Raw genomic sequence first — 257181 nt, forward strand, 5'->3', positions numbered from 1 at the left:
TAGTTTAAGTTTGAACTTGCTCTCTTTGCCCATGGAGCATTTCATCTAGTTCAGTTTTGCAAATCACCTTTCCATTTTTGAGGTAGATAGCAACTAAAATGCATTCCCATCATTGAAAGCTATGAACTGAAATCATTCAGAATTATATCTTCCTGTGAGGGACAGAAATTTTGTAGGAATACAAGCAAGCCATAGCAAAACTACATTGGTGAGGCTGTAATTCACCCGAGGCAACCACTTCGAAATGTTAATGTACTGACTAAGGTAGCTGCTAGTGCTGCTGATTTACAGCTCCACTGATCCACATTCAATGAACATAAACATGAGATTCTGCAAATGCTGGAAATCCAGAGCAATACTCTCAAAATGCTGGAGGAACTCAGCAGATCAGAAAGATAGATGTTGCCTAACCTGCTGAGTTCCTCCAGCATTTTGTGTGTGTTACACTGGATTAACAATTGGCCTTGACTCCCTGTAAACACATTGGTTTCTTCCATGTGTTCCAGTTTCCTCCCACATCCCACCAACAGCTGGTAGGCTAATAATCACCTGGATTCTACTGTTCACCCTATTCGCAGATTCCAGTTGATGGCAATGTAGCCAGAATAAAATGGGTTACGATAGGGTTAGAGTGGTTAATGATCAACACCCATAAGATGGGTCTAAGGGAATTTTCAATGCTGTCTCCATGACCTTGTCTCTGGTGTACTGTAATTTGCCAATATACTGTTAATTGCAGAGGATTCTGGAGGTGACGTAGGCATCAGAATCTTAAGTGTTTTACACTGCAGTTTACTGTCACAGTACAAGTATGTTTAAGACCAATACATTAATCCTATAATGTGTACATTCAGATTTGCATTAAATACATTACAGACAAGATGCAATATGCCTCCAAGCACAATGTTGGAATAAAATACAAACCAATTTGGTCTAAAAGAATAAACAGTTAATTCAATTCCCCAAGATTATTTTATGACAGAGCCTTACAGGATTTGCTTGCAGGTGAATTTACGGTTCTTCTCTCAGTTCCAAAGCTGCAGAAATTGATATGAAATGAAATGTAATATTGATTTTTCTGTGATGCTCTGATCTATTAGCAGGCAATTCAATAACTTTCCATTAATGTTACTTCCTCAACATCCTCACCATGATTCTTGTCTTCTGATTCCTCTAACTGATCATCTTATACTGGTTTAATTTTGCTCTTTCTGGCCAATTTCTCAGCCTAAAGGTTTCAATCTGATCCTCTATGTGTTTCACTTCAGTGCTCTTCGTAATTACTGAGAGGCTTCTGTTCATTTACTTTTCTCTTTACATTGAGATTTATTTACTTTAGTGTTCATCTTCTCCTTTTGATTTGAAATATAATTCTTCCTTCCCTGCAGCTTGTGTGTCTGCCATATTTCTAATCATGTTAGAGGCCACTCAGCCCATCAATGTTTATATTGGCTGGTATGCCAATTATCATATAAGAAGTTGGAGTAGCCCATCCTGCCCGCGGCTCCACTATTCATCAAAATCATAACCGATCTGGCCATCGACTCCGCTGCATCTACCTGTATTTTCCCCATAACTCTTAATTCCCCTACAATGCAAAAAAAGTCTAACCTTGCCTTAAATATATTTAATGAGGTAGCCTCTACTTCTTCCATAAGCAGAGAATTCCACAGATTCACCACTCACTGGGAAGAAAAACTGTTTTTCCTCATATCCATGCTAAATCTACTCACCCGCAACACTTGGAGGCCACAGTTTCACCCACCAGTGGAAGCAACTTTTCTGCCTCTATCTAATCTATCCCTTTTGTAATGTTATATGCTTCCATAGATCCCCTCTCATTCTAACAAACTCCTGCAAATTTAGTCCAAGGCAATTCAATCTCCATCAATCTCAGGCTAACTCTCACCTCTGAAATTAACCTGGTGAATCTCCTCTGCCAGTATATCGTTTCTCAAGTAAAGAGACCAGAACTGCTGGCAACGGTGGTGGAGGCGGATATGATAGGGTCTTTTAAGAGACTTTTGGACAGGTACACGGAGCTTAGAAAAATTGAGGCCTATGGGTAACCCTAGTAATTTCTGAGGTAGGGACATGTTCGGCACAACTTTGTGGGTCGAAGGGCCTGTATTGTGCTGTCGGTTTTCTATGTTCTGTGTTCTAACTGCTTGCAGTATGGCCTCACTAGTGCCCTGTATTGTTGCAGCATAACCCCTCTGCTCTTAAAATCAGTTTGTTTGCCTGCTTGATAGCCAATGTTGGGGTTGGCACAACACTGTAGACCAAAGGGCCCATTCCTGTGCTATGTTCTATGTTCCTGTACTACCCAAAAAAACAACCTATTGCAAATCCTGCACAAGTATCCAAAGTCCTTAGACACAAAGGCATCCTGCGAGTGCTTATTTTCCGGGCTCCTATTATTTTTCACATACCCGTCAACTTCCCCCTCCTCCACCTCAGGGCTATTTGCGTATCTAATTAACGTCATAGCCAGTATGTCTTTAAGACGTGTAAACTCACCAGGCAGCACCAACGTTGAGATCAAACCAAGCTGTGAGACAGCAACACTACCTGCTGTGCATCACTATTCTTCGACAAATGAATAATCTGTTTGCAAATCTTCATTATAAAGCCATCAAGTGGAGTAGGTACTTATTATCTCTGAAGCTATTTCTTATTGTAATAGTGGGCTGTTCACTGTTTGTAGGCATTTGGTGCAGTGTATATCTATAATGTATAATGTATTTTGCCCAGCCTTTTCAATTAATCTTGCTTAATTAATTATTTTCCAAGAATATCTCCCCTTTAGTAAATCAAGTAAAGTTTTATTAAAGGAAAAATTAACAGTTTCTCCAAGAAATGAGTTGGCAATTAATAAATATAACCTTGTCTGTAGAGGCACAATGATGTTGGTGGAGCTGTTGTCTCAGTTTGATCCTGACCTCCAGTGACATGAGGTTTGCATGTTTTCCCTGTGACCATATGAATTTCCTCTGGGGCTCTGGTTTCTTCACACATCCCAAAGATGTACAGATGGGTAAGTTAATTGGTCACTAAATTTCACCTTATGTGCAGGTGTGTTACACAATCTGGTAGGAAGCTGATGGAAATTTGGGGAGAATTACAAAATAGGAAATAGTTCAGTATTAGTGTAAGTGGGTCAGCACAGACTAACTGGGCTGAAGTGCCTGCTTTTGCTGCTTTGTCATAGAAACAGGCCATTTGACCCCTCTGTCTGGCATTTGCACCATTGCCCTTCCATCCACATACCTATCTAAATTTCTCTTAAATTTTGAAATTGAACCAGCTTCCGCCTTCTCATTACACTTTCACCATCCTCTGAGTTCCCTTACACATTTGTCTGAGTTTGGTTGTCCAATCTTTTCCACTTATGTATATGAATGTTTGCACCTCACCTGTACAGAGGCTGGTCAACATTTAGTAAGGAGCCCACTTAAATGAACTTCATAAAAATTATAGCTGAAATACAAATATGATCTGACAGACTTTTGAAGAATTAATATATAATTGTGCTAATTTTTCATATGTTAGGCACATTTGCTTCTGGGAGAAAATCTTTTAGCTGCTTCACTAAAATCATATAAGTCGTACCTGTAGACAATTTTAATATAAAGATTAGTCACCTATATATCAAAGCATACAGTGAAATGTGTCATTTGTGTCAACAAGTAACAGAACCGAGAATTGTGCTGAATGCAGCCTGCAGGTGTCACCGTCAATGTTTTCTCTAATTTGTAATTACCAGTGTGAGCAAAAATCTTGTGCTGTGCAATTTTTTTGCCCAGTGACAACAACCTGTTTCAAAGGTTTCGAAGGTACATTTAATGTCAGAGAGATGTATACAATATACATCCTGAAATGCTTTTTCTTCACAACCATCTACAAAAACAGAGGAGTGCTCCCAAAGAATGAGTGACAGTTAAATGTTAGAACCCCAAAGTACCCCCCAGCTCCCCTCCCTCCCGCACGTAAACAGCAGCAAGCAACAGTCCCCCGTCCCCCCACCAGCAAAACAAGCATCAGCACCCGCCTCCGAGCACAAAAGCGTGAGCAAAGCAACAGCAAAGACACAGACTTGCAGTACTCCAAAGACTACTTGTTCACCTGGTATTCAACATACCACAGGCTCTCTCTCTCCCTAATAAGGGAGAAAGAAGTGTCTCCGTTTCACAGCGAGAGGGGAGCCATAACAAACAACTCACTGGTTTACAATGTTAAAAGTCCGTTGCGTCGCTTTTTCCGAGCTCTGTGCCCAAAGATCTGAGGCCCCTGGGCACACAGCCAGAAATCTGCCGTCTCCAACAACACACCAATCCCCTGCAGAGGCACTGACCTCCAAAACCCCCCATCTCCAGAGTCATGAAAACTTGGTCCTCTGAAGGCAAGTAAAGCTCTTAGGCTGAGCCCTTGGGCTGCCAAACAATGGCCATTCATGAAGTCCCGAGAGCAGGTCCCATTCCCACAAGTCAAGTCAAGTCAAGTCTCTTTTTATTGTAATTTCGACCATAACTGCTGGTACAGTATACAGTGAAAACGAGACAACATTTTTCAGGACTATGGTGCTACATGAAGCAATGCAAAAACTACACTGAACTACATAAAACAATACAAAAACTACACTAGACTACAGACCTATCCAGGACTGCATAAAGTGCACAAAACAGTGCAGGCATTGCCATAAATAATAAACAAGACAACAGGCACAGTAGAGGGCAGTAGGTTGGTGTCAGTCCGGACTCTGGGTATTGAGGAGTCTGATGGCTTGGGAGAAGAAACTGTTACATAGTCTGGTCGTGAGAGCCCGAATGCTTTGGTGCCTTTTGGAGGGAGAAGAGTATGTATGAGGGTGCGTGGGGTCCTTCATAATGCTGTTTGCTTTGCAGATGCAGTGTGTGATGTAAATGTCGGTGACGGCGGGAAGAGAGACCCCAATGATCTCCTCAGCTGGCCTCACTATCCGCTGCAGGGTCTTGCGATCCGAGACGGTGCAATTTCCAAACCAGGCAGTGATGCAGCTGCTCAGGATGCTCTCAATACAACCTCTGTAGAATGTGGTGAGGATAGGGGGTGGGAGATGGACTTTTCTCAGCCTTCACAGAAAGTAGAAACGCTGCTGGGCTTTCTTTGCTATGGAGCTGGTGTTGAGGGACCAGGTGAGATTCTCCGCCAGGTGAACGCCAAGAACACAAAGAACCGTAGTCAGCATGTAACTCCAGGTCAGGGTCTTCAAAAGAACAGTTTCTACTGTTTCATTAAGCCATTCTGCTTTAAATGAACTAGCAGTTCTTTCACACTTCACACCCTTTGCTTCTTCGAAATTCGACTTGGTGAATCGATAACTTCTTCAACAATAACAGTGTAAGTTAGCCAGTTCGAAAATCTCCATACAAATCATCACAAACTCCACATTATCAACACCATCCACATCAGAAACTGGAAAAAGAAATGTGATTGTGTACGATTGTGAAATATACTTAACATGCCAACGAGGTAGAGGGTGACAACCTTTTGTGTGCAGTTTAAATTCCTTTGTGCAAAGGATGTGTACACACGCACATCTTAGAGGGAACGTTGGTTACCATCCTTCTGGTGGCAACAAAGCATGCCCACAATTTACTAATCCTAACCTGTACATCTCTGGAACATGGGTGGACACCCATAAAATTGTGGGGAGAGCATACAAACTCCTTACAGAGTTAGGAATTGCACTCTGATCCCTGATCACTGGCATTGTAATAGTATTATGCTAGCCTCAGTAACTATTGTTTCGAGTACATATCTCTTGGTACATTGCAGGATATTGTGCTAATCCATAGGTGAATCAGATGAGCCAAAGACCCCAGGACTGGGTGCACACAAGTCAAATTCTGGGAGTGGTTGAAAAGGTATTGAAAGATCCCTGGGCTATCCAACAAGGAGACCAGAGACCAAGAAAGGGGAGCTGGTCAGATAATTCAGCCCATTGCAGTTGAGGCATGATATTGCAAGATCCTAAATATTTGTAATATTGCAGCCTACTTAGGTCCTTTGACAAAGTTCCATTTTTCTGAGTATTTCAGGATATACGTAACTCTTCTATTATAGAATTATAATAACTTACATGGGTACTACATGCACTGAGAGAATGGAGGAATTTGGAATGGAGGGTGCTGTTACAAAATAAGGAGTTAAGGTGAAAATGAGGAGGAATTTCTCTCAGGTCTCTCAAAGATCGATGATTCTTTGGGCTTTTCTGAACCTTAATGTTGTGGATACTGAAAACTGAGATTTTCTAGGATGAAGTGGGCAGGTTTTACATCTGAAAAATGGGGTGATGATTCAAGGGTTTTGGTGGGACAAGAAGGGACGTGGAGATGAGGCCAAGATTGGATTAGCCATGTTCCAATGAAGGGAGGAGCAGGCATTGAGAGGCTAAATGGCCTACACCCCGAATTTGTTTGTTCAAGTTATACATAAATGCATCTAAATCTAGGATTTTCTGATTTCTGAGCTGGATCTTAATGCCTCCATTATTTAAAATGCACTTATTTACTGTCAATACGTGCTTGCATGTTTGCTCATGTGGCCAAGTTTGCAAATGATACTAACATAGGTGGAGGGGGAGGTAGTGTTGAGGAAGCAGGGAGCCTGCAGAAGGATTTAGATTGGGAAAATGGGCAAAGCAGTGACAGAGGGAATGCATTTTGACAGAAGGAATAAAAGTATTAGTCATTTTCTAAATGGAGAAAATTCAAAAATCTGAGGTGCAAAGCAACTTGGAAGTTCTCATGCAGGATTCCCTAAAGGTTAATTTGCAGGTTGAGCCAGTGGTGAGGAAGGCATTGATTTCAAGAGGACTAGAATATAAAAGCAAGAATGTAATGCTGAGACTTTATAAAGCACTGTTGAGGCCTCACTTGAAGTATTGTGAGCAGTTTTGGACCCCTTTTTTAAGGGAGCTCAGAACATGTACATGGAGCTTAGAAAAATAGAGGGCTATGGGTAACCCTAGGTAACTTCTAAGGTAAGGACATGTTCGGCACAGCTTTGTGGGCCGAAGGGCCTGTATTGTGCTGTAGGTTTTCTATGCTTCTAAAGAATGTGCTGATGTTGGAGAGATTCAGAGAAGGTTCATGAGAGTGATTCATGAGGCTTATCAAATGAGGAGTGATTGATAGCTCTGGACCTTTATTCACTGGTATTTAGAAGAATGGTGGGGGCGGGAATCTTATTGAAACCGAACAAACGTTGAAGGGCCTGGATAGAGTGGATGTGGAAAGGATGTTTCCTCTGGTGGGGGAATCTAGAACCATAGGGCACAGCCTCAGAGTAGAGGGATGTCCATTTAGAAAGGAGATGAGGAGGAATTTCTTTAGCCAGAGGGTGGCAAACCTATGGAATTCATTGCCACCGGTGGCTATGGTGGCTAGCTCATTGGGTGTATTTAAGACGGAGGTTGATAGGTTCTTGATTTATCATGGCTTGAAAGGTTATGGGGAGAAGGCAGAAGAATGGGGTTGAGAGGGTAACAGATCAGCCATGATGAAATGGCGGGGCAGATTTGATGAGCCAAATGGCCTCGTTCTGCTCCTGTGTCATATGATCTTATTCACGATGTAAGTCCAGTTGTGACACACAGGAACATTAATTACAACTGGTTCATTACACTTGCAACAAGCTTTAATTAAAGGTTCTCATGGATAAGTAAAGCATGTTGGATAATACAGAATTTAGCAAAACTCAGTTTGATTTATGACTTAAGTTTAATTGCATTCTCTGTACAAATTTCACTCTGAACTAGTTGCATTCATAGTGAATGTAATTTAACTGAAAGCAAATTAATAATTGTAGGCACCCTGCTGGCAAAAAAAAGAACTAAGTTCCTTTTCCTTAATATGGTTCAAAGATGTTTTATAAGCTGGAATAAAATTGTCCCCAAAAATGGAAGAAAATCCATTTTTATTTGAAAATGCTGACAAATCTGCAGTGTACAATTCTGGAGAATGGATTGCTTTGTTTGTGAAACTTGTCCGTTTCAAAAGTAAAGGCATTCTCTCCTTAAATATGTGAAACTGTGAGATGTGGCATATACAGTATATTGCATAACACAGAAAGGCACCATTTGGTCCAATATATCCATGCTGGTTATTTAAATGAATTAACCAATTAGACCACTCTCCACAACCCTCATCTTTTCCAAAGTTTCATACAAATCTACACTTACTGACCATTAGGCAAAATACTCCAGTGTTTTGACTATCCTCTTGCATAACTTGTTGTGTTGAATTCCTCATCTACTTTCATTAGGATGGTATTTCATCAGAAAATGTATTAAAAAGCCAATCTTGTGAGTACGCTCAAAAAGCTTGAAAGGTTTGTTCTCATTCAGGAGAGATTTACTCATCACTTACCTCCAGCTCCAAGCAATGATCAATGTCAGGTTGGTATTGACGATTACAGAGGCACCCTGTGTTTGTTCTGCATACTAGGCATTTCTGGAGTAAAAAAAATCATCAATACTTGAATCATTGTAATGCATTTGGGATCCCAGAGGAAAAGCTGAGTGCTGTCTGATGGTTATTTGCAGTATAGAACAGAAACCTTTTCAATATAACAGACTTCATCTAAATGAGGTAGCAGTGAGATTAATAATGTAATTCGAAGTGTTTTATTTGAGGTGGTCGAGAGGCTTGGCAGCATCTGAGTAAATGGAAATGAAAAGGTTCTTCCATCATCACAATAAGAAGTAGCCAGGGGTAATTCTTCAGCTGTTTGAGTACAATGAAATGTGGTCAAAACTGGCAATACACAGATTAGAGACCCAGTGTTATTCTTGAACTTCAGATAAACATCGCAGGAACTGTCATTAATATCCATTTTCTGTGGGTTTAAATAATCTTGAGTAGCTAGAGGGTGCTGAATGAAATTTTTCTGACTGAGGATTACTTAAGGCTAATGGAGAAGGTGAAAGGGTTGATGGGAATAAATTACTGAGGTCTCCAGCGTAGGTTACCCTACAGCCTTCAGGCGCTGCAGAGATTTCAAAAAATTACACGAGAGTTGCCTTGACCTTTTGTATGACATGGCCAACATGAGTAATAATATCTTTGTTTTATATGGATGTTTTCTGTAAAATGAAGCTGATTTATCATTAGATTAAAGGAACATATATGGATTATTCATGGAAGAATGTACCTATAAACTGTATTAATGGTTAAGTGCATACACTGCTACTCAGTGACATGGAGACAGCTTAGTACCTCCTGTTCCAAACTATAAGTAGTTTCCTTAAAGAAAAATACATTGTCTTCTGACACTGCATGCCAGAAAATAAAATGGTAACACTGTAATACTAATCTACACTCAGTGGCCACTTTATTAGGTACACCTGTACACCCGCTCATTAATGCAAATGTCTAATCAGACAATCAAATGGCAGCATCTCAATGCGTAAAGGCATGCAGACATGGTCAAAAGATTCAGTTGTTGTTCAAACCAAGTATCAAAATAAGAAAGGAATGTGATCTAAGTGACTTTGACCGTGGAATGATTGTTGGGCCCAGGCCGGGTGGTTTGAGTATCTCAGAAACTGCTGATCTCCTGGGATTTTCACACACAATAGTTTCTAGAGGTTACAGAGAATAGTGCAAAAACCAAAAAAACACTCAGTGAGCGGCAGTTCCATGGGTGAAAATGCCTTGTTAAAGAGGTCAGAGGAGAATGACGAAACTGGTTCAAGCTGACAGGAAGGCAACAGAAACGCAAGTAGCCATGTGTTACATCAGTGTTGAGCAGGTGAATATCTCTGAACACACAATATGTCAAGACGGATGGGCTACAGCAGAAGAAGACCATGAACATAAACTCAGTTGTCACTTTACTAGATAACAGGAGATACCTAATGAAGTGGCCACTGAGTGTAACTTTCAAATCCCGGCATAAGTCATATTTCACTTTTAAATTTATTTGTGGGATGTGCAGCAACACTAGGAAGACTTGTACCCATTGCTCATCTCTAAGAGGTTATCTGAGGGCGGCCTGCTACACTGCTTGCTTTGGAGTAACACATCGACCACAGCAAGGACAAAATTAATTAAAGATAAAAGCTAGTAACTGATCAAATTGGTTTTGACCCAAAGTCATCACTTTGTTGTCAATGGACTGTTTCCATGCTGTGCGACTATCAACCAATGCATTTGATTGGGTACCTGCCCACTTGAACAAAATCACATTGGCATGTAGAAATTATTCTATTACACAACCTCCAATCAGCAGTCATTGGAGTAACCATCAAACTTGCCTTTATTCCCAAATGACAGAAAGCTGGACTGACAGAGTTGGTTAGCAATTGCCAGATAGGTGACTTCCGACTTCACTCAGCATCAGAAAGACCAAGGAACTTTTTGTAGACTTCAGGAGAGGGAAACCAGGGGCCCAAGAGCCAGTCCTCATTGGACGATCAGAGGTGGAGAGGATCACCAACTTTAAATTCCTGGAAGTCACTATTTCAGAGGACCTGTCCTGGACCCAGCACGTTAGTGCAATTACGAAGGAAGCACAGCAGCTCCTTTACTGCCTCAGGAGTCTGTGGAGAATCAGCATGACATCTAAAACTTTGAGAAAACTTCTATCCATGTGTAGTGGAGAGAATATTGACTGGGTGCATCATAGCCTGGTATGGAAATACCAATGCCTTTGATGGAAAATCCTACAAAACGTAATGGATTCAGCCTAGTACATCATGGGTAAAACCCTCCCAACCATTGAGCACATCTGCAAGAACCGCTGACGTAGAAAAGTAACAGCCATCGTCAGAGAGATCCTCATCACCCGGCCCGTGAGCTTTTCTCGCTGCTGCCATCAGGTAGGAGGCACTAGAGCCTCAAGGACTCGCACCACCAGGTTCAGGAAAAGGTATTACCCTCACCAATCAGACTCCTGACGAAAAGAGGATAACTATACTCACTTGCCCCATTACTGAAGTTCCCACAACCAATGATCTCATTTCAAGGACTCTTTGTCTCATTATCTTGCGTTCTTGTTATTTATTGCTATCTATTTGTATTTGCATTGGCACGGTTTGTTGTCTCTAGTCGATCTTTCATTGATCCCTGTTAAAGTTACTATTCCATAGATTTGCTGAGAATGCCCTCAAGATATGAATCTTGGGATTGTATGGGGTGACATATATGTACACTGATGATAAAAATTTGCTTTGAACTTTAAACTTTGACCAGCCCTCTCCCGCTGAGGTCAGTCCCTTGCTATGGGATCTCCCACCCACATCAGCTGCTGGACCCCAACAGCAAATTGACCTCCATCGAGGGTTATTAACACGGCTGCACTTTTCGATGTCCCTGTGTCTCTGCCTCATGAGATAATATCGGAAGAAGGGAGTGGGGGATTGTTGCTTGGTTGAGGAGTAAGTGAACATGCTGAGCCCATATAATTGTTTGCCCAAAGTACTGAATAAAAATGAATCTAGGGAATTTAATTAAGTGAAATCAAGAGGAAAAATATCAAACTGCAGATGTGGAAAACCTGAAATAAAAGCAGGAACTGCATTGTGCATTGTAGGTCAGGCAGCATCTGTGGAAAGAGGAACAGATTTAAGGTTTCTGTTTAAATCTCTTTCATCAGAAGTTTGAACTTTTTGTTAAAATTTTAAAAACATATATATTTGTGAACTCTTAGTCAAAGAGTCATAAGACCACAAGACCATAAGATATAGAAGCAGAATTAAGCCATTTGGCCCATCAAGTCTGATCCACCATTTCATCATGGCTGATCCAATTTTCCTCTCAGCCCCAATCTCCTGCCTTCTCCCCACATCCCTTCATGCCCTGACCAATCAAGAATCCTATCAACCTCTGCCTTAGATAAACATGAAGATTTGGCATCTACAGCTGCCTGTGGCAAAGAATTGCACAGATTCACCACTCTCTGGCTAAAGAAATTTGTCCTCATTTCCTTTCTAAAAGGACCCCCCCTATATTCTGAGGCTTTGTCCTCTCATCTTAGACTCTACCACCATAGGTAACATCCTTTCCATCTCCAATCTGTCAAGGTCTTTCACCATTTGATGGATTTCAATGAGGCCATCCCTCATTCTTCTGAATTCTAGTGAATGTAGGTCAAGAGCCATTAAATGCTGTTCATATGACAAGGCATTCAATCCTGGGATCATTTTCGTGAACCTCCTTCGAACCCTCTCCCGTTTCAGCACATCCCTTTTAAGATAATGGCTGTTTATTCCTCTCCATAGGTGCTGTCTGATCTGCTGAGCTTCTCCAGCATGTGTTAGTCTGGATTTTCAGCTTCTCCAGAATCTCTTGTGTTGAGTATAAAGTATATACTATTTGTAAACTAGTTATTGATTCCTTCATTGAGTTATTAAAGTTCCTGAATGGCTCAATAACGGAATCAATACGTGGTTCCACCCCAATGCATCCACACTGATCAAGTTACCTACCTGACATGGTCTCAGTTACCTGTAAACACGAGAAACTCTGCAGATGCTGGAGATTCAAAGTCACACACGCAAAATGCTGGAGGTACTCAGGACAGGCAGTGTCTATGGAAATGAATAAACTACATTTTGGGCCGAGACTCTTTTTGAGTGTCAATTACCTGTGTTCTTGTTGATATAAAACCTTTCCTATCCATAAATCTGTCTAAATGCCCCTGAAACTTTGCAATTGCATCCATCTCTACCACTTTCTCTGGCAGCCTATTCCACTGACCCACCGCTCTGTGTGAAAAAGTTGCCCACAGGTCACTTCTGATTCTTTCCCCTTGCACTTTAAACCTTTGCCCTCTTTAGATACCCCTACCCTGGGAGAAAAGACAGTGATGCTTACTTTATCTGTGTCCCTCATGGTTTTGTGTGTTTTTATAAGGTCACCTCTCAGCCTCCTACACTCCCAACTCTCTGAACTCAAACCCTCCAAAGCCGGCATTATCCTTTCTCTTCTTTTCTGTGCTCTCTAGCTTACAGCGGACTACAATGCTCGAGCATATAGACGTTAAGAAAGAGGATGTGCTGGAGCTTTTGAAAAGCCTGAAGTTAGATAAGTCACCGTGACCGAATGAGATGTACCCCAGGCTACTGAGGGAAGCGAGGGAGGAAATTGCTGAGCCTCTGGCAATGATCTTTGCGTCATCAGTAGGGTCGGGAGAAGTACTGGAGGATTGGAGGGTTGCGGATGTAGTTCCCTTGTTCAAGAAAGGGAATAGAGATAACCCAGGAAATTATAGACGAGTCCACACACATCCGTACCTTCCCATTCTTCTTCCTGGCCACTACTATTGGGGTCGGATAGGGGCTTCTGCACTCAGTGATGATCCCAGTTTCCTTCAGCTTACACAAATACTGCTGAACGCCTTACACTTCTGCAGGGGCCATTCGCCGCGACCTTTCTCTGAACAGGGTGTCCTCGGTCACCCGGATAGTGTGACGAGTGCTCTTGGAACAACCCACATCAAACTCGTCGGTAGAAAAGACAACTTCCAGCTTCAACATCTTCTCTATCAACCTCCTCTTCCAACCCACAGTTACCGGGGAGTCCCCAGAGTTGAATGACTCGGCAGTCAACTTTTCCCCTTTTGCAGATAGTTTCTCCCCAGCTTGTCTCACAGGGAAACTAGACATTACCATCACTGGGAACAGATGCGCCAGGGGCATCCCCTGCTTGAAGGTGACCTTCCTCTTCGTAGTGTTCCTGACAATCACTGCCATCCTGTTCACCTGTACAACCGAAGGCTTCTGCAATTCAGGCCTCACCAATACCCCAGCAGGAAATACCAACTCCCCCTCATGATCTTCCGGAACATCTACCAAGAGGGCCTTTCCCTCGGAAATTCCGGGAAATTTGGGGTTTCCCATTACTCTCGCTACTTCCCCCGGTCGTAACTCGATTGGCTTGGACTGGGTGAATCACACAGTCCCTCCTTTAAGTTCATTATCCGGCCCAATGCAGCAATGCACTTCCTCAAAAGCGGCTCAAAACACCGGGTGAATGGACAATGTTCTCAGGAAGCTCTCTCCTTGCAGGCTCCCGTGAGCCTCCTCACAATAGGAGTGTTGGTCCCCACCAGAAATGAAACGTCGCCCTTCTCAACGGGGTCTGGACAAACCAATGCTAATGTATCAAGGACCTCAGCCACTCCCACATCGGCCTCCGAAAACTCCAGCTTCACTGACAAATAACCATCATACAGATAATCACCGGCACGAAGACCCCAGATCTCAGTGCACTGAATGGTGCCAATGGTAAATGTGTCAGATACCAGTTGTAAAACGAACGGTACGGCAAAGTGACCTGTAACTCTGTGTTAAGTCTGGCTCTGGCATAAATACCCTCTGTCTGTAGCAATACACTGGAGCTTGGCCCCGCTAAGTCTTTGGGAGTAGGGTTTTTTCGCTTTAGGGTGTTCCTTGATATATTGCTGGGAATGTGCTCTCCCCTCCCCCGATACGCCAGGCCATCCCCTCTCTGCGTCTCTTTTAAGTTTTCCCAACATCCCTCTCTGCTTAGATACCTGGGGGGTCACTCTCTGAGGGGTCTCCCGTCGTTCACACTCCTACCTGAAGTGTCCCTCTTCACCACAGTTAGAACAGACAATACCAGCCACTCCTCTTCTCGGGGGGGGGGGAGCGTGTCTTACGAGACAGTCAGAGACCCAAAGCAACCAGGTTCTGAGACTGGGCGCCTTTTGCTATTTGGTCCCTTCGTAACTGATTCTCCTCAGCCGTCTGAATGGCCCCTCTACCCCATAAGCAACTTAGCTGCTTCTCTCGTGGAAAGATGTGGGCAGAAAGCTCCTCCCTCTCCTCCTGACACACGTTCTGAAACCCCGTCATGAGCTCCACTGGGCTCCCCATCACATCAAATACCTTCTCTAGAGCTTGCATGTAGGCTGCAGAAATGGCAAGGGGGGATCTCAGTACGTCAGCAGCCCGCCCGCTCAAACTTTCAACCAATCGCTGTCATTTTACGTCATCAGAGCACTGCCACTCATCTAACAACTGAGAGGTTTTCTCCGTCCAAGTCTCATTGTCTTCTCCTTTAGGGGTGGGCTTCCTTCCTGAGAACAGGTGGAGCCTATGATAGCTGGGACTTTGAACATGGGCATTTTTCCATTTATTCGCCAGGGAGGTAAGGGCCGCTACCAACTCACTCCTTGCTAAGGGGGGCTAATTAGACATTCCGAATCAGAGCATTCCTTCCCCTCACTCTGCAGAAACGAGAGCACCCAGTCTTTGAAGTCTCTGCCCCCAGCTACGGGCAACTCAACTTGTGATTCAGCCCACTCGCCTACACTACCCCCCTCCCAGAAAGTCTGGACAGTCCACAGCCCCTCCTCTCCTGGGGCCCCAATAGTACCAGGCAGTTCCACTGCCGTTATGTCAGCGCTAGTCTGGACTAAAACAAAGTCTTTGACAGCCATTTCATCAAACCTTTGCCCCACAATCGTAACTTTGCCTACAGCTTTAACAGTACTTATAAGTTGAATTAACATTTCATCATGAGTATGACTATCTACCCCACTCAGCAAGCATGCAGTCATTACCAGTAACCCTGTGGATTCACACCACTGCTCGACCCCAGCAGCTTCCATAACCATGTATTGTAATCACTCTATGGGACAATAGTTTAGCACAGACTTTAACACTCAACCCACTGGGTCAATGCTCAGGGCAACCACACAGCAGCCAACAAAATCAATCCCAGACAAGCCCCCACAATTGTAACCCTCAGGTTCTGTCTAGGGAGGACAATCCCTAGCCCTGCCAAACAGGTGAGATTGAGATGCGAGTCCACCCAAAAAAACCCCTCGTTTGTGTGGATGCTGTGTGATTTGTTACCCTGTTACAAATCAGTACCACGAAATTACAGACAATACACTGCATACAATTAAAGATTTAGCTTAATGACTGGAAAGGGCCACTGGCGGGAAGGACGGCAGAGCAGCAGTGGCTGGAGTTTATGCGAGAAGTGAGGAATGTGCAAGGCAGGTATATTCCAAAAAAGAAGAAATTTTCAAATGGAAAAAGGATGCAACTGTGGCTGACAAGAGAAGTCAAAGCCAAAGTTAAAGCAAAGGAGAGGACATACAAGGAAGCAAAAATTAGTGGGAAGATTGAGGATTGGGAAGTTTTTAAAAGCTTACAAAAGGAAACTAAGAGGGAAAAGATGAACTATGAAAGGAAACTGGCAAATAATATCAAGGAGGATAGTAAAAGCTCTTTCAAGTATAAAGAGTAAAAGACAGGTGAGAGTAGATATAGTTCCGATAGAAAATGATGCTGGAGAAATTGTAATGGGAGATAAGGAGATGGTGAAGGAACTGAACGAGTATTTTGCATCAGTCTTCACTGAGGAAGACATCAGCAGTATACCGGACACTCAAGGGTGGCAGGGAAGTGAAGTGTGCGCAGTCACAATTACGACAGAAAGTACTCAGGAAGCTGAATAGTCTAAAGGTAGATAAATCTCCCGGACCAGATGGAATGCACCCTCGTGCTCTGAAGGAAGTAGCTGCGGAGATTGCGGAGGCATTAGCGATGATCTTTCAAAAGTCGATAGATTCTGGCACGGTTCCGGAGGACTGGAAGATTGTAAATGTCACTCTGCTTTTTAAGAAGGGGGCAAGGAAGCAAAAAGGAAATCATAGACCTGTTAGCTTGACATTGCTGGTTGGGAAGTTGTTGGAGTCGATTGTCAAGGATGAGGTTACGGAGTACCTGGAGGCATATGACAAGATAGGCAGAACTCAGCATGGTTTCCTTAAAGGAAAATCCTGCCTGACAAATCTATTACAATTTTTTGAGGAAATTACAAGTAGGCTAGACAAGGGAGATGCAGTGGACGTTGTATATTTGGATTTTCAGAAGGCCTTTGAGAAGGTGCCACACGTGAGGCTACTTAACAAGATAAGAGTCCATGGAATTACGGGAAAGTTACATATGTGGACAGAGCGTTGGCTGATTGGCAGGAAACAGAGAGTGGGAATAAAGGGATCCTATTCTGGTTGGCTGCCGGTTACCAGTGGTGTTCCACAGGGGTCCGTGTTGGGGCCGCTTCTTTTTAAGTTGTACATCAACGATTTGGATTATGGAATAGATGGCTTTGTGGCTAAGTTTGCGGATGATACAAAGACAGGTGGAGGGGCCGGTAGTGCTGAAGAAACAGAGAGTCTGCAGAGAGACTTGGATAGATTGGAAGAATGGGCAAAGAAGTGGCAAATGAAATACAGTGTTGGAAAGTGTGTGGTAATACACTTTGGCAGAAGAAATAAATGGGCAGACTATTATTTAAATGGGGAGAGAATTCAAATTTCTGAGATGCAACGGGATTTGGGAGCCCTCGTGCAGGATATCCTTAAGGTTAACCTCCAGATTGAGTCAGTGGTGAAGAAGGCGAATGCAATGTTGGCATTCATTTCTAGAGGAATAGAGTATAGGAGCAGGGATGTGATATTGAAGTTCTATAAGGCACTGGTGAGACCTCACTTGGAGTACTGTGGGCAGTTTTGATCTCCTTATTTAAGAAAGGATGTGCTGACGTTGGAGAGGGTACAGAGAAGATTCACTAGAATGATTCCGGGAATGAGAGGGTTAACATATGAGGAACGTTTGTCCGCTATTGGACTGTATTCCTTGGAGTTTAGAAGAATGAGGGGAGATCTCATAGAAACATTTCGAATGTTGAAAGGCATGGACAGAGTGGATGTGGCAAAGTTGTTTCCCATGATGGGGGAGTCTAGTACGAGAGGGCATGACTTAAGGATTGAAGGGCACCCATTCAGAACAGAGATGCGAAGAAATTTTTTTAGCCAGAGGGTGGTGAATCTATGGAATTTGTTGCCACGGGCGGCAGTGGAGGCCAAGTCATTGGGTGTATTTAAGGCAGAGATTGATCAGTATCTGAGTAGCCAGGGCATCAAAGGTTATGGTGAGAAGGGCGGGGAGTGGGACTAAATGGGAGAATGGATCAGCTCATGATAAAATGTCGGAGCAGACTCGATGGGCCGAATGACCGACTTCTACTCCTTTGTCTTATGGTCTTATGGTCTTTATAATTCTTAATTTGACTGCAGGGTTTAGTGAAGAAAAAGCAAAAGAAGAAGAGGGCCCATTTTAATGAAACTGTCTAATGTGCACAAGTTGGAGCTCATGGTTTCCCCTTCGCCAGTTCTCCTTCGTCAGGTCGTGGCCCCGCCCTAGTGTCTTCTCTCTTCATTTCCCACTGAACCGAATACCCAGGTCACCCCGGTGTCAGGCCCACGGCGTGAAAACACACTCCCTTCATTGGACGGCTGACATTCCACAGCACCCGTTATCTCCAACCGTAACCCAAACACTGCTTCTACAGAAAGTCTATTACGTTAACAGTGAAACCTTTCCCGGGGTGATACATCAGTTTGCAGAAATGAATTGGACTGAGGCACCTATTCCTATGGTGCCTCGATCATCCGCAATATTCGTATAAATTATAAAAGGTTAATGCAACAGCGCTGATCCCTGTGGTACCTCACGTCTTGGCAACCAGAAAAATTAATCCCAGAATGAGGCCACACTCATGTTTGAGAAGAAACACCTTAACTGGGTAGCCTCTAACTTGATGGCATGAACATCGATTTCTCTGACTTCAGGTAATTACTCCCAGCCCCCTCCTTTTCTCTTTTTCCTTTCCCCATTCTGCTTCCCTCTTACCCGTTCTCTTCTCACCTGCCCATTGCCTCTTTCAAGTGCCTCTGCTCTCTCATGATCTACAGTCCTCCCATATCAGATGCCTTCTTCTTCAACCCTTTGCCTCTTCCACTAATCACCTCCCAGTTTCTTCATCATCCCTCCTGCATCCACCTACCTTCCCCCTCACCGGGCCTCATTACTTGTTCACTTGTCATCCTCCCCCTCCCTTCACCTTTTTATTCCAGTCCTGATGAAGGGTCTCAGCTCGAAACATCAACTATTTATTTCCCTCCATCGATTCTGACTGATTTGCTGAGCTCCTCCTCCAGCATTTTCTGTGTGTTGCTTAAAATTTACAGCATCTGCAGAATTTCTTCTTTTATAGTTGCGTAGTCTCATCATCAGTCTCCTGTATTTTATCACTCTCTACACAGTAGAGTCAATTTACATCGCCCAATTAACCTATCAGCCAACATGCTTTTTGCAATGTGGAGCTCATGATTTTGTATAGCTCTATCAAATCACCTCTCAATCTTTTACATTCCATGAAATAAAGTGCTAATTTTTTCAATCTTTCCAAGCTGTGAATAACTCAGATGACCAATCTTTCAGCAATCAATACCTAGTTATGAGTAATACTGTCTCTTTTTATACAGCTGGACTGTTCTGTTCTTGTTTGTCATGGTTTTAGCACTCTATATTAATTTATATTACTCTCCTTCCCACTTTGTCTTTCCATAGGGAAACAAAGACGTGAGCCCATCTCAGAACAAATTCCCCCCCCCCCCCCAAAAATTGGCTTTACGCTTCTTCTCCTTATTGTTGTCCGGTTCTTTGGGAGTGCAGATGACTTACACCCACTGCATTTCCATGGCTTCATTGACATGTCTGATGCAGTTAATGTGAAAGGACTCCTGACTTTGTCAGGGTAAGCTAAGTAGTGCTTAATGCCCCTGTGGGTTGTTTGGGAGGTGATGCATCCCTTAGATCACATACGCTGGGCCTCTAGGAGCTTCCAAGGCACGGACTCAATGCATCTTCACCATTGCTTATGCGCCCAGGTTCCACAAGTTGATGAGAATGCTACCCTTTTATGAGGGAAGATATCCCTCCATCTGATAACATCACAGCTCAGAACCTAACACCTGTTTCAGGACACTGGTGGACAATATTGTCTGCCCACTGGAGTGGGTCATTCCATTGTTTTAAAGTGGAAATTAAATCCTGTTACTCCAAACCCATTTTCTGGCTGACTCAGTGGTGTGTGATGAACAAATGCATTGCTCCTCAACTCTGCGACGCAAACTTGTTTCAGTATGGGGTGACAGGATCTAAAGGTCCCACTCTTTTACAATCATTATTCCTCGTAGCCTGTAACATTTGTCACTTGGGAAACACTGGCAAATCTGCCAAGTTCCCAATCAATGCAGTCCAAGGCACTCACATTCACCAACATGAGAAGGTCCACCCACTATGATGACGTTGTAAATGACTGACATGGAAACTGTAGGAACACATAGACCTGTACTCCTGTTTTTTGGATGTGGAGAATCTCATACCACCACTACTCCAAGCAGGGAATCTTTGAAAGAATGGACCAAAGGTTCCATGTGAATCTGGTGAAGACTGCATCTGAAATTCTGACATTAATCATCTGAAATAATCTAGTGGTCAAACATTAAAGGTGAAAGGTGACGTATTTAAGGAGAATCTGAGAGGAGCTTCTTCACTCAGCGTGTGAATTAAACCACCAGTGGAAGTGGTAGAAACAAATTCAATTGCAACATTTAAGGGAGGTACGTGGTTGAGAGAGATATAGAGAGCTGTGTATCATCCCGGTGCAGGTACAATGACTAGACAGCAGACCAGTCTGAAATGGACTGGATGGACTATAGGGCCTGTTTCTGTGTTGTAGTGCTCAAGATTCCCGGATGGTATGTTGCTTCCCTGGTGCCAGGGTCCGGGATATCTTGGATTGAATCCTCAGGATTCTTAAGTGGGAGAGTGAACAGCCAGAAGTCGTGGTCCATGTGGGTACCAATGACTTGGGTAGAATGAGTGATGAGGTTCTGCATAGGGAGTTCGTGGAGCTAGGTGCCAAGTTAAAGGGAAAGACCTCCAGGTGTCATGGTCCGGTCCATGAAATCTACATTCCGGTTCACAGTCCGGTCCGTGGACTCAGGACTCCGGGTCTTCCAGCTGTCCCTTGTTTAAGTTAATCATAGTTAATAATCAAGTTAATCATTCCCATCTTTGGGCTTACAATATAAGTAGCCTTGGGATTAAGTGTGGGTGGCTGGTTTGTCTTATCAGTCCCCCTTGGAGCAACCTGCTAATAGAAGGTGAGTGAAACTATTTGTGATTTCTAGGCCGGGTTGGAGGATGACTGCTTCATGGAGCCTTGTTGCTGCTTGTTGGAGTAGTCTTTGTAGTATGGATTTGGCTGTTTCCTGGGCCAACTGAGTGGCTGCCAGCTGCTCCAAGCTAGGTAGGATCTGGCTGTTTCTGTAGCTAGCTGAGGTTGCTGGCTGAACTGAGACTTGGAGCTTCCCTGGAGCAGAGATGGAACTGTCTGTTCTTTGGCATTTGTCTCCTTGTCCTTGCCTCTGTGGGGTAAGCCAGGTCATTTTTCTGTTGCCCTGCAGGGAAATCTGTCTTGTCTTGTCCTTGCCTCCATGGGGTAAGCCAGGCTGTTTTGCGGTTGCCCTGCAGGGGGACCTTGTCTTGGCCTTGCCTCTGTTGGGTAAGTCTGGCTGTTCTACCGTTACCTGATTGATAGACCTGTCCTACCTTGGTGTGGAGATGAAGTTGAGTCCTGGCTTGTCATAGGATAAATCCTGGCTCTATGTTGATGTTCAGTTCCCAGTCTGTCTCTGAGTTATCAGCCTCCACAAAATAACAGGGAAGTATATACATTTGAGGGAGCTGATGAGAAGGTTTATAATGTTGCCGAGAGACAATAAAACTGCACTTGGAAAATTCAGAATTTGGCAAAGGGGAACCAAAACACTAATCAGGAAAGAGGAAGGTGAATGCAAGATGAGGCAAACAACAAACATAAAAACAGACCATAAACACAAGAATGTCTGCAAATGCCAGAAATTCAAAGCGACACGCACAAAATGCTGGAGGAACTCGGCAAGTCGGTCTGCAAGTATGGAAAAGTGTAAGCAGTCAGCATTTCAAGCTGAGATCCTCCTTCAGGACTGAGAAGGAAGGGGGAAGACACCAGAATAGAAAGGTGGGGGACGGGAAAAGGCTAGCTAGAAGGTGATAGGTGAAGCCATGGGGGTCAGAAAGGTCAAGGGCTAGAGAAGAAAGAATCTGATAGGACAGGGGAGAGGACCATAGAAGGAAGGGGACCCAGAGGGAAATAATAGGCAGGTTAGAAAAGGCCAAAGGACCTAGTGGGGAATAGAGGAAGGGGGTGGGGATTTCTTTTTGGGAGGAAAAATCAATATTAATGCTGTCAGGTTGGAGGCTACCCAGACAGAATATAAGATGTTATTCCTCCACTTTGAGGGTGGCCTCATCCTGGAACAGGTGGAAGCCACTGGGAAGTCCCACTTGTGGCGGATGATGCCCAGGTGGTCAATGAAGCGATCCCCATTTTATGGCGGGTCTCATCAATATAGAGGAGGCCGAACGGGAAGTGCCAGATTCAATAGACAGCATCAGCAGATTCGCATGTGAAGCGTTGCCTCACCTGGGAGGACTGTATGGGGCCCTGAATGGAGGTGAGGGAGGAGGTGTAGGGGCAGCTGTAGCACGTAAGCCACTTGCAGGGACAAGTGCTGGGAGGGAGGCTGCCAGGAACAGACCACATTTCTCATTGCGTTGAGGAAATTGGAGACTCCACTGAGGTTGAAAGGCCATCAGTCTCCCAGGAATTGATGTAGTGTTGCGAGGGAGGTGGCACTGGAGATGGCGGCTGAATTGTCGTCCAAATTCATTTGATTGCCACCTTAAAATTCGGTAGGTTTCAGAGAGATCCACCATCATTCTGTACAGGCCCAGAGCATTCAAGTGTTCCTTGTACATATGTTACTATCTTAAAATTTGATACCACCATTACATTTACAACTTTAAAATTGATGGGTTTTCCATGGACACCCCAGCAATTTTAAGGTAGGAGATTTTACCCCATTATTTCAAATGGAAACTGGGAATTATAGACCAAGACCAGTAACAAAGAAAATGCTGAGAGGATAAAAGATCAAAGGGAGAGTGTGGAAGTCAAGATTAAGTCTAGGTCACTGGAACTGTGAGGAGCAGCACCAACCATTTGTTATCTCACTAGGGAGGTATTGCAATGTCTAAAAGCATGAGTAGATTAGGCCAATCAGCCCCTGGGGCTTTAACCTTTTGTCCCATCCTTCAGAAATTCCCAAGAATTAATTTTTGTTCAAGATCCTAATTTGCTTTCAAAACTTGAAAATTGAAGCAGTTTTTCCTATCTAGTCTACTTTTAATATCTTTTCAAAAATAGGAATGAGGTGTAACCAATGGGATTCCCCAGGGACTAATGTTGATCTTCATCTCCAAGTGAGAGTGTAGAATGAGCTGCCAGTGTGTGTGGAGCACGTGAGTTCAATTTCAACATTTCCATGAAGTTTGGATAGTAGTGGTACGGAAGGCAATGGTGTGGAGCAGGCAGGTTAAATGGACCAGATGGGCTGAAGAGCCTGTTTGTCCTCTACTTCTGATTCTGACACTACTGAAGGTGGTTTTCAAAGCAAGAAATACAACTAAATATTCTATTAATAACACTTTTTCTGTGGAAAATTGTGGTAAGCGATCACCGTAAACAATGAAGAGGTGAGCGAAGGCAAGGCTGGTCTGAGGGTCGAGGGGTGCAGGTGTGAGATGGAGTTGGAGCATGGTCGAGGCATGTTTGAGATGGTGCTGGAGTTGGAGCTAGAATTGGCATGAATGGATTGGAGTTGCTTCAGACAGTCCACGGAAACCAGGAACAAGGTCAGATCCATCTAAGCCCACCAGGGTGATTTGGAGATGTCGAGTAAAGGCCATCCCAGAACACACCCCAGTGCAGAAGACCACCTGGCACCTGGGCAATTTAAACACTGGGCCAGATGGACTGGGAAAGCAGGGTTTTGGGACTGGGAAGTAAGGGCCGAGCCCAGTTCTGCTCTGCGATGTTTTACTCTACTCTCCTTAGCACTGAGGCTGTGGCCTGCTCAGCGTGCTACGGGTTTAGTGTCTGTGAGCTTCGTCGTGATTTGGCACGCTGAGTGATGAACTGAGCCTGAGGCTATGGCTATGGGACTACTGTGGCTGCTCTGGGCTTCAGTTTTATGGACTCAATTTTATTCTGAATGCTAATGTCTGCTTTAATGTTTGCATGATTTTTTTCTCTCTGTACATTGTGTGTTGGTCTTGTTTTAACGTTGGGTTCTTTTGGGTTTCTTGTTTTGTGGCTGCCTGTAAGTGAATCTCAAGGTTGTATAATTTATACATTAATGATAAATGTACTTTGACCTTTATAAATGAATATCTTTTAGTATTCATCAAAAGCTACAAGACTACTGTACAATACACCATGTACACTACAGGATTTTAAAGTCCGCATTGCAGAAATTTTATTTCATAACCAGTTTAGGGCAAAATAAATGCCTTGGAATAAAAATGTCCATTTTAAAGCAATTCTGGGAGGATCAACCCAAAGGCTAAGTTTCTTGTTCAGATGTATTCACACAGAAAGTAGGCATCTGTAGTGAGATGGTGCTTGGACATCTAGAACTGCTATTGTCCTTGTGCTGATGGTGTTCCCAAAGGGCTGCTGGGCAGGGAAAGAGAACTGTATAAATAAAAGTGACTAAATTTTTAATTCATGTTCTCTGAGCCTTCCCATCATCATATGACTTGATCCATAGTTGTATCCAGACTTAAAACACACATACATCAATCAAGTGACATGGATAACGAGTATTATACCATCAAGTACTCAATCTATGCAAACTGATAGTCCTGTTATTATGTTAATGGGTCTTGATTAGGTACTAGCACTGTGAGCTAACATTAGTTCTTCCGTGAAGTGGCCCAACAACTGTGAACGATTCTTTAACAAGCAGATTTTATGGGTAAAAAAGATCAAACATATCACAAATCTGAACTACAAACTGCAAATACTGGAAACACTCAGTAGGCTGGGCAGTCTGTGGAGAGGGGAAACAGGTCTCTTTCCACAGATCCTGCTTCAACTGTTGAATGTTTCCTGGCACTAGTCAAGGTTAATATCTGCCCAGCAAGACCAACGTCCTAGAAGAGTTGACTTTTCAGGTCTTGATGAAGGTTCATTTCCCTTGGGTGCTACCTGACACTTTGATCTCTTCCAGCTGGCTTGTCTGCGCTTTCCAGACTCCAGTATCTGCAGGCCTGTATGTCTCTGAAGTCCAACGTTCTCAGTTTCTTTGCTACCTTGTTGAAAGGCCTGAATGGAGTTGGATTCACTGCATGGTTTTCTCTTCCCCCACACAAGACGATATAAGTTTATTTATCATCTATGAACCTGGATGACCATTGTAAACATACCACAGGATGATAAAAGGAAACCAAGGATGTGTCCACATATCTTTGGCTCTGGAAATGGCTCATCTCAATACCTCATTTTTATGTGATTGTGAGTGGCAGAATCTGGGGGAGTTGAGGATACAAGAGGGGAGAAATTTAAAAGTTCTTTACAAAGGGAGCTGGAACAGCAGAGGGAGTGGTTGAGACTGGTGCAATTGCAACGTTTAATATACATTTGGATAGGTCGATGGAGGAGAAGGGCTTGGAGGGTTGAGATGAACATGAGTGACCGGGACCAGCAGGGAGGATCATGTGATCAGCTGGTCCAACTCGGCCAAAACCCCTGCTTCCGTGCTGTATTGCTCAGTGACTCAGTCTGGGGAGAATAGGTTACAGGGGAACTTGGTGGTGAATACATTATTTGTAAATCAGCATAAAATTAATTGATCAAGCAATCTCCTATGTCATAAGGAAATATTGTAAGGACAAGATCAGGCATGATAATGACAACCCCTGCATTTAAATATTTCTGCATTTCTTCATAACATTTTGTCTCCTTTATGCTCTTGACCTGTAGGTGCTCCAGACCTTTTTTTGAAGGTGATGATTCATCTTTTGGTTTAAGATCGCACTGGTGAATCTCAGCGACTTCTGGCTGGTGACCAGAAAACAGCTTTGTTAATCACTCTTTTTCCGGTAAACTATCATCGCAAACAATAGCCTGTAACTTCCCTTTGGACTTGGAGGGAACTTTATACGGCAGAACTGTGGTGAGGTGAAGCAGACGGCCTGTTGTCGAGAGCGAGGAAGACCCGAGTTTCAATCAAATCAAGTACTGGACTGAATCAGGCTGAATTGAGGCAGTGGGGTCCAAGCCCCAGAGCATATCGAAGCAACAGGACCCAGGGTTTGGACAATGATTTAAGCACCGGGCCAGATTGAAAAGGCCAGGGTGTCGGGGCCTGAGGTGAGGGATGGGCTGGTTCACTTCACTGCTTGGCTCTGCGTTGAACTAAGGGTCTGCGGACGGACTCTTTGTTCAGAACCCTATCTGCTTGCATGTTTGTTTTTTTTTCTCTGCATACTGGGTGTTTGGTGGTCTTTTTTTTAATGGGTTCTTTTGTCTTGTGGCTGCCTGTCAGGAGATGAATCTCAAGGTTGTGTAATGTATATTTACTTTGATAATAAATGAACTTTGAACTTGGAACTGTTTCTGTTTTTGCAATTCTATGCACACTACGGGGGCTTCATTCAAAGTGGTACTAACTTGCAGCTGTGCTGCCTGTGGCCATATATCTTTACCGCGCAGTGCAGACCTCTTAACCACATTGACAGCAGTCAGGAAGCCATGGGAGTGACCCACAATAGTTGTTTTAAATATGTAAGACCTATCATAACAGTGACTACATTTCAGAAACTGTAATCCTCTTTGGGAAAGATGATGGCAAAGAAGGTGTTAAATAAAACTCAGTTATCAGATGATGCTGCAATGTTAACCACTGAGATGGAGCCTGCAGTCGAGAATTGGCTTCATTGTCGATCAACAGAAGTTGCAAGTCTCCGGATTGCCACCAGAGTGGCTGTCTTACAATCGGAGATAGGGTCAGAGGTTGGATTGGGCTCTATATTAAGTTATTGTCATTTCTCAGCTCAAGTTGGGATAACAATCAAATTCTTTTTACCAACCCCCTGGGATATTCATATACACCAGATGTTCAATGTTGGGCCTTGGTCTACATCATGGAACAGCAAGAAGGTATCATCTTGAGTCAGCAAGAATTCTCTGCATTAAGTTGCACCCAATACTAATGTACACCCAGTGGCCACTTTATTAGGTACACCTGTACACCTACTCGTTACTGCAAATAACTAATCAGTCAATCACATGGCAGCAACTCAATGCATAAAAACATGCAGACATGGCTAAGAGGTTCAATTTTTCTTCAGACTAAATGTCCGAATGGGGAAGAAATGTGATCTAAGTGACTTTGACCGTGGAATGATTGTTGGTGCCAGATGGGGTGGTTTGAGTATCTCAAACTACTGATCATCTGGGATTTCCAAGCACAACAATTTCTGGGATTTACAGAGAATGGTGTGAAAGAAAAAGATAAACATCCAGTGATTGGCAGTTCTGAGGGCAAAATTTTCTTGTTAATGAGAGAGGTCAGAGGAGAATGGCCACACTGGTTCAAACTGACAGGAAGGTGACACTAACTCAAATTACCATGCATTATAACAGTGATGTGCAGGAGAACATCTCTGAAGGCACAACATGTTGAAGTGTGAAGCAGATGGGCTACAGCAGCTACAGAGTACATTGGGTTCCACTCGTGCACTTAAAGTGGCCACTCAGCAGACATTGTTTGTTCTTTAATGACTTGATTTTTTTTTTAACCAGGAGCTTTTTGTGTTTAAAGTGGCTGCCCTGAAAATCACGGCATTGTCCTGGACTAATACTTTGGTTCCAACCCCACCAGTGTGAAGACTGTAGTACTCCATCTATGCAGACTGCTGACCCCTCTACTAAATTCATGGGACTCAATTATTATCAAGCCCCAAGGCCAAATATCTAAAGTCCCATTACATATGCAAAGCCTATCATAAGAGTGACTACATGAAATTTGTAATCGTCTTTGGTATAGTTGAGCTGTTAAATAAAATCCAATTCATTATTTTCCCTAAGACAGTCTGTTCTTTCACCAGCCTTCCCATGGGGAAAAAAAGCAAAGACTCCTTTTAAGGATATTTTATACTGTATTAATAAATACAGAAAAATCAAAATATTCTTCAATCTGAAAGAGTGGATTTCTGTTTAGTCCAAGACTACAGAGATGTGGTTCTGGGACTTTACAGAACCCAATTTTCTTAGGTTTTTTTGTTATCTCTAGCTTCACAATGGGACTGGAGGTTAATACATAGATGGTTAGGACATTGTAATATTCTGGATGAGGACAACCACATAGAAGAATCTTTGTCCTGATGTAGCATTATCTTTGCGTCCAGGGAAAATGTTTCCATAAACAACGATGAAGACAAAAGTCCTTCAGTAGCAGTAGTCTGAATAATCTTCCTCTACGTAATTGGCAGGGAATAGGCCGACCTGAAAACAAAGACAGGGTAGGGTTACAGAAGGGCCACTTGTAATCACCAGCTGATGATGTGTGCAGAAGTTCAGAATAAACAAGGTGCTGAAGGAAGCAGGCAGCCTCTGTGGAGGGAAACATTTCTCTCCATAGATGCAGCCCGGCCTGCTGAGTTCCTATAACAGCTTGTTTCTTTTCGCTCCAGAGGTCGAACTCGTGTCTGCAGGCTCGATTCAGTGACTGTCCTTGTGTCCTGGGCATTTGCCCGGGTGGGAGTGAGGGAGAATGAGGCCTGTTGTTTTGTTGCTTGTTGTTTCCTGTGTTCTGCTGAGCATTATGGGCACTATGTTGGTGCTGGAGTGTGGCGACATGCGGGCTCAATTTCAACATTGAAGAGAAGTTTGGATAGGTACATGGATGGTAGGGGTATAGAGGACTATCAGATCGATGGGAGCGGGCAGTTTAAATGGTTCAGCAGAACTAGATGGGATGAAAGGCCTGTTTTCTGTGCTGTACTTTTCCATGACTCTGACTTACAGGCTGCCCCCAGTACACCCTCAAGTATGTTGGTAAATAATGCAATCAATATATTTAATCGTATGTTTTGATGCACATGAGGCAAATAAACTTGAATTCTGAACATTCAGTTCACACTGTAAGCAGAAAGCAAGGGGAGAATGAGGCAGGCAGCTTGTTTGTGGGTGCTTTTCATACTGACCTTGCCATAGACTTCCCCCTTCCACCATCCAGGTGACGCCTTCTTGTTAATAATTTTCACCACATCTCCTTCCTTCAGACTTAGCTCTGAGCGGTCCCTTGCCGAGAAGTCGTACCGAACCTTTGCCGTCCCGTAGCACTTCAAGCTGGCCCCTGGCACAAGCAGAATTACAATAATCATTTTGCTGTACAGGCTGGGTGGATCCAGAATTCAGGCTGGCACATCATGGGCTCAGCACTCTTCTGTAATGCCCTTGAGTTCCACAACCTACAGACACATTTTCAATTCAAATTCTCAGTATAATTTTATTTATTAGCTTGTTTATCTAATTATTTATTCAATTATTTATAGAAAATAGAATCATACAGGAGAACAGGCCATTCGACCCGCAATAGTGTGCCGAACCAACTAGAAAGCAAATCAAAAACACCAAAACACTAATCTCTCCTACCTACACCATGTCCATATCCCTCCATCTTCCTCACATCCATGTGCCTCTCCAAATGTCTCTAAAAGCCTCTGATGTATTTCCCTCTACCACCATACCAGGCCACACATTCCAGGCATCCACTACTCTGAGTAAAAAAAAAAAAAAACTAAACCTGCACATCCCCCTTGAACCTTCTCCCTCTCACCTTCTGCCTTCTGGTATTAGACATTTCTACACTAGGAAAAAGATACTCCCTGTCTACTCTATCTATGCCTCTCTTCATCCCTCAGCCTCCAGTGCCCCAGGGAGAAAAGAAAACAACAAGTTTATCCATCCTTTCATGATAGCAGCATCCTGGTAAACCTCTTCTGCACCCTCTCTAAAACCTCAACATTCTTCCTATAGTGGGGCAACCAGAAAACTGTATGCAATACTCCAGATGTGGCCCAATTAGTTTTATAAATTTGTAGCATAACCGCTTGACTTTCAAACTCAATGCCCCGACTAATAAAAACAAGCATTCCATAAGCCGCCTTAACCACTAAATTGACCTCTGTAGCTGCTTTCATGAAACTATGAACTTGGATCCCAAAATCTCTCTGCTCAGCAATGCTGTTAAGGATCTTGCCCTTAACAGTGTACTGTCTCCTGGCATTTGCCCTACCAAGGTGCAGCATTTCACATCTATCTTTGTTAAACTCCATCTGCCATTTCTCTCCCCATATCTGCAACTGATCTATATAGTGCTGTATTCTTTGCCAGTCTTCTACAGTATCAACAACTTCACTGATCTTGGTATCATCTGTAAATGTACTAACTCACCCATCTATCTATCTTTTGTCTATATATATTTATTTGTCTAGTATCTATTTATATGTATATGTATTCATTTATTGCAATTTGTCTTTTGCATGTTGCTTTGTTAGTCTTTATGTATAGTTTTCATAAATTCTATTGTATTTGTTTATTTTCCTATAAAAGCCTACAGGTAAACGAATCTTGAGGTAGTATATAGTGACATATACGTACTTTGATGGCAGATTTACTTTGACTTTTGAGCATTACAGGTTAGTTCAGGGGGAAATGAAGGATCAACCACAGTTGTACAGCTGCTGCCTCAGAACTCCGGAGACTTCCATCCTGAATTCAAGCTCTGTCTCTGTGGAGTCTGTACACTCTTCCTGCAACACTGTGGTTTCCCCCAGGTGCTCAGTTTTCTCCCGCATCCCAGGTGCACGCAGATTAACTGCCTGCCGTAAACAACTCCCATTGCAGGTGTGAGGTGGAATCTGGGAGGAGTTGTTGAGAATGTGGGGAGGATCATTGAAATTGCATGTGTGAGGGCCAGCATGGACCCCTTTGACTTTATGATAATACTATCAGTTTGGAGACACATATATAACAGTGAAGTTCTTTGCTTTATAAAACCTGATTTTTTTAAAAAACAATATACCAGCTTAATAGTTACTATCTTTTCATTCTCCATTTATATAACAATGAGATTTAAACCAGACACTCCAGGCCTCTTGGACAAAACCAGAAAATTAGGTGGCTTCAGCTTTCTCATAAAATAAAGTCCCATCAAGTATTCTGAGGAAGACCTGAAAGTTCTTCAGTCAATGAGAGCAAATATTACCTGATCCAAATACGTTTTTGTGAGTGTTTATTGTGTCCAAATTGATTGGTAGTGGATAGAAACGCATGAACAACCATTCTCTGGAGAACAGGAGATGATTGCTTCATTCTCAGCATTATCAGCTCACCTGGCAATTTCGGAACCATTCTTTTCTCAGGTTCTTGAAAAGGATTTTGTAAAGTCGTATCCATTGACTTAAAGCATTCTTTTAGAGAGTTACGTTGGTAAAATTCCACCAGATCCTACAATGGACACAAATACGTAATTGATTAAGTTTGGTGAAGGTGACAGGACAACAAAATGATTCAACAGATAGACACGCACTGCCAACATGATGTAAGGTGAAAGTAACGGGCAGTAGGGTAGCATAGCGCTTCGTGTAAACTTGTTCAATTCCCTCCACTGTGTGAAAGGAGTGGGTCTGTTCTCCCCATCGCTGCACGTGTTTCCTCCCACATTACAAAGATTAGGGCTAGTATGTTTGAGCAGGCTATATTAGTACCAGAAGCATGGCAACACTTGCAGGCTGTTCCCAGCACATCCTCGGACTGTGTTGGTTGTTGACACATACGACACAAGTCACTATGCTTGAAGAATGAAGAGAAATAAAGCTCATCTTATCTTAACCTGGGCTGATCACAGGACATGATCCACGTTAGCAGTAGATATATAATAAAATAAAAGACCAAGAAAACTCAGAAAAAATCTATTGATGTCAACAAATAGTCTGTTGGACTAGTCCTTTGACTTAATGAAGTCCTGATGAAGGGTCTTGGTCTGAAACATAGACTATCTATTCATTTCCAAAGATGCTGCCTGACCTGCTGAGTTCCTTCAGCATTTTGTGTGTGTTGCTTTGGATTTCCAGCATCTGCAGTCTTTCTTGTGTTTATCCTTTGAATTACTAATATTTTTTATCATGCTGTTGAACCTAGTTGGGTCTGAGAGGAGCTATATTGAATTTATAATGATAATGAATTTATAACAGCTATTGTGTGCGTTTTGGGTCACCCCATTGTAGGATGGATATGGAGGTTTTGGAAAGAGTGCAGACGATGCTGCCAGGATTAGAGGTGATCAATAATCAGGAGAAGTTAGACAAACTTTGATTATTTCTTCTGGAGCATCAGAGGCAGAGAGACCTGTTCACCTCCAATGTTTATCCAAAGTTTATAAATTTGTAAGAGGCATCAATAGCGTAGGAAGTTCGAATCTCCTTCCCAGGATAGGAATGCCTAATACTAGAGACGTGCATTATAGATGTGATGTGGTGGGGGGGGGGGGGGGGAGGTAAATTTGTTTTAAGCAGAAAGTGGTAGGTGGCTAGAATGGGCTGCTGGAAGTAGATTTGATAGCGGTGTTTAAGAGGCTATTAGATAGACGCGTGACTATGCGGGGATCATGTGCAGGCAGAAATCAATTGGTTTAATTCAGCATCATGTTCAGCACAGATACTGTGGGCCAAAGAGCCAGTTCCTGGGCTGCATGGTGGTGTAGCTGCTAACGTAATGCTCGACAGCACCAATTATCTGGGCTCAATTTCTCCCACTGCCTCTCAGGAGTTTGTTTCTTCTCCACGTGACCATGTGAATTTACTCTGGGTGCCTGGTCTCTTCTCACATTCCAAAAACACATGGTTCAGTAAGCAGCAGGCACGCTCTGCTGGTGAACACTTGTGTGCTGCCGGCAGTACATTCTCAGACTGTTGGTCATTAATACAAACATAGTGTTTCATTGTATGCTTTGATGTACATGTGAGAGATAAAGCTCATCTTTAAAGGACTGATCTATATTCCATAAAGCTTTTGTATTGTTGTGACAAAGGTGCAAAGTTCCATACTGAGGACTAAGGTGAACCTTGCTCAGCTGTTTAAATATCGCTCAATTAGATGTTCCCTTTTGGTAAATCATTGAATTACTGTCATCTCAAGAAGAGGCCATTCAGCCTGTCAAGCTTGTGATGCCTTGTTTGAAAGAATTATCCAATTGTTGCTATTCTCCGGCTATAACTGAATGGCAGCTGAAAACTTTTCCTCCAGTATGGCCAACGCTCTTTCAAAAGTTACTCCTAAACCTTCTCCTTTTGCAAAGTAAAGTGTAAAACTCATCTACTAATCTCGCAAACACGAGAAAATCTGCAGATGCTGGAAATTCAAGCAACACACACAAAATGCTGGTGGAACGCAGCAGGCCAGGCAGCATATATAGGAAGAGGTACACTCGACGTTTCGGGCCGAGACCCTTCGTCAGGACTGCTGTGTTCCACTAGCATTTTGTGTGTGTCATCTGCTAATCTGTTGTGTTTGAATTCAGATGTACAACAGTGCTGTCTGTATTATCCTGTAGTTGATTGGTGAAGATGGTGCTAAGTTGCAGTCTCTGTCAAGATCATGGCTCAGACTTGTTGTTTTTTGAAGTTTTTAGGAATGGTTTTGGGGACAGAGGGAAGTTGGGGGTCATGTTGAGGGACAGTGACAGTGATTTTGAGGTCAGGTTAGAGTTTAGGTTTTGGGGATGCAGTGCAGGCACAGATCAGACCAATGCTCCGTACTCAGTGGGTTGTGCCATGGGTGAGTTGTCCTGGGATCATTGTCCATGTGAGCAGGAGACACAAGGAGGCATGACTGATGGGGATTTGGAGCTCCTGAGGTCCGAGCCAGGTGTTCAGCCCTCCACATTGGTTGGTCTAGGGGTCTACACCATAGAGCAGAGCATGAAGGTCGATTAGAAGTCAAAGTTCAATGACTGAAGCCTGGAGGCCCGGAGGCCCAGAGGCCTGTTCTAGATTTGGAGGACTGTTATGTGTGGCTGGGTGGGAGGGAGAGAAGGATTTGTTTTGCTGTTTTGTTGTTTGTTGTGTTTTGTTTAAATGTAATCTGAGTTGTTCTGTTGATCATTATGGGCATGCAATGCTGTCACTGGAATGTGTGAAGACCAGCGGGCTGCCTCCAGCATATCCCAAATGTGTTGTTTGTTCATGCAAACAACGTACTTCACTGTATGTTCTGATGTACATGTGATTTAAAAACAGCTAAATCTGAAATCCAAACAACAGATGGTGTCATCACTCTTGTTTGCAGATTGGATGATGTATTTCTAAGGGTGACCCACCCTAATACCCCAGGTTTCATATTTCATATGACATAAGGGTACAAGAAGCTACTCCTTTTGAAGACTGAATTCAGAAGAGGGGGTCGGATCTCATTCAAACCTATCAGATAGTGAAAGGTCTCAATAGAGTGGATGTGGAGAGGATGTTTCCTATGGGGGGGGAGTCTTGGACCAGAGGGTACAACCTCAGAACGGAGGGATATCCATTTAGAATGGAGATGAGGAGGAATTTCTTTAGCCAGAGGGTGGTGAATCATTGTCACAGGCGGCTGTGAAGCCCAGGTCATTGGCTGTATTTAAAGCGGAGCTTGATGGATTCTTGATAAGTCAGGGAGTGAAAGGTTATGTGGAGAAAGCAGGGGACCGTGGTTGAGAGGCAAATAGTTCAGCCATGATCAAATGGCAGAGTAGACTCGATGGGCTGAATTCTGGTCCAAGGTCTTTTGGTCTTATGTCTCCTCATGTTACCGTTCATAAGAGAGGTCCCACCCACTGTCACTGACTAGTCTAACCATCACAGTACACAATGTATGTGGACAAATGACTCCACTGTCAGGAGAAGCTGCACCATATCTGCTGTGGTGGGTGTCTCTCCACATGCACGATAGAAACTGTCAACACCAAAAGCTTCCAGGCGTCATGTACCCCTGTACACCTAAACCCCAACCATACAGAAGCCAATCACATCTAGAAAGACATCATCAAATCTGCAAAATTATGGTGACATGACCTGGAAGGGGCTGTTGTTTTTCATTCTCGAAGGGAAAGGAAATGAATTCTAGTTGCACAAAAATGAAGAGTAGTATTACGCATTTGAAATTTTAAGCCACAGATTTAAAATTAAGTATTTTTTTTACAATTGGAGTTACACTACTAGACTTGCAAAGGGAGAAGATTTGAGATTTCAAGAGTGCAGGATGTGAAAATAATTTTTCATAAACACAAGAAAGTTTGCAGAAGCTGGAAATCCAAAGCAACACACAAAAAATGCTGGAAGAATTCAGCAGGTCAGGCAGCATCTATGGAAATGAATAAACAGTCAACATTTTGGGCTGAGACCCTTCTTCAGCCCTGGAAAGGAAAGGGGAAGATGCCAGGATAAAAGGGTGGAGGAAGGAGAAGGAAGCTAGCTATAAGGTGATAGGTGAAACTTGGTGGGCAGGAAAGGTAAAAGGCCAGAGAGAAAGGAACCTGATAGGAGAGGAGAGTGGACCATTGGAGAAAGGGAAGGAGGGGACCCAGGAAGAGGTGCTAGGCTGATGAGAAGTGGTAAGGGGCCAGAGTGGGGAATAGAAGAAGAGGGAAGTGGGACAGAATTTTTTTTATCGGAATGAGAAATTGATCTCCATGCCATCAGATTGGAGGCTACCCAGGCGGAATATAAAGTGTTGCTCCTCCACCCTGAGATTGGCTTTATCGTGGCACAAGAGGAGGACATGGACTGACACACCAGAATGCAAATGGGAATCCTGCAGATGACCAGAACCATACACCTTCTCCAAGTCCCCAGACGAACACTAGCATAGAATCACAGTTGCAATGTTAGCATGGAGGAGTAGTTAGTGTTATAGCCTGTGGATTATGTAGGCACAGTGCAGATGGGACACCTCTCTGCACATGTATGAACCCTGTGGTAACAGTTCATACTCACCAATAATGACTTGAATGCTCTCTTGTCTGTCAAGCGGAATAAACTGTCTGCCGTTGTCACCTTGATGTGCTTTATTTCTACATTGTACCTGTCAACAAAGTGAGAGAGAATGTCAGCGATAATTTGTCTCAACACATTACACTGAATGTATCATGTGTGATACATTTAAAGCTGCAGATTCAGTTACATTGAGTTGCTAAAGTAGACTAACAAGTTTCCTAGTTTGTTTTTCCTCATGACGCAATAGATCGTTCGGCCCATCAAGTCTATACCAGCTCTCAGAGCAAACCCATTAATCCCATTCCTCTCTGATCCCGTAATTCCTGTGAAATCCTTTCCCTGTAATGGATTGCCATCAACTCCACACAGGAAGCACCCGAGAGCAAACCTAACTGGGATCACTGGGGTTGCGAGGCAGCGACACTACCTGAATTTGTCTCCGAATAATTCGTAGTGAAACTTTTCCCAAAGCAGTCTTTAACAGAATATTCCCTGTGACCTTTTGTCTAATTTGTCACCTTCTGACAAACCCGTCAGAGTTCTGATAAATGCCATCAACCTGAAACACCAAGCAGCACCCGCAATACTCAGCAGGTCAGGCAACACCTGTGGCAGAAAATAAGCAATCGACATTTTGGGCCAAGATAGTAACATAACATTTACAAAACCTAAGACAGGAACTGTTTTTGCCTCTGAGGCTGAGTGTTTCCAATACCTGCTCAAATCTGGATAAATCCTAGGGGATCATTGAGTCACTTGGATCCCAAAATCTCCTGCGCAGCCACACTGTTAAGGATCTTGCCCTTTACAGTGTATTGGCTCCTTGCGTTTGCCCTACCACGGTGCAACTCTTCATGTTTATCTGGGTTAAACTCCATCTGCCATTTCTTAGCCCATATCTGCAACTAGTCTATATCATGCTGTATTTTTTTGCCAGTCTTCTACATATCCACAACTCCAACAATCTTGATATCATCTGCAAACTTATGAACTCACCCATCTACATTTTCATCCAAGTTATTTAAATACATCGTGAACAGCTGAGGCCCTAGCACAGACCCATGTGGAACACCACTAACAACAAACCTCCAGCTTGAATAGTCCCTTTAACCACCACCCCCTGTCTTCATCAGGAAGTCCAACACTTCCTCCCCCTGGACTCTAAATGCCCTAACATATTTATATACTCAGCACTGATCTCCTCCATGTCCTTTTCCTTGGTAAATACTAACGAAAAGTACTCATTAAGTACCTTACTCACGTTCTTTGCATAATGTTCCCCTCTTTATCCTTGAGTGATCCCACACTCTCCCTAGTTTTCCTCTTGCTCTTGATGAATGTATAGAATGTCTTGGGATTCATCTTAATGCTACTTGCCAAGGTCTTTTCATGGCCCCTCCTGGTTTTCCTCATTCCCTTCTTTAGTAGTTAATTAGTTAACTCAAGTAAGAAATGAAAAAGTAGTGAGGTAGTGTTCATGGGTTCAATGTCCATTCAGAAATCTGATGGCAGAGGGGAAGAAGCTGTTCCTGAATCATTGAACATGTGTCTTCAGGCTCCTGTACCTCCATCTTGATGGTAGCAGTGAGAACAAGGCATGACCTGGGAGATGAGGGCCCTTACTGATGGATGCCCCCTTTATAAACCTGGATGATTAGCTGGGCTAATGGATGTTTAGTTGAATATTATCCACAACAATACTCTGTTATAAATAAGATGCACTTCATCAGATTAGCTCTCTCTCTCTTTATATATATATATATATATATATATATACACACACACACAAAATATGTGAAGCTTGTTAATAATGACTCAGCAGCCATTATCTTAGATACCTCCTGTACCTAACAAAGGGGCCACTGAGTACATATACATCTGTGGTCTTCTGCTGCTGCAGCCCAGCGATTTCAAGTTTGACTTGTGTGTTCACTGTTGCTTTTCTGCTCACCACAGCTGTAACACGTCGTTATTTGAGCTACTGTTATCTTTCTGTTAACTTCAACCAGTCTGGATATTCTCAGCTGACGTCCCTCACCCACAGAACTGCTGCTCACTGGATTTTACTTTTTTGTTTCTCACACCATTTTATGTAAACTGTGGAGACTGTTGTGCATGAAAATCCCAGGGGATCTGCAGTTCCTGAGATACTCAAACCACCCCATCTGGCACCAACAATCATTCCACAGACAAAGTCATAATATCACATTTCTTCCCCATTCTGATGTTTGGTCTGAACAACCACTGAACCTCTAGATCATGTCTGCATGCTTTTATGATTGGCTAATTAGATATTTGCTTTAATGAGGAGGTGTATAGGTATTTGCATTCTGTTAATGTGTTTCCTTTGTTACTACTCTTTTTGCCCTCTTCTCATTACTACCATCATTGAGGAGGCACAGGAGCCTAGAGGCCCACAGTGAATAGTTCAGCAACACCTTCTTCCCCTCCTCCATCATATTTCCGAATGGTCGATGAACACTACCTCACTGTTCTTTTTTTCTGGTCTATTTCTTCTGTAATTTATAGTAATTTTATGCCTTTCCACTGCACTGCTTCAGCAAAACAAGAGATTTCACATCGTACGTCTGTGACTATAAATCTGATTCTAATTCTGATGGATTTATGTATGGAATGATCTGTTTGGATGGCATGAGTACAACGAATTTCACTTTATCTCAGTACCTGTGACAAAAACAAACCAATTACCAGACTTTCCTGAATGTTAGAGAATTCAGTTGCACACCCTCTGTAACCAGGGAATTGACTCAGACTCTACAGCCAGCAGGAAATAAACTGCAAATTCTGAGATTATATTTCTACAACCACACTCCGTGCTAATTATCACTCATTACTTGATGCTGATTGCGAATTCCCCGGCGTCCTTTACTCTTTGCCTCACTAGGTACGTGCCGTCCGAGCGACTGCCCAACATGGCTTCTGCCTGACCGCGTTCCATTGGACCAGCGTACCTGCAGGAGATCAAGGACAAGGTTAATCTAGAGGTGCCTTTGGCCTTCTCTGTTAAGAGGTGTGCTGTTCATCAACTGGAAAGAGCGAGTGAGGTGGAACAGTTGCATACTGGATACTACCAGCCTGGGCAGTGTAGAACATGGTTTAATTATGAAATGTTCATGAGAGTCATGGAATCAGAGTTATACAAGGGAGCAGGTCCTTTGGTCCAGCTTGTCCTTTACAACCATGGTGCCAACACGAACTAGTCCTATTCACCCGAGTTTGGCCCATATTGCTCTAAACCAGGGGTTCCCAAACTTTTCTACACCATGAAGCGTCCATGGAAAAGAGCGAACAGTCATTACTTCGGGCTAGGGCCCTTCATTACGAGGGGAGAAGGCGTCAGAGCGGGGAGGTGGGGGGAGGGGAGGAAGATGTACAAGGTGGTGGGTGATGGGTGGAACAGGGAGAGGGGGAGGGGGTGAAGTAAAGAGCTGGGAAGTTGAAAGAGATGAAAAGGACTGGATAGGGGGGAATCCGGTAGGAGAGGACAGGGGGCTGTTGGGGGGGGGGAAGGGGGAGGAGCACCAGAGGAAGGTGATGGGCCAATAGGGATATAAGGTGAGAGAGGGAAACGGGAATGGGGAATGGTGAAGGAGCGGGGGGCAATTACTGTAAGTTCAGGAATATTCATGCCATCAAGTTGGAGGAGAGCTAGAGTGGGATCTGGGTGAAGGGAGGAGCTCCCAGTGAAACCTCCATCTTAAATGTCAGGGGTAAGTTTTTTACGCAGAGAGTGGTGAGTGCGTGGAATGGGCTGCCAGTGGAGGCAGAAACGATGGGGTCTTTTAAGAGACTCCTGGATGGATACGTGGAGCTTGGAAAAATAGAGGGTAATGGGTAACCCTAGGTAGTTCTAAGGTAAGGACATGTTCGGCACAGCTTTCTGGGCTGAAGGGCCTGTTTTGTGCTGTAGGTTTTCTATGTTTTCTATGTTGCTATGAAACAATACCATTAAGCAAAGGGTCCGTGAATCCCTGCTCTAACCTCTAGCTGACCACATACTGTCTGATGTCTTTTAAATGTTGTAATTGTACCTGTAGGTTCTGCATTGAAACCTATCAGATATAGAAAAGCTGAGTGGGTATGGACAGGATGTTTCTTATAGTGGGAGAGCCTAGGACCAGAGGGCACAATCTCAGAATACAAACACATCCCTTTGGAACAGGGATGAGGAGCAATTTCTCTAGCCGGAGGGTGGTAAATCTGTAGAATTCATTGTCACAGGTTGCAGTGGAGGCCAAGTCATTGAGAAGGTTTAAAGCTGAGGTTGATAGTTTCTTCATTAGTAAGGGTGTCAGAGGTTTTGGGGAGAAGGCTGAAGAGTGGGGTTGAGATGGATAATAAATCAGACTCAAACCCTGCTCCTATGTCACATTGTCTTGTACCTACAACACTCTCTGCAGCTCATCCATGTGTGCACCACCCTCGGTGTGAAAAGCGTTGCCTCTCAAGTCTCCTTTCAAACTTTCTCCTCTCACCTTAAACCTACATCATCTAGGTTAGACTCTGCCAGTTTATTCTCAATAAAAAGATGCGTGCTTTTTGGTCGCAGCAATTTCTATGGGGTCAACAAATGTGCTGCTGCTCTATTTCTAATGATTGTAAGGTCCTGCTATGCACTAAGAACTGCACGCACTGCAGGTCTAACCCAGCAGCGAGTTGCCCTTTGGCGGAGAAGATGAAGGAGCAGCACAACGTGTTGATGGAGACAGTCAAATAGCAAGTGGCCATCATGGTCGCTTTTCTTGTGATTGCAAGACCCCTTTGGACGTTGTTATTCTGGCAAGTCGCACGCTCGATTCACTGGTTTACTAGATGAGAGCAGGGGCACACATACGGTGGGGAATCCGTGTGGCCTCGGTCATGGCGAAGACTGGGCCTCGAGCCACCGTGTCGCCCCTTTGCAGCTGCCGGGAGCGAGGAGGTGAAGCCTGCGCACTCTACTGAGGGGGCAGCATGGTGCCGCCCTCCCAGGATTTCGCTCGGCAGAAGACCAGCTCTGCAGTCGTGGTTGACTGCAGGTTTTTAGATGGAAATCAATGGACCTAGGGCCTCGGGCCACAGGGCCGCCTGCTTTACAGCCGCAGGGGAAAGGCGTCTGAGCTGGTGCCCTCCACGGGTGTGGCGTGGTGTAGCTGTGGTCAATTGAACATTTCAATGGACTGAAGGGCCTGGACTCAACACATAAATATTTTGTGTGGTTGTATTTTAATAACATTCTATATGTTCTTGTACTGGCTCTCAAACCTCGGTGTCACCTGGTGGGCATTGGGGTCAGTGCACTCTATTGTGGTTGACTGATGACTTTGATGGGCTGGGAGGTCAGGTAAAATATATGTATATTCACTGATACTCTATATGTGCTTGTTGACTTGTATGTGTGTGGACTGAGCCTCAAATCGCAGGTCGCCTGGGTAGTCATCGTGACCGGAGCACTCCACCAGGGGGTGGTGTGGCATGGCGCCCAGGCTCTGTGTGACTGCCGAGACTGTGTTTTGAATTTGGACCCCAGAGTAACACTGTCTCAATTGGCTGTATTCATGGGTATTCATGTATGGTTGAGTGACATTTAAACTTGAACTGAATTGAGATATTGTACTTACCATGAATAGCCAGAATAGTCTTTTGCAAGAGCCTGCAAGATACAAAGCACATTGAAAACTATGTGGGCCATTTTTATTTTCTAAATACTTTAACCCTAGTAGCTTATTATGTTTTTAATCTGAATTTTTAAAAATTATTTTTGAGCGTATAGTGAAGGTAGATTGCCTGGGGATTGGGGAATGCATCCGGTGTTGAGTACTGAAAAGGTACTGTATGCGTTAACGGTGGGATACATTGATGGTCAGTGTATTGGCATTGAGAACCAACAGTGATTACAGTTGAGTTTTTTCTTTGTTAACTTTCACCTCGCTAATTTCCCTTGAGGGGGTGTAGGAGGGGATGGGTGACAGTGAGTACTGAGAGTGTATTTGGCAGTGACGTGTGTCTGACACCTGTTCAGTTTTAACTTTGTGCATAGATAATCAGCTGATCCAAACTCAAAAATGTTAGACTGTGCTCTCAGCAATAATTCCAAAATTGCTTACTGCATGGGATTTGGGCAGAGGGATGTGGTTAGCTGAGTTTCGTCAGTGAAGCTGGCTGTTAGTGCATTCTGCAGTTTTATTTAACATTTTAAACTTCTCACTTATGTGAAAATATAAATATGTATATCACCAATTAACCTAACCAGTACATCTTCAGGCTGTGGGAGGAAATCAGAGCACCGAGGGAAACCCCACACATTCCACAGGGAGGATGTACAAACTCCTTACGGAGGACGCTGGGATTGAACTCTGACTCCAATACCCTGAGCCAACTGCTACGCTACCATGTTGTGTATGGTTTTTCATTGACTTTATGCTGTATCTACTGTGAATGCCTGCTAGAAAATGAATCTCAGGATGATATATAGTAACATATATGTACTTTGATAATAAAATTTACTTTGAACTTTGAGTTAGTTGGTTTCCATTATGATCATGAACAAAACCAACAGTATCTTGTCTATAGATTCCTTAATCCACTAGGTTAAGGAGATCTCCGCTGACCAACATACAACCTTCCTCTTTTCTGTCCACATCAGTAACCATTCAGTTTTCTGACACCAGACCAAAGGAACTTTGGAAAACAAAGAGAAAGACTGCCCTATTTCCTCCCTTGTTTCTTTGGGTACATTTTATCCAAGCCTGGTGATTTATTCACCCTTAAATACGCTCAATGCCTTTACATGTTCATCATTTCCAATGCTTTACCTTCTTCATCCTTAATATCAATACCTACATTAACCCCTCTTTGGTGAAGATAGGTGCAAGTACATCCATTCAGAACTTTAAAGTTTTCCTCCTTCACACTCTGCCAGTTATTTTTGGCATCTATCCTTTCCCTTCTAATCTCTCCTTACCCACTTACTGCCCATGATGCCACTGGCATTTAGGGCAGCAATGAAGGGTCTCCATCTCTGTCTGGTACTGGCAGTCATGCAAGTTCCATAAGAAGATTTACAGAAACATCATCGCACAGAGATGCAGAAGGATTCTTCATTGCTGTTTCCATAACAGTTTAGTTTTACCAGTCAGGGTTGTTAGCCCTGAGCTGAACCCTCGAACCTGGAGGACTGCTAGACCACTCTTAATCTAGCCTCTCCCCTTTGGCCTGTTTGGCATGCTGATTGTACCAAGCTCTGACTCCAGCCAACATTAGCTCTCTGGGTCATAGAACCATAGAACATTACAGCACAGAAACAGGCCTTTTGGCTCTTCTTGGCTGTGCCGAACCATTTTTCTGCCTAGTCCCACTGACCTGCACCTGGACCATATCCCTCCATACACTGGGATCCCCTTGGAGGAATCATCTTGATTTACCAGTAAGGTTATTTGTCAATTCCTCCTGGTATCTTTTCTGCCCATAATCATTTGGTGGAAGATGGCAATTGACCCAGATTAATTGTGGTAGAAACAGTAATATCTTGTGTCCAAGAAGAGTGAGAGGAAGGGGTGCCTCTAATAATCCACCCCGAAGACACGAGATTCTGCAGATGCTGGGCAACTGGAATCTTAAATGCTGGAGAAATTCACCAGGTCATCAGCACTGGAAAGGAAGGGGATAGGGTCAGAATAAGGTGGGGTCTCGGCCCAAAACATTGACATCTCTTTTCCATAGATGCTGCCTGGCCGGCTGAGTTCCTCCAGCATTTTGTGTGTGTTGCTTGGGTTTCCAGTATCTGCAGATATTCTCTTGTTTGTGATATGAAGGTGGGGAGAGGGTTGTGGTACAAGTTGGCAGCTGATAGGTAAGACCAGTTGAGGATTCCTCCTTCAGTCCTTTACCTCTTACAGTTATCACCTTCTTACATCATCTCCCCTCCCCCACCTACATCACCTGGTCTCATCTATAATCTGTCAGCCCTCCCTCCTCCTTTTCATTCTAGGTACTGCCCCCTTCCTTTCAGCCCTTATGAAGGACATCAGGGCCAAAACATCACTGGTTCATTTTCTTCCCTAGCCTGAGCTGCTGAGTCCCTCTGGAACTTTGTGAGTGTTGCTCAGGTCCTCAGAGTTCTGGAATCAAATGGTTAATCATTTCACTACAATTAGTCCCACCCTTACCACAAACAGATCATGCTGTCCATCAGTTCTCAGAAGCAAAAATAATACAGTACAGGAAGAGGCTATCACAGCGTCTCAATGTCCACATGGTTGACAACAAGGCTTAGTTTTCCTGCAGCAAGTGTCATGTCACAAGAATCTGGCTATTTCAAACATGGCCATTTCCTTTACAGTAATATATAGAAGTCTAGATTTTCTACTTACAGAAAGAAAGGGTTTTACTTTATTACACGGAAACCAACCAATGTCATTCGTGGACGTGTTTCTTCCCTGAAAGGGAGTGAATGATATAATGTTAGTGCCAATGTTTATGTATTACCGTGAAAGGCAAGTGAAAGCAAGAATCCTAATGCTCTCAGATGCATTCAATATCACAAAAACTGAGAGCTCACAGAAACAGCCCAGAGAAACCGAGTCAGCTTCGAATCATCTTCTCATGCTTGATGAGCCCTGTGCAATGTTGTAGATGTTTGTCTGCTACCCCTTCCTCCAGAAAGCCCCACCCCCCAGTGATACAGGATTGGGCCCATCTCATGAGAGGGGGCACTTCCCCCTCTTCCTGCAGCTTCTAGTTAAACTCCATCAGGCTGGTAGTCCACAGGTTTCCTGGGACAGTGTGGTCCAAATTTGCAGCCGGTATCACCAGCTTTTATCATCACACCACAGAACATGTTTACTTGTATTTAGAGATACAGACCCTTCTGGTACAACGAGCCCACTTCACCCTATTACACCCATGTGACCAATTAGCGTACCAACCCGTAGGTCTTTGGACTACGCAAGGAAACCAGAGCACCTGGAGGAAATGCACACGTTCATGGGGAGAATGTGCAAACTCCTGACAGACAGCAACAGGAATTGAACCCGAAATGCTGACGCTGTACCGTGTTTCGCTGACCGCTATGCTACCGTACTGTCCTACGCGTCAGACCGTCCCTGCACACTGCATACACGGGAGTGCTGTGCTGTGGAAAAATGTTGAAGTTTAGGTGCCTACGCATCCGTCTGTCTCCTCAATCACTGGACTTAAGTCAGAGACGGAGCGGAAGATTGCTGAAGAGAAGGTGCAGTGTACTTCATCCCAGGGCAGGCTGTCACAGGAACAGCAAGCCCATCTTTTGAATGGTAACACCAGATACAGTAGAGAAGGGAAAATGCCTTCTCTAAATCATATTAAATGATTTGTGTTGCCCAACAATCTTAGATATTGGAACCTATTCAATTTATTTTGAAAATATCTCTGATAACTGGAGAAATTTTTAAAGAACGTTAAAAGGCCTTTGCCAGCTGAAAAAACGTTGCCAAATTCTGGAGGATGGAGCTTCAAGGTACAGTGCCTTGTCTCTCCCTGCCTCTTGGGTGTAGAGGGTCAGATCTGATGGGAGGTGGTACAGTGCCTTGTCTCTCCCTGCCCCTTGGGTGTAGAGGGTCAGATCTGATGGGAGGTGGTGCAGTGCCTTGTCTCTCCCTGCCTCTTGGGTGCAGACGGTCAGCCCTTTTGGGAAGTGGAGGTGGCTTTCAGGGCTATTGGTAACCAGGGGATTAGTTCCTAACTAGAGTAGCTCATCTTAGAACCATCGAGTCATAGGGTACTAGAAACAGATGCTTTCTCCCATCTAGTCCAGGCCAACTGGATCTTCTGTCTGATCCTATCTACCTGCTCCTGGACCATAGCCCTCCAAGCCCTTCCCATCCATGTACCTATCCAAACTTCTCTTCGATGCTCTCATTGAACCCACATCTGCTACTTCCACCAGCAGCTAGTTCCACACTCACACCACCATCTGAGTGATGAAGTTTCTCCTCCGATTTCCCTCGCGTATTTCACTTTTCACACTAAATCTATGATCTGTAGTTCTAGTCTCACCCAACTTGAGGGGGAAAACCCCACATGTATCCACCCCACCTATACAACCTCATAATTTTGTACAGCTCTATAGGATCTTATTCTCCTGTGCTCCAGTGAATAAAGTCCTAACCTATTCAACCTTTTCTTATAACTCAGGCCCTTGAGTCCTGGCAACATCCTTATACTTTTTCTCTGTGCCCTTTCAGGCTTATTGGTATCTTTCCTGTAGGTAGGTACCAGAATTGTACACGATACTCCAAATTCAGCTGCACCAACGCCTTGTACAACTTCAACATAAAATCCCAGCTCCTGTACAGATTTATGTACCCTGATTTACGAAGGCAGTGTGCCAAAAGCTCTCACTACTAGCCTCTCTACCTGTGATGCCACTATCAAGTGGTTATTGATCTGTATTCTGGCGTCCCTTTGTTCTACTGCACACCACTGACCTCTATCATACCCCAGAATGAGGGGTCACAGTTTGAGGATAGAGGGGAAGCCTTTTAGGACTGAGATTAGGAAAAACTTCTTCACACAGAGAGTGGTGAATCTGTGGAATTCTCTGCCACAGGAAACTGTTGAGGCCAGTTCATTGGCTATGTTTAAGAGGGAGTTAGATATGGCCCTTGTGGCTACAGGGGTCAGGGGGTATGGAGGGAAGGCTGGTGCAGGGTTCTGAGTTGGATGATCAGCCATGATCATAATAAATGGCGGTGCAGGCTCGAAGGGCCAAATGGCCTACTCCTGCACCTATTTTCTATGTTTCTATGTTTCTATTCAATGCATAAGTTTTACTCTGGTTTGTCCTTCCAAAGTGCAATGCCTCACATTTGGGGTCATAGAATCATAGAAAAGTACAGCACAGAAACAGGCCCTTTGCCCATCTAGTCTGTGCCAAACCATTTGAGCTGCCTACTCCCATCGACCAGTACCGAACCATGGCCCTCCATATCCCCACCATCCATGTACCTATGCAAACTTCTCTCAAACATTGAAATTGAGCTCTCATGTACCACTTGCACTGGCAGCTCATTTTACATTCTCACGACCCTCTGAGTGAAGAAGTTAACCCTCATATTCCCCTTAAACATTTCATCTTTCACCCTTAACCCATGACCTCTAGTTGTAGTCCCATCCAACCTCAGTGGAAAAGTCTGCTTGCATTTACCCAATCTCTCTCCCCCTCATAATTTTGTGTAACTCTATCAAATCTCCTCTCAATCTTCTACGCTGTAAGGAATAAAGTCTTAACCTATTCAATCTTTCCTTACAACTCAGGTCCTCCAGACCCGGTAACATCTTTGTAAATTTTCTCGGCACTCTCTCAACCTTATTACATCTTTCCTGTGGGTAGGTGTCTGCATTAACACAAAATACAGAGAATTTGGCTTCACCATAAAACACCTATTTAAAGTTGTAAACACAAAATAATCTGCAGATGCTGGGGTCAAAGCAACACTCACAACACACTGGAGGAACTCAGCAGGTCGGGCAGCATCCGTGGAAAAGATCGGCTGAAACGTCGACCGATCTTTTCCACGGATGCTGCCCGACCTGCTGAGTTCCTCCAGCGTGTTGTGAGTGTTACCTATTTAAAGTCTATAACTCCCAACATTCCCACCAGCTTTCCCCCACCCAGGTTCTCCCACATACTTCACCTCAGGGGCAATTTATAGTGACCACTTATCTCAGAGTCTCATCATTGCCCCCAATTCCCAATTGAACCAGTACGGTAACACAGAGGTGAGCATGTTGCTTTACTGCACCAGCCACGGATCAGAGATGAAGGCTCAGTTCCTGCCTCTGCCTGTAAGGCGGTTGTACGTTCTCCCTGTGACCACATGGGTTTCTGACGCGTGCTCCAGTTTCCTTCTACATTCTAGAGATGTACGTTAGGGTCAGTGAGTTGTGGGTATGCTATGTTGGCACCAGAAGGGTGGCAACACTTACTGGCTCCCTTGCTGATTTGATTTGACGCAAATGGCGCATTCCATCATTTGTTTCAATGTGCTTGTGACAAATAAAGCCAGTCTTTAATCTTTAATTCCAGGGCTGGGAACATTGGCCCAGCTCACAGCTTCTGTTTGCAATGACTATTCACACAAAAAGATTACAGCCCAGAAAGCGGCTGTTCAGCGAGCTGGGTCCATGAGATTATCAACGGGCCACTGGGTAAAGCTGATGAATGGCATAGCTAAATATGGCAGAAGGTCACTCCACACTTTGTCTCTGGATGGGCTCTTAGCAAATTAACTGGAAGATCCCAAAAGAAGAAAGCTAACTCAGTTCGCTGCAAAGTCAAGGAGACATTGACCAGACTAACCTCCCACCACTGCTGTTCTACTTCTGCTTTCGTCAGCTCAATTATATCCCCTAAATGCAGCTTCAAAGCAGGTCCAAAGGCCACAGGCGGTGGAGGCATCCCATAATACTCTTGGCAAACTTCTGTCTTGGGCAGACCTGGGAGACGCCGAATTCGAAGGAAACAGAGAACAAAAAGATTGTAAGTCAGTTGATCATCAGCAATGGGATTCGTTTAACTTTTGCCAAAGTCATCACCTCTTCTCCCCCCACCCCCCACCAACTGCCCCTGGACTCTTCACTCAATTGTTCGTTATTGTCATGGCAACATCAATCCCAATCTAACTGATTGCGGACTTCAGGAAGGGAAAACAAGGGAACACACACCAGTCCTCATAGAGGGATCAGAAGAGTTGAGGGTGAACAATTTCAGGTTCTTGGGTGTCAACAGCTCTGAGGATCTAGGCTGGGCCCAACATATTGATGCAGCTATAAAGTAGGTATAACTGTAGCTGTATTTCATTCGGAGTATGAGGAGATTTCGTATGTCAGCAAGGACATTCACAAAGGTCGACTGATGTACAGACCTAACCCGCCGATTCACTGTCTGCTATGGGGAGCGGTGGCCACTGCACGGGATGGAAGTAAGCTGCAGAGAGTTTTAAACTCAGCCAGCTCCATCATGGGCACTAGCCTCCTCAGCATCCATACCATCTCCAAGAAAGGCAGCACCCATCATTAAGGACCCCTATCACCCAGGACGTTGTTAACACCAGGGAAGGGGTACACGAGCCTGAAGGCACACGTTCAGTGATTCAGGAACAGCTTCTTTCCCTCTGCCATCTGATTTCTGAATGGACATTGAACCCATGAACACTACCTCACTATTCTTTTCCCTTTCATTATGCATACTTAATTTAATATTTTTATACACATTTGCTATAATTCACAGGATTTTATTACTATGTTTTGCAATGTACTTCTGCCATGAAACAGCAAATCACACAACGTACGCCAGTAATATCAAACCTGATTCTGACGGAGCCTCCTAGCCCATCGATGTCCTAGACTCTGAGGATACTCACGGACTGAAGCATCACACCTTGGTTCTCATCCTAACCTCAATCCAGACATCACATGGAATGCATAAAATCCTATGCAAAGTACTTTCTTCACAACCTCCTTTTATCCTTTGCCAAGTTCTGAAACTCTGTCAGTTGATCCTCGCATCACCTGGTAACTGGAGCACTTCTCTCTGTGTAACCTCTTTACCCCTCTACAGTACGGATCTGCGAAATCTTTGCTCCAATGAGAACAATCATGACTTCTCCAGTCTAACCTTGAAGCTGGTGTTGTCAATCCTGGAACTCCCAATTGTAGAGCTGTACAGTACAGAAATAGGCCCTTTGGCCCAACACATCCATGCTATCCATGCCTAGATACACCAATTCCATTTTGCCCACATTAGGACCTTATCCTTCTGTACAAGTAACTCATTTAACTTCGACCTGACTCCACCACCTGCTTAGGCAGCTGGATCCAGATTCTCTATCTAAAAAATAAGTTACCCCTCAGATCCCTTGAAAACATCTTGCTCTGACCTTAACATATTTGACATCCCTACCATAGGAAATAGATTTTGACTGTCTGCATTATCCATGTCATACTTTTATTAGGTCACCCCTCAGCCAACTCAATCTCCCAATGTTCCCCAATCTAGGTAACATCTTGCAGAATCTCCTCTGCACTCTTTCCAAAGCAACCACATCCTTCCTGTAGTGAGGCAGGCAGAACTGCACACAATAACCAGTCACTGTTTTGTGAAGTTGCTACGTAACATCTCATGCTTATATTCCATGGCCTACGAAGACAAGCATGTCATAAGCCCTCTTCATTATCCTCAAATAAGTGCCCTTCACCACCCTCTCATGCAGGATAGGGTACAGAAGACGGCATTTTCAAATAACTATGTACTTGGACCCAAGTGGAGAGTGGAACGGCTAATGAAGGGTTTTGGACTAACAGCTTCTCCCTCCACATATTGTTGCCTGCCCTCGCAGTGCTCTCTGCATTTTCTTTTTTTTATTAGAGATTTCCAGCATCTGCAGTTTTGTTGTGATTTTCGTAAACGCAGTTACAATCCAAATGCACACGAGGTTGTCAAGATGGCACAGTCTGAAATGGTGAGAGGCCTTGCTGTAGTTTCTGAGAGGAAACGTTGTAAGAGTTGGATTTAGTTGTCAGGATAAAAGGGGTTTGAGGTCTCGGCGAGCCTTTGCCACTTACTGCTGGCACTGAACAACACGAAGCCAACACTCATTACCCACGATGCTCTCTGACCAGTTGAGGACTCTCACCTACTCTGTTGTTGTTCCTGATCCTGTTCTATGAACTCTGTCTACTCCATATACTACTGCCACAAATTAAATGTAAGTGATTCAAACAACAGCCTTTTCCTGACACAAACTTAGTTTGCTCAATGGTCCTCAGCTGATTCCTTACAATTTTGTTCTAATTCCAGGGCATATTTCCCAAATACTGATATGCTAATCACATCGTACCAGAGGTCAGGACCAAAGCACTCTCAGGCCCCTTTGATCAAAAGCCATCTCATTATATTGCGAGGCAGCAGATCTACTAAATGCTCCACTATATCTTTGCAACCTTGCACTTTAAATATTTTACCTGCACTGTCCTATTTGTGTCCCTTTTATACTTTATTCTGCATTGTTGTTTTCCCTTGTTCTGCCTCAATTCCGGCTTGTTATATGAAGAGTGTTTGATGGCTCTGGGCCTCTATTCACTGGAATTCAGAAGAATGAGGGGTGAGCTCATTGAAACCTATCAAATGTTGAAAGGCCATGATAGAGTGGATGTGGAGGGGATGTTTCCTATGGTGGGAGAGTCTAGGACCAGACAACACAGCCTCAGAAAAGAAGGGCGTCCTTTTAGAACAGAGATGAGGAGGGATTTCTTTAGCCAGAGAGTGGTGAATCTATGGAATTTGTTGCCACAGGCTGTGGAGGCCAAGACTTTACATATATTTAAGGCAGAGATTGATAGATTCTTAATTGGTAATGGCATGATGGGATACAGGGAGAATGCAAAAGATTGGAGCTGAGAGGGAAGATGGATCAGCCATGATGAAATGGCTTAATTCTGCCCCTACATCTTATAGTCAGCACAGTGTGTAATGATCTGATCTGTATAAGTAGAATGCAAGACAAGCCTTCACTGTATCTTGTTACTAGTGACACTAACAAACCAATACAATATCAATACCAGTGTTTTTGATAAACAAAGCCCTATGCATGTGGTAAAGGTACCCCCACAGTACTACTAAGTAACAGAATTTAAACCCAGCATCAAAGAAGAAATGGAGAGCTGTTTCTAACACAGGATGGTGTGGGGCTTTGGGAGGAAATGTTGGTGTTATCACTGAGATCTTTAAAATTTAGATGAGTTTTTAGGGAAAAGTTATGCCCTTGGAGAGCAAAAGGCCTCAATCATTAACAACACAGGACCAGAAGAATATGGAAAACTAGCCAGTGGTGGCCAGAAACTCATCCGGGTTTGCAAGCGTTCACACTTTAGGCCGGGTTTAAAACTCGGATCATTTGATATCTATGGGGGAATGCTGATACAGTCGATTATATTTAATTGGGCCATTGGTTAATCGGGGCAGCTGCTTATTTGGGACGAATTTTAAAGAACAAAAACTAATCCAAAAAAGTAGATGTAATTCCCTTCATATATTTGGGACACTATGCCACTTATTTGGGACGGGAGACGGTACCAAACAGTTTCTAAGTGTAGCTGTTAGACACTACACCATGCTTAGAGTAAGCAGCTTTTAAATAACATCAGCTGTGTATTTGTGTTCAAAAAGCAAAGATGTTTATCACTGATAGATGGCGATAACTAAGAAGTAAGCCAATTCAAAACTGTTTTGCTGACTGCAGTTTCAAGTATTCAGGATCAGCCGGAAACGGCCAGGAGTGAAAATGCAACAATTTCACTATTTCAGCAAGTTGGGAACTACGAAGATTTTGAAGGTATCAACAATCATTTAGGATGTTACAATGAAAATGAAGATTTGGAGAATGCAATTATCGAAAGCAATGTATGAAGGCAGTCCATTATCTGCACCGGGTGTCTGCAATGATTTTGTTCATTTACAATTTAAAGAATGCGTACAATGCGTAAATTTTTTCAATTAGGAACAAATACAGTTTTATAGTACTGTACTAGTATTGATACTGTTCTAATTTATTCTGCATTTTATTTAAATACATAATTTGTTACTCAGTTAAAAGGTAGTTTGTCTTTTTTGTATCTTTTCAACTATTTCCATAAAATTTTGGCTAATTAGGGCAGCCACCTAATTGGGCCAAAAAGTAGCAGTCCAAATATGTCTGAATTAACTGGAATCCACTATTTCTGCAATGATTCACTAGGTTTCCTTGAAACTCCCAGGGTCCATTTTGTGCACTCCTCCTCAACTCTTCACGTTCACTGGAAGATTTATTGCAATACTGCGTAATATTTTAAATACACAGAATTAAAAGCTTTCAAATTATTAAAATAAATTGCTCCCAATATAGTCTTGCAATCTGGTACCGTAAAAGTCAGAGTATGCAGAATTATCAGAACTTCTGGATCATGACTAATCAGAGTGGTGATTTTGTTCTTCCCACTGATGTTATCAAGCCATGCAATAAAAACTAGAGTCTCATTACCACCGACATAATGCCTTAAACTCGCTCAGTCTTAACCAGCTTGCTTACCTGTTGTATATTGTCGGGCTGGGGGAGCTCGATTGCTTTTACTCTGCATGGGAAAATATTTTACAATGCTTAGGATTGTTTGTAACAGAAAGGGTTCAGGTAAATAATGAAATCATTTCCAGTGCTCTTTTTTGCTGGAGCCTGCCCCATTTTCCAGTGCCCCCTCATAATACTCCCATTTACAGGAGTCCTCCCCTAATTCCCCCTCTTTCTACTGCCTTCCCTAACTTTACCATTTACTGCTCCCCACCCCCCTCAATTCCACCATTTCCTGACTCCTTTTACCAGAGCCACACATTTCAGCCGTTTGCTATCTCCCTTCCCTACTTCCTCATTTTCAAAATGCCGATCCTCAGCTCCCCCAATTACCAATGTCTATATCTCCCTGTTAAAGTTACCCTCCCCAACACAAATGTGGTGCCTCTCTAGTCACAAGGACTGTTCCTCCAAAATTAACTAGCTAATCCATTTCCTTTCCCCGGCTCTGTTCTGATTTTAAAACATGAGTTTTTTTTTCGGAAATAGTAAAGATTTATTTCACATCTACCTTAGTCAGCGTTGAAGTTCCTGTATCTGTGAACAAATGATAATCAGATTTAGGATGAGGATTTTTTCACAGAGAAACATGCTTTCATTCAGCCTGAACTCAGGAAACTGAGACTGATAACATTGGTGAGTGATTGGAGCCGAGAGGGAAAATGGATCAGCCATGATGAAATGAGTGGTAAATATTGACCAGGACACTTGGGGAACATGTCTACTCTTTCAACCTCTCTATCCATTCTGGATATAGGCAGTGGCATCTCATCAGGAAAGAGTCTTCTCTGATCTCTGATCTCAGAGCTGTGGGAAGCTGGCACAATGAGGATTTACAGGTCTGGGGGAGATCAGATATTCAGGGACAAAACACAAGAAAGTCTGCAGATGCTGGAAATTCAGAGCAACAGACAAAATGCTGGAGGAACTCAGCAGGTCAGACAGTGTCTATGGAAAAGCATAAATAGTTGATGTTTCAGACTGAGATCCTTCTTCAGGACTGAGAAGGATGAGGAAGGATGCCAGAATAAAAAGGTGAGGGGTAAGGGAAGGGGCAAGAGGCTAACTCGGAGGTGATAGGGAAAGGCAGGTGGGTAGGAAAGGTCAAGGGCTGGAGAAGAAAGAATGTGACAGGAGAGGAGAGTGGACAATAGGAGAAAGGGAAGAAGGAGAGGACCCAGGGGAAAGTAATAGACAGGTGAGAAGTAAAAGGTCAGAGTGAGTAATCGAAGAAAGGGTGGGGGGTGGGGGAAATTTGTTCACCAGAAGGAGAAATCGATAAACATGCCATCAGATTGGAGGGTAACCAGACGGAATATAAAGTGTTGCTCCACTACCCTGAGGTGGGCCTCATCGTGGTACAAGGGGAGGCCATGGATCGACATATCAGAACCGGAATGGGAATCAGAAATAAAATGTTTGGCTACTGGGAAGTCCTGCTTGTGGCAGATTGTGTGAAGGTGCTCGACGAAGCAGTCAGGATCAAGGGAGCACCTACTCCTGCTCCCAAATGGTTGTGTACAAGGAATGTGACACTCCTTAAGTACCAGGTGGGAGCTGAACTCATGAACTCTCGTCTCAGAGACAGGAGCATTGTCTGATTGTGCTACCGAAGCTGAATGGCATCATTATGAGGGGAAAATCTGATATAAGTAAGGCTCCAGCAAACTCTGCAACAGCTGACATTTTGAGCCGAGACTCTTCATTGGGACTAAACAGAGATGTTCTTGTTCTTGAACCAACCTGACTTTTGATTCCTGCAATGTAGGAAGCTGATTGACACAGGGACAAGGCTTACCTTGCTTCCCACACGGAGGGACCCTTCCTAAGCATTCCTTATGTGCTGCAGACTTGCACCTGGTACAACGATAGCCTTGGAAGAAGGTGCCCCTGTTGAGTGGTAAAGAAGAACATAAGGAATTAGGCAGATATTCCATTCTACCAAATCTCTATTAGATCAGAACTGTAAGTTCAGAGCAACAAACACACAAAATGCTGAAGGAACTCAGCACATCAAACAGAGTCAAATGAAGAGTAATAAAGGATTGAGCCGCTGTGAAAAAGCAAGATTATTTGTCAATTGATCTTGGCAGGTTTTAAGGTCAGCACAACATCATGGGCCAAAGGGCCTGTCCTATATTCTATTTTTTCTTATATATCTTTATATTGTTTTATATATATTTTTATATATTGTGGAGTTAGAAAGAAACTGGTGTGTTGTTTTTTTAAAGGAAAGAGGAAACTATTCATTTACAGGAAGTGGGCAATGGTGGAGATTGAGGAGGTTCCTCAGAGTCAAAGGTCATGGAAACAGGTCAGGTCATCAAGTCAATACACCAATCCAACGCCTACCCTAAATAATTCCCTCACATCCCCACCTCGATCCAGCTGCCTACTAGCAGCAATGTACATACTCATGTGCATGCCTTTGGGTATGGGAAACTGGAACATCCAGGGAGGCACAGGTTTCACACAGAGTACCAGAGGTCAGGATTGAAATCGGGCCATTGGAGCTGGGAGGCAGTGGCTCTGCCGGCTGCGTTCTTCCCAATGTTTTGAGAAACAGGCGATGATGGTGAACTTCATTTCTGAGGTCTGTGCGGTGAAGATGCCCCCACATTGTAGTGGGCACTAGGGGTTTGACCCAGCAACAGTAAGAGTGCTTCCAAGTAAGGACAATGCATAACAGAGGGATCGTGGGTGTAGCAGTGTTCTCGAGATTAAAGTTAAAAAGGGTTTGAGACCTTTCCTCCCTTTGAGATGATCCCTCCCCTTACATAGAAACGGGTGCAAAAGGCCAAGATTTAGGAGCTGCCAAAAAGAAACTGATTTACATGGAAAAAATTCAATAAGTTACGACTTTTATTCCTTGGAACATAGAAGATTAAAAGGAGATTTGATAGAGGTATACAAAATTATGAGGGGTACAGATGGGGTAAATGCAAGCAGGCTTTTTCCACTGAGGTTGGGTGGGACTAGAAGTAGAAGTCATTGATTAAAGGTGAAAGGTAAAAGATTTACAGGGAACATGAGGGGAAGCTTTTCATTTAGAGGGTCGTAAGAGTGGGGCACGAGTTGCCAGCGTGAATAGTGCATGCGAGCTCAATTTCAACATTTAAGAGGAGTTTGCATAGGTACATGGATGGTAGGGGTATGGAAGGCAATGGTCCCGGTGCAGGTCAGTGGGAGTAGGCAGTTTATATGGTTTGGCAGGGACTAGATGGGCCAAAGAGCCTGTTTCTGTGCTGTACTTTTCTATGACTCTATGTCTCTGTCTGTAAACTTGATTTCCACAAAAAAAATTATGTATGGCATTGTTAATGTCACCAGAATATTAGCATTCAATCAGAAGAGAGATTAAGAGGCTTTATACTGGATTGGTCAGACTGCATTTCAAAGTACAAAGTAAATTCATTATCAAAGTGCATATATGTCACCATATACAACCGAGATTCATGTTCTTGTGGGCATACTCAGTAAATCCATAACACAATAATAACCACAAATGAATCGATGAAAGAACACACCCACTTGGACATTCAACTGGTGTGCAACAGACAACAAACTGCGCAAACACAAAAAGGAAAAAAATTAGAATAAATGAATAAATAATGTCAAGAACGTGAGATGAAGAGTTCTTGAAAGGGAGTCCATAGGTCGTGGGAACATTTCAATGATTGGGCAAGTTAAGTTGAGTGGAGTCATTCCCTTTGGTTCAAGAACCCAAAGAATGAGGGGTATTAACTTGAACTTGAAGCTGGTGGGGTGAGTCCTGAGGCTCCTGTACCTTCCTGATGGCAGCAGCTGGAAGAGAGCGTATTCTGGGTGGAGGGTGACCCTAATGATGGATACTGCTTTCCCGAGACATCACTGTGTTCAGTGGTGGGGACCAATAGACCTCTGGTTTCCTCCTCCTGAGGTCAATAATCAGCTCCTTGGACTCGCTGACGTTGGGTAAGAGGTTATTGTTGTGGCACCATTCAGCCAGGTTTTACTTCTCCCGTGACATGCTGACTTGTCACCTTTGATTTGGCCTATGATAGTGGTGACATCAGCAGACTTGAACATGGGCGTTGGAGCTGTGTTTAGCCGCACAGTCGTAAGTGTGAAGGGATTAGAGCAGGGGGCTAAGCACACAGCCTTGTGGAGCACCTGCGCTGATGGAGAGTGTGGATGAGACGCCATTGCCAATCCGAACTGACTGGGGTCAGCAAGTGAGGAACTTGAGGATCCAATTGCATAAGGAGGTATTGAAGCAATGGTCTTGAAGCCTATTGATTAGTTCTGAGGGGGAAATGGTACTGAATGCTGAGCTGTAATCGATAAGGAGTGCATCTTTGCTGTCCAGATATTCTAGGGTTGAGTGAAGTAGAGCCAGTGAGATGGCATCTGCTATTGACCTGTTGTGCTGGTAGGCAAATCAGAGCAGATCCAAGTCACTTCTTAAACAGGTGTTGATACGTTTCATTGCCAACCTCTCAAATCACTTCATCACCGTGGATCCAAGTGCTACTGGATGATAGTCATTGTGACAGGTTACCACATTCTTCCTAAGTACTGATTTAATTGAAGCCTGCTCGAAGCAGGAGGGCACCTCAGACTGCTGAAGCGAGAGGTTAAAGATCTCCAGCCTGTCAATCAGCAGACGTCTTTACTGTCTGGCCAGGTACCCCACTCGCCGTAGGTTCCTGAAGGCTGCTCGCAGGTCGGCCTCAAAGTCTGAAATCACAGGACCGTCAGGGGCTGTGGAAGTTTGTGAAGTTCCCCCTGTTCTAATGGTCAAAGTGAGCATAGATGGCATTGAGCTCATCTGGATACAAAGCCCTGCTGTTGCCTATGTCGCTTGATTTAACTTTATAAGAGGTGACAATATTCAAGCCCTGCCACAACTGTCGAGCTTCCTTCACTGATTCAAGTTTAGTCCAGAATTTCCACCTTGCCCGTGAGATGGCTTTCTGGAGATCGACCTGGACCTCTTGTAACTTTCTTGGTCACCAGACTTGAAAGTCTCTGATCTGGCTTCAGCCTATTGTGGATCTCATGTGGAAGCTCTGAATGATTTTGCAGGGTCACACTTGTTTTAGTGAAGTCCGTGACAGCCATGGTGTATTCACTCAGATCCACAGATGAAACATTGAACAGGGCTGAAACCACCAACCTGAAGCAATCCTGTAGCCGCTCCTTTGCCTCCCGCTACCACCTCCTTGTTGTCCTCATCTCTGGAGCTTTACTCTTTAGCCTCTGGCTGTACGCAGTGGGACAGTCAAGTGATCAGATTTACTATAATGTGCTCTGGGCATGGCACAATAGGCATTCCTTAACTTAGTATAACAGTGGTCCATTTGGGCAGAGTAATCTGCAAACAACCCTGTGTGAAGTCCCCAAGGATGATTTGACAGGCGCCGGGGTGGACTGTTTCTTGTTTGGAGATGGCATCCTGCATTACCTCAAATGCTTGATATGTAAACTGCTGTCAGGATTATGCCGGAAGAGTTGCTTGGTAAATATTATGGATGGCACGACCATTAATTAGATATTTAAGGTCAGGGGAACATGTGTTCGACAAAACTGCCACATCAGAGCACACAGTTTATCATGAATTCATAGTTTTTTTAATGTATTATACTGTATTGCACTTCATATGTCAATGGTATTGAAACTCATTCTGATTCTGAGATAAATCTCGTCAGGGCCGAGCACAATGGCTGGCAGGTGGGTAGGAAACTGAATCGGCCCTGTGTACAGGTAAGGCTGCCAGGTGGCCGCACGTCAGCACACAGACCGACGGAAAGTTGGCCTCCATGCACCTAATGGGACGGCAGCAGATAGGTTCTATGCTGCACAACTCCCTGACTGCACAACAGGGAGACCACATGGGTTGAAATCAGGGCAGCAAACTATCATTTGTAGTTACACTCATCCCCTGCAGGTGGCGAGCATGCACCATCTACAGGAAAAGGCCTGCGATTCAAAGTAAAAGTTAACTTATTATCAAAGTATATATATGTCACCATATATTACCCTCAGATTTATTTTCTTGTGGGCATACTCAATAAATACATAATAGAATAAAAACCATAATAGAACCAAAGAAAGGCCACACCAATTTGGACATTCAACCAGTGTGCCAAAGACTACAAACTGCAAATACAAAAAGAAATAAATATTAATAATAAATATCAAGAACCTGAGATGAAGAGTCCTTAAAAGTGAGTCCATTGCTTGTGGGAACATTTCAACAATGAAGCAAAAGAAGTTGAGTTAAGTTATCCCCTTTGGTTCAAAAGCCTGATGGTTGGGAGATGATAATCGTTCTGGTGGTGTGAGTCCTGAGGTTCCTGTACCTTCTTGCTGATGGCAGCAGTGAGAGGAGAGTAGGACCTGGAAAGTGGGAGTCCCTGTTGATGGATGCTACTTTTCTGAGACAGCACTCTGTGTAGATGTGCTCAACGGTGGAGAGGGCTTTACCCATGATGGACCGGGCCCCATCCACTACTTTGTGTAGGATTTTCCATTCAAGAGCATTCGTGTTTCCATACCAGTTTGTGATGCAGCCAGTCAATATATTCTCCATCACACATCTACAGAAGTTTGGTGGAAAGTACATTGACTGGCTGCATCACAGCTTGGTATGGAAACACCAGTGCCCTTGAATGGAACACAAGCAACAGACATATAGAAAACTGCCCCTGAAAGGTTTGTCCCTACAGGCCCTATCCCTAAAGTGTTAAAGTCCAAAATTCCTACCATTGGTTGTTGAGAGACAGCAGGAGGAAAAGGGTGGTCATTTTGGGCAGGCATCCAGAGGTCTAGGTAATTTGAAAAATTGAGATCAAATGTGTGGAGATGGGACAGAGGGTTCATCAAAATAGGACTGACTAGAAATGTGTGGGGCGGTCTTAATCTTGGAGATTTCAAATCCTAAAACATGTGAGGTTGTTGTGGAACCATTGAAATTCTAAGAAACCCCTGCTTGGATCTTTAACTCATATTCCTTGATGTGTAGACAGATTGGACTGGGTTTTGAACATGACGACAGCTCTCGACACCCTCTAGATGCTGACACTCTCGACACCCTCTACACCCTCATGGGTATCTGATAAAATTAATTTAAGTGTCATATTGTAGCCATTCACTGAAAGTTAGCCGTAAAGATTTACAAGTTTGTTGCCTGGGTTGGGGAGCATGCCTTATGAGAATAGGTTGAGTGAACTTGGCCTTTTCTCCTTGGAGCGACGAAGGATGAGAGGTGACCTGATAGAGGTGTATAAGATGATGAGAGGCATTGCTCATGTGGATAGTCAGAGGCTTTTTCCCAGGGCTGGAATAGCTAGCATGAGAGGGCACAGTTTTAAGGTGTTTGGAAGTAGGTACAGAGGAGATGTGAGGGGTAAGTTTTTTTATGCAGAGAGTGGTGAGTGAGTGGAATGGGCTGCCGGCAATGGTATTGGAGGCAGATACAATAGGGTCTTTTAAGAGACTCTTGGACAGGTACATGGAGCCTAGAAAAATGGAGCATTATGGGTAACGCTAGGTAATTTTTAAGGTAAGGACATGTTTGGCACAGCTTTGTGGGTCAAAAGGCCTGTATTGTGACGTAGGTTTTCTATATTTCTAAAAAGAAAGCCCATCAGTTCGAAGTGTTTGGGCCTTTTTTCAGTGGAAGATACTGGACTGGGCACCCACTGTGATTTACCCAATACAGGGTTCATTTGTCCCTGTGTTCTTCACATGTAGTGACACCTCTGACCACCAGCCACAATCCCTGGCTGATAATGTCCTCAGCGAATTGGTCAGATAAGGGCTGCACCCGACTGATATGTCGATGAGATGTGATGGATCTCTTTTCCAGTCTGACAACATGCTCAGAGAGGGGGGAGAGATAGGGAGAGGGGACAGAGGAGGAGAGAGGGAGAGCCGGGGAGGAATAGGGAGAGGAGGAGAGAGGGTTAAAAAGTTAGAAAGAGAAGGGAAGTGGGAGAGGAGGAGGAGGAGAGGCGGGAGGCAATGCAGGAGAAGAGGGGGTGGAGAGGTGGGGGGAGAAGGGGAGGGAAGTGGGGAGAAAGTGGAGGAAAGGAGAGGGTGAGGGGAAACAAACGTATCATTTGAGAGGGCTGATGTCAGAGCACTTCAGCTCAGGGTTCTGATGCTTCTTAAAGGGAGTAAGCTGCAGGACACAGCAAGGACATTCCGATGTTTAACTGCAACTTAATCTTGAACATAAATTTTACAATCACTTTTGACATCCTACTTCCTAGTGCCTGCTGTGCACAAGAGAAATAACAAAGGGGTAATTTTAAGCCAGTTGTTCTGTGTTGACTATAGTTTGTCACTAGTTTTTCTATAATTATGCTTTGAATCTTGGTGTCAGCAACTGCAGTCTATGGGTATTTAATGATTTACTATTAGTTATAAAAATATCTTTGTTTCTATAAAGGTTTTATATATTTTTTTGCAAAATGAACATAGCAATCTCACTTCTGTTATCTTACAAGGATGTTACCCAAGTGTCACTTTCCCCTTGAATTCTGCTGCAAGCTGAGCCCAGAAGTCAGAAGTTAATACTGAAGACAGCATGGGATTCCCTCAGCCTTCCAGCCCCGTGCTAGCAGTAGGGTCAAATACAGACACTCCCCATCCATTACCCCACTCTGGAGAGGGACTGGAGACCCACAGTCAGCATTTTAGAAACAGCTTCTTAACTCCGTCATCAGATTTCTGAATGGATAATGAAACCATTAACACCAGCTCAGTACTTGCACCTGCCGAAATTGCCACCCCTTTTTCTCCCAACAACCAACGGTGGGGAATTTGAACTCTCACATTTCAGCTATAGGGATTTCTATCTGTCTCCCTCTCCCTCCCGCTCTCAAATCTCTTACTATCTCTTTCTCCCGTTAGTCCTGCCGCAGAGTCTCGACCCGAAACGTCGAATGTACTTCTTCCTTGAGATGCTGCCTGGCCTGCTGCGTTCCACCAGCATTTTGTGTGTGTTGCTATCTGTCTGGAACTTGTGAAGTGCTGATGGTGTCTGTAGATAGTACCATAGCTCTCGTTTTACGCTACTTATTTAATTTTTTAATATTTCTTATTATAATTTATAGTATATGCTGCCTACTGCACTGTATTGCTGCCACAAAACAACACATTTCAAGATACATGTCCAAGATAATAAACTTGCAGCTGAGGAAGAAAATACAGCAGCCAAATATTGACAAGCCCATGTGCTCTCTCGTGTTCTCTCTTCCTTCCGAATACAGGGATGTTAGAAGTGAAAGAAAGAGAATGAGGAGTTAATTCTCTCACCCCTTTGAGGGCTTCCCAACCTGAGCACAAGAGCAACTGTGGTCCTTCCTAAGCTCCCATGAACTACAAGATGACAGTGAGCAGATCATCTGCTTCTAGTGATATCAGTGTAGAGATAAATATGGGACAGGAATTTAGGAAGAACCCATTTGCCCTTCCTCGAAATTCACTCTTATATCCTTCTCATCGGGTAGAGAGGACCTTAGGTTGAGTGTCTGCCAGTGCAGCACTTCCTCATCACCGAACTGGAGTGTGATGGATGGCCAAACCCAACTCTTCAGATATGGATACAGATTTAGTTATCACATGTACATGGACGCACACAGTGAAATGCATCATTTGGGTTAACAACCAGCACACCCAGTGCTCGGCAGACCAACACACACAACAAGAAAAAAAGCAACAAAGCAAAACAAGCAACGTTCCTTCCTCCCTACCACCCACCCACGCACGCAAAATACAGTCTCCTAACCCCAGGACCTGCTGCCTTCTGCTCCAGCCTCCAGAGACTTGTGGATTCACAGACATTTGGGCTTCGATACCCCCAGTGCTCTCAGAGAGATTCACTGACCCAGAGATTCGGTGATTAGGACAGAGTGCTCCGCCCTGACCCATAGCCAAGCAAAGAGGAGGACCCTGGCATTGTGGACGCTTTCAACAACTGCAGCGGAAGTGTGTGTGGCCAAGAGTCAGAAACGGTACCTGAGCAACATCCGGCAGGCTTTACACGTCGTCGACTCATCAAACGAGTGCATCAGAAAGTCGTGGTTATTCGCCAAGCCATTATCGGGGAAGATGTTCGACCTGGAACGCATTTCAATTCTAAATCAATGTCAGGTCTGCATTAGGATCACAGAGTGACTCTCCTCCCCACCCCACCCCCCATCACCCCAACTCCCACCATATGGCGACTGCTCTGTTATTTTAAAAAAACCATATCATGGAGAAAGCCATGTGAAACTTTAAGTATTTTCATCATGCCCTCTTACATCCATTTTACTCAAGAAACTTTCCAAAAGCCACGTATTTATCAGCTCCCTCCATCTAGTTTGCATTGAATCTCCTTCCTCTGCCCTTCTGCACTGTGTGATCTGGACTAGAACACTTTAACTCTTATTGTCCCACCTTATTCCACTACCGCTCTTGCTTTGAAATACTTGAAAGACCATTCTACCTGCCTTCAGCTTGCATTCTGTCCAGTCCCCCCTGGCCTTGTTCCTCATCTTTACCATTTTACCACGTTTCCTCTACACCAGTTACCCCATGGCTGTCACAGAGTACGGAAACGACATCAACCATTTTATTCTCTGATCCTTGTCCTTCCCATTGCAGGAAAGAAGTGGAGGTTCTGGAGAGGGTACAGAAGAGGTTTACTGGCTTGCTGCCCGGTTTAGTGGCTATGAGTTGTAAAGAAGGGTTGGGCAAACTTGGGTTATATTTTCTGAAGCATCAGAGGCTGAAGGTTAATGGAAGTTTATAACATTGAGAGGCGTTGATAGGGCCTGTAATCAGAATGTTTTCCCCAGGCTGGAAATCTTAACTACTGGAGGACATGCATGTACAGTGAGGGGAAAAAGAGGTGTGTGGCACAAGATTTTGTTTCACACAGGAAGCAGTGGGTGCTTGGAGTAAAAGACGCCAGGATAGTGGTGGAAACAGACAAGATGGTGGCATTTCAATAAACCCATGAACAGGCAGAAAATGGAGGGATAGGTCTAGGCACAGACAGAAGGGATTTGTTTACTTTGGCATTAAATTCGGATAGGTATTATGGGCCGATGGGCCTGTTCCTTAAGACCAAAAGACATAGGAGCAGAATTAGGCCATTCAGCCCATTGAGTCTGCTCCACCATTCTATCATTGCTGATTTATTTTCCCTCTGAACCTCATTCTACTGCCTCCCCTCTTTGACACTCTTACTGACCAAGAACCTACCAACCTCCGTTTTAAATATACCCAATGACTTGGCCTCCACAACCACCCTTGACAATGAACGCCGCAGATTTACCACATTCTGGCTAATGAAATTCCTCCTTATCTCTGTTCTAAAGACAAGTCCTTGTACATTGAGCCTGTGCCCTCTAGTCCTCGACTTGACCACTTATAGAAAACATCCTTGCCATGTCCGCTCTATCTAGGCCTTTCAATATTTGATAGTTTTTAGTGATATTCCCCACTAATCTTCTAAACTCCAGTGTGTTCCTGTGCTGCACTTTTCTATGCTCTTGTTCTACACTCTATTCACATCAACTGCCTGTCATGACCAGTCTGACAACATCACCCAAACCTATGCTCCCCAGATGGGCTTACAACTCTGGGATCACCATCACTTGAAAATTCCCCTCCGATCTGCACACCATTCCAGCATCAGAATATGTTGGTGCTCCTTCACTGTCACTCACTTGCACTCCCTGTGGGATCACCTTCATCACAAGCACTGCATTGGTTCAAGAAGGCAGCTCACAATCATTCTCTCAGGCTGTTAAGGATAGACAAGGCCTTGCCAGCAGCACCACACATATTTATAGAAAATATATGTTTTATATAGTATATTAAAGATATATAAAACATATTAATTTGAGCATATGCCCATAAACACTTCTACATTTCCTTAAACACTTAACTCTATGGCCATAAATTGACTCACTCTGTCCATGTTCTGTGTTACAGTCTTTGTAGGAGAGGTTCACTGGCTTTCTTAATCCTGTTTCACCTTCCAGTTATATTGCAGATCTGTATCTTCAGTTATCTTGTGATTCCCTCTCTTAACTCTATTTATTCTCTGACCCATATCCTCATCTAATAAATTTCCACTAATCCCTGTGTTAAAAGCACTAATTACATTTGTGTCCATGTCTCCTTAGAGCACAACTTGACGTATTGCTCCTTTCTCAGTCTGACAGCGAGTCCCAGACCGAATACATTGACCGTTTCCTTCCCCACATACTCTGCCTAACCGGAGGAGTGTTTCCTCCTGAGCAATTTGTCTTTTCATTTCGCATTTCCAGCAACTGCAGTCTTACTTTTATTGATATTCATTGACTGGTGAAATTTTGACAATCATTTGTGTATTAAACAGTTTGCTGTGATTAAGATCCTATCTCTAATTTAAGGACCACGATGTCCTTGATTCTCACACAGGTTGCCCTGTCTCTGACTTAGATTTTTGATTAGGTTCCCTGGCCGACTCAAGCTTCTGTTCACAGGGTCTCCCGGCCAAGTCAGTGAAGCGCGTCTCTGCAGCGCTTGGAACCACCCTGGTGAACAACTGCTCATCTGATGCTAATACAGCTCTGGGCATTCAGAGTTCGGAGTATGGAGTCTCTGATCCTCCTCTTCATGGAATGCGTGCATTTCCCCTGGGTGCTACAATCTCCTCCCAGATTAGGTTAAGGTTAATTGGAGTTGTAGTGTTACGGGGCAGCATAGCTCGAAGGACCCTAAGGGCCTATTCCGTACTGTATCAACTATGTAAAACAAACAAACAAATAGATACACAAATAAAATCTCTATGGGGATGAGGATGCTAGCTCTCCTTCCAACACCACAGACATGACTCTGTGCTCCTACTGAGAACTATTGCTGGACCTTTGTTACTGTACCCACTGTAATGTTGAACTTACAAAGCCATTTCGAACTGTTCCAGCCACTTCTTCTTCAGCTCACGGGTCTTGAAGAAGAACTCGTAGCCATGTTGCCGGTGTGAGTCAATGAGGAGGAACATATGGCTCCACTAGTCAAGGGCACAGAAAACATACAGAGTGTCAGTTATGCCGGAAGAAAGACATATCTGGATATTTCACAGCTTGGTATGGTTACTGCTCTGCCCACGACTGCCAGAAACTGCAGAGAGCTAGGGACACAGCCTAGTGCATCATGAAAACTAGTCTCCCCTTCATGAGTTCTGTCTACACTTCTGACTGCTTTGGGAAAGTAGGCAACCCCATCAAAGACCCCTCCCACCTCACTCATTGTCTGTTCTCCTTGCTTTCCTCAAGGAAGGTTCTACCCCAAAGGTTCAAAGGTTCATGTTATTGTCAAAGTATGCATGTACAATACATCTCAGATATTTGTCTTCTCCAGATAGCCATAAAATACAGAAAAACCTTGGGAGTGGATAAGAAGAAAAGCCATCACTCCCCTCCCAACACTAAAAAGAATAAGAAAGAAAATTCCAAACCACCAAACCCCCAAACCCCTCCCTCAGAAAAAAATGACGATAACATCCAATCCCCAGCCCCCTCCCTCACAAAAAAGGAAGACAACATCAAATCACTAGCCACTTCCCTTGCAGAAAAAAAGACATCTTGAGCTTATGTATAAGATAGATGAACGGATCTCTAATGCAGTAAAGATGATCTCTTGATCTGACTATTTATCTTTGCACCTTATTGTCTCTCTGCACTGCACTTCCCCTGTAACTGTAATGTTATACAGTGGACCCCATTAATTGGGTAATCAGGACAGCACTTATTTGGGACAACTCTTAAAGAACAAAAACAAATCCAGAAAATAGCTGGAATCTCCTTGTTTATTTGGGACATGATGCCACCTAATTCTGACTAACTAATTGAGATAGAAGATGAACAGTTTCTAAATAGTGCTGGTTGTGTGCATGTCATGTGGCCATTACTATACCATGTTTAGAGCAAACAGTTTTTAATAGCATCAATTGCATATATGTGTGTTCAAAACACAGTGATTTTTGTCACTGATGGTTGGCAAGTAATAAGCAGTAACACAATTCAGAACTGTTTTGCTCGCTACAGTTTCAAGCATTCAGGCTTGGAGATGCCAGAAACAGCTGGGATTGAAAATGAAATGAGTTCACTGCTTTGTAGAAGCTATAATGAATTTGAAGGTATTAGCAATCATCTTGAATGTTACAATGAAAATGAAGATTTGGAGGATGCAGTCGTTGATAGCATTATATGAAAGCAGACCATTATCAGGATGAAATATCTGTGCAGGTTTTGTTCATTTACAGTTAATCAAAAGAGCATGGCACGATACACTGGGGGAATTCCTCCATCCAGAACTATTAGCAACTAATACAGGGTACACAGTTTTATAGTACTGTAGTAGAGTTGATGGTGTTCAACATTATTCTGTATTTTATTTAAATACATAATTTGTTACTCAGTTAATATTAGTTTGTCTTTTTTATACTTTTTTAACTATTTCCAAGAAACTTTGGCTAATTGAGGCAGCTGCTTAATTGGGTGAACATGTACTGGTCTTGCTGGGTCTGAATTAACTTGAATCCACTGCATTTTCATCCTGTTATCACTTTTCTTTTGTACTACCACGATTTACTGATGTGGTGAAGTGATCTATACGGATGGCGTGCAAAACAATGTTTTATCAATGTATCTCAGTACATGAGACAATAATAAACCAATTACCTGTTCAAAATACCTCAGGTCACAACCCAGGAGCAAGTCTGAACCAAGGTACCTCATCTATCACCATTGTACTTATTAACCAACACCAACCCTCAGGTTAAAAAAATCCCTTGATTTTTTTTTAAAATTTCCAAGCTTATTTTCAATACATTCAATCTCTTCCCTTTCAAATCTCTAATCATGTTTCCAATCCTCTGGGGTGAAAACAGGAAACAGAATGATTATAATGCTGATGACATTCTGCCCATCGAATCTGTGATGGCTTCCTCACCCCGTAGGCCCAATGTTTCAGGGGAGCCCCTGCATTTTATTTCCCTTCAAGTATCTATCCAATTCCTTTCTAAGTCTTCTGACGAACTTCATTTCCACAACCATTCAATCTCCAATTTCTAAGACGTTTCAGTTTATAAATTTCTCTATAGCTTCCCGTGAACTCAATGCTACCCCATTTCTGGTTTGCTGCTCATCGCCAGACTTAATCGTTCAGCAGTCAAAGCTCTAAGGTCAGCAATTCTACCCAGGTCCTCTTCAATTCGTCATCCACCTCCTTTAAGATGCCACCTAAAGGCTCCGTCAAAGACAAATCACTTATCCTCCTGCTAAATATCTCCTTATTTGCATCTATTTTTTTCCAGCACTGTCATGGAGTGTTTGCGTTGAAGGAAATGCCATGGCAACCTCTCCAAGCAGAGATAAATGTCTCATTGCTCTGTCAAGTGGCCTTTCATCAGGGACAGACGTTGGTCAAGCTGATGGTAGGAACTCAGAGGATGGTAAAATATCTGTTTCCTTATGATATACAACAGAGGCCATTCCACCCGCAGGTTCCATGCCAGTACACATTGCAATTCCATTCTCCCACTAACTCTCCCTATAACATATCCTCCTTGCATTCCAGCAGGTGAAGGAGAATCCATTCAGCATTATGGCAAGGAGTGTCAGTCCCAAAGCCATTCGCATCCATCACTATGACAGTAAATTTACCTGCACCAAGCCACTGCCTTACCCCTTGACCATTTTCATCATTCCTTCTCGGAAAGGTGCAGATTACTGGGCAATGGGATCGATGATAGCCGTAGAATCATAGAGAACTACAGTGCCGAAAAGGCCTTTCGACCCATCTAACCCATGCTGAACTACTATTTTGGCCAGTCCCATTGAACTGAATCTGGACCATAGCCCTCTTGTCCTTGTACTTACTCAAATTTCTATTTAATGCTGAAATCAAACTCCCATCCACCACTCCTGCTGGCAGCTCGATCCACACTCTCACCACTCTCTGAGTGAAGAAGTTTCCCCTTGTGTTCCCCTTAAACATTTCACCTTTCACCCTTAACCCAGTTCTAGTTTCACCCAACCTCAGGGGAAAAAGTCTGCATTTCCCCTATCTATATTCCTCATAATTTTGTATACCCTAATAAGATCTCCCTTCATTCTCTTATGCTCTAGGAAATAAAGACCTAATCTATTCAACCCTTCCTTATAACTCACAGCTTAAGTCCCAGCAACAACCTTGTAAATTTTCTCTCTACTCTTGCAATCTTATTGATATCTTTCCTATACGAACATGATCAGAACTGCAAGCAATGCTCCAAATGATATACAAAATAGTCCAAAAAGCACTCCAAACTCATCAACATATACAAGTTCACCATAACATCCCAACTCTGGTACTCAATTCATTGAACTATGAAAGCCAATGTGCCAAAAACTCTCTTTACAACCCTACCTACCTGTGACACCACTTTCAAGGAATTATGGACCTGTTTTCTCTGATCTCTCTCTTCTACCACACTCCTCAATGCCCTATCTTTCACAGTGTAAGACTTACCTGGCTGGTCCTACCAAACTGCAACACCTTGCACTGTCTGCATTCAATTCCAACTTGTGTTAGATGTCAGCTGCCATCAGCTCGATTTATCGTCCGGCTTCCAGTGGACACCAGAGATGTTAAAGGGATCTCCCACACTCTCAAGGACACTAACCACCAATTCTCAATAATCCTGGTTAGCGAGACTTTCCACCCCAGAAGATCATTTCCTCCTGCCAATGAGCTATTGAATTTATCATGGGAGGACTGAAGGGTCATCAGGAAGGGTCCACACTCAACAGTCATACCTTTTTGCTATCTTTGCTGGACATTGGGTCATCTTTTATCTGGTAAAAGCCCAGATCAATTATTTCTTTCATTTCGTAGTTCTCTCCTTTACGTTTGCAGATAATGACGGCTTTGTCAAACAGGAACGCGTACCTGTGAAAAAGGAGAGCAGAGGGCTGCTTACTTAATGATAGCAATACACCAACTGTCAAACACGGATGCCACACTTTCCTTGAAAATTTGCATATAATGTTTGTTATGTTCTGCGTGTGAAAGCTGCTTATTAGATGCCATGTGCCTGCGATGCTGCTGCAGGTAAGATTTTTAGGGTGACATGACGGAACAGTGGTTAACATAAAACTACTGCAGCACCAGCGACCAGGGATCTCTGTCTGTAAGGAGTTTGTACGTTCTCCCTGTTGGTTTCCTCCAGGTGCTCCGGTTTCCTCCCACATTCCAAAGACATACGGGAAGGGTTTGGATCAGTGCAGAGGTTCCCAACGTTTTTTATGTCATGGACTCCGGCCATTAATCGAGAGGTCTGTGGAGCCCAGAATGGGAACTCCTGGGTCAGTGAGTTGTGAGCACGTTACTTTGGCGCTGGAATTGTGGGATCCCTCGCAGGCTCTCTGATTTGACACAAAAGACATGTTTCACTGTGTGGTTTGATATACATGTTATAAATAAAGCTATTCTTTTAATTACCCCTATTCATGCATGGACTTGTGCATATGACAATAGACCTGACTTTGACTTTTATCATGCAGAACTAGCTTGTTACGTCCATGACAATTCAAAAAATTGTTGTTGAGCTTAGACCCACCTTCTAGCATGGAAACCGAAGCCCTGTAAATCACAACTCCTTAAATATAGAACCAAATACTTTTTAAGTGTGAGGAGGTTGTCGGGATTTGTCACCCTTCAATGCAGCAAGTTGCTGGTGGTTGCCAGTCCCCGGCAGAACCATTGGCTACCTCACTTGGCCTTCCAGCGCCTTGTCTGTCCTTTACCCAGTTCTGGAACCACAGCACAATCAGTGTATTCGAAATTTACTTATATTCATGTTAGGGATTCTGCCCTGCTAGACACTCCTAAAACAAATCCTTAGCCATTTTGAATCACTCCAGGACCTCTGGTGAATGAGCTCCCACAGTGCTGTTAGGGAGGGAGAACCAATAATGATGGAAATATGGCGATTCATTTACTGAGAAGCTGAACAAATCCAGTTCCTCAAGCAGCATGCAGCAAACCCCTAGCTTAACCATGGGACAATTTACTATGACCAGTTGGTTTGTCCTTGGACTGTGGGAGGAAGCAAAGCACCCAGAAGAAAGCCATGCAATCGGGGGAGAACATACAAACTCCTGACAGACAGCAGTGGGAATTGTACCTGGGGCGCTGGTACTGCGAAGCGTTGTGCTAACCACTACGCTACAGTGTTGCCCCAAGTCAAAATGGGATCCCGAAAGAGCACAACCCTCACTTTGAACAACAAAACCGTAGCTGCCTTCACAAGTTAATGGCTGAATCTTACTTGTCCTGAACTACGTTTTCCTGCCAAGTCCCAATAGCCATTAATTTCTTTGTAGCTCAAAATAATTTCAGCATTTAGTATAACTAGTGACCCTTCATCCACAGCTCTCAGAATAAAGAATTCCAAAGGTTTGCAAGGCATTGGGAGAACATGGAGCAGTCCAGCACTGGGACAGGCCCCTTGGCACACAATGTCTGTGCCTACCATGATGCCAAATGAAATGATTCCCATCTGGCTGTACAGGGTCCATATCCCTCCATTTCCTTCACATTAATGTGCTGGTCTAAATGCCTCTTAGGTGCCTCTGTTATGACCTCCTCCTCTACAATGCCCACCATTCTCTGTCTTATGAAACTTACCCTGCGCATCTCCCTTAAACTTCCCCTCTCTCACCTTAACTCCATGGCCTTTAATATTTTTACCATGGGAAAAGACTGACTATCTATTCCACCTATGCACCTCATAATTTTATGAATTTCTATCAAGTCTCCACTCCGCCTCCAGAGAAAATAATCCAAGTTTGTCCAACCAGTCATTTTAATCCAGGCTGGATTAGAGAACCATCTTTGTTTCCGTTCCAACACCTCCACATCCTCCTTGTACCAGGGTGAGCAGAACTGTTCACGGTACTCCAAATGAGTCCTAGCCAAAGCTAAAAAAAAGTCGACATGACCTCTCTATTTTTCTACACAGTTCTTCCTCATTTCAACATTAAGGTGCCACCTGTAAAACTGAAGGCTGTCTGATCTAAAATTCCTCTTTATTATCTCTTGTATGTCTGTGAAGATGAAACTCTTTATTAGCACTGTTGGTGTTAAAGAAACAACTTCAAAGGAATGCCACCTGCTTGTCTTATTTGAAGCGTGAAACTGTGAAAAGTTTGTAGCAGAGAGGATGTGCAATGTCTCGGAGGAATTTGAAAGCAGGGATGGAGATATTGAATGAAATGGAAAGTGTTCAAGACCATCAGCGGATCAGGCGACACCGATGGTACCACGGCAGCGTAGCAGTTAACACAATGCTATTACAGCTCGGGGCATCAAAGCTCAGAGTCCAATTCCAACATCATCTGTGAGGTGTCCTCTCCATGGAATGTGTGGGTTTCCCCAGGTGCTCCAGTTTCTGCCCACCATCCAAAGATCTACCAACTGGTCGTTGTAAATTGTCCTGTGACTAGGCTAGGGGTTAAATCAGGGGCTGCTGGGTGGTGCGGTTCAAAAGGCCAGAGGTCCTGTTCTACACTGTACGCCAGTAAATAAATAAATAATAGAAACAAGTACCGTTCCAGAAATCTTCGTCAGGTTTCTACATTTCATTAAGGACAGCATGGGAAGGAATATGTCATTCAGCAAGCATCAGGTCACGATCCACTGGCAAACCTGAACCAGATTCCCATCACCTATCAGCACAGGATGAGTATGCCACAGTTCTTACCAACTTCATTAAAACCTGTGTGCATGAGTGTCTGCCTACGAAAACTTGCTGTACATTCCCAAACCAAAAGCTGTGGATGAACCAGGAGGTTGGTCATCTGCTGAAGGCTAGATCTATGGCATTCAAGTCTGGTGACCCAGGTCTGTACAAGACCTTGCGGAGGGCTATTTAAAGAGTGAAGGAACAATTCTGAGCGAGGTTGGAGGCGACATTGGATGCACGTCAACTCTGGCAGGGTTTGCAGGACATTACTTCCAACAAAGCAAAGCCCAATAGCAATGCTTCACTACCAGATGAACTGAACACCTTCTATGCCCACTTTGAAAGGGAGAATATAACTACAGCTGTGAAGATTCCTGCAACACCCGGTGACCCTGTGATCTCTGTCTCAGATGCTGATGTTTGGCAGTCTTTAAGGAAGGTGAACTCTCGCAAGGCGGCAAGCCCTTGATGGAGTACCTGGGAAGGCTCTGAAAATTTGTGCCAACCAACTGGCGGGAGTATTCAAGGACATTTTCAACCTCGGACTGTACATTTGGGAGTTCCCACCTGCGTCAAAAAGGCAACAATTATACCAGTGCCTAAGAAGAGTAGTGTGAGCTGCCTTAATGATTATTATCCAGTGGCACTCACATTCACAGTGAGGAAATCCTTTGAGAGGTTGGTCATGGCTAGAATGAACTCCTGCCTCAGCAAGGGCCTGAGCCCACTACAGTTTGCCTATCACCATTTTAGGTCTACAACAGATAGAATCTCAATAGCTCTTCACACGGCCTTAGATCACGTGAACAATACAAACACCTGTGTCAGGATGCTGTTCGTTGGTGAACTACAGAACTTGGGCCTCTGTACCTCCTTCTGCAATTGGAGCCTCAACTTCCTGACTGGAAGACCACAAACTATAACCATATAATCATATTACAATTACAGCACAGAAACAGGCCATCTCGACCCTTCTAGTCCTTGCCGAACTCTTACTCTCACCTAGTCCCACTGACCTGCACTCAGCCCATAACCCTCCATTCCTTTCCTGTCCATATAGCTGTCCAATTTAACTTTAAACGACAACATCGAACCTGCCTCAACCACTTCTGCTGGAAGCTCGTTCCACACAGCTACCACTCTCTGAGTAAAGAAGTTTCCCCTCATGTTACCCCTAAACTTTTGCCCTTTAACTCTCAACTCACGTCCTCTTGTTTGAATCTTCCCCTACTCTCAATGGAAAAAGCCTATCCACGCCAACCCTATCTATCCCCCTCATAACTTTAAATACCTCTATCAAGTCCCCCGTCAACCTTCTACGCTCCAAAGAATAAAGACCTAACTTGTTCAACCTTTCTCTGTAACTTAGGTGATGAAACCCAGGTAACATTCTCATAAATCTTCCCTGGACCCTCCCTATTTTGTTGACATCTTTCCTATAATTCGGTAACCAAAACTGTACATAATACTCCAAATCCGGCCTTACCAATGCCTTCTACAATTTTAGCATTACATCCCAACTCCTATACTCAATGCTCTGATTTATAAAGGCCAATATACCAAAAACTTTCTTCACCATCCTATCCACTTGAGATTCCACCTTCAGGGAACTATGCACCATTATTCCTAGATCCCCCTGTTCTACTGCATTCTTCAATGCCCTACCATTTACCATGTATGTCCTATTTTGATTAGTCCTACCAAAATGTAGCACCTCACATTTATCAGCATTAAACTCCATCTGCCATCTTTCAGCCCACTCTTCTAACTGGCCTAAATCTCTCTGCAAGCTTTGAAAACCTACTTCATTATCCACAACTCCACCTATCTTAGTATCATCTGCATACTTACTCATCCAATTTACCACCCCATCATCCAGATCATTAATGTATATGACAAACAACATTGGACCCAGTACAGATCCCTGAGGCACATCACTAGTCCATGGCCTCCAATCTGACAAACAGTTATCCATCACTACTCTCTGGCGTATCCCATCCAGCCACTGCTGAATCCATTTTACTACTTCAATATTAATACCTAACTGTGCAGATTAATGATAATATCTCCTGCTCACTGACGATCAACACTGGGGTGTGTGTTTAGCCCACTGCTCTACTCTCAATAAACCCACGACTGTGTGGCTAGGTACAGCTCAAGTACCGTCTATACATTTACTGATGATACAACCATTGTTGGTAGAATCTCAGACAGAGATGAGAGGGCATACAGGAGTGAGATATATCAGCTGGTGGAGTGGTGTCGCAGCAACAATCTTGCACTCAATGTCAGTAAGACGAAAGAGCTGATGGTGGATTTCAGGATGGGTAAGATGAAGGAACACAAACCTATCCTCATAGAGGGACCAGAAGTGGAGAGAGTGGGTAATTTCAAGTTCTTGGGTGTCAAGATCTCTAAGGATCTAACCTGGTCCCAACATATTGACGCAGCTATAAAGAAGGCAAGACAGAAGCTACATTTCGTTAGGAGTTTGAAGAGATTCAGCTAAAACGCTTGAAAACTATAAATGTACTGTGGAGAGCATTCTGACAGGCTGCATCACTATCTGCTGTGTATGTGGTGGAGGGGTGGGGGCTACTGTGCAGGACTGAAAGAAGCTACAGAAAGTTGTAAAATTAGTCAGCTCCATCTTGGGTACTAATCTCTGTAGTATCCAAGACATTTTCAAGGTGCCTCAGAAAGCTGATGTCCGTTATTAAGGACCCCCAGCACCCAGGACCATTGTTACCGTCAAGTAGGAGATACAGAAACCTGAAGCCACACACTCAGCGATTCAGGAACAGCTTCTTCCCCTCTGTCATTACGATTCCAAAATGGACATTGAAGCCATGAATACCACCACACTTTTTTAATATATATTATTCCTGTTTTTGCACTTAAACTATTCAATATACATATATACTCGTTGTTATTTATTTATTTATTTATTTAGTTAGTTAGTTAGTTAGTGTATATCTGTATTTCATTGCACTGTTGCTACTAAGTTAACAAATTTCATGACACATGCTGGTGATATTAAACCCGATTCCATACTTATTCACAACAAATGCCTCCATTTTAAAATTCTCACTCCGATTTCCAATCCATGGGGACTCTTCCCGCCAGCTCTCTGGACTACTTGTGCTCCTATATTTTATGCTCTTATGCACTTCAGGACTGGGAAGGAAGGGGGCAGAAGCTAGAGCAAGAAAGTGGGTGGAGGGTTAGGAGTACAACTTAGCAGGTGATAGGTATGATTAGGTGAGGGGGAAGGTGAGTGAGCTGGGGAGAGGGGGATAGGTGTGACGAGGTGAGGGGGAAGGTGGGTGAGTTGGGGAGGGGGATAGGTGTGACAAGGTGAGGGGGAAGGTGGGTGAGCTGGGGAGAGGGGGATAGGTGTGATGAGGTGAGGGGGAAGGTGGGTGAGTTGGCGGGGGGATAGGTGTGACGAGGTGAGGGGAGGTGGGTGAGCTGGGGAGAGGGATAGGTATGACAAGGTGAGGGGGAAGGTGGGTATGACAAGGTGAGGGGGAAGGTGGGTGAGTTGGGGAGAGGGGGATAGGTGTGATGAGGTGAGGGGGAAGGTGGGTGAGTTGGAGGGGGATAGGTGTGACGAGGTGAGGGGAGGTGGGTAGGTTGGGGAGGGGGATAGGTATGACAAGGTGAGGGGGAAGGTGGGTATGACAAGGTGAGGGGGAAGGTGGGTGAGTTGGGGAGAGGGGGATAGGTGTGATGAGGTGAGGGGGAAGGTGGGTGAGTTGGGGAGAGGGGGATAGGTGTGATGAGGTGAGGGGGAAGGTGGGTGAGTTGGAGGGGGATAGGTGTGACGAGGTGAGGGGAGGTGGGTAGGTTGGGGAGGGGGATAGGTATGACAAGGTGAGGGGGAAGGTGGGTATGACAAGGTGAGGGGGAAGGTGGGTGAGTTGGGGAGAGGGGGATAGGTGGGTGAGTTGGAGGGGGATAGGTGTGACGAGGTGAGGGGAGGTGGGTAGGTTGGGGAGGGGGATAGGTGTGATGAGGTGAGGGGAGGTGGGTGAGTTGGAGGGGGGATAGGTGTGACGAGGTGAGGGGGAAGATGGGAGGGTTGGGGAGGGGGATAGGTGAGACCAGGTGAGGGGGAAGGTGGGTGAGTTGGAGGGGGGGATAGGTGTGATGAGGTGAGGGGGAAGGTGGGAGGGTTGGGGAGGGGGGATGAATTAAGAAGCTGAGAGTTGATGGGTGGAAGTCAAAGACCGCAACATTCTTCCAGAACATTCTTCATTCTGTAGGACTCGATTTACCTGTCCTGCTTGGAACGTTTGTCCACAGTCATTAGCCGGAGCTCCCCGTCCATCTTGGGCCGTCCATAATTGGCCAAGGATTGGTTCTAGGTCAGAATTAAAACAACAGTGAACAAGAGAATTGCGCCAGAGTCCAGCGTTCCCAGTTACGTGGAGGATGCATCAAGTACCGTGCACAATTCCGGTGGCCCATTCCAAAAACCCTATCAGTGACGTTAATGAGATCAGACCCAGTCAGCATTCCAGCACTCCCGCACTCCTATCACTTCATCAATAACTTTCCCTACCTTCCAAATACACACAATGGGCACGAGATGTGTTGGAATAGTAAAACATAAGAAATTGGAAATTGAAGCAATAGCAGGCCATTCAGCCCTGGGTGTCTGCTAACCCATTCAATAAGGCTTTGCTGATTTTTTTGCCAAAGTGCTATCTTCCTGCATGATTCCCATTTGCCTTGATTCACTTAACACTCAAAATATCTGTTGATCTGTCTTGAACACAGCAATCAAATGAAAGTTAGCTGTTTTGGTTGTAGAACTTCAAAGATGCAGCCTCCTTATAGATAAGGAATTTATTTTTCATTTTTTCATGCAGGGTACATTTTATGTATTTAAAATTTCAGTAGTATATGAGTAAACTTGTAACTGTATTGTTTGAGCAAAAGTACTTCATTTAAATAATTAATTCTGGGTTATATGTAAAACTGCATTAATTGCATACATCTTCACAATACCACGTGACACTGCGTGCCTCACTTAAAGTAAACTCAAAGTCAGACACACATTCACGGACTGCTGTATCTTCCTTTGAATAAGTTTAATGTTTTGAGGTTACGAAACATAACAATTTGACGTACTTCTTTTCAAACGGGGAGACCTGGCTCTCGATACACCAATGAAGAAAAGCTCTACTCGCTTGTTATCTTGTCAAGCACACTTACATTTGCTGGTTTCTGCAACTATCCAACGAGGTGACACAGCTGGTAACACCTCTACCTGACAGTGCCAGAGTGCCAGAGCACGCGGGTTCAATTCTGACCTCTGGAACTGACTGCAGGAGTTTGCATGATTTCCAAGTTCCAGGATGGATTATATCCAGCGTTGTTTTCTGAAACTCTCCATAGTGTACGGGTTAGTGTCTCGGTGACGGTGTGGGTGAGTGTGGAGGTGAGTGTATGGGTGAATATGTAGGTGAGTGTGTGGGAGACTGTGTGGGTGAGTGTGTAGGTGAATGTGTGGGTGACGGTGTGGGTGAGTGTGTAGTTGAGTGTGTGGGTGACTGTGTAGGTGAGGGTGAGCGTGAAGTGAGTGTGCGGGTAAGTGTGAGGGTGAGTGTGAGGGTGAGCGTGAAGTGAGTGTGTGGGTGTGTGGGTGAGTGTGAGGATGAGTGTGTATATATGTCTGTAGGTGAGTGTGTGGGTGAGTGTGAGGATAAGTGTGAGGGTGAGTGTGTCAGTGAGTGTGTCGTTGAGTGTGTGGATATGTCTGTAGGTGAGTTTTCGGTAAGTGTGAGGGTTAAGTAGAAGAATCTGAAGAGATTGTGTGGAGATTTTTTAAAAACAGTGGTGATGTGATGCTGGGTGGTGCGGCCCTTTGGGCCGGAAGCTCGTATTCCACGCAGTTCCTCTCCGTAAATAATCACTCCACAAAGATAAGGGCCATTCAGACAGTCAGCGCCCTACTCGTTTCCCAGGGTGTCTCCCGTTTTATAACTGTCAGGGCTGAGGAGACACATGAAGAGTGTGATTGCAGAATGCTCATTAACCCCTCGATGCTGGAGGTGTGTGACCTCTGATCAGCTGGACATGATTAACCTTTCCCCGTGCACGCAAACTCACCAGGTTTTCTATTGAACACTGGAAGCTGGTGATCTGCTTGAGAGTTTCACTGTCCCTTTTCACTTCATTCACACACTGGGCTAAATCCTGAAGGAAAGGCAAAGGGTGAAGATAAACCAAAGGTGAGAAAATCTGCAGATGCTGGAAATCCAGCAACACACATAAAATGCCGGAGGAAATCAGCAGGCCAGGCAGCATCCATGGATAAAAGTAAACCATTGATGTTTCAGGTCAAGACCCTTCCTCTGGACTGGAAAAAAAGACCTTTGACACAAAAGAGTCTTTTTCTGTATATGTATACTGTATGCATGCACAAACACACATGCACACACACATCATATATGTAAATTTATTTCTTTATTTAACCTGATTTTAATTCTTTAAACTTATCCCCGCTCACCTTAAGTGCATGTCCTCTAGTATTAGACATTTCAATCCTGGAAAAACAATACTGTCTGTCTCCTCTGTCTCTGCCTCTCATAATCTAATATTCCTCCATTAGATCTCCCCTCAAACACAAAAAGTGATCCAATAACCCCCACTCACCCTCATGGAATCCAAAGCCATTCTCAGGTTGTCCTTATCTCTGGGGTCAGTGGTGTGCTTCACTAACTCCTGCAGGAAGACATTGGTGAGATTGCGATCAGTAACGTTAGTTTGTTGCTTTTGGGTCTCTCAGTCCTGCCCAAAATGGAAACACATATGCCCTTCCCTCTCCAGCACTGAGGCAGAATCCTAGGGCAGTACAGAAAGTTTTTCCAAGTCAGATATCATCCTGACAGGGAAACTCTATGGATTCCCATGTGTCCACATGCAAAATGAGAGGAAACACCTTCACCACAGAAAATGAGCAGTTCAACAAAATATTTCAAAACCAACTTTTCAACTGGATGAACATTAAATATTGGCCTTGAAAGCAAGGGTCAATTGTTGAGAATTAGAGTTCTAAAAGTAAAGTTCCCTTCCTGAAGCTTGATGTACTGGTCCAGAGTTTTATGTCTAGATGGGGTTCACCAAAAAGATCTACATTCATGAACATAGACCCCAGCAGATATAGCAGATGAGGTTTCTACACAAAAATAAAGGTTCACAAGAGAACTAGAAATGACATACTGGCTGATTATCCCATCAAAAGGCACAAGGATTTCTTAATGCCTCCCACAGCTGACTGCAGGTCAGCAGAGAGTCTAGTGAATAATATTCTTCTAAACTGTTGGTAGGCTTGTGGTATACCTGGCAAATTCTAATATCTCCACATCAGAATTCATGAACAAACAATACAAGGAATAAAGAGAAGTTAAGCAGAACCAGCGGGTGGAGGTACTAAAACTGGTCAGTACGGGAGCTGGGATGCATTATAGGTAGTCAGTATTACCGGTGGAAGGTATAATACCGGTCGTTGTTGAACGAGGGAAATATTAACAGTGGCCATTCGAGGATCCCATCTTAGCCATTTTCCAATCAAGGTATCTATCAAAATGATCAGATAGCTGAGGGGTTAACACTGGCCATTATTGGAGAAGGGAAACACTAATGGGTCAGTAAAGGAGAAGGGAAGTATTATCACTAGAGGTGGGAGGTACAGCTTGTGGTCAGAGTCACACACGAGAGATATTCTCGGGGTTTCCGGTTTAACTTTTTGTCAATCCTCACCTGCAGCAAGAGATGATATTTGAGGACTCTTTGCATAGGCACCATCAACAGATCTCGAAGGGTGAATCTTCCATTGTTAGCCCGTTTGGAGCATTCCTGTAAACACATTCTGTCAGTCACTCTTTCTTTCTTTATTCACCGAGACACAGTGTGGAACAGGCCCTTGCGCTCTTCGAGCTGCACCACCCAGCAATCCCCCAATTCATCCTGAGCCTAACCATGAGACAATTCACAATGACGACCAACTGATAGGTCTTTGGACTGTGGGGGAAGCTTGAGCAGCTGGAGAAAACCAACGTGGTCGTGGGAGAACATACAAACGTACAAAGTGATGGTTGGCATAGATTTGATGGGCTGAGGGTCTCTTTCACTGCAGTCTAACTTTATGATTCTCTATCAGTCAGTTAATATAACCACTGCCCTATAGTATGCCCGGGCTCTCAGTGGTTATCGAACTTCACCTTGTTCCAGAGTCTTAAAGGAATACAGCATCACAGAATATAAACACAAGAGATTCTGCAGATGCTGAAAATCCTGAGTAAAACACACAAAATTCTGGAGGATCTCAGCAAGTCGGGCAAAGGGAATAAACTTTTCGGGTTGAGACACTTCACCATGGAACATCTGAATTTCCCAGTCACCATCCCCTTGCACCACCACACAATCCTGAGCCAGGAGACGAGAAAATTCTGGGTAAAATTCCATAGGTGAGAAAAGTGTCAATGAAGGAAAATATTATCAAGGAAGAACAGCAACTTCCGAAGGCTCCCACCTCCAATTTCAACCGTATGTCTTCCCTCGTGCTTGCAATCCTGTCCAGGTGCTTTGTGGCTGCCTCAACCTGGCTGCAGTACCTTCCATACAGAAGCAACCTTCAAGCAAACAAAGGATAGTGGTCAGTCCTGCTCCAGTTCTCAATGAGTATTACTTACTCATTATTATTATTAATTATCAGAAGGCAGAGGTAGCGCCTGCTTGAAAGTTACAGCAGCTACTCGGGTGATCTGACTGATTCCTTTATCAAGCTATTGACACACAAGCTTCTGCAGATGCTGGAAATATTTAAGATTCAAGTACATTTATTATCAAAGAACGTATAAATTATACAACCTTGAGATTTGCTTGCTCACAGGGTAGCCACACACACAACATAAGGGGGAGCTCAACAACTCAAGCAGCATCTACAGAGGGGAACTGATGCAGAGTCTCAGCTTGAAACATCGTCTGTTTATTCTCCTCCATAGATGCTGCTTGACCTGCTGAGTTCCTCCAGCATTTTGTGTGTGTTGCTCCTTTAATGAGCCTTATTGTTTTCACAAATTGACTTTATTTATTTATTGAGATACAGTGCAGAAAAGGGCCTTCCAGCCCTTCAAACCACGCCGCCCAGCAAGCCCCGATTTAATCCTAGCCTGCCTAAAGATGGGACAATTTACAAAGACCAATTAACCTACTAGCCGGTAGGTCTTTGGACTGTGGGAGGAAACCCACGCGGTCACAGGGAGAACGTACAAACTCCTCACAGCCAGTGGAGGGAATTGAACCCGGGTCACCTGCTCTGTAAAGGGTTGTGCTAACCACTACGCAGAAACCCAAGAGAATGCAAACAGCCGCTGGCCAAACAGTTATGTCAGTTATCATATCAAGGATCAGTGTTATTTCCCATACCTGCTGCAGCATAACGGGTACATAGCATCAGAAAGCAGTATTCAGAAGCACAATTATACAAGAAAAGACACTGTTGGAACATAAACGTCCATTTCAGTGCAAAGTGATCAAAGTGGTTATTGTGTTGCTGAAGTGTACAGATCAGGGTTTTGCTGGTTACATATATAAGGAATTTGTCCTGGTGTGCTGGCACGACATGCAATAATTAAACACCATTTAACAATTATAAAGCATAAGAGAAGACAGTACTGTCTAAGGTATGTGTATATAGCGAGGGAGCCAGGGACTTTTGCACAGTACTGTGTTTGTCAACGTGGAGTGAGAAGCTAGTTTGTGAGGATGGCAAGAGCAAAGGATGTTGGGAATGGCGAGGGTGGAGCGCTGTGGGACAGGTGGAAGAGTAGGGGTGCCAGTGGCAGGGGATGGCTCGGGTGCAGACACACCCAGCCCTGAGACACCAGCCGAGGTCATTTGATTCCTAACAATTGGTTTACCTCTCCTTCCCCATTTCCCAACCATGATTTCCCTTTCCCTGTCCCCTTCCCACTCTCAGTCCACAATAGAGACCCATATCAGAATCAGGTTTATCATCACTCACATGTGTCATGAAATTTGGTTTACATAAAAAGAACTGTGCAGTCTAGCTAAAGTACTGTATATAAAATAAAGTTAGAGGTTAATCTATGGATATGGAATAAAATATAGATAAAGAAATGCCAGCATATATTTACAATGCAAATATAAATAGTGTTTTAAAGTTCCTGCAGTGCAGTGACTGAGACGGAGGAGTGTGGGGTGGCAAACCTGGGATTGTTGATTACACTAACTACCTGGCGGAATAAACTTTTAAATTTTTGTTTCAGTATCCTTATGGTGCTTTCTGGAAGTGAGCTTTTGTGAAAAGAAGTTTGCTGGGTGTCCACAATGATATTTCCTGCCCTCCTATTTATCCTGGACACATACAAATCCGGCAGTGATGGTAGACTGCAGACGATGGCTTTTCCTGCTGACCTGACAGTCACTGTAGTTTTTGTACATTGTGAGAGGTTGCAAACATGGATGGTTAAAATGAAATGCTGGAAATGCTCAGTAGGCCGGCAAGAAAGAGAAATATTTCAGGCTGTCAGTATTAAATGGAGTTTAAGATCTCTGGATGATCATTGACCTGAAACATTATCTCTGTTTCTCTCTCCATGGATGCTGCCTGACCTGCTGAGTATCACAAGGATTTTCAGGTTTCGTGTCTGCCTCCTTAACCTTAGAACATTCTGAAGCACGCTACAGCCAGTGGTATCTTGTACTTTCCGAGTGTCACCAGGGTCGGAAACGTTGCAGCCAATGTAAGCACATACTGTAATATTCCCACAAAATGCAACAATAGTGATGCTGTAATTACATATGGCCCGATCTGTCTGGGTGAAGTGTAGAACAAAAGTTTGTCTCCGTATCTTGGTACCTATAACAATAACAAGCCAATCCCAGTCAGAAGCATGCTGTTATTGCGTATTGGCTGTAAGGAGCACTGTTGAGAAGTTCCATGTTCTTCCTCCAACCAGCAGAAAGTCATCTCTCGACCCTGCATTTCAAAAATGCATTTTGTGTTTACTTGTATCAGGTCCTCCCCAAATCCCATAACCGTCTTCCTACATTGGGAAAAATAGTTTTTCATATTTGCTACAAACTACAATTTCTGGGCCATTATTTCAAATCCAGGAATGTGGCTCTGAAACCACAATTTTCCAGGTTAAATGTGCCATGTACTGCAAATGGACTGTGGTTCTGTGCCGGAGTCCCAGCTAGGATCAGTGGAATGCAGGAGGTGAGGAGGGAAAGGTTGAAGGATGGTAATGCAGGACAGAGAGAAGTTACTTACACTCAGCGGCCAGTTTATTAGTTGCTCCTGCATGCCGGCTCGTTAACGCAAATATCTAATCAGCTAATCAGGTGGCAGCAACTCAGTGCATAAAAGCTTACAGACATGGTCAAGAAGTTCAGTTGTTGTTCAGACCAAATATCAGAATGGGGAAGAAATGTGATTGAAATATCTATGACTGTGGAATGATTGTTGCTGGTTTGACTATCTCAACAATTCCTTGGGATTTTCATGCACAACAGTCCGTAGAGTTTACAGAAAATGATGCAAAAATGAGAAAACATCAGAGAGCAGCAGTTCTGTGGGTGAAAACACTTTGTTAATGAGAGAGGTCGGAGGAGAATGGTCAGATTTGCTCAAGCTGACAGTAACTCAAGTAACCACACGTTACAACAGTGGTGTGTAGAATCGCATCTCTGAACACACAACACATTGAGCCTTGAAGTGGTTGGGCTACAGCAGCAGAAGACCATGAACATACACTCCGTGGCCTCTTTGTTGGGCACAGAAGGTACCCAATAAAATGGCCACTGAGTGTAAACTTCAAAGGCAACAGCGAACAAAGGAAGCCCGCATCGAAATGCTCGCATCTCCTCAAACCTTCACCTGTGGAAAGGATTAGATTCATTTCAGCGTTACTGGTCTGTCACATGCTCACCTTTTCTTGTAGTTATTGAATATTTCATAGAGGTTCTGGGCATCATTTAAGGTGATAGAGGTTTGGATTTCTTCTGATAAAGACTTGTGCACGTTCAACAATTTCTGTAGAGTCAAGACATGTAAAATTACTGGATGATTCACTGTTAATGTTTCCTGCTCCAGGTACCTTAGCAATCTGACTCAGTATCAATGTACAGAAAAAGTACAAGGTCGTACAAACTCAGATAAACAGCCCCACCTGTCTCCTCCATTATGATTAAGAAGGTAAGGATGGTGGTGAATATTGGCAGCTCAGGTTGAGGTGTTTGATATTGTGGTTGAGGCGACATCCTCAGTGCACAATTGCTGGTGCTTCTCTCTCTGGCAGTGCTCGCCTTTATAGAGGCCCCTGTTCATTTGCCTCGGTCCTGATTGGCTATCCCTTCAGTTGACCTTTGATTTCTCTCCTAATAACTCCGTAAACAATCATATCAAAATAGATGTAATCTATTAACTCGTAAGAGCCAAAGAAATGCGAGCCAATAGAATTCAAAGGTGAACTGAAGGGGTAGCCAATCAGGACTGAGGCAGAGGAACGGGGGCTGATATAAGCGCGAATGCTCCCAGAGAGAAACACCAACAACTGCGCACTGAGGACATCACCGCGACTGGTGATGAAACGTCTGCAAGCTCGTTGCCAAGCTCACCGAACACCGTGGCGTCAAAGAACTGATGGATGTCTGTTGACCATTTATAGTATTGGTTCTCTGCCTCTTCATCCACCTGGTTTGCCCTACACGTGACTGTAGACTCTCCAGAGGGCCTGGCTGTTAACTGCTTTTAGTTCGGAGTCAGTGGTGATGGGCATCAAGACAACATAATAACTTTGTTTTACTTCAGAGATACAGCAGGGTAGTAGGCCTTTCTGCACCACCAATACATCCACGTGACCAATTAACCAACTAACCGGTGTGCTTTCGGAATGTGGGAGGAAGCCAGAGCACCACGAGGAAACCCACACGGTCACAGGGTGAACGTACACAACCCACACGGTCACGGGGTGAACGTACAGAACCCGCACGGTCACGGGGTGAACGTACAGAACCCGCTAACCGCTATGATACCGCGCTGTCCAATCTCCTCCCGAGTGGAATGAGGTGTCCATCAATGAGCAGAATAATGGCTACCTGAGTACCTAATGGAAGTTACTTCTTCATGTAGGAACAGGCCACTGATCCAGAGACACGGGTATGAACTAAAGCTGGGTGACGTTGTGATACAGCAGGCTGTACTGTCGTCTCTCAGATCCGAAAACCCAGACTACCATGGTATGGAGTTTATAAACCCTCCCCATGACAAACCCAGACTATCATGGTATGGAGTTTACAGACCCTCCCCATGACAAACCCAGACTACCATGGTATGGAGATTACAGACCCTCCCCATGACAAACCCAGACTACCATGGTATGGAGATTACAGACCCTCCCCATGACAAACCCAGACTACCATGGTATGGAGTTTACAGACCCTCCCCATGACAAACCCAGACTACCATGGTATGGAGATTACAGACCCTCCCCATGACAAACCCAGACTACCATGGTATGGAGATTACAGACCCTCCCCATGACAAACCCAGACTACCATGGTATGGAGTTTACAGACCCTCCCCATGACAAACCCAGACTACCATGGTATGGAGTTTATAGACCCTCCCCATGACAAACCCGGACTACCATGGTATGGAGTTTACAGACCCTCCCCATGACAAACCCAGACTACCATGGTATGGAGTTTATAGACCCTCCCCATGACAAACCCAGACTACTATGGTATGGAGTTTATAGACCCTCCCCATGACAAACCCAGACTACCATGGTATGGAGTTTACAGACCCTCCCCATGACAAACCCGGACTACCATGGTATGGAGTTTACAGACCCTCCCCATGACAAACCCGGACTACCATGGTATGGAGTTTATAAACCCTCCCCATGACAAACCCGGACTACCATGGTATGGAGTTTACAGACCCTCCCCATGACAAACCCAGACTACCATGGTATGGAGTTTACAGACCCTCCCCATGACAAACCCAGACTACCATGGTATGGAGTTTACAGACCCTCCCCATGACAAACCCGGACTACCATGGTATGGAGTTTACAGACCCTCCCCATGACAAACCCAGACTACCATGGTATGGAGTTTATAGACCCTCCCCATGACAAACCCAGACTACTATGGTATGGAGTTTACAGACCAACACCATGACAAACCCAGACTACCATAGTATGGAGTTTACAGATCCTCCCCATGACAAACCCAGACTACCATGGTATGGAGTTTATAGACCCTCCCCATGACAAACCCAGACTACCATGGTATGGAGTTTATAGACCCTCCCCATGACAAACCCAGACTACCATGGTATGGAGTTTACAGACCCTCCCCATGACTCTGTGGGTATCCTCCAGGTGTTCTGGTTCCCTCCCACATCCCAAACCCATGTTGATTAATTGACGCCTGTTAGTTGGCCTTAGTGCAGTTTTGTTCTGGAGAATTGAAGGGAATTGAAGGGTATCAGCTAGTTCAATGTTTAAAGTAAATTCATTAACAACTACATATATATCACCATATACAACAATGAGATTGTGTACACTCAGTAAATCCAATGAAACACAATAGAATCAATGAGTGGCCACACCCAGCAGGGCCGACTAATAACCAATGTGCAAAGGACAACAAACTGCAAGTACGCAAAAGAAAAAAATAATAAATATCCAGAACATGAGGTGGAGAGTCTTTGAAAGAGAGCCCATAGGTTGTGGGATCAGTTCAGTAATGAAGCAAGTGAAGTTGAGTGAAGTTATCTCCTTTGGTTCAAGAGACCAATGGCTGAGGGGTAATAACTGTTCTTGAACCTGGTGATGTGGGACCTGAGGCTCCTGTATCTTCTACCTGATGGCAGCAGCAAGAAAAGTGCATGACCTGGGTGGGTGGGCATCCTTGATATGTGCTGCTTTCCTATTGCAAAACTCTATGTCGATTTGCTTAGAGGTGGGGAAGACTTTAACCGTGATGGTCTGGTCCATATCCACAATCAAGAGCACTGGTGTTTCCATACCAAGTTGTGATGCAGCCAGTCAATAAACTGTCTAATACACATCTATAGAAGTTATAGCTGCCATGGCAAATCTTTGCAAATTTCTAAGGAAGTAGAAGCATGGCTGTACCTTCGTCACAGTTACAATGATGTACTGGGCCCAGGACAGATTCTCTGAAGTGATAACACGGAGGAATTTAAAGTTGCTGACCCTCTGCACCTCTGATCCCATGATAAGGACTGGTTCATGGGCCTCTAGTTCCCTTCCGCTCAAGTCAATAATCAGCTTTGGTCTTGCTGACATTGGGTGAGAGGTTGTTGTGGCACCACTCAGCCAGATTTTAATCTCCCTCCTATGTGCTGATTCACCACCACCTTTGATTCATTAATGATAGTGCGGTCGTCAGCAAACAAATATGGCATTGGAGCTGTGATTAGTCGCACAGTCAAAAGTACAAAGCAAGTAGAGCAGGGGGCTAAACATACAGCCTTGTGGAGATTGTGGAGGAGATGTTGCCAATCCAAACTGATTGGGGTCTACAAATGAAGAAATTGAGGATCTAATTGCACAAGGAGGTATTGAGGCCAAAGCCTTGAAGGTTATTGAGTAGTTTTGATGGGATGATAGTATTGAATGGTGAGCTGTAGTCAATAATGAGCATCCTGGTGTAGGCACCTTTACAGTCCAGATGTTCCAGGTTGAGTAGAGAGCCAGTAAAATGGCATCTGCTATGGACCTGCTGTGCTGGTAGGCAAATTGGAGCGGACTCTCGTCACTTCTTCGGCAGGAGTTGATATGTTTCTCAAAAACACTTCATCACAGTGGGTGTAAGTGTTTCTGTACGATAGTCCTTGAGGGGGGTTATCACGTTCCTCTTAGGCACCAGTATAGTTGAAGTCTGCTTGAAGCAGGTGGATACCCCAAACTTATGAAACAAGAGATTAACAATCTCAGCTAATGGCCTCAGAGACTGAAATCTCCGAGTTATCAGTGGTTCTGGGAGTTCATAAAGGGTCCTCTAAGTTTTGCCATCAAAGTAAGCATAGAAGGCATTGAGTTCATCTGGGAGCGAAGCCTTGTTGTCCCCTATGTTGCTTGGTTTCACTTTGTAAGAGGTAATAGCATTTAAGCTTTGCCACAGTTCTTGAGCATCCCCAGTGACTCAAGTTTGGTCCAGTATTGCCACTTGGCACTTGAGATGACTTTCTGGAGACTGTACCTGGACGTCTTGTATTTTGCTGGGTCATCGGACCTGAATGCCACTGACCTGGCCTTCAGCAGATCATGGACCTCATGGTTCACCTAGGGCTTTTGGTTGGGGTGAACTTTGAATGATTTTGTTGGGACACATTCATCCACGACAGATTTAGTAAAGCCTGTGACAACCATGGTGTATTCATTTAGATCCTCTGATAAGTCCTTGAACATAACCCAGTCTACTGGCTCAAAGCAATTCTATAGTTAGAAATCCTCTTCCTCCCATGACCACCTCTTTGTTGTCCTTAACTCTAGAGCCTTTACCCTTAGCCTCTGCCTGTATGCAGGTACAAGGTGAACAGCCAAGTGATCAGACTTCCCAAAATGTGGACTAAGCATGGAACGGTAGGCATTCATAATCGTAGCATAGCAGTGGTCCATTGTGATGGGACCCCTGGTGCTGCAGCTTCTATGCTGATGATAATTAGGCAGAGATTTCTTCAAAGAAGCGTGATTGAAGTCCTCAACTATAATTCGAAGTGCATCAGAATGAGCATCCTCCACGCAATCATAAAGGTACATGGGACACTGCAGTCTGTTTCTGTGCTGTATGACTCAATGATTCAGTAAAGAGTCATCAGAGAAGGTGTTTCCTATCGTGGAGGAGTTTAGAACCAGAGGGCACAACCTCAGAATACGAGGACGTCCATTTAGAGCAGAGATGAGGAGGGATTTCTTGAGCCAGAGGGCAGTGAATCTGTGGAATTCCTTGCTGCAGACAGCTGTGGAAGCCAAGTCATTGGGTATATTTAAAGTGAAGATTAATAAGGTTCTGTATTAGTCAGGATATCAAAGCTTATGGGGAGAAGGCAGGAGAATGGGATTGAGAGGGAAAATACATAACCATTGATTGAATGGCAGATTGGACTTGATGGGCTGAATGGCCTAATTCTGCTCCTATGTCTGATGGTTTTGTTAAATACATCTGAAATCTGAAAGCTCACCTCAGTGGCAATCACAAAAGTGCTGGTGTTTTGTAAAACCACGTCCGGTTAACTAACATCCTTCAGGAAATGAGATAATGAGATCTGCCAACCTTACCCAGTCTGGCTCGCATGTCATGTTGTTGACTAGTTGTATATTTTATCAACTTCAAGATTCAACATTGTTTATCACCATTCTTCAGTACATGAGCGTAAAGGAGAATGGAATATTTTTTACTCTGGATCTAATGCAGTATAAAAAATACAGTAAACATAAAGAACACGATAAAAATAAAAACACTAAAATTTTAGGTTTTAATCCTTTGCAGAAGGGATTAGTAGCAATAATTTATGATATAATTATGAAATTACAGCCAGGTATATCTGATAAAATTAAAAATGAATGGGAAAGGGAACTTCAACTTTCCCTGCCTACAGAGAAATGGGATAAAAATTTTCAATTAGTTAGTACTTCTTCTATATGTGCTAAACATACTTTAATACAATTTAAGGTAGCACACAGAGCTCATATGTCCAAAGATAAACTAGCTCGTTTTTATTTCCATATAAACCCTACTTGTGATAGACGTCACTCTGAAGTGGCTTCTTTAACTCATATGTTTTGGTCCTGTCCTCTTTTGGAAAAATATTGGAAAGACATTTTTGATATTATTTCAGCAGTTCTATGCTTTGATTTAAAACCCCATCCTATGACAGCAATCTTTGGATTGCCAATGGTAGAACATAGATCTTTATCTTCTTCAGCCTCTCGAATGATAGCTTTTGTTACTTTAATGGCGAGGAGATCTATTTTGTTGAACTGGAAGGAAATTAATCCTCCAACTGCATTCCAATGGTTTTCTCAAACCATATTAAGTTTAAATTTAGAAAAAATTAGAAGTGATATTTTTGACCCTTCGGTTAAATTTGAAGATACCTGGAAACCTTTTATGCAACATTTTCATATGATGTAATCTGACCTTTCCGAATCTTTTTTCTAAAATTATATGAAGAGAGGAGCGGAGTTAGCGACATTATGGATCTTGTCTGATACAAGTTGTTGGTCTAGCCCTGTTTTGTCTTTTTTTTTGGTTTTTTTTTCTCTTTTTCTTTTGGGCTTTTTTGTTTATATATTTTTTTTCTTTTTATTTCTTTGTTAATGTTTAATCTCATTATGAGTTTGGAAGTCTTTTATTTCTATGTCACTTAAAATTCATTTTATATATGCTGATGAACATTTTTCCAATCTCTTTGTACCAACTTTGTTATTGAGTTTATAATTTTGAAAAATTAGTAAAAAGATTTAAAAAGAAAGAAAGAAAGAAAATAAAAACACAATAAATATAAAAGCAATCCTACCCTATACAGTGTAACTTATATACATAGACTGTATGTACAGTCCTGTGCTAAAGTCTTTTTTACATATATAACTAGGGTACACAAGAGTTTTGCACAGTACTGTATTTGTCAACATGGATTAGAGAGCAAATCCGTGAATCTGGCGGGAGCAAAGGATGTTGGGTCTGGCGAGGGTGGAGCGTCGCGGAAGAGGTGTGGGGCATGTGATAGAGAAGGGGTGCCGGGGCGGGGGAAGGGTGAGTGTAGCAGGGGTTCAGATACACCCAGACCTGAGACTCCAGCCAAAGTCATTTGATTCCAAACAATTGGTTTATTGATCATTACAGAATGTCTTCTGGTGCTTTCCGCTCCCTCCTCTCTCCCTTCCCCATTTCCCAACCATGATTCCCCTTTCTATTCTCTGTCCACAATAGAGACCCATATCAGAATCAGGTTTGTCATCACTCACATATGTTATGAAATTTGTTTTATTTTTTGCGGCAGCAGTACAGTGCAATACATAAAATGACTACAGGACTGTGCAAAAGTCTGACACACCCTAGCTATTTATATGCATGTGTGTATATATACTGTATATGGGTGGTGGGGTCGATCAGCCTGACAGCTTGAGGGAGCTAATTTTCACGAGAATTGGGAATATTACTGGTATATTAATGGTGTTTGTTGGCCATTGCCTCCCAGGTCAGAAGTAACTAGAAATAGACAACGAAAGCAAGTGTTCAATTTCAAGTTTAATGTCATACGCATACATATTTAGGGTATAATGTTAATTCCTTTTGCTCCAGCAGCACAGTACGCTACATACATGTTTAACATAAATGATACAAACTTTAATTAACATAAATTACACATAACTTGAAAATCGAAACAAAAATAGACATAACATTTTTGCAAGCTGAGGGAAATGGATTTGAGGTCTGAGGCAGAATTAGGGCATTTCAGATTGGCAGTGGGGCAGAAGCTGTTGTTGAACGAGGCTCCTGTACCTTCTGCCTAATGGCAGCATTGAGAATAGTCAAGAGCAGATGGAGGGAGAGCGTAATGATGGACATAGCCTTCCTGAGGCACCACTGCTTGTAGATGTCACAGAATGGTAGTGAGAGCTGTACCCATGATGATACTCTTAATCCACCAACAGATTACTAAGAATGGTGTGAGTTTGGGCTGGGTGCCTGGTATGGACTAGATGCCTCATTTAAATTACATCCAGTCTGCCGCTGCAGTGTAAAATGCAGTCCCACTTTCTGTTGACCCAAGAGGTAGCAAGTGACCTCACTCCCAAATCTTAATGATTATGATTTTTAGAGTAGCCGTTCCTATAATTCATTATCTTTGTTTTCATTCAGGACAAAGCATAGGGAGCATTGATATATCCAGTCAGCATCAAGCAAAGCTTTACAGCAACTTCCATTTATACACCTGTGACTTTGGCCTACCAAGCAACATTGTATAGTGCTCCAAGAAATGTTTACACCAAACCACATATTAGGGCAGTTCTGTCAAAGAGACAGGCTTTGGCCTGTATCTTGAAGGAAGGGAGGGAGAGAAAGAACAGAATCACCTTTTCATTTTCTCAGTCATGAATGTGGCAAGTACACTCAGCGGCTATTTTGTTACGTATGCCTGCTCGTTAATGGAGATATCGAAGCAGCCAATCATGTGGCAGCAACTCAATGCATAAAAGCACGCAGACATGGTCAAGAGGTTCAGTTGTTGTTCAGACCAAACATCAGAATGGGGAAGAAATGTGATCTAAGTGACTTTGACCGTGGAATGATTGTTGATACTGGACGGGTTGGTTTCAGTATCTCAGAAACCACTGATCTCTTGGGATTTTCACACACAGCTGTCTCTAGACTTTATAGAGAATGGTGCAAAAAAACAAAGAAATATGTATCAAGTGCGCGGCAATTCTGTGGGCAAAATGCCTTGTTAATGAGAGAGGTCAGAGGAGAATGGCCAGACTGATTCAAGCTGACAAGAAGGCGACAATAACTCAAAAAATCACGCGATACAACAGTGGTATGCAGAAGAGGATCTCTGAATCGAACCTTGAAATGGATGATGTACAGCAGCTGACGACCACAAACATACACTCAGTGGCCACTTTATTAGGTACAGAAGGTATGTAATAAAGTGACAACTGAGTGTATATTTTAAATATATAGTTTAAAATAAAGATCAGGTTACGAGTCAGAGACTCTCAGACAGAGTGGGGCTTACCTCAGTGTTGAGAAATATATCCTCTAGGTCTCGGGGCTCAAGGAATCGTTGCAATGGTTTGTAAAAATGCTGAAAAAGAAAGATAGAAATTCCTGTGACAGTGAGTAGCGCGGACCAGAACAAACAATTACACAATCCATCAGATTAATGTGTGATCGTCCTGACCACTATAATGGAAGCAATCTGTATGGATGGTGTGCAAAACAATGTTTTTTCACTGCATTTCAGCACGTGTGACAATAATAGATTAATTTATTTTAAATTCAACAGTTAATTAAATACTCAGATTTAATCTTCCCAGTTTTGGAGCTTGATTTTGTCCTCCTGAAGGTTGAACCTACAACCCAAAAAACAATACTAGTGCGAAGATAAGAAAATCTGCAGATGCTGTAAATCCAAGGCAACGCACACAAAATGCTGGAGGGGCTCAGCAGGTCAGGCAGCATCTATGGGAAAGAGCAAACAGTCGACATTTCGGGCTGAGACCCTTCATCACCACCTGAAACGTCAACTGTTTATCCTTTTCCATAGATGCTGCCTGACCTGCTGAGAAAATACTAGTGCAACTAGGTTAGTACAGAGTAACATATACTTATGGAACTAGTGCTCAACCTACCAGGTAAATGGATTCCAGCGTTTGTGTGTACTTCTCCTCTGTCTGTTTTATCTCCTGAAGGCAGCAGGCCCGTTTGTCAAGCTCTGTCTGTCTCTGAGGTTGAAATACAAGTTCCAGTTAAAGGCCACAGTTCATTTCATACTCTTGTCCCTGGTCACGAGAACCAATGACGCAAATGCACACGTGTAGTATCGCTGGGATTTGCAAACATTGCAGAGAACAATAATCAACACGAGAGATTGTGCGGCTGCTGAAACCCAGAGCAAAGCACACAAAATGCTGGGGGAGCTCAGCAGCTCAGGCAGCATCTTTGGAGAGGAATAAACAGACAATATTTCAGGCCGAGACCCTTCATCAGGACTGTGAGGAGAGGGGAAGAAGCCAGAATGGAAGGTCGGGGATGGGAAGGATGATGGTTGCTTATCACCTGAATGGTGACAAATCCATTCCTTGCAGAGACACTGCTCCACCCACTGAGATCTTCCAGTACATTATTTGATATTATTGACTTCTAGTAGATTATTTGATATTATTTGATTTATTGACTGATTTGATATTATTGATATTAAATACTTTTTAATTGCCCATTTCTGAGGTTGAAATACAATCCAGTTTATGAGTGCAGCTCATTTCAAAACCTATTTATGCAAATATGGGCATTGTAAAAGAGCAGGTACAACAATAAAATGGGGAGGATATCAGTGGTTTAACTGGTCAGAATGACTAGTCAAACACGATATTATTGATGAGACATGCGATACTGAAGTTGCCGGAGTCTGAATCAAAAAACAGCCCAAAAAAAGTAACTTTTAAATGTTGTCTGTGAAGTAGAAGAAGACTTAGTGATATGTACATAGAACAGAATGGGACAGGAACAGGCCTTTTGGCCCATTGTGTCTGTGCTGACACTGACATCAAATTAAATTATGGAGCATGATCCATATCCCTACATTCCATTTCCATTCGCCAGTCTATCTGTGCATGAGTGGATCAAATTCTCTCCTCACATTCCCTCTAAGCCTCACATAGAAAGGTTTCTGCCATAGTTAGAAAAGTACAGCAGAGAAACAGGCCCTTCAGACATTCTAATCCTATCTATATCCCTCATAATTTAGATTTCTATCAAATCTCCTCTCAATCTTCTATTTTCCAAGGAATGAAGTTATAACTGATTCAATCTTTCCTTATAACTCAGGTCCTCCAGACCCGGCAACATCCTTGTAAATTTTCCCTGTATACTTTCAACTTTATCTACATCTTTCCTGTAGGTAGGTGACCAAAACTGCACACAATACTCCAAATTAGGCCTCACCAACATTTTATAGAACTTCAACATAATATCCCATCTCCTGTACTCAAATTTATGAAGGCTAATGTGCCAATAACCATCTACCCTATCTACCCACTTATACCCTTGCATATTAAATCACCCTTCAGTCTCCTCACCTTCAGACAAAAAAAGAAAACCAGACAATCTCTCATTGAAAAGGCACAAGAGACTGACATTCTGGTATATAGAACAACACACTAACTGCTGGAGGAAGTCAGTGAGGCCTAGAACATAAAATATAGAACATCGAAGAGTACAGGCCCTTCAGTTCACAATGTTCTGTCAACATTTTAACTTAGTCCAAGATTAATCTATCCTTTCCATTCCATATAGCCCTCCGTTTCTTGTTTATCACGTACCACCTAAGAGTCTCTTAGACACGGGTTCCCAACCATTTTTACGCCACAGATCCCTACCACTAACCGAGGTGTCTGTGGACCCCAGGTTAGGAACCTTTGCCCTTAGATATCCTTAATGTATCTGACGTGCAGTTCACGTGACCATCACTCTCTGTGTAAAAAAACCTATTTCTAACACCAAGTTGCCCCTATACTTTCCTCCAATCACCTCAAAATTATGCCCTCTTCTATTAGCCATTTCCATCCTGGCTGTCCACTCTATCAATGCTTCTTTTCATCTTATGCACCTCTATTTAAGTTACCTCTCATCCCCCTTTATTCCAGTCAGCATCGATAGAGGGAAATTAAATGTCAACATTTGAGTCAATGCCCTTCAGCTGAATTGTCTCGCATTATCATTGACAATCTGTCAGTGAATGTCTTGTCTGAAAATGGCACCTGGCTGCAAAGGAGGTCAAGAGATCCTGTTTCCAATCTCTGTCCAGTTCCTTCCTCTTGGGAGGTGAACTTCTCAACCTTAGACAAGCCAGTGTTTATGATGACTACCATGCTTGATTTTCCTGCACAATAGTCTCGATGCAGCCTCTTGTAAGAGGAATAGTGCTTTAGATGCATTTGGGGAGGAAGCAGACTTAGAAATGTCAGGGTTGCTGGTACATACCGGTGCCATCATCACCTCAGTCCTCATCAGGTCTTCATAGATTTCACCACCTTCATCATCTTCATCCTCCACGCAATCATAAAGGTCATCATCTTCCTCTCCTGTATCACTGTGGATGTACAAAAGAAAGGGTCATAACAGGCTAGAGAAAGCCTAAAAGAATGATCATTGTTTACACACACACTCTCTCTCTCTCTCTCTCTCTCTCTCTCTCTCTCTCTCTCACACACACACACACACACACACACACACACACACACACACACACACACTCACACACCCATCCCACCTGGACGACAGATCCAACCACAGTAACATAGGAACTCGTGATGTAGTAAAATGGCCCATAGCAGGGGCTCTTCACCAACAAAATGGTGGCATGGTAGCACGGCCGCTTGCGTAACACTATTACAGCACCATCAGCCCAGGATCAATGCTGCTTTTAAAGAGTTTGTACGTTCTCCCCGTGACTGTGTGGATTTCCTCCAGGTACTCTGGTTTCCTCCCACATTCCAAAGATGTTAGTAGGTTAACTGGACATGTGGGTGTAATTGAACGGCGCGGGCTCACTGGCTGGAGGAGTCTGTTACGTGCTGTAGGTCTATAGATCTAAAATCTAAATATGACCTTTTGCACCCAAGGAGGAAGAAGATGACCTTGGGAGAGTTACTCTGAGATCTTGCTCCCAGACTTTCCATCTGGCTTTTGATACTCAGTGACATTTAAAAAGTGTTCAAATTGAGTTAAAATCATTAATGTTTTTAAAAGAAGTTTAAGAAAATTCCTTTTCCCATAGGATCAATGATCCCATTTCACCCCACCCCCCTTCCCCTTTCTCTATTACCCATTCTGACCTATTATCTCTTCTCACCATCCTGTCACCTCCTCTGGGTCCTCTTCTCCTTCCTTTCCCCTCTGGTCCACTCTCCTCTCCTATCAGATCCTTCTTCACCAGCCCTTGACCCTTCCCACCCACCTGGCTTCCTCTATCATCTTCTAGCTATCCTCCTTCCACTCCCCTATCTTTTTTCATTCTGGCATCTTCCCTCTTCCTTCTCGGTCCTGAGGATGGGTCTGAGCCTGAAACGTCGACAGTTTATTCCTTTTCAACAGATGCTGCCTGAGCTGCTGAGTTCCTGCAGCATTTTGTAAGAGTTGCTCTGGATTTCCTGCATCTGCAGACTTTCTCGTGTTGATGATCCCATTTTGTTGGTGGGGATGCAGCGGGAGGCTTCAAAATTCAACGAGATATTACTGATCTCTTTGGGGACCATTAAACACTGGACTTTGGTGACGAGGAGAGAGTGGCGGGGGGGGGGACTTAAGGAACTTAAGCATTAATAATAAAGATCACAAGACCACAGTGAAGGAACCCAGAAATCCTAAAGGAATCCAAGGAGATTAAGGAGGTTACAACTCTGGCAGCTCATTGTAAATTACAATCTATTTGTTTATTGCTTTTATAATCGTTTTACTCCTTTCAAGGGAGGGGAGGAGAAGATGGCGGCTCGACGCAGTGCGCGCGGCTGTTCCAAATTGATATCGTATTTGTTAAATAGGGGCCGTGCACAATCCTGATTTGATGGAGACGGACGTGAGAAGCACGGAGGAACATCTGGGGAAACTTCTGAAATGCCTGCTTCACTTCCGCTGCTACTGTGCGATCGAGAATCTCCGGAGATGAAGGCCCCAAGTCCTCAGCTTTGCCTGTTGCCTGTTGCCGGGGCCGAGGTCGAAATGCTTGGCAGAGATGGTGTCGGAGGGCTGGTCGGAGGCTCGAAGTTTTTGGACGGACTCAGAGTCGGACTGTGGTCGGGTGCTTCCAGGATGCTGTATCGGCAAGTTTGCGGTGCTGGAAGCTCATGGCAGGGAGAGTTTCTCCCTTCAACCGTCTGCGTGAGATGATGGGATTTTCAAGAGACTTTGAGACTTTTTTTTACTGTGCCCATGGTCTGTTCTTCATCAAATTACGGTATTGCTTTGCACTGTTGTAACTATATGTTATAATTATGTGGTTTTTGTCAGTTTTTTTTAGTCTTGGTTTGTCTTGTGTTTCTGTGATATCATTCTGGAGGAACAAATTGTATAATTTCTTAATGCATGCATTACTAAATGACAATAAAAGAGGACTGCGTGTCCTGATAATCTAATCTAATCTAATTGAAATTGTAAACTACAAATTAGTAATAATGTTCACTATTTTCTGCATTCTGTTATTGCTTTCATTGTGATCTTCTGATGCATTGAATGGCATGCAATGCAGATTTTCATCGGACCTCAGTACATGTGACAATCAGAAACCAATTACAATTACAGTCGGTAAAGCCACAGCCCCCCAACACCACTGACCTCTGGTGCTGCCAGTGTGGGGTTTGCATGTTGTCACTGTGTTGGGGTCATGGGGCACTACAGCACAGAAAGAAGCCCATCAGCCCATCTAGTCCATGCTGGGCTATCAGTTAACCTCCTCCTATCAACTTGCTCCTAAACTACAGTCCTCTGTACTCTTCCCACCCATGTACTAATCCAGCCTTCTTTTAAATGTTGAAATCCAACCCGCATCCACCACTTCCACCTGTTCCACACTCTGAGTGAAGAAGCTTCATCTCATGTCCCCCTTAAACATTTCACCTTTCACCCTTAACCCATGACCTCTAGTTCTAGTCTCACCCAAATTAAGTGGGAAAAGCCTGCATGCATTTACCCTTTCTACACTCCTCATCGTTTTGTGATCATATGGGTTTCCTTCTACAGTCGAAAAAATTTTTGAGTGGATAGGTTAATTACACCTTGAAAATTGCCCCTGGTAAATTGTAGGGCTGGAGGAGATTAAGGAGAAGGGAAAGGCCAGCGAGAGATTCAAGAGTTATAAGGTGAATGCCTGAGCAGGAGTGAGTATTTGGTCAGGGAGGTGACAGCTGAACCTGTCTCCATGCAGTGAGGGGCTGCAGAGATCTGGGTGACCTTGAGTGTGCAGAGTGCAGACGAGTAAACAGCAACTTACTCAATAACGTCAGAGAGCCCACTGTAGATCTCATCATCGGGCAAGCTGTCCTCAGTCGGGAAAGAGCTGGGAAAAGACAGATTTAGTTAACCTCCTGTAAATCACTTGTGATACAGTCAATTTCCTGTGTGAACCCTCCTCGACTGAGGCAAAGTAAAGTAGTTGTTCTCCGTTGCTTGTATCTTCCAGTCACTAAATCCAGGTTCCCTGCAGTTGGAGTATAAGAGATTCTCCACTATTTCCCTGTATTTCTCCCATGCGCATTAACTCCACCTCGATTTCCCTAGCCGTCCCTTTCCAAGATGCAGTGTACCATAGCCATTACCTCCCCAAGTGCTTTGAAGATGGTAGAGTGTTTCAGGAAGCCATACAGTTCCAAATGGTGATATGGAGTAAAGGGCAAGTAAAATAAACTGGCTGTTACAACAGTCTTGGATGGAAGAATATCAGACTGCCTTTGACTTGCTCAAAGAGAAACTGACCAGTTCCCCCATCCTTGTCTTTGCCGATTTCTCCCAGCCCCTTATAGTGGAGACTGATGCCAGCAGTCATGGGCTAGGAGCTGTGTTATACCAACAGCAGGGAGGGGGAAAGAGGGTTATTGCATATGCAAGCTGGCAATTAAGGAATGCCGAGAAGAGTGATAGGAATTATAGCAGCATGAAATTGGAGCTGCTTGCACTTAAGTGGGCTGTAGTAAGAAGTTTCGTGGATACCTGTTGGGTTCCAAATTCACTGTAATCACTGACAATAACCCCCTATCCCACTTGAAAACTGCCAAGTTGGGAGCAGTGGAGCAGAGATGGATCTCACAGCTGTCAGTGTTTGACTTCGATGTCCAGCATCGTCCGGGTCGGAGCAATACCGTGGCTGATGCACTCTCTAGGCAGCCATTTGCAGGGGAGCCTGAGCCTGCCTCGGAGGATGCGGAGTTCGATGGGGCTGTGGCGATCTGTAGTTTGATCAATGGCAGCACTGGTTACCGCTGGTCTTAACAGCTGTAGGGTTAAGCAGATTTGAGCCTGGGAAGCTGGTACTAGTGAGGTAAGTGATCCGATGCAAGGGGACACTCCAACCCTCCCAGGTTACACTAATGGGGACTTGCGTACTTTTCAGCAGCAAGACCCCGTGTTAGGTGTCCTAAGAGAGTTATGGGATCAGAAAAGAAAGCTGAGTGGCCAGGAGTGTAAAACCCTGCCGAAACCTGTTTTGTCTCTGTTAAGGCATTGGGACAGTATCGGGGAGCGTAAAGGGTTACTGTATAGGGTAGTTGAGGATGAGAAGCTTGGGGAGTGTAACCAGCTTCTGGTACCTAACAGCTTGAGGAGCAAAGTGTTAGAGTATGTACATGACTCTGTAGGCCATCAAGGCATAGAACGTACTCTGCAGTTGTTGAGAAGCCGATGTTTTTGGGTGGGCGTACACGAGGATGTGGCACGGTGGGTCAAAAATTGTCCACGTTGTGTACTAACTAAGATGCCGCAGCCTAGGATCCGCACCCCCCTTGAAGTCATTTCTGGCTTCTAGGCCGTTTGAAGTTGTAGCGGTCGATTTCGTTGTGTTGGAGCCGGCAGCTGACGGGCGGGAGAATGACTTAGTGGTCACAGACGTTTTCACTAAATTCACCCAAGCATTTCTGACTCGGGATCTAAAGGCGGATACCACAGCGAGCATGCTCTTGAGGGAATGGTTCATGAAGTACGGTGTCCCTGAGAGATTGCATTCTGACCGGGGCCGTAATTTCAAAAGTGAGGTCATAGCGGAGCTTTGCAAACTATACGGGGTAAAGAAAAGCCGTACCACACCTCATCATCCTACTGGAAACGCGCAGTGCGAGCGTTTCAACAGGATGATGCATGATTTGTTGTGTACGTTGTCTCCAGAAAAGAAACACAGATGGCCAGAACATCTCCCCGAGTTGGTGTATGCATATAATGCGACACCTCACGCCACGACCGGGTACTCACCTTACTGTCTGTTGTTTGGGGCGGATCCCCACTTGCCCGTGGATGCTCTGCTGGGGCAAGAACAGACGGTGGACTGGAAACATGACTGGCTAGCTGTACACCAGAGCCGACTGAGGGATGTGCATGCCAGAGCAAAAGAATACTCTGAACAGAAGGCGGCAGAATGCATTGCTTGGCAGGAGGACAAAGTGTACTGTCCCAAAGTTGATGTAGATGTGCTGGTTTACTTCAGGAACAGACCATTAGGCCGTAATAAGATCCAGGAAGCTTGGAACTCAATTGTCTACAGGGTGGTAGAGGTACTGGGCAACACATACACTGTGGAAACTTGGGAGGGTGGGCCTAGCAAGAGGGTGAACAGGGTAGACCTCAGGCCCTGTGAGAACCATCCCCCTCCAGCTACCCGAAGGAGACTGCAAACTCCAGTAACTCAGGCCAGCTCACCTCTGGGGCATGAATCAGATCCTGAGGATTCAGAGAATGGTGTGATAGTCGTAGAAGATATGTCAGAACAGGGTGTACAGGGTCTTGACCCTAGCCTAGACAGCATATCTTCTGAAAATATGACACCTTCTGGAACTGGGACTGGGGAGCCAACGATGGCCTGTGCAGGGGCAGAGGTTGGGAGACCTCTTGTAGCAGCACCCCACAGGAGTACACGAGTAAATGCTGGACAGCACTCTAACCCACATCGCGAACCAAGGTCAGTGCTTGATGAGGTCTCCATAAGTCCGGCAGCAGTGTCTGAGATACTGGCTAGACTCAGTTCAGTTCTCTTTAGAGAAGCAGTTAAGGAGGTTAAAAGTACCCTTGTAGTGAGCGAGTAATCGAGGACCATTACTTGAATGCAGGGGAGAATGTAACCGGGTGACTGTCGGATCTTATTCAGTATCGTTAAAAATGTACTTAGGCATCCATCTGGGTAGTGCTAGAATAGTCATCTGTGCCTTTCAGGGAGATGGTGATGTCATTACACACGCGCGGGATAGTGGGGAGACCATTTTGTTTTCTGCTGAAGACGCTGATAGGGCATTGGAATTGAGTTCCTCCCGAGGCTGGGCATGGTGAGGAAAGGTGAGCATTAATTGATGATATCCATGTGAATTTGTTTATGCTTGTTGGCAAATCGAGAATATCGGTAATTTGACATGTTGTACATGTGGATGCTTTAGATTTCCACGAGTGAAGAAATCGGCACTGGGTAGCGTGGCTTATACCAAACTCCTCACCATCCAAGTAGGTCAGGCTTCCTGTAATTTAACTACCAGGCAATACGTTGTAAAAGTTGTGCCAAAGTGTACCTTTTGTCTTACTTTATTGTATCAGGACTGATTGTGCATGTAACCGCGTAGCGCGAATGTTTAGTCTCTGTTCGGAACTTCAGCACGTGTGTACGTCTTAGATGAGATGTATGCGCTTATATTTTTCACTGTTATGTATAAGATGCAGGGTGGGTGGGATTCTAATGTTGTTTGTATTGTTTTCCTTCTGGATTGCCACTACCGTATTAGTACTGTATTAGTTCTGGTATTTTTTATACTGCATACGCAATTCTGTCCATAATAGAAAATAGAAAAGGGAGCGTAAGGTAGTGCAAAAAACCGAAAGGCTAGTCCGGATATTTGGAGGGTATGGCCCAGATCTGGGTCAGGATCCGTTCAGCCATCTTATCATAGTTGGAAAGAAGCTGTTCCCAAATCTGGCCGTACGAGTCTTCAAGCTCCTGAGCCTTCTCCCGGAGGGAAGAGGGATGAAAAGTGTGTTGGCTGGGTGGGTTATATATGTTGTCCCATATAGAAAAACATTTCTCAGACAATGGAAGCAGAACATAATCCAACTATTACATAGAACATGGAACAGTACAACACAGTACAGGCCTTCCAGCCCACAATGTTATGCTGACTCCATCATCAACCTAACCATTCTCTCTTACACAGCCCATAACCCTCCATTTTTCCTTCATTCATGTGCCTGTTTAAGAGTCTCTTAAATGTCCCTAATGATTCAGCCCCAGCCACCCACCCCCCCCGGCAGTGCACTTGAAAAGTGATAAATATGTGTAAAATAAAAACTTAGATTTAGAGCCACAGTCATACAACAGGGTGAGAGGATCTTTGTCCATTTAGTCCACAACAGCCATCATTCTCATTTTATTGGCCATATGCATTTACAGGTACCAGGTACATGTATGAGGCATTTGCTGTGATGTGTCAGTCAGGGCACAACATCCAACAAAAAACAACAACATCTTCCAGTTATAAAGAATTATATAAAGTTAGAGTTGAAGTATGGATATGAAATAAAAAGTGAATGAATATATAAATACCAGCATGTATTTATAATGTATTTATTATAAAAAGTGGTTTAGGGTGATCACAGTGCAGTCTAGTGATGGGAGTAATAGATAGAGGGGATGTGGGGTGGATAACTAGAATGGTAGATCAGATTAATTGCCTGGGGGAAGAAACTTCAAAGAAGGCATGAAGATTTAATCTTAATAGACCTTTAGCACTTTCCAAGAGGGAGTTTTCAGAAAAGGCAGTTTTGCCCTGCCCATTTCATTGTCCTGGGCACATACAGGTCCTGAAGTGATGGCAGACTTCAGACAGTGATTTTTTTTTGGGCTGAGCTGAAGTTTTTGTATCTGGCGAGAAGCGACTGCACCAAACCAGACAGTGATGGCAGATGCGAGGATGTTCTCTATGATGGCAGTGTAGAGTTGCAACAGTATGTTCTGGGGAAGATAGAATTTTACCAGGCAACTATATTTCAATGAGAATTGCCCTGGTCTTTCTAAACTGTAAAAAGTATAGTTTTGTTCTCATACAACAAAACGACTGTCCCAGAAATGAATCTACTGAATTCTCATTGTTTTCCACCTAACCCAACAGTAGAGTACCACTTACCAGATCCCTCTGCTTTGTGCTACAGGGGTGTAGGACAAGAACGATAGCGTATTAATGACCTGAAAGAGAACAACAATGATGATTAACGATCAGCTTTGAGCTTTACGGAGGATGTAGTGCAAGATCTTAATGAGTGACTCTATCAGGAGACCTCAACATTATGGACAGATTTGAGTTATTCAAGATTGCTAGGTTAACACCAACAAATTACCACAGTGAGAGACACAGCATACACATGGAGTGAAAGCTGTACTTCAATTCCAGTCAGCTTCCGAAAGGGAAAACCAGCTTTGACAATGGGTGCTTACGAAGATAAGATATAAGACGTAGGAGCAGAATGAGACTATTCAGCCCAGTGAGTCTGCTCATGGGTGATTGATGCTGGCAAAATGACAATTGTAGTTATGAGGGAGGATTAAATAGACTGGGTTTGTTTTCCACTGATCAGAAGGGGGGCATAGAGGAAATTTAATTGAGGTTAATGAACGTATGAATTTAAATTAACCGGATGGATTTACTCCTCTTACCAATATTTAGACCATAAGACACAGGAGCAGAATTAGATCAGCCCATTGAGTCTGCTCTGGCATTCAAAGATGGCAGATTTATAATCCCTTTCAATCTCATTCCCTGCCTTCTCCCTGTAACCTTTGGGCCCTTTCTAATCAAGCAACCTATTAACCTCTGCTTTAAATATATGCAATGATTTGGCCTCCATAGCCAATTGAGGCAGTAAACTCCGCAGATTCATCACCCTCTGGCAAAAGAAGTCCCTCCATATCTCTGTTCTGAAAGGACACCCCTCTATCCTAAGGCAGTGTCCTCTGGCCTTGGACTTCCCCACTATGGGAAACAGCCTCTCCACATCACTCTATCCACGCCTTTCAATTTTCAATAGGTTTCAAAGAGATCCCCCTCATTCGTCTACATTTCAGTGAGTATGGGCCTCGAGCCGTCAAATGCTCAGCATATTTTAACCTTTACACTCCCTGGATTATTCTCTCGAACCTCCTGTGCACCCTCTCTTAGATAAGCAGCTCAAAATTCCTCACAGAACTCCAAGTTCAGTATGAAAATTAGAGGGAAGCTTTGGGCTTGGAAAAGGACTGAAAGAGAGGTAGATCTTTAATCTTTAAAGAAGTAAATCTTTAAACAGTGTCTGGATGTGTCGATGAAGAGGGGTGACCTGCAGGGCGGTGAAGCCTTTCCTATGATGTGCGATTGAGCCGTGGACCTCCTAGAACAGAATGGGTTCAATAGCTTCCATAGTTAAATATTCTGTGATCCTATGAACACACTGTCCTCGTGGCCCATCTCCTCCCCTTTCCCAGTGCTCGTCCATCTGGCCTGAGCTTGCATCACAGAGCACTCTCCTGGAACGTGATGGTAGTGAGTTACTGAGCACAGCAGACTGCTGCTGGTCTGGGTGTCACTCAGAGTGTTGGGTGCCACTGAAATTCAAGCTTCATCGGAAAGTAATGATTACAAGGTTTTATCCAGAAATTATTATTCTCAGGAATCTCCAGGAATACAGAATACCAGGGAAGACAGTCATTTAACAAATGCCAGGGATGAAAATGGCTGTATTCTGGAATAATCACTGTGGAAAGCACAAGTTTGATTTGTAAGTCCAGTATTAATGACTACTTGAGAAAATCCAGCAAAAATGGTTTGGAATATCTGGCAATAATGAGGGTTCAATACCCAGCAACAGTAGCAGATGGGAATACATCGTGGAAATTCCCAGGATTAATGGGAACACATATAGATAAGAGGAAAAGGCAGTAAGAGCATCTACCTGTTTATATCAAGGTAGGAGGGGATAGGAAAGAATAGCTTCATTATCCCCTCCTTCCTTAGTAGGAACTTGAAGATCAATGTTTCTACACAGAGGGAGGTACATATGTAGAATGAAGAAGTGACTGAGGCAAGTACAATAAAAACTTTTAAGAAATAATTGGACAAGTACATGGAGACATCATTAGAATCAGGCATTTGCCCCATCAGGTCAACTCTGCTATTTCATCGTGGCTGATCCGTTTTCCCTTTCAGCCCCAGTCTCCTGCCTTCTCCCTGTATCCTTTCATGCCCCGACTAGTCAAGAATCTATCAACCCTTTTCTCACAGTTACCATCAAGAAGGAGGTACAGAAGCCTGAAGGCACATACTCAGCGATTCAGGAACAGCTTCTTCCCCTCTGCCATCCGATTCCTAAATGGGCATTGAATCTTTGGACACTGCCTCACTTTTTTTTTACTATAATTTCTGTTTTTGCATGTTTTTTAAAAAATCTATTCGATATACATAATTGATTTACTTGTTTATTTAATAATAATAATCATCATAATGCTAAGTAAACAAATTTCACGTCACATGCCGGTGATAATAAACCTGCTTCTGATTCTGAACTTCTGTCAATAATATGGCCTTCACAGTGGCCTGTGGCAACAGATTCCACAGATTCACCTCTCTCTGGCTAAAGGAATTCTACCTCAGTTCCATTCTAAAAGGACACCTCTCCGCTCTGAGGCAGTATCCTCTGGTCTTAGACTCCACCGCCATAGGAAACATCCTCTCCACATCCACTCTGTCGGGCCTTTTCAAAATCCAATAGATTTCAGTGAGGTCCCCCCTCATTATTCTGAAATCCAGTCAGTGGAGATCCTGAGCCACCTAACACTCCTCCTATGACAAACCTTTCAATTTTGGAATCATTTTTGTGAACCTCTTTTGAGCCCACTCCAATGTCAGCGCATCCTTTCTTCGATAAGGGTCCCAAAAATGGTCACAATACTCCAAGTGAGGCCTCACCAGTGCTTCATAAAGACTCTGCCTTAAATGTATCCAATAACTGGGTGATTTCTTCCAGTTTGTCTACAAAAGAGTTTAATTCTCCTCTTCTCATGTCTACTTCCTTTACAGGAAGGCTGGGCTCTTGTCAGAGTCTGTGATGTTACAGCTGAAGCTCAAACTGCATTCTTCACAGATGGCGGTTTCTCGCTTTCTGAATTCGCCATGCGGCCTGACAATTTGGCATCTCCAGGTGCGGCCTGGAAGACATACACCTTCAGGGTGCAGCCCTGTGGACAACCCAATTCATTGAAATCTACAGCACGTTACAGGCCCTTTGGCCCACAATGTTGTGCTGACCATGTAACCTACCCTAGAAACTGCCTAGGACTACCCTACCCCACAGCCCTCTGTTTTTCTAAGCTCCTTGTACCCAAGAGTCTCTGAAAAGACCCTATTGTACCCGCCTCGACCACCGTCACTGGCAGTGCATTCCACACACCCACCACGCTCTCTGTGAAAATTTACCTCTGATATCCCTCTCCGTACCTACTTCCAAGCACTTTAAAACTGTGCACTCTCGTGTTAGCCATTTCAGCCCTGGGAAAAAGCCTCTGGCTATCCACACGAGCAATGCCTCTTGTCATCATATACACCTCTATCAGGTCACCTCTCTTCCTCCGTCGCTCCAAGGAGAAAAGGCTGAGTTCACTCACCCTATTCTCATAGGGCATGCTCCCCAATCCAGGGAACATATTTGCAAATCTCCTCTGCACCTTTTCTATGGTTTCCACATCCTTCCTGTAGTAAGGTGACCAGAACTGAGCACAGTACTCCAAGTGAGGTCTGACCAAGGTCCTATATAACTGCAACATCACCTCTCGGCTCCTAAACTCAGTCCCATGATTGATGAAGGCCAATGCACCGTTGTCTTCTTAACCACACAGTCAACCTGCACAGCAGCTTTGAGTGTCGTATGGACTTGGACCCCAAGATCCTTCTGATCCTCCACACTGCCAAGGGTCTTACCATTAATATTATAATCTGCCATCATATTTGACCTACCAAAATGAACTACTTCACACTTATCTGGGTTGAACTCCATTTGCCATTTCTCAGCCCAGTTTTGCATCCCACTGATGTCCTGCTGTAACCTCCGAGTGCCCTCCACACTATCCACAACACCCCCAACCTTCGTGTCATCAGCAAATTTACAAGCCTATTTATAAAAATATCCTATTGAAATGAATGCTAACGTCGGATTTTCCTTCCTCACCACCGACTCAACGGGCAAATTAACCTTTCAGGAATACCGCACGAGGATTCCCAAGTCCCTCTGTGCCTCAGATTTTTGAATTTTCTCTTCACTTAGAAAGTAGTTGACCCTTTTATTTCCACTGTCAAAGTGCATGACCACAGACTTCCCAACGCCCTATTCCATCTGCCACACCCTTGTGCATTCTCCTAATCTGTCTAAATCCTTCAGTAGCCTCTCTATTTCCTCAAAATTACCTGCCCCTCCCTCTACTTTCGTATCATCTGCAAACTTGGCCACAAAACCATCACGTTCATTATCTAAGAATGAAACATATCACAGATGTTATAGGGTTGGAGGAGACAGAGGGATTCAGAGAGAAGGAACTGACCCAAAATGCTGTTAGATGGGGAAACATTTTGTAGGTGACTAGCCACAAGTTTGATGTAGAATTGGCGACCAGCCCATGCTGCGAGTTTGTATGCAGGTATACCTTCTAACACTCATCAGTAGTGGTTGCATATCGAAAAGCATTTGCCAGAGTGAAAAGTTACGACCAGCAGATAACGAAAGTCCTTCCATTCATATTGCACCTGCCATGGTATCAGTTCATCCAAACATACTTTAGCAATGAGTCACCTTTGTGTAGAAAATGTGTAAACAGTGTGGTTTTAACATGAGCACAGGATAGTTCCTGAATCTGAGCTTCTGACGATAATGTGTTTCCACGACGGTCAAGCCTCAATTGAGTGCGGCTCCTGGTTACAAAGCAACTGAGGTATCTATTGTTTCCTTTCTCTTGTCAATAAGTGGTTCTACTTTGAATGAGAATGAGGCACTGAACTCAGTGGTTTGGATGAGAAGGAACATTGATCAAGATAGTGAAATAAGTTGCACAATTTCACAACAATTAGTATTTTGTTCATTTTGGTCATTCTGCTGTCGGAAAGATGATATTAAACTGAATTAATCTGCTTGGCACTAATGTGGAGTTTAACTGAACTAGAACTAAATATAAATGGCAGTGTGGGGAGGTGGTGAAGGACAGCTTTTAACCTCATTATATATAGAGGTACCATAGCTTTGAATAAGGATACATCAGCTTCTCCTTGAGGGTGGGATGGTAGTGTACTACAGGCCAGCAACCCGGTTTCAGGTCTCACTGCTGTTTGTACATTCACCCTGTGTCCCTGTGGGTTTCCTCTGGGTGCTCCGCTTTCCTCCCACATTCCAAAGACATATGGGTTAGTAGGTTACTATGTCACATCGATGGCACTGGCTCAATGGGCTGAAGGACCTTTTACTGTGCTGTATTTCTAAATAGGATAAAATGTAACTAATGCAATTTGACGATAGCTTACTCCCATGGCAACCCTGACCTTATCAGAGATATTCGGTTTGTTGTATCCATCCCTTCAATGGTTTTCCCCCTGTTGGAATGAAGGGACCGTGACCTGTAACACTGACCCTGTTCCCTTGCCATGGGTGCTGCCTGACCAGCATTGCACATTCTCTGCAGTACTGTATTTGGGCACTCTATTACTGCCTTTCTGACAGGTGGGGCTCATCAGCCGTGGTTGGCAGCTCATCCAGGGGAAGGAAAGTTCAGTGCTGACTGGCAACTCCTGGTGCCAAACTGTATCGGTCTCTGTCATTCCTTTGGATTCATCAGCTGCTTGGAGAGGGGAAGCCGTCTTCATGGACAACATCTTGGTCTCCACATTGTACTTCCCTCGCTTGCGTATTGACTACCTAGATAGCGAGGAGAAGACATCCATGGTCGACCCCAATCAACAGCCTCACAGTTATTGTTTTCCTTTGCACTGCCTCGGTGTCCTAATGTGATGGAATGGTCTGTATCGGTGGCATGCCAAACTGAAGTTTTCACTGCACCTCAGAACATGTGACAATAATAAGCCACATAAAACTCAAGGTCTGTAAGGAACTAATGACGCTGTATGCTTTAGTAAAGTGGACCACTTATATCAGGTTACTTCAGTGCTCTCAGGAGATACAACCAATGTCGATTTCACGAAATTCACCAAAGTTTTGGCAGGATAAGCAAATCGTTATCAGTGCCCTCTTCAAAATTCCCAGCACTTGGTCTCTACTTCCATCAGTCCATAAAAGCATAGATATAGGAGCAGAATTAGGCCATTTATCCCTTTGAATCTGCTCCACTATTTCACTTCCCTCTCAGCCCTAGTCTTCTGCCTCCCCCCATATCCCTTCATGGCCTGACTAATCACGAATATATCAATCCCTGCCTTAAATATACCCAATAACTTGGCCTCCACAGGTGGCTGTAGCAACGATTTCCACAGATTAACAACCATCTGGTTAAAGAAATTCCTCCTCATCTCCGCATTGGGCAGGTAAAACATTGCTGACTCCAGATGGGAATCATCAACTAACCCCATTTAGGATGACGACAGCTGAAATCCACAGTCACAGCCATTGGAGCTTCAGTGAGCTTCGATTTACGACATTTAAAAAACGTACCGATACTTGAACTCAGTGGACCCCAGACCACACTACTCTTTTTGCACTAGTTATTTAAATTATTTTTTGTACAGTCATTGTAATTTATAGTTTAAAAATTATTATGTATTGCAATGTACTGCTGCCACAAAACAAAAGAATTTCATAACATATGCAGTGATATTCAACCTGAATCTCACTCTGAGGCACTCTACTTTGAGGACCCTCGGGGAAAGCGGTTACCAGGAGGACTGAGGAGATCATTCAGGTATGTTTACAAAGCTCCTTACCAGAGCTGTGTGAGCCTGTGAGTCTGGGCCAGGGACTGAAAGTTGGAGCCCTGATGTCTGCAGGTCTGAGAATCCAGGGCCTAGGTCTGGTGTTCGTAGGCCCAGAGGCGGCCTGCCCTGGGGTTGGGGACCTGTCTGAGTGGATGGGTGGGAGAGGGGCTTGTTTTGCTGTCGTTGCTGCTGTTTGTGCTGCTCCTGGTAGCCTCTCTATGCCTTTTCCTATGCTGGCGGTGGAATGTGGCCCCACCACAGCCCCAGATTGTTAACGTAAACAACGCATTTCCCTGTATGTTGTTGTAAATAAATAGATCCGATTCTGATATCTGAAAAACTAGTCTCTTCACGGACTCTAGGAATCCCCAGCACATAAGCAATTAAAGATTTAAAGATTCAATATACATTTATTATCAAAGTATATAGGCAGTATACAACCTGAGATTCATCTTCCCCCAGACAGCCTCAAAACAAAAGAAAATCATGGAACCCATCCAAAAAAAACCCATCAATCCACCCCCCTGCCACATGCAAAACACATTGCAGAAACAACATTAAAAAAAAACAGAATACAAAACACAAAAGTGAAAGAGCCCAAGCATTTTCAGTTCAGCTCAGTGTTTGTTTCCTACAGGCTGTCCTGATTCAAAATTGCCCAAAATAGCAACAAAAAAAGGAGCTAGAAACCAGAAACACATCATAATGTGAACTACAGAGTCCAATCCCCAAAGATGGAGAAGGCACCTGCAAGAGGACATTGAAACCTTGAGATTGGACAACAGGAATGCGAAGGAACTGACTATCATTCAAAGTATCCCATCTCCTGAACTGCCAGACACTTACTGCACCACCTCTGGGAAAAGCTGCAGGTCACAGAGTTGGACAGGAAATAAGATGGCTCCAGCAAGTGAGCAACTTTTTCCAGTTCATCTGTGAACAGCTTAAATTCTTCCCTCTAATGCCTCTGCTTCTCTTTTCAAGATGGCTGTGGTCCTGTTGGAGTCTATGATCTGTAGCTGTACTCATGGCGGTGAGTTCTCAATCTTGGAGCTTGCCGAGCAACCCAGCTTTTTCGGATATTTTTAAGAATGGCCTGGAAGATGTGTACCATCAGAACGTGCCCCACAGCCCTGTGGACGACCTGATTCCTTGCTGGTGTCGCTGACTGAATCTTCGTGAGAGATTGGAACGTTGAGACAACAGTGTTCACTGCCGTCGAAACAGCGAGCTGTCGGTCTCCCTCTCGCTGTGGCAGGAGCGATACCTCTCTCTCCCTCGTTAGTGAGAGTGAGAGCCTCTGGATGTGGATGTGTTGAGATGAACGGTGTTTTTTTTTATGGATTCTAGATCGTGGCCTCTTTGGGGTTTAGCTATTGCATGAATGAGGTGTGGTGTGGGGCTAAAGCTTTTTCTGGAGTAAATAGGGAAAGGGTTGATGCTTCTATCCTGCTTGTGTGTGGGAGAGGGAAGGGGGAAGTTGGGGTTCCAATGTTTCCTGCCATTCATTCTTCAGGGATTTTTCTGTTTTGTGGATGTCTGTGAAGAGTAAGAATTTCAGGTTGTATGCTGTATACATTCTCTGATACTAAATGGAGCCATTGAAACATTGAAATCACCTTTGATGCCAAGAGAGAAATATTACTGAACCTTTACCAAATAACCAACAGGCTAGGGTAAGATTTGCAAGTCAAGATAAGAAGCTAATTACTGGAGGAACTCAGTGACCTAAGCAGCATCTGTGGGGAAAAATAGAGGTGTCAGCTGTTTGTCTCCACAGACGCTGACTGACTCACGGAGTGCCTTCAGAAGATGGTTTTTGGCTCCGGATTCCAGAGTCATGTGCCTCTGTAAACGTTACAAGTCCATGAGGACTTGCTAAATCCATTGCTTGGTTCCTAAAAGCAGTGGAATAGACTGCAGGGGGAGGAGGAAGTTAAACTTAAGGCTGCTTCCTATTAATCATTCTAAGTGACATATTATTACATGATAGGTGATATTCACTGGCTTGGACAATCTTCACCTCTTGATTTGATGGTGTGTTATTACTCAATTCTAATGCCAATATTAAATATAAAACTTGCAAACAAACTCTCAGCTGTCATTCCCTCCTGGTTACCTTTTGCTTCATACACCAGTCACTGGAATCTTGAAAGATGATGGCGCCTGCAGCTCAATCCCTTCAGAGTGTGGGCTACATCCAGTCACCTCTACCACCTCCCTGGGCATTTGACCCAAGTAGGGGTCCCCAACCTTCTTAATGCCATGGACCAATATCATTAAGCAAGGGGGTCCGTGAACCCCAGAATGGGAACCCTGGGCCTAAGCGAACTTCTATGAAAGACAAGCTTCTATTGGATTACCACGTCCAGCCAAAATGAAACAGAATTACCCATTCGTTCTCTGTACTCCCTAACTGGAAGCAATGATGTGACTTGGAGTAAATTAGAGAGGAGTACTTTGCTAAATTAAATTGGTATATTTGTTCATTATTGTCACATGTATTGAGGTACAGTGAAAATCTGTTTTTCATACATTACGGACGGATTATAATAATCATGAATTGAAGAAGTACAAGGGAAGGTTCTGACCAAATGCAGAATAAAGTATCATAGTTACAGATAAAGCGCAGTACAGGTAGACAATAAGGTGTTAGATCATAACAAGGTAGATTTTGAGGCCAAGAGTCTATCTTATTGCATGAGGGAACCACTTAATAGGCTTATAACGGAGCAACAGAAGCTGTCCTTGAGCCTGGTGGTACATGCTTTCAGGCTTCTTTATCTTCTGCCTGATGGGAGGGGGAAGGAGGAGAGTGTCTGGTGTGGGTGGGGGTCTTTATCTTCTGCCTGATGGGAGGGGGAGGGAGGAGAGTGTCTGGTGTGGGTGGGGGTCTTTATCTACTGCCTGACGGGAGGGGGAGGGAGGAGAGTGTCTGCTGTGGGTGGGGGTCTTTATCTTCTGCCTGATTGGAGGGGGAAGGGAGGAGAGTGTCTGGTGTGGGTGGGGGTCTTTATCTTCTGCCTGATGGGAGGTGGAAGGGGGAGAGTGTCTGGTGTGGGTGAGGGTCTTTATCTTCTGCCTGATGGGAGGGGGAAGGGGAAGAGTGTCTGGTGTGGGTGGGGGTCTTTGATTGGGTTGCGGGCTTTATTTATTATTTACTTATTGAGATACAGAGCAGAACAGGTCCTACTGGCCCCTCGAGCCACACTGCCAGCAGCCCTCGACTTAACCCCAGCCTAATCACAGGATAATTTACAATGACCAATTAACCTACCAACTGGTATGTCCGCGGACTGGGGGAGGAAGCTTGAGTAGCCAGCAGAATTTCATGCATATCAAAGTGGATGCCGGGATTAAACTCTGAGCTTTGATAATGTCTCACTAGCCTAGCCGTTACACTAGTGTGGCGAGGCAGTGAGAGGTACAGTTGGAGTCCATGGTCAGGAGTGAAAGAGAACATTGAATTGATTCTTCAACTTGAACCTAGGTACTTATCTTCCAATTTGTTTTTGGAAAACATGAATTTATTAGTTACTGAAATTCTGGAGATGCTATTTGATAGATGAAGTGGTTGGGGTAGGAGATCAAGTGATATCCTGACATTTGCCCAAAGTTGGCAGGGGGTGTATGTGCGTGTGCGCACCCATAGGATTGGATGGTTCATGTATTTTGTAACAAACCTGGGGTAGTTTTCGCATGAGGGCAGAGTCTAAGCCAAATGGGTTTGGGGTCCATATTTAAGAAGGGATGTGCTGGCATTGGAAAGGGACCAGAGGAAGTTGACGAGTATGATCTGGGAATAAAAGGGTTACTGTATGAGAAGCGATGATAGCTCTAGACCTGTACTCACTGGAGTTTTAGAAGAATGATGTGGGGCGGGGCAATTTCCTTGAAACTTACCAAATATTGAAACTCCTAGACAGAGTAGGCATGGAGAAGGGCTAGGACTAGGGGGCACAGCCTCAGAATAGAAGAATATCCCTACAGAACAGAGCAGACGAGGATTTTTTTTACCTAGAGAGTGGTGAATCTGTGACTGTGAAGGTCAAGTCATTGGGAATATTTAAAGAGGATGCTGATAGGTTCTTGATTCGTCCGGGTGTCAAAGGTTATGGAGAGAAGACAGGGGAATGGAGTTGAGAGAGAGAACAGAAATCAGTCATGAGGGAAATGGTGGAGCAGACACACTAGTGCAGTTTTGCTCCTATTTCAAGTGGTCTTATAGTTATGACAGGTGTGGGCAGAATTGCTGATGGTAGTGATACTAGAATCAGAATCCAAATCAGATTGATTACCATTGATATATAACATGAAATGCATTGTTTTGAAGTAGTAGTATAAAGACATAATTTTTAAATTACACGGATAAGTAAATAGTGTAAAAACATGACAATGAAAAGTGTTCATTTGTTCATAAACATTTGCAAGATTGTTTACTGTGGGGGGGGGGGTGGTCGTTGTTTGACGTTTTCTTTGAACGACCTCCATGATTTTCTTTATTTTGTGGCTATCTGGAGAAGACGAATCTCTGAGTTGTATATTGCATACATGCTTTGATAAGAAATGAACCTCTGGAGAATGCATAATGAAATGGGATATCTCATAGTAGGGTTGGAGGGTATTACAGGGATAGGGAAGTCTGTGGATATGAAACAAGGGCAAGAATATTAGTTTAGCTCCCAGGAGTTCCCAACCTGCGGTCAATGGACCCCTTGGTTAATAGTAGAAGTCCATTGGTATAAAAACGGTTAGGAACCCCTGATTTAGGTGTTTGCTTCATCAGGAAGGCAGCAATTAAAGATAAGAACAAAACTGCCATTCTTACTCAACATCTGAATATGCCAAAGTGCTATGCAGACTGTGAACTATTTTTGAAAAGTTACACAGTAAGCAATCACAGTGGGTTGTGAAATACTAACCAGAAGCAAAGAGAATTGTCGTCTCGTATGTCAGCAAGCACAGAGAACAAGACAGGAATGAGGAAGTTAGAAAGGAGGAAGTCAGGTGACTTACTGCTGTTCTTGTCACAGCCCCTTGAATTTCCCAAGTGATTTCAAACTCCTGTTTTAGATGTCTAATGCTGAGAAAAGGCCAGTGATGTTTCCTTTCTCCCGTTGACAGTCGCATCTTTGGTTTCATCCACCTTCTGGATGTGTTTAGATTATGAAGACATGCAGTCCTCTTTTATTGTCATTTAGTAATGCATGCATTAAGAAATGATACATTATTTCCTCCAGTGTGATATCACAAAACACAGGACAGAACAAGACTGAAAAAACTGACAAAACCACATAATTATAACATATAGTTACAACAGTGCACAACACCATAACTTGATGAAGAAGCCCGTGAGCACAGCAAAGTTCAAAGTTTCTCAAATGTCCCACATGTCACGCAGACGGGAGAGGGAAGAAAAACTCTCCCTGCCATGCCGACCACAATCCAACTCTGAGTCATCTGAAAACTTCGAGCTCTGATCAGCTCTCCGACACCAAGTACTGAGCGCCATCTCTGTCCGAGTGATTCGACCTCTTTCTCGGTCGCCAAAAGCAGGCAAGGCCGGGGATTTTGAGGCCTACCCTCCAAAAGATTCCCGACCATGCGGTAACGACAGCAGTGAACGGGCGTTTCATAAATTTCTCCAGATGTTCCTCTGTGCCTTCATATCTATCTCCATCAAATCAGAAACTGTCCACGGCCCCTATTTAACAGATACGATATCATTTTTCACTGGAGAGCTGTGCACGCACGGTGCGCTGCCATCTTCTCCTCCCGCCTTTATGGAGAGTGTATATCTCCAGAAGTATAGAAGTAATGTTATAGCTTTATAGAACTCTAGTTAGGCTGCATCTGGAGTATTGCATTCAGCTCTGGTCACCGTTATAGGAAGGATGTGGAGGGTATGCTAATGATGCAGAAGTTCGCCAGGATGCTGCCCGAGTTAGAGGGCACGTGCTCTAAGGGGACGTTGAACAATCGAGGGTTGTTTACAAACTAGGTTTGAGGGGAGAGCTGAGAGAAGTTCATAAAATTATGAAAGGCATAGATAGATAAGCAGTCAGAGCACAAACGAGAGGAAGTCTGCAGATGCTGGAAATGCCAGCAACACACACAAAATGCTGGAGGAACTCAGTAGGCCAGGCAGCATCTATGGAAAAGAGTATAGTCGACGTTTCAGGCCGAGACCTTTCATCAGGACTGGAGAAGGAAAAAAAAAACGGTCGGAGTCTGTTGTTCTAGGGTCAAGATACTAGAGGGCACTCATTTATATGTTTCTGAATCGGGGCGGCCTGCAGTTCATGTTTTGATGTGTTTCTCATTTCTGGTCACTCCTTTATTTGTTGCTATTTTGGGCAACTTTGAATCACGGGGGCCTGCAGATAATGAACAATAAGCTGAACTGAACTTAACAGAACTCTATGATTTTTATGCTGTATATTCTTTATTTTACACTCTTTTTTAAAATTTGTTGCTGTTTGGGTGATTTGTGGGTTTTTTTTGCATGTGAACAAGCTGATGTTTATTCTTTGTTCCATGGTGTTTCTTTCTTTCCTGGCTGTCAGTGGGAAGACAAATCTCAAGATTGTGTACTGCATATGTACTTTGATAACAAATGTACTTTGAATCAATATTGGCGTGCTGATCCTGTGCTGTACTGCCCTATATGGAGACAGAAAGGATTTGTTGTCATAAGCTTGATTAGCCTGGTACCGCAAGAAACAGAGAGCCTGCAGAGAGACTTAGATAGCTTAGGCGAATGGGCAAAGAAGTGGCAAATGAAATACAATGTTGGAAAGTGTATGGCAATGCACTTTGGTGGAAGAAATAAACGGGCAGACTGTTATTTAGATGGGGAGAGAATTCAAAATGCAGAGATGCAAACGGACTTGGGAGTCCTTGTGCAAGATACCCTAAAGGTTAACCTCCAGGGTGAGTCAGTTGTGAAGAATGTGAACGCATTCATTTCTAAAGGTATAGAATATAAGAGCAGGGATGTAATGTTGAGGCTCTATAAGGCACCCGTGAGATCACACTTGGAGTATTGTGTGCAGTTTTGGGTTCCTTATTTTAAAAAGGGTATACTTACTTTGGAGAGGGTTCAGAGAAGATTCACGAGAATGATTCCAGGAATGAAAGGGTTACCGTATGAGGAACGTCTCGTAGCTTTTGGGCTGTATTCCCTGGAGTTCAAGAGAATGAGGGGGGATCTCATGGAAACATTCTGAATGTTAAAAGGCCTGTACAGATTAGATTGGAAAAGTTATTTCCTATGGCAGGGGAGTCTAGGACAAGAGGGCATGAGTTCAGGATCGAAGGACGTCCATTTAGAACAGAGAAATTACTTTAGTCAGAGGGTGGTAAATCTGTGGAACTTGTTGCCATGAGCGGCTGTGGAGGCCAAGTCATTGGGTGTCCTTAAGGCAGAGATAGATAGGTTCTTGATTAGCCAGGTCATCAAAGGGTATGGGGGGAAGGCAGGGGAGTGGAGATGACTGGAAGAATTGGATCAGCCCATGATTGAATGGTGTAGCAGACTCGATGGGCTGAATGGCCTACTTCTGCTCCTATATCTTATGGTCATTGTGGGCTGAAGGGCCTGTGTCTCTGAGTACTTCTCTATATTCTGTGCTGTATATTAAAAAGATAGGATAAAAAAAGATGAAAAAATAAAAAGATAGGAGCAGGTATAGGCGACAAGGTCTTTCAAAACTATGATCAGAGCTAATCTTCCATCTCATGCTTCTTGTGTATAGAAAATTACCTGCTTCTTTGTTAAACATATTCAGTGAAGTAATGTCAGCCTTCTTCTCTTGGAGAAAATTTTGTGGGGGTTATAATAGGAGAGGTTATAACTTACACCCTCAAATAATATACTATATAACAAATCCTGAAGGATCAACTTTCCACCATAAACATTTACATGAATTAGGAAATTGCTGTGGTGTGTTTGCGCAGCATGCAACGAAAACAATAACATTCAACAAATATAAAGAATAAAGAACGAAACAACAAGAAAGAAATGGAATAAAATGTGCACACATATATAAATAGCAGTTTGTATTTACAATGTAGATAGCATTATAAAAATAGGTTTTAAGAGTTTGCAGAGCAGTAACCGGGGTAATAGATAGAGGGGGTGGGGAGGGATAACTAGTATGGTTGATCAAATAAACTGCCTGTGGGAAGGAACTTTTAAGATGGTGTGAAGATTTTGTTTTAAAAGCCGTTTAGGGCTTTACAGAAGGAAGCTTTTGGAAAAGGCAGTTTGCCGGGTGGGCCATGTCCTCAGTGAATTTACCTGCCCAATTGTTTGTCCTGGCCTCAATAGTAGGGATCTTTCATGATGGAAACTGCTCTCCTGTGGAAGTACACCATATAATCATACTCAGTGGTGGGGAGGCATCGACTGAGATGGACTGGGCTGTATCCAGCACTTTCTGCAGTCTTTTCCATTTCCTGTTTCCATACTAGGCTGTGATGCAAACAATTCGGATACTCTCCACTGTGCACCTATAGAAGTTTGTCGAAGTTTTTAGTGACTTGCCAAATCTATGCAAACATCTAAGAAAGTAGAGGTGCCGGTATGCCTTCCTAGTGATGACACGTATGTGCTCTTTAGGGAGTTATAGGAGTGCAATCATTACATTTGAAGGTGATCAAATAGAATTCAGATATCTCAGAGCGTCAGTGGCTGGAGAAATTGAGAGAGGTGAAACCTAGTGAAACAACTGTGATGATTTTGAACTCGAGACATCGGTTAACCAATGTGAGCCAGCAAGCAGAGGGAGAGGGCTAGGTGAATGGGACAATGCAAATTAGATCATGGGCAGCAGAGATTTGAATGACGTCAAACCTGGCCTTAAAAATGTTTCAATACCTATTTTTTTTAGCAACTGTACAATTTCAGAAATTGCTTGCTAAAAAGGTATTGCATTCACCTTGTGCTGAACCACTTTCCAGCCACTGCAGTCATGCAGTGAAGTTCTCTCAGAGTTTAATGTTCAAAGTACATTTATTATCAAAGTGTGTATAAATTATACAACCTGGAGATTTGTCCGCTCACAGGCAGCCTGAAAACAAGAAACCCAAAAGAACCCAATTTAAAAAAAGACCAACACTCAATACTCTGAGAGAGAGAAAAAAACACAAATCATGCAAACAGTAGAGCAAGCAACAGCACTTGGAACAAAATTGAGTCCATTGACATGAAGCGCTGAGCAACCGGAGCAGGCCCATAGACTCAGCCTCAATTTATCACTCAGCAGGGAAAATCAGCACGAAGCTTGTGGATACCAAGCCTGGAGCAACCAGAGCAGGGCACAGCCTCAGCCTTAGCAGAGACAGGAGTAAACATCGCAGTGCCATTAGCCAGTGGTGTGTAGAGGCACAACTATAAAGGGAAACTAGTACAGGTAGAGATTCTGTGAGGCTTGGAGGAGGGATTGTAAGGGATGCCATTTCTGCTGTTCTGTCTGCTGGAGGTTTTCTGAGTTTGGAAGGTCCTGCTGGCAAGTGTAAGAACTCCTGCGTTTTGAATTTGCAGGGTCGGGGTGCTGAGGAGGCACCCAGTCCTTAACCTTTACAAAGCATGCGCTGTGATCTCCCAACTTTGGCAGCTGGTCTTCAGCCACTCAGGATTTGCCATCAATGCTCTTTAAGATCTTAAAATCATCTCAGTAGAAGCGTAAACTCAAGAGATTCTGCAGATGCTGGAAATCCAGAGCATCACACTCAAAATGCTGGAGGAAATCAGCAGGTGATAGAGTTATGAACCTTGATAAAGAGTCATGGCTGAAAAGGTTGACTGTTTATTCCTCTCCATAGATGTTGCCTGACCTGCTGAGTTCCTCCAGCATTTTGTGCATGCTCCGTTTCCCATGGTAGGGGAGTCTAGGACAAGAGGGCACAACTTCAGGATTGAAGGACGTCCATTTAGAACAGAGATGTGGAGAAATTACTTTAGTCAGAGGGTGGTAAATTTGTGGAATTTCCTGCCACAAGTGGCTGTGACGGCCAAGTCATTGGGTGTATTTAAGGCAGAGATAGACAGGTTCTTGATTAGCCAGGGCATCAAATGGTATGGGGAGAAGGCAGGGGAGTGGAAATGACTGGAAAAATTGAATCAGCCCATGACTGAATGGCAGAGCAGACTCGATGGGCCGAATAGCCTACCTCTGCTCCTGTGTCTTATGGTCTTATGCTTCAGGGGAAGTGGCCCCAGGAGCATGATGGGGCTGACAGTGATCATAGTAATGTGATCGTTCAAGTCGAGTAGTAGTGCAATCACTCAAGTTGAATAATATTCTCCTAGTGGTTGCCTGTCGGAGGATTGACAGCACTGCATCTTCCAGCAAGCAACTGGTTTACCATAGGTCTACAAGACCACATTCTCATAATCCCCTGGCTGTTTTCAAGGGGAAGCAGATACAACAGTGCTGTTTAGAGGTTTTTGGATAGACAGATGAATATTGCAGGGAATAGAGAGATATGGTCCGCATACAGACTGAAGCGATTTCGTTTAGTTCGGCACAGATATCGTGGACCAGTGGCCTGTTCCTGTGCTGTAGTGTTGTATGGTCTATGGTCTGTTTCCTTCTGACATAAACAGAGGTCGTTTCAACTCATCAAGTCCATGCTGGTTTACATAGCAATCCGAATGCCCATTTATTTTCCTGACATTCCCTTCAACTCCCAGAGATTCTATTGCCTACATACGAGGGACAAATTTCAGCAGCCAATTAACCTACCAATCTGCACATTTAGGAGGGGGAACTGGAGTACCCGGAGGAAGCCCACGCAGTCACAGGCAGAACATGCAGACTCCACATAGGCAGCAGCAGAGATTCGGATTGAACTGGATCACCAGAGGCTGCGAGGCAGAAGCTCTACTTACTGTATCATTGTGCTACTACCACCAGCTTCATTCTGGTGAAAATAAAGACGCTGTGTGCCCGTGTGTGTGTGTGTGTGCATGTGCGTGTGCGTGTCCGTGTGCGTGCATAAATTAACGCGCATCCATACGTAAGAGTGCATTTGTATATGTGTCTATGAGAGAGAACTGTATGGGAGTCAGTGGTCTCAAGCCATCTCAGGATGTCAGATGACACCAAATATATCTTTAAAACCCATTTGATTGTAGAAATGACTACACCAAAAAAATCCGCTCAATATATACTTGGTTTGTAAAGTTATGGAAGTGGGACACTGTTTTGTTTTAATTCACCATACCTCACATTCACTGGAAATACATACATTAAGCCAACACGTTTTCTGCCCAAGTTTTTGATAAACCAGCAAACCCGGATACATAAAAATAATGTGTCCCTGTCCCAACACAGTCTCCCTGACCTCCTGCAAACCATGGCCTCGAACGAGAATTTGTTGAGGGAATATTCCCAACTTACAGCATGAAAAACATCACTGATACAGTCAAAGCTGATCTTCTCAAAGATCAGAAATGGCGTGTGGGTCTCAGAAACTCTGGCTGATCCAGAAAACTTGCCACAAGGTGGCTAGGTGTTCTGCCAACTTCGCTATTTACATATTCCTAAACCAGACCAGCAATGCACAGCGCCCTGCAAGCAAGATCTGTGTTTTATTGCAAAATTGCTGCTTTAGGGAGCTGATGACATTTGCTTTGATCTTGCACACTCAACTCCACTCAAGCCTCAATATAGAATTTGCAAATTACCTCCAACGAGCACACAGCACCTCCAGATCTGGCTGTCTCGAATGCATACCAGCTTCCGATAAGTGTTATTTGAAGAATAGATCGCTTTTCTTTTTGTCAGGTTAAAAATCATCACCTTATTTGTCTCCACATCTCTCCACAGCCAATCCCTTCCTATCTCTGTCATGTCCTTCAGATCCATAGCCCTCTTGGAATTGTAGGCCTGGCTCTTTGTTCATCTCCCACAGAACCCAGACTTTCTATCTGAGTTTGACACAAGAGCTTCAAAAGTAGAGCTGATCATTGAAAGGCTGTTTCTGCAAACAATGCTGTCGAAGGGCCGTCAGCTACTCAACATTCTACTTACAGAGGCATATAACCATATAACGATTACAGCATGGAAACAGGCCATCTCGGCCCTTCTAGTCCGTGCCGAACTTTTACTCTCACCTAGTCCCACCGACCTGCACTCAGCCCATAACCCTTCATTCCTTTCCTGTCCATATAGCTATCCAATTTAACTTTAAACAACATCGAACCTGCCTCAACCACTTCTGCTGGAAGCTCATTCCACACAGCTACCACTCTGAGTAAAGAAGTTCGCCCTCATGTTACCCCTAAATTTTTGCCCTTTAACTCTCAACTCACGTCCTCATGTTTGAATCTCCCCCACTCTCAATAGAAAAAGCCTATCCACATCAACTCTATCTATCCCCGTCATAATTTTAAATACCTCTATCAAATCCCCCCTCAACCTTCTATGTTCCAAAGAATAAAGACCCAACTTGTTCAACCTTTCTCTGTAACTTAGGAGATGAAACCCAGTTAACAATCTAGTAAACATTCTCTGTACTCTCTCTATTTTATTGACATCTTTCCTACAATTCGGTGAACAGAACTGTACACAATATTCCAAATTTGGCCTTACCAATGTCTTATACAATTTCAACATTACATCCCAACTCCTATACTCAATGCTCTGATTTATAAAGGCCAGCATACCAAAAGCTTTCTTCACCACCCTATCCACATGAGATTCCACCTTCAGGGAACTATGCGCCATTATTCCTAGATCCCTCTGTTCTACTGCATTCTTCAATGCCCTACCATTTACCAAGTATGTCCTACTTTGATTAGTCCTTCCAAAATGTAGCGCCTCACATTTTTCAGCATTAAACTCCATCTGCCATCTTTCAGCCCACTCTTCTAACTGGCCTAAATCTCTCTGCAAGCTTTGAAAACCTACTTCATTATCCACAGCTCCACCTATCTTAGTATCATCTGCATACTTACTCATCTAATTTACCACCCCATCATCCAGATCATTAATGTATATGACAAACAACATTGGACCCAGTACAGATCCCTAAGGCACACCACTAGTCACCGGCCTCCAATCTGACAAACAGTTATCCACCACTACACTCAGGCGTCTCCCATCCAGCCACTGCTGGATCCATTTTACTACTTCAATAATAATATCTAACGATTGAACCTCCCTAACTAACCTTCCGTGTGGAACCTCGTCAAAGGCCTTATTAAAGTCCATATAGACAACATCCACCGCTTTACCCTCATCAACTTTCCTAGTAACCTCTTCAAAAAATTCATTAAGATTTGTCAAACATGACCTTCCACGCACAAATCCATGTTGACTGTTCCTAATCAGACCCTGTCTATCCAGATAATTTATATATACCATCTCTAAGAATACTTTCCATCAATTTACCCACCACTGACGTCAAACTCACAGGCCGATAATTGCTAGGTTTACTCTTAGAACCCTTTTTAAACAATGGAATAACATGAGCAATACGCCAATCCTCCGGCACCATCCCCATTTCTAATGATATTTGAAATATTTCTGTCAGAGCCCCTGCTATTTCCACACTAACTTCCCTCAAGGTCCTAGAGAATATACTGTCAGGACCCGGAGACTTATCCACTTTTATATTCCTTAAAAGCTCCAGTACTTCCTCTTCTTTAAGCATCATAGTTTCCATAACTTCTCTACCTGTTTTCCTTATCTTACACAATTCAATATCCTTCTCCTTAGTGAATACGAAGAAAAAATTGTTCAGAATCTCCCCCATCTCTTTTGGCTCCACACATAGCTGTCCACTCTGATTCTCTAAGGGACCAATTTTATCCCTCACTATCCTTTTGCTATTAAAACAACTGTAGAAACCCTTGGGATTTATTTTCACCTTACTTGCCAAGGCAACCTCATATCTTCTTTTAGCTTTTCTAATTTCTTTCTTAAGATTCTTTTTAAATTCTTTATATTCCTTGAGCACCTCATTTACTCCATGTTGCCTATATTTATTGTAGGTATCTCTCTTTTTCCGAACCAAGTTTCCAATATCCCTTGAAAACCATGGCTCTCTCAAACTTTTAACCTTTCCTTTCAACCTAATAGGAATATAAAGATTCTGTACCCTCAAAATTTCACCTTTAAATGACCTCCATTTCTCTATTATATTCTTCCCATAAAACAAATTGTCCCAATCCACTCCTTCTAAATTCTTTCACATCTCCTCAAAGTTAGCCTTTCTCCAATCAAAAATCTCAACTCTGGGTCCAGACCTATCCGTCTCCATAATTATATTGAAACTAATAGCATTGTGATCACTGGACCCGAAGTGCTCCCCAACACAAACCTCCGTCACCTGCCCTATCTCATTCCCTAACAGGAGATCCAACACTGCCCCTTCTCTAGTTGGTACCTCTATGTATTGCTGCAAAAAACTATCCTGCAACCATTTTACAAACTCCAAACCATCCAGTCCTTTTACAGTATAGGCTTCCCAGTCTGTGTGTGGAAAATTAAAACCTCCCACAATCACAACCTTGTGCTTACTACAAATATCTGCTATCTCCTTAAAAATTTGCTCCTCCAATTCTCGCTCCCCATTTAGTGGCCTATAATACACCCCCATAAGTGTTACTACACCTTTCCCATTCCTCAATTCCACCCAAATAGCCTCTCTAGATGAACCCTCTAATCTATCCTGCCAGAGCACCGCTGTAATATTTTCTCTGACAAGCAATGCAACACCTCCACCTCTTGTCCCTCCGATTCTATCATACCTGAAGAAATTAAATCCAGGAATATTTAGTTGCCAATCACACCCCTCCTGTAACCATGTTTCACTAATAGCTACCACATCATACTTACAGGTATCAATCCATGCTTTAAGCTCATCCACCTTTCTTATAATGCTTCCAGCATTGAAATAAATGCATTTAAGAAATTTTCCACCTCTTACTCTCTGTTTATCACTAACGGTGCAAACAACTTTACTATTTTCTTTTTCTTCCTTCTCCCCTACATCTGTTCCTGCACTCTGGTTGCCCTCTGGTAGCAGTTATACTATACGCAATATGCAAGTAGCTGGGCTGGTAAAGGAGTATAGCATGCTTGCTTCATTGGTTGTGGCATTACGTATAAAAGTATAGAAGCCATTTTGCTCCCTTATAAAACTTTGGTAAGGCTATACGTGCCAGCTTCTTGCAGGTACCGTCAGAGAAGTCCCACTTCTCAGGTTCAAGTATTCTCTTCAAATTTTTGTTTTTTGAACAACCCCAAAGACTACCTCATTATAACAACACCATGACCACTTTGATCACTTTACACAACAATGGATTTTCTCCATTTATGCTCTAATGGTGTTCTATGTTGGAAAGATGTGGAAAATTTATCAATATTTATGTTTTTCTTATAAATGCTTCTGATGTGAACTGACTGAGGACTTCAGAAAGGGTAAGTCAAGAGAACACACGCCACTCCTCATCGACGGATGAGAAGTTGAGAGAGTATGCAGTTTCAAGCTCCTGGGTATCAATATCTCTGATGATCTATCCTGGGCCCAACATATCGATGCAACTACAAATAAGGCATGACACTGGCTAAATTTCATTAGGAGTCTGAGGTACGTCAACAAAGACACTTGCACCTTTCTACAGATGTACTGTGGAGAGCATTCTAACTGGCTGCATCACTGTCTGGTATGGGGTGGCGGGATATTGCACAGGAACAAAAGAAGCTGCAGAGAATTGTAAACTCAGTCAGTTCCATCATGGGCACGAGCCTCCATAGTGTCCAGAACATTTTCAAGGAGCAATGCCTCAAAATGGTGGCTTCCATCATTAAGCTCCCCCACCACCCAGGACATGCTCTCTTCTCATTGCTACCATCAGGGAGGAGGTACAGAAACTGGAAGGCACACACTCAATGTTTCAGGAACAGCTTCTTCCCCTCTCCGATTAGATTTTTGAATGGACATTGAACCTATGAACACTACCTCACCACAGAATGATTTCTACTTTTGCACGTTATTTACTCCAACTATTACATATACTGTACACATTTATTGTAATTCACAGTGTCAGAGGCTGAGGGGAGAGCCAACAGATGTTTATAAAATTATGAGAGGTTTAAGTAGTGCCGGTAGAATCTTTTTCCCAGGGTAGAAATGTCAAATACTGGAAGTATGCGTTTAAGGAGAGAGGAGAGATTCTTAAAAGAAATGTGTGGGCAGGTTTTTATTTTTACACAGAGAATGGTGAGCGCCTGGAATATATAAGTAGATCGGACGGTTGCATTTCAGGCTGTTTATGACATATGAATATACAGGAAATGGAGATTCATGGATCATCTTCAGACAGAAGAGTTTATTTCAGTGTCATGGGGCAAGGGGCCTGTCCCTGTTCCTATGCCGGTACTGCTCTGTGTTCTAAATTCAACACATCATCAGCTGCCGAGCTTCTAAGCTCTGGAATTCCCTCCCTATGCCGCAGTTTTTTTTTCTCCTTAAAACATATCTCTTTGGTTAAAGTTTTTCTTCACCTGCATGAATATCTTTTTTTGTAAGATGTTAATGGAATCAGGTGATGTGGGATTTGGTGGAGAAAAGTGATGCTGATGTAAAAGAGCAGTGTGATTGTATTGAATGACAAACCAACAGACAGTCCTGTATAACCTCTTACTTCTCACCACCCCTGGGTCCCCTCCTCCTTCCCTTTCGCCTATGGTCCACTCTCCTCTCCTGTCAGATTCCTTCCTCTCCAGCCTTTTATCTTTTCTACCCACCTGGCTTCATCTATCACATCCTAGCTATCCTCCTTCCATCTTCTTATTCTATCATCTTCCCCCTTCCTTTTCTGCCCCGAAGAGGGGCCCCGGCCTGAAACGTTGACTGTCTATTCATTTCCATCGATGCTGCCTGGCCTGCTGAGTTCCTGCAGCATTTTATGTGTGTTGCTTTGGATTCCCAGAATTTCTCATGTTTCCGTATTTTCTGTACATTGGGGCTCTGTCCTCAAATTTTGCCTGATGCTGCCATTGTGAAGACTATTTATTTACTTAGAGATACAGCAAGGTAGCAGGCCAATCAGCTCTACATCTTTGAAATGTAGGAGGAAACCTACACGGTCACAAAGACAACATTCGAACTCCATACAGACAGCAGCAGGAATTGGGATAGGTTATTCTATTACTGAGTAATGGAATGGGTGATAGATGACACATATTGTTCAATATAGAAATTGTTCTACATAATTCACACACTCCGTCATTGAGGTATGTTCACGATAAGAGATGGCGTCTGCCATAATGACATCAGTGCAAGGTGACAGATTTTGGCTTTGTTGGTGATGGAAGTAAAAAGGCTGCAACTTTTGTAAAGCACATAAAATGACTCTCCCGTGTTTTACTCACAAAATCCTACACTATTAAGGACACTAGATAAATTCATGCTGTTATTTTGATAATAACATTGATGCTAATTCCTTGAGCCAGACCAAGGCCTCACTCCACAGACAGACAGCTCCCTTGTTCTCTCATGAGATCCTGGCTCTACATCAACCTACTTAGACATAGACTACTTCCCTCACATCTTGGATGAAGCATTATGCAAGAGCTTCTATGTTGGTAGTTAACATCATGTCAATTTTCTGTTGACCTTCAGATAAAGAATCAGACAGAAGAGAATGAAAGAGAGAGAAGAGATGAAAGAAGAGATGCTTCCAAACTAGACGTCAAATGGAAATTCCATTTGCATTCTTTAGTTGTGGCTCTAAAATGCCTCCATCGTGATAAAGAGCAGATCCAACTTTAGTCCCTCAGACAATGTTATCGAACAGTCACTAGAATTTATATTTGTCACAGTACAAAGGGCCTCTGGCATTTGTTAAGCACTAACCCTGACAGTGAGGGTTAACAGTTGTGAATGCTTGACTTGCTTCCAAGGAGAACAAATAGGCAAAGGAGAGTGTTCTCCAGGGAAACAGTTTCAAACCTGACCTCTGGTGCTGTTTGTGCAGAGTTTGACATTTTCCTTGTGGTCCAAATTGACTGTAGCCACCCACCCCACCACCACCGGGTTTCTTTCACAGACATGTAGGCTTGGTAGGACTATTGACCACAGTCTAGTAGGTTGATTGACCACATTTGGTAGGTGTATTGACGAAGGTAAGCTGTCTCCCACGGTAAAACCTGGGGAGGGAGAAGGTGATGGGAACACTGGGTGTGAAACAGGGGATCAGTTTAAGATTAGGGAAAATCGATGAGCTGAATAGACAATTTTCCTTCAGTGTAATTCCCTGACACATTAGTGCAGACTGAAGTGAAGCAATACCAATATTCTGTTCAAAAAGTCCAGGTGAACTTCCAATTCCCGGGTACAGTGTCGACTTTGGCTGCCCTGTCTGTGGACTCAATTTGGTTCGAAATGCTTTGGCTTGTTTTTATTGCTTGCATGATTTGTGGGGTTTTTCTCTCTTTCTCTCTGCATTGGGTGTTGGTCTTTTCAAAATTGGGTTATTTCGGGTTTCTTGCATTGTGGCTACCTGTAAGCAGACAAAGCTCAAGGTTTTATCGTTTATAGGTACTTTGATAATCAATGTACTTTGAACCTGCTGAATCCCTCAGAGCAAATATTTCATCTGCAGAGTCCATGTCTGATCAGCCCATCACAGAGAGCATGTCAATAAGCCTCTCAGAGTAAGTGTCAATTTTTAAGATAGTTTAAAAATGTTTACATGAATTTGCTTTGCTACACCTCTAAAAAAATTAAATTAATGTTGTGAACACTGGAGATTCTGCACATGATGGAAATCCAGAGAAACACACAGAAAATGCTGGAAGAACTCAGCAGGTCAGGCAGCATCTGTAGAGGGGGGATACATTTTTTGGGCCAAAACCCTTTATAAGGCCTGGCAAAGAAGGGGACAGGAGCCAGAATAAGAATTTGGGTACAGAGGGAGGAGAACAAGCTGGCAGGTTGAGACCAGGTGAGGGGGAAGGTGGGAGAGGGGGATGAAGTGAGAAGCTGGGAAGTGACAGATGGAAGAGCTGAAGGGCTGGAGAAGAAGGAATCTGATAGGAGAGGAGAGTGGACCATGGAAAAAAGGAAAGAAGGAGGGGAACCAGAAAATGGTGATTAGCAAGTGAAGAGAAGGAGTGGGAGGGTAACAAGAATGTGGAATGAAAAAAAGAGAGAAGGAGGGCAGGAGGAGAAATCAATGGATTTAGAGAAATCGATGTTCATGCCTTCAGGTTGGAGGCTGGCCAGATGGAATATGAGGTGTTTGAGGTGCTGAGTTTGTTCTCATTGTGGCAGTAGAGGAGGCCATGAATTGACATGTCAGAATGCAATTTTGATTTTGTCACTGGATCAAACGTGCTGTTGAACGTCAGTCAGAAATATCCAATAGTCAACAGCTGGTGAGGCTTGGGGTCGGAGTTTCACTCTATGTGTTGGGTAGGGACAGAGCTGTCCCGGCATTGGTTGGCAAGCAGGGAGCTGGCCAGTGAGAGACCACGCCGTAAGCCATGCAGGAAGAAGGAGCGACAGTCGGGAGTGAGAGGTGTGCAGCAGGCCAGATGTTAACAGCGGCGTGCTAATTGTCTGCAGTTCCTCCTTCCGTGGTTGTCCAAAATAGGAGTAATGAGGAAACTAATCTCTGAACTTCAGGCAGCCTCAACCTGAAACTCAGCAATTCCCATCTTCCCACAAATGCTCCTTGACCTGCTGAGTTCCTCCGGCAGTGCGTTCTCAGTTTCAGACTGCAGCATCTTCAGTGTCTTGTGTCTTTGTAGCCTCTAAACAGCCATTTAAAAAATGGAAGAATTTGTTGCCGACTGAGATGGTGGCAGCAAACTTCTTCAGCCGGCCGAAAGTCGGGGAACCCGGTTCTGAGCTGTGCTGAGCTGAACCAAGCTGAGATGTGGTGGAAACGATCAGGCAGGAAGCACAGCAGTGAACTAAACAGGAAGAGGCTTTTACCTACAGGAACAGGAAGCCTTTCTACTGCTCTCGCTCCAGGTTGCAGTTCCATCAACTGGAACTCTCTATTTTCTCATTTAGCAACCACTTTGCACCAATGCACAGAGACTGGATTGAATTGTGCAGAACAAAGCTCTGCTTGTTTAGTTGAAGTCACGCAGAAATTGGCTTTCAACACTACAGACTATTGTGTTAACTCAGATAGACAACCATCTGTCAGCAAAGTTGGTCAGTTCTGTCCTTGGCATGAGAGATTTTAGTAAAGCACCTCTTATTCATACCAAAGCAGTACTCTGTCTCCACTCCCATGGAGAACATTCTGACAGGCTGCTTCACTGACTGGTATGGAGGTGCACTGCACTGGATCAGAAAGAGCTACAGAGGTTTGTAAACCCGGCCAGCTCCGTCATGGCCTCTAGCCTCCCCACCGTCGAGGACATCTTCACAAAGCAACACCACAAATATCCGGCATCCATCATGAAGGATCACCACTACTCAGAACATCAAAGATCAAAGTTCAAAGTAAATTTTATTATTAGAGGATATATAAGTCACCACATACAACCCTGAGGTTTATGTTCCTGCGGGCTTACTCAGAAAATCTATAGAATAGCAATTATAACAGGATCAATGAAAGATCAACCGGAGCACCGAAACAGACTGTGCAAATGCAACTAATTTGTATTAAATAAGTAACGAGAACCTGAGATAATGAGATAAAGAGTCCTTAATGGGGTTAAATGCCATCTTCTCATTACTACCATCAGGGAAGAGGTACAGCAGCCTGAAGATGGACATTCAATGTTTTAGAAGCATCTTCTTTCCCTCTGACATCCAATTTCTGAACGGTCCATGAACATTACCTCAGGAACTTGCTTGGGTTTCACACTACATATATTTTTTACATTTCTTATTGTAACTTTTTTTATGTAATGCAATGTTCTGGTATCACAAGGCAACAAATTGCACAAAATGTCAGCATTAATGCACCCGTTTCTGATTCTGGCTCTGTATTGTGTAAAGCAGAATTAATATGCATAACATTTTTGCAGAATTTTTAAAAAAATATAATCTCTAAGTGCCTTGTGGTTTATTTCAGGGACCATAAAAGTCTGGGCTGTTCCTTCATGCTGCAGAGGTGGAGGGTCCCTCGGTTAACAAAGATCCTACTGGTGCTCTCAAGTAAATAAAATGATTTCAAGGAACTATTTCAAAGAAGAGCATCTAAATATAATATAGAAGGAGATGGTCTGGCTTTGTCCCAAGGTATATCGGTATGATGGGTACCAAAAACAAGAATGGGTAGTGTTAATGTGAGTGGTAGTCATTTTAACAGGACATTAGGGCAAGTATTTATACAGAGAATTTAGACACAAGATACAGCAGAGGCTAGGATATGGACCAACAATCTGCTGGAGGAACACAGTAGGTCGAGAACAATGGTTGAGAATTTGTGTCGAAACAGGCATCCCATCTACAGCCATTCACTCACACCATCTCATCCCATCACACTACTCACATCCCAGCTGCAGCCACCACTCACACCATCTCATCCCATCACACTACTCACATCCCATCACACTACTCACATCCCACCTGCAGTCACCACTCACACCATCTCATCCCACACCATCTCATCCCATCACATCCCATCACACTACTCACATCCCATCTCCAGCCATCACTCACACCATCTCATCCCATCACACTACTCACATCCCATCTCCAGCCATCACTCACACCATCTCATCCCATCACACTACTCACATCCCATCTCCAGCCATCACTCACACCATCTCATCCCATCACACTACTCACATCCCATCTCCAGCCATCACTCACACCATCTCATCCCATCACACTACTCACATCCCATCTCCAGCCATCACTCACACCATCTCATCCCATCACACTACTCACATCCCATCTCCAGCCATCACTCACACCATCTCATCCCATCACACTACTCACATCCCATCTCCAGCCATCACTCACACCATCTCATCCCATCACACTACTCACATCCCATCTCCAGCCATCACTCACACCATCTCATCCCATCACACTACTCACATCCCATCTCCAGCCATCACTCACACCATCTCATCCCATCACACTACTCACATCCCATCTCCAGCCACCACTCACACCATCTCATCCCATCACACTACTCACATCCCATCTCCAGCCATCACTCACACCATCTCATCCCATCACACTACTCACATCCCAGCTGCAGCCACCACTCACACTATCTCATCCCATCACACTACTCACATCCCATCTGCAGCCACCACTCACACCATCTCATCCCACACCATCTCATCCCATCACATCCCATCACACTACTCACATCCCATCTCCAGCCATCACTCACACCATCTCATCCCATCACACTACTCACATCCCATCTCCAGCCATCACTCACACCATCTCATCCCATCACACTACTCACATCCCATCTCCAGCCACCACTCACACCATCTCATCCCATCACACTACTCACATCCCATCTCCAGCCATCACTCACACCATCTCATCCCATCACACTACTCACATCCCAGCTGCAGCCACCACTCACACTATCTCATCCCATCACACTACTCACATCCCATCTGCAGCCACCACTCACACCATCTCATCCCACACCATCTCATCCCATCACATCCCATCACACTACTCACATCCCATCTCCAGCCATCACTCACACCATCTCATCCCATCACACTACTCACATCCCATCTCCAGCCATCACTCACACCATCTCATCCCATCACACTACTCACATCCCATCTCCAGCCATCACTCACACCATCTCATCCCATCACACTACTCACATCCCATCTCCAGCCATCACTCACACCATCTCATCCCATCACACTACTCACATCCCATCTCCAGCCATCACTCACACCATCTCATCCCATCACACTACTCACATCCCATCTCCAGCCATCACTCACACCATCTCATCCCATCACACTACTCACATCCCATCTCCAGCCACCACTCACACCATCTCATCCCATCTCCAGCCATCACTCACACCATCTCATCCCATCACACTACTCACATCCCATCTCCAGCACACAGTGAGGGCAGTCACAGGAGATTCTCAAATGCTGGAAATCCAGCATTTATTTGTGTACACCATCTATAGGATAGGACTTGGACTGGACAAACTCAGAGCAGCAGAGTCCGAAGGGAAATCAATGCAGAGGCATAGATCGAGTAGGTAACCGGTGTCTTTTTCTCGGGTTGAAATATAGACCTCTAGAAGACGAGATTCGCACTTAGGTCATGCCATCTTCTCACAGCTACCATCAGGCAGGAGGTACCGAAACTTAAAGTCCCACAACACCATATTCAAGAAAGCTACTTCCCTTCAACCAATTAATCTGCACAACCCTCATCACTACCCCAGTATCCGTAGCAACATTATGACCACTTTGCTACTTTGCACAATGAACATCTATTCATTCTAATAGTAACACACATCAAAGTTGCTGGTGAACGCAGCAGGCCAGGCAGCATCTATAGGAAGAGGCGCAGTCGACGTTTCAGGCCGAGACCCTTCGTCAGGACTAAGCCTGACGAAGGGTCTCGGCCTGAAACGTCGACTGCGCCTCTTCCTATAGATGCTGCCTGGCCTGCTGCGTTCACCAGCAACTTTGATGTGTGTTGCTTGAATTTCCAGCATCTGCAGAATTCCTGTTGTTTTCATTCTAATAGTGTTGTTTTTGTAAAATGTGTGCTTAATTTATGCTTTCTTGTGAATGAAGATGTGAAAATGAATGGGGCCGGGACAGTAGCATACTGGTTACCGCAGTCACTTTACAGTGTCAGCTGTAAGAGTGGGGTTTGATTCACACCGCTGTCTGTAAGGAGTTTGTATGTCTTCCCTGAGATCGCGTGGGTTTCCTCTCGGCTCCACGTCCCGAAGACGTGCAGGTTAGGGTTAGGAGGTTGGGGAAGCTAATGTGAGCCGGAAACATGCTGACTCTTGCAGGCTGCTTAGCACATCCTCCCTGCTTTGATTTGACACTACCAATACAATTCATTGCATTTCCACAAGACCATAAGTTACAGGAGCAGAATTAGACCACTTGGCCCATCAAGTGTGCTCTGCCATTTCATCATGTCTGATCCATTTCCCTCTCAGCCCCAATCCCCTGCCTTCTCCCCGTATCCTTTCGTGCCCTGACCAATCAAGAATCTATCAACCTCTGCCTTGAATATACCCAATGACTCAATGTACATGTGACAAATAAAGCTAATATTCACTCTGTATGATCTTTAATTTTTTGCTGTGAATGCTGCTGCAAGTAAGTTTTTCATTGTACCTGTGCAGACTGCAATCAACTTGACTTTGGCTTCGTGCCAGGTGGGTGCTGTGGGATTAGCAAGCCCAGAGACTCAGGTTAAGAAAGTATTTCTGAACTTTGCTACTAATGTTGATTGCAGTTGCTCACCCCGTCTCCACACTGTACAAAACAATCGATTGAAACTCAAACAGGGCTTTCTTGCCAATTTTCCCACACCACTATCTCACCTTGTAGAACAGTCCCTCAGCTCTGCAGTGAAACATCAGACAATCTATCTATCAAACCTTTGAAGTGGCCTCGAGGCCACAGACTTCTGATTCAGACAGAAGACGGCAGCCCACAGATCTCGGTGCTGGGAGGGAGGTCACCTGAAATGACTCACACACCTTCTAAACCTTAGGAGTACACTAAACCCGAATCAAGAAATGTGGCTTTGTGCTATGATCAAGGAAGAGATGGCAATTCGCATAATGGTTCAGACGGCAGCAAAGGATGATCCCAATGAAACAAACTATTTCCTCCCATCCCCTCAGAACAGAGGTGAGGAGAAATGTCTTCAGCCAGGGGGAGGTGAATCTGTGGAATTCATTGCCACAGACAGTTCCGGGGGCCAAGTTATTGAGTAAAGTGGAGAATGAGAGAACCCTGTTTAGTCAGGCCGTCAAAAGTTAAAGAGAGAAGGCAGGAGATTTGAGGTTGATGGGGATAATAAATCATCCAGCGATGAATGGCGGAGCAGACTCAAAGGGCCAAATGGTCTAATGCTGCTCCTAGATCTTATGTTCTCACTAACATCACTGATACTGCTTCCTGAATGTAATGTGCAGCATGGTATACAATCTTCATAGACTGTGTACAATGATACTCACTCAATCAGATATATCTTACAGTAATGTCACATCTACTTACATGTAATCATGACCAATCTATCGATACAGGTTCTCAGTCATCCAGGCCATTGTATACCAAGCAGTAGTAAATCAAGGCAACTGGACCTGCTGTGTTTTCTAGGAGACATTTGGCCACTCATCCGAGAGGCTTCTTCAGTTCTGATCTATGGTGGGCAGTTTTCTGGTTTATAAACTCTGTGAGTTGTTTAAAGGCATAACAATCACATGAGAGTCGTTAAGAGTTGTAGAAGTAACGAGAGGGTCATTAGTTTCATCTTTGTATGAATGGAGGTAGGTGTGGATTGTTGTGGAGACACCAGGGTAGAGATGTTAGGACTACATTGTAAGTAGCTGATAGTTGGTGTTGTACCCACCCCCTCTGTTCAAGGATGAGTTCTTTAACCCCTCTTTCAAGGTACCTGTTGTCTCTGTCCAAAATGTGCACATTGTTATCATCAAAGGAGTGTCCCTTGTCCTTTATGTGTCTCAACCTGAGGTGTTAGCTCTCCTATGTTGGGCTATCCATTTGTGAAGTGGTTGTTTTGTCTCGCCAATGTACAGACCTGTGCTGTTCTCATTGCATTGGATAGCTTATACAATATTGCTCTGTCATGTTTATGGGTAGGATCGTTGGAGTGGACGAGTTTCTGTCTGAGTGTGTCTGTAGGTTTGAAAAACACAGGGATTTGGTGTTTGTTAAAAATCCTTCTGAGTTTCTCTGAAACTCCAGCTACATGTGGGATGACTATGCTTTCCTGTCTGCTTTGTTCCTTCCCTCCGCCTGTTGGGCTGGCGTCCCTGCTGCTGTTTGTTACTCTCTTGATGAACGCACAGTCAGGGAAGCCACAAGCTTTCCAGGCTTCTCTCAAATACTTGCGCTCCTTGTCTTTAGCTGTAATGTTGGGGGAGCACATTCCTGCACAGTGATGTAGTGTTTTGATAACCCCCAACTTATGTTCTAACGGGTAATGAGAGTCAAATCGTAGATACTGATCTATATGAGTTGGTTGCCTGTAAACTTCAATATCTTGATGTCCAGTTTCTTTGATAAGTACAATGCAGTCCTAACATGCAACTGAAGAACAGAAGAAGACGCTCGGTTGAGTGGTGAAACGTCTTCTAGACAACACAGCAAGCCCAGTTGCCTGGATTTACTATTGCTTGACATGACCAATCTAGTTTTTATCCTCAATTCCACCTTCTTAACAAATCTCAGAATTCTTCATTCTTGGGACCATTGCTCTTCATACTCCTACCATCCATGTATCTGTCCAAACGTCGCTTAAACGTTGAAATTGAGTTCATGCACCACCTGCACCGCAGTTCATTCCACACTCTCCTGACCTTCTGAGTGACGACATTTCCCTTCATGTTCCCCTAAACTTTTCATTTCTCACCCTTAACCTATGACCCCTGGTTGTACTATAATACTGGATCCTGCTGTGATGATGTGCAGGAGGTAGAGAGAATGAATATTTAAGCTGCTGGATATGGTGTTATTGAAATGAGCTGATTAATCAGGTCAAGTCAAGATTATTGCCATCTGCACAAGTATGGTGAGTTACAGGTACGATGAAAATCGTCCAGCAGTAGCATCGTAGTATATAGACAATGCCCAAAACTGAAAGTATACATAAAATATACATAAATTATAGAAAACTGTGAAAAGAAAAATTATACAAAGCATAACATTAGTGCAAAAAAAAACCCACAATGCGAGACTCGACTATGGGAGGTGTGGTCCACACTGTTTCGTTGTTGAGGTAGGATTAGGGCTGTGCGGGTCGGTTCAAAAACCTGATGGTGTTAACCACCTTGAAAACTGTTTGACCAGTACTCGGCTAAATCAAGTTGTGATTAGTCCATCTACAGTGCTGACTTATGGTCGGAAGGCTTTACGATTTCGGCGAGGTGAATTACTCATACCTCACCTCACACCTTCCTCTTACCTTCACGGCTCAAGCCATTACATCGGGGTTTGATTCCCAATGCCGTCTGTAAGGAGTTTGCACATTCTCCCCTCCACAGTGTGCATTTTGTCCAGTTGCTCCAGTTTCCTCCCACATTCCAAAACTATATGGTCGGGGTTAGTGAGTGGCGAGACTGCGGCATTGGCATCGGGAGCGTGGCGACACTTGGTCGGGGTTAGTGAGTGGCGAGACTGCGGCATTGGCATCAGGAGCGTGGCGACACATGGTCGGGGTTAGTGAGTGGCGAGACTGCGGCGTTGGCATCGGGAGCGTGGCGACACTTGGTCGGGGTTAGTGAGTGGCGAGACTGCGGCGTTGGCATTGGGAGCGTGGCGACACTTGGTCGGGGTTAGTGAGTGGCGAGACTGCGGCGTTGGCATCGGGAGCGTGGCGACACTTGGTCGGGGTTAGTGAGTGGCGAGACTGCGGCATTGGCATCAGGAGCGTGGCGACACTTGGTCGGGGTTAGTGAGTGGCGAGACTGCGGCGTTGGCATCGGGAGCGTGGCGACACTTGGTCGGGGTTAGTGAGTGGCGAGACTGCGGCATTGGCATCGGGAGCGTGGCGACACTTGGTCGGGGTTAGTGAGTGGCGAGACTGCGGCGTTGGCATCGGGAGCGTGGCGACACTTGGTCGGGGTTAGTGAGTGGCGAGACTGCGGCGTTGGCATTGGGAGCGTGGCGACACTTGGTCGGGGTTAGTGAGTGGCGAGACTGCGGCGTTGGCATCGGGAGCGTGGCGACACTTGGTCGGGGTTAGTGAGTGGCGAGACTGCGGCGTTGGCATTGGGAGCGTGGCGACACTTGGTCGGGGTTAGTGAGTGGCGAGACTGAGGCGTTGGCATCGGGAGCGTGGCGACACTTGGGAGCTGCTCTGCACAATCCTTACTGGTTTGATTTGATGCAAATGACACCTTTCACTGTACATTTCGAGGTTCCTGTGACAAATAAAGCTAATCTTCTTAATCAGGAACAATTGTATTGTAATAAAAATGTTTTTATTTTATTCAGAATTTTCATTTAAACAGATATTTTCTGAACAGCTTCCAGAGGCAGCTACAGAGGTGGGTAAAATTACAAGCTTGAAAGACATGTTAATGGATGGAAAAGGTGTAGAGGGTTGTGGATCAAATGTAGGTCTGGGTCAGCGTGGGTGAGTTGGGGTGAAAAGACTCTTTCTGTTCTATATAACTCTATGACTCTATCGTTTGGCTGAATGAGGGGTCTTTCTGCCTGAATGGTGAACCTAACTTGAGGAGAGGATGGATGGAGCAATCTCCCCACAGTGATTATAAGCACTGAGAACTGGGCTCCATTGATTTCTGTTGGTGAAGGATATCAGGAGCTCGGTGTATTCACTATTACCTAACTGAATGGTTGGTTAGTCTAGAGGGTCAGAACGGCAACCCCCTGGTGCTCATACTCTGCTCAGTTATAATGAAGCTTGACTGTACATTGGTGATGATACTCATTGGTAATACTGATTTTAGAAGCATGATTCAAACTAGTATTCCTCAGCCTCTCAAAGTTGAACCCACGACCCCTTAGTGAGAGGTGGAAATGTGTAAGACCCACCAACAGGGCTCTGGTGAAGCTGTACAGGCCAACCCCCTGTACTGTGGATACAATGGATCGCAGAAACATTGACAAACTCCAACCATACCATCGACTTTGGAATGTATTTTGAATCTTTGAGTCTGTTCCTAATGGGCATTATGATCGTTTCATATTTAATAATACTTATGACACAAATTTGGCTTGGTGGTAGGAAAGAGAAGTTGATTATGGAGAAATACACTCAGAGTGCTGAAGGAACTTAGCAACTGAGGCAGCACCTGTGGAGGACAATATACAGTTGACCTTCTAGGCCGAGACCTTTCATGGGACCAGAACGGAAGAGGGAAGAAGGCAGAATAGGAAGATGGAGGGAGGGGAAGGCGTACAAGCTGGCAGGAGATAGGTGAGACCACATGAGGGGGATGAAATAAGAAGGTTGGAGATGAGAGGCGGAAGAGGTAAGGGCTGAATAAGAAGGAATATGATAGGACAGGATGCTAGATCTTGGGAAGAAAGGAAAGAGGTGCACCTATCACCTCTCAGCTTCTTACTTTATCCATCCACCCACCTACCCTCTCACCCATTTTTTTCAGTTTCTCAGAAGCATCTTCAAAGTTCCAGGTAAATGTATTATCAAAGTGCAGCTATTTCACAATACTCTACCCTGAAATTCACTTTTTTGCAGACATTCACAGTAGAAAAAGAAATGCAGTATCATCAGTGAAAAACTACACACTAAGACTGACGAGCAACCAATGTGCACAAGACGATAAGCTACGCAAATGTAACCAGGTGACCGTCGAATCTTATTCAGTATCGTTAAAAGTGTACTTAGGCATCCATCCGGGTAATGCTAGAATAGTTGTCTGTGCCTTGAAGTGGAGGCGGTGATGTCATTACGCACGCGCGGGATAGTGGGGAGACCATTTTTGTTTTCGGCAGAAGAAGCTGGTGGGGCTTTGGGATTAAGTTCCTCCCCGAGGCTGGGCATGGTGAGGCATGGTGAGGAATGGTGAGTGTTAATTGACAATATCCACGTGAATTTGTTTATGCTTGTTGGCGAATCGAGAATATCGGTAATTTGACATGTTTTACATGTGGATGCTTTAGATTTTCACGAATGAAGGCATTGGTGCTGGACAGCATGGCTTGTGCAAAATTCCTCATCAGCCAAGTAGGTCCGCCTTCCTGTAATTTAACTACCAGGCAATATCTTGTAAAAGTTGTGCCACACTCTATACTGACTGGATAAGTAAGAAGATTGAGAGTCCAGTGGGCAAATGGGACGAGCTCAGTTTGGCAGCAGAGTTGGCTGAAGGGCCTGTTTCTGTGCTCGCTGACTCTAAAGGCTGGTACTGTATGCCATTTGCCCTCCTAATCACCCGCTGTACTTGCAGGCTGGCTGTCAGTGAACCTGTACAGGAGCATGTAAAGGTTCCTCAGACCATCAACAATACCTGCAGATCACGTGCAGCAACTCAGATGCTGCTTAGTTCATATTTTCTGCTGATTCATCAGAAACTGTGTGCTGAGTCAGGAAGAAACTGGTTTGAGGAGACTTGGCAGAAACAGAGCTTACTTATTTCCGCTTGGAGCAAGAAGGAATTGACTAGCTGACGATTGTGGTAAGGAGCCTCGCTTCAGACCTCTTGATTTCCAGTTAGCAGACTTCAGCTTCAGCTGCAGTTGACTTTGTTCACTCGCCGTCAAATCAGTCACGCTAATTACGTGTCACTTCAACAGAGTCTGGTCATTTCCCATCATTTAATGTGGCGATACAGCACGGTACCAGACCCTTCCCGTCCACTGAGCCCGCACACCCAATTAAGCTACTAACCCATACATCTTTGGAATGTGGGAGGAAACCAGATCACCCAGAGGAAACCCACGTGAGAATGTACAGAGTCCTTCCAGGTGGTGGCAGCAGCAGTTGAACAAGCACTGTAACAGCATTACACTAAACACCATGGTACCTTGCCACCCAGACTCCTATCTTATTATAAAGCAGATTCCCAGCTACCATCATGTTGTTGCTGAGACAGTATTTATTTATTTAAAGCAGCTTATTACACATGGAGTCACAGAGCAGAGTGGGGCACTCAGCTCACTCATCCATGCTGACTAAGTTGTCTATGCAAGATCATCCAGTTCTGCTCCCTGTTTAAAGGCAAGTGACATGGACACAGTCAGACGTTGGGCCCAACGGTTGGAGCCCCGAGACTACGAATCTCTGTGAGTCCAGTGGGGGCGAAGGCCAGGTGCAAACTCGTGAGTCCCTTTGCGGCTGGAGGCCAAAGACGGTCTGTCTTGGGATTAAAGGTCAGTATGTGTTCAAAGTGAGGAGACACACATACACCCACACACACACAGATACACAGACACAAACACACATACACATACAAACACACTCGCAGACTCAAACACACACACACACAGATACACAGACACAAACACACATACAAACACACTCGCAGACTCAAACACACACACACACACACACATATGCACATACACAAACACACATACACGTACAAACACACTCGCAGACTCAAACACACACACATGCACATACACATACAAACACACTCGCAGACTCAAACACACTTGCGGACTCAAACACACACACACATTCTCTCACACACACACACACACACACACACACACACACACACAGATACACATACACAAACACACATACACATACAAACACACTCGCAGACACACACACACATACACACACACTCACACACACACTCACGCACACACACACACACACACATACACACACACTCACACACACACACACAAACACATACACACACACTCACGCACACACACATTAATTGGTCACATTGGGCAGCCTGGGCTTGTTGGGCCAGAAGAGCGTGTGACCTCGCTGTATCTCCAAAATAAATAAACAATCTTTTTCTTTGAAATGCACTTCTTATCAAACATTCCTTGGCCAGTTGTAGCAAGTTTCAGATGCATCATTAACTTTCTTCTTCCACATTAGTGATAATGAAAGGATAATGAATGTTAGCCTAGTTAATCAAACCAACATCCGGGTGAGGACACCGATGTGTAAACTACAGAACTATAACCTGTTTTGATGATTTTTTAAAAAATTCTCATTCATTGTAACTTGGATTATTCAAAGGTACCAAGTAAATTGTAATTGGTGTTATCGGTAACAGACAGATGTATTTCCTGAGATTTGTATTATTCAAAAAGTAAAAAGACAGCAGGAAGAGTGCAGATTAAACACAATATTCCTTAGCAGTCTGAGTATATTATTGTTAATCCATATTAGGAGCAGTAGCCCACATGTTGCTGTGGTATATCACCTGGATTGTCTACTGAAAATTAGCAATTCCATCAGCATTTATTCCTGTAAGCAAGTTTCAAACAAATTTCTTATCAATTTTTTGACCAAATAACTGATACAGAAAAGGACATAAAAATTCACAATTGGCCATGGATGAAAGAGCAAACACATACAGACGCTGTAGAGTTCGTGAGTGAGTAGTTTGCCTTTTGTACATTCACTATCGTTCGCCCCCGAATATTCTGGATGTTTAAAGGAGCCAGCGGCACTGTAGTGTCGTGCTTAGCACAACGCTTTACGGTACCGCTGGCCCGGGCCTATTCCCCGGCTCTGTCTGTAAGGGGGTTGTAAGCTCTCTCCATGACCATGTGGGTTTTCTCCAGGTGCTCCGGTTTCCTCCCACAGTTCAAAGACATGGGTGAGTAGGTTGGGAGGTTAATCGGTCATTGTGAACTGTCCCGGGAATAGGCTGGGATTAAATCAGGGGTTGCTGGGTGGTGTGGCTCAAAGCATCAGAAGGGCCCGTTCTGAAAAGTATCTCAATAAATAAATAGAGGTTCAAGACCTCGGTAAATACAAGAGATTCTGCAGATACTGGAAATCAAGAGCAACACATGCAAAATGCTGAAGGAACTCATCAGATAGGTAGTACGTATGGAGGGGATGAAACAGTCGACATTGCAGGCCAAGATCCTGCTTCAGGACTCAGAGAAAACAAATGTTTCTCTATGTTGGGACTCAGAGTTTCTCAATAGTTCCCAGTTCAGAAAGCATTCAAAACTGACTCATCACTAATTATTCTAAAGGACATTCATAAGGGACGTTAAACTTTCAACCACACATAATGAGGCAGCAAAATGTCTACCCTGTAAGTTTGAATAATGCAGTCGCGGCTGCATCGAAACACATTTTAGGAAAGAAGGTCCTGGTGAGGAGGAAGGACCATATTAGGTATGAACTGACGTTGTCTTATTTGGTCTTTGCAAGCTTCCTACAGCGGTTCAAAGGTTACCGCACTGCGTTGCAGCTTCATGAACGCCTCTGAGCCATTTCCTGACAGAAACCACGATCTGGCAGCAAAGGCTGTGCACTTTACGCAAACCCTGCCATCACCTTGAATGATTTACTGAAGCAAAAACCCACTTGTCACGGCCCCAAGTCTCAGCTCAAACGGAAGTGCATTTGCAACCACACCACAGTGCACATGGCTTCATGGTAAGGGCATTCAGTCAAAAGTTATCCAGACTTTGGGAGCCCACTGAGAATGAAGTGCTCCCAATGTGAATGGGAGGGAGACCCTGATCCGGTCCCACTCAGAGAGTCTGGAGTTCTCCTCTACATCACAAGCAATCCAAGGCGTCACAGGCTAGGATTCAGGGCTCACCTGGCTGCTCCATCCTCCCAAGGAAAGAAAGAAATTGGTTGGGTTACTGGAATTGGGCTAAGGAGCTCCATGATCAGAGAGTTTCAAAACTGAGAACCTCAAAGCTGAAGACGGTGGGGGTACCACGGCAGCACAGTAATTAGCACAACACTATCACAGTTTGGAGTTTTGGAGTCAGGACTTCAGAGTTCAGTTCTAGTAATGTCTGTAAGGAGTTTCTACATTCTCCTTGCAACCACATGGGTCTCCTTCCTACAGTCCGAGTACATACTGGTTAGTGGGTTAGTAGGTCATTGTGAATTGTCCTGTGATGAGGCTGGTGTTTGAATAGGTGTGTTGCTGGGTGCTGTGGCTCATTGGGCTGAAAGGGCCTGTTGCACACTGTATCCAGACACAAAATAAACACAATAAAATAAAACAAATGGTAGACAAAGGCACAACACCGCTGTGATATTACAAGACTTTAGAAACGTCATGGAATGACACTTTAGAAAAGATTAGGCAGGTTTCATTACTGCCAAGTTTTGTCGGAATTGAGTTGATTGTCATCTGCACAAGTACTTGCATGCACAGGTGCAATGAAAAACTTACTTACAGCAACATCACAGGCACATCGCACCAGATAAACCACGTTCACAAGAGAAGCATACTTTAAATAAAACATTTTATACAAGAATATAATCCCAATATAAAAAAAAGTCCATTTCAGTGCAAAGTGATCAAAGTGATCCTGGTGTTGCTAAACTGTAGTGAGTCTGATTGTGGTCACATTTCTGCTGAAGGAGACACAAAGAAGCAAAGAATTGTCTTGAAGCCGGAATTCTGTTCAATGTAAAAGGAGAAATAGGGGGCTGTACTAGCTCAGCAACTGTTAAATTTAACCCCTTTCAATCACCACTTCAAACAAAGACCTTACGATTTCCTGGCAGGGAATTTAAGTCGTTCTCAGTCAGGCAAGTTGACTTCTCTTTTAAAACTTTGCTGATCCCATCCTTCTCACCTCACCCAACAAGCCAACTACTTGTTCAGCCGTGGACTAGAACATATTCTGCGAGAAGGAAAATGCTGCTGGGCAGGAGTCTCCAAATGTTTTCTTTCCTGTGGCTGGGTGTGAACACAGTTAACAAACAGCATGCGTGTGTGGCTTGGACTGTTTCCAGAGGATCAGTGCCCTTCAACTTTACAACTGCAGGCAGCTACAACGTACAAGTATAGAACAGTATAGGTTTTTCAGCCCTGATGTCTGGGCCATATTAAACTAACCATTTCAGCATGCACAAAGTCTATTTCCCTCCATTCCCTGCGGATCCATGTGGTTATTATTGGACAGGGATGTAGAAATGTGATTTTTCTTGTACTTTCACTTTCCTATGCTTGCTTGTATTTTTATGTGATTATTTATACATCCGTTATTGTTCTAGGAATTTCCCAGCAATTACAGTATAAGTTATTTCTGCATTTGTTCTGGAAGCTCCTTGAGTTTTCAGCAGTGGATGTCATGCCACTCGAGCCTGGCCATTTTATGTGTTAATTATTATCTCAAACTCAGTCAGCCAGACTTTGCACATCCATACTCATGTCATTCTACAGAAGCACGGCAGAGAGGAAGCTGACAAGCTGCAACACTGCCCGGTGCAGAAACTGCCCTGCGGCTGACAGGAGGGCTCGACTGCCCAGTGCATCACTGGCACCAGCCTGACGTCACCAGGGCATATGCACAGAAAGGGGCCGTAACATCATGAAGGATCCCACCCACCCTGCTCATGGACTGTTTGTCCCACTCCCATCAGGGAGGAGGCTAAGATAGCATCCACGCCAGGACCACCAGGCTCAAAATTAATTGCTTTCTCCAAGCAGTAAGACTGATCACCACCTGTACTCACTACCTCCTCCACCACTTTATGATTTCCTGTCAGTCACCTTATGTACTACAGCCTAGTGTCACTTTATGGAAATAAAATCAATCAATAGATAGTAGCTATCTTATGCATTTATACCTATTATGTTTTTATTATTATTATTGTTTTCTTTATATTTTGTGCTCGTTTGTGTTGCATTGGATCCAGAGTAACAATTATTTCGTTCTCCTTTACACTTGTGTACGGGAAATGATATTAAGCAATCTTGAATCTTGAATTTTGAAAATTAGGGGTCTGCATGTAGGGCTGAACTTCAGAGAATGATGTATCTTTGGAATTCCTACAATTCCCTACCTCAGGGATCTGTAGAGGTCTGGTCAAGTCTTGCATTCAGGTCAATAGATTTCCAGACATAAAAAGAGCCAGGGATATGATGATTATGCTGGGAAATGGAGTCATCCTTGTATAATGGTGGAACACGTTTGAGGGGCTAAATGGCCTATTCCATCCTTTATGGTATGGGCATCCTCAGTATTGCTGGTATCTTATTGTAAATCTTCTCTACATCCTCTATGTCCCTTGCATATGATGATAATCAGGATTGAGTACAGTGCTCTGTGAAGTCCAACTCAGATTTGCTGCAGGCTTAGGACAACTTTTAATTCTACCTACCTGGAGGAAAACATTAGTGTGCAGTGTTCCAGACTCAGTTTTGAGGACACAAGGCACAGGAGCAGAAGTAGACCACTGGGCCCATCAAGTCTCCTCCAACATTCGATCATGGCTGATATATAATATCTCAAACCCATTCTCCTGCCGTCTCCCTGTAAACTGTGACACTCTTACTAACCAAGAACCTATCAAACTCCACTTTCAATATACACAATGACTTGGCCTCCACAGCCGTCTGTGGCAATGAATTCCATAAAGTCACCACCCTCCAGCTATAGCAATTCCTCCTTATTACTGTTCTACAGAGACATTCTTCTATCCTGAGACAGCGTTCTCTGGTCCTAGAGTCCTGCACTATAGGAAACAGCTTCTCCACATCCTCTCTATTTAGGTCTCAATATTTGATAGGTTTCAATGATACCCTCCCTCATCCTTCTAAACTCCAGCAAGTTCAGGCCCAGAGTCATTAAACGCTCCTCCTTAGTTAACCCTTTAATTCCCAGGATTATTCTCATGACTCTCTTGTGGACGGTCCCCAATGTCAGCACATCCTTTCTTAGATAAGTAGCCTAAAACTGCTCACAATACTCCAAGTGCAATCTGATTAATGCCTTATTAAGACTCAGCATTACATGCTTGCTTTTGTATTCTAGTCCTCATGAAATGAATTTTAACAATGCATTGGCCTTCCTTACCATCGACTCAACCTGCAAGTTATGGCCATTTGTGCTTGTAATGTATCTCATTTTTCTCTCTCCTACTAGCCATGTCCCACAGCCCTGCCTTTTACATCGTAGCAGATAAAAGCATTGGCACTCTCCAGCTACTCTATCTCGAGCAGTTCTACAAAATCCCCCACTTCTCCCACCCTGGCATTCTCTAGCAAACAAACTCCTCACACAGTGATAGACCTTTGCCCTTCACATAATACACACATATACACAGAGTCACAGACAAATACAGTTTGGAACCAGGCCCTTCAGCCCATTGAGTTGGTTCCCACCATCAGCCACCCATTTACAACATACTAATCCCATCTTTTATTCTTCCCATTTTCTCATCAACATATCCCAAAGCATCAACTGTTTGGCCTGCTGAGTTCCTCCAGCATTTTTGTGTGTGTGTGTTGCTAAGATAGGGTGGAGTTAGCTGATGTTAGGACACAGGTCATGGCTTAAATTCATCACAGGGTTTGATCGGTCCCGAGGGCTGAGGGTGGAAAATAAATGTGTTCGCCCCCACTACGCTGTGCCAGTCATGAGCTCTCAACCGAGCCTGTGTTTGACCCAACTCCTTCTCTTGTCACTAGTACCATCGGGCGGGAGGTGCAGGAGCCTCGGGTCCCAAACCACCAGCCAGGTTCAGAAACAGTTGTTGCCCTACGACCATTGGGCTCATGGACTGGCATGTACACCTTCCCTTGACTCAGTGCAGAACGCACTCCACAGCCTGTCGACTCACTTTCAGCGTTGCTGCATTTCTTAGGTAGTTTTTCATGGATTCTATTTCATTATTTTCCTGTGGATTCCTGCAAGAAAACTAATCTCAAAATTGTATATATGGTAGATATACGTTTGGTAATTTATATTACTTTGAACTTTGATATGAAACTGGATTAGAAAGTATCTAGCTTTTCTACACAAAGGATGCCAAGTGGCAGGATGATGAGAAAAGGAAACTCTCTTATCATGGCTGAGGCAAGCATGCCAACAGAGTGAAAGGTTTGTGCATTTTACATGTACAACAACTCCATTTCCTCCACAGCCCAGCACAATGAGGTGACTTCACCACATTGCTGGTCGAGGCCAACACACACCTTCACGAACACGCAACCCAAGGTGAACAAGAGAACAGCAGGCAGATGGAATTTGACGCCAACATTGTGAGCTGAATGAAGCTGGTGGAAAGGGAACAATTGTATGCATGATATTGTTTAAACAATGAGTGCTGATGTCCAGATTAAACTCTACATGAATATGTAATTACAACTAACGAGAAGGAAAGAAACAGCCCCAAACATAAAAGGATTGGATTACAAAGATGCCCCACTGAGATAAAAATAGAAAATATGAAAATATTCAGCAGCATCAAAAAAGGGGAATTGTCTTCAGCCAGAAACCCTTTCACTCTCTGCAGATGCTGCCTGACCCGATGATGTTTCCTGTTTTAGTTCACAGTTCCAGCATTTGCAGCTTATCGATTTTTAATTCAGAGTCAGGATCAGATTTATTATCACTAACATACATCTGGCCACTTTATTAGGTACACCTGTACACCTGCTCATTAATGCAAATATTTCATCTGCCAATCACGTGGCAGCAACCGAATGCATAAAAACATGCAAGCATGGTCAAGAGTTTCATTTATTGCTCAAACCCAGCATCAGAATGTGGAAGAAATGTGATATAAGCCAGTTTGACCATGGAGTGATTGTTGGTGCGAGACAGGGTGGTTTAAGTATCTCAGAAACTGCTGATCTCCTGGGATTTTCACACACTACAGTCTCCAGAGCTTACAGAGATGGTGCAAAAAAATGAAAAAAAAATACGAGAGACAGTTCTGTGGGTGAAAACATCTTCTTAATGAGAGAAGTCAGAGGACAATGGCCAGACTAGTTGAAGCTGATAGGAAGGCAACAGTAACTCAAATAACAACTGTGATGTGCAGAAAAGCATTACTGAATGTACAGCATTTCAAATCTGGAAATGGATGGCCTACGGTAGAAGAGGGCCACAAACAAACACTCAGTGGCCACTTTCTTAGGTACAGGAGCTGGCTAATAAAATGACTACTGATAATAAATTTACTTTGAGCTTTGAATATTAAGAACATTTGAGATCCTCTCACAGACACATGGATTCACTCCAACGCAACACATCTACAGCAGACGTTATCTTGTTGGCTTTTCACACAACCCTGGAACATCTGGACAACAAAGATGCAACTTTCAGGATGTTCATTATCGATTACAGCTCAGCATTTAACACCATCATCCCCTCAAAACTAGTCAGTAAACTCCAAGACCTGGGCCTCAATACCCACTTGTTCAATTAGATCCTTGATTTCCTCACATGCAGACCCCAGTCAGTTCGAATTATCTCGCCCACAATCTCCATCAGCACAGGAACAACACAGTGTATCTACTTAGCCCCCTGCTCTACTTGCTTTACAGCTATCCTTGTGTGGCTCGGTACAGTTCTAATACCATATGCAAGATTGCTGATGATGCCAGTGTTGTGGGCTGATATCAAAGGGGGTGATAAATCAACATACAGGGGGAATTTGAAAACTTGGCTGAGGGCTATAATAACAACAACCTCTCACTCAATGTCAATAAGACCAAGGAACCTTCAGGAGAGGGAAACCAGAGGTCCATGAGACAGTGATCATAGGAGGATCAGCGGTAGAGAGGTCAGTAACTTGAAATTCCCGTGTGTCACTATCTCAGAGGACTTGTCCTGGTCCCATCATATAAATATTATTGGGAAGAAAGCACAACAGCACCTCTATTTCCTCAAGAGTCTGCGAAGGTTCGGCATGTCATCGAGAACCTTGGCAAACTTCTATAACGTATGGTGGAAAGTGTGCTGACTGGCTGCATTATGGTCTGGTATGGGAACACCAATGCCTTTGAGCAGAAAATCCTACAAAAGGCAGTGGATTCAGCCCAGTACATCACAAGTAAAACCGTCCCAAACATTGAGCCATGAACCAACATTGAACCAATGTTGCTTCTATCAACAAAGATGCTCACCACGTAGGCCATGTTCTTTTCCCACTGCTGCCATGAGGGAGAAGGTTCACAGGTCTCACAGCACCAGGTTTAAGAATTAGTTACTACCATCAGGCTCTTCAACAAACGGGGCTAACTACACTCATTCATGGATTCTTTTATCTTGTTACTTCATGCTCGTTATTTATTGCTATTTATTTATCGATGCATTTGCAGTTTGTTTCCAGTTTACAGATCCTGTTTACAACTACTGTCCCATAGATTTGCTAAGTATGCCTGCAGAAGAAGAATCACAGGATTGTATGTGGTGGCATGCACGTACTCTGATAATAAATTTTCCTTTGAGCTTTGAACTTAGGGTGAAAGGAAAAAAGGAGGGTTATGGAGGAGGGAAGGGTTAGATTGATCATTAAAAGTTTGTGGGCCAAATGGCATGTATGTTCTATGATTTATGGTCTATGTATGGGGGCCAAATGTCCCACCTTTGCTGATATTTCTTATTATTTTAAGCTTATCACATTAAACAGATCGTTTCAGACCAACGAGAAGTCACCACTTGAAGAACTCTGCAGGCAGCACTGAATTGCAAGCGTTCTCGCTGCAGCTATTGGATGTGGTTGGCAACAGAACATGGTCTCTGCAGCCGAGGATTGCTGCAGGACTTTGTGAACATGCATCTGGGAGTCGCAACCGCAGCCTAGAGCCCCAGACTGCTCCAGAGCTGGGACAGCAGGCAGTGCAGGCATGCAAACCGCAGTCAAAACGCACCAACATTGCACTCCAGCGCAGGGCACCAGCTCAGATGCAAGGCACCATGAGCGGAGGTACGGACCAGAGGGCGAGCTTCATGAGGGAACTCAGCTGCTGATATTGGGCTGTTGTCTGGCAGGAGAGGTAGGGCAACTTTCACTAGGGGGTTCACAAATGCAGAATATAGTCAGTGGTGCAAAACTCCAAAGACGTGGAAAGCATCCAGTATATGGTTCTTCGCTGAGCATTCCAATATATCTGGAGCAGCGTCCGCCATGTCAGACCTGCTCTGCTGTGGCTGACAGAGAGTGTATTGGAATTGGGATTGGTATATCATTGTCACATGTACTTATGCACAGGAAAAAGCTTACGCCTGCATGACATCCAGACAAATAATTACGTTCATAAGTACGTGGACATAGTACAGAAAGGAAATTCAGAACAATTACTTTTCCCAAACCATCAAAACTTCCTTCCATTATCTCAACCCATCACTGACACACTCCCCTCCACAGTCTCTCACCACCCCCTCCATCCCCCATTCACTGTCACTTTACACTGACACACTCCTCAACACAGTCCCTCACCACCCCCTTCATCCCCATTCACTGTCACTTTACACTGACACACTCCCCTCCACAGTCTCTCACCACCCCCTTCATCCCCCATTCACTGTCACTTTACACTGACACACTCCTCAACACAGTCCCTCACCACCCCCTTAATCCCCCATTCACTGGCACTTTACACTGACACACTCCCCTCCACAGTCTCTCACCACCCCCTTCATCCCCCATTCACTGTCACTTTACACTGACACACTCCCCTCCACTGTCTCTCACCACCCCCTCCATCCCCCATTCACTGTCACTTTACACTGACACACTCCCCTCCACAGTCTCTCAGCACCCCCTTCATCCCCCATTCACTGTCACTTTACACTGACACACTCCTCAACACAGTCCCTCACCCCCCTCCATGCTCCATTCACTGTCACTTTACACTGACAGACTCCTCAACACAGTCTCTCACCACCCCCTCCATCCCCATTCACTGTCACTTTACACTGACACACTCCCCTCCACAGTCTCTCACCACCCCCTTCATCCCCCATTCACTGTCACTTTACACTGACACACTCCTCAGTCTCTCACCACCCCCTCCATCCCCATTCACTGTCACTTTACACTGACACACTCCCCTCCACAGTCCCTCACCACCCCCTCCATCCCCATTCACTGTCACTTTACACTGACACACTCCCCTCCACAGTCTCTCACCACCCCCTTCATCCCCCCCATTCACTGTCACTTTACACTGACACACTCCCCTCCACAGTCTCTCACCACCCCCTCCATCCCCCATTCACTGTCACTTTATACTGACACACTCCTCAACACAGTCTCTCACCACCCCCTTCATCCCCCATTCACTGTCACTTTACACTGACACACTCCTCAACACAGTCCCTCACCACCCCCTTCATCCCCCATTCACTGTCACTTTACACTGACACACTCCCCTCCACAGTCTCTCACCACCCCCTCCATCCCCCATTCACTGTCACTTTATACTGACACACTCCTCAACACAGTCTCTCACCACCCCCTTCATCCCCCATTCACTGTCACTTCACACTGACACACTCCTCAACACAGTCCCTCACCACCCCCTTCATCCCCATTCACTGTCACTTCACACTGACACACTCCTCAACACAGTCCCTCACCCCCCTCCATCCCCCATTCACTGTCACTTTACACTGACACACTCCTCAACACAGTCTCTCAACCCCCTCCATGCTCCATTCACTGTCACTTTACACTGACACACTCCCCTCCACAGTCTCTCACCATCCCCTCCATCCCCATTCACTGTCACTTTACACTGACACACTCCTCAACACAGTCTGTCACCCCCCTCCATCCCCCATTCACTGTCACTTTACACTGACACACTCCTCAACACAGTCTCTCACCACCCCCTCCATCCCCATTCACTGTCACTTTACACTGACATACTCCTCAACACAGTCTCTCACCACCCCCTCCATCCCCATTCACTGTCACTTTACACTGACACACTCCCCTCCACAGTCTCTCATCACCCCCTTCATCCCTCATTCACTGTCACTCTACACTGACACACTCCCCTCCACAGTCTCTCACCACCCCCTCCATCCTCCATTCACTGTCACTTTACACTGATACACTCGCCTCCACAGTCCCTCACCACCCCCTTCATCCCCCATTCACTGTCACTTTACACTGACACACTCAACACAGTCCCTCACCCCCCTCCATCCCCATTCACTGTCACTTTACACTGACACACTCAACACAGTCCCTCACCCCCCTCCATCCCCATTCACTGTCATTTTACACTGACACACTCCTCAACACAGTCTCTCACCACCCCCTCCATCCCCATTCACTGTCATTTTACACTGACACACTCCCCTCCACAGTCTCTCACCACCCCCTTCATCCCCCATTCACTGTCACTCTACACTGACACACTCCCCTCCACAGTCCCTCACCACCCCCTCCATCCCCCATTCACAGTCACTTTACACTGACACACTCCCCTCCACAGTCTCTCACCACCCCCTTCATCCCCATTCACTGTCATTTTACACTGACACACTCCCCTCCACAGTCCCTCACCACCCCCTTCATCCCCCATTCACTGTCATTTTACACTGACACACTCCCCTCCACAGTCCCTCACCACCCCCTCCATCCCCATTCACTGTCACTTTACACTGACACACTCCCCTCCACAGTCTCTCACCACCCCCTTCATCCCCCCCATTCACTGTCATTTTACACTGACACACTCCTCTCCATAGTCTCTCACCACCCCCTCCATCCCCCATTCACTGTCACTTTACACTGACACACTCCTCAACACAGTCCCTCACCCCCCTCCATCCCCATTCACTGTCACTTTACACTGACACACTCCTCTCCACAGTCCCTCACCACCCCCTTCATCCCCCATTCACTGTCATTTTACACTGACACACTCCCCTCCACAGTCCCTCACCACTCCCTCCATCCCCATTCACTGTCACTTTACACTGACACACTCGCCTCCACAGTCCCTCACCACCCCCTTCATCCCCCCCATTCACTGTCATTTTACACTGACACACTCCCCTCCACAGTCCCTCACCACCCCCTCCATCCCCATTCACTGTCACTTTACACTGACACACTCCTCAACACAGTCCCTCACCACCCCCTCCATCCCCATTCACTGTCACTTTACACTGACACACTCGCCTCCACAGTCCCTCACCACCCCCTCCATCCCCATTCACTGTCATTTTACACTGACACGCTCCCCTCCACAGTCTCTCACCACCCCCTCCATCCCCCATTCACTGTCACTTCACACTGACACACTCCCCTCCACAGTCTCTCACCACCCCCTTCATCCCCCATTCACTGTCACTTTACACTGACACACTCCCCTCCACAGTCCCTCACCACCCCCTCCATCCCCCATTCACTGTCACTTTACACTGACACACTCCTCTCCACAGTCTCTCACCACCCCCTCCATCCCCATTCACTGTCACTTTACACTGACACACTCCCCTCCACAGTCCCTCACCACCCCCTCCATCCCCATTCACTGTCATTTTACACTGACACGCTCCCCTCCACAGTCCCTCACCACCCCCTTCATCCCCCATTCACTGTCACTTTACACTGACACACTCCTCAACACAGTCCCTCACCACCCCCTCCATCCCCATTCACTGTCACTTTACACTGACACACTCCCCTCCACAGTCCCTCACCACCCCCTCCATCCCCCATTCACTGTCACTTTACACTGACACACTCCCCTCCACAGTCCCTCACCATCCCCTTCATCCCCCCCATTCACTGTCATTTTACACTGACACACTCCCCTCCACAGTCCCTCACCACCCCCTCCATCCCCATTCACTGTCACTTTACACTGACACACTCCCCTCCACAGTCTCTCAGCACCCCCTCCATCCCCATTCACTGTCACTTTACACTGACACACTCGCCTCCACAGTCTCTCACCACCCTCCATCCCCATTCACTGTCACTTTACACTGACACACTCCCCTCCACAGTCTCTCACCCCCCTCCATCCCCCATTCACTGTCACTTTACACTGACACACTCCCCTCCACAGTCTCTCACCCCCCTCCATCCCCCATTCACTGTCACTTTACACTGACACACTCCCCTCCACAGTCTCTCACCACCCCCTTCATCCCCCCATTCACTGTCACTTTACACTGACACACTCAACACAGTCTCTCAACCCCCTCCATCCCCCATTCACTGTCACTTTACACTGACACACTCCTCAACACAGTCCCTCACCACCCCCTCCATCCCCATTCACTGTCACTTTACACTGACACACTCGCCTCCACAGTCCCTCACCACCCCCTCCATCCCCCATTCACTGTCACTTTACACTGACACACTCCTCTCCACAGTCTCTCACCACCCCCTCCATCCCCATTCACTGTCACTTTACACTGACACACTCGCCTCCACAGTCCCTCACCACCCCCTCCATCCCCATTCACTGTCATTTTACACTGACACGCTCCCCTCCACAGTCTCTCACCACCCCCTCCATCCCCCATTCACTGTCACTTCACACTGACACACTCCCCTCCACAGTCTCTCACCACCCCCTTCATCCCCCATTCACTGTCACTTTACACTGACACACTCCCCTCCACAGTCCCTCACCACCCCCTCCATCCCCCATTCACTGTCACTTTACACTGACACACTCCTCTCCACAGTCTCTCACCACCCCCTCCATCCCCATTCACTGTCACTTTACACTGACACACTCCCCTCCACAGTCCCTCACCACCCCCTCCATCCCCATTCACTGTCATTTTACACTGACACGCTCCCCTCCACAGTCCCTCACCACCCCCTTCATCCCCCATTCACTGTCACTTTACACTGACACACTCCTCAACACAGTCCCTCACCACCCCCTCCATCCCCATTCACTGTCACTTTACACTGACACACTCCCCTCCACAGTCCCTCACCACCCCCTCCCTCCCCCATTCACTGTCACTTTACACTGACACACTCCCCTCCACAGTCTCTCACCCCCCTCCATCCCCCATTCACTGTCACTTTACACTGACACACTCCCCTCCACAGTCTCTCACCCCCCTCCATCCCCCATTCACTGTCACTTTACACTGACACACTCCCCTCCACAGTCTCTCACCACCCCCTTCATCCCCCCATTCACTGTCACTTTACACTGACACACTCAACACAGTCTCTCAACCCCCTCCATCCCCCATTCACTGTCACTTTACACTGACACACTCCTCAACACAGTCCCTCACCACCCCCTCCATCCCCATTCACTGTCACTTTACACTGACACACTCGCCTCCACAGTCCCTCACCACCCCCTCCATCCCCCATTCACTGTCACTTTACACTGACACACTCCTCTCCACAGTCTCTCACCACCCCCTCCATCCCCATTCACTGTCACTTTACACTGACACACTCCCCTCCACAGTCCCTCACCACCCCCTCCATCCCCATTCACTGTCATTTTACACTGACACGCTCCCCTCCACAGTCTCTCACCACCCCCTTCATCCCCCATTCACTGTCACTCTACACTGACACACTCCCCTCCACAGTCCCTCACCACCCCCTTCATCCCCCATTCACTGTCACTTTACACTGACACACTCCCCTCCACAGTCTCTCACCACCCCCTCCATCCCCATTCACTGTCACTTTACACTGAGACACTCGCCTCCACAGTCCCTCACCACCCCCTCCATCCCCATTCACTGTCACTTTACACTGACACACTCCTCAACACAGTCCCTCACCACCCCCTCCATCCCCATTCACTGTCACTTTACACTGACACACTCCCCTCCACAGTCCCTCACCACCCCCTCCATCCCCCATTCACTGTCACTTTACACTGACACACTCCCCTCCACAGTCCCTCACCATCCCCTTCATCCCCCCCATTCACTGTCATTTTACACTGACACACTCCCCTCCACAGTCCCTCACCACCCCCTCCATCCCCATTCACTGTCACTTTACACTGACACACTCGCCTCCACAGTCTCTCACCACCCTCCATCCCCATTCACTGTCACTTTACACTGACACACTCCCCTCCACAGTCTCTCACCCCCCTCCATCCCCCATTCACTGTCACTTTACACTGACACACTCCTCAACACAGTCCCTCACCACCCCCTCCATCCCCATTCACTGTCACTTTACACTGACACACTCCCCTCCACAGTCCCTCACCACCCCCTCCATCCCCCATTCACTGTCACTTTACACTGACACACTCCCCTCCACAGTCCCTCACCATCCCCTTCATCCCCCCCATTCACTGTCATTTTACACTGACACACTCCCCTCCACAGTCCCTCACCACCCCCTCCATCCCCATTCACTGTCACTTTACACTGACACACTCGCCTCCACAGTCTCTCACCACCCTCCATCCCCATTCACTGTCACTTTACACTGACACACTCCCCTCCACAGTCTCTCACCCCCCTCCATCCCCCATTCACTGTCACTTTACACTGACACACTCCCCTCCACAGTCTCTCACCCCCCTCCATCCCCCATTCACTGTGACTTTACACTGACACAATCCCCTCCACTGTCTCTCACCACCCCCTCCATCCCCATTCACTGTCATTTTACACTGACACACTCTACACCGGATACCTGCACTGACCTGTACATTGTGACTGTGCTACCTCGCTCACTTTATCATTTCCTGTTAGAGTCTCATTACATTCAGGTACAGTCCTCGTGCACTAGCATCACTTCATATCGATACAATCAGTCCATGTTTTCTAGCTAATCCATGTATAAATGGCCACACAACACTCTGTAAGTAGTGACTTCTCATTGGTCTGAAGCTTACTGCAGATTGTGTTAAGCTTAAGTCAATAAAACATATCAGCAGAGGTGGGGCATTTAACCCCCAGAAATAGAATGTAAATCATGAGGCATTGAACCGTACAGGCCATTTGTCGCACAAACTTTTCATCCAGCACTCCATTTTTGTTTCATTTCATCCTTGTGCCCATCTAAGAGAGTCTGAAATGTTCTTAATGCTCAAAGTTCACAGCATCAAAGTACACTCAGTTTATTTGGCACCTCCTGAGCCTGATAAAGCAGCCACTCAGTGTTTGTTTATCGGATTGCTTTTATATCTATATTATTGTGTGTTTATGCCTGTTGTGATTCTTGTTATGCTGCACGGGATCCGATTGATTCTTCCTCCTTTACACTCATGTGTTGAAGAATGACAATAAACAATCGTGAATTTTGACTGCGAAGTGAAATATTAGAGTTTGAGAGGAGTCGCAGTGCAGGTACACAACAGAAATGCCAGGGCCACGGTGAGGTCAATAGTTTATTGAGCCATCCATTGAAGAATCTGTTAAGAGTGGGGCAGAGGCTATACCCAACCCCGCTGGTACGTGCTCTCAGGAATGGGGAGAGAAGTGAATGACAGGGGTTGGAGGAGATCCTTGATGATATAGGCTGCTTCTGAGGAGCAGTGAGGAGCATGGACAGAGTCGATGGAGGTGAGGGCAGTTCCCGAACGGACTGGGCTGCGTTTAACATTCCCTGGCACTCTTGGGCAGCGTTGTTGCCATAACACACTGTGATACATCCAATGGGGATGCTCTCTATGGTCTATCTGTAAAAAAAAATGGTCCATGCTCTCTGAAGGGCTGGCGCAGTCTCGGTGGGGAAGATGTTGGGTGCTAAACCCTTGTCTGCCTCCTTCACCAAGAGCCCCATGAGTGCCTTCTATTTGGGAAGCTCGAACGGCCACAGGTATCTTGTACTAGTGTTTACATCACTGCGACGTTTACAATGGCATTAAGCACCTCTGGCTGAAGGATCCACAGGAACAGCTATAATCATAGTGAAGATACTGGTTATCACCTTTCAGCTTCCCAACACTCCGGAATTCACTGTCGGAAAAGTCAAAACAAGGGGCCAGTCATTTAAAACCAAAATTCCTTCTCTCCGAGGGTGGTGTATCCCTGCAATTCTCTGTCCAGAGGGTGGTGAAGATGAATGGTGAAGTATATTGAAGGCAGAGAGAGAGATATATATTTGAAAGCTTGAGGAACTGAGGGATGTGGGAAAGTGGCACAGAAAAGCAAGGAAGGCCTGAGGTAAATCAGCCATGATGATACTGAGTGGTAGGGCGGGCTTGAGAGACCGAATGGCCTACTCCTGCCCCCTATTTTATTTTGTATTTGTGAATTTCCCCTATGGGATTAAAGGGGAGCAATCTATTTCAGAAAGGAAAGGGAGAGGAAACAGGGAACTAGCAACCAGTCACTGGAAAGGAAAATTGCTGGAGTCAATATACCTGACTGGGTGCTGAGGCACTGTGTAGCCCTGTTAACAGAGGTTCTCACAGACATCTTCAGCATCTCCGTGGCGCAGTCTGCTCAGGTTTCAAGGTGGCCACCATCATCCCAGAGCCCCAGAGGGCATCAGTAACCAGCTTCAATGCCTACCATCCAGTGGCACTGACCTCAACTACTGTTTGTATAATGAAATGTTTTGAATGATTGGTTCTGGATCACATTAAATCCCATCTTCCTGCTATATTGCTCCTTTTCCAGTTTGCTTATCACTCAAATCGGACCACGGATGATGCCACAGCCTCTGCACTCCACTCCATCCTGTTCCACCTGGAAAATGATGCTCTTTAACGATTTCACCTCAATATTTAATACAATCATCCCTCAGAAGCTGCTGAGTAAACTATCCTCACCAAGTCTCAGCACCTCTTGCTGTAAATGAATCCGAGACTTCTTGACAGAATGGCCACAGTCAGTCTGTGTTGGCAGAAACATCTCCAGCTCGACATGCTGAGCTCTGGTGCTCTGCAAGGCTGTGTGTTCAGCCCACTGCTGTTCACATGGCTGACAAGTGACCCCAGTTCAGGCTGAATCATCACGTTTGCCAAAGACACAACGGAGGCTGGCCTCATCATCAGCAATGACGATGAGACGGTGTACAGAGAGGAGGTACGGCAGCTGGTAGAATGGAGCAAGCACAGCATCTTGAGTCTCAAAGTGGACAAGACTAAAGAGGTGATGGTGGATTCCAGAAAGGTGTGGACTAACCACTCCTCACTGCACATACACCGCTCCTCCATGAAGACAGTTGGGAGAACCAAGCTTCTAGGGGAATGAACATTACGAATGATCTCACCTGGTCCTTCAACTACATCTTCGGTCAAGAAAACACAGCAGCGTCTCCACCTGCGTCCCTCCCCCATTCTAACTAACTTTTACAGGAGCCTCATCCGGTGTCCTGACCAGCTGCATCGTTGTATAGCACGGGAATTGCAAGGCATCTGACTGCAAGTTCCTACAAAGGATTGTGAGGACTGCTAACAGAATCATCGGGGTTGCTCTTCCACCCATCAGAGATATTCCAAAGGTCAAAGTTTGAAATAAATTTTATTATTTAAGTACATATTGTGTTGGCACGTGGCCAAGCGGTTAAGGCATTGGTCTAGTGATCTGAAGGTCGCTAGTTCAAGCCTCAGCTGAGGCAGTGTGTTGTGTCCTTGAGCAAGGTTCTTAACCACACATTGCTCTGCAATGACACCAGTGCCAAGCTCTGTGGGTCCTAGTTCCGTTCCATGGAAAACTTCGGTGGTGTGGAGAGGGGAGACTTGCAGCATGGGCAACTGCTGGTCTTCCATACAACCTTGCCCAGGCCTGCGCTCTGGAAACCTTCCAAGGCACAAATCCATGGTCTCACGAGACTAACGGATGCCTAAAAAGTACACATATATCACAACACAACCCAGAGATTCAATTTCTTGAATCTCATCAAATCTATAGAACAGTAACTATAACAGGATCAACGAAAGATCAACCAGAGTGCAGAAGACAATAAACTGTGCAAATGCCATCGAAGAGAACATTTCAACTTTTTCAGAGTAGACATACCTCAAAGAGACTTCACAATGGAGCATCAAATTATAGACACAAGAGGTTCTGCAGATGCTGGAAATCCAGACCAACACACACACAAAATGCTAGGGGATCTCAGCAGACCACAAGGATTTCACCTGGATACACCCACCTCTCAAAGATGTGCTAATTACCTAGCCATTGTGAATTTGATAGGAACATCAGGGGGAGTGTTAATGGGCATGTGAGACAAATAAGTGGGGAATGGAAGTACTCTGAGAACTGGCACTTACACAGTGGGACAAATGGCCTCTTTCTTCGTATTAAGGAAATATCAGAATATAAATATAAGATAATAAATTATCTTCAATCAATAAATTTTTTAACAATCATTGTATTTGAACTTTCTGTTGGCCTGTGAGTGACCGGCATCACTCCTCGTCCACAACCTTGTGCTTCCAAATTTCACTATCAACATTTTTATTAATGTTTCATCACTGTTCAAGTGCATTGAAAGACAGAAAATAGCACTGGAGATTGCCAAGGTCTCACCCAGAAGTGAATGCATAATGCTGCGAATGCCAGAAAATACATATAACTGATTCAGTTGGCACTGATGGCATTTTCAAGTCTGGCCATGTGTAATTTTTTAACCAAATTTATTCATAGGAAAATACATACGCTAAAAGAAAAACACAGCGCCAAACTCTTTTACGTTCTCTGAGTCACATGATCAATACACTCCAGCCCGTTCTTCCATTCCTGAAAGGTTTACACTTCAGAATCAGAATTAGATTTATTATCACTGACATATCTTGTGAGATTGGTTGTCTTGTGGCAGTAAGGCATAAAAAATTATGCTAAGTTACAATAGATAGATAAATAGTGAAGAAGTACTGAGGAAGTTTTCATGGGTTCATTGTCCATTCAGAAATCTGATGACAGAGGGAAGAAGCTGTTCCTAAAACGCTGAATGTGGGTGTTCAGCCTTTGGTACGTCCTGATGGCCTTTCGGTGGGGCTAACACTTTTTTAAAACCATAGCATCATTGACACTCATGTGGCCCCCATTTCATTGTTCAAAGGGATTCCCCACCCATCTCAGTTCCCCAATGTCCAGTAGCGGAAAGGGTCTGGGCTGTGGTCGTTCACCACAAAGCCCTTGCACTGGCTACGCCAAGCTTCAGTGCACACCCCAGCACAGTCCTGCAGTTTGCAATGTGCCAGGCAGAATTCGCACTGTGCTGGAAGACCAACACCTTTCCAGCAGAACTTGTACTAAGTTGATGACTTCAGTGTGCGTGTGTGTGTAACAACAGCCCATCGTTCAGAGAGCATCCTTGTGCTATCTATACAAACTTGGGCCCCATCTGTTCTCTGAGGTAGATATAGAAGATAGAGTGATACTATTTTAAGTATCTGGGCATTTCATGATTTATATTTATCCAAAATTCAAAATAGTTCAAAGTAAATGTTATTATCAAAATACATATCTGTCACTGAATACAAGCCTAAGGTTCATTTATTATTATAGTACATGTATCACCACACACAACCCTGAGATTCATTTTCCTGTGGGCATACTCAGCCAATCTATAGAATAGCAACTCTAACAGGATCAATGAAAGATCAACCAGAGTGCAGAAGATACCAAATTGTGCAAATGGAAATAAATAATGACAACATGAGATAATGAGATAAAGAGTCCTTAAAGTGCAAACACTGGTTGCAGGAACATCTCGGTGATGGGGCAGTTAACCCTTCCTATCCCAAGAACTGCTGTGGTTCAAGAAGGCAGCTGACTCCCACCTTCTCAAGGGCTGAGCATTAAGATACCGTTAATCCACAAAGACCACACTTCTTGAGTGAATGGCATTAAATAAAATAGTTTGCATGGGTTATTGCATCATTATCTCAAGATCTACTGTGCATTAATTTGCTTCTGCCACCCATGTTACTGTGCAATTCTAACAGAGATGCTATTGGCTGTACAGAATTTGTATATTCTCCCTGTCACTGTGTGGGTGTCTTCCCACATTCTAATGAGGTTTGGTGAGGTTTTAGTGAGTTGCAGGCATGATATGTCAGTGCCGGAAGCCCAACATAATCCTCGCTGATTTGATTTGACACAAATGACGCGTTTCACTGTACATTTTGATATACATGACAAATAAAGATCTCTTGAACTTTATGCTCTGTCTCGGTGATTGGTATTGGCTTTACCAAACCTTGTACTAAGCAATGTATGTCAGGAATAGAAGCATGGCTACCTTCTCTTGACACACAGCGTTGGCTGAGAGACCCAATAACTCTGCCACAGACAGTCCCAAGCCCGGCTGAGAAAGGAGGAGGGTTGGACATGGGGCTTGCAACCATCCCGTAAAAGCCCAGAGCTACAGAAGTACTAACAGAAGCTCCAAAGACCTCATCGTTGGGAGATGAAGCATCATCACTCAGAAGATGTATGAAGTTGTGTGGTGGAAGTGGAAGCCACAAGGCCGATCAACCTTTTTTCCCAGGACTGAGGATTCTGGCGAGCTGTTGTTCATGGGCTATGCCCCAGTAAGGGTGATGGGTATAGGAAGAAGAAGAGGAGAAGAGACCCAATGGCTCATGAGAAAGTTGTCAGTTCCTTCTCTTAATCTGTTGTGATACCACTATTTGTGAGCCATTTGTAATTGGAACTGAATGCTAACTGCACTTTGCAGATAATGAATCATTATTATTTTTAATCACCTAGTATCTAGGATACCAAGATGAACAACCATTTCCTCTCTAAAGTAAGGTCCATGGAGTCACTATCTAGAAGGAGAAACCAATTGATCATTTCAAACAAACACACAGACAATATTCCTGTTAAGAATAATTCAACCATTCCTACAGTACTCAAATTACAACATAACACACTTCCAATTTCCAAAAAGCTAAACTGCACCAAGAAATATGAAATTTAACCCCAACAATACTCATGCCAGATTGAAATTTGCCAAACAAAGTGGGCACTGAGCCCAAAGTTCCAGTGTGGAAAGTAGAAAGCATACCTTGGCAAAGTCTCGGACATCAAACAGATCGAAGGCTTCAAATAGTTCACTCTTCTTCATGTTGAACTTCTCACAGCAAGCATTTAAAAATGTCCGAATGTTCTTCAGGCAGAGAAACTGTAAAACAAGAAACATCATTAAAAAATGAACAAACACAAGAGATGCTGGAAATCCAGAGAAACAAATACAAAATGCTGGAGGAACTCAGCATGTCAGGCAACATCTATGGTGAGGAATAATGAGCCAACATTTCAGGCCGAGACCAGCGTATGGTTTAGATGGAGTGTGAAATTCCCTCTACACTGTCCCATCACACACTCCAGGGTACAGGTTAGATAGAGGTTGAAGCTTTCTCTACATTATCCCATCACATGCTCCCAGGGTACAGGTTAGACACAGAGAGAAACTCCCTCTAAACTGTCACATCACACACTCCCAGCGTATGGGTTAGATACAAAGTGAAGCTCCCTCCTCAACCTCAAGAGATTCTACAGATGCTGGAACTCCAAAGCACCACACACAAAATGCTAAAGGAACTCAGAGGGTCACACAGCCTCTTTACAGAGGAACAAACAGTCAACATTTCGAGCTGAGACCCTTTATTAAATGTCGACTGTTTATTCCTCTCCATAAATGCTGCCTGACCTGCTGACGCCCCTCCAGCATTTTGTGTGAAACAAAATGAGTCAACTGGGAACGTACACACAGTGGTAACTTTATTAGGTATACCTCTACACTTGCTCAATGATGCAAATATCTAATCAGCCAATTATGTGGCAGCAACTCAATCCATAAAAGCATGCAGACATGGTCAAGAGGTTCAGTTGACTGTTCAGGCTAAACATCAGGTTGGGGAAGTGATGTGATCTAAGTGACTTTGACTGTGGGGTGGTTTGCTTTTCTCAGAGACTGCTGATCTCCTGGGATTTACATGCACACGGTTTCTAGAGTTTACAGAGAATGATGTGAAAAACTAAAAAAAAAAATCCAGTGAGTGGCAGATCTGTGGGCAAAACCGCTTTGTTAATGAAAGAGCTCAGAGGAGAATGTCCAGATTGATTCAAAAAGACAGGAAAGTGACAGTAACTCAAACAGACAGGAAGGTGTACAAAAGAGTGGATGGGCTGCAACAGCAGAAAATCACAAATATAGACTTAGTCACTTCCATAAGTACTGGTCAGTCAGTCCACGTTTCCTATGCCAATCATGATACCAAGTTCAACTACACGTGGACCGTTCTGTATGTTTCAACTTCCTGCCTTTTCATTTGCCTATCGTGCTGCCTCTTAAATGTTGCTGTTATGTCTGCATTCTTTGAATGGAGATTTAAAAATACAATTAAGAGAAACTGTTCCAAAACACAAACAACAAAAGGAAAGTTTTCCTCTATCCCTTTCCTCTCCTCTCTCTCTTCCTGATCAACTTGGCCCCCGTTACCATGTCTTTTTCCCCTCCCCACACACTCAAACACTCCTGTAACTGGGAACCTCAACACCTCCCCCATTTACCTTCACTTTATTCCATGCTCTACATTGCCGTAAGACCATAAGACACAGGGGCAGAATTAGGCCATCTGGCCCATTGAGTCTGCTCCACCATTCAATCATGGCTGATCCTTTTTTCTTAATCTCCTCCTCAACCCCAGTTCCCGGCCTTCTTCCCGTAACCTTTGAGGCCATGTCCAATCAAGACCTATCAATTTCTGCCTTAAATACCTCCAACGACCTGGCCTCCACAGCTGCATGTGGCAACGAATTCCATAAATTTACCACCCTTTGGCTAAAGAAATTCCTCGGCATCTCTGTTTTGAAAGGGCGCCCCTCTATCCTGAGGCTGTGCCCTCTTGTCCTAGACTCTCCCACCATGGAAAACTTCTTTTCCACATCTACTCTGTCTAGGCCTTTCAACATTCAAAAGGTTTCAATGACATCCCCCTCATCCTTCTAAATCCCAGCGAGCACAGACCCAGAGCCATGAAACGTTCCTCGTATGATAACATTTTCATTCCTGGAATCATCTTTATGAACCTCCTCTGGACCCACTTCAATGCCAGCACATCTTTTCTAAGATGAGAGTTCCAAAACTGTTCACAATACTCAAGGTGAGTCCTCACCAGTGCCTTATAAAGCCTCAGCATCACATCCTTGCTCTTGTATTCTAGACCTCCTGAAATGAATGCTAACATGGCATTTGCCTTCCTCACCACTGAGACAGCCTGCGAGTTAACATTCAGCATGTTCTGCACAAGGACTCCCAAGTCCCTGTGCATCTCAGATTCCTGGATTTTCTCCCCATTTAGAAAATAGTCCGCACATTTATTTCTTCTACCAAAGTACATGACCATGCATTTTCCAACATTGTATTTCATTTGACACTTTCTTGCCCATTCTCCTAATCTGTCTAAGTCCTTCTGCATCCTACCTGTTTCCTCAACTCTACCTGCCCCTCCACCAATCTTCATATCATCTGCAAACTTGGCAACAAAGCCATCCTGTCCATCATCTAAATCATTTATATACAGCATAAAAAGAAGTGGAGCCAACACCGACCCCTGTGAAACACCAATAGTCACTGGCAGCCAACCAGAAGAGGAGCCTTTTATCCCCACTCACTGCCTCCTAGCAATCAGCCAGTGCTCTAACCATGTTAGTAACTTTCCTGTAACACCATGGGCTCTTAACTTGGTAAGCAACCTTATGTGTGACACCTTGTCCAAGGCCTTCTGAAAGTACAAATATACAACATCCACTGCGTCCCCTTTATCTATCCTACTTGTAATCTCCTCAAAGAATTCCAACAGGTTCATCAGGCAGGATTTTCCCTGAAGGAAACCATGCTGATATTGTACTATCTTGTCCTGTGTCACAAAGAACTCCATCAGCTCATCCTTAACAATTGACTCTAACATCTTCCCAACCACTGAGGCCAGGCTAACTGGTCTATAACTTCCTTTCTGCTACCTTCCTCCTTTCTTAAAGAGTGGAGTAACATTTGCAATTTTCCAGTCCTCTGGCACCCTGTCAGAGTCCAATGACTTTTGAAAGATCATTTCTAATTCACCACAATCTCTAATGCTACCTCTTTCAGAACTGTAGGGTGCAGTTCCTCTGGTCTAGGTGACTTACGTACCTTTAGATCTTTCAGCTTTTTGAGCACCTTCTCTCTTGTAACAGTAACTTCTTTCACACACTACAAAATCAGGCATACTGCTGGTGTCTTCCACAGTGAAGACTGACGCAAAATACTCATTTAGTTCATCTGCCATCTCCTTGTCCCCCATTATTATTTCTCCTGCCTCATTTTCTAGCCGTCCTATATCCACTCTCATTTCTTTTTTATTTCTAACATACTTGAAAAAACTTTTACTCTCCACTTTGCTCTATAACTTACCAGCTTGCTTTCATACTTCATCTTTTCCCTTCTAATGATTTTTTTAGTTGCTCTGTGTAGGTTTTTAAAAACTTGCCAATCCTCTATCTTCCCACTAATTTTTGCTTTGTTGTATGCCCTTTCTTTTGCTTTTACAATAGCTTTGGCTTCCCCTGTCAGCCACGGTTGTACTATTTTATCATTTGAGTAGTTACCCTCCAATGAGATTCCGTCATCCCTTTGTCACTATCACCCAACCACTCCCAGCTTCTAGTGTCATTTCTCCAACTTCCATCCCCCCATCACCCCTTGTCACCTGGATCCAGTTGTGATCAACCAGCTCTTCTCCATCCCTTCACTATATTATTAGCTAACTCCAATCTATCTTTCAATCCAGATGAAGGATTTTGCCTCAAAACTCCCACTGTTTATGTCTCTTCACAGATGCTGCCTGACCTATAGAGATTCTCCAGCATTTTGTGTGTGTGCTCCAGATTCCAGTATCAGCAGCTTCATGTGCCCACTGGCAGGAGGTACAGGAGCCCTAGGTCCCACACTACTTGGTTCAGGAACAGTTATTGCCCTATGACCATCACGCTCCTGAATCACCTCAACTGAACTGAATCCACAACCTACAGACTTGCTTTCAAGCACTCTACAGCCCATGTTTTCAGTATCTATCTATCTACCTATCTGTCCATCTATCTACCCATCCACTTATCTATCTATCCAGTTATTTATTTACTTATTTATTTTTGCACAGTTTGCCTTCTTTTGCAATTCGGTCGTTTGTCAGTCTTTGCACGTTGTGTTATGAACCCACAGGTTTCATTTACTGTGGACTGTCACTTTAAGAGCACCTGAATGAGCTGGGGCTGTGGTGTTGTTCACTGACTGACTTGCAGCTTGTTTAACTTTAAAACAAGGACACAGTCACAGGAGAGAGAGAGAGTGAGAGAGAGATAGTGTGTGTCTGTCACTTCGTATAATCCAAAGGAGTGGATTATGTTTGGGATATCCTGTGGTGACCACTTATGTGTTAACCCTTGCCTGGCTATGTTGTGTGGCAACCCTTGAAGACGATATCCTTGTGACAGATCACTTTCGGTGATAATTCGCATGTGGATTTGGAATGACACGACGGACAAGATCGACAGCGACTGTTATCTTGTTTGACCATCGTGAAATCTAATACTTTCATTTACCTGTGGAATTCAACGTAACCATCTTTTCTCTACGTTTCACCCTGGATTACAAATACCTCTCTCCTATCATACACTCCGTGGATGAACTGAACTGTCCTATTTTACCATCGCAAGACTCTAAACTTTGTTTCCCCAAGCTCAACTTAGTTTGGGAGCTATGTTACACACATATATAAACATAACACTGTTAACATTTGTTTATCTTGGTTAAGTTACGATATTTTCAGTAGATACCAATAAAGATAGAGGTTTTAACATTAAAACCCGACTCAGTGTGAAATCTCTTGCTGCTGGTTTATTTCTAAAACGTTACAGTTCGTAACAGTTATTTTTCACTGATCCTGTTGTGTTTCTCTGTTCTACTGTAAATACCTGCAAGAAAATTCATCTCAAAGTAGTAAATGGTGGCACATACATACATTGATAATAAATTTACTTCGAACTTTAAACTTTTTTTCCTTAATTCTGTGTCAAATTTCACAACACATGCTGGTGTTGATAACAAACAAGAGAAAATCTGCAGATGCTGGAAATCTGAGCAACACACCCAAAATGCTGGAGGAACTCAGCAGGCCAGGTAGCATCTTTGGAAAAAAGTAGAGCCTGTGTTTCGGGCCAGGACCCTTGGTGTTAATAAACCTGATTCTGGTTCTGATTCTGCCGCTCGTTACGGAAGATTGATTTTTATCTCGTTTATCTTGCTGCCCAAAATGCCCTTGCCAACTTTTCCCCAACAACCAGGGTCTAAAATGACTGAAGATGAAGAGTGTCTTTATCTCTAGAAGTTATTAGTTTCAATCCCAGAGAGTTGACAATGTTATATCAAAAAACACATTCAAGAATAAGTTGATTAATTTATGGACTCGAAGATTATAAGGAGCAGGAGGTGGAGCTGAGGGCAGGATCTATTCACCTATAGTCACACTGAATTAAGAACTTCATTCATAGCATACACCTTCCTGTTTGTGATGTTCTTGCTACTAAGTTTCCAAGTAGTGGCTGGACTTCTGTGAGAGTCCTTGGTAACACAGGGGAAGTCCAAGCTCAAGAAAACAAACCTTCACTATCATCTTCCAGGAATCATAATTGCTTTGATTGTTAATCCTAGCAAATGCGTGCAACAGATAAATTCAGCTGGCACCCATAAGAACAGGGAAGTGTTCAAGTTTCACGCACTAGATACGCAGTAGGCGACCAGAATTAGAATCAAAATTTTATTTATTATCTCTGCTTTATAGGACATGAAATGTGTTATTTTGCAGCAAAGTGTAAAGACAAAATTACTATAAATGACTTAGTAAATAAATAGTGCAAAAGGAAAGGATTCATGGGCCGTTCAGCAATCTGACGGTGAAGGGGAAAAAGCTGTTGCCAAATCATCGGGTGCGGGCTTTCAGGTTCTTGTATCTCCTCCCAAATGGCAGCAACGAGAAGAGGCCAGGTCTCGGATGGTGAGGGTCCATAGTAAGGAATACTGCCTTCACGAGGCACCACCTGAAGAAGATGTCCCTGATGGTGGGCAGGGTTGTGACCCCTTTGCAGCTTCCATACTAGGCTGTGGTGCAAACCAGTCAGAAAGCTCTGCACCACACAGCAAAAAGAATTTGTGTCTTTGTTGATGTACGAAATCTCCTCAAACTCCTAATGAACTAGAGCCAATGGTGTGTCTTTTTCATGACTGTATCTCTATCTTGGGCACAGGATAGATCCTCCGATGTGTTGACACTCGGAAATTTGGAGCAGCTCACTGTTTCCTCTGCTTAACCCTGGTGTGTGTACTCTTGACTTCCTGTTCTTAAAGTCCACAATGAATTCCTTGCACTTGCTGACACTGAGAGTGAGGTTGTAGTTGCAACAGCCAATATACAGTACCTCACTCCCTGTACACCTCCTTGACCTTACCTGAGGTTGAATTGAACTGACTTTATTTCTTACATCCTTCACATGCATGAGGAGTAAAAATCTTTACATTACGTCTCTGCCTGAATGTGCAATGTGCAATTATAGTAATTTGTAATAAATAGTATGTACAACAGGACAGTCAATATAGCATGGAAATACAATCGTGTCAGCATGAATTAATCAGTCTGATGGCCTGGTGGAAGAAGCTGTCCTGGAGACTGTTGGTCCTGGCTTTAAAGCTGCAGTACCACTTATTGATGGTAGCAGCTGGAACAGTTTGTGGTTGGGGTGACTTGAGTCCCCATTGATCCTCTGGGTCCTTTTACCTGTCACTGTCAATGTCTTGAATAGTGGGAAGTTGACATCTACAGATGCCCTGGGCTGTCCGCACCACTCTCTGTAGTCCTGCAAATGAGGGAAGTTCCCATACCAGTCAGTGATATAGCCAGTCAGAATGCTCTCAATTGTGCCCCTGTAGAAAGTCCTTTGGATTTGGGGACTCATGCCAAACTTCTTCCAACCACCTGAGGTGAAAGAGTGCTGTTGTGCTTTTGCTTAGAGCTGTTTCCCCTCTCTACTCCAGATCCATTGATGTCAATTGGGGTGAGCCTGTCTCCATTCCTCCTGTAGTCCACAACCAGCTCCTTTATTTTTTACCTACAATATTGGTGTCATTGGTGAATTTATAGATGCTGTTTGAGGTGCGCCTAGCCACACATTCATGGGTGTAGAGAGAGTAGAGCCGTGGGCTAAGCACGCAACCCTGAGGTGTGCCAGTGTTGATTGTCAGTGAGGTAGAGATGTTATTTCCAATCTGCACTGACTGTGTGGTCCCAAACGGGATGTTGAGAATACAGTTGCTGAGGAAAGTACAGAGGCCCAGATTCTAAAGCAGGTTTAGATTAATTCATGGAGAAATACAGATTGCAGTCAAGCCTGTAGAATCCATGCTAGCCCTCAAAATCATTTATCATGTTTTATTTTCCTCACAGACCCATCAGGTCTCTTCAAAGACAGCACTAACCTACACACGAGGAGCTAACTAAATTGGAGCTCCCTAGGAAACCCACACAGTCACTGGGGGAGCATGCAAACTCCAAACAGACAGCACAGGAGGTCAGAATTGAACCTGGGGCTCTGTAGCAGCAGTTTTAGTAGCAGAGCCACTGCTTTGTCAGGCCAAAATGCACTTCCTAAGTCATTTGTAATGTAGAGAAATAGAGCAGCAAATGTTCTGCCGGAGGAACTCAGTGAGCAGAGCAGCATCTGAGTAAGGAAACGAATTGTCAATGGTTCAGGTCGGAAGACCATCAGATGTTGGAGCAGAATTAGGCCATTTGGCCCATTGAGTTTGCTCTGTCATTCAATCATGGCTGACTTATTTTCCCTCTCAACCCAGGGCTGAAATGGCTAGCACGAGAGGGCGTGGTTTTAAGGTGCTTGGGAGTAGGTACAGAGGAGATGTCAGGGGTAAGTTTTTTTATGCAGAGAGTGGTGAGTGTGTGGAATGGGCTGCCGGCAGCGGTGGTGGAGCTGGAAGCGGTAGGGTCTTTTAAGAGACAACTGGATGGCTACATGGAGCTTAGAAAAATAGAGGGCTATGGGTAAAGCCTAGGTAGTTCTACGGTAGGGACAGGTTCGGCACAGCTTTGTGGGCCGAAGGGCCTGTACTGTGCTGTAGATTTTCTATGTTTCTATGTTTCTAACCCCTTTCTCCTACCTCTTCCCATAACTTTGGTTGTCCTTACTAAACAAAAACCTATAAATCTCCACCCAATCACTTGCTCTCTACAGCCGTCTGTGCAATGAATTCCACAGATTCTCCACCCTCTGGCTAAAGAAATTCCTCGTCAGCTCTGTTCAAAAGGGACGCCCCTCTATGTGTCCTCTGGTCCTAGTGTTTCCCTTCATGTGTAGGTTCCAACTATGGGAAATATCATCTCCACATCCACTCTATCTCATCCTTTCAATATTCTATTGTTTTCAATGACATCCTTCCTCATTCTTTTAAACTCCAGCAAGCACAGGCCCAAAGCCATCAAATGTTCCTCATGCATTAACCTTGTCATTCCCGGGATTATTCTTGTGAGGAAACAGATAGAATAATAGAGGGAGGAAACTTTCTGTGTGTCTGTGTATTTCTGTGTGAGTGAGAGGGACACGCACTCAACAATCTACAAATTGCTTCTTCCCCTCTGTCTCAGATTTCTGTATGGACAATGAACCAACCCATGAACACTACCTCACTATTTTTGCTTAATTTTTGCAATTCTTAATTAAAACTTCATTAATTTAATTTTAAAATATATTTCTTGTGATAACTCAGTTTTTTTAAGTATTGCAAAGTAATGCTGCCTCAAAACAACAAATTTCATAGCGTATGTTGGTGATCTTAAACCTCATCCTGAAAGAGAATATGTGAGAGAGAGAAATGAAGAAGAATGAGACATTTAATTATAATGAAGACACAAGGTTCAATTAAAAGTCAAGTGTCTCTACATACTTCAGAAGAGACAGCACCAAAGCAGCAAGGCATACTGTGGCTCCTAACAAAACACTGCCCTTCTGGCTGGCTGTACAGTATACTTATGATGCGTATATACAATCAGTGGCCATTTTATAAGATATATAAAGATTATAAAGATATATAAAGATTATTAGATATAGGTGTGGAACCCAGTGTGGTCTTCTGCTGCCGTATTCTATCCACTTCAATGTCTGAGATGTTGTGCATTCACCTCTGTTGTAACGTGTGGTTATTTGAGTTACTGTAACCTTCCTGTCAGCTTGAATCAGTCTGGCAATTCTTCTCTGACCTCTCTCATTGACAAGGTATTTTCACCCACAAAACAGCTGCTAAAAAGATGTTTTTCTTTTATTTTTCACACCATTCTGTAAACTCTAGAGCCTGTGGTATGTGAAAATCTCAGGAAATCAGCAGTTTCTGAGATACTCAAACCACCCCATCTGGCACCAACAATCATTCCACAGTCAAAGTCACTTGGATCACATTTCTTCCCCATTCTGATGTTTGGTCCAAACAACATCTGAACCTCTTGGCCATGACTGCATGCTTTTATGCATTGAGTTGCTGCCATGCGATTGGCTGATTGGGTATCTGCATTAATGAGCTGCTGTACCTGATAAAGTTTCCATTGTATATTTATAATAAGTACAGTATATATTTCCTCTAAATCAATGGTACATGTCTTGAACAGCTTACATTGTTACTAGCTGCCTACATGATTGTAATATGTTAGCAATGCAACGTAACTACTCTGTCTCTTTACTGTTAATCAGTTATTAGCATCTATGCAAATTTCACTTCTGAGGAAGTTTTGAGAAGCCTTCTGTTTGAATGGCCCATTTGAATGATATAAATAGCAACCACCAAGTGCCTTCTTGATGATGCAGTTCAGTATTGCCTGGAACAAAAACCTCCAAGTATCTGCTGTGGAACTTTTTACATCCACTTGAAATCTCCAGAGAGAATTTTGGTTTATCAAGTTCAATTGAAAGATGAATACAGCATTTTCTTGGTGCTGCACCTGAGAGTTAGCCTAGATCAATTTCTTTTTGGCACCATAGCAACCCCACAGACGTCTGACTCATAACACATACAAAATGCTGGAGGAACTCAGCAGGTCAGGCAGCGTCGAAGGAAAGAAATAAACAGACCTGAACCTGATTAAGGTTGTTGGTCCGACATGTCGACGGTTTATTCATTTCCATAGGTGCTGCCTGAGCTGTAGCATATTGCTTGTGCTGCACTGGATTTCCAGCACCTGCAGAATCTCTTGTGTCTGATTCACAAGCAAGGATGTCATCTGCCTGCAACACTGACATTTCTATAGGGACTTTATTCTGTGCAATCTCATTTTGAGGATTTAAAGGTTCAGTGTGTAATTGCAGATTTTGCTTTAAAATAGTATTTTCAGTTTTTTCACACTTTTTGTCCCTCTTTCCTCCGGGAGAAGGCTCAGGAGCTTGAAGACTTGTACGGCCAGATTTGGGAACAGCTTCTTTCCAACTGTGATAAGACTGCTGAACGGATCCTGACCCGGATCTGGGCCGTATCCTCCAAATATCCGGACCTGCCTCTCAGTTTTTTTGCACTACCTTACTTTCCATTTTTTTGTTTTCTATTTATGATTTATAATTTCAATTTTTAATATTTACTAATTTTTACTATTTTTAATATTTTTAATATTTAATATTTGTAATCCAGGGAGTGGGAAGCGCAGAATCAAATATCACTGTGATCATTGTACATTCTAGTATCAATTGTTTGGCGGCAGTAAAGTATAAAGTATAAGTTTTCCCAAACAACTTTAGGGCAGAGCTGTTCGACATGCACTACAGTGGATGATGCTAACGTGTGTCTTTGTAGGATATGTAAAGTCTGGAGTTGGATTCAGATTCCGATTCGGATTTGGATTCGGATTTTGATTCCAATTCAGATTTGGAGAGGAAGGAATCTGATAGGAGACGAGAGTAGACCATGGGAAAAAGGGGAGGAGGGGGAGCATCAGAAAGAGGTGACAGGCAGATAAGGAGAAGAGACAAGGCGAACGGGCAGCCAGAATGGGGAATGGAAGAAGAGAGAAGGGGAAGGGGAAGAAATTACTGGAAGTTGGAGAAATTAATGTTCATGCCATTAGGCTGGAGGCTACTCAGCTGGAATATGTGTTGGTCCTCTAACCGAAGTGTGGCCTCATCATGGCAGTACAGGAGGCCATGGACTGACAGGTCAGAATGGGCAAAGGGGATCAGAATTAAAGTTAACTTAATCTTAAAATAACATTCAATTCTGAGATAAGGAGACCAAAGTTGTGCACAGTATCCATGTATGGTCTCACCAAAGCTGACTGGCAACTTCTGCAACACCATTAGTGCCAAATGGTATCGGTCTCTGCTGTCCTTTGGGTTCATCAGCTACATGGAGAGGGGCAGCTTATTTCCATATTGTACTGCCTCGACTGAACGTAGCTAGGATGCAACATCCATGGCCTCCCTCACTCAACATCACTTTGAGTCCCCCTCAAGAAAATAGAAAAGAGTTCAGGCCAGACAACAGGAATACTGCAGATGCTGGAAATTCAAGCAACACACATCAAAGTTGCTGGTGAACGCAGCAGGCCGGGCAGCATCTCTAGGAAGAGGTACAGTCGACGTTTCAGGCCGAGAACCTTTGTCAGGACTAACGAAGGGTCTCGGCCTGAAACGTCGACTGTACCTCTTCCTAGAGATGCTGCCTGGCCTGCTGCGTTCACCAGCCACTTTGATGTGAGTTCAGGCCAGAACTGGATTTTGGATTCACAGAGCACAGAGCCACACAGCACAGGAACAGGTCTATCACCAAACATGACGCAGAATTCACGACTAAGGATCAGGATCAGGTTTAATATATACTGTGACATTTGTTTACTTTGTGGCAGCAGTACAATGCAATACATGATAAATATAGAAACCAAAAACAGAACTACAGTATATATGTGTATGTTAAATTGTTAAATTAAAACAAATAGCGCAAAAGCAGAAATAAATAAAAAAGTAGAGAGGTAGTGTTCATGGGTTCAATGACCATTTAGACAGCGGGAATTAAAGTAAATCCCCTTGCTTATACATGATCCATATTCCGCCTTTTCCAGCATGTTCATGCATCTATTCAACACCAGTCTCCGAAGCAATAAACATACTCCTATGCAGTTATGGATGCTCAAAAATATTGCATTCATTTCCCTCTTCCAAATCATTCATGTGTACAAAGGCACACATCCAGCAGTCTATTAACCAGTTTTCAATCCACGCTGAAATACTGTCCTAACCCCGTGTACTTTAATCTTAAATGTAAACCACTGAAATTCTAAAGACACTGCATGTCCAACAACTATGTCACATCCATTTTGTTTCACTGTTTTTAATAATTTCTTAGTATTTAATGCATGTTTTTAAATATCAAGGACAATGTTAATAGATTTTAAAAGCCTTTGAGAGGCAGAGATATTCAACCACTGTTACATCGTGAAATTTGCAGTGCAATGCAATACATGATAATATAGAAAAAGTAAGCAAATCAATTACAGTAAGTGTATACATATGTGCATTAAACAGTTAAATTTAAAATAGTGTAAAAACAAAAATAATATTTTTTAAAAAGTTTGTGGTTTCAATGCCCATTTAGGAATCAGGTGACAGAGAGGAAGAAGCTGTTCCTGTGTGCCTTCAGGCTTCTGTACCTCCTTCCTGATGGTAGCAATGAGAAGAGGGCATGTCCTGGGTGATGGGGATCCTTAAGTTTGGCATGGGTGACTCTGTCAAAAGCCCAAGCCTAAAGTCCTGACTCCACCCAGCATAGATCTCCAGGACACTGAGACACACAAGCCTCCAAACCATAGCAAGTTTGTAGTCCTCTTGGAGGTGTTCCTATCTAAGAATCTCTTCAATGTCCCTAATGTATCAGACTCCATCATCCACTATCCCTGGCAATGCTTTCCAGTTGGCCACCCCACCACTCTGTACAAAGCCTACCTCTGACATCTCCGCTAAACATTCCTCTACTCACCTAAAAGCATGTCTCAAGTATTAGCCACTGCTGTTCTGGGTAAAAAGCCTTGGTTTCCCACTCTGTATAATCGTATACACCTTTTACAAGGCACCCCTCACCCTCTGCTCCAAAGAGAACAGCTCTAGCTCACTCAGCTTTCCCCATAAGACAAGCTTACTAATTCAGGCAGCATTCTGGTAAATCTCCGCTGCACCCTTTCCAAAGTTTCCACATCCTTCTTACAAATGAGGCAACCAGCACTGAACACAATACTTCAACTGTGGTCTAACCAAAGTTTTTTTTATAAAGCTCAACATTTCCTCAGGGGTCTTGAACCCAAACCCCTGACTAATGAAGGCCAAAACACCATTCACCTTCTTAATCACCCTTTGTTATGCAAAGCTTTTCATCCTTCAGCTGAGACCACACAAGCTCTGACCAGTATTCCTGAAGGAAAATATCCAGCTTCTACTGTCCCTGAGTTTGGGAAACTCCTCATCAATCCACTACCAAATTAGAGGGTCACTGCCTAACATCATACTGCTGAGTCCCTAAATCTCTGGGCTCCATGCTAGGCATCCATTAGTCTTGTGAGACCATGGATCTGCGCCTGGAGAGTGAAGACTTTCCAGGGCGCAGGCCTGGGAAAGGTTGTATGGAAGACCGGCAGTTGCCCATGCTGCAAGTCTCCCCTCTCCATGACACCGATGTTGTCCAAGGGAAGAGCATTAGGACCCATACAGCTTGGCACCAGTGTCGTCGCAGAGCAATGTGTGATTAAGTGCCTTGCTCAAAGACACAACACGCTGCCTTGGCTGGGGCTCGAACTCACGACCTTCAGATCGCTAGTTGAATGCCTTAACCACTTGGCCACGTGCCCACACTCTGGGAAATCCATCCCTCCAATCTGGTGACTGCCATGCCGTTCAGGAGATGTGGCTCCATAACAGTTTAACCAAAGGGGTTAACTTCACTTGCCCCATCATTGAAATGTTCCCAAAACCAATGGACTCCTTTCAGGGACTCTTCATCTCATGTTGTCGATACTTATTGTTTATTTATTTATTATTATTACGTCTTTCTTTTTTTGAATGCCGGAGTTGGTGCGATCTTTCACTGGTCCTATTATGGTAATTATTCCATAATGGATTTATTGAGTATGCCCACAAGAAAATGAATCTCAGGGTATTAAGTGGTGACATAAATGTACGTTGATATCAAATTTACTTTGAACTTTGAATTTTGTCCATTCGGATGAAAAAGTAATTTGCCTTGTTAATCATTTTTGTTTTGGAAATAGAACCTTACCTCGCGTCAAGACATTGTAACAGTGATGAAGTGCTTTGAGAGGTTGGTCAACCAGTACAGATCAGACATAACATCTTGCCATCACTGACAATCCACACAGGCACACCTCAACGACGCGTGCTCAGCTTACCGCGTTGCCCTCTCTACACTCATGACTGTGTGGCTAGGCAGAGCTCACACATCACCTTTCAATTTGTTGATGGCACCTCTGCTGTCGGTAGAACGTGATAAGGCGTTCTGGCGTGAGATAGATCAGCTGGTTGAGTGGTGTTGCAAGAACAATTCACTCAACATAAGCAAGACCGAAAAGTTGATTGTGGACTTCTGGAAGGGGAAGCCAGGAGACCACACAACAGTCATCAGTGAAGGGGCAGAGGTGAAAAGGGTGAAGCAGTTTGAAGTTCCTGGGAGTAAATACCTCTGAGGATCTATCCTGGGCCCAACATATTGATGCAATCACAAAGAAGGCAAGCTGGCATCTTTACTTCATTAGGAGCTTGAGGAGGTTTGGTATGTCACCAAAGATGCTTGCAAATTTCAGTAGCTGTAGGTGGAGCACATTCTGACTGGCTGCATCACCGTCTGGTACGAAGCCTCTCATGGACAGAATCACAGGCAGGTGCAGAGACCTGTAGACTCAGCAAGCTGCATAACACACCCCACCACCTTCACGAGGCAGTGCCTCAAGAAGGCAGCATCCTTCATTGAAGACCTCACCATCCACAACGTGTTCTCTTCACATTACCTCAACTGCTGAGGAGGTACAAGAGCCCGAAGACCCACGCTCAACATTTTATCAACAGCTGTCGGACTGCTGTGCTGCGCATGAACCCATCGACAGTACTTCATTATTCATCTTCTGCATTACTAATTTATATTGTAACTTATAGTAATGTTTATGTCACGCTCAGTACTGTTGCCATGGAACGACAAATTGCCTGACATCCATCAGTGATAATAAACCTGATTCTAATTCTGATTCTGACATGTCTTACACCTTCAAAGCAGCCTTCCTCAGAGGAAGTTACTCATGAATTAAAATCTAAACAACTTTCAAACATGATTTAGAGCAGCAATGTGGAAATGAAATATTGCTTAATTTAACTCAGCTTTATGTCTTCTGCTTATCACAGAAGCTGACAGTAGAGGAGGAAGTCATTTGGCACGTTATATTTATGCCAGCCAGAAACAGCTACAGAAACCCATCCCACTTCCCATATTCCATATGGGGCAGACCGGTGATATGCATGTTGAATTCTCCCATTTCCAGTAACTGCCTCGGTGCCTTTTGATCCGTCAGGTCCCCAGGATCACGCCTCTTTCAACTTTTCCAGCCCCTCGCCGACATACCCCTCCCACTGTTCCCCTTTTCCCTCCTTTTACTCCAAGCCCCACCTAGCAGATTCTATCATCTTCAGCCCTTTGTCACGTCCACCTATCACAACCTAGCTTCTGTTAACATCACCCCTTCCCCATGTGTCTATTAAACCACACGGTACACCTACACTTCACCTGGATCCATCAAAACCTGATGCTGGGTTTCGACCCAGAAACATTGACAATTTCTTTCCTCCCCACAGATGCTGCCTGACCTGCTGAGTTCCTACAGCCGATTGTGTGATGTGCCCACCTATCATCTCCTAGCTTTTTCCACCCTTTTTCCTTCTATCTCTTTATACTGGCTGCTTCTCATCTACCTTTCAGTCCTGATGAAGGATCTCATCCTGAGATTGTCCCTTTCCCTTCATGGATGCTGCTCAACCTGCTAAGTTCCTCCATCACGTAAGGCATAGTAGTGTAGGGAGTTAGCGCAATTGCTGTACAGTGCTAGCGATCTCTGATAGGGGTTCCATTTCCACTGCTGTCTCTAAGGAATTAGTACCTTCCCTCTATGGGCTTCCTCGGTGCTCCAGTTTCCTCCCACCTTCCAAATATGTATGGGTTAGGGCTTGTGAGTTGTGGGCATACTATGTTGGTGTCAGAATCTTGGTGACATTTGCCGGCTGCCCCCAGCACAATCTTTGGACTGTATAGGTCATTGACATAAACTATGTCTCTCACTGTATGCTTCAGTGTCTCGATGTACATGTGACAGAGAAAGCTAATCTTTAATAAGCAAAAATCATCTTTTGGGTGCTGCTCCACTTGGTCTGGGCTTGTGCAGGTTACAACTCCATATGGTCCTCCAGGCCCTCTTTAAGTGTTCTAACAGCAGAGAGAAGAGGTGAGACTTTGCTGCTGCATTCCCCCCAACCACCAGCGCTTACCCCCTGCCAGAAGCTATCCAGGCACTTAGGAGGCAGGGTCTCTGTCTAAAATTCCTAAGAGTGGGAGCCCCACAAGCTCATGACAGCTACTGACTCCTTTTCAGAGTTCAAATTGCAACCCACTTGTTTTCTCGTCCCTCCCATCCCTCATGGTTGGTTCTTCTCCCAACTAGAACAGATGCTTCAGCAAATTGATGCCTGTTGGTTAGATCTGCTGAGGGAAATCTTGTTTCCCTGCTTTGGCTCTTGTCAGAATGTTAATCTGTTTGCCTGTAAACGAGAAGACTGCAGGACTTAGTCTAACCCCACCAGCCCATCTTGTCCTGTTACAGGTTTTTCAGAATGAAATCTGTTACATTTACCCAGTCTACTCTGTATATGACCCCCCCCCCCCAAGTTCCTCAGTATCATGATTAATTTTTTTAACTGTCTTGTGGTATGGCCCAGAAAGGTTAAGGATCCTGACGAAGGTCTTGGCCAGAAACGTCGACTGTACCTCTTCCTATAAATGCTGCCTGGCCTGCTGCGTTCACCAGCATTTTTTTGTGTGTGTTACTTGAACTTCCAGCATCTGCAGATTTCCACATGTTAAGGTTAAGGATAATTGAGGAAGCTGCTGTTAGGGTGAGGATATTTCTCTTCCCCTTAATAGATGCCTCCTCGATTTAATTGCAACCCTCCAACGTAATTCACTCTCCCCTCACTCTCTGCACTATTTAATACTCCAGCCAACTGAACCCGACCCCCAACACTCAGTTCACTGTTTAGTACTCCACTCACTCCAATTCCACTCACCCTTCCTTCAATGAACTACTTAACAGCACTTGTGCATACAAGGAGCACTGCCATGAGACAGCTACCTTCATCATAGAAGCCACACCATCCAGGCCGTACTGCCTTCTCACTGCTACTATCACGAAGAAGATACAGGAGCCTCCAAGCTCCACACCACCAGGCTAAGGGACAGTTGTTACCCTTCAACCATCAGACTCCTGAACCATCCTGAATAACTTCACTCACCTCAGCTGTGAAATGATTCCACAACCTATGGGCTCAGTTTCAAGGACTTTACAACTCACACTCTCCATATTATTTATTTATCATATTCGTATTTACACACTTTGTCTTCTTTTTTGAGTGGTGGGGTGGAGATTTGCCTCTACCAAAGGAGGTGTAAGGTGCTCCTTCCCTCCACTAGCCTGCAGGTCACCCTTGGGCAAGGTGTAGCACCTGCTTAACCCTCCAAACACTGATTCGATTTACATGTGACAAACAAAGCTAGTCTTTTAATGTCGCGACCATCCATCGAGAATCTTGCCCCAGCTCTCCTCTATTGCTGCCTTTCCCATCCCAGACCTCCCCAGGGCCAATATTTGTGAAGGAATCTCCAGAGGGACGTATCTGCAAGAAAACCGTGCAGTGGCGTGAAAGCACGGGTGTGCAATTAAAACGGAGATAGTGCTTAAATGGGGAAAGCGTAGGGCAGTGAACCTGGCGGTCATGGGGTTTTTAGGAGACAAAGACTGCTTAGTGCAAAACAAAAAAAAAAGACCTTCCAGGTCTGATTTAGAAGAGTTAAGAACACCAGAATGATGAAGAAACTCAGCAGGTCAGGCAGCCTCATGCAGGGGAATAAACAATTGATGTTTCGGGCTGAGACCCTTCATCAGTCAAGGATCAAGGATCAACTTCATTCACCAAGTACGTCGACATGTATCAGGAATTTGCTGTGGTGTGTCGGTCGGGGTGCGACATGCAACGAAAACAATAACATTCAACATTCTAAAGAATAAAGAATTATAGAAATATAAATTAGATTTTAAGGTACAGATATGGAATAAAATGTTCATAAATGCATAAATAGTGGTTTGTGTTTACATTGTAAACAGCATTATAAAAAGTGGTTTAAGGTGTTTACAGTACAGTGCAGTGCAGTGGCTTAACTGCCTGGGGGAGCTAACTTTTAAGATGGTGTAAAGTTTTTTTATTTTAATAGGCCCTTTGTGCTTTCCAGAAGGGTGGGTCCACAATGATTTTTCCTGCCAGCTTCTTTGTTCTGGACACATATACACTCAGTAACCCGCACAACTGCTTGATAATCCAAATATCTAATCATCCAATCATATGGCAGCAACTCAAGGCATGAAAGCATTCAATCATGGTCAGGAGGTTCACTTATTATGCAGACCAGACATCAGAATGGGGGAAGAAATGTGATACACGTGACTTTGACTGTAGACTGATTGTCGGTGCCAGACAGGGTGGTTTGATTATCTCAGAAACTGCTGTTCTCCTGGGATTTTCATGTATAACAGTTTCTACAGTTCACAGAGAATGGTGCAAAAAAAATCCAGTGATTGGCAGTTCTGTGGGCGAAAATGCCTTGCCAATGAGAGGGGTCGGAGGAGAATAGTCAGACAGGTTCAAGCTGACAGGAAGGTGACAGTAGCTCAAATAACCACAGGTTACAACGGTGGTGTGCAGTAGAAAATCTCTGAAAGCACAACATGTCGAACTTTGAAGTGGATGGGCTACAGTGGATGGGCGCACACTTACTGGCCACTTTATTCAGTACGGGAGGTACCTAGCAAAATGGCCACTGAGTGTAAGTCTTGAATCAAAGTCGCTGAGAGAGTCAATGCAGGAAAGTCCCAATGAAGAGTCTCGTCCTGAAATATCAACAGTTTATTCCTCTCCACAACTTTTGCCCGAACTGTTGAGTTTCTCTTGCTGTTTACGTGTGTTCTACATATAATTGGGCTGCAGCCAGCCCTGAGTTTCAAAAGGAACTAAAACATATGGACAAATACTATATCTATTTTGTTGAGCAAGGAACCTCCTGAAATAGAGGAAGTAGATTTGAATCATTCAGTTTATGTGGCTGTCAGGTTTATAGTGTAGGAAGTTGTGGTGCTTTGAACTAGCACAGAGAGGAGGGTTATTCATATTTTAATCCATAACCTGGTACACTCGTGGGCCCATCAACATCAATATTATTAATCTTATTACTAACATTTGGTGGCCTGATTTTGTCTGTACTACATATAGTACTGTGCAAAAGTCTTAGGCATATATATATATAGCTAGGGTGCCTGACTTTTGCATGGTACTATAGTAATTTTATGTATTGCACTGTACTCCTGCCACAATAAAAAAAAATTTCATGACATATGTGAGTGATGATAAACCTGATTCTGATATGGGTCTCTATCGTGGACTGAGAGTGGGAAGGGGGCAGGGGGAGGGGAATCATGGTTGGGAAAAGGGGAAGGAAGAGGGGAGGGAGCGGGAAGCACCAAAGGGACATTCTGTTATGATCGATGAACCATTTGTTTGGAATCAAATGACCCTGCTTGGTGTCTCAGGGCGAGGCATGTCTGTATCTATGCACCCGCCCCAGGCACCTTTTGTCTGCAACCTGTCCAACACCCCTCCCGCAGCTCTCCCACCCTCACCATTCCCAATGTCCTTTGCTCCCGCCAAACTTACAAACTCGCTGTCCGCTCCACATTGACGAATATAGTACAGTGCAAAAGCCTTGGGCACCCCAGCTTTATATATGTGTACAAGGGGCAACTTACAGCGGGCAAATAACCCGTTAGCCGCCACACATTAACCGATTAAGCTGAACATCTTTAGGGTGTGCGAGGAAACCAGGACAACTGGAGGGTGAACAAGGACAGCGTGCAAACTCCACATAGATAGATCCAGAGGTCAAAGTCATGCAGAGAAACAGTAGAGAAAAAAGGCCCTTCAGCCCGTCGGGACTATGCCAGGACCAGGTTTGTTATCACTGACACACATTATGAAACTTGCCGTCCGGGGGCAGCAGCACCATGCAAGACATAAAAATGACTATCGGTTACAGAATAAATGACTGGCGCCATGGATGAGTAATCATAGTGCTGGTGGATTCATGCAGTGTACAGCATCCACGCTCACAAATCAGAATCAGAATTAGGTTTATTACCACTGACATACGTCCTGAAATGTTACGCTTTGCAACAGCACTATGTTGCAATACATAAAATTGCCTGAGTTATAACTAGAATATATACTAAAAAAAATCAAACAAGTAGTGCAAAAACTGAGTCAAACTAGTGAGGTGGGGTTCATGGGCTCATTGTCAGTTCAGAAATATGATGGTGGAGGGGAAAGGGTGTTCCTAAAACACTGAGTGTGTGACTTCAGACTCCTGGTTCTTCCGTTCTGGTGACAGTATGAGAAGCGGGCCTGTCCTGGGCTAATGGCGTCCTGAATGATGGACGCTGTTTGTTGAGGCATCGCCTTTGGAGATGTCCTCCGTGGTGGGGAGGCTAGTGCCCATGATGGTGCTGGCTAGCCAACCGTCACCCACCCAATGAATCTCAGTTTCGACTCTGCCTGCGTCCTCATCGTCTCTCCCCAGAATCTACCACTCAGCTACATACGAGGGACAGCTTGCAGCGGGGCGGTTAACCTGTTCACCTGTGTTTCTTTAGGATGTGGGAGGAAGCCTGACCAGCTGGAGGCAGAACGTGCAAACTCCCACAGAGACCGGTCTGAGGTCAGCACTGAAGTCAGCTCTCCGGTGCTTCGGCACAGCAGCTCCGAAAGGCTCGTGTGAACTAGCCATGGTTACAGCCTCAAGTCCTGTGTCTGCGACGAGAGCAAAATCTAGCTCGAAGGAGAAATGTATCATCAGAGGTGCCATCCTTCAGATGAGACCCGCCACCACCACGTTCCAACTTGATGCAGACTGAAGATGGTGCGTAAGCAAGGCCAGAGGAAATCTTCTTTCATCTCCTGGCAACGCCTGATTAATTCTCTACTGCTCTATTCTATACTTTCCTATTTAACTTTTAACTTATTTAAAAATATGGATTGGCACATAGATGAGAGGGGTTTGGAGGTATATAATATGGTCAAGGTTCAGGTTAATGGACGAGGCAGATCAGATTGACATAGACGAGATGGACCGAAGGGCCTGTTTCTGTAATATAATACTCTTTGACACTATGACTCTAACCTTCTTGGGACAGATCATCTAGGATTAATAAGCAATCATTCCCTCTCTTAGCCAGTATGTATCTCAGCCAGGTCACCTTGAACACTTTTCACAAAATATTTTTCTGTTCTGTCCATTTCTTAGATCAATCACTGAGTAATGTAGCAGGCTTAATTACTCCAGCATTTATATTCTTGGGTTCTTATGCTCTCTTTTTTGATAAAGGATCAAGATAAAGAGCTCATTATTTTAAAATTAGGTGCTTAGAAATTGTTTCTCTTAATGCACAGAGAATCTCAGGGATTCTCTGGCCCTGGGGGTGATGGAGGCCAGCTCTTTAGATATAATTATTGTCAGTAGATCAGTATTTGCACGAACGGAGAATTGAGTGTCATGGTTCATTGGATGGAGGCCTGGTAGAGATTGGACATGATCACATTACATGGGGTGGGCATGAGGAGCCCATTGACCTGCTCCTATTTTCTTGATTATTGACTTGAAAAATTACCTCTGCTTATCCCTCCACGGGTGCCTCCTGACCTGCTGGACATCCACAGCATCTTCTGTTTCACTTCATTCAGGAGTTATTTCCAGGAAAGGGGGCATGGATAACCTTTCACTGGCAATTACACTCAGTGGCCACTTTGTTAGGTACATGTGTATGCCCGCTCATGAATGCAAATATCTAATTAGCGAATCATGTGGCACAACTCAATGCATAAAAGCATACAGACATGTTCAACAATTGTTGTTCAGACCAAACATCGTAATGGGGAGACATGTGATCTAAGTGACTTCGACCATGGAATGATTGGTGGTACCAGTTGGGGTGGTTTGACTATCTCAGAACTGCTGATCTCCTGGGATTTTCATGCCCAACAGTTTCTCAAGTTTACAGAGAATAGTGCAAGAAACAAAAAAAAATCATCCAGTGAACGGCAGTTCTGTGTGCAAAAATTTTATTGAGAAAGGTCAGAAGAGAATGGCCGGACTGATTCAAGCTGACAGGAAAGCGATGGTAACTTATGTAACCACATAGAGGTGGTGATGAATCAGCAGATAGGAGGGAGATTGAAAGTCCTGCTGAGTGGTGTCACAGCAACAACCTCTCACTCAAGGCCAGCGAGCTGATTATTGACTTCAGGAGGAGGAAACCAGAGGTCCATGAGTAAGGGTTAGCAAGTTTAAATTCCTTGGTGTTATCATTTGTGAGGATCTGTCCTGTGTCTAGCACGTAAGTGCCGTTACAAAGAACGCACGGCAGCACCCCTACTTTCTTATAAGTTTCTGAAAATTTGGTATATCATCTAAAGCTTTGAAAAACTTCTGTAGTTGAGTATTGGGGAGTATATTGACTAGTTGCATCACAGCCTGGTATGGAATGCCCTTGAATGGAAAATCCCACAAAAAAATAGTAGATATGGCTCAGTCTGTCATGGGTAAAGCCCGCCCCACCATTCAGCACATCTACATGCAATGTTGTCACTGGAAAGAAGCATCCATCATCAGAGACCCCAGCACATAGGCCATGCCCTCTTCTCACTGCTGACATCAGGACGAAGGTGCAGGAGCCTCAGGACCCACACAACCAGGTTCAGAAACAGTTATCAGCCCCCCAACCATCAGGCTCTTGAACCAGAGGAGATAACTTCACTCACCCATCACTGAACTACTCCCACAACCTATGGACTCATTTTCGAGGACTCTTCATTGCACGTTCTTGATATTTATTTATTATTTATTAATATTACTATTATTCTTTTGTATTTGCACTTTCTTGTTTTTTACACACTGGCCGTTTGCCTGCCCTGTCGGGTGCAGACTTTCATTGATTCTATTATGGCTCTTGGATTTACTGAGTATGCCTGCAAAAAACAAACCTCATGGTTATATATGGTGACATATGTGTGCTTTGATATTCCTTTGAACATTACAACGGTGGTGTGTAGAAGAGCATCTCGGAACATACAGCACATCAAACCTTGAAGACCATGAGCTACAGGAACAGAAGAGCACAAACATATGCTCAGTGGCCACCTTATTAAATACACGGGGTACCTAATAAAGTGGCCACTGACTGTAAGTCAAGTGTGAAATTGGAAACTAATTCTAACTGCACCTGGTTGGAGCCCTGTGTTCCCCAAGCAAACCCACAATGGAGAGAGAGGAAGTTTAGTCTGGAAGGGGGAGGAACGTTGGCCATTAATGGGTGCAGTAAAACAGGATGTAAAGGAAAATGTCTAAAGCCTACCAAATAGTTGCCAATGCAGCTCAAATGATCGAGTACAATATTAGCATCAGTAGGTTAGGGGATATTAGGAATCATATCCAGTTATGCAAGATTTAGAGGACACTTTAGAAAATGGAGCTGTTTTTGGAGGAAGAGAAAATTGAAGAGTTTGGACTGTCAATTATAATAACTGAAGCACTTTAACTGTCAACATTCACATTCCTACTTTTGGAATTTGTAATTCTTGCACGCAGAAACAACATCCAAAAGAACACGAGAAAATAGGAGCAGACACAGGCTATTTGGCCCATTAATCCTGTTCCACTATTCATTTTTCTCACAACCTCAATCGTTGAAATATTTATCTATCTCCACCATCAATGTATCGAACAATCCAGTCCCTATACCCTCTGGGCCGGCAGTTCCAGAGATTCAGCCAATGGTGAGTGAAGGAATTTCTATACACTTCAGTTTTAAATGACCAGCCTCTTATTGTATATACATGTCTCCTTGTCCGTGCCTCTCCAAGCAGTGAATTTCAGAGTCTCTGGCATCTTGAAAGATGATAGCCAGAACACTTGCTGCCTCTACTTTCACCTTCCACCCACAAGAGTAGGCAAACCAGTGGGGATGGTTGGTGTTGTTGCAATCTTCACCGTAATCAAAGCACTCAGACAATAATGCAGTGCAATACAGAAAACATACTATAAATAACAATAAAAATTTACACATACCGTAGATATAAATTAAGTAAGTAGTGCAAAAAAAGATCAAAAGTAGTTGGGTAGCATTCATGGTTACTGAGATCCAGGGTTGTGAAACTCTAGAGTTCTCTAACCCAAGGGGTTATGGAAAGTGGCTTGTTAAAAGAGGTTAAAATGGAGGTGAATAAATTATTGAAATATCGCGGGTCTCGTACAGAGGCTTTGGGTAGACCATCCATGCTCATAATAAATGTCAGGCCAGGTTTGAGGGGCCGAGAGGTCTACTCTTGCTTCTTTCTTTTTATGGTCTCTAGGAGCTTTTATATTGCTTGCATGGTGGGTGGTGGGGGAGATTGATGCTTTTTCTGAAGCAAGTGGGGGAAGGGGGAGGGGGAAGGGGGTGGGGGAAGGGGAGGGGGAAGGGGGAGGGGAGGGAGGAGGGGGAGGGGGAAGGGGGAGGGGAGGGAGGAGGGGGAGGGGGATGGGGAGGGGAGGGGGAGGGTTAGGGTTGATGTTTTTGCTTCTGTTTCTGTGTGGGAGTGGGGGCATTTGGCATTGCGACATTTTTCCTGTCATTCATTTTTTGTTTTTTTTTCTGTTTCATAGGTGTCTGTGAAGAGTAAGAATTTCAGGTTGTATTCTGTATACATTCTATGATATTAAGTTGAACCATTGATTAGCAGTCGATGTCAGTAAGCTGAGTGCATTGGGTGGATGGAACAAGCTTTAAGGTGTTCCCACGCTCCTGTTGCTTTATCCTACCAGATGACAGAGGTCCTGGGTTTGAGGGGGGGGGCACTGTCCATCAATAGACCTGACGATGAACGTTTAACGTCATTGATAAAAATTAGCATTGGTTTGTTATTTTCACATGCATCAGGACACGGGTGACAACAAATATACAGATTGAGCAGCAAAATAGTGTGGAGGTTAACGCTATCGCGTTACTGTGCCAGAGAACACCGATCGGGTTTGATTCCCGCTGCTGTCCGAGAGGAATCTGTACATTCTCCCCATGACTGTTCCGGTTTCCTCCCACAGTGTCAGGACATATGCTTAGGGTTAATAAGTTGAGGGCATGCTAAGCAGGCCCCGGACGTGTGGTGACATTCATGGGCTGCTTGCAGCAGATTCTTCGGATGGTGTTGTTCGTGGACGCAAAACCACACAATTCACTGTATGCTTCAATTTACATCTACATATAAAGCTAATCTTTAATCTGTGGGCACGCAAATGATAATGTTGTCCTTGGGCATCCCACCGTGTTCTCTGCTCTTCGATTACTTTGTAGATTCAAAAAGCATTGTTTGGTGATCAAATAGTGCCCACGGTTCCACCTGGCATTTGACAAGGGAGAAGGTACCCTTCTAGAAACCTGTGAGCCTCTCGTTTCTCAAAGATCCCACTGTCAGTCATGGCTTAACTTTGCTACTTCCAGAATGTTCTCCAAATACCAAAGTGTTATTGGCTTTGATCTTTGACCCTCAGTGACATTCAAGCCCAATGTTCATTTTGAATAGGATTCCCCCTGTTCCAAGTGGCATCCCTCCCCCACTCGTCGCTACTGTGAAGTGAAACATGTTAAACTGAGCTCATCTCTGTGAGGTGTTGCTATTCGTCATTATTGCCACATTACCAAGACACAGTGAACAGCTTGTCTTGCATACTGTTCATACAGATCAAATCATTCAGTCAGAGCAAAGTGTACATGTCAGAACTATACAGATTCAGACCATATGATGGGATTCCATATCTAATCTGATCTTTGACGAATATGTCTTCTAAACCCAGGAAATTCATGTGTACACCAACAATTCCAACTCTTTTAGGGATGCATGAAAGACTTCTCCCCACTCCAGAATGTGTGCAGAAAATGTGGTAACAAAGCAGTTTCCAGAGTTTTGATAGAGGTACTTGAGGATGTAACATAAACCTCTCCATTTATGACTGTAAGATAAAATAGCAACTTTACTTCCATCTGCACTGTTTACCTGACTTTCTGTGCACAGTAAACTCTCCCTTTGACTTTCTCCACAGATAAAGTCGTCCCCTGGAAACTGAACATCATCGTTAGCTCCTGGTACTGTCTGTGCTTCACAAAATAGCAAACAGCAACCTGTACAGAAAAAGAAACTCCCCTACTCTGCACAAACCCCAGCCTTGGCCTTCCCCTTTCTTTTACAATGGGAACCTGCATTAAACCTATTTATAATCAGCCTTTAGAGAGTTCTTCATCAGTCCCTTCTGCTGGTCAGTGACTCATTGTGAGAGAGTTACTAATAATAGGAGAAACTACACATTGTGTTGTGATCTTTTACAGTGGTGCTAGAAAGTTTATGAACCCTGTAGAATTTTCTCTATTTCTGCACAACTATGACCTAAAATGTGATCAGATCTTCACATAAGTCCTAAACCTAGAGAAAGATGACCCAATTAAATAAATAACATAAAAATATTATACTTGTTCAATTATTTATTAAGAAAAATGATCCAGTATTACATGTATTTGTTGGAAAAAGTACATGAACCTCTGGGGTAATGCATTCTACAAAAGCTATTTGGAGTCAGGTGTTCCAATTAATAAGATGAGATTGGAGGTGTGGGTTGTAGAGGTGCCCTGCCGTATAAAAAAAGACACACAAAGTCAATTTATTGACAGAGGCTGCTCTTCTCCAGAAAGATCTGTTTATGTGCATCATGTTTCGATCAAAACAACTCTCAGAGGGCCTTAGAAGAGGCAGCGTGAAGCAGAAAAAGGCATTTCTAAAGTCCTGAGTGTTTATCAGTCCACAGTAAGACAAATTGTCTACAAATGGAGGAAATTCAGTACTGTTGCTACTCTCCCTGGGAGTGGGCAGCCTGCAAAGATCACACCCAGAGCACGATGTGCAATGCTGAAGGAGGTGAAGGAGAACCCAAGGATAACAGCAAAAGACTTACAGAAATCTCTAGAACTTGCGAAAGTCTCTGTTTATGTATCCACTATACAAAAAACACCGAACAAGAATGGTGTTCATGGAAGGAAACCAGGGAGGAAGCCACTATTCTCCAACAAAAACATTGCTGCACCTCTCAAATTTGCAAAAGACCACCTGGATGTTCTACAGTGCTTCTGGGACAATGAATTCAAAATTGTTTCAAGACACTTTACAGAAGAATGTCAGGGTAGCAGTCTGTCACCTGAAGCTTAATGGAAGTTGGATAGTGCAAGAAGACAAAGATCTGAAAGACAACAGTAAATCAGCAACAGAATGGTTTAAAAAGAAGGAAATTTGTGTTTTGGAATGGCCGAGTCAAAGTCCTGACCTTAATCTTATAGAAATATTGTGGAAGGACCTGAAGCAAGCAGTTCATGCAAGAAATCCGACCAGCATCCCACAGTTGAAGCAGTTTTGTAAGGAAGAATGGCCTAAAATTCCTCCAGGCCGATGTACAGGGCCATTCAACAGTTACCAGAAACGTCTGGTTGAAGTTATTGTTGTACAAGGGGATCATGCCAGTTACTGAAAGCAAAGGTTCACGTACTTTTTCCAGCAAATACATGTGATATTGGATCACTTTCCTCAATAAATAAATGAACAAGTATAATGTTTCTTTTGTGTTATGTATTTAAATGGGTTCTCTTTATCTAGTTTCAGGACTTATGTGAAGATCTGATCATGTTTTAGGTCATATTTATGCAGAAATAGAGATAATTCAACAGGGTTCACAAAATTTCTAGCACCAATGTAGCTCCCTGGGACATGTTGGAAGGACCAGCTGTGTGCAGCCATTGTAAATACAGAGAAGAGGGACACAGGATGAACACAGAGTGAACACATCCACCACGGGCTTGACCCACAAGATTGATCCATGAATCAAAAGCACTTGTTCTAACTAGATGAGATGAGGTGAGGGCCTCCGTCGGTCAGAGTTGACCGTGGATAATGCATCCTAGCTGTCTAGACACGCAAGCCTGGGCAGTATGATATGGAGAGCAAGCTGTTGTCCGTGTAGCAAGCTCCTCCTCTCCATGCATCTGATGAACCTAAAGGAATGGCAGAGACCAACGCAGTTTGGTAGCAGCAGCATCACAGGAGTTGCCAGTCAGAATTGAACTCAATGTGAGACTGCTTTAGGGACTCCAGCTACAGATTTTTCCCTCAGGGTTTGCTCTTGAAGCCTTCCCCATGAGTGAGTATAGTCACAAGGCAGCGGAGGTTTGAGATCCGAGTTTTCCTTCTCCTAGATGAGCAGCCAACCACAGCTAACGAGTTCTATTTGCCTGAAGAAACTGGTTTTAAGGCACCAGCAACCCACCTTTGCCCGTTCTCCTGTCAGAGGAAACGGTTCCACCAGGATTAGTAGCTAAGCCACACGTGAAGGCCAGGAGCTGAACGTGGTTGTCAGAGGCTATATGAGGCACACGCCGTTGGGACCATTTAATAGGTAATGGGACCTTGTTCCCATTACCACCCCCAGCTATAACAACCTTAACTAGGTAGCGCTATCAGTTCTAACAATATAAACACTACAGAAGCTCAAAAGATGGGTTACACATGAAATGTAACCCACTTCCCAACACCATTAAAACTGCTCCAACGTCTACAAGACATGTGTCAGACTGAATGCTCTCTACTTCTCTTGATGAGTTCAGCTCCAGCAAATCCCGACGTGCTCAATGACAACCAGGACCTATCCCAATAACTCTTAACAATTTTTATAGAGCTGCCTTAAAATGCATCCTAACTGGGTGCACCACACTCTTGTAAAGGTAAGTGCTCCAGTCAAGACTGCAACCCAGTCTCCCCTCTATGGGCTCTCTCTACAATCCTTACTGCCTTGGGAAAACAGCCAACATTATCAACAATCCACCCCCCCCCCCCACCCTGGTCATTCCCTCCTCTCCCCTCTCTTACTGGACAGACAATATAAAAAGCCAACAAGCACGTATCACTAGACTCAACAACAGCTTCATTCCCTCTGCTATCAGAGTCTTGAACAGATCTTTAACCTGCTAAAAGATGAACTCTTGATCTCCCAGCCAATCTAATCAGATCACATGCACTGTACTTGTTCCCCTGCATTGTACCTTCTCTGTAAGAGCAATGCTATATCTTGCATTCTGTTTTTACTACCTCAGTGAAATTATAGAAACATAGAAACATAGAAAATAGGTGCAGGAGTAGGCTATTCGGCCCTTCGAGCCTGCACCGCCATTTATTATGATCATGGCTGATCATCCAACTCAGAACCCTGCCCCAGCCTTCCCTCCATACCCCCTGACCCCTGTAGCCACAAGGGCCATATCTAACCCCCTCTTAAACATAGCCAATGAACTGGCCTCAACAGTTTGCTGTGGCAGAGAATTCCACAGATTCACCACTCTGTGTGTGAAGAAGTTTTTCCTAACCTCAGTCCTAAAAGGCTTCCCCTCTATCCTCAAACTGTGACCCCTCGTCTGGACTTCCCCAACATCGGGAACAATCTTCCTGCATCTAGCCTGTCCAATCCCTTTAGGATCTTATACGTTTCAATCAGATCCCCCCCTCAATCTTCTAAATTCCAACGAGTACAAGCCCAGTTCATCCAGTCTTTCTTCATATGAAAGTCCTGCCATCCCAGGAATCAATCTGGTGAACCTGCTTTGTACTCCCTCTATGGCAAAGATGTCTTTCCTCAGATTAGGGGACCAAACCTGCACACAATACTCCAGGTGTGGTCTCACCAAGGCCTTGTACAACTGCAGTAGTACCTCCCTGCTCCTGTACTCGAATCCTCTCGCTATAACTGCCAGCATACTATTCGCCTTTTTCACCGCCTGCTGTACCTGCATGCCCACTTTCAATGACTGGTGTATAATGACACCCAGGTCTCGTTGCACCTCCCCTTTTCCTAATCGGCCACCATTCAGATAATAATCTGTTTTCCTATTTTTGCCACCAAAGTGGATAACTTCACATTTATCCACATTAAATTGCATCTGCCATGAGTTTGCCCACTCACCCAACCTATCCAAGTCACCCTGCATCCTCTTAGCATCCTCCTCACTGCTAACACTGCCGCCCAGCTTCGTGTCATCCGCAAACTTGGAGATGCTGCATTTAATTCCCTCATCCAAGTCATTAATATATATTGTAAACAACTGGGGTCCCAGCACTGAGCCTTGCTGTACCCCACTAGTCACCGCCTGCCATTCTGAAAAGGTCCCGTTTATTCCCACTCTTTGCTTCCTGTCTGCTAACCAATTCTCCACCCACACCAATACCTTACCCCCAATACCGTGTGCTTTAAGTTTGCACACTAATCTCCTGTGTGGGACCTTGTCAAAAGCCTTTTGAAAATCCAAATATACCACATCCACTGGTTCTCCCCTATCCACTCTACTAGTTACATCCTCAAAAAATTCTATGAGATTCGTCAGACATGATTTTCCTTTCACAAATCCATGCTGACTTTGTCCGATCATTTCTCTGCTTTCCAAATGTGCTGTTATCACATCCTTGATAACTGACTCCAGCAGTTTCCCCACCACCGACGTTAGGCTAACCGGTCTATAATTCCCCGGTTTCTCTCTCCCTCCTTTTTTAAAAATTGGGGTTACATTAGCCACCCTCCAATCCTCAGGAACTAGTCCAGAATCTAACGAGTTTTGAAAAATTATCACTAATGCATCCACTATTTCTTGGGCTACTTCCTTAAGCACTCTAGGATGCAGACCATCTGGCCCTGGGGATTTATCTGCCTTCAATCCCTTCAATTTACCTAACACCACTTCCCTACTAACATGTATTTCACTCAGTTCCTCCATCTCACTGGACCCTCTGTCCTTTACTATTTCTGGAAGATTATTTATGTCCTCCTTAGTGAAGACAGAACCAAAGTAATTATTCAATTGGTCTGCCATGTCCTTGCTCCCCATAATCAATTCACCTGTTTCTGTCTGCAGGGGACCTACATTTGTCTTTACCAGTCTTTTCCTTTTTACATATCTATAAAAGCTTTTACAGTCCGTTTTTATGTTCTCTGCCAGTTTTCTCTCATAATCTTTTTTCCCCTTCCTAATTAAGCCCTTTGTCCTCCTCTGCTGAACTCTGAATTTCTCACAGTCCTCAGGTGAGCCACTTTCTCTGGCTAATTTGTATGCTACTTCTTTGGAATTGATACTATCCCTAATTTCTCTTGTCAGTCTCTTGTTACGTATTGATTTGCTGAGTATGCCCACAAGAAAATGAATCTCAGGGTTGTATGTGGTGACATATATGTACTTTCATCATAACTTTACTTTTGAACTTTATGTACATGCGATCTGTTGGGTGGTGTGCAAAACAAATGCTCCACCGTATAAAGATACAAAAATTAGCTTTGTTTGTCACATGTACATCAAGGCATGCAGTGAAATGTGTCATTTGCGCTATTGTGGGCAGTCCACAAGTGTCACCACACACTTCCTGCACCAACATAGCATGTGCAGAACTTACTAGGCCTACTCCACAAGTCTTTGGAATGTGTGAGTAAGCGGAGCACCTGCAGGAAATCCACACAGTTGTGGGGAGAACATACAGTCTCCTTACAGACAGCGGTGGGAATCAAACACTACTTGTTGACCACTGGCATAATAAAGCCACCATACTAACCACTGCGCTATGGTGCCACTAGGTCAATCAGTCTGCTTCTCTCAGCGGTTGGCTCCTCTCCTCGAGTAGCTTGCCTGGTTGACTTCCAGATCGCTCAGCTCCAACTCCAACATTAATGAGGATGCTGGAATTCATATAAAGAACACAAGTACAATTGGGGTTGACAGGAATCCACTGCAGGGCAGTTGCTACTGAGAGAGGGATGCTTAAGGAGGATGAAGTCCTCCTGAATATCAGGCCTCTGAAAACAGTGCCCACCTACAGCGACATTGTGAAGGATAGTCCATCAAAAACATCATGTCAATGCCTCTGTTAAAGTTCAGCTTGACTGTAATAACATAGATTTAGTTGGATATTTATTTCCTTTCCTGTTTTCCCTAATTCCAATACTAGAGGACAATGTAACATAGTCATCACGTGATCTACTAATACATGGCAGATCATTAATCCTTTAATGTTATCACCTTGAGTATCATTTAATATGACTAATGGATACCTAATGTTGCAGCAGACCTGAGTGAAGCAAATTCCAGAGCAGGGTTCCCAACCCTTTTTACGTCATGAGGCCTTACTATTATCCAAGGGATCCGTGGACTGCAAGTTGAGAACCCCTGTTTAAGAGGGAGTCTGCGTAGAACAGTAGCAAGTGAAAGTAACTGCCAAAGATTACTGGGAGTTGGGGTACCATGGCAGAGTAGTAGTCAGCACAACACTATTACAGCTTGGGGGAGGGGGGTCAGAGTTCAGAGTTCAATTCTGACTTCATCTGTAAGAATTCTGAACGCCCTCCCCGAGGAATGCATGGGTGTTCTCTGGGTTTTCCAGTTTCCTCCCGCAGTCCAAAGGCATATCAGTTAATTGATCCATAAAACCATAAGATATAGGAGAAGAATTAGCCCATTTGGCCCATCGATTTTGCTCCACCATTTCATCATGGCTGATCAATTTCTCTCTCAGCCCCAATCGCCTGCCTTCTCCCTGTGTCCCTTCATGACCTGACTGATCAAAAATCTATCAGCCTCTGCCTTAAACATACCTAATGATTTCCCTGCACAGCCGCCCATGGCAACGAATTCCACAGAATATGTCACTGGAAATTATCCGGTGATTAGGTGAGGATTAATTCAGGGGATTGCTGGGCAGTGCAGCTTGAAGAGCTGTAAGGGACTATTCTACACTGTATCTCAATAAATAAATGTAAGTTCTTTCATTGATAAAATCCCTTTATTGATAACTTGTATTATTGTATCTTTCTGGAATGAATAAAGGAGATACTGGGACTTGTGAACATTAGAAACAAACATAGTGCTTAGACCAAATTTCAGAGATCCTGTGTGATTATTTACCTCAGCGGAATGTCCCTGCTCTAACCCCTGATCCAATAGTCTTTAAGATAATCTTAATTAAGCTTTATATGCTCTCTCCACAGAGACAACAAGAAGAGACCTACATTTTCTATGTTGTCATTTGTTATTCGCTAAATAGTTGATACGGAGAACAGGCAGCCAAACAGTATGGAGACGTTTGCAGATATATGGTGGAGAGCATTCTGACCATCTAACAGAGGTCTTAATGGACACATCTAATATCTCTTTGCAACACTCTACTGTTCTTGCAGGCTTCGAGGCAGCCACCATCATCCTGGTGCCCACAAGCGTGATGGTAGCTAGTCTAAATGATTACTGCCCAGTGGTACTGAGTTGGCATACAGGGAGGAGGTAGAGGAGACTTCTCAGATGGCGTGAGAACAATAACTTGAGTCTCAATGTGGACAAGACAAAAGAGATGACTGTGGATTTCAGGAAGGCACGGGTTGACCACTCTCCATTGCTCATCAATGGCTCTGCCATGGAGAAAGTGAAGAGCACAAAGTTCCTTAGTGTGCTCCTAATGGGCAATCTTATCTGGACACACATCACCTCTTATTACTCAAGAAAACACAGCAACGGCTGTACTTTCTGAGGAGAATGAGAAGTGCTAGGTTCCCTTCCCCATTTCTAACAACTTTCTACAGGAGCACCACTGAGTGAGTGCCCTGTCTGAATGCATCATTGTGCGGTACAGAAGCTGCAAGGCATGAGGTTGCAAGACCCTACAGAGGATAGTACAAACCACCAAGAGGATCACCGGGGTCTCTCTCCACACCCCTCCCCCGACTTGTGACATTTACCGGGAGCATTGCAGACAAAGTGTCCAAAGCATTGTCGAGGATCCCCACCACCCATCCCACAATCTCTTTGACTCACTACCATCAGGAAGGAGGAACAGACGCATCAGGATTAGGGCTGCCAGAGTGAGTAACAGCTCTTCCCTCAGGCTGTGAGACTACTAAATACCCTGTCACCACCAAGGTCTCGTCACCAGGACAGTGCGCTGGTTACTGTTTACCATGCTGTTTAATATTTACCTGTGCTGCACACTTCACATGTATTTTAATATATACTTTATTTACTTATTTGTGCTGCATTGCACTGCCTCTGAGAAACACTGTCTCATTCTGCCCTGCAGAGCTGATGTATGGTTAGAATGACAATAAAGTTTTTTGAATCTTTTGAATCTTGAATCTTTTTGAATCTTTTGTGGTAATATTTTGTTTTATTGAGGGTGCAGCATGCTAAGGAGGAACATTGTTTTATTTGGTTGTATATATACACAGTCAGATGACAATAACCTTGAACTTGAAATGGATCTCGAATGTGTGGTATACAAATAAAAGCTGTTCACTGCATCTTGCAACTCTATAAAACCTGGGTGAAACCGCCCTTGGAATATTGTGTTCAGCCTGGTCACCTCACTATACGAAGGATATAGAATCTAGAGAGGGTGCAGAGGGGATTTACCAGGATGCTGTCTGGATGAGGGAGCATGTCTCAAGAGGATAGGATGAGTGAGCTAGGGCTTTTCTCTTTGGAGCAAAGAAGGATGCACCGTAGATTGATACGGGTGCACAAGATCATATCGGGCGGATAACCAGAGACTTTTTCCCAGGGCAGAACTGGCTTTTCCGGAAGATGACATCGGTGAACAGCACAACCAAGAGCAACATCCTCCAGATGGTTCACAAAGTACTTCTTTTACATCTTCTTTCCCTTTCAAATGAGGTTCTGCTACTGCCAGAGCCTGTGATCTACATTTTGGTAGTGTGTTTTCAGGCTGATCGAGCGCCCCGGTGCTTTGCTGCCTCTGAAGGAGTTTGCTGAGGTTTTGAAGCCAAGGAGCCTGGAGGTGGGGTGCAAGCCCATGATCAACTCCATTTCTCACACACCCCACCAGTTAAAGCATCAAGGAAGATTGAAATCAGAGCGGCTGAGTCTTCAGCACCACCTACCTGCGTGGGAATGGTCTCTCTCTCCCTCTCGTTTGTTGCTCCTGGAGGAAGGTGCCTACGTACGAATGGTCTCTCTCTCTCCCTCCCTCCCTCTCGCTCTCTCTCCCTCCCTCTTGCTTGATGCTGTCGGAGGGCAGTGCTGGAATCCCTGGGTCTTGGGCAAGGTTTCATCGATGCGGTTTGTGGCGTGGACTCTGTAGTTCATGTTATGATGTGTTTCTGGGTTCTGGCCGCTCCTTTTGTTTACTGTTTTGTGCAGTTTTGATCGTGGTGGACTGACACTGCAGCTTGCAGGTAGCGAGAGATGTGGCAATGGGTCGAACTGAATTGAGCTGAACGAATATGCCTGGATTCTTTGGATGCTTTTGTGATTTGGTGTTTCGTATTCTGTGTTTTTCGCTCTGTTCTTTTTTCTTGTCATTTGCGCGATTTGTTCTCTGTTTGCGCGCTGAGGGTTTGATGTTTTTTGTTAAACAGGTTCCGTGGTCATCTTTGTTTTGTGGCTGTCTGTGGAAAGACGAATCTCAGGGTTCTATACCGCATACACACTCCGATAATAAATGTAAATTGAATCTTTGAGTACAAGGGATATAATTTTAAGATCATTAGAGAAAGTATATGGGGATGTCAGATAAATTCTTTGCACAGGAAGTGTTGGGTGCGTAAGGTGACAGTTGTTACATTCGAGGTGGTGTCAAAGGGGGATACATTAGGGGCAATGAGGAAATTAAATAGGCACATGAATGATATGAAAATAGAGAGCTATGTAGGACAGAAGGACTAGATTGATCTTAGAGGAGGTTAGACGTTTGGCACAAAATTGTGGGCCGAAGGGCCTGTACTGTGCTGTAATGTTCAATGTTCTATGTGACAATGATAAACCACTTACTACTGTTCCCTGATTAAATCTCTTGCTCAACTTAAATATTCCAAGCGTTCCTCGGTGTAATCGTCTGTATTTGTGGAGTTTAGATTAAGGTGAATTTATGAGGTACATCTTCTCACATGTGTAGAGCATGCAGCTGTTGGCTGAGAGTGTGGCAGTTCTGCAAGCTCTCTGTTCTTCATTGTGCTCTCCTCTGCGTGTTTCACTTTCAGTTCATAGCCCAACTTCTGCAAATAACTGCAGAGAGAGGGACGTTCTGCTTTCCTCTCTAGCCCTGTTCTCAGCTGGGTCCCCTTTTAAATTATTATATCCCCTACATCCAAAAAGCAACAAATTTTGGTGAATATGAGCAAAATCTAGAACCCATCCCCACCCCGGGTAGTGACGTGATATTTCCCCATGTTTAGACACCACAATGGTGGTGCTGGTTGTCCATCATGTCCGACGATGATAGGAAACCTCTGCAGAAGAGTTTTTAAAGTGAAAAACCCATTGCCCTGGGGCAGTTCCACTCTCTTGACCTCAGAAGTCCGGGCCCAGTGGTACGATCAAGCGTCACAAACTGGGGTCTTCCTTGGTTGCAGTGAATGAACATGATGTCTTTTGTGCGTTGCAGTACCCTGCTCCTGGTGCTTGGAGCTCACTGTAGATCTCAGCCACCCAGCCCAACACTGCAATAGAGCCTCTAAAAACTACAGGGTAGTTCACAGGAACGTTAGCAAACCAAATGGGTGAAACAGTGGTGGAAACAGTCGAGCTACTGAATCGCAGCTTCATCGACCCCAGCTCAATCCTGATCTTGAGTGCTGCTCGCGTGGAGTTTGCATGTACTGCCCGCTGATCTTGCAACTTTCCTCCAGATGCTTGGTTTTCTCCTACAGCACAAAAACGTGCAGGGTGGTGGGTTAACTGTCCCCAGTGTTGGGTGGTAGTCGGAATCTGGGTGGTTTGATGGGAATACTGGGAAAATAGAATGAGATGAGCATAAATAGACACCTGATTGTCAGCACAGTCATGATGGGCCAAATGACCTGCTTCCCTGCTTTATCTGTCTATGAATCTCAATGCACAAGTCACCAGTGATATCAGTTTAGGTTACCAAGAGCTTCAGTAAGTGAATTTCAGAAAGCAAATTCCAAACCCTCAGGACTTAGACAGTGGAATGAGTAAAATGGATTGACGTGCCACAAGGTGGAGGACTAGACGAGATTGGAGATGTTGGAAGGTCATAAAATTGACGGGGGTGGTGGGGGGAGGTTTGGAGTTAGGAGGGTGAACTGGTGACCAGAGAGCAAGAATGGCCAGTTGGGGGTTGGTGCCGATTTTGTGAGCCTCCTATCAAACTTCTATATCAACTCCTACACTCTTATTGAGAATAGCAACTCCAAGACCAGCCCAATCCAAGATTCAAGCTTATTTATCACCTGTACATCGAAATATGCAGAGAAATGTGCCATTTGCATCAACAACCAACACACCAAGAGTGTGCTGGGGGCAGCAGCCCACAAGTGCTGTCATACATTCTGACCTATTCTAAAAGGTCCTAAGCAGGGTGACATGCTTTCTCCAATTTTATTTAATATCGTTATGGATAGTTTGTTATGTTCATTGGATAGAGATGAGTTGGGTTTCCATCTTGATTCAGGTAATATATCTTGGCCTTCACTGATGATGTGGCCCTTGTGAGTAATTCCCACAAGACCATGCTTAAAGCCTCAAGATCTTAGAAACTGTTTGTAAGAAAAGAAGTCTTGAGGTAAGAAAACTGATCTTGAGGTTACAAGACCAACATAAAAACAGCAGGAACTCGAGGTAAAATATGGATGACAATCGGTCCTTTCCCTTTTCTTCTAGTCCATTTATCATAATCTATGATTCCCATGTAGGCTAAAGATGTACCTGTCTCTATCCTGAATATGATTAGTGTCTCCATGTTCACAGCTCTGCGGGAGAGAAATTCCTTTTCATCTCCGTTCTAAAAGGCCAGCCCCTTATCCTGAAACTGCTCCCCTGCTTTCAGGTTCTGCAGCCTGAAGAACCTTCCCAGTCTTAGTGCCGTCATATGTTTCAATGAGGTTACTGAAGCTTCTGAGAAAAGCGTCCATCAGCCAACAGCATGAGTGTTCAGAGATCTCCCCACAGCACTCTAGTAACTAAACTATCTGTGATCTGTCCTCTACAGCAACGCAGTAAGAATATCATAATCAAAACCATATAAAGTCGTGACAGAGGGGAGCCATCACCACTGATGTCTGCACCATAGATGCCCACAAGAGATAAGTTAATGACCAGTCCTATCTTCAAAGGCCAAGGTTGAGTCATCACAACACAGGCAACACGGTAGCATCGCGGTTAGTGGAACACTTTACAGCACAGGCAGCCCAGGTTCGATTCCCACCGCTGGCTGTAAGAGGTTTGTATGTTCTCCCCCTGACCGCATGGGTTTCCTCTGGGTGCTCTGGATTCCTCCCACAGTCCAAAGACATACCAGCTGGTGGATTAATTGGTCACTGTAAATTGTCCTGTGATTAGGCTAGGGTTACATCAGAGGATTGCTGGGGGGGGGTGTGGCTTGAAGGGCTGGAGGGGCTTATTCTGTGCAGTATTTAAATAAGTAAATACATAGAAGCTGGTGATAGTTTAGAGTAACACAATACAGAATCAATTACTGTAGTGGGACAACTCAACACCGTAAAAGTGTTGAAATCTACACTCAGTGGCCACTTTATTAGGTAGACCCATACACCTGATCACTAATGAGCCATTCAGCCATTCTAATCAGCCAATCCTGTGGCAGCAACTCAATGCATAAAAGCACGCAGACTTGGTCAAGAGGTTCAGTTGTTCAGACCAAACATCAGAATGAGGAAGAATTGTGATCTAAGTCACTTTGATTGTGGAATGATTGTTGGTGCCAGACGGGGTGGTTTGAGTATCTCAGAAACTGCTGATCTTCTGAGATTTCCGCACACACAGCAGTCTCTAGAGTTTACAGAGAAAAACCAAAAAGCATACAGCGAACGGCATTCTGTGAATGAAAACACTTTGTTTATGACAGAGGTCAGAGGAGAATGGCCAGACTGGTTCAAGCTGACAGGAGGGTGACAGTAACTCAAATAACCATGCATTACAATGGAAGAGCATCGTTCACTTTACAAAACATCAATCGTTTAAGTAGATGGATGATAGCAGTGGAAGACCACAAACATACACTCAGTGTCCACTTTAATAGGCACCTACTAAAGTAGTCGCTGAGGGTATACATTATGGTGAGTCGTCCATTGCTTTCAAGATGGCATCAGGCCCAGGCAACTCCTCCTAGTTCATCCACAGAACTATTTGTCTTTCCTCATTTCTTTCTTTTCACTTCAAGGAGGTTGTGGTCCTGCCAGAGTCTGTGAGTACGAGTCTGTCGGTCCTCGAGATAGCGGGGTGGCTTGGAGAAGCAACGCAGAAGATTCTAATATCGGAACAGCGAGTTGCTGGTCTCCGATCTCGTTGCTGCAGGAGTGACCTCCCTTCGCTGGGGGAGAGAGTTCATCTGAGATACTGAAGAACTGGGTAACGGACTGCAGTCTTGATGGATTTTGGATCCAGGGTGCTCTGGGGGCCTCTGCTGTTGCACACGTGCTGGTGGTGGGCGGGGGGTGGTGTCAGTGCCTCTGCTAGTGCAGGTGGGATTCAATGCTTCTGCAGATCTTGTGCAAAGGGAGGGTGTAGGGGGGCTTTGGGGCTTTCATGTTTCGATCATTCAGTCTATGGGGTTTCTTTGCTTTGTGGATGTGTGTGAAGAGGAAGAATTTCAGGTTTTATACTGTACACATATGAAGTGATCCTTTGAGTGACATTAGTCCTGTGTTGTTCTGTGCTTTCGTTGTATAACTTCAGTACCATACATTGCCCTGTGTTTCTGTGAAACATTGCCTTGCTAGAATGTGTTAAACTCCCCTGTGCATCGCTCTCTATTTTAATGTGATGTATTGTCATTGTTTCACTTTGCTCATTCTTTTAATGTTTACATTGCCTGCTTTAGTCTGAAGTATTACTTTGTATTTAAATACATTACATTGTCCTGTTATAATACAAAACATTTTACTGCTCTGCGATGCACAAGGCCATTCAACATAGAGGCAGAATTAGACCATTCGGCCCATCGAGCCTGCTCCGCCATTCCATCATGGCTGATTACTATCCCGCTCATCCCCATCCTCCTACCTTCTCCCCGTAATCTACAATGCCCTTTCCAATCAAGAACCTAAGAACCTCTGCTTTAATTGTACCCAGTGACTTGGCCTCCTCAGCAGTCTGTGACAATGGATTCCACAGATTCACCACGCTCTGGCTAAAGAAATTCCTCCTCATTTCTGTCCAAAGAGACATACTTCTATTCTGAGACTGTGTCTTTAATCTCATACTCTTACACTATATGAAACATTCTGTCCACATCCACTCTGTGCAGGCTTTTCAATATTTGCTAGGTTTCAACGGGATCCTCCTTCATTCAAAGTACATTTATTATCAATTATGTGTACGTAACACAACTCTGAGATTCATACTCCCTTACAAACACCATAGAACGCGTTCAAGAAAACATCAAACACACAATGTACAAAAAAAAAGAACAAATTGCACAAACAGCAAAATGCAAGCGGACAACACATCAAATATCAAACATCAAACCAGGAATCCAATAGAAGAGGACAGAAGGCCATAGGAGAAAGAAAAGAGGGAGAAGCACAAGAGGGAGGTGATAGGCAGGTAAGAAGATAAGATGAGAGAGGGAAAAAGGCGATGGGGAATGGTGAAGGGGGGGCATTACTGAAAGTTCAAGAAATTGATGTGGAAACCATAGAAAGGGTGCAGAGGAGATTTACAAGGATGTTGCCTGGATTGGGGAGCATGCCTTATGAAAACAGGTTGAGTGAACTCGCCTTTTCTGCTTGGAGGATGAGACGTGACCTGATAGAGGTGTATAAGATGATGAGAGGCATTGATCGTGTGGATAGTCAGAGGCTTTTTCCCAAGGCTGAAATGGCTGCCACAGGAGGGCACAGGTTTAAGGTGCTTGGGTGTAGATACAGAGGAGATGTCGGGTATGTTTTTTTACATAGAGAGTGGTGAGTGCGTGGAATGGGCTGCCGGCAACGATGGTGGAGGCGGATACGACAGGGTCTTTTGAGAGACTTTTGGATAGGTTCATGAAGCTTAGAAAAATAGGGAGCTATGGGTAACCCTAGTAATTTCTAAGGCAGGGACATGTTCGGCACAACTTTGTGGGCCGAACATGTCCCTATTGCGCTGTAGGTGTTCTATGTTTCTATGTTTATATGATGTTCATGCCATCAGGTTGGAGGCTACCCAGAGGGAATATAAGCTATTGCTCCTGCAACTTGAGTGTGGCTTCATCATGGACTGACATGTCAGAATGGGAATGGGAAGTGAAATTAAAATGGGTGGCCACTGGGAGATCCTGGTTTTTCTGGTGGATGGAGCATAGGTGCTCGGCGAAGCAGTCTGCCAATCTACATCGGGTCTCACCGATATACAGGAGGCCATACTGGGAGCACCGAACACAGCATAGGACCCCAACAGACTCACAGATGAATTGTCTCTTCTGGAAGGACTGTTTGGTGTCCTGAATGGTAGCGGGGGAGGTGGTGTAGGGACAGGTGTAGCACTTGTTCCGCTTGCAAGGATAAGTGCCAGGAGGGAGATCAGTGGGAGGGGACAAACGGACAAGGGAATCATGTAGGGAGCAATTCCCATGGAAAGCAAACAGTTGGGAGGAGGGAAAGATGTGCTTGGTGGTGGGATCCCACTGGAGATAGCAGAAGTTAGAGAGAAATATATGCTGGACGCAGAGGCTGGCAGGGTGGTAGGTGAGGCCAAGAGGAACCCTATCCCTCGTGGGGTGGCGGATGTATAAGGTGAGGGTAGATGTGCACAAAATGGAAGAGATGTGGTTGAGGGCAGCATTGATGGTAGAGGAAAGGAGGCCCCTTTCTATGAAGGAGGAGGACATCTCCTTCATTCTGGAATGGAAAGTCTCATTCTGAGAACGGATGTGGCAGAGACAGAGGAATTGAGAGAAGGGATAGCATTTTTACAAGTGTAACACGCTGTAAGGTTTCACTGCTGATGTAATGGCTCCTCTGTAATGTTCAACTGCTAAGGTAATGGTTCCTCTGTGGCAGCAATGTTTAGGTTATGATGAGAGATAACGGGGCATGGTAGCCAATGAGTAGGATGTTGTTCTTTCTTGTGTGTCTGGGAGCCGGGAATTTGCGGTCTTTTGCTGGGGAGAGATGAGGAGAGAAGATGCAAATGGAGAGAGTTGGTAGACCACCGAACAGAGTGGAATTGGAGTGAGGGTCCGAAGGTCAGTGACGATCGGAGGAGGTCGATGGTGGACGAACAGTTTATCAGTGAGCTCCAACATTGCGCATTAAACTGTTTCATGAGAATGGACCCTTTTTCCTTTTTTTTGTTTTCTTTACTAACCATATAGTCAAATTAAGAATTCTAAAGCTCAATCATTTAATCGCATATTGTGTACTGTTTGTTACTTCATGGGACTGATTTGTAACAGGCGACACATCGCACAGCATCCACCCAAATGAGATTTCTTAAGTTTGGCTGGGCCGGGGGCTGTCACCCCCGATATTAAGCCGCTAGCTGAACTGAGAGTTACACATGTCAAGTCAAGTCAAGTCACTTTTTATTGTCATTTTGACCATAACTGCTGGTACAGTACACAGTAAAAACGAGACAACGTTTTTCAGGACCATGGTGCTACATGAGACCATACAAAAACTACACTAGACTACAGACCTATCCAGGACTGCATAAAGTGCACAAAACAGTGCAGGCATTACCATAAATAATAAACAAGACAACAGGCACAGTAGAGGGCAGTAGGTTGGTGTCAGTCCAGGCTCTGGGTATTGAGGAATCTGATGGCTTGGGGGAAGAAACTGTTACATAGTCTGGACGGGAGAGCCCGAATGCTTCGGTGCCTTTTGCCAGATGGCAGGAGGGAGAAGAGCTTGTATGAGGGGTGTGTGGGGTCCTTCATAATGCTGTTTGCTTTGCGGATGCAACGTGTGGTGTAAATGTCTATAATGGTGGGAAGAGAGACCCTGATGATCTCCTCAGCTGACCTCACTATCCGCTGCAGGGTCTTAAGATCCGAGACGGTGCAATTTCCAAACCAGGCAGTGATGCAGCTGCTCAGGATGCTCTCAATACAACCTCTGTAGAACGTGGTGAGCATGGGGGGTGGGAGATGGACTTTCTCAGGCTTCGCAGAAAATAGAGACGCTGCTGGGCTTTCTTTGCTATGGAGCTGGTGTTGAGGGACCAGGTGAGATTCTCCGCCAGGTGAACACCAAGAAATTTGGTGCTCCTAACGATCTCTACGGAGGAGTCGTCGATGTTCAGCGGAGAGTGGTCGCTCCGTGTCCTCCTGAAGTCAACAGCCATCTCTTTTGTTTTGTTTACATTCAGAGACGGGTTGTTGGCTCTGCACCGGTCTGTTAGCCGCTGCACCTCCTCTCTGTATGCTGACTCATCGTTCTTGCTGATGAGACCCACCTGGGGGGCCCCCATGCTCAGTGTGATGGTGTTGGAGACGCTGCTTCCAATCCGGACTGACTGAGGTCTCCCAGTCAGGAAGTCTAGGATCCAGTTGCAGAGGGAGATGTTCAGGTCCAGTAGGCTCAGCTTTCCAATCAGTTTCTGAGGAATGATTGCGTTGAGTGCTGAACTGAAGTCTATGAACAGCATTCGAACGTACGTGTCTTTTTTCTCCAGGTGGGTGAGGGCCAGGTGCAGGGTGATGGCAATAGCGTTGTCTGTTGAATGGTTGGGACGATATGCGAACTGCAGGGGGTCCAGTGAGGGGAGAAGCAGGGTCTTGATGTGCCTCATGACGAGCCTGTTGAAACGCTTCATGATGACCAGTCCCTATAGCATGAAGACCTGTCTTCATGTAACAGCATGGAAAGAGATATTGTCCAGGCAGCTGTGACATCAGTGGTTAAGTGGTCTCCAGAGGCAAAGACAGAGAGATCGAGAAGGGGCAGGGGGGTGGTGTCGGAAATGGACTAGGTAAATCTGAGGGCAGGGTAGAAGTTGGAGGCAAAGTTGATGAAGTCAACAAGCTTTGCATGGATGTGGGATGCATCTCCAACGCAGTAGTCGATGTACAGTAGGAAAAGTTGGGGAGCGATACTAGTGTAGGCTTGGAACATTGACTGTTCCACGTAACCGACAAACAGGCAGGCATAGCGTGGACCCATGCGAGCGCCCATGGCTGCACCTTTTGTTTGAAGGAAATGGGAGGAGCCAATGGAGAAATTATAGAGAGTGAGGACAAGTTCTTCCCGATGGAGGAGAGTGGTGATGGAGGGGAACTGGTTGGGTTTGGTTTCCAGGAAGGAACGGAGAGCTTCGAGGCCTTCCTGGTTGGGGAGGGAGGTATACAGGGACTGGTCATCCATAGTGAAAATAAGATGCTCGGGGCCGGGGAACTTGAAATCATTGAAAAGATCCAGAGTGTGTGAACTGTCACGGATGTAGGTAGGAAGGGACTGAACCAGAGGGGATAACACTGAGTCAAGGTATGCAGGTATAAGTTTAATGAGGCTGAAACAAGCTGAAACAGTGCGTTTACCTTGAGAGGCAGGTTTGTGGGTCTTGGGTAGGAGGTAGAAACAGGAAGTGTGGGGTGCAGGAACTATGAGGATGGTGGCAGTGGACGGGAGATCCCCAGAGCTAATAAGATCAGTGATGGGGTGGGAGACAATGGCCCCGTGCTCCTTCATGGTACTTTGTTCAAAGAGTAAGTAAGAGTAGGTATCTGAGAGTTGTCACTGGGCCTCAGCAAGGTAGAGGTCAGCCCACCAGACTACTACAGCATCCCCCCTCCCTTTATCTGTGGGTTTGATGGTGAGATTAGGATTAGTGCAGAGGATGGTGAGGTTAGGATTAGTGCAGAGGATGGTGAGGTTAGGATTAGTGCAGAGGATGGTGAGGTTAGGATTAGTGCAGGGGATGGTCAGGTTAGGATTAGTGCAGGGGATGGTGAGGTTAGGATTAGTGCAGAGGATAGTCAGGCTAGGATTAGTGCAGAGGATGGTCAGGCTAGGATTAGTGCAGAGGATGGTCAGGCTAGGATTAGTGCAGAAGATAGTCAGGTTAGGATTAGTGCAGAGAATGGTGAGGTTAGGATTAGTGCAGAGGATGGTCAGGTTAGGATTAGTGCAGAGAATGGTGAGGTTAGGATTAGTGCAGAGGATGGTCAGGTTAGGATTAGTGCAGAGAATGGTGAGGTTAGGATTAGTGCAGAGGATGGTCAGGTTAGGATTAGTGCAGAGGATGGTGAGGTTAGGATTAGTGCAGAGGATGGTGAGGTTAGGATTAGTGCAGAGGATGGTCAGGTTAGGATTAGTGCAGAGGATAGTCAGGTTAGGATTAGTGCAGAGGATGGTCAGGTTAGGATTAGTGCAGAGGATGGTGAGGTTAGGATTAGTGCAGAGGATGGTGAGGTTAGGATTAGTGCAGAGGATGGTCAGGTTAGGATTAGTGCAGAGGATAGTCAGGTTAGGATTAGTGCAGAGGATAGTCAGGTTAGGATTAGTGCAGAGGATATTCAGGTTAGGATTAGTGCAGGGGATGGTGAGGTTAGGATTAGTGCAGGGGATGGTGAGGTTAGGATTAGTGCAGGGGATGGTGAGGTTAGGATTAGTGCAGAGAATAGTGAGGTTAGGATTAGTGCAGAGAATAGTGAGGTTAGGATTAGTGCAGGGGATGGTCAGGTTAGGATTAGTGCAGAGGATGGTGAGGTTAGGATTAGTGCAGAGGATGGTCAGGTTAGGATTAGTGCAGAGAATGGTGAGGTTAGGATTAGTGCAGAGGATGGTGAGGTTAGGATTAGTGCAGAGGATGGTGAGGTTAGGATTAGTGCAGAGGATGGTCAGGTTAGGATTAGTGCAGTGGATGGTGAGGTTAGGATTAGTGCAGGGGATGGTCAGGTTAGGATTAGTGCAGGGGATGGTGAGGTTAGGATTAGTGCAGGGGATGGTGAGGTTAGGATTAGTGCAGGGGATGGTGAGGTTAGGATTAGTGCAGGGGATGGTGAGGTTAGGGTTAGTGCAGGGGATGGTGAGGTTAGGATTAGTGCAGGGGATGGTGAGGTTAGGATTAGTGCAGGGGATGGTGAGGTTAGGATTAGTGCAGAGGATGGTGAGGTTAGGATTAGTGCAGTGGATGGTCAGGTTAGGATTAGTGCAGAGAATGGTCAGGTTAGGATTAGTGCAGAGAATGGTGAGGTTAGGATTAGTGCAGGGGATGGTCAGGTTAGGATTAGTGCAGGGGATGGTGAGGTTAGGATTAGTGCAGGGGATGGTGAGGTTAGGATTAGTGCAGAGAATAGTGAGTTTAGGATTAGTGCAGAGAATAGTGAGGTTAGGATTAGTGCAGAGGATAGTCAGGTTAGGATTAGTGCACGAGAATTCAGTTTAGTTCAATGCCATGCTGCTAGCACACTGCAGACTGCGTGCAGAGCCAATCTTCACTGAAGCACCCAGACCGTATCAATCGGTTCAATCTTCTAAATTCCAGTGAACACAGGACCAGAGCCATTAATTACTTCTATCTCCCCTGTTTTTAATGCAATACACTGCCCTGTGTTTTTTAGTGATGCCATTAATGTAATACATTTCTATTGTATAATCTGATATATGCCATTAATGTAATACATTTCTATTGTCTAATATGATATATGGCCATAACAAGTGTTTTGTTATGGTGCATTCCCCTGAATGCAATACATTGTGCTTCTGTATTAATGTGATAAATAGCCATGATCCACTCCAATACACAGTCCTGTTCCACTGTGATACACGGCCCTGTTTCGCTGTGATACACGGCCCTGTTTCGCTGTGATACACGGCCCTGTTTCACTGTGATACACGGCCCTGTTTCACTGCAATTTGTATCCTGGTTTGAAAGTGACAGACAGTTCTGTTTCAGAACTGGTTCATATATGATTCAATCTACTGTTTTGCCAGCAGAATGATTGTTCTTCAGAGGAATACACTACAGCCTGGAAACAGTCCCACAGGCCTACTAAGTCTGCACTATCCTCCGACCAATCGTTATGGTATTCCTACCCACATCCAATTTATTCTTCCTGTTTCCCGAGCTGCTCCGATTCTAACAGACAGTTGTGCATGAGAGACACATAATCGTGTGCTTTGGGATGCGGAAGGAAACCCGAGCACCTGGAGGAAACCCATGTGGTCAAAGAGAAATGAGAAAACTCCGCACAAAGTACACCAGAGATCAGACTGAACTGTCGTCTCACCGTGCACCTTGTCTCCAAGCTTGTTTAACATACTGAGAGGAATGCTCAGGAAAAAGAATTCTTTTTGATTTTACTTTAGAGATACAGCATGGCACCAGGCCCCTCTGGCCCAGTGAGCCCAAACCGCCCACGTGACCAATCGTCCTACTAACCCGAATGTCTTTGGAATGCGAGAGGAGACTGGAGCACCCGGAGTGAAACCCACACGGTCACGGGGAGAATGAACAACCCCCTCACGGGCCGTGGTGTGAACTGAGCCCAGTTTACTGGTGCTGTAATAGTGTTATGATCCACTATCGCGCCACCCAGCCAGTATTCACCCACCCAGACAATAGCTCAGTGAGGCTGTCTTACATCTTGTAACTTCAAAACATTAAGCTAATTCAAAGGAGAACATGGGAGTCTGAAATGTGGGTCTAACTTTGTGTTTACTCTAAGCGAGGTGTGCGGATATCATGTGGTGGCACGACGACGTACGCAATTCACATATTTATGCATATAACCCGTAATAAATTATTTAAACAAACAAGAATGCATAACCAAACAATATTTTTACCAGATTACTCAAATATAACTGAAATCTGAAAGACACGACAGACTGCTCCTGTCCCTACTCGTTCCTGGACTCTTTCTGGGGTTCATGGAAATTCATAGACATAGAAACATCAAAAGCTGTGCCAAACATGTCCTTACCTTAGAAATTTCCTAGGGTTAACCATAGCCCTCTATTTTTCTGAGCTCCATGTACCTGTCCAGGGGTCACTTAGAAGACCCTATCGTATCTCCCTCCTCCACCACCATCGCCGGCAGCCCATTCCACGCACTCACCACTCTCTGCATAAAAAAACTTACCCCTGACCTCTCCTCTGTACCTACTTCCAAGCACCTTAAAACTGTGCCCTCTCGTGCTAGGCATTTCAGCCCTGGGAAAAAGCCTCTGACTATCCACACATCATCTTATACACCTCTGTCAGGTCACCTCTCATCCTCCGTCGCTCCAAGGAGAAAAAGCCAAGTTCACTCAACCTATTCTCATAAAACATGCTCAATGACTCTCATCATCTTGTACACCAGACCATCAGACCATGAAACATAAGAGCAATATTAGGCCAATCAGCCCATCAAATCTGCTTTGCCATTCAATCATAGCTAATTTATTGTCCCTCTCAACCCAATTCTCCTGCCTTCTCCCAGTAATCTCTGATGCCCTTACTAATCTGGAGTCTATTAACCTATCCTTGAAATACACCCAATGACTTGGCCTCCACAACTCCACAGATTCAATGCTTTCTGCCTTGAGAATTTCCTCCTCATTTCTGTTGTAAAGGGACTTCCATGTATAGCACCTACATCATTCACCCACCTTGCTAATGTCCTGATCTCCCATTTGTTTTTACACTTGGATGCTCCCAGCTCAAGCAGAACAGTCTCCATTAATCCTCCACTGTTGATAAATTGGTTTATCATTGTCACATGTCCTGAGATACAGCAAAAAGCTGTTTTGCCATCTGTACAGATCATTTCATCACTACAGTTCATTCAGCAGGTACCACTGCGGCCATTCCATCTCACAGCTCCCATTGGGCAGGAGGTACAGCAGCCTGGCTATTCAAGGACAAATCCATTAGACCAGTAAGGGTATCCCTCCATTGAATAAAATGAAGGTGATTGGTGTTAGTTCCCTCGTGTCGGCTGGAGGTGTTTCTACAGACTTCACTAGAGGAGAAACCAGGACGGTGACAAGGAACTGCAAGATGAGGGAGGTAGTGGGGAGGGAATCAAAGAGCCAACGCCTTGGCGGCTGGGGAGCAAAGCTGCCATCAGTGTATGTTACAACCAGCCCAGGTAGTTATGGAGTCCTACGGCAAAGAAACAAGTCCTTCAGGCCTCCTCCTCCATCTAAACTATTTAAAACATAGAACATAGCCGATCCTATGCTCCATAGCTGGTCCACAGCTGAACATAGCTGGTCCTATTTAAAACATAGAACAGTACAGCACAGGTCGGGCTGTTCATCCCAAAACCTTTGAGCCTACTCTGTGATTAGTCTAACCTTTTCCTGATACATAGCATGTAGCCCCTCATTTTTCATACATCCATGTACCTACCTTATGAGTCTTTAAAATGTCTCTAATACCCCTGACAGTACCACTACCCTTGACAGTGTCTCCCAGGCATTTACCACTCCCTGTGTGTCAAACAATAACTCTAACATCTCCTCTATACTCTCCTCCTAACACCTTTAAAATGTGTTCTCTAGTATTAGCCATAGCCACCCTGATGGAAAGGTGCAGCTGCCCACTCTACCTATGCCACTGGTAATCATATACGCCTCTCTCATGTCTCCTCTCATTCTCCTTCCTTCAAAGAAAAAAGCCGTAGCTCGCTCAGCCTCTCCTCATAAGATGTGTTCTCCAATCCAGGCAGTGTCCTGGTAAATCTCCTCGGTACCCTCTCTAAAGCTTCCACATCCCTCCTATGATGAGGAAACGAGAACTGAACACAATACCCTAAGTGTGGTCTAAGTGGGCTTCATAGAGCTGCAACATTACCTCATGAACATGCATTACGTTGCCTGCACTGGCCTCACATCCCTCTGAACTTTTCCTAATCCTTACGACCATAACGCTACAGACATAGGACCAGAATTAGGCCATTTGGCCCATTGAGCCTGATCCGTTTTTCCTCTCAGCCCCAATCTTGTGCCTTCTCCATTCATGCTCTAACCAGTCAAGAATCTGTCAACCTCTGCCTTAAATAAATATAAAAGCTTGGCCTCCACAGGCACCCGTGGCAACAAATTTCACTGATTCACCATGCTCTAGCCAAAGAAATTCCTCCTCATCTCCGTTCAAAAAGGACACCCCTCCATTCTGAGGCTGTGTCCTCTGGTTTTAGACTCTCCCACCATAGGAAACATTCTCTCCACATGAGACCTTTCATCATTCAATAGGTTTCAATGGGGTCACCTCTCATTCTTCTGAATTCTCGTGAATACAGGCCCAGAGCCATCAAACGCTCTGCATATGACAAGCCACCCAATAATTTTCATGAACCTCCTTTAAATCCTGTCCCGTGCCATCAATCCCAATGTTCATGACGACTTTACATTAGATAATATAATCCCAGCTGTTTTTGGCACCAATGGAAAATGGAGAATTGGCCTGCCGACCCCTCATTCCGAGCTCTTCCTGCCCCATCCACATACACATCCTATCCCAATATTATCTGCTCCTACAAGATCCGAATCCCGCACTGATCCCAGTCAGAAACATGCAATGAGGAAGCTTCGGAGGTGGATTCACAAGTAAGAAACATCTCCTCATCAAAGTCCTGTGTTTGTCCTACTTCCCGAGACTGTGGACTTCATCGGGCAGCACAGTGGGGCAGTGACACCGCACAGCTCCTGTAACCCCTAGTTTGATCCCGGCCTAGGGTGCTGTCCGTATGAGTATGCATGTTCTCCTTTTGACTCACGTGCTCCCCCACCCAGTTCATCTCACTTCCCAAAATTGTGCTGGTTAATAGTTTCAGGAGTTACTCTAAACTGTCCCTAGTGTTGGTGAGTGAACAGAGGGACAGGATAGGATTGATGGGATTGCTCAGAGACCTGGAAGAGACTCGAGGGCCTGAATGGTGACCCTTATCATATGAAGCAAGGCAGTTTAATTTTAATTTTAATGAGACACAGCGCAGAGTAGCCCCTTTGGGCCCTTTGACCCATAGCGCTCAGCAATCCCCGATTTAAACCTAGCCTTTTTACAGAGTAGTGGAATTAAGGGTTATGGGGAAAAGGCAGGCGGGTGGAGAAGAGTCCATGGCCTGATTAGCCGCGATCTTACTGAATGGGGCAGCAGGCTCAATGGGCCGAATGGCCTACTCTTGCTCCTATTTCTTATGTTCTTAGCCTAAACACGGGACAATTTACAACGACCAATTAACCTACCAACAGGTACATCTTTGGACTGTGGGAGGAAACCGGATCGCCTGGAGGAAATCCACATGGTCACGGGAAGAACGTACAAACTTCTTACAGTTAACGGCGGCAGGAATTGAACCCAGGTCACCTGTATGATAAGGCGTTATGCCGACCGCCACGGTACTGTACCGCTCCAGTTCATTTGAGTAGAGGTGAAAACTACTGTCCTTATTGGCATCAGAATCAGAAACGGGTTTAACCACCAGCGTATGTCACGAGGTTTGTTAACTTTGCAAGTAGCAATACAATGCAATACATGATAAATATAGAAAAACAAACTGTGAATTGCAGTGGGTATATATATGTATAATAAACAGTTGTATTAAAAAAGTAGTGCAAAAACAGAAATTTAAAAAAAGGAGTGAATATGCCCATGGGGTCAATGTCCATTCGGAGGGAAAGAAGCTGTTCTGAATCGCTGAGTGTGTGCCTTCAGGCTTCAGTACCTCATTCCTTGTGCCGTCCTTGGTGATGGAGGTCCGTAATGATGGACGCCGCCTTTTTGAGGCCCCGCTCCTAGAAGATATCTTGGATAGTATCCACGCTGGAGCTGACTAATTCCACAACTCTCTGCAGCTTACTTCCATCCAGCATAGGTTTTTCATTCTTAGTGCTGTGTCCAATAGAACTAATGTACTTCAGAGATACAGGAATGTCTGTACATTTTTAGCAGTGTGGAAAGGAGTGAAGCAAGAGAAGATTTGCACTGACCTGAATGTTGAAAGGGCACCAAATTGGGGTATTTCAGAGGAACCCAAGAGCTAAAAAACTTTTCTCCTCACAAGAGAGTTCAGAGAAAGGGCAAGTGCCTCTAATGTTAGAGGCAGAAAATGTAAATTTGCCCAGAGAGCATCAGAGATACAGCTGTCTCTGAGTGACAAGCTAAACCATAATTGTTATCTTTACTGTTGGCCAGGAATGTTCTGGAAGGAAATCAGAGAAAGCTTATAGATCAACCGTGATATAGTCCAGTGGAATGTCCTTCTCTCTGCTATTATCCACAGACCAAACTCTGCTGATAGGATCTGCTCAGTAATACCATGGCCTGTGGAAGGGTCGGCCAAGGACGTTAACGTGCTCCGCGCTGTGGGAGAGTATTCCCCACCCCTAGGTCTACCAGCCCGAATGAGAGTAAAATTGAGGCAACCGTGCAGGGTTTTGAACCTACCTGGGACATCTGCGGTCGGAGATTGATCTCCTTGAGATTGATAGAATGAGGCTGAAGGTTGTTGAGAAGCTGGCAGAGGAGGACGCCATCCCTCAGCGCCCAAGCAAGGTCACAAACTTGAGCGTTCTCCCAGGTCACACGGTGATTTGGGGGCAGCACCTTACAGTCGATCAGCCAGTTGGCACATTGTCTCCAATTCTCCATCTCCCAACGACATGCGTGCGTGGGTTCAAGAGAAGAGGAGAGTGAGAGAATTCAGCTGAAGCAAGTTCCGAGGACACCAGTCACCTGCTCATTATATTTCCGTTGTTAATTCTTTCCTCCAGAGAGCAACAGCTTGCTAAACCACCAGTTCCTTCCTCTTCCAATGCTTGAATAAAGGTCTCACTGACACTGCCTCAAAGCATTTTGGGATTTGTAGTCAGCAATCACTGCCTGAACCTCAACTTCCAGAAGGCTTTGCAACAAATGAAGTTGATTCCTGATTCACTCCATTTCACACTGCTTTGGGCAAACAACTTGTGCTCACGGAGGAAATCTGTATTTTCCTCACCGATATTTTTGTGTTTTTCTGTTTCATTGAGACCTACCCACAGCCTTAGCAATAAAATATCTCCCTGCCCCTTGTGTCTCACTCTGGGCTCCCTCCAAAACACAGCCACTGAGGGTGCTGCTGAAATAGGGCCTCTGCCCAAAGGCGGGTCATGGGAACTAGGCGTGCGTACAGAAAGATCCCACAGTGTGCTAAAGGAAGAAAAGCTGGTTTTACAAGATGAGAGTGGTTTGTTAAAACCTTCGATCAGCCTCTGGCATCCAGTAAGACCATGATCGATCTGTATATGGCCCTCCATGTTGTGTGGAAATTGCTTGACCTTCCTGCGGCCACTTGGGGTTTCCCCAGTTTCCTTCCTCATTCCGAAGTGGGGTGGATTGCTACAGGGGGGGTGTTGATGGGAATGTGGGAGATCAACAGACTTAGGTCAAAGTAAATGTAGTGAGAATGGGGGCTGATGGCCAGTACCAACCCAGTGGGCCAAAGGGCCTGTTACTGTACAGGATCTCTCTATGACTGTGACGATCCTGCCCGTTCTGAATTCCACCTGGAAGACTTTGATTTAATAATTCACCCAAAAGATAACAACTCGGGTAATGAACGCTCCCTCGACAATCCACTGCAAGTTCCGGCCTACTTAGCATTGCAAGGAATGCCGTCACCTGCAGTGCGATTACTGAACCTTCAAGGCTGTTTTCCCAATCTTTAGCGATGATTGCCTGGGGCCCAGTAATGATCAAACTCAGCAATTGTTGTGTACTTCATTTCAAACAGATACAGGGGCATTGAAGATGATGGAGCTGATAAGGTCTCCAATTGGCCTTTGGGGTACTTGTCACCCGGTGAGCGGGATCAGGAGGTGATGTGTTGTTATGGGTACAGTGACCATGGGGCAACGACTGATGCATCTTCACTGCCCAAACCCTCGGCAAACTGACGTGATTTCAGATTTCACATTTCACAGTTTGGGTTCATTTAATAATCGCATATCACATGTATATCCAAGCACACAGGGAAATGCATCGTTTGTGCGCAGGCGGCAGCTCGCAAGGGCTTTTAACAATGCTGCCCTTCCAGCTGCACCCCACCCTCGGAACTCCCCTTCACTGGCCTCTTCCCCCTCCCCATTCTCTCACCATCAAACTCAAAATCAAGTTTGCTGTTGTCTGCACCAGTACCTGTATGCACGGTTGCAATGAAAAACTTAATTCCAGCAGCATCACAGACACAGAGCGTCCCATGCACAACATTCACAAGAAAGCATAAGCATAAGTTATATCCAATCTTACAAGAATAAACATTAGAACAAATAAGAAACGAAGTCCATTCGAGTGCAAAATATTATTCTGATTCGGGTTGTGCCCACGGACTCAAGAACTGAATGGTTGAAGAGCTGGTCGGCAGCATCCACGGTAAAGGAAGCAGAACATTTTCCAGTGAAAGATGGTTTCTGGACCTGAAACTTGACTTTGTTTACCGTTATACAGTTGCTGCCTGATCTACTGAGTACTTCCAGCAATTTCTGTTTCTGAGTTCAGGCTCTATGGAGTTTGGGTCCATGGAGACACTCATCTCTCTGCCATGATGTGTACTCTACACCCACCTAGTGGTGAGCAGAAGAATGTCAACTAATCCCAACACTGGTGCAAAATGAGTCCACTCACTGAATGAATGCCCCTAAAATTTACAAGCATGTTTCCACGATTCAAGGGCCCAGGTTATAAGTGGAACCTTGGTAAGCTAGAAATTTATTCCCTGGAGTTTATGAGACTGAGAGGTAATCTTACAGAACAGTGTGTATAAAGTATCGGACTATCTGTATATATAAATAACAAGGCGATTAAAAGAAAAAAAAATGCAGAAAAGAGCATTGTAACTACAAAATCAGGCCTGATGGATAAAGTCCCATAATCAGCAAGACCTGTAGCTGAGGCCCAAAGGTTAAGGCCTCATGATCAATGAGTCCTGGATTTGACATATGACAGTTCAAGTCCCATGATTGATATGTTGTGGGGTCGAGTGAGGCCTGGAGGGTGAAGTCCTGTGATCTGGGAGTCCTGCAGTCAAGGTGTGAAGGTTAGAGTCCAATGATCGGTGAGTCCTGGGATTGAGGCCTGAAGCCGGGTTGAAGTACCGTAATTAGCAAGTCCAGTGGCCAAAGCCCAAAGGTTGAAGTCCCATGATTAGCAAGTCCAGGGGTTTAGGCCTGAACGTTAAAAATCTATGATTGGTGAGTCCTAGGGGTAAGGCCTGAAGACTAATGACCTGTAATGGGTGAACCCTGTGGTCAAGGCCCAAAGGTTAAAGTCCTTTTATAGCCAGGGGAAAAACACACACGCAGGACAACAAATACTTTTCTCAGGTCTTTAATTTCTTTATCAGATTTAGATGTTTTAATGCAGAAAGAAGGTATCAAAATAAAAACAACGAAATATATTTAAAAAAAAACAATTCCGGCTGTTACAATCTCTGTTTAATTTTGGACCACACCCTTGTTATGTATGCAGAATGAAAATAACTAAAACAAAATATACAAAACCAATACGGTGGTGTCAATTCTTAAAAAAAACAATACAAACATTAGAATCCCACCAACCCTGTACCTTCTACACAACATCAAAAATATGAATAAATATATCTCATCTTAACTACTCACCCTGGCACACGCGTGCTTAACTTCGGAACACATACAGGCTAGACCCTGAAACGAGTTCTCCTCACTCACACTACGTGAACAGAGATATACCCATTCACATTACTCCATTATATTCACGTTCGGACACGAAACAATACAGACAAAGATAAACTTGTACAATATATTGCCTTGTAGTTGAATTACTAAAAAGGCTAACTTATTAGGCCGATAATGAAATTTGCACACCCATGCTATTCCAGCACTGATCAATTTACTCTCAAAAATCTTTCCTCACCAAACCTGGGAAAAGCACTCGAGCGTTGTTCTCTCTAGAACATGGCAACTCTTCGTTCTACTCCACACGTGCAAAATGCTGTCACTGTTTCCTCTTACAGGCACAAGTAGCCACTTTAGCATTATCCGGCAGATATCGGCACCCAATTGTCCACCATTGAGAACATCTACCATAAATGCCGCCTGGGCAGGGCGAAAAGCATTATCAGGGATGCATCTCACCCTAACCATGGACTTTTTACTCTCCTCCCATCCGGTAGGCGCTACAGGAGCCTCTGCTCCTGCACCAGCAGACACAGGAAGAGCTTCTTCCCTGAGGCTGTGACCCTGCTGAACCTCTCATCACAGCGCTAAGCAGTATTGCATCCGTATTGTACTGTCTCAGTACTTCTATATTGGTGTGCTGTTGCACTTTTTTAATTTGCAATTATTTTGTAAATAACACTGTTCTTTGCATTTCTGGTCAGATGCTAAATGCATTTCATTGGCTTTGTATCTGTACTCGGCACAATGACAATAAAGTTGAATCTAATCTAATCTAAATTACCAAGGTGAATACATTGGTGCACTTTAACAAGAAACAGATTTTCAACGGTCACTTGTTACAGTCCCATGATCAGTGAATCCTGGGATTGAGGCCTGAAGGTTAAATTTCCATGATCTGTGAGTGTTGGGATCGAGGCCTAAAGGTTAAAGTCATGTGATCGGTGAGTCCTGAGGTTGAAGCCCAAACATTAGCGTATCGTGATCTGTCAGCCCTATGGTCGATGCCTGAAGGTTAATGTCCCGTGATCTGTGAATTCTGGGATCGATGCCTGAAGGTTAATGTCCCGTGATCTGTGAATTCTGGGATCGATGCCTGAAGGTTAAAGTCCTATAATCAGCAACTCTTGAAGTCCTGATATCAAGTCTGAGAGTCCAGAGCCAAGAGCTGAAGGCCCAGAGGTGTCTGTCTGTTCGTGTGAATGAGTGGGTGGGAAATGCAATTGTTTTGTTGCTGCTATTTTGGTTGCTTGTGTTGTTTTGCTGGATACTGCGGCATGCCATGTTGGCTCTGGTATACTGCAGTGACACTTGCAGGCTTGCGTGTTGCTCGTTACAACAAATGACACGTTTCACTGTTTGTTTCTCTGATGGTACCTGTGATAAACAAATAAACATGAATCTGAATCTGAGGGACAGAGAAAGGATGAACACACAGTCCTGTTCGCAGCGTAAGGGAATCATGAACTGGAGGGCAGAGTTTAGGATGAGAATGATGGATTTAATAGTGAGCAAATTGTTCACTCAGAGGATGGTCAGTATTGTCTATTTAATATTTCAATCATATTTGGGTAATCTCGTGTATATTAAACATTCTTGTTCTTTAAATAATTAATATGCATAAATACATGAATTGCATACATCATCACACTACCACATGATAGATGTGCTCGTCACTTAAAGTAAACTCAAATTTAGACCCACGTGTTGGACTCTTGTGCTCTTCCTTTGTTTTAGTTTAATGTTTTGAAGCTACAAGAGATAACAAGTATTTCAACAAAGTGCCATTAATAACATTTAAAATGTGCTTCGACGGGTCCATGGATAGGAAAGTCAGAGGGATATGCGCCAAATGCAAATAGAGGTGACTAGTTCCGGTGGAAATCTTGGTCAGCATGAATATGTTGGGCCAAAGGGCCTGTTCCATACTTAACGACCCCGTAAGCCCTATATGGTTGCACTAGTGGAACTGAATTTCAGAAACACTATGCAGAACTATTTGTTTGAACAGAGCATATGATGGCTCTGGGCCTGTACTCCCTGGAATTCAGAAGAACGAGGGGTGACCTCATTGAAACTTACTGAGCATTGAAAGACCTCGATAGAGCAGATGTGGAGAGGATGTTTCCAGTGGTGGGGGAATCTAAGACCAGAGGACACAGCCTCAGAATAGAGGGGTGTCCATTTAGAATGGAGATAAGGAAGAATTTCTTTAGCCAGGGAGTGGTGAATCTATGGAATCTGTTGCCACAGGCGGTTGTGGAGTCCAAGTCTTTAAGTATATTTAAGGCAGAGGTTGATAGAGTCTTGGTTAGTCAGGGCATGAAGGGTTATGGGGAGAAGGCACGAAATTAGGACTGAGAGGGAAATGATGAAATGGCAGAGCAGACTTGATGGGCCAAATGGCCTATTCAGCTCCTATATCCTATGGTCTTTAATGGCTACAACATCTGGAAGGTAAATTTAAAAAGAACGGAAAGATGTTGATTATATAACCACAGAGGGAACAACGCCACTTCTTGGTGTCTTTGCCTGTGGCTGCTTTCCAAAGCTGACTGCTGGAGGAGTCACTGTTACACCGGCTGAGACTGAAGGAGTGTGGTCTGTTGGTGAGTGCCAGCTCTTACTAAACTTCAAATCAGCTTGCTTGCACGGTGGATGCCTGAGACCCCAGAGCAGAGGGTGTTTCCCTCCCGTCCCAAGGTGCTGGTGAAGCTGCCCTGCATTCAGGGCAGCAATGAAGGTCGTCCATCTCTGGTGGTGTCCTTCATCACGTCAGTGGCTTCCTCTTAGTCTTCACTACTGTCAGTCACGTAAGTCGCTGGTGGACACTCCGAAATATCATCACACTCAGATGTAGAATAATTCTTCATTGTTGTTTCTCTAACAGTTCTGTTTTACAGGGTTGTTAGTCCTAAGCTGAACCCTTGAACCTGGAGGTCTGGTGGACAACTCCTAGAATGGCCTCTACCCTTTGTCCTGTTTGGCATGGGTGACACTACCGAGAGCCAAAGCGTAAAGCCCTGACTCCAGCCAACACAGCTCTGAGTCATTGAGGTTGGCAAGCCTCCAAATCCTATGACAAGGTTGTGGTCCTCTTGGAAGCCCCCAAGTGGTACTGCTGCTGTATAGCTTCAGAGGCCTGGGTTCGATCCTGCCCCCCCCCCAAGTGTGGAGTCTGCACGTACTCCCTCTATTCCCTCCCATTGCTCTGTTTCCCTCCAAGACCCAAAGATGTCCTTGCCGCTAAACAACTTGGCTATTGTAAATTACTTCTAGTGTAGGCAGATAGCGGAAAAGTCAGGGAGGGTTGATAGATATGTCAGCAAGAATAGGGTACAGGGAAATAAGTGGGGGAGTAGTCTATGCTTTGAAGGCCAGCGTAGATTATGGGCCAAAAGGCCTCTTAAGTTGTATAAAAATGTTTTTTTTCTTATAGCTTCTAACTTGCAATCAATAGAAATTTTCTGGCTGTTTTCTGGTCATGGGAGATTGCTGTATGAAACAATTCCATCTCCTTCCCAACATTGTACACTGACTACACTTCAAAAGTATTTAGCTGATTGTAAAACACTTTGGAATATCCTGAATTTATGACTGTTGCTATGGAAATACAATTGCTTTTGTTCTTTTGCAGCATACCAAAAGCTCCTGCTGGTTTTACCTGCCTCCAGATGAGTTAGCCTGAGCAACACTTTGGAACTTGTCCGGTGAGTGTTAATCTTACTGTGCGTTTAGTACTTTGACAAAAGACAACTTCCTCCATATCATTTTACTATTGAGCAAATTATGCCCAGATTGCTAGGAGTTTTTGGAAGAGAATGAGGTTACGTATTCCAACATGCTATCATGATAAAAACACTCCACTTAGCTAAAAGCTTGAGCAGATCACATCACCTGCAGTACCTGGGGTCCCAGCACACCTGACTACTGCTATACTATGATTAGGAATGACTACCATTCCACGCCCAGACCGCATTTCGGGAAATCTGAACACTTGGCTGTCCTTCTCATACCTGCGTACAGGCAGAGTCTAAGGAGCACATCTCCAGAGATTAGGACAACAAGCAGGTGGTCACTGGTGCCAGAGGAGCAGGTACGAGACTGCTTCGAGTCGGCGGACTGGGCTGTGTTCAAGGATTCATCAGAGGATCTGAATGAATACACCGCGGCTGTCATGGACTGGAAAATATTATTCCCCACAAAGTCATTCGGTCTTCCTCAACCATAAGCCCTGGATGAACCATGAGATCCACAACCTGCTGAGGGCCAGATCAGTAGCATTCAGGTCTGACGGTAAAGTTACTTGTAAGCGGGCCAGGTATGATCTCCGGAAAGCCATCACACGGGTGAAGTGGCAATTGGAATTACTGAAGGATGCTTGTCAGCTGTGGCAGGACTTGAATGTGATCACTTCCTACGACGTGAATCCAAGCAACATAGGTGACAGCAGGACTTCACGCACAGATGAGCTCAATCCTTTGAACACTTGCTTTGACCGTCAAAACATGGGACTGTAATCTCAGTCTCTGAGGCTGACAAGAGTGCATCCTTCAGGGGGGTGAACTCAAGGAAAGCATTCAGCCCAGACAGGGTACCTAGCTAAGTACTAAAGACCTGTGCTGATCAACTGGCTGGGGGGTTCACCGATATCTTTGACCTTTTGGTAGTCTGAGGTACCCACATGCTTCAAATAGGTTTTAATTATAAGTGCCTAAGAAGAACGTGGTAATGATTATCATCCATAGTAATGAATTGTTTAGAGAAGCTGGTGATGAAACGTATCAGCTTCTGCCTGAGAGGCAACTTGGACCCGCTCCAATTTGCCTACCTGAGCAATAGATCCATAGCAGATGCCATCTCATCAGTTCATCGTTCAGTCCTGGAACATCAGGACAGCAAAGATGCATGCAGTACTTCAGAATGCTTTACATTGACTGCAGCTCACCATTCCCTCAAAACTAATCAATAAGCTTCAAGTCCTTGGCCTCAATATTTCCTTGTGCAATTGGATCCTTGATTTCCTCACTTGCAGACCCTGACAGTTTGGATTGGCAACATCGTCTCCTCCACAATCTCCATCAGCTTCGCCTGCTGCTCTAATCAGCTTCAACGGCATATTTTGGTTTGCCGATGACACCGCTGTCATTGGCTGAATCAAAGGTGGTGATGAATCATCAGAGAGGAGTGAGATTAAAAACCTGTTTGACTGGTGCCACAACAACAGCCTCTCACTCACTGTCAGCAAAACCAAAGAGCTGATTATTGACTTCAGATGGAGGAAATCAGAGGTCCATGAGCCTGTCCTCATTGGGGGATCAGAAGTGGAGAGGGTTAGCGACTTGAAATTCCTTGGTATCACACACAAAATGCTGGAGGTACGCAGCAGGTGTTGTCATTTTAGAGAAACTATGCTGAGTCCAGCATGTCAGTGCCATTACAAAGAATGAGTGGCAGAACATCTACTTTCTTAGAAGCTTGCGAAAATATGGCATGATATCTAAAACTTTGATGACCTTCTATAGATGTATAGATGTATGTGGGAGGGTGTATTGACTTGTTGCATCACAGCCTGGTATGGAAACACCGATGCCCTTGAATGGAAAAGCTGACAAAAAGCAGCAGATATAGCCCAGTAAAGCTAAAGCCCTCCCCACCATTGAGCACATCTACACAGAGTGTTGTCACAGGAAAACAGCATCCATCATCAAGGATCCCACCACGCCATGTCATGCTCTCTTCTTGTGGCTGTCATCAGGAAGAAAGTACAGGAGCCTCGGGACTCATTCCACTATGTTTAGGAACAGTTATTACCCTTCAACCATCAGTGTCTTGAACCAGAGGAGATAACTTCACTCAACTTTATGTGTTTTTTATAGACAACCTAATAGTAACAGGGACATCGAGGAGCAGATAGGGAGACAGATTCTGGAAAGGAGTAATAATAACAAGGTTGTTGTGGTGGGAGATTTTAATTTCCCAAATATTGATTGGCATCTCCCTAAAGTGAGGGGTTTAGATGGGGTGGAGTTTGTTAGGTGTGTTCAGGAAGGTTTCCTGACACAATATGTAGATAAGCCAACAAGAGGAGACGCCGTACTTGATCTGATATTGGGAAATGAACCTGGTCAGGTGTCAGGTCTCTCAGTGGGAGAGCATTTTGGAGATAGTGATCACAATTCTATCTCCTTTACCATAGCATTGGAGAGGGATAGGAACAGACAAGTTAGGGAAACATTTAATTGGAGTAAGGGGAAATCATGAAGTTATCAGGAAGGAAATTGGAAGCATAAATTGGAAACAGATGTTCTCAGGGAAACGTACGGAAATGTGGCAAATGTTCAGGGGATTTTTGCATGGGGTTCTGAGTAGGTACGGTCCAATGAGACATGGAAAGGATGGTAGGGTACAAGATCCATGGTGTACAAAGGCTGTTGTAAATCTAGTCAAGAAGAAAAGAAGAGTTTACGAAAGGTTCAAAAAACTAGGTAATGATAGGAATCTAGAAGATTATAAGGCTAGCAGGAAGGAGCTTAAGAATGAAATTAGGAGAGCCAGAAGGGGCCATGAGAAGGCATTGGCGGACAGGATTAAGGAAAACCCCAAGGCATTCTACAAGTATGTGAAGAGCAAGAGGATAAGACATGAGGGAATAGGACCAATCAAGTGCGACTGTGGGAAACTGTGTATGGAACTGGAGGATATAGCAGAGGTATTTAATGAATACTTTACTTCAGTATTCACTACGGAAAAGGATCTTGGCGATTGTAGGGATGACTTGCAGCAGACTGAAAAGCTTGAGAATGTAGATATTAAGGAAGAGGATGTGCTGGAGCTTTTGGAAAGCATCAAGTTGGATAAGTCACCAGGACCGGATGAGATGTACACCAGGCTACTGTGGGAGGTGAGGGAGGAGATTGCTGAGCCTCTGGCAATGATCTTTGCATCATCAATAAGGACAGCAAAAGGTTCCAGAGGATCGGAGGGTTGCAGATGTTGCTCCCTTATTCAAGAAAGGGAGTAGGGATAGCCCAGGAAATTATAGGCCAGTGAGTCTTACTTCAGTGGTTGGTAAGTTGATGGAGAAGATCCTGAGAGGCAGGATTTATGAACATTTGGAGAGGTATAATATAATTAGGAATAATCAGCATGGCTTTGTCAAAGGCAGGTCATGCCTTACGGGCCTGATTGAATTTTTTGAGGATGTGATTAAACACATTGATGAAGGTAGAGCTGTAGATATAGTGTATATGGATTTTAGCAAGGCATTTGATAAGGTACCCCATGCAAGGCTTATTGAGAAAGTAAGGAGGCATGAGATCCAAGGGGACATTGCTTTGTGGATTCAGAACTGGCTTGCCCACAGAAGGCAAAGAGTGGTTGTAGATGGGCCATATTCTCCATGGAGGCCAGTGACCCCTACTCTTTGTGATTTTTATAAGTGACCTCGAGGAGGAAGTGGAGGAATGGTTAGTAAATTTGCTGATGACACAAAGGTTGGAGGTGTTCTGGATAGTGTGAAGGGCTGTCAGAGGTCACAATGGGACATCGATAGGATGCAAAACTGGGCTGAGAAATGGCAGATGGAGTTCAACCCAGATAAGTGTGAGGTAGTTCATTTTGGTAGATCAAATATGATGGCAGAATATAGTACTAATGGTGAGACTCTTGGCAGTGTGGAGGATCAGAGGGATCATGGGGTCCGAGTCCATAGGACACTCAAAGCTGCTACGCAGGTTGACTGTGGTTAAGAAGCCATACGGTGCATTGGCTTTCATCAATCGTGGGATTGAGTTTAGGAGCCGAGAGGTAATGTTGCAGCTATATAGGACCCTGGTCAGACCCCTCTTGGAGTAGTGTGCTCAGTTCTGGTCACCTCACTACAGGAAGGACGTGGAAACCATCGAAAGGGTGCAGAGGAGATTTACAAGGATGTTGCCTGGATTGGGGAGCATGCCTTATGAGAATAGGTTGAGTGAACTCGGCTTTTTCTGCTTGGAGTGACAGAGGATGAGAGGTGACCTGATAGAGGTGTATAAGATGATGAGAGGCATTGGTTCTGTGGATAGTCAGAGGCTTTTACCCAGGGCTGAAATAGCTAGCATGAGAGGGCATAGTTTTAAGGTGTTTGAAAGTAGGTAAAGAGGAGATGTCAGGGGTTATTTTTTTTTTTTTTACACAGAGAGTGGTGAGTGTGTGGAATGGGCTGCCAACGACTGTGGTGGAGGTGGATACGTTGGGGTCTTTTAAGAGACTCCTGGAAAAGTACATGGAGCTTAGAAAAATAGAGGGCTATGGGTAAACCCTGGGTAATTTCTAAGGTAAGGACATGTTCAGCACAGCTTTGTATTGTGCTGTATGTTTTCTGTGTTTCTACATTTCTATATAACTTCACTGAACTATTCCCAGAACCTATGGACTAACTTTCAAGGACTCTTCATCTCATGTTCTCGATATTTATTGCTTATTTATTTTATGTTTTTTTTCTTTCTTTTTGTATTCTCACATTTTGTTGCCTTTTTGCGTTGGTTGTTTTCCATCCCATTATGTGTCGTCTTTCATTGATTCTATTGTGTTTCTTTCATTTACTGCGAATGTCTGCAAAAATTGTATCTCAGGATTGTATATGATGACATATATATTTCAATAATTACTTTACTATGAGCTTTGAAATTTATTATGTCACCATATACTCTTGCAAATTTCTATAGGTTACAGTGGAGAGCATTCTGACTGGTTCCATCTCAACCTGGTATATGACCATAAGCTGAATTAGGCCATTCAGCCAATTAAGTCAACTCCACCATTTCATTATTACTGATTTATTATCCCTCTCAACCCCATTCTCCTGCTTTCTCCCCATAACCTTTGATACACTTACTAATCAAGAACTTATCAACTTAAATATACACAATGACTTGGCCTCCGCTGCCATCTGTGACAATGAATTCCACAGATTCAACACCATCGGGCTGAAGAAATTCCTCCTCACCTCTGTTCTGAAGGGATGGCCCTCTGTTCTGATGCTGTGCCCTCTGGTTATAGATTCTCCCACGCTAGGAAACAGTCATTAACCCCTTCACCCCTGGGATCATTCCCCTGAACCTCTTCTGGACCCTTTCCAATGTCTCTAATGCCTCCAGTGCTCCATTGGAACCGCCAATGCCTGGAATCACAAGAGAACTGCAGAGGATTGTAGGCTCAGCCAGCTGCATTACTGGCACAAGCCTTCCCACCCTTGAGGACATCTTCAAGAGGTGGTGACTCAGGAAGGAGCCATCCATCACTAGGGACTCTCACTAATCAGGACGTGCCACCTTCTTGCAACTACCAACAGGAAAGAGCTTGAACACCCACACTCAGATATTCAAAAACAGTTCCTTCACCCCTGCCATCATATTTCCTAATGGTCCATGAATCCATGGATACTGCCTTGATATTTCTTTCGATTGCACTATTTATTATTTTTTAATTTATAGTAATGTTATGTCTTAACAATGTAATGCTGCTACAAAACTAAAATTTCACATCATATAAGGCAGTGATAATAAACCTGATTCTGATTCTGGAACCCAGAGTGGAGCTGGGAAGATACATCACCTAGTGAGGGAACACAGAGTGACCATTGCCTCAGATTAAAGAATTGTCCACTTAAGGTGGAGATGAAGGGGAATTCCTTCTCTCAATATTCCCACCCCATTTCATGTTTCCTTATATCAGAGAAAGTGGAAATTCAGCCCATCAAGTCTGTGTCAGCTCAAAGAGCTACCATGACAACCAACCCACCTCCTAACAGTATTATTATCTATAACTTACACTCCCCACTTTCTCATCAATACCCCACAAGTTCTACCATTGACCTACACACTTACAGTGACCATTTAACTTACCAACCTTTTGTTGTTCCACATTTGAGCATCTGCCCTCTCTTGTGTCTCCAATGACAAGTCTTTGGGTTGCAGGACATAACTGTGTAATGAGCCCTTTGGGGTCTGTGTAGAGTGCCAGAGAGCATTAGGCTCCAAAGTTTTTCAAGCACCTAAATTGGTTAATTGTTGTTGGATGGCAATCATTAATCAGTTCAGGTTCTTTCTGTTTTTCTCAAGTGAGTCAGTCTTTCTAATGTGGTTTCCAGGTGCTTTCTGTTTAAACTTGTTAGGTTCATTCTGACAGGCTCAGGGATTCCGTGTTCCTTCTATTATTTAAGCAGAGACCTGATTAGCGCTAATTGTGGGGTCCTAGTTTTGAGAATGCTGTGTCTTACAGTGACATTCACTGAAGTTCCAATGAGAAGTAGGGGGTGTGGAGAGCTTAGCCTGGTCACACCTCGACTGAAGGCCAGACAAAGTATCTGTTCCTCAGGAGGAGAGAGGGCTTTCCTCAATGTCGCATCATTCATTTGGATAGAATTGGCATTCTCATTCAGCCTATCAGGAAGGGAGACATCACTGTCAATGTAATTGGTTGTGGTTTGGAAACCTTGCCAAATGCATTGCATGTCCTTGGTGTCACAAAAGTGTCTGTGCATTTTCTGTGCGTACTCACGCATTGCCTTACTGAAGGCATGGAAGAACGTGACTCTTGCTGACCATCGAGTCGTCCGGTCTCCTAATCTGATGGCCACAGGGGTGCTCTCTACTATCTGAGCTCTTTCCCTTGCCTCCCTAACCGTCACCCACTTATCTTACTCCTGCAGCCTCGGGGGTGACTAACTCCTTGTAGCCCCTCCTTATCTCTTGTTCACTCTCCCTAACAAGCTGTAAGTCATCGAGCCACAGCTCCGCCTCTCAGGAGCTGCATCTCGGTGCACCTGGCGCAGACGTGGCCATCTGGGAGGCTGGAAGATTCTCAGGATTCCCGCAATGTTGACGTGATGATCGTAGGTAGCCAGCTCCCTGAATAATATGCTCTAGTGTGTGCTTCCAAAGCAGTCCCGCAGCATTGAGGTGGCACCTTCTGACCTACATCCTGATCTCCACTGGTTGAACAAGTTAAGCTAGTCTGACTCATTTAACCAGTGTTCAATATGCAGGCATTCGCAAAATGAATACATGAGCTGAGTATCAGAGGTGAGGGCAGGATTAGCCTTGTAGACTCCATGAGTGTCAGTATTAACCATGTCTAATATATTCTCCCTTCCAGTTGCGTTTGACATGCTGGTAGAACTGCTTTTAAGTCGGCATGATTGAAGTCACCAGCATCAAGGAAGGCACCAACTGGGTGAGTGGCTTCAAGGCTGCAAATTACACCGCAGAGCTCTGACAGCACTAACACCAGTGGCGGTGGGGGTGGGGGGGGGTTTGTAAGCAGCAATAAAAGTAGTCATAGTCATAGTCATACTTTATTGATCCTGAGGGAAATTGGTTTTCGTTACAGTTGCACCATAAATAATAAATAGTAATAAAACCATAAATAGTTAAATAGTAATACGTAAATTAAACATCGTCCGGCAGATGTTAAAGGACCTCTGTCTCCTCAGGAAATAGAGACGGCTCTGACCCTTCTTGTAGACAGCCTCAGTGTTCTTTGACCAGTCCAGAAAGACCTGCTCTTCACCATTACAAACTCTATCTGTGGTCAGCAGTGGGCCGTTCCTACCGAGGCATTCACACACCAGTTCTTAGTGACGTAGGTACACAAACCTCCTCCACAGGTCTTGCTGGAGATTGCTGCATTTCTATCTGCCTGAAAGGAGATTGGGCCTTCTAGCTGGACAGGCCAAGACTGGAACGGTATCTTGAAGCCACGTTGCTGTCAGGTCAAGTGTGTACAGTCTCTCATCTCCCTCTGGTTCAGACACAGGTAACCCAGGTCATTTTCCAGTGACTGGATGTTAGCGAGTAGAACCGACTGGAACGCGGGGCTGCAGGGATTCACTTTAAGTTTTGCTTTAATACCGGCGTGCTTGCTGCGCTTCTGTGTTTGAGCGCACTTCTTCCCGAGTAGACCATGGAGTTGAGCAGGAGCACACTCCCTGCATTAATCTGCAACTGCACAGCACTTTCATCATTCCGCTCACCAGCGAGATAGATTTGTAGATTTTAGTGTTCTTGACATTCTGGACTGTTTTTCGGTCATAGACAAGACAAACAGGACAAGAAATTTCCCCGCTGGTTAGGGCTGGAGTGGGCGTTGTTGCTATGTGCATCGCCATCTTGTAGACGGGTTCCCAATCTTTTTTATGCTGTGGACCCTGACCATTAGCTGAGGTATCTGTAGACCCCAGGTTGGAATCCCCTCTTGTAGACTATCTGGAGAATCCATCCTTATGCATTTATATATGCTTTGGTTTTCTTTCTGCTTGCTGTGTGTTATTTTTGCTCGTGTCATTCTCTACACTTGTGTACTGACAAATGATGATAAACAATCCTGGATTTTTAATTTTTAAGACAGACGAGGAGAACTCAGTCTCTGGAATTTGGAATTCTTTTTCTCAAATGATATTGGAAGCAAAGTCTTTGATCACCCATAGTTTTATTGAAGTGCAGAGTGGGCCAGAAGGTCTCTGTGATCTACTCCTGTATCTGATGTCTGTGCTCGTAAAGGGTCAAACATTTGTACAAAAAGAAAAGAGTTGGAGATGCTGGAGATTGCAAATGAAAGCAGATAATGCATGAAATACTCATCAGATTAGGCAGCATCTGCAGGGGTTGATAGCCCTTTACTAAAACCAGCTCAATGGAACTTCATGCACGTTTGATGTTCTCGTGAGAGGACTTAAGATTCATGATTGGTTATTGTCATCTTTCAGTCCCCAAGTGTAAAGGAGAATGAAACGATTGTTACTTCGGATCTGATGCAGCATGAAAAAACACAATAAGCATCAAGTACAATATAAATGCATAATATTATTTTATATCATGGTCCGATTGTACGTACATAAAGTAATGCTAGGTTAGGGAGTGTCTGTACATAAAATGACTCTCACAGGAAATGATAAGTTAGTGGTGGTGGGGTGTGGTGGGATGGGTTGATGGGTGGAGGTGTTGATCGGCCTGATGGCTTGGAGGAAGTAACTGTTTCTGTGTGTAGTGGTCCTGGTGCGAATACTGCATAGCCTCATCCCTGATAGGAGTGTGTCAAACAGTCCATGAGCGGGATGGGTGAGACGTTACCATGATGGGGGGGAGGGGTTTCGTAAGCTGATACTGGTGATGCATAGCGGCAGTTTAATTACAGTTAATGACCCGTCGTAGCGCCCTCCTGCCCACTGCAGTGCGGTTGCCAAATGACACAGTGATGGAGTTTGTCAGGATCCTCTCAACTGCTCGTCTGTAGAGGGCCGTAAGGATCGATGTGCAAAGTCCGGCTGTCTTCAGCCTCCTCAGAAAACGGAGGCACTTGTGAGCTTTCCTGATTGTGGAGGATGTGTTCTGGGACCATGAGAAGCGATACGAGATGAGACTGTGCCACCAACCTGAAGCAGGGTGTTGGAGAGAACAAGGGGAGCAAAGGTGAAAACCAAGACAGACAAAAAGAGATTGACTGGAGAGAACTGAAAGCAGACGGTGAAGACAGGTTGGCAGCAGCTAATCTGTCTGAGGGAAGTGAAATTAGAGGCAGATGCGTAGAACTGTATATGAAGAAGTGCTGGAACTCCCAGATACTAAACATAACATCTGCTGAAGGCTATGACAGTGCTTGAAAAGGTCAGCATGTTTGTGGAGGGAAATCTGAATTAAACGATGATGGTTTACATTGAAATGACTAGCTCTGATAAAACAAGAAAAGCTGGTGTAGGGACAAACTGAAAGGCCACACGGATTTGGTTGTTTGAGATAGCTGGTGATTTAATAAAGAGAATGGTGCACAGCAGGAGACCAGTCAAAGCTGGTCTACCTGAGCATGAATTTGATTTGATTGTTCATTATGTGTCACGTGATGTGACGTGGGTGATCATGGTCCTTCCATGACCACGATTGTTCTTGGCAAATTTTACTACAGAAGTGCTTTTCCATTGCCTTCTTCTGGGCAGTGTCTTTAAGGGTGGGTGACCCTGGCCCAATCATTATCAGAGATTGTCTGGCTGGTGTCAGTGGTTAAATAACCAGGACGTGATATGCCCCACCTGCTCTTACGACCCTCCACCACTTGCTCCCATAGCTTCACATGACCCTGATCAGGGCTAAGCAAGTCCTTCACCACGTCCAAGGGTGACCTGCGGGCTAGCGGAGGGAAGGATGGTCTTACACCTCCTTTGGTGGAGACGTATCTCCACCCTGCCACCCTGAACTGGGTATGGCTTTTACACTCTCAGTTATCACGATTATCAGTAAAACTACACTTAGATAATGGGATTGTAGCTACAGGAAGACTTAATTCAGTAACAGACTAGGTCCTGATTACAAAATAAAATGATTATCCACAGGTTTAACAACAAATCCAGTTTTCTATTACAACAATAGGTGCACACTATAACACAGCTTGTGAAGTTCCTGAAATTCGGATGACATTGCTTCTGCATTCCATGCCTTTACTTCCAGGATTTGTCTGTGCTTCCCTGTTACCACTTTAACACAATCCACATCCCTGTTTACTAGTGATTAGCCTTCAACTGTTCTTTTCCCCACAACAGCTGGTTATCTAATATTATTGTAGAAATGCTCACAAGAGCATGGTACATCTTTGGTCAAACCTAAGGTTAGAATGTCATGCCGATAGGTTTTCTTTTGCTAACGCACAGTATTACTGGAAATTAGGAAATGATAATATGTCAATTTCAATTTCCTGGGTGTCAATATCTCTGATGGTCTTTCAGGGACTGAGCATATCGATAGACAGTGGCTATATTTTATTAGGAGCTTGAGAAGATCTGGTATGTCTGAGAAAGCACTCGAAATTTTTTTCAAAAACACCACAGAGAACATTCTTCAAAGTTGCTGGTGAACGCAGCAGGCCAGGCAGCATCTCTAGGAAGAGGTACAGTCCATGTTTCGGGCCGAGACCCTTCGTCAGGACTCTTCGTTCTGCGTTCACCAGCAACTTTGATGTGCGTTGCTTGAATTTCCAGCATCTGCAGAATACCTCATGTTTACAGAGAACATTCTATCTGGTTGCATTACCATCTGACATGGGGAGTGGGGGGGGGCGGGTTACTGCATAGAATCAACATAAGATTAGGTCCATCATGGGCACTAACATCCACTGTATCCAGGACATTTTCTAGGAGAGATGCCTTTAAAAGGTGGCGTCCATCATTAAGGACCACCATTAGCCAGATTATGCCCTGTTCTCATTGCTACCATCAGGAAGGAGGTACAGAAACCTGAAGGCACACACTCAACAATTCAGGAACAGCTTCTTCCCTACTGTAATTCAGTTCTTTTCTCTATTATTATGTATAGCATTGTACTGGTGCTGTAAAATTAACAGATTTCACGACAGATGCCAGTGATGTTGAAAGTGATTCTGGTTATGACTCTGATATCCTTAACCAGGGAACATGTTGTTTTTCTATGTGTGTGTTTCCATTGTGAAGATATTATTGAAAGGGATTATGTGGGTCCTTAGTTCTCAGACAATGGAACAAATCCACAATCTATAAGTGCAGGTTGCAGCAACCTCTTTGAGATTTAAAATGTACATTTTTTTTAAAGGAGTGTTTGGTGAATAACCAGTCATTTCCTATATACCGTGACTCAGTACCTTCACAAAGACAAACGTCACAGATTTCCCACAATCTCAACAATCAAGGATCAACTTTATTTGCCAGTTACATGTCGTAGTACTATCTCTTGAGTTGAATATGATATTCCCTTAAAGGGTTATTCCATTAATGAGGACCTCCTGTGTGTGACTTTGTTTAATGTAGCCTGGCTGATGCATGGGCAGTCGCCATACAGATGTTGAGAGCCAGGGGTCAGGGTCCAGTGGCCTGGAGTGTAAGGCGGCCAGGGATTCTTCACTGCCTCAGAGCTCCTCACCTTCACTGCCATTGTGATGCATCATCATCTTCTGCCAGCTCCACCACTGAGATCCTGGCCTGATCACTCTTTGTCCGGGACCTCCCCTTTGACCTTACCACAAAGGGTTGTGAAGCTACAAAGAGCTAAGCACCAGACAGTATCATTATTGGGATAACAGGAACACTCAAGCCTCTCCACCACGACAAGGTGATAGTCCACAAAGGAGACATTTACATGAATTAGGAATTTGTGCAGCATGCAACAAAAAACAACTGCATTCAACAATTTTAAAGAATATAGAACTATACAAAAAAATAAAGTCAGAGGTATAAAATGAGCATAAACACACAAACACCAGAATGTGTTTATGATGTAAATATCACCATAACAGCTGACCCCTGTTTCCATCCAGGGGGTCAGTGTGGACATGGTAGTGGATTACAAATACCTGGGGATACGAATTGACAATAAACTGGACTGGTCAAAGAACACTGAGGCTGTCTACAAGAAGGGTCAGAGCCGTCTCTATTTCCTGAGGAGACTGAGGTCCTTTAACATCTGCCGGACGATGCTGAGGATGTTCTATGAGTCTGTGGTGGCCAGTGCTATCATGTTTGCTGTTGTGTGCTGGGGCAGCAGGCTGAGGGTAGCAGACACCAACAGAATCAACAAACTCATTCGTAAGGCCAGTGATGTTGTGGGGATGGAACTGGACTCTCTGACGGTGGTGTCTGAAAAGAGGATGCTGTCCAAGTTGCATGCCATCTTGGTCAATGTCTCTCATCCACTACATAATGTACTGGTTGGGCACAGGAGTACATTCAGCCAGAGACTCATTCCACCGAGATGCAGCACAGAGCATCATAGGAAGTCATTCCTGCCTGTGGCCATCAAACTTTACAACTCCTCCCTTGGAGGGTCAGACACCCTGGCCAATAGGCTGGTCCTGGACTTATTTCATAATTTACTGGCATAATTTACATATTACTATTTAACTATTTATGGTTCTATTACTATTTATTATTTATGGTGCAACTGTAACGAAAATGAATTTCCCCCGGGATCAATAAAGTATGACTATGACTATGACTATAAAAGGTGGTCTAAAGTGTTTACAGTGCAGTGCAGTGACCGTGGTAATGGGGGGGAGGTGTGAAGGGCTAACTAGAATGGTTGATCAGATCAAACTTCAAAGGAAATTTATTATCGACGCACATAAATGTCACCATGTAGAACCCTGAGATTCATTTTCTTCTGGGCAAACTCAATAAGTCTTTAGAATAGCAACCAGAAGAGAATCAATGAAAAAACACACCACTAGGGTGTCTAACCAGAGTGAAGAAGAAAACAAAGTGTACAAATACAAAAAGAAGAAAAAACAACAATAAATATCGAGAATCAGAGTAGTTAATGCGATTTTATTGAGATGTACAGAATTGTGAGGGTCTGTAGTTTTTTTTCATGTTTAGAAAGCTCCTCAGTAAGGAACATAAAAATAAAAGAGATGCAAGCAGGAACAGTCCATTTGACCATTATCATTCATACTCTGTGGTAAAATCTCCCTGTTCCTTCCCATTCTGACGTCTCTCCCTTTGACTTCTTGCAATGTTATAATAATATCCAAAGGAAGCTTACATAAGCAAAATGATATGTAAATGATCCATAATTCCTTGTGGAATTAGTAACATCATGGAGAGATAGCCCTCCATTTTTCTATTATCCATTAGCCTACCTAAGAGTTTCTCAAATGCCCTTCGTGTAGTTGCCTCTACCACCATCCTCGGCAGGGTGTTCCACACACCCACCATTTCCTGTGTAAAGAATTTACCTCTGATATCCACCCTATACTTACCTCCAAACTCCAACAAACTCTCCCTCAATGTCACAAAAACAAAGGAGCTGGTTGTGGACTACAGGAGGAATGGAGACAGGCTAACCCCTATTGACATCAATGGGTCTGGGATTGAGAGGGTGAACAGCTTTAAGTTCCTTGGCGTACACATCACCATGAATCTCACGTGGTCTGTACACACCAGCTGTGTGATGAAAAAGGCACAACAGCACCTCTTTCACCTCAGACGGTTGAGGAAGTTTAGTATGGGCCTCCAAATCCTAAGAACTTTCTACAGGGGCACAATTGAGAGCATCCTGACTGGCTGCATCACTGCCTGGTATGGGAATTTTACTTACCTCAATCGCAGGACTCTGCAGAGAGTGGTGTGGACAGCCCAGCGCATCTGTAGATGTGAACCTCCCACTATTCAGGACGTTTACAAAGACCATTGTGTAAAAAGGGGCTGGAGGATCATTGGGGACCTGAGTCACCTCAACCACAAACTGTTCCAGCTGTTATCATCCAGGAAATGGTACCACAGGATAAAAGCCAGGACCAACAGGATCCGAGAAATCTTCTTTCACCAGGCCGTCAGACTGATTGATTCATGCTGATACAATTGTATTTCTATGTTATATTGGCTGTCCTGTTGTGCATACTATTTATTATAAATTACTATAATTTGCACATTTATGGAGATGTAACATACCACCCGCTCTGTACACTATAGTGTACTGGTAGGCTGACAATGTAAGAGCCCAATGCTGTATCCTGGCTGAGGCTAGCGGTGGGATGCATCTAGTCTCACTGAACAGGCTCATCAGTGGTTTATGGTCCGTATAAATTGTAAATACGCATCCATAAAGGTACTGATGAAAGTGTTTGACCGCAAAAACAATGGCCAGACCTTCTTTGTCTAGCTGTGAATATCCCTTCTCAGCAGCTGTCAGGGTACGTGAAGCAAAACCAATAGGCTTCTCTGGACGGTCCTCCATTACATGTGAGAGAACTGCTCCGACTCCATAGGGCGAGGCATCGCATGCAACGGTGATCTCCTTGTCTGGGTCATAGTGAACAAGCAGCTTCCCTGAGTGGAGGAGATATTTCACTTCCTTAAAAGCTTTCTCCTGCTCTTCACCCCACTGCCACTTAGTGTCATTGTGAAGCAGCTTATACTGTGGGGTCAAAACCCTTGAGGGGTCAGGAAGAAACTTGCCATAATAATTCACCATGCCCAAAAACCATCTGAGTTCCGTGACTGTCTTAGGGCTTGGGGCCTCCTTGATAGCTCTCATTTTGTCCTCCACAGGGCAAAGCCCCTCAGCTGTGATCTTGTGTCCCAGGTAAGTCACACTCGATGCCAGGAACACACATTTTCCACGTTTCAACAGCAGCCCTGCGTCTGAGAGCCTCTTCAGCACCCGTTCTAAATTAGCCAGATGTTCTACCTCCGCAGCCCCCGTGATCAAAATATCATCAAGGTACACCGCTACGTGCAGAATCCCCTGCAGCAAAGTGTCCATTGTCCTTTGGAAAATGGCAGGGCTGGGCGCCACTCCAAACACCAGGCGATCGTACTTGAATAATCCCTTGTGCGTATTGATCGCGACATACTCTTTTGAATCCTCACTGAGCAGCAGCTGTTGGTAGGCATGGCTGATGTCCAGCTTTGTGAACAGTTTACCCCCTGACAGGGTCGCAAACAGGTCATCCACCCATGGCAATGGGTACTCCTCCAGCCTAGAGACCTGATTCACCGTAAGCTTATAATCCCCACATATCCTCACCGTTTTGTCTGCCTTCAAAACTGGAACAATGGGAGCCGCCCACCTTCAAAACTGGACGGGCTCAATAATGCCCAGCCTCTGTAAACGTTCCAGCTCCTCCTCGACTTTGCCTTTCATGGCATAGGGCACCGACCTGGGCTTAAAAACACGTGGTGTAGCCTCAGGGTTGACTTGGAGTTTCACTGTCACGCCCCTCAGTGTTCCCAGCTCATCCCTGAAAACGTCACTGTACCACTGCAGAATGTCCTCCATCGTGTGTGCATACTTAATTTCATGCCAGTTTAGCCGGATTTTACGAAGCCAATCGCGACCCAAAAGACTGGGCCCCCTGCCCTTAGCTATCACTAGCCTGGCTTCAGCCTTCTGACCCCCGGCTGAAATGTCCACATATAACACCCCTAAATGAGGTCTGGGCTGCCCCGTATACGTCCTAAGTTTGGACTTTAATGGGCTAATGGGAGGCAGGTTAGACCCCCATGTCCTCCTGTAGGTCTCCTCACTAATGACCGAAGCAGTAGCCCCTGAATCAATCTCAAACTTAATGTCCTTTCCCCTGACAGTGACTGTAGGTTCAGGTGGTTCCTCATCTGTTTCCACTGCAAACATGTTGTAGGCACACGCTGTCTCTTCATCTGCATCTTCTAGATGGTGTGTGGCTGCCTGAGCCTGTGAGCTTTCCCCTGCCCAGGCTTAATCTTACCCTTTGAACTTCTGCACTTGTTAGCTAAATGTCCCTTTTTGCTACAAGCATGGCAGACAGTATCTTTGAATTTGCAATCATTTGCATAGTGCGTCCCTCCACACCAGAAACATTCCACCCGCTTTGCCAGTTTACCAGTCTCTCTCCTGACTTGGTGCACTGCCGCCGACTGCGACCCCCCACGTCCTTTCTGGATATCCTTGACATTATTAGCAGCCGTCTCCATGCCTTGGGCAATATCCAAGGCTTTCTTGAAAGTCAACGGTGGGGTTTCCCCTAACAGGAGGCGTTGTATGCCGTCATTATTAATGCCGCTTACCAATCTATCACGGAGCATGTCTTCCAACACTGCTCCGAAATCACAATGCTCCGACAGCTGCTGAAGCTCGGCCATGAAACTGGCCACAGACTGACCTGGCTTCCTGAAACAGCTGTGAAACTTATACCATTGGACTATCACAGAAGGTTTCGGATTGTAGTGGTTCCCCACAGGCTTGATCAGTTCGTCATATGGAATGTCCCCCCCCCCCCCCCCGGTTTCCGCGGTGTAGCTAAATTCCTTATTAGCTTGTAAGTCTTTGCCCCACACACACACAGGAGAATAGAGCACTACTTAGCCTCCTCAGTAATTCCATTAGCACAGAAAAAGTGTCCCAACCTTTCCTCATACTCCGGCCAGTCCTCGTTTCCTTCCAGAAATTCACCGATAGTTCCAAACGTCACCATCTGAAAGGCAAAGCTCCCGTTCGAAAAACGTGCCGATACGTTCACAAAACCAGTTCACCTTATCGCCAAAAATATGTAGTAACTTCTACTTTGAAAAAGGCACATTTGACAACTTCATGCCAAAGAAACAACTTTATTTTGAACTTCAAAACCAATATGTATATACAGAAGCTTTCACAACCCGTACGGCATGGCAGGGACACTATGTACAGAGCACACTGGAAGTAAAAAGAACAGAAGTAAAACCCCCCGTATACTAATTAGTATCAACTTACTTTTAATAATGCTCACATTACAACATATACTTCTCTTCAATCTGCACAAACTCGAATCACTACCCAGTTGTCAAGTCAAGTCAAGTCAAACACAAGAAAATCTGAAGATGCTGGAAATGCAAGCAACACACACACACACACACACACACACACATATCACCAAAATCCTCCAGCATTTTGTGTGTGTTGCTCAAGTCAAGTCAAGTTAAGTTTATTGTCATTTATTGTCATACATGTATACTGTCAAATGAGACAATGTTCCCCTGGTCCGGGGTGGAAAGCACAGTAGTACACGTAACATACAATAATTTAAGAAAGTAAGAATTAATTCTACAAAATGAATTATGCATAGATAAAGTGCATAAGTTAAATATTGTAGGGTGCAGTGCAAATTAACCAGTGGCACTTCCAATGCTGTGCAGCGGGATTTCAGAAGCATAATGGCCTGAGGGAAGAATCTGTTTCCCATCCCGACCATTCTTGACTTTATGCATCGGAGTCTCCTGCCTGATGTTAGAAAGTCAAAGGCAATGCTGAATGGATGGGCAGGATCGTTAATAATACTGAGGGCCCTGCTTACACAGTGCTCCTGTTAAATTTCCCTTGGGATTAATAAAGTATATCTATCTATCTATCTATGATCCTCTCAGCTGTTCTCACAGTCCTTTGTAGGGACTTTGGGTTCAATGCTTGGCTGCTGCCATACCAGATGGAGATGCAACTTGTCAGGATGATTTCAATGGTGCTCCTATAAAGTTCATTTAAGATGGGCGGGGGGAGCCTTGCTTGCCTCAATATCCTTAGGAACTGAAGGTGCTGTTGTGCCTTTTTGCTCTGGGAGGTGATATTAAGGGATCAAGTGAGGTTATAGAAACATAGAGACAAAGAAAATAGGTGCAGGAGTAGGCCATTCGGCCCTTTGAGCCTGCACCGCCATTCAGTATGATCATGGCTGATCATCCAACTCAGAACCCTGCCCCAGCCTTCCCTCCATACCCCCTGACCCCTGTAGCCACAAGGGCCAAACCTAACTCCCTCTTAAATATAGCCAATGAACTGGCCTCAACTGTTTCCTGTGGCAGAGAATTCCACAGACTCACCACTCTCTGTGTGAAGAAGTTTTTCCTAATCTCGGTCCTAAAAGGCTTTCCCTTTATCCTCAAACTGTGACCCCTCGTTCTGGACTTCCCCAACATCAGGAACAATCTTCCTGCATCTAGCCTGTCCAATCCCTTTAGGATTTTATACGTTTCAATCAGATCCCCCCTCAATCTTCTAAATTCCAACGAGTACAAGCCCAGCTCATCCAGTCTTTCTTCATATGAAAGTCCTGCCATCCCAGGAATCAATCTGGTGAACCTTCTTTGTACTCCCTCTATGGCAAGGATGTCTTTCCTCAGATTAGGGGACCAAAACTGCACACAATACTCCAGGTGTGGTCTCACCAAGGCCTTGTACAACTGCAGTAGTACGTCCCTGCTCCTGTACTCGAATCCTCTCGCTATAAATGCCAGCATACCATTCGCCTTTTTCACCGCCTGCTGTACCTGCATGCCCACTATCAATGACTGGTGTATAATGACACCCAGGTCTCGTTGCACCTCCCCTTTTCCTAATCGGCCACCATTCAGATAATAATCTGTTTTCCTATTTTTGCCACCAAAGTGGATAACTTCACATTTATCCACATTAAATTGCATCTGCCATGAATTTGCCCACTCACCCAACCTATCCAAGTCACCCTGTATCCTCTTAGCATCCTCCTCACTGCTAACACTGCCACCCAGCTTCGTGTCATCTGCAAACTTGGAGATGCTGCATTTAATTTCCTCATCCAAGTCATTAATATATATTGTAAACAACTGGGGTCCCAGCACTGAGCCTTGCGGTACTCCACTAGTCACTGCCTGCCATTTTGAAAAGGTCCCGTTTATTCCCACTCTTTGCTTCCTGTCTGCTAACCAATTCTCCATCCACATCAATACCTTACCCCCAATACCGTGTGCTTTAAGTTTGCACACTAATCTCCTGTGTGGGACCTTGTCAAAAGCCTTTTGAAAATCCAAATATACCACATCCACTGGTTCTCCCCTATCCACTCTACTAGTTACATCCTCAAAAAAAATTCTGAGATTCGTCAGACATGATTTTCCTTTCACAAATCCATGCTGACTTTGTCCAATGATTTCACCACTTTCCAAATGTGCTGTTATCACATCTTTGATAACTGACTCCAGCAGTTTCCCCACCACCGACGTTAGGCTAACCGGCCTATAATTCCCCGGTTTCTCTCTCCCTCCTTTTTTAAAAAGTGGAGTTACATTAGCCACCCTCCAATCCTCAGGAACTAGTCCAGAATCTAACGAGTTTTGAAAAATTATCACTAATGCATCCACTATTTCTTGGGCTACTTCCTTAAGCACTCTAGGATGCAGACCATCTGGCCCTGGGGATTTATCTGCCTTCAATCCCTTCAATTTACCTAACACCACTTCCCTACTAACATGTATTTCACTCAGTTCCTCCATCTCACTGGACCCTCTGTCCCCTACTATTTCTGGAAGATTATTTATGTCCTCCTTAGTGAAGACAGAACCAAAGTAATTATTCAATTGGTCTGCCATGTCCTTGCTCCCCATAATCAATTCACCTGTTTCTGTCTTTAGGGGACCTACATTTGTCTTTACCAGTCTTTTCCTTTTTACATATCTATAAAAGCTTTTACAGTCAGTTTTTATGTTCCCTGCCAGTTATCCGTAATATGAACTCCCAGGAAGTTGGTGTATTTAACCCTGTCTATAGAGGAGCCATGTATAGCAACACTATGGTCATTTGATTGCTTTACACTATGATCAATTTTTAAAATTGTGTATGATTTATGTTATTCTTGTGAATGCTGTTTGTTTGATGCTGTGCAAGTAAGTTTCTCATTGCACCTGGGAACAGCTACTTCCCATCAACCATTGGGTTTGTGAACTAACCTGGGTAAACTTTAATCACCGTAGCAACACTTTGACCATTTTGATCACTTTGCATTACAATAGGTTTTGTCTAATTGTTCTTTTTTGTAAAAATTGTGCATAATTTATGTTCATGCTTTTTACTGTGAATGCTGCTGTATTTACATTTTCCATTTCAGCTGTGCATACATGCACCTGTACATATGAGAGTAAGTTCAAATTTGCCTTTGGCCCCTCAGTACTGTCATTGTCATCTCAGGAAGTTCTCATGAACCTGAATCACTTATCAACACTCAATATGAGACCCTGTAGGTCATAGACCAGCGGTCCCCAACCACCGGGCCGCCTGTCACGGCCACTGATCAGCCATTACGCATGCGAGGTCATGATCTGCACGTCATCCGTGTCAGGGCGGGAAGGCGATCAACTCCTCGAGTTTGCAAATGACGACAGGCTGAAAAGTATGTTTGGCATAACATCTCTGTCGGCATTTTGGATCAAAGTCAAGGCTAAATATCCTGAGACAGCCATGAAAGCACTGAAAACATTGCTTCCATTTCCAACATTTTTCTGCGAAGCGGAGTTTTCTGCAATGAATGCAACGAAAACTAAATAGACTGGACATCAGGAACCCCCTTCGAGTATCGCTGTCTCCCAACACCCCTCGATAGGACGGTGTTATTGCAGGGAAACAAGCCCAGGGCTCCCACTGATTCAGCGATATTGGTGTGTTGCAATGATTTTATATATTCATACGGGGAAAATATTTGCTGTGCATTTAATATCCAAATGTTACTTAAAATGTTATGATGCTATTGACTTATAAGTGACCTACATAACCATATAACAATTACAGCACGGAAACAGGCTATCTCGGCCCTTCTAGTCCGTGCCGAACGCTACTCTCACCTAGTCCCACCGACCTGCACTCAGCCCATAACCCTCCATTCCTTTCCTGTCCATATACCTATCCAATTTTTCTTCAAATGATCGTATCGAACCTGCTTCTACCACTTCCACTGGAAGTTCATTCAACACTTCAAGCTCCCCTGATAATTGACTTGGCATTATATCCATGCGGGGAAAATATGCGCTCTATGTTTAATATTAAATTCGTTAGATAAACCCTTTTACAAACAAAATTGAGTGTATTACCCACTTATCACCTATATTCCGGTGTGGTCAACACCCCCCCCCCCCCACCTGAACAGAATCTCTCTCTCTCTGTATCTTGTTTTACAGCAGTTGGCATCCAGCTTAATGGTGCATTACCGCCACCCTCTGCTCCAGAATGTGCACTAGACATACATTCTAAATCCCTTCACCCAATCGCACACACACACACAAACCTACACTTCACCCTCCCATCTTTGACCATCCTAGTATCCTATTCCTGTTTATTCGTCATATTCTATAAAAAACCCCCGTACCCCTTAAAAACGCTAAAAAATACCCGGACTTGTGCTCTCTCACCCTTTTAATGTGAATTCCTGCATCCCCAACTCCCTTAATTTATTTCTCATCATCTCTCTCTGTATCCCATACTTCCTGCAACTCAGAACTACATGTTCTACTGACTCCTCTTCCTGACATTCCTCACACAATCCTGTCTGGTGTTTCCCTATCATTTTCAATGTTTTGTGTAATGCACAATGCCCCAGCCCCAACCTAGTCCACACAATTTCCTCTCTTCTGTTTCCATTACCTACCCTAGTAACTGCAACACTCTTTTGTATTTGATATAAATGCCTCCCTTTCCCCTCCCTGTCCCATCTTTCTTGCCACATTCGGTTGACTTTTTCCCAGATTACACACTTAACCTCTGCTTTACTGATACTAATGTGCATTTCCACATTTTCTTTCTTTAACGCCCTCTTTGCCAACTCATCCACCCTCTCATTCCCCTTCACCCCTACATGTGCTGGAACCCATAGAAATTTTACCTGACCTCCCTGATTTGCAATTCTTGTAACTAACTGAAGGACTTCATAAAGTACCCCCGAACAGAATCGCCAAAAAGGATTTGCTTGGGGTGGGAGGAAGCGGCTGGTCACGACGCGCATGCGCATTGGTGTCCGCGCAAGGCTTCGTGGTCATTGTAGTCTTGTTGGGGTAAACAATGCATTTGACTGCTACCCTTGTTCGTTGGCAACCCTACCCCCCCCCCTGTCGGCCGGTCCGCAAGAATATTGTCAATATTAAACCGGTCCGCAGTGCAAAAAAAGGTTGGGGACCCCTGTCATAGACCATGCTTCAGGAATTATGTAAATATGGAGAGCGTTACTGCCTCTCCCAAGTACTGAGCTCCAAAACTCTTCTGTCAAGAAAACAAAGTCAAATCAAGCAACATACATCAAAGTTGCTGGTGAACGCAGCAGGCCAGGCAGCATCTGTAGGAAGAGGTGCAGTCGACGTTTCAGGCCGAAACCCTTCGTCAGGACTAACTGAAGGAAGAGTGAGTAAGGGATTTGAAAGCTGGAGGGGGAGGGGGAGATGCAAAATGATAGGAGAAGACAGGAGGGGGAGGGATGGAGCCGAGAGCTGGACAGGTGATTGGCAAAAGGGGATACGAGAGGATCATGGGACAGGAGGTCTGGGGAGAAAGACAAAGGGGGGAGGGGAACCCAGAGGATGGGCAAGGGGTATAGTCAGAGGGACAGAGGGAAAAAAAGGAGAGTGAGAGAAAGAATGTGTGTATAAAAATAAATAACGGATGGGGTACGAGGGGGAGGTGGGGCCTAGCGGAAGTTAGAGAAGTCGATGTTCATGCCATCAGGTTGGAGGCTACCCATACGGAATATAAGGTGTTGTTCCTCCAACCTGAGTGTGGCTTCATCTTTACAGTAGAGGAGGCCGTGGATAGACATGTCAGAATGGGAATGGGATGTGGAATTAAAATGTGTGGCCACTGGGAGATCCTGCTTTCTCTGGCGGACAGAGCGTAGATGTTCAGCAAAGCAGTCTCCCAGTCTGCGTCGGGTCTCACCAATATATAAAAGGCCACATCGGGAGCACCGGACGCAGTATATCACCCCAGTCGACTCACAGGTGAAGTGATGCCTCACCTGGAAGGACTGTTTGGGGCCCTGAATGGTGGTAAGGGAGGAAGTGTAAGGGCATGTGTAGCACTTGTTCCACTTACACGGATAAGTGCCAGGAGGGAGATCAATGGGGAGGGATGGGGGGGATGAATGGACAAGGGAGTTTAAAGTCAAATCAAGTTGAGTTTATAGTCATGTGCACAAATACAGTAAGATACAGGTACAGTGATAAACTCACATATAGCAGCACCACTTGCACGTAGGTACAGATATTGATAGATTGATCGGTTGTCTGTCTTAGCCGACAGTGACAGAATCCTGTGTGGGAGAGTTTTTAAAGTGGAAAAACTGTTGTACTGGGGTAATACCACTTTCTCGACCTTGGAAATCTGAGTCCAGTGGTATAGGCAGACATGTTCAACATACACATAAGATTATGTATTAAAAGACTGTAAAAAGAATTCAGCATTAAAGGTGCGTAGTCCATACTAAAGCATGAGGCGGTCCATAGAACTTGATGGCTAACTCAGGACTAGGGTTGTTCAGGTTGATTCAAGGATCCGATGGTTGTAGAAAGTAGCTGTTCCTGAACCTGATAGTGTGCGACTTCGCCTCTTGCCTAGCAGTATCAGCGAGAAGAGGGCATAACCCAAACAATGTAGAATCTTGTTGATGGATGCCATGTTCTTGTTTCAGCACCTCCAGCCAATGCTGTCAGTGGTGGAAGGGTTGTGCCGTGATGTACTGAGCTGTGTCCACTACCCTCTGCAACTAGTTGTGCTCCAGTGCATTGCAATCCACGTACTGGGTAATGATGTAATCAGTCAGAAAATGATCCTCACCAGCCACCAACCATTCCACAATCAACTTAAGTCCTTTTCTCCTTAGCTACTGGTCCATGATCTTTTTCTTTTGATAAGGTTGAGGGAATGAAGGGATAAGGAGAAGAAAAATTTTAGAAAATACAAAACCAGCCTTACTTTGGCATGAGGAAATAGGGGGAAAGTTACTTGTTTAAGTTCCAGAGAAGGGAAGAGGTCAAGAGAACAAGGAGAATGTTTGCAGCAGGGTGGGAACCCAGTGAACGCAGGTGACAAATATCAGTACTGCCTGCCGGAGGGAGGTAATATGTGACCTGTCCAAAGAAGGAGTAAGTGGAGGCAAATCAGTGAGAATGCATGAGAGAGAAAACTGCTGGAACTTTTGAGATACAGAACCCAGCAGGTAACACACAGAAATAGCAGGAGGAAGTCAGCAGGTCAGGCAGCATCTATGGAGAGGAATAAGAGCTAATGTGTCCAGGTGAAGGGTCTCATCCCAAAATGTCAACTGTTAATTCCTCTCCATAGATAGTGCCTGATTTGCTGAGTTCCTCCAAAGTTTTGTGTCTGGGTTGATCATGGTTTCCAGCATTTACATAATCTCGCAAACATGAGGAAATCTGCAGACATTGGAATTTCAAGCAACACACATAAAAGTTGCTGGTGAACGCAGTAGGCCAGCCAGCATCTATAGGAAGGGGTACAGTCGACGTTTCGGGCCGAGACCCTTCGTCAGGACTAACTGAAAGAAGAGCTAGTAAGAGATTAGAAAGTGGGAAGGGGAGGGGGAGATCTGTTATTTATTTATATACACACATTCTTTTTCTCTCTCTCCTTTTTCTCCCTCTGTCCCTCTGACTATACCCCTTGCCCATCCTCTGGGTTTTTCCCCCCCTCCCACTTTTCCTCCTACCTGGGCCTCCTGTCCCATGATCCTCTCATATCCCTTTTGCCAATCACCTGTCCAGCTCTTGGCTCCATCCCTCCCCCTCCTGTCTTCTCCTATCATTTTGGATCTCCCCCTCCCCCCTCCCACTTTCAAATCTCTTATTAGCTCTTCTTTCAGTTAGTCCTGACGAAGGGTCTCGGCTCGAAACGTCGACTGTACCTCTTCCTATAGATGCTGCCTGGCCTGCTGCATTCACCAGCAATTTTTATGTGTGTTACTTGCATAATCTCTTCATTTATCATCTCCTGGCAGACCTCAGCAGCTTGAGCAACATCTGTAGGGGACCAGGAGCTGCTGGTGTTTGGGGACGAAACCCTGCATCAGGACTGAGAGTAGGGAGAGAAGATAGTCAAGTATAAAGAAACGTGTCGGATATGGGAGGGGGCGAAGGATGATACAGGCAGATAGAGTCACGGTGAGAGAGGGTCAGCGGTTTTGGGAGACAGAGGCAGATGGGTGACAGATGGAGGCAGATAAAGGAAAGAAAAGGGACAGTCATTTCCTCAAATCACCCCCCCCATCTACTCCCCCATCCTTCTTCACCTGCCTGTTTCCTTCAACTCTCCAAGTCCAGCAATCACCAACAGACCTCATGTTTCACTCCTTCCCACTCACCTCTTTATACCAGTCATCTCTTCTCTCCACTCTCAGTCCTGATGCGGAGTTCCTACTCGAAACATTGAAAATTCCTTCTTCTCTCCCCACGGTACATATCAGCCTCCATTTTTAATATACCAAGTGACCATCTCCTCAGTACACTGTACTCTGTGACAATAAATTTCATAGGTTCACCACAGTCTGGCTAAGTAAATCCCTCCTCATCTTTGTTTTAAAGGGTTAACCCTCTACTCTGCGGTTGTGTTCTCTGGCCCCAACTTCTCCCACTATAGGAAGAGAGAGAAAGCAGGATCTCCCAGTGTCCACACATTTTAATTCCATGTCCCATTCCCATTCTGATATGTCTATCCACGACCTCCTCTACTGTCAAGATGAAGCCACACTCAGGTTGGAGGAACAACACCTTATATTCTGTCTGGGTAGTCTCCAACCTGATGGCATGAACATTGACTTCTCAAACTTCTACAAATGCCCCACCTCCCCCTCGTACCCCATCCGTTATTTATTTATTATTATTAATTATTATTTTCTCTCTCTCTCTCTCTCTCTCTCTCTCTCTCTCTCTCCTTTTTCTTACTCTGTCCCTCTCACTATACTCCTTGCCCATCCTCTGGGCTCCCCTCCCCCTCTCTTTCTCCCTAGGCCTCCCGTCCCATGATCCTCTCCCTTCTCCAGCCTCGTATCCCTTTTGCCAATCAACTTTCCAGCTCTTAGCTCCATCCCTCCCCCTCCTGTCTTCTCCTATCATTTTGGATCTCCCCCTCCCCCTCCCACTTTCAAATCTCTTACTATTTCTTCTTTCAGTTAGTCCTGACGAAGGGTCTCGGCCGGAAACCTCGACTGTGCCTCTTCCTAGAGATGCTGCCTGGCCTGCTGCATTCACCAGCATTTTTTGTGTGTGTTGCATCAGATTAATTACCTTTATTTGGAGCTTACATATTCAGTGCTTCAGTTTTGGGAGATGTAACTAAATCCCCAGAACTCTGATTGGCTGCTCTGCTGGGTTTAGACAATAGGGGCAGGAGTAGGCCATTCGGCCCTTTGAGTCAGCACCGCCATTCACTGTGATCATGGCTGATCATCCACAATCAGTATCCAGGTCCTGCCTTATCCCCATAACCTTTGATTCCGCTATCTTTAATAGCTCTATCCATCTCTTTCTTGAAGGCATCCAGAGACTTGGCCTCCACAGCCTTCTGGGGCAGAGCATTCCATATATCCACCACTCTCTGGGTGAAAAAGTTTTTCCGCAACTCCGTTCTAAATGGCCTACCCCTTATTCTTAAACTGTGGTCTCTGGTTCTGGACTCACCCATCAGCGAGAACATGCTTCCTGCCTCCAGCGTGTCCAATCCCTTAATAATCTTATATGTTTCAATAAGATCCCCTCTCAGCCTTCTAAATTCCAGAGTATACAAGCCCAGTCGCTCCAATGTTTCGACATATGACAGTCCCGCCATCCCGGGAATTAACCTTGTGAACCTACACTGAACTCCCTCAATAGCAAGAATGTCCTTCCTCAAATTTGGAGACCAAAACTGCACACAGTACTCCAGGTGTGGTCTCACCAGGGCCCTATACAGCTGCAGAAGGACCTCTTTGCTCTTATACTCAATTCCTCTTGTTATGAAGGCCAGAATGCCATTAGCTTTTTTCACAGCCTGCTGTACTTGCATGCTTGCTTTCAGTGACTGATGTACAAGAACACCTAGATCTTGTTGTGCTTCTCCTTTTCCTAACTTGACTCCATTTAGATAATAATCTGCCTTCCCGTTCTTACCACCAAAGTGAATAACCTCACATTTATCCACATTAAACTGCACCTGCCATGCATCTGCCCACTCACCCAGCCTGTCCAAGTCACCCTGCATTCTCATAACATCCTCCTCACATTTCACACTGCCACCCAGCTTTGTGTCATCGGCAAATTTGCTAATGTTACTTTTAATTCCCTCATCTAAATCATTAATATATATTGTAAACAGCTGCGCTCCCAGCACTGAACACTGCGGTACCCCACTGGTCTTTCTTTTCTTTTTAAATCTTTTTATTAATTTTTCAAAATTACAAACTCAATAACAAAGTTGGTACAAAGAGATTGGAAAAATGTTCATCAACATATATAAAATGAATTTTAAGTAACATAGATATAAAAGACTTCCAAACTCATAATGAGATTAAACATTAAAAAAGAAATAAAAAGAAAAAAAATATATAAACAAAAAAAAACCCCAAAAGAAAAAAAAACCCCAAGGAAAAAAACAAAACAGGGCTAGACCAACAGCTTATATCGGACATGTTCAATAATGTCGTTAACTCCGCTCCTCTCATCATATAATTTAAATTTAGAAAAAAGATTCGGAAAGGTCAGATTACATCATATGAAAATGTTTGTACCCCACTGGTCAGCGCCTGCCATTCCGAAAGGGACCCGTTAATCGCTACTCTTTGTTTTCTGTCAGCCAGCCAATTTTCAATCCATGTCAGTACTCTGCCCCCAATACCATGTGCCCTAATTTTGCCCACTAATCTCCTATGTGGGACTTTATCAAAGGCTTTCTGAAAATCCAGGTACACTACATCCACAGGCTCTCCCTTGTCCATTTTCATAGTTACATCCTCAAAAAATTCCAGAAGCTTAGTCAAGCACGATTTCCGCTTCGTAAATCCATGCTGACTCGGACCAATCCTGTTGCTGCTATTCAGATGAGAGTTTCTAGAACTCTCCTGAGTCATTCCTACACCACTGACTAACAGTAGATCACTCCAGAGTGAATAAGTGCTGGGTGGAGACGGGAGCAGAATTCTGCACAGTCATTATATTTACAGATTAACCAACAGTGACTCAGCAAGATCTTCGCCCAACATCACTAATTGGATGTATAACTTAGGCAAATATTTCATACTGATTGGTTCCAATTTATGCTTTGTATGTATCCTGGTGCAGAATGTCTCTGTAGATATATTACAACAGACATTTGTGCCAACGATCATCACATTCTGAGAATGTGCCGAGGGTAGCCTGTAAGTGTCACTGTGATTCCAATGGCAACATACCATGCCCATAGGACCATAAGACATAGGAGCAAAATTTGTCCATCTGGCCAATTGGGTCTCCTCTACCATTCCATTGTGGATGAGTTATTATCTCTTTCTCCTGCTTTCTCTCCATATCCTTCAAAAATCTATCAACCTCCACTTTAAATATAGACAGTGACTTGGTCCCACAGCCGTCTGTGGCATTGGATTCCACAGATTCACCACCCTCTGGCTAAAGAAATTCCTCCTTATCTCTGTTCCAAAGGGGTGATAGTCATAGTCATAGTCATACTTTATTGATCCCGGGGGAAATTGGTTATGTGATATTCATGTGAGCAAGAACAGGGTTCGGGGAAGTAAGTCGCAGAATAGTCTGTGTATTGAGAGGCTGCATAGACTCTGTTGCTTTGAAAGCCAGCATAGATTATGGGTCAAAAGTCCTCCTGGTACATTGTATAAAATATAAAACATTTTCTTCAGATAGCTTCTAACCTGAAGTCAATAGAAAAAATTTTCTGATTATTTCTGGTAACAGGAGATTGCTGTATGAAACATCTCTGTCTCCTTCCCTATATTGTACACTGACTACACTTTAAAAGCATTTAGTTGATTGTAAAACTCTTTAGAATATCCTGGATTTATAACTATGGAAATACAATTACTTTTGTCCTATTGTAGTGTACCAAAACCTCCTGCTGGTTTTACCTCCCTCTGGATGAGTTAGGCTGAACAACACTTTGGAACTTGTCCGGTGAGTGTTAATCTTACTGTGCGTTTAGTACTTTGACAAAAGACAGCTTCAACTGTAAATGACATATCATTTTCCTGTTGAATAAATTATGCCCATATTGCTGGGAGTTTGGAAGAGCATCAGATGAATCTTGGAACATATTAATCCAATCATGAGGAAGGCACAGCAGCAGTTCTGCTTAGTTAGGAAGAGATTTCTTCTGGCCACCGAATACTTTTGCAGGTTTCTACAGCTGCAGAGTTGAGAACATACTAACTGCTTGCATTATCAATAGGTATGGAAGTTCCAATGCTCAGGATCACAGGAGGTCAGAGAGTAGTAGCTCCGTCATTAAGGACCACGTTGTGCCCTCTTCTCTCTATGATTATCGGGGAAAATGTACAGGAACTTAGAGACCCACACTCAGTAATTCAAAAGCAACTTCTTCATCTCCTCCAGCATATTTCTGAATGGTCCATGAACCCATAACACTCTCTTGATATTCCTTTTGATTATATTATTTATTATTTTGTAACTATAGTAATTCTATGACTTTACAACATGCTATTGCCACAAAACTACAAATGTCACATCATATAAAACAGTGAAAATGAACCCGATTCTGACTCTTATTTTGGAGCTGGGAAGATACATCACTTGGAGAGGGAACACAGAGGGACAATTGCCTTAGGTTAAAGAATTTCCCACTTAAGATCGAGATGAAGAGCAATTTTTTCTCTTGATATTCCCACCCTGTTTCATGTTTCCTTTGGTAGTGAAGGAGGAAGTTTGGTCCATCAAGTCTGAGCCAGCTCAAAGAGCTAACATGACAACCAACCCACCTCCTAACACTAATGTTATCTATAACTTACAATCCCCACTTTTCCATCAAATCCACCCCCCACCCCCAAATTCTACCATTGACCTACACAATTACAGAGGCCATTTAACTTGCCAACCCTTTGTTGCTCCACACTCGAGCATCAGGCCTCTCTTGTGTCTCCAATGATAAGTCTTTAGGATGTGAAAGAACGTTGGAGCTCCTAGAGGAAGCCAACACAGAGAGAGCATGCAAATTCCACAAAGACAGCACCAGAGGATTGAACCTGAGTCTCTGGAGATAATAACTAACTGTTGCACTACTGTACAAAATGTGTTTGAAGGATTGTTAGACTACAAGAAAGTAAAGAGTGAGGGAAACTGGGCAGTGCAGATGAAGGATTAGTTCAGTCACATTTTTATTGAATTGGCAGTGCAGAATCGAGGAGCTGAATGTTCTACTCCTTCTCCTATTTCTCCTTTCATTAAAGCATTGCAAGAAGCTCATAGACAACTAATCGGACAGCCGCTTGATAAAGACAGGGGAGGAGGTTCAGGAATTTTAGAGCACTGGGTCATTCAGTGGTGGAGGAGTGTGTGTGGGGCCAGGAACGATGGAGTGTGTGAGGGACCAGGACTGATGGAGTGTGTGAGATCAGCACTGATAGAGTGTGTGAGAGACCAGGACTGATGGAGTGTGTGGGGCCAGGAATGATGGAGTGTGTGAGAGACCAGGACTGATGGAGTGTGTGAGAGACCAGGACTGATGGTGTGTGTGAGGGACCAGGACTGATGGAGTGTGTGAGACCAGGACTGATAGATTGTGTGAGAGACCAGGACTGATGGAGTGTGTGAGACCAGGACTGATGGAGTGTGTGAGACCAGGACTGATGGAGTGTGTGATACCAGGACTGATGGTGTGTGTGAGGGACCAGGACTGATGGAGTGTGTGATACCAGGACTGATGGTGTGTGTGAGGGACCAGGACTGATGGAGTGTGTGATACCAGGACTGATGGTGTGTGTGAGGGACCAGGACTGATGGAGTGTGTGATACCAGGACTGATGGAGTGTGTGACACCAGGACTGAAGGAGTGTGTGAGAGACCAGGACTGATGGAGTGTGAGAGACCAGGACTGCTGGAGTGTGAGACACCAGGACTGATGGAGTGTGTGACACCAGGACTGATGGAGTGTGTGAGAGACCAGGACTGATGGAGTGTGTGAGAGACCAGGACTGATGGAGTGTGTGACACCAGGACTGAAGGAGTGTGTGAGAGACCAGGACTGATGGAGTGTGAGAGACCAGGATTGATGGAGTGTGAGAGACCAGGACTGATGGAGTGTGAGACACCAGGACTGATGGAGTGTGTGACACCAGGACTGATGGAGTGTGTGAGAGACCAGGACTGATGGAGTGTGTGACACCAGGACTGATGGAGTGTGTGACACCAGGACTGATGGAGTGTGAGACACCAGGACTGATGGAGTGTGTGACACCAGGACTGATGGAGTGTGTGAGAGACCAGGACTGATGGAGTGTGTGAGAGACCAGGACTGATGGAGTGTGAGAGACCAGGACTGATGGAGTGTGTGAGAGACCAGAACTGATGGAGTGTGTGACACCAGGACTGATGGAGTGTGTGACACCAGGACTGATGGAGTGTGTGACACCAGGACTGATGGAGTGTGTGAGAGACCAGGACTGATGGAGTGTGTGATACCAGGACTGATGGAGTATGAGAGACCAAGACTGATGGAGTGTGTGAGGGACCAGGACTGATGGAGTGTGTGAGGGACCAGGACTGATGGAATGTGTGAGAGACCAGGATCAATGGAGTGTGAGAGACCGGGACTGATGGTGTGTGTGAGCGACCAGGATCAATGGAGTGTGTGAGACTAGGACTGATGGAGTGTGTGTGAGATAAGGACTGATGGAGTGTGAGAGATCAGGACTGATGGAGTGTGAGAGATCAGGACTGATGGAGTGTGTGAGAGACCAGGACTGATGGAGTGTGAGAGATCAGGACTGATGGAGTGTGTGAGAGACCAGGACTGATGGAGTGTGAGAGATCAGGACTGATGGAGTGTGAGAGTTATTTTATACAGAGTGCAATAGGTTTCTGGAATGATTTAGATGGGAAAGTGTTTGAAGCAG

At 44.4% G+C, this 257181-nt stretch overlaps 1 protein-coding gene and 1 long non-coding RNA gene across 2 annotated transcripts; one reads left to right on the forward strand and one right to left on the reverse strand.

Moving 5' to 3' along the window:
- Positions 1-26974: 26974 nt before the first annotated feature.
- LOC134339313 (proto-oncogene vav-like) lies at positions 26975-217928 on the reverse strand. The gene is made up of 27 exons (XM_063035710.1): positions 217577-217928; positions 164713-164829; positions 104428-104486; positions 99555-99620; positions 96551-96659; positions 94201-94293; positions 93585-93653; positions 84733-84836; positions 81306-81405; positions 80534-80629; positions 79427-79495; positions 78881-78967; positions 77041-77126; positions 69831-69963; positions 65931-66040; positions 63010-63111; positions 54800-54891; positions 53513-53538; positions 52966-53008; positions 48201-48337; positions 44233-44298; positions 41482-41513; positions 38716-38832; positions 35861-35948; positions 31226-31340; positions 29033-29184; positions 26975-28331 (listed from the first exon to the last, which is right to left on the reverse strand). Exons 1-27 carry the CDS (start codon positions 217778-217780, stop codon positions 28275-28277), a joined length of 2529 nt encoding a protein of 842 aa, XP_062891780.1. The 5' UTR covers positions 217781-217928; the 3' UTR covers positions 26975-28274.
- Positions 217929-221647: 3719 nt separating this feature from the next.
- On the forward strand, positions 221648-232041 carry LOC134339394 (uncharacterized). Its single transcript, XR_010016388.1, has 3 exons — positions 221648-221765; positions 224459-224531; positions 231964-232041. It is a non-coding gene; the product is annotated as an uncharacterized LOC134339394 (long non-coding RNA).
- Positions 232042-257181: the final 25140 nt, after the last annotated feature.

This window comes from Mobula hypostoma, chromosome 29 (assembly GCF_963921235.1).
Source record: "Mobula hypostoma chromosome 29, sMobHyp1.1, whole genome shotgun sequence".
NCBI classification, from domain to species: Eukaryota; Metazoa; Chordata; class Chondrichthyes; order Myliobatiformes; family Myliobatidae; genus Mobula; species Mobula hypostoma.

What these genes read in the sequence shown, in the direction of transcription:
- LOC134339313 (XM_063035710.1), bottom strand. Translation starts at nt 217,780, where the DNA reads ATGGAGAATTGGAGACAATGTGCCAACTGGCTGATCGACTGTAAGGTG. An exon ending in GCCTGCCGGATGTTGCTCAG is followed by an intron (nt 54,892 to 63,009) that starts GTACCGTTTCTG and finishes ACCACTCAACAG; the next exon opens with GGGCACCTTCTTCCAAGGCT. An exon ending in AGCCCGACAATATACAACAG is followed by an intron (nt 48,338 to 52,965) that starts GTAAGCAAGCTG and finishes GGCGTCTCCCAG; the next exon opens with GTCTGCCCAAGACAGAAGTT.